The 276693-nt window shown below is 41.6% G+C and overlaps 5 protein-coding genes across 7 annotated transcripts in view; all 5 read left to right on the forward strand.

Annotated features, from left to right (window-relative positions):
* The window catches only part of cdc37 (cell division cycle 37 homolog (S. cerevisiae)), a 20509-nt gene extending 3415 nt beyond the window's left edge, over positions 1 to 17094 (forward strand). Inside the window, exons 2-8 of the mRNA XM_073069407.1 lie at positions 519 to 800; positions 2529 to 2637; positions 5727 to 5842; positions 9387 to 9509; positions 9721 to 9903; positions 15029 to 15100; positions 15882 to 17094. Of these exons, the coding sequence (XP_072925508.1) occupies positions 519 to 800; positions 2529 to 2637; positions 5727 to 5842; positions 9387 to 9509; positions 9721 to 9903; positions 15029 to 15100; positions 15882 to 16028 (1032 nt within the window). The 3' untranslated portion in view covers positions 16029 to 17094. The remainder of the gene's footprint in view (positions 1 to 518; positions 801 to 2528; positions 2638 to 5726; positions 5843 to 9386; positions 9510 to 9720; positions 9904 to 15028; positions 15101 to 15881) is intronic.
* A 9625-nt stretch (positions 17095 to 26719) lies between these two features.
* Positions 26720 to 180933, forward strand: tyk2 (tyrosine kinase 2). Its single transcript, XM_073069408.1, has 24 exons — positions 26720 to 26980; positions 104290 to 104493; positions 109899 to 110022; positions 111363 to 111504; positions 112792 to 112955; positions 114141 to 114522; positions 116020 to 116202; positions 123879 to 124036; positions 125539 to 125662; positions 134902 to 135106; positions 135909 to 136027; positions 139160 to 139339; positions 142435 to 142522; positions 144136 to 144263; positions 146981 to 147116; positions 147884 to 148035; positions 153418 to 153568; positions 159588 to 159682; positions 160560 to 160752; positions 163587 to 163705; positions 164627 to 164799; positions 171373 to 171490; positions 173341 to 173451; positions 175689 to 180933. Exons 2-24 carry the CDS (start codon positions 104313 to 104315, stop codon positions 175821 to 175823), a joined length of 3561 nt encoding a protein of 1186 aa, XP_072925509.1. The 5' UTR covers positions 26720 to 26980; positions 104290 to 104312; the 3' UTR covers positions 175824 to 180933.
* Positions 180934 to 188612: 7679 nt separating this feature from the next.
* raver1 (ribonucleoprotein, PTB-binding 1) lies at positions 188613 to 243586 on the forward strand. 3 transcript variants are annotated; one of them, XM_073069409.1, is made up of 16 exons: positions 188613 to 188933; positions 208803 to 208869; positions 209469 to 209938; positions 212277 to 212468; positions 212666 to 212795; positions 214983 to 215086; positions 224477 to 224585; positions 228729 to 228982; positions 230594 to 230699; positions 231368 to 231579; positions 232218 to 232289; positions 232739 to 232819; positions 233314 to 233385; positions 234140 to 234262; positions 237714 to 237791; positions 240882 to 243586. In XM_073069409.1, the coding sequence occupies exons 1-16, from the start codon at positions 188613 to 188615 to the stop codon at positions 241026 to 241028; spliced, it is 2538 nt and encodes an 845-aa protein (XP_072925510.1). In that variant the 3' UTR covers positions 241029 to 243586. The 3 variants fall into 3 exon arrangements, with proteins under 3 accessions (XP_072925510.1, XP_072925513.1, XP_072925512.1); XM_073069412.1 differs by having other exon boundaries at positions 230594 to 230684; XM_073069411.1 differs by having other exon boundaries at positions 224480 to 224585.
* Positions 243587 to 251200: 7614 nt separating this feature from the next.
* On the forward strand, positions 251201 to 269884 carry fdx2 (ferredoxin 2). Its single transcript, XM_073069413.1, has 5 exons — positions 251201 to 251374; positions 253421 to 253472; positions 256981 to 257087; positions 264949 to 265036; positions 269195 to 269884. Exons 1-5 carry the CDS (start codon positions 251218 to 251220, stop codon positions 269349 to 269351), a joined length of 561 nt encoding a protein of 186 aa, XP_072925514.1. The 5' UTR covers positions 251201 to 251217; the 3' UTR covers positions 269352 to 269884.
* Positions 269885 to 273472: 3588 nt separating this feature from the next.
* On the forward strand, positions 273473 to 276687 carry LOC140740281 (F-box/LRR-repeat protein 12-like). Its single transcript, XM_073069414.1, has 3 exons — positions 273473 to 273827; positions 274887 to 274959; positions 275374 to 276687. The coding sequence occupies exons 1-3, from the start codon at positions 273571 to 273573 to the stop codon at positions 276184 to 276186; spliced, it is 1143 nt and encodes a 380-aa protein (XP_072925515.1). The 5' UTR covers positions 273473 to 273570; the 3' UTR covers positions 276187 to 276687.
* Positions 276688 to 276693: the final 6 nt, after the last annotated feature.

A 276693-nucleotide genomic window follows, 5' to 3' on the forward strand; every position in this document is an offset into this window, starting at 1 on the left:
CATTGGTTTATTAAGATAGCTAACAACCTTGAAATATTATATTGATCTCTATCCGTCTGAACAAATAGAGGTACCCTTCATTTTCTACCTGATACTGCATTACTGCAGTGAAGTATTACCTCAGTTCTGGACTTCCAATCCTTAAATTCCAGTTCATGGTTAATAAAAATGTCCTTCTTCCCCCATGCAGATTCAGAAATCAATTATTTCTGAAAGCTGTCTTAATGCGGAGAAGCCTTTGAGGACCTTGTCACTGGACATATATGGACAGTAATAATTTTCTCATTTACCTTCCAGTATGCATACAATTAGCTGGTAATGCTGCGGGGTTATGTAGCAATTGTACCCAAACACCCTGTGCTTCCCTGAGAAAAAAAAACTCTGACATACTGTGCCAAAATTGGATGATTTAGTTTCTAAATCAACTGGTTCGTTTCTCGGTTTTTGCTCGACACTTTCACAGCAATGTTCACAGTTATCAGCTCAAAGAGCAGGTGTTTGCCACCTTTGTGTTTCAGGCTCGGATCGAGCGGATGGAAGAGGCACAGAAAGAGCGTGAGGAGTATGAGAAGGGGAGTGGTGACGTTAAGCGTAAGCTCAGTGAATGTCAAAAGAAGCTCAAAGAATTGGCACTGGCAAAAACGGACGATGCAAAGATAGAGATTGAAAAATTACAGGATGAGCTAAAACAGCTGAAAAAAGAAGAGAAGGAATGGGATAAGAAAGGAGCATTGCTGAAGAAGAAGGAAAAGTCTATGCCATGGAATGTGGACACACTAAGTAAAGAAGGATTCAGTAAGGTTAGTGTGGTGTTACTAAAGTAGTATTCCATATTTTCCACTGTTAGGCAGCTGAATGCCTGACTGCAAACAAGAACTTTGTGGAATAATACAAAACAGATCAAGCACTTTAAGTGCAACTTTTACCGTAATCAACATCAAGATGCCCATTTTACTGCTGGCATTTAGGGCAGAAATGAAGTTCCTCCATCTCTAGCCATGCTCTCTATTATACCCCAGGTGTGGTTCATGGCCCTCAGTTGCACACAGATACAGAAGGATTCTTCATTGCTATTTCCTTAACACTTTTTTTTGCCAGTCAGGGTTGTTAGCCCTGAGCTGAACCCCTAAACCTTGAGTACCAGTAGACCACTCTTAGTCTGGCCTTTTGCCCTTTGGCCTGTTTGGCATGTGTGACCCTATCAAGAGCTAAAGCACATGCTCCTGACTCCAACCAACGAAGCACTCTGGGTCACTGAGGCACACAATCCTCCAAACCCTACGACAAGGTTGTGGTCCTCCTGGTCCACTGTTAAGGCAGGTGAGTGCCAGAGGACAAACAGAAACTTTGGGAAAATACAAAACCAATCAGTGCAGTTTTTTTCAGTAAGCTGTCTTTTTATTAGCTTCCAAAATGCTAATTGTTTCATTGGCACTGGAAAATATGTGCTATATCAGACACCGCCCTTCCTGGTTGGTGCTAATCCCAAAATAGCCAGGGAGATACAAGACTTGGATTTGTATTGCAAACAATTAAATAACTTTTTGCACACTTAAAAGTGGAATTCTGTGTATGCTCATAATTTAAGCTGGAAAAATAAATAAAAATAGTATACAGACTGTGCAACATCTTTGAAGATAGAAACACTCTATCTTGATATACTTTCATTACTTATGAATATTAGTTATAATAGAGTAGATACAGAAGCTCCTTAACAAAGTCTAAACCTGTGCATCAGCAATGCAGTGAGAAGACTTGTTTTAAAGATTGTGGGTGAGTGTTAGTCAGGAGAGATTGTAATTCTACTTTATGTTCACTCACTCATTTGGTCCAGCAACAACTGTATTTTAAAATTAACATTTCCTTATGTGAATTCATTTCTGTTATCCTCACTCCTATTCTGTGCAGTGTTCTGCAGACTTCCTATCTCTATTTCTCCACTCTGGGCCTTTGTCCATCCATTTTCTTTGCTCCACCTTGACCATTTTAGACCCTAAATCCAATCTCATTTTATGTTTTGTCTTTTAAAATACCCTTTAATATTTTGTGTCATCAGATGTTTATCTTAATGGGCCCTGGTCAACAGTGTTTCTATTGTCAGGCATGTTTAGAAGTTTTTACTGATTATTGTAAGTCACTATATTAGGTACAAGTTGTTTATAAACTCCAGTGCTACTCTCATTTATCTGTTTAGCCCGGTTTTGACATTTATGGACAAGTGAGTCATTTTGGTATTTAAACCAATTTTTTCATTTATTTTGGTATTGAAATAAGTAAGGCCCTCCATTATATCATTAGCAAACAAGTCGTTGGTGATAAACTTGATGTAATACATAAAACCTGTCTAAAATAAAATCTCGAAAGAGTCAGGCACTGTTATTTTTCAGTTGCTTTTGTTAAGTCTTGGAAATAATTCAGGGAAAGTTTTTTTTTCTTCCCCCCCCCCCCCCCCACCCTTGAACGGCCAGTGAAAGTCCACAGCTTACTTGATCATTTTGTAAATGCTGGAATGTTCTGCTTTTGCTTAGAGCGTTTTTAATGTGAAACCAGAATCGACCCAGGTTGAAACAGAGGAAGATAAAGAAAAGAAACACAAGACCTTTGTGGAAAAGTACGAGAAACAGATCAAGCACTTTGGTAAGTGGCAATATCTTAAGCTTTCTGGTGATACTGCAAGCTTCCAAAATGCTAATTTCATGATTATTATGTAAGTATTTCATAGGATTGGATTGATTTATTTATTGAGATACAATGTGGAGTAGGCCCTTCTGGCCCTCAAGCCACTCTGCCCAGCAATGCCTCAATTTAATCATAGGAAAATTTTACAATGACCGATTAACCTACTAACCGGTACGTCTTTGGACTATGGGAGGAAATCAGAGCACCCGGAGGAAACCCACGCGGTCACAGAGAGAACGTACAAACTACTTAAAGGCAGCAGTGGGAATTGAACCCGGGTCACCTGTACTGTGAAGCGTTGTGCTAACCATTACACCACCCTGCCACCCCACAGATGTCACCTGTTCTAGAAAGCAACTGTGTTTGTGCCCCTGAGGTTCTACCTCAAAATCTTTTCTTGCTGGAGAAGTTGACTATTCTCTCAGAGTTTGCTTCTATAAAAGTTGACACTGACCTTGTACAAACCAGATCAAGCTAGGAATAAGAGGATGTTTCATTTTAACTTCTATTTTCTGCACTGACTGTTTTCCAGTTTTAAGTTCAGATGGATTTATGTTACTGCTTTATTTTTATACTTGACTCGGTTCACCAGTTTCAGAATTCAAAGCAGTCACAATTACTGGATGGCATGACTAATATTTTACACTGCAGTTTCCAAAATGAAGGTCGGCCATTTCCTTTTCTGTTTCCCTTCATCTGTTTCTGACCTTTGAGTTCAAGTCCATTTTTTGCCTTGCGTTCACTAGTGTAAATTTTGCCATTCAGTTTTATTATGTATGCATAGAATCTGTCGCAGAATTACTACACTGAATACCATAAGTCTTGATGACAATACTGCAACAATTTTAACTTGTGTCTCTTTGGTGTGTGTGAAAATTTGAGATTTAAATAAAATGGTAAAAATAGTCTTCAGGTCATGCAACATCTGTGGAAGTAGAAACAATCTTGCAAGCTTTGTTTTCTTTACTTAAAAATATGAGTAACAATACTGTCCAAAAGTGTTGGGCACAAAAGATTTTTTATATAGATTTTGTTTTAGATATTTACTTTTTGTCTTTTACATGAGTGTGTCTGTAGAAAAGACCAAATTTTAGAGTTCTAAACATTAATTTTCCAAAAAATTAAATGTCAAAGATTTTTTTGCATTTCATTAAAGAAAGTGACATATTAAGTAATAGACCATTTTCAAATAAAAACTTGATTAGCTTGTAGGTACTATATTTAGCTCAGTGCATGATTAATCAAAAATAACAAACATATATTAATGATCAGTGACATAATGAATTGAATGAACTAATTAACTGAAACAGAAGTGGGTGTAGAAGGAATCAAACTGGGTGAAGGACAACCAAACTAAAAGGTGGGAGTGTGGCAGCTTAACCTTCAAAACATCAATTCTTACATCATGGCAAGAGTGAGCATAGCAACGAGACACCAAATGGTCATCGTACGTCAGCATGGTCTCCCAAGTGGTAATTCCAAGACAGACAAGAGTTTCAAGGTGTGCTGTCCAAGCCATTCTGAAGAAGTACAAAGAAATGGGCAAGGTTGAGGATGCAGTGGTCGGCCATGGAAGCTAAGTGCAGCAGATGAGAGAGACATCAAACTGACACCTCTTCTAAGTTGGAAGAAATCCAGCATGGATATCAGCTCTGAACTCACAGAAACCACTGGAATCCAAGCACATCCCTCTACAATCCGGAGAAGTCTTGTCAGAAGTAGTCTTCTTGGAAGAATTGTTACCAAAAAGCCTTTTCTCTGAACTGGAAACAAAGCCAAGATTCTTACCTTCAGACAAAAACACAAGGACTGGGGTGCTGAACAATAACAGTAAGTGCTCTGGACTGAATAGTCAAAATTTGAAATTTTTGGCTCAAGTTTGTCCTTGGAAGAAGACCTGGAGAGTACTACATAGATGTGTATCTGCAGCCAACAGTGATGTACGGTGGAGATTCCCTGCAGGTTTGGGGCTGCATTAGTTCTGGTCAGAATTAATAGAACCCTCAATGCTGAGAAGTACAAGCTGATTCTCATCCATCATACAATACCATAAAGAAGGTGTCTGATCGGTCCCAACTTAATTCTGCAGCAGGATGATGATCCCAAACACATGGCTAAGGTCAGAACTATCTTCAGCGAAAAGAAGAACAAAGAATTCTGCATCAGATGTTATGGCCTCCACAGAGCCCTAATCTCAACGTCATCTAGGCTGAAAGGAATTACCAGGAGAGACAGAAGCAAGCGAGACAGCTAAAGTCTGCAGAAGTTTTCCCAGATGCTTAAAACAATCTACCAGCTGATTTTCTTGTAAAACTGCACAACTGTGTACCTAAGAAAATTGCAGTTTTAAAGGCAAAGGGTGGTCACACCAACTATTGACCAACTATTGATTTGATTTAATTTTTTACTGTTTATTGCTCTTTATGGTAAATTTTTGATATTTAGAAACTTTCACTTACTTTACTTTATTGTCACCAAACAATTGATACCAGAGCGTACAATCATCATAGTAATATTTGTTTCTGCGCTTCACGCTCCCTGAAGTACAAATCGAAGTAAATATAATAACAATTTAAATTATAAATCATAATTTGAAAATAGCAAAGGGAAAGCAAGGTAGTGTAAGTCAGGTCCAGATATTTGGATATTTGGAAGGTACGGCCCAGATCCGGGTCAGGATCTGTTCAGCAGTCTTATCACAGTTGGAAAGAAGCTGTTCCCAAATCTGGCCGTACGAATCTTCATGCTCCTGAACCTTCTCCCAGAGGGAAGTGGGACAAAAAGCGTGTCAAAAGTGATAAAAATAATTTTCATTTCATTATTTTTGAAAGCATCTCCACTTTACATACATTTTTTTTTACAGGTGTCTAAGACATCTGCAGTGTACTGTGGATGTATCTAGAATGGAATGTCTTTAATTAGCACACAACCTGTTGTAACAAGTTATTGATTGAATGCATGTAAGTTCTTCAAATTAATGCAGGGAGGTGAAGGTTGTCCAGTTTCAGAGAGTAAGAAAAATAACCTTGTTACCTATCTGTACACAGGCATGCTCAGCCGCTGGGATGACAGTCAGAAATACCTGTCCGACAATCCCCACCTCGTATGTGAAGAGACAGCCAATTATCTGGTCATCTGGTGCATTGATTTAGAAGTTGAAGAGGTAAAGTGGGTCATTAGAACATGAGTGTTTTGAGTAGGAGTAGGCTCTTAAATCCTGTTGCACAAGTCATCAAGATCATAGATGGTCTTTACCTTGCCCACCTTTTTCTGCACTTTTCCTTATTCCTTTGTTGTCCAGACTATTTACAAGACGTGATGCATTTGCCAAATAATTGTCATCAAAGCAAGTCAATACCTTTTGAGTATTCACTAAAGACCAGACAGAGAAAAGCCATGGGGCTTACTTTGACTGCAGGTCTGTGACTGGTGGTGTTCTGCATAGATCCATTCTGGTACTTCTGATGTTTGTGATATATATATATATGACCTGAATGAAAAACGTAGATGGGGGTATTAGTAAGATTGCAGACAACATAATTGCTGGTATTGTGGATAGCATAGAAGACTCGAAAGGATACAGCAGGACATACTGTCAGTGTATGGACATGATAGAGAAATGGCAGGTGATGTTTAACCCTGCCATATTTTAAGTGTCGCACTTTTGGAGGAGACTGTACACTGTCGGTTTCAAAACTATTAAGTGTTGATGTACAGAGGAATCTTGGGCTTCAAGTCCATAGCTCTGTAAAAGTGGCTGCACAGGTTCATAAGGTGACATACGACATGCCAGCTTTTTGTCAAGGAATTGAGTTCAAAAGTCAGGAAGCTATATTGCAATTTTATAAAATGTTAGTTGTGCAGCACCTTGAGTATTGCATTCGGTTCTGGTTGCTCCATTATTGGAAGGAACTGGGGGTTTTTGGTTTACTAGGATGCTGCCTAGATTAAAGGGCATGTGCTACAATGAGAGTTTGGACATCTTGAGTTGTTTTCTCTGTAGTGGCAATGGCTGAAGGGAGATCTGATAGAGGTTTATAAGATTATGAGAGGTGAAATGCCTTATACCAAAGGGCATGCATTTAAGGTGGGGGTGGGTTAAATTCAGAGGAGATGTGTGAGGCAAATTTTATATGCAGAGTGATGGCTGTCTGGACCGTGTGGAGGCATATATGATGAAGGTGTTTAAGTGGCTCTTTGATACGCACATAAATGTACAGGAATTGGAAGGATATAGATATTGTCCAGGCAGAAGGGATTAGTTTAGTTGGGCAATTAATTGCTCATGTGATTAGTTCGGCATAACATTGTGAATGGAAGGGCCTGCTGTTCCTCTGCTGTACTGCTTTGTGTTCTAAATTAAATAATCTGAACACTCAGTTTGGGTCTCCTAAGCTTTAAAGCTAATTTTCCTGCTGAATTTAGTGGTGGGGAGAGATGCAGAGATTTATAACCATATAACAATTACAGCACGGCAACAGGCCATCTCAGCCCTTCTAGTCCGTGCCAAATGCTTACTCTCACCTAGTCCCACTGACCCGCACTCAGCCCATAACCTTCCATTCCTTTCCTGTCCATATATCTATCCAATTTTACTTTAAATGACAATACCAAACCTGCCTCTACCACTTCTATTGGAAGCTTGTTCCACACAGCTACCGCTCTCTTGAGTAAAGAAATTCCCCCTCGTGTTACCCTTAAACTTTTGCCCCCTAACTCTCAACTCATGTCCTCTTGTTTGAATCTCCCCTACTCTCAATGGAAAACGCCTATCCATGTCAACTCTATCTATCCCCCTCATAATTTTAAATACCCCTATCAAGTCCCCCCTCAACCTTCTACGCTCCAAAGAATAAAGACCTAACTTGTTCAGTAACTTAGGTGCTGAAACCCAGGCAACATTCTAGTAAATCTTCTCTGTACTCTCTCTATTTTGTTGACATCTTTCCTATAATTCGGTGACCAGAACTGTACACAATACTCCAAATTTGGCCTTACCAATGCCTTGTACAATTTTAACATTACATCCCAACTCCTATACTCAATGCTCTGATTTATAAAGGCCAACATACCAAAAGCTTTCTTCACCACCCTATCCACATGAGATTCCACTTTCAGGAAACTATGCACCATTATTCCTAGATCACTCTGTTCTACTACATTCTTCAATGCCTTACCGTTTACGATGTATATCCTATTTGGATTATTCCTACCAAAATGTAGCACCTCACACTTATCAGCATTAAGCTCCATCTGCCATCGTTCAGCCCACTCTTCTAACTGGCCTAAATCTCTCTGCAACCTTTGAAAACCTACTTCATTATCCACAATGCCACCTACCTTAGTATCATCTGCATACTTACTAATCCAATTTACCACCCCATCATCCAGATCATTAATGTATATGACAAACAACATTGGACCGAGTACAGATTCCTGAGACACACCATTAGTCACCGGCCTCCAACCTGACAAACAGTTATCCACCACTACTCTCTGGCATCTCCCATTTAGCCACCGTTGAATCCATTTTACTACTTCAATATTAATACCTAACGATTGAACCTTCCTAACTAACCTTCTGTGCGGAACCTTGTCAAAGGCCTTACAGAAGTCCATATAGACAACATTCACTGCTTTACCTTTGTCAACTTTCCTCGTAACCTCTTCAAAAAATTCAATAAGATTTGTCAAACATGACCTTCCACGCACAAATCCATGTTGACAGTTCCTAATCAGACCCTGTCTATCCAGCTAATTATATATACCATCTTTAAAAATACTTTCCATTAATTTACCCACCACTGACGTCAAACTGACAGGCCTATAATTGCTAAGTTTACTCTTAGAACCCTTTTTAAACAATGGAACCACATGAGCAATACGCCAATCCTCCGGCACCATCCCCGTTTCTAATGACATTTGAAATATTTCTGTCAGAGCCCCTGCTATTTCTACACTAACCTCCCTCAAGGTCCTAGGGAATATCCTGTCAGGACCCGGAGATTTATCCACTTTTATGTTCCTTAAAAGCACCAGTACTTTCTCCTCTTTAATCGTCGTAGTTTCCATAACTTCCCTACTCGTTTCCCTTACCTTATACAATTCAATATCCTTCTCCTTAGTGAATACCGAAGAAAAGAAATTGTTCAAAATCTCCCCCATCTCTTTCGGCTCCGCACATAGCTGTCCACTCTGATTCTCTAAGGGACCAATTTTATCCCACACTATCCTTTTGATTTGATTATCTTCTTATTATCCAGACTGATGAATTGTTGTGACCCATTAGAGACTGAGACAGCTTTGTACAATTATTGATAATTTGCTGCTTAAAGATCTTCCAGTCAATTATGCCTACTGTGTGTGGTTTAGGGATATATAATTGTGAAAGAGCCACTTTAAATTATCAATCACTGTACAGTTTACCATAGAAGATTTTTATCCTGTTTGCATCTGTGGTTTATGTATTTCAGTTTTGGCATTGTTATTCCATGCATACGTATGAGTTTCACATTGTATAGGATTACTATTCATGAAGTGTTCTGACATCGAATCTAGATTGGGTGATGTTTGGGACAACTGAAAAATTGAAGTGGAAGTAAATTTATGGGATAGGATTTTATTCTGTCAGCACAGTTGGTCGTCAGAGCATCTGTTAAAAGTAATTAATGTGTTAAAGTTATTTTTTGAATGGGTTCCCTCTCCAGAAACATGCACTGATGGGACAGGTAGCCCACCAAACCATAGTAATGCAGTTTATCCTGGAACTTGCCAAGAGCCTTAAGGTGGATCCAAGAGCCTGTTTTCGACAGTTCTTCACCAAAATCAAGGTATGGGAAAAGCTGGTTGTCATTTGAGTTTTAATCAGTTTGTTTTAGACCATCTCCCTGTGAAATCATATTTTCCCTTGTGACCTACTATTCTTTTAACTGTACCAGATATCATTTTTCTTGTGACCATTGATAAGTTTTATGTATTTCATGAGAATTAAGACTAAATCTTGAATCTGGGACTTTAGAGTGTTTACAACTGTCTTCCCAGACAGCAGATAAACAGTACGTGGAGGCATTTAACGATGAACTTGAAGCCTTTAAAGAGCGGGTCAAAGGTCGTGCCCAAGCAAGGATAGAAAAGGCAATGAAGGAATACGAAGAGGAAGAACGCCAGAAGCGTATGGGACCTGGTGGGCTTGACCCTGTGGATGTATATGAAAGTCTTCCACTGGTGAGTATATCGTTATTAAATGGTACCATTGGTCTGAGGAAGAGTATTTAATGTATTGCATCATAGTCCATTCTTACTCTTACCTTTCACCAGTAGAGGTGTTCCCATTCTGCACTGCATCTCAATAAAATAAAATAAAGACTTTTCAGTACAACACAGACACAAAATGCTGGAGGAACTCAGCAGGTCTCGTCAGGAAACTAGTTCATAGTAAATTTATCTTCAAAGTACACATCACCGTGTACAACTGTGAGATTTATTTTCTCGCAGGCATTCAGACTAAATACAAAAAAAACACAATGGAATCAATGTAAAACTGCACACAAAGACAGACAAACAGCCGAAAGACAGGATACTGTAAATACTAAGAATGAAAAATATAATGTTAATAAATTAATACATAAAATATAATGATATTAGTAAATAACTAAGCAATAAATACTGAGAGCATGAGATGAATAGACCTTGAAATTGACTCCATAGGTTGGGAATCAGTTCAGTGTTGGGGTGAGTAAAGTTATCCCCTTTGGTTCAAGCCCCTGATGGTTAAGAGGTAATAGCTCTTGAACCTGTTGGTGTGGAACCCTAAGGTTCCTGGACTTCCTTCCTCATAGCAATCGTGAGAAGAAATTATACCTGGATGGTGGGGGGCTTTGATGGATAAAGCTTTCCTGCGCTCTTTGTAGATGTGCTTAATGGTGAGTACATCTTTACCTGTGATGAACTGGGCTGTATCTACTACTTTTTGTAAGCCTTTCCGGCCAAGGATATTGGTGTGCTTCAACCAGTCAGGATACTCTCCACAGTGCATCTATATAAATTTGTTAGAGTTTAGACATACCAAATCTTCGCAAACTTCTAATAAAGTGGAAATACTGCTGTGCCTTCTTTGTATTGGCACTTGAATGCTGGACCCAGGACAGATCCTCTGATAGCGCCGAGGAATTTAAAGTTCCTAACTCTCTTCACCTCTGATTCCCTGATGATCTCCGGTTTTCTGCTTCTGTAGTGAATAATCAGCTCTTTAGTCTTGCAGATTTGAGTAAGAGGTTGTTGTTGTGGCACCACTCAACCAGATTTTCAATCTCCCTCCAATATGCTGATTTGTTATCACCTTTGATTCTGTGAGCAGCAGTGATGTCATTGTCAAATGTAAATATGTAATTGAATGGAGCTGTACTTAGCCTTACAGTCATAAATATAAAACAAGTAGAGTGGGGTAGGGGGAGGGCTAAGCTCACAGTCTTGTGTTGCACCTATGTTACTAGTAATTGGAAAGGAGATGTTGTTGCCAATCTGAACTGATGGGTCTGCAAGTGAGGAAATCGAGGATCCAGTTGCACAAGGGGATATTGAGGCCTAGGTCTTGCAGCTTATTGATCACTTTTGAGGGGATTATAACATTGAATGCTGAGCTGTAGTCAATGAAGAGCACCTTGTATGCCAGTTGAGTAACAATGATGGCTGGTATGGAGCTGGTTAAGTGCATTCATAATTGGTTCTGAGGTAGGAAACAGAATAGTGGTTGAAAGTTGTTTTTCGAATGGAGGCAGGCAACTAATGGTGTGCCGCAGGGACTGGTGTTGGGACCCTTGTTATACATTATTTATGTAACTGATTTGAATGCAAGTACACAAGGCTTGATTAGTAAATTTTGTGGGTGTCATGAAATTAGGAAGTGTTGATAGTGGAGAAGGTTATCGCAGATTAACAAGGAATTTTAATCGTAAGTGTGCTGAGGAGTGGCAAATGGATTTCAATGGAAATAAGTATGAGGTGATGTATCTGGAAAGTCAAAATAGCATAGGACTTGTTCTTTGAATGGTAGGCCATTAGCTAATGTAATGGAGCAAAAGGACCTAGGAGCAGAAGTGAATAGTTTGTTGAGAGTGGTGTCACAAATAGACAGTATGGTTTTAAAAAAAACAATTAGCAAACTGGCCTTCATTAGTCAGAGCACTGAGTATAGCAGTTGGGGGATTATGATGCCGTTGTCTAGGTTGTTTATTGGGTTGTATTTGGAGTCTCTACAGTTTTCATTACCCTGCTATAGGAAAGATGTGGTTAATCTGGAAAAAATGCAGAAAAGATTTGCAAGTACATTGCCAGGATAAAAGGGTCTAAGTTGTAGGGAGAGGTTGTCCGGGCTAGGTCTTTATTCCCTGGAATGTAAGAGAATGAGGGGTGGCCTTAGAGAAGTGTTGAAAATTATGAAAGGCATAGATAAGGTGGATGTTATCAGTCTTATCCCAGAGTAGGGAAGTACAAAACTAGCAGGGGTAGGTTTAGGGTGAGGGAAGAAAGATTTAATTGAGACTGAGGAAAATATAGCATGCAGAGGATAGTGAGTATATGAAATGAGCTGCCAAAGGAAGTGATTTAGGCAAATGCAATAGCATAATTTAAGAAACATTTGGATAAGTACATAAACGGGCAGGGGTTAGAAGGATATGGGCTAAATGCAGGAAATTGGGACTGGCTGTATGAACGCAGTGGTGAATACATGGATTTGTTGGGCCAAAGGGCCTGTATATATGTTGTATTTTTCTCTGACTATAATGCAAGGATTCACTAAGTAGTTTCAATTTACTTTTCACAACTTCCAAAGACCACTACAGGTACTTGTATTCAGATATTGTCTGCTCTTGATGAACCTGGCTGAGATTTGACCTCAGCGAGTTTTCTGAGTCCCTGACTTGGGGACCTTGACTTCTATAGTTGGTCTCTGGTGTCACTGCTATTGACTATCTTCAAGGTGTTCTTTTAGATATTCTGTGCTTGTCTTGGAGTTACAGCCTAGTTGTTTTTTTGCCATTTGTATAGCTATGATTCCAATCTTTCTTTGTTTCAAATGTTTATTTAACCCCTTTCAAATTTCTGCCAATCTACAGTTACCACAATATCAGTTTGTGATTTTTGAAATTTATCATACTGCCCCTTTTACAAGATGTCATTTCTTGAAATGTCCACATTTGCTTGTTCACTGTATAGTCGAGAGGGATAGTTCACAGCGGATGGCGAGCTTTCACAACTACGTTCCCACATTTGTTGCTAATCTCTTGGTCATGTAACCTTCACTGTGCTGCTTTGTTCTTGGTCCCAGCATCTCTTGCTCGCCAGCAGAGTCCTCCCAGAGCTTGATGGGATACTTAATATCTCTCTGTCTGCTACATCAGAGTCACATTTATTATCAGTGAAATTTATATTGTGGCAGTATAGAGACATTAAAAATTACCATAAGTTGCTAAATGAATGGTACAAAAAAAGGGATAATTAGGTAGTGTTCATGGGCCATTCGGAAGTCTGATGGAGGTGAAGAAGCTGTACCTAAATCGTTGTGTGGGTCTTGAGGTTCCTGTACCTCCTCTTTAGTACAAAGACGAAGACGGTAATATGAAGACGGTATGTCTCGATGGTAAGGATCATTGGATATGGATGATGCCTTCTTGAGCTCCTGCCTCTTGAAGATATCCTCGATGGTGGAGAACATAGTTCCAATGATTTGAACTGGCTGAATCTACAGCCCTCTGCAGCCTCTTGCCATTCTGTACGTTGGAGGCTCCATATCAGGCTGTGATGTAACCAGTCAGAACATTCTCTACCATACATTTGTAGAAATTTGCTAGAATTTTTTAATGACAAAGCAAAGAAGGCACTAGTGAGACATGGTAACACTTTACAGGCAGTTAACAAAAATACTAACAGTTCTACTAAATATACTTTTTTGGACTACGATTACTGGAATCCGTAGCTTGTGATTTCCCGTTGAGAGGTGTGCTTTTGAACCATCTGTATAACATGACATTTTTTTGGTATCCTAAAAGATACCGACTGTGCTCTTGAGAATGCAAGTATGGTCGTAGCAGCCATTGCTAGAGTGGACTTGGGGCCGGACTGAAGCAGTGGGGCTCAAACCTGAGAGTGAATAACAAACTGGTGGTTGTCTGATTTAAGTGCTGATCCAGATTAATAAGATTAGGGTGCCAAGGCCAAAGACAAAGGACAAACCACTGTTCAGCTCATAACTTAATGAGGCTTTACCTCAGCACTGAACCTGGCTCTGCAGCTCAGCTGTGGAATCTTCACTTCATGCTTTGTGGATTGTTTGTTTTTAAGTGTGTGTGTGTGTGTGTGTGTGTGTGTGTGTGTGTGTGTGTGTGTGTGTGTGTGTGTGTGTGTGTGTGTGTGTGTGTGTGTGTGTGTGTGTGTGTGTGTGTGCTTTGCACAATTTGTTCATTCTTTTTCACATATTGGATGTTTGTCTTTGTGGTGTGGGGGAGGTTATGAATTCTACTGTGTTTGTTTTCTGGCTGCTTGCAAGAAGGTGAATCTCAGGGTTGCATATGGTATATGTACTTTGATAATAAATTTGTTTTGAACTTTTTTTGATATACCAAAGTTCCTTAAACTCCTCAAAGTTGAGCTGTTGGCATGCTGTTTTCATGATCATATCCACGTATTGGTCCCTGGATAGATCCTGAAGATGTTGATGCCTAGGAGCTTGAAGCTGCTCACCTTTTCCACCACTGACCCCATTCTCCAATTTTCAAACTTGTCAGGACCAAATTGATTTTGGAATTTTGTAAAACATATCAAAATAGACTTTTGTTGAAACCCCAGATGGCAGGGATACTTGGGCAGCATCTGTTAAGAGAAATATTATTTTATCATCGATGCTGCTGAGTATTTCTATTAAATATTCTGTAGGTGATATGCTTTTAACAAATTTGGTTAAACTAAATGAGACTAGAATTAGAGATCATGGGTTAAGAGTGAAATGTTTAAGGAGAATATGAGGGGTATTTTTTTACTTGGTGGTGAGAGTGTGGAAGGAACTGCTAGCAGAAGTGATTTCAACATTTAAGAGAAATTTGGATAAGTACGTGAATGGGAGGGTTATGGAGGGCTATGGTCCAGGTGCAAGTTGAAGGGGACTAGGCAGAGTAATAGTTCAGCACAGACTCTGCTGCAGTATTCAATGACTGTATGACTCTATAATCCTTGGAATAGGCAACGTTTACTCTTCCAAATTTATGCCATCCTCAATGAATTTGAGAAATTTGTTTCTTGTAAAGCTTTTAAAAGTTTACAACATTGTTCAAGTCTTTGCTGCCTGTTTTTGCAGGAGATGAAGAATTGTTTTGATGCAAAAGATATTCAACTGTTGCAGGATGTTATCAGCAAAATGGATCCAACAGTAAGTGATTCTGGTAGCTAAAAATATTCAGCACTTCTGCATCCACATCATGCTTAATTGTGTCCTGATGGTATCACTTTTGTATTCCTACACTTCCTGATCTTGACCATAGAAGACATTATGTGATTTTATACATGAAAGGATTTGGGGGGGTGGGGACATCAATATTATGTGGAAGCTCTGTCAGTCTGTCAACTCTTGTCTGGTTATCCTGAAAGCAATGTTGAGCAATTTGGTGGTCTGCTGCTCTAAAGAGGGAGTGTGAGGGAAGATTCCTAATGATTGGGAGGTGGGGGAGTAGAATAGAATCAATCAAGCTAAATGAAGACAACTGAGCAGCTTAAAAGTAATGAAAATTTAACTTTGGTTTGAAATTCCTAAATTCTAATTGGTGATCCAAAAGAGTAACAACACAGCACTCTCAGTAGATTACCTATTTCAGTGATATGCATGCACTGGAGCAGGGTTTAGACCACAGTCTTGTGGACTTGTGCAGGAGTGCTATGACATGACTTAAAAGATCGCTTAAGACTGGTGCTACCATGCATCTGTAATCCCAGCTTCTGCTTGGTCTCCAGTGATCCCAGCTAGGCATTGGGTATATCTGTGTGTTGCATTTTAGTTATGTTTAGTTGCATAAATTTGTTTACCTTCTGGCCCATTGTATGTTCTTAAAAAAAAAAACAAGAAAAATCTGGCCAACTCTGAAAGCATGTAGCAGTGTTTATCCTCTGGAGAAGGTGGTTTAATTAAAGATGAATTCACTCTGTGCATCGTCTAGGAAGCTAAGTACCACATGCAGCGCTGCATTGACTCGGGACTCTGGATTCCAAATGCAAAGGCTGCTGAGGAGGAAGGAGAGAAGAAAACAGGGGAAGATGATCCTGTATATGAAGAAGTTAAAAAGGAATCCACTGAAGAAAAATAAAGCTATTTTTGTTTGTGTAATTGCTAGCTTTAAGTGCTGTGCCTAGAAACAGACTGCATCCTGGTTAGGGTTGACATAAGCTTGAATATATTGGTCTATTCAATGAAAACTGAAAGTCTGACACAAACCAAATGCTTTTCTGTATTTTAATAAGTACACAAGTTTTTGACAGCATACAGACTGCTTCACTATTTGCAGTAACTCACTGGATCCACTGGTAACTGCAAAAGAAACAAATGTCTGAGTGAGTGACTGCTTTCCAAGTACTTCATGACCATTGCATATGGCGTTGAAAGACACAGACAAGAGAAGTACCTGTCTCTGCTCCTAAACTGTGCCGAGTTATCAAATGAGAGCTTGCGTGGTTGCCGTGAAGCTTCGGCTCACTGGAGAGAGAACAGTTATTGCCTATGAAACTATACCTCACATAAGTATAAAGTTGAGGGGGAAATAACAGAATTCATAGCTTAAATTCTGCAAGTGGGCTTTCTAGCTAATGTCACTTAATTGAGGTAATATTTGGAAAGAAATAGAAAATCCTGAAGGTTATTGATACAAAATTTGATGGGAATGAAATAACAAAACTTTTGTAGTCTATAAAAAAATTTAGAATCCATGCTCACAAACTTAAATATAGTTAGCAAAGTTGGTATCTCGTGATCTGGGTACATTGTCAGGAGTTGGGACAGGGAAACAGAATTATCAATTCTTCATAGGCTCTCGGATTTTGAGTGCTTGTACATCAACATTTCATTTTTCTGGTTAGATGAGGGATTTACATGACACAGTTTTGATAAGTGCTTTTATCTTGGTATTAACACATCATAGTATTGTCTGTACTAAATTTGACTACTTTTATGTTCTGTACATATATTTTAATGAAACTGCACACTGATCACATTGTGGCTCAGAATAACTTTATTGAGGGCCAATGTTGCTGTTGATACCGCTCGTTACTATGACCTGTTTGATCTGAAGCAGTTGCTGTTTTCAGTAAGGTAGTTATTGTGTCCATTTATTTCCTGTTACTGGCCATCATGTATGCAAATAAAGATGATGCAGTATATTGCCTCTTGAGTAGCCTGCTCACTAAACTTCTGCAATTTATTTCACTAAATGTTATTAATGTAAATGCAACAGGAATACTTCAAGGAATTTTTTATGGTTTTAATAATTGCTGGTTTCATCAGTAAGCCCAACACAGGGTGTATTTAGCATTCAAAAGTGTATATTCTCCACATTTCCAAACTTCTAGAGAGCTTAGTTTATTTCTGACCTTGATCATTTAATTTTTGATTACTTCTATGAAATGCAATGGGAGGTCTTGCTGGAGGGAACATGTTAATATTGAATGCTTTGTATTGAGTCAAACTGGAGAAACTTCATTGTCTATACAGTCACTTTTGCTTCCTCTTTTCCATCTCACTATGATCTATTGTACCAAGCATTATCATCTATTTTGGTCTCTCTCAATTCAGTCATTTCCCATTTCAGCATTCTATTTTGCTGAATCATTGTGCACATGTCATTAATTAAATGACTGGTTTTTGAATTACACTTTCCATTCACAATAGTGATTTTTGAAACTAACAGTTTCAGTATTGTTTTGTCCTACACACTTAATTATCCGTCTTCTGGAGTCTAGGATATTATCAAAGCCTTTTCCCATTGATAACATTGATCTCTTGTCTCTGAACATACTGCTAACTATAACAATGACACTATATAATACAAAATAAAGAAGGGGCCTACCATGTATATAAACTATATCGTGCAAATAATCATTGGATCTCATTGCTGTCTAATCTATCCAGTTTACTCACAATATTGAAATGGTTTTGCACTGAAGAACCTGTCCCAAGAAACATCCAAGAAGGAATAAAAACAATTTACTTCAACGTTGTGTTCTAAGTAACAAGCTAAGAGTTATCTGCACTTCTTTTGTGAGACTATTGTCTGCATGAGGATTTTCCAACATCAGTATCTATCCTTCCATATGGGTTCTATGTACGTTTCACTGTGTTCTTCTCCGATGTTTGTCGACCATTTCCATTCCCCTTCTTCAATCCCAGGCTCTCTAGGGAAAAAAAGTGCCCCCTCCGCCCCCAATCTTTTCCTGCGCTCTCAAAGGAAAAAATGTTAACAAGACAAATCCTATTGGATAATTCAACAGGCCTAACTTAATCAAATGTATTATTGTTTTAAACAGCAAAAAATATGAAAATATCCAATTGTATAATGTAATTAAAGGAACACATTGCATTTTGAGAAAATCAGCAGAAAATAAAATACCCACAGCATAACACTATTATTAAAACAAAACATGATCTTAAACCAGGGTATTACATTCTCTGCTCCCCCACCAAAAATATGTATGTCCTGGTGACTTTGTAAACCTTTGACACTTACCAAACTCATTATCAATAACACAGCATTTATACTTTATGTTCACACTTGTGTTTTGACAGTATTCAATCATGTGGCTTTCACCATTCAAATGAATTAAGTGATTACAAGACCTTCCAATCCATTTGTAAGTGGGTGTAACATATTTCACCATTGAAATTGACACAACACTTTGATTTTCAGATGCATCGTATGCCAGCGTAACTGGAGGTTTCCTCTCTGTGATCTTATTTCAGTTTCTTCACTTAATAGTTGATTTTCAGACACTATTGTGACTTTTCATGTTTTCTTGGAGATGCCTTATCCCGTCCATCATTCATTCCTCCTGCCTTTCTACTAAACTCAGCATAAATTTCAATTATATTGAAGTCTGGTTCCCCTTCACCATCTAATATGTCTGGTTGTCCAGTGGTTGTATTCCCCACTATACCCAGATATAGACTGGAAGATTGGGACATCCCTTCATGACCTTCTTTTGGGAAGTTTGCATAAGGTAAGTCATATCAGATTCCAGTTTCTTCATCTGAGTCTGCACAGTATTCAATGGATATGTCTGGTCTTTCCAACAAAACCATACTATTGCCTGATTTATCTTCAGCATGTTTCCTTTCTTCTCTGTTGAAGAGTTATTTTACTAGGCGTATGTTCTCCGTCAGACTCTGGGTCAATATGTACTCCTGCCCTGAGGTAAAAGCTGGATCCAAAGGAAAATTTTTACAGGACCATTTCCATCTTTTGATTTCAACTGAAAAACTGGCAAGTTTGGCATCTGACTCTCCATTACATAAGGTGTAGAAATCCAGTGCTTCCCCTGTAGTCCTAAATTTCTTATTGGAACTCTTTCCAGGCATCAGTTAAGAAAATTTAATCTTTTGAACATAATTGCTTTTTTTCCTTTGATTTTGTTTTCTTGAAATTGCTGCTAGTTCAAAGCTTTTTGCAGTTCTTTCTCTATATTGGACACAAACCCAAGGTAAGTTTTCTGCAAATGCTCAGGAGATGTTCCTAAACAAAGATCCACATGTAATCTAATCACAAGCAAGTGAAAATTTGCAGATGCTGGAAATCCAAGCAACACACACTAAATACTGGAGGAACTCGGTAGGCCAGGCAGCATCTATGGAAAAGAGTACAGTTGACATTTTGGGCTGAGACCCTTCAGCAGGAATGGAGGAAGAAAGATGAGTAGATTTAACAGTTCATGGGGGAGAGAGGGAGAAACACAAGGTGATAAGTGAAACTGGGAGGGGGAGGAGCAAAGTGAAGAGCTGGGAAGTTGTACAGTTGACATCTCAAGCATGTAATCTTGTGTTGAACTGCTGCTGCTAAGTTAACAAATTTCACAACACATGCTGGTGATAATAATTCTGATCATCCTGTGTCAACAAAGAAAGTATCACAGTTGCATACAACTGCTTGTTCTCTTGTTAATGGCGTGTCACCCCTTAATGATCTGGCTTAATGTTCCTGTAGTCCATTTTTTTGCTGTCAGGGATGATGATATGATTCAATGTGTTTGCCCAGTGGTTCGCAATGTTCATTAATCAATGATTTGGATAAGAGCATCAAGTGTAATGTGTCGGAGTCTGCTGCTGATGCAAAGCTAGGTGGCAGTGTGGATTGCAAGGAGGACACAGACAAGCTTCTGAGGATATAGATAGGCTAAATGAATGTGAGACGAAATGGGAGACAGAAAATATTGTGGAAAATTCTGAAGGTGTCCACTTTGTAGCAAATGTGGAAAAGGTGAATATTTTGGTAAATGGTGAGAGATTGAAAGCTGTGTATGTGTTCAGAGGGACCTTGGAGTTCTTGTGCATAAGTCGCTGAAAATAAATATGTATGTACAACAATTAGTAAAACAATTGTTATGTTGATCTTTATACAGGAAAATTTGAATACAAGAATTGAAGACTGGAACATAGTGGACAAAATGAGTCATTGCAGGCTTTCAGACCAAGACTTTCCAGCTCCCTGTTCCTTCATAATGGCCTTCACTGAGGGGTAATTTGCAGTAGACAGCTATAAGAATTTGACAGCCAGTGGCCTTTAGGTGGTGGGTGAAAACGAGAATACCTGGAGAGAGCCACGTTGTCATAGACAGGATGTGCAAAGTCCACACATACAGTACTGGATATCAGCACTGACCTGGATTTGCTGGAGCTGTGTGTCATCTGCAACACTACCTTGCTGCCAAGATGTCTAACTGGAACGACACCATATCTGTAATATGATATACATTTCTTATTTTCCTACCAAAGGAAGGACTATCTTGTATGAAAGGGAATGCAATGAAGGTTCACCAGTTCAAAGTTTAAAGTAAAATTTATTATCAGAGTGCAAACATATCACCACATACAACCCTGAGGTTATTTTTATTCTCTGCGGGTATACTTAGGAAATCTACAGATCAGTAACTGTGAACAGAATCAATGGGCAACTAATTGTGCAAATGCAAATATAAAATAATGAGTGAGTGTGAAATAACATGAAACGAAAGATCATGAAATAACAAGATAAAGAGACCTTAAAGTGAGACGATCTGTTGTAGGAACACCAGAAATAGAATGAGTGTAGTTAGCCCGTTTTGTTCAAGAGCCTGATGGTTGAGGGGTAGTAACTGTTCTTGAAGCTGGTGGTGTGAGTCCTGAGGCTCCTGTACCTTCTACCTGATGGCAGCTGCAAGGAAAAAGCTTGCCCTGGGTGCTGAGGACCTTTGATCCCTCTGCCGAGGACTTGCCCTTTAAGGACAGGTCAGGTAGACTGAGTCTTTACTCCTGAGTTTAGGAGAATGAGGGGCAATCTTATGGAAAATATAAAATTGTTATGGGACGTGATAAAGTTTTCCTCAATGTTTTCCCTCGTTTAGGTCTCTAGAACCAGAGGTCAGTCACAAATTGAAGAAATTTCTTTGTACAGAGCAGAATGAATATTGGTATTCTTTACGAGAGAGGGCCATGAATGTTTACTTGCTGAAATCAGTGTATTCAGACATCAATCAATGAATATTGTGGAATATTGCAAATGAGACTAAATAAACGTTCTTTTTTTAAGAATTCTTATTAGGATTCTAGAATGCACGGAAGGAATCACAGAGGATTTTGTGCATGCAATAACAAGAGTTGGACACAAGTGGCAAGGTCAGAATGTATATCCATTCCAAATAGCTCTTGGAAAGGTGTTCCTGAACCACGATAGTCCATGAAATGAAAGGGCTTCCAGAATGTGGTTGCATAGGAAGTCCCAGGCATCTATAAGATCGTATGATTTAGGAGAACTAGGCCTTTTGGCCCATCGAGTCTGCTCTGCCGTTTCATCATGGCTGATCCATTTCCCTCTCAGCCCACAATCTCCTGCCTTCTCCCTCACCCCAACTAATGCCCCAAGTAATCAAGAATCTATCAACTTCTGCCTTAAATATACCCAATGACTTGGCCTACACAGTTGCCTGAGGCAATGAATTCCATAGGTACACCACTCTCTGGCTAAAGAAACTTCGTCTCATCTCCATACTAAAAGGATATCACTCTATTTTAAAGCTGTGTCCTCTGGTCTGAGACTCCCCCCACCAGAGGAAACATCCTCTCCACATCCAGTCCATCGAGACCTTTCAACGTTCGATAATGAGGTCACCCCTCATTTTTTGAATTGAATTGACTTTATTTCTTACATCCTTCACATACTTGAGGAGTAAAAATCTTTACGTTACGTCTCCGTCTAAATGTGAAGGGCAACAATGATATATTTCTCTAACTGGGGTGGTGCTTGACTTATTGTGGGGATTGTGGTGACGTTCCTCTGTGCTGGCTGGTCTTTTCCTTCTAGATGATAGAAGTTGATAGTTTTAGGAAGTTTTATTCTGGAGCCTTAAGGAGTTGCTGTAATGTAGATAGTATACACTGTACTCACTGCTACATGTGGAGAATGAATAAGATGCTGCTTTGCTCGAGGGATTTTTGAGTTACGTGAAATTTGTAGTCCTCATGTCAAGTCTACCACATTCCCTGGTCATGTCATTACTAAAAGGAGTCAGCAAGTTCATGAGCAAACACGAGGAAATCTGCAGATGCTGGAAATTCAAACAACACACACAAAATGCTGGTGGAACACAGCAGGCCAGGCAGCATCTATAGGAAGAAGCACTGTCGACGTTTCGGGCTGAGACCCTTCGTCAGGACTAACTGAAAGGAAAGATAGTAAGAGATTTGAAAGTAGTGGGGGGAGGGGGAAATGCGAAATGATAGGAGAAGACTGGAGGGGGTGGGATGAAGCTAAGAGCTGGAAAGGTGATTGGCAAAACTGATACCAAGCTGGAGAAGGGAAAGGATCATGGGACGGGAGGCCTCGGGAGAAAGAAAGGGGGGGGGAGCACCAGAGGGAGATGGAGAACAGGCAAACAACTAAATATGTCAGGGATGGGGTAAGAAGGGGAGGAGGGGCATTAACGGAAGTTAGAGAAGTCAATGTTCATGCCATCAGGTTGGAGGCTACCCAGCCGGTATATAAAGTGTTGTTCCTCCAACCTGAGTTTGGATTCAAGGTTCATGACTCTGCCGCTTTTGACCTGTTGTATTTTGCATCATGCTGAAATTCTCATCGGTGAAGAAAGTCTTCAGGTTCAAAGTTAAAAGTACATTTATTATCAAAGAATGTACACATTATACAACCTTGAGTTTCATCAGGCATCCATGAAACAAAGAAGTCCAAAAGAACCTGTTTAAAAAAAAGACCTTCGAACACTAAATGTGCAGAGAAAAAAAAGCAAACAGATCATGCAAACAATAACTGTGAGCAGATAGCTTCCTGAACTGAAGTTCACAAAGAGAGTCCCATAGTTCAGCGCAGAGCCGTGTCGTGGAGCTGAACCAGCCAGTCCCTCGCCTCCGGCTCGCAATCCGCAGATCATAAGGTTATGTTTATTTATTTGAAAAGGAAGTTTTTAACATTGGGGTGGTCATCACTATGCACTCAATCGTTTCAGGCTAATCAAAATTATTATTTTTTATCATATCTTTCAAATGTACCAATATTTACTGACAGACAGACAGACCTAATTTACTGATCCCGAGGGAAATTGGGTTTTGATAAAGTCTGTCTGTCTGTCTGTGAATTTATTTTCACAAAAACAGTCTGCTCTGGTTTGGCCAAATATAATGCTGTCGTTTGTTCCAGATTCCACAAGGTTACTGTGTAATTGACATAAATTTAAAGGTTTTATGCAGTAATGTAGATATCAAATTCCCTCATCTGGGCATTAATTCCCATGAATCCATTGGAATGTTATCTACCTTGCGTTTCTTTGCCTGTATTATCTTTGCACACAATATAATCAGATCAAGGTCATCATTGAAAGTCACAACACATTGGCGCTGAGACTGGTTACAGTGGAACTTCCCAGTACACTATAAGAAATCTCTGTTTCTGGTCTGTCTTGTTCTTGGTTGTATAACCCTGAATGCTGCAGTTTTATACTTTTACTTGACCAATGCAAAGTGACGTGCTTTGGGGGAAAAGAAACACATCATCTTTCTTCAACACTTGTAGCTACATATGTTGTTGCCCATAGTTATTCAGGAAAACATGATCCTACAGAATCCAGACAGGTAATTATTTTACTGTATCCATTTTACCAGGGACATCAAATATGTCATTCATAGATTGTGTTCCAGTAAAAGTTTCCTCCAACTCTGAATTGGGAGTCCTTGATTTCTGTTGGACTCTTAGTGGGTGTGCTTTCACCTGCCTTGGCCCTAATTCCATTCTAAACCTTCCTATCACTTTTATTTTTAAAGCAGTTCTCTGTGATTCAGTCTTGGATATGTCTATCAAATTTTAATTGGCAAGTGTTCCTATGAAACATCTTGGGGACGTGTTACCAGACTCAGATATTGTTTATCTATCTATCTATCTAGCTATCTATTTATTTATTGAGATATAGCACAGAATAGGCCCTTCTGGCCCATCCAGCCTGGCCGGCCAGCAATCCCCAAATTTAATGCTAGCCTAAACAAGATGATTTACAATGACGAATTAACCTACCAACTGGTAGGTCTTTGGACCATGGAGGAAACTGCAGCACCCAGAGTAAACCCACAGAAGAACATAAAAACTCCTTACAGGCTGCGGCTGGAATAGAACCCAGGTCACCTGTACCATAGAGCGTTGTGCTAACCACTAAGCTACCGTGCTGCCCCTTATTGTTGGATTGTAATTGATGTTGAAGTCTTTCCTGATTATTTAAAAAAAACTTCCAGTTAAGGTTATCTCAGGTAAATGGCACCTAAAGAGAAGCTGAGAGAAAGGTGTAACTTAATGTTCAACTTGGCACACCAATCAATGGGATCAGAAGTTTCTTGATGTAAAGTTGGTACTTGTATCAGTATTAAGTGGAGATTGGTTTGTCACATGATGAACAGTGTGGAAATCTATCTGTAACTCTGAAGTCCCTTTGAATTTGTAACTTTTGTAATGTAAGGTGACAGAAAAGTCGACTGTACTCTTTTCCATAGATGCTGTTTGACCTGCCTCCAGCATTTTGTGTGTGTTGCTTGGATTTCCAGCACCTGCAGATTTTCACTTGTCTATGAAATCCCAAGCTGCTTTACTGGTTTGCATGGGAAAACTTGCATGTCTATGTGTTTTATGGGAGGATGTTGTTTTTCATGATCAGCAATTTGTTTTATAGCCAGAGTCGACAATAGAGAGAAACAGGACTGGGCTTCTCAAGGTCAAATGTCAGAATGAGATAATGGAGGGATGTAATGGAGCATCCTAATTGCTGTTCTCTTGTGAAAGAACTATAAAAGTGCTTTGGTTGAAACATAAGATCGAAGGTATTTTTCCAGACATAACTAGGCTGGAAGTATACCTCCCCTTGCAAGTAAAATAATAGATGCATTAATAGTGTGATCCACTCTGAATTTGCTATAGTTTGTTTCTGAATATTAGAAGACCTAGCTGAACGGCACACAGTAACAGATTGCGTGAATCAATCATTCAGCACTTGCAAGAGAGAACTTGAAGGCCAGTAATTTCTGTGTGGGGTCTTGGGTGTTTGGGAGCAAGATATGGCATGGATCCCTGGCAGAATTTTGAGTCAAAGGGGCTGTGTCCTTATGATTCCAGCATATGGTTTGGGTCTTCACCCTTGTTCTGATGTGCACAACTAAGGCACAAGAAGATGACAATCTTCTCGTGTTATATGTGAAAATGCAACAGATGTCATCAACACCTTGCACAGTATGTCAAGCTCAAGATATCAAGGTCTTTCGAGTATCCTGGGAAAATGGACAATAATGGAATAATGGAATGAGCTGGCTTGACCTCAAGCTTGAACCAACCTGAAAAACCCTAAATTATCTTGGACTATGTTTCTTTTTCTCTTGTTGATTATTTTGCTGTGTAAGTTATGTGTAATTTATGTTAATTTAAGTTTACATTTGCTTATCTTAGAGTGAAGGAGAATGAGAGGTGGCTTGATAGAGGTGTACAAGATGATAAGAGGCAGAGATAGCTTGGATAGCCAGAGACTTTTTCCCAGGGTAGAAATGGGTAAAACAAGGGGTATAATTTTAAGGTGATTATAAAGAATTGGGGGGGGGGGAGGAGGAATAACAGGGATGGTGGTACAGGCAGATACATTAGGAATATTTATGAGATTCTAAGGCATATGCATGATAGAAAAAAATTTGGGCTATGTAGGAGGGAAGGGTTAAATTGATCTTAAAAAAGATTGTAAAAAAAAAAGTTGGCACAACGTCTTGAGCTGAAAGACCTGCATTGTGCTGTACTATGAACAGCGAAAATCTGCAGATGCTGGAAATCCAAAGCAACACACACAAAATGCTGGAAGGACTCGGCAGGCCAGGCAGCATCTATGGAAAAGAGTAAACAGTCAAGTTCCTCCAGCATTTTGTATGTACTAGTCTATGTCTGTAAAGTACTGTGGTGCTGAGAAAAGTAAATATTTATGGGGTTTATACCTTGTGCGTTATGCCTATGATAATCATTTGAACATAGTAGAACTCTATACAAAATTTTACCACTTTCTAATTGTGTTCATTCTTCTAAAAATGCATATAATTCATGCTTGTCTTGTGAATATTGTGTTTCTAATTCCATGTGCCTGTGATACTGTCGCAGGTAAGTATTTTTCATTTGTATCTGTACAAATGACAATAAACTCGACTTGGACCCTGGGGTCTCTTGAACAACTACAACTCCCGGCATGCCACGGCCGCGACCTTGCGGCCTGGATATGTCTGTCGTCAATTCCGGGAGGCGGGCGGTGCGAAATGCCAGTAAAGGGAGTTTTGTAAGAGGAGCAGCGGTGCTGGAGGCAGAGGAAGAGGCGCGACACGGCTGAGGTAGACATTCGTGCTTGGCTCCAGCGATGGAATAGGATGGTCGTCGAGGTTGTTGGAGGGAGCTGTCGACGTTAGGCCGTCAAGAATCAGGATTGTCAGGGCCCGGTCGCGGAAAGGCCCCGGGCACCTCGCCACCGGCTCCAGCAGCAGCGGCCGAAGTTGTGGAACCCGGGAGTGAAGGTACAGCTTCGCCCTGACAGCTTCCCCCGGCACTAGTGCTGAGCAGCAAAGCCCAAAATATATAAAGGGAGCACAGAAATGGGCCAGACGCTGTTGTAGGGAATCGTGAGTTTACAGAAAGCAGGCGGATAGTAGAAAGTGATGATGTCACGATGAGGCTCTATGGGCAGATAATGGGCTGGAACAGTGAGTCATATTTAGATAATAAATGCACGTGAATATTGTAAATGTCTGAAGATAAGTGCGTAGAGAAATTGAAATTAAAACGGTCTTTCTGTCGAAAGGGAGATAAGAAGGTCTCGCTTACCAGAGGAAACAAAATGTAAACAAATACAAGAGATAGAGATTAGAAAATGCATCAGATAGCGCGGATGGAGTATTGGGGGTGGGGGGGGGGTGGGATAGTGTAATAATGTTGTAACTGTTTGAAAGCTGATCGGCTTAATCTTCAATAAGCACATTGAAAATTCATTTCCACATCCCCATGAATCATATAGAAACACAGGTAATCCTCACCAATTACCGTTTTATTTAATGATTATGTTTGTAGAATAGGTAATAGTATGTTGGAAAATTCAGAAACGGGTTTAATATCACCAGCATATGTTGTGAAATTAGTTAACTTAGTAGCAGCAGTACAATGCAATATATGATAGAGAAAAGAAAATGTGTAAAAATAAAAGAAAAATGCAGTGGGTAAAATTCAAGGTACAAAATGATATGTCAGTTGTGGAATACATACCTATGTTAAGACTGTATAGCTTGTATTGAGCAAATTATCATCAATTTATATACTTATGTAGGGGGTAACAGAAAATAATATTTTGAATTTAATCAACTAAGAGTGAATTAATCTCTGGAAGCAAGTAAAAATTTTGCTGCAGAATATGTTCAGTTTTTATGTTGAAGATCTTTTCTCGAGTATTAACAAAACTTCCATTTACATAGTACCATTGATTTCTCAAAATTTCCTTGGAAGCATTGGGAATATTGTCAAATGAAGTTTGATCCAGAGTCACAATTTTGGAGATTAAAGCTAGGGAGAGCATGGAAGAAATTGCAAAAAAAAGTCAGTAAAATTAAAATCGATATGTTGCTTAACTGAGTGTTCGTATGAATCTGTAATTACTAGGGAAAAGATAAATGGGACTTGGAGCTTGTTAGGAATTGGGCAGCAGAGTTTTGGATGATGTCAGGTTTATTGAATATAGGATGAGGGATACCAGTGACCCTTGGAATAGTCTAAAGGTAACACAGGCATAGATAACACTTTGAAGAAGCAAGTGAGCTGAGATAGTTGTGGAGATGGAATGCCTGCGACTGACATGCTGTTCTGGTGGGAGACCAGGTTTATGAATAATCTGGTTCACTTTCGGGTAGCTGCCAGGAGTGAGGTTAAATTGAGAGCTTTTGAACAGAGTTATTTCAGGAAGGTGGAATTGAGCAGAAGGTCCTACCATTGCTTTGTTGGGAGAAATTTAGCTCCTCTGGTACTGGATGTTGCATTTTGCAGTTCCAAGATGGTAAAGGGTCCAAAATAGACAGTGGTGAGCCAGATCTGAGTGATAAGTTGAAATTCTGTCTTTGTTGATTGATTACATTGCAACTACAAAAATCCAACTTGCTACTTCACTGATAGTTATGTATTGTATAATCATGTGGTGGTGGGGGGGGTGGGGAAGTAGGAGTAAACCGCAACTTATATGATTTTCAACATTTCTCTTGTTTTTCCTATTCCTTTTTAATATGTACAGATTAGAGAGTAGAAGTTACTGAATTTGCTTCGAGCTGTTGACAATGTGATTGTCAACATATTGAGCATCAAATAGCTGAACATCGGGTTAAATATCTGTTCAGTTCCAAACAGTGTGTCTTGATGCCGACCCTCGAATAATTGCTTTTGTCACTTTTGTAATATGTACAGATGGTAAGATGGCATCAGGGACATGTTATGATTTAGGATTTATTTGAGTCAACTATATTTGTAACATGTCTTTTGTCTGTAACTGTACAGCTGTTAGAAAAATGCATATCAACTTGTACTGTCTAATACTTGTTGAGTAAAAGCAATTTTGTAGAAAAGCACTTAAAAATTTCAATAATTTCTCTTTAGAAATGGAGAAAATTATTGTAAAATATTGTTATGTAAGTGGCAGAGGAGGTAGATGTGGGCACCAGTTACAAAATAATTGCATGTCATCCTTTCTTTGCTTGGTGAAAAACCTAAGGCTGTTAGTTTATAACAGCTTTCTTTATTGATGTAGATTTGAACATGGTCCAAAAGCACCAGTCAATTATTGGATGAATTGACAATATTTTGCCATTGTGATGTCTGGGTTAATTCTGAAACCCAAATGCCTCACTTCTGTTGTACTTGTCCTGCACCATTTAATACCTTCTTTCATTTCTTTCCCCTGCACTATGCCTTCAGCTGCAGTAATATCACCAGATGGGAAACAGTTCCTGAAACTGGTACACGTTTATTATCCTGAATCTTGAAGCTTGCCGCATTAATTGATTTGAGTACAGCCCAGAGCTAATGCAAGCTGCTGAACTGAGTTCAAGCAACAATTAGGAAGGGACAATATATGTTGTCTTTGCTACTAGTATTTGCATCTTCTGAATAAAAGTGAAATTTACCCTGCTTTCCATTTTGGAGCAGAGCAGTTATTCCAAACAAAATTATAATCCTTGTAAGATGGTGATGATGCAAATCTTCTATCAAATTCTACAGCATGGAAGCAGGACCTGTGGTTCACTAAGTCCATGACAACTATCAAACACACACATGCACCAATCCAATTTTTTAAATTTTCACATTCTAGTTATTAAAACTGGTAACTTTTAAAAAAATATATTGATTGGAGTTACACAATAAGGGAAAAAAGCCCTTTGGCAGACCTCATCCATGCTGACCAAAATGTCTGTGAGTTACTCCATTCACCTGTGTTTGGCCCATAATGCCTTTAAATCCATGTACCTGTTTAGTTGTATAGACAGATTGTAATTGTAGCCATCTCTAAAGCTTCAGCTGACAGTTTGTTCCATATGTCCACCACCCTCTGTGGAAAAATTTATGTCTCATGTCCCTTTCAAACGTTTCGCCTTTTAAACAACACACACACAGTGCTGGTGGAACACAGCAGGCCAGGCAGCATCTATAGGGAGAAGCGCTGTCGATGTTTTGGGCCAAGACCATTACATCAGGACTAACCGAAAGGAAAGATAGTAAGAGATTTGAAAGTAGTGGGGGGAGGGGGAAAATACGAAATGATAGAAGACCGGAGGGGTTGGGATGAAGCTAAGAGCTGGAAAGGTGATTGGCGAAAGTGGTACAGAGCTGGAGAAGGGAAAGAATCATGGGACAGGAGGCCTCGGGAGAAAGAAAGGGGGAGGGGGGAAGCACCAGTGGGAGATGGAGAACAGGCAGTGTAATGGGCAGAGAGAGACAAAAAAAAACAACTAAATATGTCAGGGATGAGGGAAGGAGGGGCATTAATGGAAGTTAGAGAAGTCAATGTTCATGCCATCAGGTTGGAGGCTACCCAGCCGGTATATAAGGTGTTGTTTCTCCAAACTGAGTTTGGATTCATTTTGACAGTAGAGGAGGCCATGGATAGACATATCAGAATGGGAATGGGATGTGGAATTAAAATGTGTGGCCACTGGGAGATTCTGCTTTCTCTGGCGGACCAAACGTAGGTGTTCAGCGAAACGGTCTCCCAGTCTGCGTCAGGTCTCACCAATATATAAAAAAGGCCACACCGGGAGCACCGGACACAGTATACCACACCAGCCGACTCACGGGTGAAGTGTCGCCTCACCTGGAAGGACTGTCTGGGGCTCTGAATGGTGGTGAGGGAGGAAGAGTAAGGGCAGGTGTAGCACTTGTTCCGCTTACAAGGTTAAGTGCCAGGAGGGAGATCGGTGGGAAGGGATGGGGGGGGTGGGGGATGAGTAGACAAGGGAGTAGGGAGTGGACAGGATCCCTGCAGAAAGCAGAAAGGGGGGGCAGGGAAAGATGTGCTTGGTAGTGGGATCCTGTTGGAGGTGGTGGAAGTTACAGAGAATTATACGTTGGACCTGGAGGCTGGTGGGGTGGTAGGTGAGGACAAGGGGAAACCTATCCCAAGTGTGGTGGCGGGCGGATGGGGTGAGGGCAAATGTGCGGGAAAAGGGAGAAATGTGTTTGAGAGCAGAGTTAATGGTAGAAGAAGGGAAGCCCCTTTGTTTAAAAAAGGAAAACATCTCCTTCGTCCTGGAATGAAAAGCCTCATCCTGAGAGCAGATGTGGCAGAGACGGAGGAATTGTGAGAAGGGGATAGCATTTTTGCAAGAGACAGGGTGGGAAGAGGAATAGTCCAGGTAGCTGTGAGAGTCTGTAAGCTTATAGTAGATATCAGTAGATAAGCCGTCTCCAGAGATGGAGACAGAAAGATCAAGAAAGGGGAAGGAGGTGTCGGAAATGGACCAGGTAAATTTGAGGGCAGGGTGAAAGTTGGAGGCAAAGTTAATGAAGTCAACGAGCTCAGCATGCGTGCAAGAGGCAGCGCCGATGCAGTTGTCGATGTAGCGAAGGAAAAGAGGGGGATGGATACCGACCGGTATAGACTTGGAACATGGACTGTTTCACAAAGCCAACAAAAAGGTAGGCATAACTGGGACCCATACGGGTGCCCATGGCTACATCCTTGGTTTGGAGGAAGTGGGAGGAGCCGAAGGAGAAGTTATTGAGAGTAAGAACTAATTCTACTAGACGGAGGAGAGTGGTGGTAGAGGGGAATTGGTTAGGTCTGGAATCCAAAAAGAAGCGAAGAGCTTTGAGACCGTCCGGGTGGGGAATGGAGAGATATATAGGGACTGGACGTCCATGGTGAAAATAAGGCAGTGGGGGCCAGGGAACTTAAAATCATTGAAAAAATTCAAAGCATGAGAAGTGTCACGAACATAGGTGGTAAGAGATTGAACAAGGGGGGATAAGACAGTGTCAAGGTATGCAGAAATGAGTTCAGTGGGGCAGGTGCAAGCTGAGACAATAGGTCTACCTGGACAGGCAGGTTTGTGGATCTTGGGTAGGAGGTAGAAACGAGAAGTGCAAGGTGTGGGAACTATGAGGTTGGTGGCAGTGGATGGGAGATCCCCAGAGCTGATAAGGTTGGTGATGGTATAGGAGACAGTGGTTTCACCTTTTATCTTAATTTGTGTCTTTGAGTGTCAGATTCCCTTGTGCTAGGGGAGAAAAAAGACTGATCATACAGCTGTCTAATCTTCATGAGTTTTTTTTTCTCTACAAGGTCACCCTTCAGCTTCTGATGTTTTGGGGAAGAATGCCCCAGCCTTTACTTATAATTCAAGCCTTCTGGTTCTGGTAGCATTTTCATGATCCTTTCCAGCATAATGACGTCCTTCCTAAAGCTGGACAGACTGTATACTTGACTGCAAGTGTGGTCACCAATGACTTGTACACTCACAGTGTGATGTCACAACTCCTGTACTCATGCCTGACCAATGAAAGCAAGGATGCCAAATGCCACTTTTACTACCCTGTCAACCAGTGTTGCTACTTTCAGAGAACTGTATACCTGTCTCTAGTTGTGTGTGGATCCCAGATACGTGGGCACAAAGTACCACTATGTGCCCTGGTTCTACCTGTCGCCCTGGCTGCTAAGGATGGGTCTGGCCCCACTCCCACGCAACGCCCTAGTCAGCTGGTCATTGCCGCCATACCTGTCCTTTGTAGAAAAGTTCTTCCAGGTCAACGCCTTTGACCACAAGGCTATTAGACAGTGGTCGGCACGGAATGTCCTGCAGGCACTGCAGGAGAAGGGCAAGATGGACTCAGTGGGGTGGTTCCCTTAGCAGACTGTCCAGCACATCTGGCAAAATGCCTCATCGCCAGACCTCACAAACAGGCACAAAGACCTCGCCTGGCTGGCGGTGAGAGGGGCCCTCCCAATCAGATCCTTCCTGTACGCCTGGAACGTTGTCTCCACACCCTGCTGCCCACGGGAGGACTGCAGTGAGAAGGAGTCAGTGACTCACCTCTTTGCACACTGTAGGTTCACGAAACCAGTGTAGAGGAGGATGGAAGGGATGGTGTCAAGATTCATGCCCAGCAGCTGCGTAATTGTGATTTACGGGCTGTTCCCGGGGACGCACACGGAGACCAACATCCGGTGCTGCTGGCAGATCATCAACTCGGTGAAGGACGCTCTTCGGTCAGCCCGTAACTTGGTGGTCTATCAGCACACGGAGATGTCCGTGGTTGAGTGCTGCCAGCTGGCACATTCTCGGCTGCGGGAATACGTGCTGAGGGATGCACTCAAACTCGGTGCAGCCACTGCGAAGGCCCGTTGGGGAAAGACCACAGTTTAAGGTTCATCACCTGCAGGAGTGGGAGGGGTCAGGTGGGGAGGAGAATACCCCTCATCAGCGGTGTGGATAGATGAGTCAACATGGTGCCCCAGGAGTGGCTGGAAATGTATAGACTGTAACAGAACTTCGATAAAGGAATGAGAGTCAACGCCTGGATGTTTATCATTAATCATTTTATTTTATTGTAAATAAGTCTTTAATCCTTGTCTAAAGTTTGAGAGTCAATGAATGTTTTATTGTAAACATCTTTAATTTGAATAGGAACAGAGAGTCAACACATAATTTATTGTAAATAACTTTATTTATTGTATAAGGACTCAGATTTAACAAATGTTTTTTCTATGTAAATAACTTTATTTTGTAATATTTCTGAATAAACTATTTTTAGAAAAAAAAATACCTGTCTCTATTCTGCAATACTCTCCATAGCTGCATCGTACTTGGCGTCCTTCTCTGGTTTAACTTACCGTAAACATCTTTATTTTGAATAAGGACTGAGAGTCAATGCATGATTTATTGTAAATAACTTTATTTATTGAATAAGGACTCAATGTCAACAAATGTTTTTTGTAAATAATTTTAATTTGTAATATTTCTGAATAAAGTATATTTTTGGAAAAAAAACTTACCAAAATGCAATGTGTGCCACTTTCGATATGAGTTGTGTTATCCTAGTTACATAACAGAGGAGCGGGTTAATTATGCATGAAATTTTAGATTCTTTTTCATAGCAGAAAGCTGATAAGCAGAATGAGGAAGGTTTGTGGCCGAATGCTGATTTATTTAGTTTTGTCGTGCTGTGGAAACGGTTTGCTCGACGACTCCACTAATTTCTCCAGATTTGTCTCAACAATGCAATTTATTTGAGCCAAGAGGTTGTGGATTTAATTAATAGGACATTCAACTATCATTTAACTGCAACTCTGAGGAACTGCAGTGCTTTAGAGGTGCTGTTTGTCAGATGTTTAACCAAGATACTATTTTGCTGTTTGGATAGGTGTAAAGAAGCAGGAGAGTTTACTTGGTGTCCACCAGGTACTTGGGTGTCTTGCTCATTGTTTCTTGGACACGTATTGATTATTATGTTTTCATGCAGACATTGCCTGCACTTCAAAGTTGGTTAGTTTTTCACGAGCTTTGGAAATTTCCAACTTTGTTTTTCTGCATCTTGCAGCATCTGTGGTTGGCAGAGAATTTGGATTATCCTCTGTTGCTACCCTGAAGGGAATATGTGATGGCGGGGGCTCTACAAGGATCTCTCTGCCTGGGTATAGAGACAATTGTAGACCTGGCACAGATAAGCTTGGAAACAAAAGCTGAGAGGAATATCAAACCACGTCCCATATGCTGAGTCTTCTGTGTCACCCCCAAAATGCATCTGATCTTGTTACCAAAGTTGTGCCAGTAAGATTTTTCTTAGTTAAATCTATTGACTTATATAAAAAGACAGTAAGGAGACAGCATTTGGTAACTAAATCAATGCAGCAGCAAGTGACTTACAGTGGTGTTAGAAAGTTTGTGATCCCTGTAGAATTTTCTCTAATCTTGCATAAATATAACCTAAAATGTGATCAGATTCTCATGCAAGTCCTAAAACTAGATAGAGAACCCAATTAATTAAATAAATAACACAAAAAGCATTAAAACAACACACACAAAATGCTGGTGGAACACAGCAGGCCAGGCAGCATCTATAGGGAGAAGCACTGTCGACGAAGGGTCTCGGCTCGAAACATCGACAGTGCTTCTCCCTATAGATGCTGCCTGGCCTGCTGTGTTCCACCAGCATTTTGTGTGTGTTGTTTGAATTTCCGGCATCTGCAGATTTCCTCGTGTTTGCTCACAAATAGCATTATACTTGTTAATTTATTTATTGAGAAAAGTATATGTATTTGTTGGAAAAGTATGTGAACCTCTACAAAAAAGCCTTCTACAAAAGCTGTTCGGAGTGAGGTGTTCCAATCAATGAGATGAGATTGGAGTTGCAGGTTGTATATGCCCTGCTCTATAAAAAGAGGCACACAGAGTCAGGTTACTGACAGAGCCTGCTCTTCTCAAGAAAGGTCTGTTTATGTGCACCATGCTTTGATCAAAACAACTTTCAGAGGACTTTAGAAGAAGAATTGCCGAGATGCATGAAGCTAGAAAAGGCTACGAAAGTATTTCCAAAGACCTGAGTGTTCATCAGTCCACTGTAAGATAAATTGTCTACAAATGGAGGAAACTCAGTACTGTTGCTACTCTCCCTAGGAGTGGGCATCCTGCAAAGACACACCAAGAGCACAACGTGCAATGCTGAAGCAGATGAAAAAGAATCCAAGGGTAACAGCAAAAGACCTGCAGAAATCTCTAGAATTTGCTAAAGTCTCTGTTCATGTGTTCCCTATAAGAAGAAACTCTGAACAAGAAAGGTGTTCATGGAAAGATACCACAGAGGAAACCACTGTTTCCAAAAACGCATTGCTGCACATCTCAAGATTGCAGAAGACCACCTGGATGTTCCACAATGCTTCTGGGACAATGTTCTGTGGACAGATGAGATAAAAGTTGAACTTTTTGGCAGAAATGCACATTGCTATGTTTGGAGGAAAAAGTGCACTGCTCACCAATACCAAAACCTCATCCCAATTGTGAAGCATGGTGGAAGGAGCATCATGGTTTGGGGCTGCTTTTCTGTCTCAGGGCATTGACAGCTTGTAATCATTGAGGGAACAATGAATTCAAAAATGTATTAAAACATTTTACAGGAGAATGTCAGGGTAGCAGTACATCACTTGAAGATTAATAGAAGTTGGATAATGCAACAAGACAATGATCTGAAGGACAAGAGTAAGTTAACAACAGGATGGTTTAAAAAGAAGAAAATACTTATTTTGGAATGGCTGAGTCAAAGTCCTGACCTTAATCCCATAGAAATGTTGTGGAAGGACCTGAAGCAAGTAGTTCATGCAAGGAAGCCCACCACCATCCCAGAGCTGAATCAGTTTCCTAAGGAGGAATGGCTTAAAATTCCTCCAGGCCGATGTATAGGACTGACCAACAGTTTCCGGAAACGTTTGGTTGAAGTTATTGTACAAGGGGCTCACACCAGTAATTGAAAGCAAAGGTTCTCATACTTTTTCTAACAAATACATGTAATATTGGGTAATTTTTCTCAATAAATGAACAAGTATAATGATTTTTGTGTTATTTATTGAATTGGATTCTCTTTATTTACCTTTCAGACTTGCATGAAGATCTGATCACAATTTAGTTCATATTTATGCAGAAATAGAGAAAATTCTATAGGGTTCATAAACTTTCTAGCATCACTGTATGTTTGAATTCCACTAGTCTAAGGTGACCCAGATTTTGTTTGAATCAGCTATCTTTGATCTTCTTTAGCTAAACTCTCGTAGCTCGTTTGCTTTCTCATTAATTTCAGAGTTGTACAAATGGTTTATTGTCTGTGTAGCTCGATGACTTGCAAAGCAAAAGCAAGTGCGTCAATTGTGACTCACTCTCTACTATACCTAACAATTAAGTTATTCACCTCCTGCAGTTGCTCTGTTCACTGCTAACCTGATTCATGCTTTTGTCTTTCCTCTGGCTGTCAATAAGTGTACACAGTTCTGATAAATATGCATTTCTACTTTTTCCTTATTCAGATGGTGTTTGATTACTGCCAGCTACTGCTTGAGAGATGAACTTTGTAAGTCCTGTCTCCACTCTATCTGCCAAAAGCAGAGCTTCCCAGTGGCCAAAGATTTTGATTCCGATTCCCATTCTGATATGTCAGCTGCTTCTTGTGCCATGATGAGGTTACCCTCAGCGTGGAGGAGCAGCAACTTCTGTTTGTATAACCTCCAACCTAATGGCATGTACATCGACTTATCCTTTTGGTTAAAAAAAAAATGACCTCTTTGGTATTTCCCACTCTGGTGTCTTGCCTCTTCTTACCTACCTATCACCTCCCCCTGGTGCCATGCCCCTCCTGTCCTTTCTCCTATGGTCCACTCACCTCTCCTGTCAGATTCATTCTTCTCCAACCCTTTACCTTTCCTACTCACTTGGTTTCACCTATCAGCTTATAGCTAATTTCCTCCCCCTCCCCCACCACCTTTTTATTCTGGCTTCTTCCTCCTTTCTTTCCAGTCTTGAAGAAGGATCTTGGTTCAAGTACTTTTATTATCAAAGAATGTATAAATTATACAACCTTGAGATTTGCTTGCCACAAGAGACCTGAGAGAGCCCAATTAAAGAAGAAACGAATAAAAATAAAAGACCAACACTCGATGTGCAAGAGAAAGGGAAAAAAATACAGATCATACAAACAATTAAAGTGAACAACAACATTCTGAGCCAAAATTGAGTCTTCAGATCCGAACCCCGGAGCAGCCCGGAGTCGGACCAGAGCCTCACTTACCAGTTCATTATATTAGTGGGCATGGAGCACACAGCCAGGGTGGTCTTATAGACTCAGCGCCATGGAGAGAGGAGTGACCATTGTGGAGAATGAGAAAAATTGGTTCTTGTCTTTAATCTGGTCTGGTGTTTAAATTGTTTAAACAGCAAATCATACCAGGAACCCAGGACTAGACCATACCGTCCACTGACTCGTTCCAGGTCCAGATTTCGCCACCCAGCCTGAAGCTGCTCTCAAGCTGTTCAAATCAGCTTGGCTCCCAGAGTAATCCAACCTTGCACTTGAGCCATTTGTATGGGAACTGAATCTCCCTGCCCAGGCTCTGATTTCTCCTCTTAGCACTCAGAGCGATCCAAATTGCTCCAGAAAAGATATTTTTAGTGATGTTTTTAGTCAGATTTCTTATCTTATTAACTACCAGAAAGCTTGCAAGTGTTCAGTAGCGCCTTCGTAACCGCAAGTTGGCATGAAACATCAATTTATTCATTTCCGTGGATGTTGCCTGACCTGCTGAGTTCCTCCAGCATTTTGTGTGTGTTGCTTTGTAAGTCCCATGTTGCCAGTGAAAAGTTGGCATGATGTTGGAGTATTCTTTGCTGCTGTCTTTGGCCCAATATTAGTTTTCCCTCTGCAGTACTTCTCCCATTAGCGGTGAAGTAACTGATCTTTTGGGTGCATGGAAATTTCATGGAGACATTCAAAATACAGCTTGATTTTAGCTGCAAATCAAAAACACAGGAGATCTTCCAGATGCTGAAAATCCAGAGCAACATGCATAAAAATGCTAGAGGAACTCAGCAGGTGAGGCGGCATCTATGGAAATTGATAAACATTTGATGTTTTGGGCTGAGACCCTTCATCAGGATTGGAAAGGAAGGGGAAGATGTCAGAATAAAATGGTGGGGGGAGGGGAAGGAGGGGGCACTAGGTGGATTTGATAGGCAGGTGAGAAGGAGTAAGAGGGAATGAGGAGGGAAAAAAGTACTAGAAGCAGACATCAATGTTCACGCCATCAGGTTGGAGTACCCAGGAGGAATATGAGGTGCTCCTCCTCCAGTTTGAGGGCAGACTGATGGTGATAAAAGAGGAGGCTGTGGACTGACGTGTCAGAATGGAAATGGGGACAGGAATTTGAATGGTTGGCCACTGGGAAATTCTGATTTGGGTGGATGGAATGGATGTGCTCAACAAAGTGGTCCCCCAACTTACGTTGGGTCTCACCAGTGTAGAGAAGGTCACATTGGGAGCACTGAATGGTCAGCTGCGAAGATGAGATTGAGGTAGAGAGTTGGCGGTATTAAGTTTAAATTAAATTCATTATCAAAGCACATTTATGTCACCATGTAATCTTGAAATTTTGAGATTTGTTTTCTTGCAGGCATTCACAGTGTTTAAGCTGGTTAACCTGTTTCCATTCTCTTAATTTCTAAATGTTTTGTAACTTGTTGTCAGATGGGCAGCCAGTCTCCTTGTACTCCATCTTATCACAGCTTTTCTTGCTTCCTTTATTTTCTCAAGTGTTCTGAGCTTTCTTCCAAATTACAGATATGGAATTCACCCCATCTGCTGTGATAAACTAACACAATTTTCAACCCTCTGATAAATACTCCTTGAACCTCTAAAACTCTGGCCAGCTTTCACCCAACCACTTTCTTCTACCACCATGACCCACTCCATGGCTCTATCAACAGGCAGAAATTCCCAAGCTTGTATGGTTTAATCACAGGTTTCTCTTTCATTTTGTTCGAGTTGTGCTTGACCTTTAATTCTTAACCTTTCTGTAAAAATCCCCTACTCATGTACTGGACTCTACTGTAGCTATGCTTGTCTTTTCTGCTTCCTGCAATTCCTGTGGAGTACCTGGAAGGAAGTGGCTTGGCTGGCTGTCAGGAATCTCTGGAGGCTGTCGGGAATTTCTGGATGCAGTCATCCCTTCACAGATGTCTGTAATTGGAGATGTTAGTTATGCTACAGGAGAATTTGCTTACTGACAGGAAGGAATGAACAGTATCTGTTCACCGAAATTCATTTTGTATGGAAAAGCTATTAAGATGAGGAATAAATAAAACTGTATTGATGAGCTGGCTGAGGATAGAACTGGAAGAGGTTAGGGATATTGGACTTGAAGCAATCCCTGCTATGTTATACCAGTGAATAACTGGAAAACAAAACTAATGGAAAGATAGTGCAGGGAAAGCCTTGGGCAATTTAAGTGATTGTTTTCTAGCTGAACTTACTATCTATTTGCATTGCTGTTTTTTTTCTCTCTGTTGACTCTGCAGTGCTCTTTATTTCACTGTGTTCTTGTTTGTGGTTACGTCATGTATTTGCATACTTAGAGATCACCGAATCCCTCTGTAATTAACCAGCTATTGGTGCGTATAAATGATCTGTGTGACTTCCTGTTGAGAAACTGGGCCACTGGTCATAGCTCGGTTCCTAATCATAGAGCTATAACAGCAGAGATACAAGCCCTTCAGCCCAACGAATCCATGCCAAGTACAGTGCCCACCCAGCTAGTTCCAATTTTCTGCATTCAGCCCAGATCCCACTAAACCCTGTTCTTGCATGTACCCATTCAAAGGTTTCAAAATACATTACTACATTTAATATCAGAGTATGTTTAAAGGTTCTTTTTATAATCAAAGTATGTATGCAGAATACAAATCTGAATTTTGTCGTCTCCAGATAGCCATAGAATACAGAAAACTATATAAGTAGTTGAAAGAAAAACATCAATTCCCCCCCCCCCACCCACATGTAAAGAAAAAGAAACAAAAACAGCAGTCACCCCTAACCCTTCCCTCACACAAAAGCTAACAGGTCGCCCAAACCCCCAGCCTGCCAATCCACAACAAAAAAGAATGGGCAAGAACACAAAAAGAACATAGAACTGAAAGAGTCCAATATGAACTGCAGTCCAATCCATAAATCTCAGAATTCTGATAACATCTCAGAGAGCATCGACACCCAGCAACCCTCTGGTAGTGACTTGAACCAGCGACCCCTCAGTCCCTCTGAGTGCAGCAACTTGAACCAGCGGCTCAAGTATACAGTACAAAACCTAAAATTCATCCTTTTCACAGACATCCACTAAACAAAGAAACCGTATAGAATGAAAGAAAATTTGAAGTCTCCCCACACACAAAATGCTGGTGGAACGCAGCAGGCCATGCAGCATCTATAGGAAGAAGCACTGTCAACGTTTCGGGCCGAGACCCTTTGTCAGGACTAATGAAAGAAAAGATAGTAAGAGATTTGAAAGTGGGAGGGGGAAATCTGAAATGATAGGAGAAGACAGGAGGGGGTGAGGTGAAGCTAAGAGCTGGAAAGGTGACTGGCAAAAGGGATACAGAGCTGGAGAAGGGAAAGGATCATGGGATGGGAAGCCTAGGGAGAAAGAAAGGGGGAGGGGAGCACCAGAGGGAGATGGAGAACAGGCAGAGTGATGGGCAGAAAGAGAGAAAGAAAAAAAAGAGGAGGAGGGAAATAAATAAATCAGGGATGGGGTAAGAAGGGGAGGAGGGGCATTAACGGAAGTTAGAGAAATCAGTTTTTATGCCATCAGGTTGGAGGCTACCCAGATGGAATATAAGGTGTTCCTCCAACCTGAGTGTGGCTTCATCTTGACAGTAGAGGAGGGCATGGACAGAATGGGAATACCATGAATAGGAACACCACCTTATATTCCAAGCCTCCAACCTGATGGCACGAACATTGATCTCTCTAACTTCCGTTAATGCCCCTCTTCCCCTTCTTACCCCATCCCTTATTTATTTTTTTTTTTTAGATAGATAGATAGATACTTTATTCATCCCCAAGGGGAAATTCAATGTTCCTCCAGTATGATATCACATAAACACAAGACAGACCAAGACTAACTGACCATCTATCCCCCCTCCTTTTTTTCTCTCTCTGTCCATTACTCTTTGCCTGTTCTCCATCTCCCTCTGGTGCTCCCCTCCCCCTGCCTTTCTCCCTAGGCCTCCCGTCCCATGATCCTTTCCCTTCTCCAGCTCTGTATCTTTTTTGCCAATCACCTTTCCAGCTCTTAGCTTCACCCCACCCCCTCCTGTCTTCTCCTATCATTTTGGATTTCCCCCTCCCCCTCCCACTTTCAAATCTCTTACTATCTTTCCTTTCAGTTAGTCCTGACGAAGGGTCTCAGCCCGAAACATCGACAGTGCTTCTTTCTATGAATGCTGCCTGGCCTGCTGCGTTCCACCCGCGTTTTGTGTGTGTTGCTTGAATTTCCAGCATCTGCAGATTTTCTCATGTTTGCATATCGAAGTCTCCTCCCCCACCCCTTTGCACAAACAGCAGCAAAAGCATCGACCCCCGCCTTTCATTTGCTGCTTAATGATATGATTGTACCTGTCCCAATTCACTTGGGGTATTGTGAGCAGTTTTGGGCCCTTCATCTAGGAAAGGATGTGCTGACATTGGAGAGAGGCCAGAGGGGGTTCATGAGAATGACCCTGAGAATAAAAGGGTTAACATATGAGGAGCATTTAATGGCTCTGGCCATTATTCTGCTAAACTCATTGTAGTTTAGAAGAATGAGGGGGTCAATTGACTTTATTTCTTACATCCTTCACATAAATGAGTAAAAATCTTTTTGTCTCCATCTAAAAGTGCCATCTGCAATCATAGCAATTTATAATAATTTATAATAAATAGAACAGTCAATGTGATATAGAGTACACTCAAATCAGTGTGAGTTCATCAGTTTGATGGCCTGGTGGAAGAAGCTGTCCTGCACAGAACCTGTTGGTCTTGGCTTTTATGCTGCAGTACTGCTTCCTGGATGGTAGCAGCTGGAATAGATTGTGGATGGGAAGACTTGGGTCCCCAATGATCCTACGGGCCCTTTTTACATACCTGTCTTTGTAAATGTCCCGAATTATGGGAAGTTCACAACTACAGATGTGCTGGGCTGTCTGCACCACTCTCTGCAGAATCCTGCAATTCAGGGAGATACAGTTCCCATACCAGTCAGGATGCCCTCAATTGTGCCCCTGTAGCAAGTTCTTAGGATTTGGGGGCCCATACCAAACTTCCTCAACTGCCTGAGGTGAAAGGCTTTTGTGCCTTTTTCACCATACAGCTGGTGTGTAGAGACCACGTGAGGTAATCAGTGATGTGGATGCCAAGGAACTTGAAGCTGTTTACCCTCTCAACTCCAGGTCCATTGATGTCAATAGGGGTTAGCCCGTCTCCTTTCCTCCTGTAATCCATAAATAGCTCCTTTGTTTTTGTGACATTGAGGGAGAGGTTGTTTTCTTGACATTGTTGTGTCAGAGAGATGATTTCTTTCCTGTAGGCCACCTCAAAATTGTTTGAGATGAGGCCAATCAATGTAGTGTTGGCAAATTTAATTAGCAGATTGGAGCTGTGGGTGGTGATGGGTATGCAGGGAGTAAAGGAGGGTCTCAGTACGCAGCCCTGAGGGGCTCCTGTATTGAGAGTCAGAGAGTTGGAGATGAGGGAGCCCACTCTTACAATCTGCTGATGATCTGATAGGAAGCCCAGGATCCAACCGCATGAGGCAGGGTCAAGGCTGAGGTCTCTGAGCTTCTTGTTGAGCCTGGATGGAACTATGGTGTTGAATGCTGAACTGCAGTCCAAGAACAGCATTCTCACATAAGACCATAAGAAATAGGAGCAGAAGTAGGCCATTCGAGTCTGTTCTGCCATTCAATCATGGGCTGATTCAATTCTTCTAGTCATCCCTACTCCCCTGCCTTCACCCCGTACCCTTTGATGCCCTGGCTAATTAAGAACTTATCTATCTCTGCCTTATAGACACCCAGTGACTTGGCCTCCACAGTCGCTTGTGACAACAAATTCCACAGATTTACCACTTTCTGACCAAAGTAGTTTCTCTGCATCTCAGTTCTAAATGGATGTCCTTCAATCCTGAAGTTATGCCCTCTTGTCCTAGAATCGCCTTCCACGGGAAATACCTAATCTGTTCAGGCCTTTTAACATTCAGAATGTTTCTATGAGATCCCCCCCTCATTCTGCACTCCAGGGAATACAGCCCAAGAGCTTCCAGACATTCCTCATAGGGTAACCCTTTCATTCCTACATAAGCATCCTCCTTCTCCAGATGTGTAAGGATGGTATGTAGAGCAGTGGCTGTTGCATCATCTGTTGATCGGTTGTGTCAGGAGGTGAATTTTAGGGAGTCCAGTCTGGGTGGTAGCAAGCTGCAGATGTAATCTTTGGCCAGCCTCTCAAACCATTTGCTTATATTGAGGTGAGTGCAACAGGAAGCCAGCCATTCAGACATGTTACCTATCCAACTTTGAAAGGCCTAGATAGAGTGGATGTGGAGAGGATGTTCCCTGTTAGATAGATAGATAGATAGATAGATAGATACTTTATTCATCCCCATGGGGAAATTCAACTTTTTTCCAATGTCCCATACACTTGTGTAGCAAAACTAATTACATACAATACTTAACTCAGTAAAAAAAATATGATATGCATCTAAATCACTATCTCAAAAAGCATTAATAATAGCTTTTAAAAAGTTCTTAAGTCCTGGCGGTAGAATTGTAAAGCCTAATGGCATTGGGGAGTATTGACCTCTTCATCCTGTCTGAGGAGCATTGCATCGATAGTAACCTGTCGCTGAAACTGCTTCTCTGTCTCTGGATGGTGCTATGTAGAGGATGTTCAGAGTTATCCATAATTGACCGTAGCCTACTCAGCGCCCTTCGCTCAGCTACCAATGTTAAACTCTCCAGTACTTTGCCCACGACAGAGCCCGCCTTCCTTACCAGCTTATTAAGACGTGAGGCGTCCCTCTTCTTAATGCTTCCTCCCCAACACACCACTGTCTAGTCTAGGATCAGAGGGCACAGCCTCAGAATACATGGATGTCCCTTTAAAACAGATGAGGAATTTCTTTTGTGAGAGGGTGGTGAATTTCTGGAGTTCATTGCCACGGATGGTTGTGGAGGTCAGTCGCTGGGTATATTTAAAATGATTAATCAGGAAGAAGGCCCATAGAATAAGATTGAGAATAGTAAATCAGCTATGATGGAATGGCAGAGCAGACCCAATGTCCCGAATGGTCTAATTCTGCTCCTATATCTTATGGTCTGTTCCTAAAACAATATTATCAGAAAATTAATATGCAGTGGTCACAACTGTGAGCTCTCATGAGATTTTGCTCAGCTTTTTGCATTACACAGTGTAGCCACCCTCTTTCAGCATGCTGTCAATTTTTAAATATTACCCTGACCGTCTGGCCAAGTGTATTTTCTGCAAAATGCCAAAGCCTTTGATTTATTATGACATCCTCAGGAGTAACTTTGAATTCTTGCGTTTTGAAAGCAGATGCAGTAGCAATTTTACATTTAGCAGTAAGCGGTTTAGTCAGCCACATATTGCTGGGTAGAGATCGATGATGATATGATAGCCCAAATATTGTAATAACTCCCTGTAGTTGGAGCAGTGTTGCTTAATCTGAATAGTTTGATGGGCCTGCTTTTAATAATATACCTAATAACGATGTTCTGCAGGTAAAATGAATGCATTACCTTGCAAATTGAAAATGTTGCTTAAACTTTGGCAGAACTTCAGCATGTTGTCAGAATCAGGATTGGGTTTAATATTACCGACATATGCCATGAAATCTGTTGTCTTTGTGGCAGTGGTACAATGCAATAGATAATAGAAAAAAACATGGATTACGCTAAGTATATATAAATTAAATAGTTAAATAAGTAACAAAAAAGTAGTGAGATAATGTTCATGGGTTCAATGTCCATTCAGAAATCAGGTGGCAGAGGGAAAAAAAACTGTTCCTGAATTGTTGAGTGTGTGCCTTCAGGCTTCTGTACCTCCTTCATGATGGTGGCATGACCTGGGCGATGGGCGTCCTCAATGTTGGACACTGCATTTTGTTTTCCGAGGCATCACTCCTTGAAGATGTTGTGTATACTACGGAGGCAATTCTCTGCAGCTTGCTGTGATCCTGGGCAGTGGGTGCCACCCCCTCCCTCGCCCTATACCAGTTGGTGATATGCTAGTTAGAATGCTCTCCACGGTACAACTGTAGATATCTAAGTGTGTTTTAGGTGATACCAAATCTTCTCAAACTCAATCAATGGTTCAATTTAATATCAGAGCATGTATACAGTATACAGCCTGAAATTCTTACTCTTCACAGACATCCATGAAACAAAAAAACAAGGAATAAATGATAAAAGAACATTAGAACTGCTAAGTTTTCCCCACTCCCCCTCCCACACCCAAACAGCAACAAAAGCATCAGCCCTCCCACTTCCCTCCCCTCCCCATTTGCTCCAGCAAAAGCACCAACACCTCCACAATCGCCATGCAGCAATAGCAAAGACCTCCGAGACCTTGATCTAGACCCCTCAGAAACTACTGTACATCCCAACACCTCGCTATTTGAGACCGGCTCCCTTGCTCACGAATGAGTGAGAGAGAGAGAGAGAGAGAGAGAGAGATCGCTCCTGCAATAGCAAAAGGGGCGAGCAACTGCTTGCAGTTTTGATGTTACTACCTGCTGGCGTCACTTGTCCCAATTCCCTGACACAAGGACCAAACAGACTTTCACTCACCATAGAGAGAGAGAGCAATCACTCAGGTGCAGGGGCCTTCTTTTGACAGCCTAATGAAATACAGCTGCTATTATGCCTTCTTTGCAGCTGCATCAATATGTTGAGTCCAGGTTAGATCCTCCCAGATCTAATTTGCAGAAGGCTAGCATACCCAAGCAAGTTTCTTAATGCATCTCAGCAGACATGGACAAGTTTAGGATCATACAGGACAGAAACAAGCCCTGAAGCCCTGTATATTGTCCTTGAAAATCTGTTCTTTAACATGGTTTGTTAGCTTTTTCATGTTTGAAAAGCATCTACCATGTGTGCCTTCAGGACAACATAATTCTGGTTTCCTGTGAAGACGACAGAGAGACATTCCAAAGTAAATGTTGCTAACACTTTTATGAAAGTAAAATTAAGAGGTTATGACAACCAGGAAAAGGCATGCCCACCATTATCATTAATTTCCATTTGTATATTATATTTTATGTAGCAAAAATATCATGAATTGTTTCATTGGTTAAATTACAGAACACATCAAAAAGTCTGGTCTAAAAATTAAGAGAAGTGAGTTTAAGTACTACTAGAGCAGCTGAGCAATTAAATCCAGATAATTAATTACACTATTACATACAGTAAACTAAAAACTTAGTTGTATCAAGAACAACTAGCAAGAACAGTAAAACTACCAGATTGTCATTAAAACCTCTCTGATTCACACACAAGCTCTGTGGGTGAGAAAATGTTCCCTTTTCTCTGCTCCAGATTCCTGGTGCAGTTTAAATGGGCCTACCAGCTACACAGTTGCCTCTAAATCACCGTGTTGAAGTATATTCCATATTGTAGTAATTCAGGAAGTTGGCTCAGTGCCTTGGCAACAGCATTTATTGATGGGCAATAGTTGCTGGCCTTGTCGGGAATGTGAAAATTCCCGTAAATGAATTTTTTAAAAGAAGTAATTAAAAGGACTAAAAGTACATACAAAATATACTGGGGTAGATGACCAAAATCTTAGTGTAGCGAGTTTGAGGAAAGTGTTACTGAAGAAAGGTAAGGCAGTGGAGAGACTGTGGAAAAATTAAACAGATGGTAATCTTGTGCTAGAATGAAGAAGGCTAAGAACTTGTGGAGCTCTTGAAAATTATGAAAGGAATAGGTAAAGTTGACATGGGAAATGTGTGAGTGAATCCAATGCATGAGATTATAAATTATAAGAAATTTGCTAATACTTTTGCAGAGAATACAGGAACAACTTATTTACACAGAGGGCTGAGAGAGTGGAATATGCTGCTGAGAAATGTTAAACCAAATTGTCCTTGCAAAACCCTTTGGGCATCATTGAGAGACCCACTGCTCTGTGCTGTCTACACTCATGATGATGTGGGTAATCACAGCTCTAAATGGCATATATAAATTTGCCAGTGACATGGCTGTTGTTGGCAGAATCTCAGTTAGCGATGAGTAGGTGTACTGGAGCAAAATAAATATGCTGGTTGAGTAGTGTCAAAATAACAACCTTGCACTCAATGTCAGTAAGATCAAGTCATTGATAGTGAACTTAAGGAAGAGAAAGTTAGGAGCCCTCATTTATAAAGTGTAAGTTTTCAAGTTCCTGGCTGTCAACGTCTCAAAGGATCTAACCTGGGCCCACCATATTGATTCGTGCCAGTGGCTGTACTTCATTTGGAGTTTGAAAAGATTCAGCCGTCACCAAAGACTGGTAAATTTCTACAGATGTACCATGGAGAGCATTCTGTCTGCTGAACTCCCTACCATCACTCAGGTCTCAACACGAATTGCTTGTGCCACTCTACTGTTTACTTTTTAATTTGTATTGTATATGCACCTTATTGTTAATTTATTTGTGGTAATATTACTTTGTATTATGTGCATGAGTTTTATGTACTGTGCACCTTGGTCCAGAGGAATATTGTCTTATTTGGCAGTATACATGTGTACAGATGAATGATAATAAACTTGAACTGGTTGCATCACTGGCTGGTCTGAATGCATCAATGCATGAGATTATAAGAGGCTTCATTGTAGATTCAGATTGTTAACTCAGCCAGTTCCATCATGGGCATAACCCCCCCCCCCCTTAGATATCTTTGAAAGGAAGGCAGTGCCCCAAGAAGGTGGCATCCATCACTAAGGGCTCTCAACATTTGCGACATGTCCTCTTCTCGTTACTACCATCAGGGAGGAGGTACAGGACACTGAACATCTACGCTGAGCATTTTAGGAGCATTTTTACGTTCACTTTACGACACCTCGCTGTAACGAAAGACCTACATTAGTTACCTGTTTTCGCTAACAGAAGATGTTTTCACTGTTACGAAAAAAGGCAGCACGTGCCCCGAGCAGCCAAGCTCCTCTCCCAGAAGGAACTGCATTCTAGCCGACATTGCTTAAACACGTGCCTGTGAGTGTCTGTGCTTTATGTTGTTTTATTTTGTGCATCCGTTAGCATGATGAGTTCTAAGGTATCAGAAAAGCCTACAAGAGATCGTAAGGGTGTTACACTTAGTGTAAAACTAGACACAATTAAGCGTTTCGACTGTGGTGAACGAAGTCAGGACATTGTTCGCACATTGAATCATTCGCACTATTTATATGCAGAGAGAAAGAATCTTGAAAGCTGCCGATGTTACTGTTGGTTCTGCTTGTAGCAAAGTGGTCTCTTTTAGTCGGCATCCAATAATGGATAAAATAGAAAGTCTTGTGCTTGAGTGGATTGATGGGTGTACAAAGCATGGTGTTCCATTAAGTTATCTTATAATGAGTAATCAGTCAGTCTTTTTAATAAGCTGAAATAGAAAGTACTGGACGATGGTGATGAAAGTGTTGCGAAAGTGGAATTTAAAGGTAGTCATGGGTGGTTTGATCGGTTTCTGAGGCGAGGGCAGCTTCATAGCTTAAAGTTTACTGGAGAGAGAGCTTCGGCTGATACTGAAGCTGCCAAAAAGTTTCCAGCAGAACTGAAGAAAATAATCACAGAAGGTGGTTATTCGTATAAGCAAGTGTTTAACTGTGACGAAACTGCAATTTATTGGAAAAAATTGCGGAGCACCCCAACCTCCAATGACTCAGCCTAACACACCATGATCAGTATACTCGCTGTCTTCCTGATTCTGGTAAGCGAAACTACATTGTACAGACATTATTTCTACTTTATATAGGCTGTGTATTTTTATGTGTTATTTGGTATGATTTGGCAGCTTCATAGCTTACAGCAGTGGTCCCCAACCACTGGGCTGCTTCATACTGCCAAATCATATCGTTTCCTTGTGGCCCGGTGGTTGGGTATCACTGGCTTAAAGGTTATTGGAGAGACTGCTTCCAGTGAGACTGCTAACGCTACGTAGTGAGATTATACGCTACACTAGACAGTGCTGCAATGATTGCAGAAAAGTATTTCTACTTTATATAGGCTGTCTATTTATCATATCATTCCTGCTTTTACTATATGTTCCTGTTATTTTAGGTTTTGTGTTATTTGGCATGATTTTGGAGGTTATTTTTTGGCTCTGGGAATGAGTCACAAGTTTTTCCCATATAAATGGTAATTGCTTATTCACCTTACGACATTAAAAACGGCTTACGAACTGTTTCATGGGAACGCTGTACCTTCGGATAGCGGGGGACACCTGTATTTATGTATTGATTGATAGTAACTTCTAGTAAGTACTTTGCTATACTTGCATGATATGGCTGCTACAAACAACATATTTCATGATCAATGTCAGTGACAATAAATTTGATTCTTATTTGGATTATTGGGCCTCGATAATCTGGATACAGTAATAAAAATGCCTGCTCCAGGACACTCTTATCAAATGAGCTAGATAGGTATCTTATGGATAGGGGAATGAGCTAGATAGGTATCTTATGGATAGGGGAATGAGCTAAATAGGTATCTTATGGATAGGGGAATCAAGGGATATGGGGACAAGGCAGGAACCGGGTATTGATAGTAAATGATCTGCCATGATCTCAAAATGGTGGTGCAGGCTCGAAGGGCTGAATGGTCTACTTCTGCACCTATTGTCTATTGTTAAATGCTTCAGGTCAACCATAGCACAAGTTAAAAGTGGAAAATTACCCAGGTTAAACTGCAAAAAAAGCAAAATGAAGTTACTCAGGCTGAAAACTGTTGTGTCAGTTGGTCCAACCTCTCATAAAAGCACATGCACTCCAATCCAAGTTTTCAGTGCTTCAAGAAAGGCAGCTCATCACCTTCTCAGATCGTGCAGAAGATGTAGGGCTTGCCAGAAGCACCACGTACATTGCATAACTGTATGAAATGATGTAACAATAGAACATAGAAATATAGAAATCTATAGCACATTACAGGCCCTTCAGCCCACAATGTTGTGCCGACCATGTAACCTATTCTAGAAACTGCCTAGAGTTTCCCTACTGCATAGCCCTGTATTCTTCTAAGCTCCATGTACCTATCTAAGAGTCTCTTAAAAGAACCTATTGTATCTGCTTCCACCACTGTTGCTGGTCGTGTATTCCACGCACCCACCACTCTCTGTGTGAAAAATTTACCACTGACATCCCCCTTGTACCTATTTCCAAGCGCCTTAAAGTTATGCTGCTTCTGTTAGCCATTTCAGCCCTGGAAAAAAGCCTCTGGCTATCCACATGATCAATGCCTCTCATCATCTTATACACCTTTATCAGGTCACCTCTCATCCTCCGTCGCTCCAAGGAGAAAAGGCCAAGTTCACTTAACCTATTCTCATAAGGCACGCTCTCCAGTCCAGGCAATGCCCTTGTAAATCTCCTCTGCACTCTCTCTGTAGTATCCACATCCTCCCTGTAATGAGGTGACCAGATTTGAACAGAGTATTCAAAGTGGGGTCTTGTATAGCTGTAATATTACCTCATGACTCTTAAACTCAATCCCATGATTGATGAAGGCCAACACACGTATGCCTTCTTAACAACGCTGTCAACTTGCAAGGCAGCTCTGAGTGTCCTATAGACATGGACCCCAAGATCTCGCTGATCCTCCACACTGCCAAGAGTCTTACCATTACTATTGTATTCTGTCTTCAAATTTGACCTACCAAAATGAATCACTTCACACTTACCTGGGTTGAACTCCATCTGCCACTTCTCAGCTCAGTTCTGCATCCTATTTATGTCGTGCTGTAACCTCTGATGACCCTCCAGATTATCCACAACACCTCCAACTTTGTGTCATCAGCAAACTTACTAACCCATCCTTCTACTTCCTCATCCAGGTCATTTACAAAAATCACAAAGAGGAGGGGCCCCAGAGCTGATCCCTGTGGAACTCCACTGGTCACTGACCTTCATGCAGAATACGAACCATCTACAATCACCCTTTGCCTTCTGTGGACAGGCCAGTTCTGGATCTACAAAGTAAGGTCCCCTTGGATCCCATGCCTCCTTACTTTCTGATTGAGCCTTGCATGGGAAACCTTGCAAATGCCTTACTGAAATCCATATACACTACATTCACTGCTCTACCATGGATCAAGGTGTTTAGTTACATCTTCAAAGAATTCATCAGGTTTGTAAGGCACGACCTGCCCTTGACAAAGCCATGCTGACTATCCCTAATCAGATTATGTCTCTCCAAATGCTCATAAATCCTGCCTCTCAGGATTTTCTCCAACTACTTGCCCACCACTGAAGTCAGACTCACTATTCTACAATTTCCCGGGTTACCTCTACTCGCTTTCTTGAACAAGGGAACAATGTTTGTGACCTTCCAATCCTCTGGAACCTCTCCTGTCCTTATTAATCATGCAAGGGTAATCTCCAGAGGCTCAGCAGTCTCCTCTCTCACTTCCCACAGTAGCTTGGGGTATATCTCATCCAGTCCTGGTGACTTACTAACTTAACCTTTCAGTAGTTTCAGCACATCCTCTTTCAATGTCTATGCACTCAAGTGTTTCAGTCCACTGTAAGTCAACCCACAATTGCCAAGGTCCTTTTCACTGATGAATACTAAAGCAAAGTATAGTCGGCCCTCCTTATCCGCGGATTCCGCTTGTGCGAATTCAACCAACCATGAATCATGAAAACCCGGAAGTGCTGTTCCAGCACTTGTTGTTCGAGCATGCAGAGACTTTTTTCTTGTCATTATTCCCTAAACAATGCAGTATAACCACCATTTTACATAGCGTTTACATTGTATTAGGTATTATAAGTAATCTAGAGATGATTTAAAGTATACAGGAGGATGTGCGTGGGTTATCGTGCATTGGGATCGAAAAAAATCGGAAGTTCTCTTACTGAGTAAGTCGGAACAGGTACATCTGGTGTTATTTAGCGTCAGTTAGTCAAATGTTTGTTTTAGTATATAGTATATATTTTACCTTTCTACGCATATAAAACACTTAAGAACGTATGTTTCAGTGCCGGGCTCAGGAACGGAAGTTCTCGGGACTCGGGACAGATCGCTCCCGAGTGCACTCTCCACTGTACTGGGTTGATGTGGAGGATCAAAAATCCAAAACCCAATAATTAAACCACTGCGTAAATTGGATAGGTATATGGATAGGAAAGGAGTGGAGGGTTATGGGCTGAGTGCGGGTAGGTGGGACTAGGTGAGATTAAGAGTTCGGCACGGACTAGGAGGGCCGGAATGGCCTGTTTCCGTGCTGTGATTGTTATATGGTTATATGGTTGCTTAGTAATAATTGTAGCTTTCATCAGGGCAGGACCTTTCTCGCTTTTTCCTTTAAAATTGTTCCGATCGTTGACTGACGTAGCCTAACGCTTTTCCAATGACTGATGACATTTCACCTCTTTCCGATCGTTTTATTATTTCCACTTTATTTTCAATCGTGATCGTGATTATTTTCGTGAACAGAAACACTGCGCATTCAGAGCTCTGGCGCTGGGTCCTAATGTCCACCGTGCTGAGACAGGTTAAATAAGGTCTTGGGTTCCACTGGGTCCTAAGGTCCACTGGATTGTGACAGGTTGAATAAGGGACTTGAGCATCTGCGAATTTCAGTATCTGCGAGGGGTCCTGGAACCAATCCCCCACGGAGAAGGAGGGCCGACTGTATTCATTAATTACCTCCGCTACCTCCTCTGGTTCCATGTACATGTTTCCACTCTTGCTCCTGATTGGTCCTATTCTCACACGGCTCAATCTCTTGCTCTTCACATATTTGTAGAATGCCTTTGGGTTTATCTTAATCCTGCTTGCCAAGGCCTTCTCCTGGCCCCTTCTAGCTCTCCTAATTTCATTCTTGAGCTCCTTCCTGGCACCCTTGTAATTTTCTAGGGGTCTAACAGTACCTAGTTTCTTGAACCTTTTGTAAATTTTTCTTTTCTTAACTAGATTTTCTACATCCTTTGTACACCATGATTCTTTTACCCTCCCATCCCCTCCGTGCGTCAATGGAACATATCTATGCAGAACACCATACAAATGCTCCCTGAACATTTGCCACATTTCTGTCGTGCATTTCCCTGAGAACATGTGCTCCCAATTTATGTTCCCAAGTTCCTGCCTAATGGAATCACATTTCCCCCTACCCCAATTAAATGTTTTCCCAAATTTTCTGCTCCTATCCCTCTCCAGCACCATGGTAAAGGAGATAAAGATACAGTTGTGATGACTATCAATCACAGTGAGAAGAGTATAATGAAAATGCTCAAGTGGTTAGTTGGCATTGTACTGCTTAAAAGCCTGCAGGTTGTGGCTAGAGTGTCAATAATTTTGATATTCTTGCCAGAAATTGAGTAGAAAACAGTAATGAAAACAATAATATTGAAAGGAGGATGGTTTGTTCTTGGATATTAAACAAGTGAAAAGAGTGTAAACTGGATAAACTGTCAGGAACTTGGAATCTAGCAGTTAGAGAATGCTCCAAATTCTTTGAAAATATCTTGTTTACCAATAGACAGGAAGCCTCAGCAATATGCTTTAGGTTTTATGACGTGTTTCCAGTTTGCACAACACTTGTGTTGTGGCTTTCAGAATCATACTTTGGATTAGTCATATGATTTTGTTGGTTGGAGTCTATTTGAATGCAGTAAATAAAATAATTCCCTAGTAGATCAGTTTCAAGAGGAGGTATGCAGATGAATAGGAGCCTCTTCTGATACCAGACCATAGTATTCCATTGAAACACATTGCAGTCCTAAGAACTTGATGTTGAAGTCAACAATTTCAGATAATCAGCCTTTCGTATTTGTGTCAGAACTGACCAGATCTGATGCTGGAATATCCACCTGAAATATTAACTTCAGATGTTTTTCCTCTACATAAATGACCTTGCTGTGCTCTGTGTCTTTCATTCTCTCAGCAACCTGAAGCCTTCACTATAGTTCTCTCTCCACAGATGAATGCCTACAGCCTTTTATCCTTTTAGTAATTCTGGGGTTAGAGACGTGCTTATGGTTGGTAGTGACCCAAATAAATGGGTGTTGGGTAATACTAACTCTGAATGTATAATAAGTTTGAATGGCTTGTTAGCAGTCACTTTGAAGGTTCCATTATCATTCATATTCTAGTCTCATCTGATTTTTGTTACTTGGGTTCTAAATTTAACTATTTAACGACGGATGCGATAATTACCTAATTCAAAAGCTCAATTGAAGGAATTTTTTTAATAGATCTGATTTGAGGGAACTCTTTTGGTATGAGAAATGTGCTCTTGTTAGACCATAAAGAGCACAAGATATAGGAGCAGAATTAGGCCAATTGGCCCATTGAGTCTGCTCTGCCATTATGGCTGATGAATTTCCCTCTCAGCCACAGTCTTCTGCCTTCTCCCTTTATCCCTTCATGCCCTGACTAATCAAGAATCTATCAACCTCCTTAAATACATGTAAAGACTTGGCCTCCACAGCTGCCTGTGGCAACATATTCCACAGCTTGACCACTCTCTGGCTAAAGAAATTCCTCCTCATCTCTGTTCTAAAAGGACGTCCGCCTATTCAGAGGTTTTGTCCTCCGGTCTTAGACTCCCCTACCAAAGGAAACATCCTCTCTACATCCACTCTATCGAGGCCCTCAACAGTTGATAAGTTTCAACGAAGTCATTCTTCTGAATTCCAGAGAGTAAAGGTCCCGAGCCATCACTGTTCTTCATATTGGCAAGTCTTTCAATCCCAGAATCATTTTTGTGACCCTTACACTTTTTCTCTCTGTAACTCACTGGGGGCAATTTACATGAATCATAGATTCAGTCTGGAGCACAAAAATTATTCAGATGACCAAATCCATCCTAACCATATTAAGCACCCATTTACACTATTCTAATCCCACTTTATTTCTCTCTCAATCTCAAATGTCACCAGAGCAATAGAATATCCATGTTGCTAGGCTTCCAGAGAAACATTGTGGACAGGCTGCACTCTGGAAGGCCTCTAGCATTAAGCATGTCTTTTACCTTATAGGTTTAAACTTCCTAATTTGTGTGAGACCAGTGGTGATAGCTGAGATTAATGTGGACTCCTAACAGAATTAGAAAGGAGGATTGATATTTGGGAGTAAGAAAATGGCAGAGTTATTAAAGAAATGTTTTGTATGTCTTCACGGAATAAGATATATAAAAAAAAACTCTTAGAAATGGAGACTGATAGATCAAGAGTGTTGTGAAAGAAAGTAATAATGAAGGGGGGGGGGGGGGGGGAGATTGAAGACATTTAATTGACCGAAACCTGATAATCTGCATTCCAGTGTTATGAAAGAAGTATCTGTGGAGACTGCAGATTCATTAGTTACTGCTTTTCAAAATTCATCGGATTTTGGAATGATTGCCAAAGGTTGGAAAGTGATAAATGAAATGTGGATGTGGAAAGAAAAGATTTGTACTGTAGACTGGTTATGAAAGTAGTGGTCATGGGGAACCTGACTTTAATAATATAATTCAGCAGGGTTAGTTTGGATTTATTTTAGGAAAATCATGTTTGATTAAGTTTATTTTTTGAAATTTTATTTTAGCAGTTTTGGTGGCCATGAACCAGCTGATGTGATGGTGGGGAGAACAAATTTGCCTCATTGTTTAAATATAAAGGGATGAGTGGCCTTGTTCTTAATTCATATATTCATGTGTGGATTTGTCAGATCACCTTTGTCGTGCCACAGAATTAAAACACTTTCAACTTGGGAGTCCTACTGGTATGGATTATTGCTTAATGGACAGAAAACAACAGGTATATTTTTTGGTGTGGGAACCTGTGGGATGCCAGTGATTAGTGCTGGGCATCTGCTTTACACCATCTATATCAGTGAATTGGGTAAGGGAACTAGTGTAATACATTCAGAAGGACTTTGGGGCTGGGGGTAGGAACTAGCTACGGGATAATGGGCAAAGACATCGTGGTTGGAATGAGATATTCCATTTTGGTCAGAAAAAAAATGGAAGAACTGGATCTTTAGATGAATGATGCAACATTGGAAAGTATTAGTGTTTCGAGGGGCCTAGTTGTCTGTTAAAAGTAATTGAAAATGCAAGCATTGATTTTTACAAATGATTTGTAAGGTGTAATATATGTTGCAAGATGATATGAGTGCAAGAGTAAAGCTGGCTTAGTGCAAGTATATAATTGTTCTGATTAGACTGCACCTGGAGTATTGTGAAATACACTTGTGATAGAGGGAGTGCCTCAAAGGTTTACCAACAGGATGAAAAACATAGTGTCATTGTAAGAAGAAATATTAAGGAAATGGAGCTTTTTACAAACTAGCATTTGGAAGAATGAAAGATTACCCCGTTAAGGCATAAAGTTCTTACTGTGCTTGACAAAGAAGGCTTGATCCTTAGAATGAGTGCTTAGAATCACAAGGTTAAGGTCTCCTAATAAAGGATAGGCCATATAGAAATGGGATGAAGAAGAGGACTTTTTGCTTTTCCAGATGAGTGTGAAAGAATTGAAATATTCTACCTGAGAGGCTTGTGGAGGCTCAGTCACTCAGCCAAGAGAAAGATGGATAGAACTTTGTAATAAGAGAATCAACAAATGCAAGGTGAATACATGAAAGTGATCCTGAGTGAAAAGGTCACTCATGATCAGTCAAAGGTGGACATGCACATGGTGCTCATGACTAAGTCTTTCTCCTTGTGTATTGGTTTGGATTCTGTTGTTTTGCTTTACAGCTGTCATGGTATTCTGACCACCTGCAATCTCCTTAGAACAAATTCCTTCAACAAATATATTCCTTCTCCATTGATTCCATTGGGAAAAGTTGGCACTTTGCAGTTTCTTCAGACAATTTACTCAATTTCCTGTCATCTATTAGCCAATTACTGGTGGTCAGATGACAGAGGAATAATTGGCCTTGGTGTGGATGTGCTGGCTCACTGGGAAAAATTACCACTTTAATTCTGTTTTCCACTCCACTTGCTCTATAACTCACAACATTTTTTTCCTTTAAGTTTAATTTTAGTTGCAATTATATCTGCTTTGTCATATTTCAGTTGATGCATTCCAGATCAATAGTTCTGCAAAAACGTTCCCTTCCCTTTATCTGTCTTACCAACTGTCAAGTCTTAGTTGTGATTAATCTCACTAGTCTGCAAGAATCCTGCAAATTTTTTTCTTAGAAGCATTAACTTGTGATAACATTGTTAAGTTGTTCACCTGCAGAGAAATTAATCAATTGAAGCAAACTACTTTAGAGGTTTTGCTCTGCTTTGTTAGACATGAAGGTTAGTCTGGTGAAAACGCTGAAAAATCTGGGTAATATTCTTGCACCCTGGGCACACTTTTCTTGTAACAGCCACAATGAAACAGAATCAGCCTTGTTTGATTCTGAGTGTGAAGAGCTGAATATGACCAGGCAGTCCTTTGGCATTATTATTGTGTGTAGAAGCTGAATAATTGAGCTGGTGTCCATTATTTACCCTACAGTGAGTTTCTGGGTGGAATGTACTTTTCACTTTGCAGTAGATGTGAAGTTTTGACTAAGCAAATGTTGTATGTCATCCATCCTTACAAAGCATGCTGTGTAGAAGTAGAGTAAAATGAGGAAATGCAAATATACAGATCTATGAATATATGAAAATATACAGCTCTATGAATGCTTAAAAACAATGATTGGGTTGTAGATATTTTGTCAGTGCATAAGTGGGTGATTGAAAACATTTGTCATTCATCTAGTACTATTTGGTGAAGCATGTGTATGTTACTTCTATTTCTAATTTCAGGTTTAAAGAAATGGCTAAAATCAGCAAATGAAGTAAAGGATATCTTTAGAGTTTTCTTCAGAGGTTAGATTAAAACAAAATTACTGTACCCATCTCATACCTTTCAATACTCCTGACCCAGCTTTGTGACAGGTTCGAATATGGGCCTGTAACATCTTTGCAAACCATAATTGTCTGACATTGTGCAGTGCTGTGATGTAAAATTTGATCTGGATAGCTTGGTGCCTACCCTGAGCCTGAAGCTACCTAAGTGTGTGTGTTAGATTTGGGGTCAGATTGTAACATGTAGAACAGGATTAAGACACTTGGCCCATTGAGCCTGCTCTAATATTCAATAATGTGAATTTATCTCAAAATAATCTGAACTCGGTATTCTGTCATACTCCCAGACTAACTCAAGGACATCTAAAAATTAGGTGACCTCTTATTTTAAACTGTGATTCTTTTTATCTCAAGGATGTATGCCTAGCTCTCTGATCTAGTCTGTCTACACTCATGACTGTATGGCTAGGCGCAACTCGTACACTGTCCAGAAAACAATTGCAGGCCGAATCTCAGATGGTGATGAGGAGGCACACAGAATTGAGATAGTTAGTGGTGTTGCAACAACAACTTGGCACTCACTGTCAGTAAGACCAAGGAACTGATTGTGGATTCAGGAAGGGGAACCCATACCAGTTGTCATTGAAGAGTCAGCCATAGAAAATATGAGCAGCTTCGAGTAGATGGGTGTCAAAATCTCTGAAGCTGTATCCTGCATGCCATCCAGACAGATCACTGCATGCATAAATACACCCAACTTGTAGTAAAGAGCAACAGAATACAGTTTTGCAGTTACAAGAACATTGAAATGCAAGTGGGCAAATAAATTGGAAGGGCCATGATGTGGTAGTTTGAGAGATGAAGAGTATGAGAAGTCAAAGATTCAAAGTACATTTATTATCAATGTACTGTACAAGCCTGAAATTCATCTTTCCCACAGACAGTCCAAAACAATGAAGAACCATGGAACCAACCCGTTCAAAGGAAAACATCAAATCCCTCCCATATACAAAATCGCACAAATGGCAACAGAAAAACAAGTGAAAAACACAATATGTAAACACAAAATTAAAAGACATATTTCATTACAGTTCAGCTCAGTATTCATTATCTACAGGAGTTCACTATCTATTCAGGTGTCTTGCAACAGTGGAATAGCTCTCCTTAAGCCTGGTGGTATGTGTTCTCAAGCTTTTTTAAAATCTTGAAGTGGGATGAAGAGGGGATTACTTGGGTAGGAGAGTGTCTTGAATATGTTGCCTATTTTCCTAAGGCAAATGCTGACACCTGATTTGTACTGATGAAAGTGGACCTGATTGAGAAGTCTTGTCTATCCTATTCTTAATCTAAAAGTCAGTTATTTGCATTTGTTTTCGAGATTGAAAAATTGCTTCACAATTTGAAATTGTAGTGAAAGAAACAATGGTTCAGAACATGCCTCTTTCCCCAGTGCTACAAACATGTCAGTGAAAAGGTTGACATTTTTACATAAGTATAGTTTGACATTTGTAGGTTGAGCCTAAAAGTTCAGTTTTTATTGCCTGTCTCCTCCTCCCCCCCCCCCCCCCCCCCCCCGCCACCGCAATGTCACGTGGAAGTGAGTTGGCATTGAACTGTTGGGATCTGTGTGATGAGGTTACTCTCACAGAGACTTGCAGGATTCAGATGAAGTGGCAGTGATGACAGGATGGTGTCTCTGAGGGCAGCCTGTAGGTGGTGATGATCTTGTGAGCTTGATGTGTTCGTGGTTATTTTGGTGGTGGAGGCCTGAGGATTTGGGCTATGTCGGGGGGAATTGTCTTGGCAAATAGATGCTATGTATTTTGTGGCTGGTACATACTGCTGCAATGGTGCTCCTGTTGAGGCAGCAGTGTGTATTTAGGGTGCTGGGTTGGATGCCACTTAAGCAGAATGCTTTGTTCTGGATGATTCAACCAGTCCTGTATTGAAACTGGACTTGTACAGGTAAATGCAGAGTTTCCTTCGCACTTCTGACTTCATAACCACACACGTTCTGCAGGAGTTAGAAGGTTTATGACTGATCATAAGATGCTCAACGTTTGTTTAATGAATTGACTATAAACTTTAAATAAATGGTAAAGTATGATATATCTCCAGATTGTAAATTTGACCGACTGATTTACTTGCCAAGTCACTAGCTACTACCCTATCATGCCTGAAGTTCCTTTTACAAAGTTCAAAGTCCAAAGTAAAATTTATTACCAGAGTACATGTATGTCACCATATACAGCCTTGAGGTTCTTTTTCTTTCTCTCTGTGGGCATAGTCAGCAAATCTATAGAATAGTAACCATAAACAGGATCAAGGAAAGAGCAAGAGCATAGAAGACACCAAGTTGTGCAAATGCAAATATAAATAAATAACAAAAAATAAATGTCTCCTTGCAAGCAGCCACAAAGCAAAGAAAACCAAAAGAATCCATTAAAAAAACCACCAAACGCCCAATTTACAGAGGAAACAAACAGCCTGACCTTTTTCATCTGGCCTGGTGTTTAAATCATCGTCTAAACATCGGGTTCAGTTACTTCGATATACTCTGGGGCTTGTCCCCGTCCTTTCAATTTGGCCAGGCACTTAAACTGATTGAACCTCTGGTCTTCCTCGCTCTTGGCAACAGGCCCGCTGCCTTGCCTCACTTCAGTTCCACTGCATTAAATTGCCTACAAGTCCCAACGGGAAGTTACAGGCTATTGTTAGCGATGATCGTTTACCAGAAAAAGAGTGATTAACAAAGTATAAAGCTGTTTTCTTTGTTTCATTGACTACCAGCCAGAAGTTGCTGAGATTCACCAGCACCAGCTTAAACGAGAAGCTGACTGGCTGACCTCGTCTTAGTCTGCAAAGAAGAAAGTCATAAAAATATAGTGCCTTGAAAAAGTATTCAGCCTCCAACCTTTTGCTCATTAAAATGAGGGATATTGGTCAATTTAACTGATTTTTAAAAATTTGTATGTGTGTGTATATGTGTATGTATTTATTTATATGTGTGTGTGTGTAGTTTTGGTCTCCAAATTTGAGGAAGGACATTCTTGCTATTGAGGGAGTGCAGCGTAGGTTCACAAGGTTAGTTCCCGGAATGGCGGGACCGTCATATGTTGAAAGATTGGAGCGACTGGGCTTGTATACACTGGAATTCAGAAGAATGAGAGGGGATCTGATTGAAACATATAAGATTATTAAGGGATTGGACACGCTGGAGGCGAGGAAGCATGTTCCCGCTGATGGGTGAGTCCAGAACTAGAGGCCACAGTTTAAGAATAAGGGGTAGGCCATTTAGAACAGAGATGTGGGAAAAACTTTTTCGCCCAGAGAGTGGTGGATATGTGGAATGCTCTGCCCCAGAAGGCAGTAGAGGCCAAGTCTCTGGATGCTTTCAAGAGAGAGTTAGATAGAGCTCTTATAGATAGCGGGGTCAAGGGATATGGGGAGAGGGCAGGAACGGGGTACTGATTGTGTATGATCAGCCATGATCACAGTGAATGGTGGTGCTGGCTAGAAGGGCAGAATGGCCTGCTCCTGCACCTACTGTCTATTGTCTATTGTATAGTGTAAAATTGAATAAATAGTGTGCAAGATAGGAAATTTAAAAAAAAGTAGTGTGGTAGTGTTCATAGGTTCAATGTCCATTCAGAAATCTGATGGCAAAGGGGAAGAAGCTGTTCCTGAATCGCTGAGTGTGTGCTTTCAGGCTTCTGTATCTCCTTAATGATGGACTCTGCCTTTCTGAGGTACTATCTCTTGAAGATGTCCAGCAGGTTATCCATGATGGAGCTGACTTAATTTTACAACTCTCTGTAGTTTACTTTGATTCTGTTCAGTAGCCTCTTCTCCCCCTCCCCCACCATACCAGATGGTGAAATTGCTCACTAGTCCACAATCAATTTTTTGGTCTTATTGTCATTTAATCCAAGGTCATTGCTGTGACACAATCAACTAGCTGGTCTATCTCAATCCTGTACACTCCCTCATCACCATCTGAAATTCTGCCATCAATGGATGTATTGTCAGCAAATTTATAGGTGCCGTTTGAACTATGCTTTGCCACACAGTCACGTTTAGAGACAGCAGAGCAGTGGACTAAGCACATATCCCTAAGATGTGCCAGTGTTGATTGTCAATGAGATGAAGGTATTACTTCCAATCTGCACCAATTGTGGTCTTCCAGTTAGGAAATCGAAGGTCCATTTGCAGAGGGAGGTACAAAGGCCCAGATTCTGGAGCTTTTCATTCAGAAATGTAGGAATGATTGTGTTAAATGCTGAGCTGTAGTCAATGAACAGCATCCTGACATGGGTATTTGTGTTGTCCAGGTGATCCAAGGCAGCATGGAGAGCCAGTGTGATCACGTAGACCTATTGTGGCAATAGATCATAGACCTATAGTAGCAATAGGCATATTGCAGTGGGTCCAGGTCCTTACTGAAGCAGGAGTTGATTCTAGCTGTGACCAACCTCTCAAAGCATTTCATCACTGTAGGTGTGAGTGCTATTGGATGATAGTTATTAAGACAGCTCGCACCACTTTCTTGGGCTCTGGTATAATTGTTGCCCTTTTGAAGCAGGTGGGAATTTCCGACTGTAGCAATGAGCGATTGAATCACATGCTCCTATTTTTCCCCCCACAATGGAGCCCAAAAAACAAAAAAAATGTAAAGCATCAAAAACTAAAAATTCAAAAACTGAAATGTCAGTAGTTCAAAAGTATTCATTCTCCTTTGCTAAGTACTTAGTTGAACCACCTCTCACTGCTATTACAGCCAGTAGTCTTTATCAATAAGTCTCTATTTGTATAGTGTGATGGAGCAAGATTTGCCCATTTCTCCATGCAAAATTGCTCAAGCTGTGCCAGATTAAGTTGGGAACGGGCGATGGGACAGCAATCTTGAAGTTTTACCAGAGATGTTTGATCAGGTTCTGATCAGGACTCTGGGCCACTCAAGGGCATCAATTTTCTTCATTTGAAGTCACTCCATGGTTACTCTGGCAGTGTGCTTTGGGTTGTGGTCCTGCTGAAAGATGAACTTCCTCCCCAGTTTAAGTTTTCTGGCAGAGGCTAGCAGATTTTTATTCAGGATCTCTCTGTATTTAACAACATTTATCTTCCCAACAATCCTGACCAGATTTTGAGTCTCTGCTGCTGAAAAGCACCCCTGTAGCATGATGCTATCTCCACCGTACCTTGCACTAAGGTTGGTGTTACCTGGCAGATGCATAGTGTCAGATTAAATATTAATTTTCCTCTTAAGTTTCAAGAGACAGCCTGACCTAGGCGGAGTGGCTATGGGTTCATATTTTTCAAGGTGGTCTGCACTGAGCTCTGATGTATGTTCAGAGCCTTTGAGGTGGTGTTGTACTCTTCCCCAAATTTGTACTCCTCTGTTATCATTTGCCTTGCCTTGAATGCTGTTTTGTCTTCAATGGTCTGTTGAAAATCTACTGTCCTGCTGGACCTTACAAAGAGAGCGGTTATTTATTCAGGTGTTATTTGTTCCTTGATGTTGGCTGAGAGAAGATTATTGGTCAGGAACAGAGGAGCATGTTCCCTCTCATTATTGCCCTTCACATCATGAATTTATGCCTTTCTCATTCAGCCAACTTCTTATGATACAGGTTTTCTTCCATACCAATTTCTTAGTTATTTATCTGTCTGTCTTTCGTACTATGATACAGCACAGAATAGGCTCTTTGAGACATGCCGCCCTGAAATTTAATCTGATCCTAATCATGGAGTAATTTATAATGACCAATTAACCTACCAACCACTACATCTCTGGACTGTGGGAGGAAAGCAGAGCACCTGGAGGAAATCCATGTGGTCATGGGGAGAACTTACAAACTCTTTACAGACAGCATGGGTCTGAACCCATGTCGATGGTACTGTAATGAGTTATGCTAACTGCTATGCTACAATGCTGCATGTTATAAAGCCCGTAGTTGAAAGAGAACAGTATTCTGCAATTGAATTGGAAAGTTGTCAGCTGGAACCAATGTCCTTGGCTTCATATACCATGTTAAAGAAATCCTGATGTTATCACTTGTGTAATTTTTGTTGACAACACAAATAATTGGAGAGAGGTGAGCAGTTTGTGAGCCTCCTCTCTAGCCCAGCCATGGGATCTATCTCTTGCATAGCATCTGAGATTGACCTGAGATTGAAAAGCTGGTTGAGTAACTAGTGATGGTGGTGTTGCACAAGACAGCTCTATAGTGTGTTGATGCCAGTATTTGTTATGCCACCATGGTTTATATTTGTAACCAGTTCCAAGCCAGCATGTGTTTCAATTGTTTGAGTTTAAAAATATCCGTCAGTCTTTTTACATTGTGTGCAGAGGTTTCTTCTATCATTTTCTGCTTCCCGATGCTCTGACTCAGAACGATCTCGAGTAAAGTCCCATAACTTGAGCAAGTTATGCTTTTGCATGGTTGTCAGTGTATTTGACTTGCCAGCATTCTGCCTTTTCAAGCCAATATTAGAGGAGCTTGAGGTTTTACAACAGGAAGAGCCTGGTCACTTGACCTTTTAATTCTTTCCATTGAGTTTTGTGAAGTTTCATCTGCATTTTGTAATCTTGAAACACTTGAAGCCAGTTGCTTTGCATTAAAATAGGGAGCATTTTTGGGGAGGTGCTTGCCCTGCATTGATGGGGTAAATTGGGTCCAACTACCCCATAAAATGTCCTGTCGACACACTTAGTGGCTAATACTTAGAACTGAAACCAAGCAAGTTATCAAACTCCTTGGGTAAGCAGAAATTGAGAAGAGCAAAAATTAGAAAGAAGGAAAAGAGAAAAGAGTGCTTATACATTCGGGTTTGTCACTTGAATTGTGAAAATGATAAATACCTCTGACTTATGAACTGCTCCTTCAGGTCAGATGAAACCTGCACTTATCGTCCAACAAGTTTCCATGGTGATTCCTGCTGCTGTCTGTAAGTTCTCCCTGTGACTGTGTGGTTTTCCTCTGGGTGCTCCGGTTTCCTTCCACAGTTCAAAGATGTACAATTTGGTAGGTTAATTGGTCATTGAAAATTGTCCTCTGATTAGGCTATAGTTAAAGCAAGGGTTGCTGGGCAGCATGGCTCAAAGGGCTGGAAGGCCCGATTCCATGCTGTATATCAATAAATAATCAGTCTCAAATGGACATCTCGTTGCGCATTTAATATTGGAGAAGGGATCAGTGGTTGCTGTTGAGGTAGTCGTGTTGTTTCATTGCTTTATCCAGGGTCATTATTCTGCTGCTGGTACTGTGGAAGCATCCGTGTACCTGGCCCAAATTTTGCAAGCACCCTCGATACTTCTTTGCGTTTAAATTATATTGAGGTGTAGAAGGGATGTTCCTGAATTGTTGGGTAGTGAGTAAGTGGGTACCTTGGTCAATTTGCTTTCATTCTCTATCTCGTTCCTTCGTAGTTCAGGACTTGCAGTGAGCCACTGTGACTTTGTGACACACCAGAAGTGAGCACAAGTCACAAGTAGGAGCCAAGGATTTCCCAGCATGTGTACATCAGTACCATTTGGTCACTGCTGGAGAGTGTTTGTATTTGAGAGAACAAATTTGTTTCAAAAGGTTTGTCATACCATATTATGTGTATCAAAGTGAGTCAGGGACACTATAATTTCATTTTTATGTTATGTTTCTCTGAGTTGCAATCCATTTTTTTTGCTGACTGTAAACTCATGATTAATGACATCAAACCAGTGTTGCAGATGAACTTGTACTAAAAGACAATTTCAGAGAGCTATGACTACAATGTAAATAAAACTGATCACAAGTGGCCCCCAACCCAGACTAAAGTTTGTAATGGTGCTGTTTTGTATTCCTGTTTTAACTTCCATAATATTGTTTGAAAACCTTTTTTGTGTGATTAGAAGTTATGTAATAGTTGTGCAATATTGTTGTTTACTTTTAAGTGTTTCTTCTGTGAAGAAAGATAAACTCAGAAACCTCTCCAACTTTGCTATCCATTGTAAACATGCATATTTATTTTGGCTGAGAAGATGACCATCAGTTGAAGAACAATCCCATTGGTCCTATTCTCTTCTCTTCACTCAACAAGTTTGCATTGTTAGAAATGAAAGTGACAAATAAACAGGAAAATGGGATATTTGAGTGTTGGGGTTATGCAGATGAGAAATTGAGGTGGTTGTCAATTGAGTGCTTGATTTTTCTGATGCCACAGGACACGTAAAATGATCCAGTTTCAACTCTGTCTTACTTGACCACTTATTATAAAATGGAGGGGGGGACCAATCTTGATCCCTGAGGAAACCCCACCAGTTAGCTACATCTCATCCACCACTATCTGTTACTTTCACCCACCAAGATAATCTTCCTTGACTTTCTGCTTTCTGGATCAATCTGCCATTGATGACATACTGATCACAAATCAAATTGTGTTCATTTTGTGGCCTACTGTAAGTCTTGAACTACTAAGGAATGAAGCATGAAGATCAACACCCTATGACTTTCAAGACTTACCATCACTGAAACCCCCACTATCAATATTCTGGAGGTTACCATTGACCAGCAAGTGATTTGGATTAACCGCATGCACAATGTGGCTACAAGAACTGATCAGAGACTAAGAAACCTGCGGCAAGTAACTCACCTCATAACTTCCTAAGCCTGTCCACCATCTACAAGTCACAGGTCAGGAATGAGGTAAAATATTTTCCACATTGCCTGGAAGATTGCACCTTCAACTACAGTCAAGCAGGTTGACGCCATACAGGACATAACAGGCTGCTTCATAAGCACCATTCAATCAGTCTACCACCATAACTCCTCAATGAAGCTCCAGTCCTGAAAAAAATAGGAAGTAGTCTCAAAAAAATATCTGAAAGTAAACCTATCAGAAGTTAATTTTATTGGTCGTTAGGGAGAAATGCAAGGAGGTAACTCAATTTGTGCACACTACCTCAAATACACCACCATGTTGATATGTATTAGCTCCTCAAAATATCATATAACCATATAACAATCACAGCACGGAAACAGGCCATTCCGGCCCTCCTAGTCCGTGCCGAACTCTTAATTCATTGGACTCATCGAACTCATTGGACAAGATATAAATCCATGGTGGCTGTAAATGCTGAAGTGTGCTAGTTCTAGAACATTTTCTAACAATTTCCCCCCAGATTGAACTGTAGCTACATAGTGTATCTCTTCCTCCATATTTATGGATGCAAAACATGTGTTTGTGCTTCAAGAATGAATCTTTTAAAGTATACACATTGTGCATAATCTTTTGGCTTGTTTCTGTTATCAGTATATAGTGGAATTTGCTGATTAGGAATGTGATGAGGTAACTTAAGGAAACAAAACACAAAATAGTTAGAAAAGATTGCCAGTAGATGATTTGCGTGTTAATTACTGTCATTAGATAGATAGATAGATAGATAGAAATTCAACTTTTTTTCCAATGTCCCATACACTTGTTGTAGCAGAACTAATTACATACAATACTTAACTCAGTAAAAAATATGATATGCATCTAAATCACTATCTCAAAAAGCATTAATAATAGCTTTTAAAAAGTTCTTAAGTCCTGGCGATTAAATTGGCGGTTACCAATCCAATTCGAGCTGAAAATTGATGCCTTACCAAAAATTGCTAATAACTGAAACCACTTCTCTCCTCCCACATTGAACCAAAAATAATTCAAGTCCTTTCTAATAATAAGATTTAAATTACCTTGCATAATCAGTCATATTTGTACATTATAATTGTGCTCTGGATTGTTAATGTACTTTATCCAAGATGAGATGTGGAGTTTTTGTTTCCCTGATAATAATTGTGATATTAGAAAAAGCATGTAGGTGTCAGGGGAAGCAAATTTGAGAGAAGATAACTCACAATGCCATGGTAAGCCATGAGGAATACAGGCAAATTTGGGAGCACTGACTCATTGAAGCAAGGCACTAGGGAAAGGAAGAGATGTTATTCAATGTGGTGCTTTTGACACTGTGACTTCATGCTTGCATGGGGCCATGGATACATGTGTGAGAGGATGAAAGATTTTTCAATCTTCAGTTAGAGGTATCCTCTGTGAAGGATTCTGGGTAGACCCAAACTTGGTGGGCATAGGTCCAGAATGTGGACATACCACAAGTCAGCATGGTTATGGTGGCTGTGGGAAACAGAAGGATGTTATATGATCTGGAAAGGGATGTTGGTCCCAAGTTGGAAGTGAAAGATGTATGAAATGATGTGGCGGAGAGGAAGGAACTTGATTCTGGATTTAACATGTTACACCTACTCTTGGTTGTGACTTGATGGTGCCCCTAAATGGAAAACATTTTATTGAATTGTAGGATCACATCTTGACCCAATAATGTGATAAAATGCTTGATAGGGCAAGTTTACAGGCTATTTAAAAAAAAGACTGGATCGCCAATGGAAGAAAAAGGGGGCAGGTTTTAAGGTTGGTGGTGTACAGTGTCTCTAGGAGCAGTTACTTAAGGCCTTCAGGATGTTTGTGGCTTCAGCTTAAAGTCCTCACAAATGGGGGAAGGTATCTGCAAGCTATGAAAAGTACGTGTATGTTTCAACTTCCTCTTGTTAAGTACTTCTAAACACAAAGAGAATTAACTCCTTGTGTTTCTCCCCAGCTGTCAATAATTAATGGTTAGCACAATGCTTTACAGTATTGGCGACTCTGTTCAATTCCCACCACTGCTTGTAAGGAGTTTGTATGTTCTCCCTGTGACCACGTAGGTTTCCTCCAAGTGCTTCAGTTTTCTCCCGCAGTCCAAAGACTGATAGGTTAATTACTCATTGTAAATTGTCCAGTGATTAGGCTAGGATTAAATTGGGTGATTGCAGGCTGGTGCAGTTCAAAGGGCCAGAAGGGCCTATTCTGTGCTGTATCTCAATAAATAAATAAGAAGTAAATGTGAGTTATTTATGATAAAATTTTATCTCAAAGAGAAACCTGTGTATTAACTTCCCTTTTTTTAGGACTGGAGCTTCAGTGAGGAGTTGTGGTGGATTGAGCAAATGGTTCTGGTTGGAGTGCTTATTAAGTAGGCTGTTGTGTCCTGTATGGTGTTGACTTGCTTGACTGCTGAAGCTGCACTTATCCAGGCACGTGGAAAGTAGTCCATCTCACTCCTGACCTGTGACTTGTAGGTTGGGGACAGACTTTGGGAGTTGAGTTACTCACCACAGGGTCCTTGGGCTTTGACCTTCTCTTGTAACCACATTATGTGTTTTTGTGTGTGTGTGTGGTTAGCACCGTTCGCTTGCTGTGTCAATGGTAACCACCAGGATATTGATAGTGGGGGATTCTGTGATGGTAATAGCATTGAATGTCAAGGGGGGTGGGGGTTGCTGGCTAGATTTCTTCATGCTGGATGTCAACATTTTCTTTACTTGTCCAGATCTGGATATTGTTTAAGGTCTTGTTTCAGATTCATTTATTTAACTTGTACATTGAAATGTACAGTGAAATGTCTTGCTTGTGTAACAACCAAAACAACCCTAGGATGTGCTGGGGAAGTTCATGAGTTGTCACCACATTCTTGTGCCAAATTAGCATGCCCACAGTATTGAGCAGAATGACACAAGCAACAACAACAACACAAAACAGCAATAGCAAAACAAGCCCCTTTCCTCCCTCCCACGCACCCACTCGCTCACACATACAGGCAGGCTTGCAACCCTTGGAGAGGCTTCCTCCAGGCTTCCAACCTCAACTGGATTCTTGGACTCGCAGACTTTAGCTCTATGACTTCCCCAATCAATTTGTGGACTTCTAGGTCCAGGGCTTCGGTCATCAGGGTTTCAACTTCTGAAATTTCAAACTTCTGAACTTGGCATTTGGGCTTTTATCTTCATCACTGATCCTAGGACTCATTGACGATGGAATCCTGAACTCAAGGTTTCAAACTCACAACTTGCCAGTCTAGGAAATCATGAGCCCTTGTGCCTCCTGTTTGCATGGACATCCGATTCCAGGACCCACTGAATTGCTGGAGTGGCAGGGCGGTTCATCAACCCTTGTCCTTCCTGGTCTTCTTCCACATCACTTGTTGACCCAGCATCCGTCCATAGGGATCATGACTAATGAATGTGGAATGCACTTTAACATGGACTCCAGCCTGACTTCTCACTCTTCCATATCTTTGCCCCTAAACCCTGACCTGGCCCCTTGGCCCTGTTCTGTCCCTAAAGCCATCCCAATGAACTTAAGAGAGATATCATTGAAGCCATGCCCCCAATGGACATCACAGCTCTGCATTGGATTTGCTTCATTTGGATGTGGACTATGTCATTATCTGAGAAATTGTGAATGGTGCTGAACATTGTGCAATTATCAATGACCATTCCTTTCTTCTGAAGAAAGGCACCAGTGAAGCAACTGAAGGTGACTGGACATAGGACACTCTGAAGCACCTACTGCAGAGATGTCATCTGGCTGAGACGATTGTCTTCCAACCACCACACCTATCTTGCTTTGTGATTTCAACAAGAGAAATTTTCCCATGGGCACCAGTTTAGTCCGGCTCCTTGATGCCATGGTTGATGTCAAGAACAATTACTCACTCTTCAGTTTTGGAGTTCAGCTCTTTTGTTCATGTTTGGATTAATGCTCTAATGAGGTCAGAAGCTGAGTGATGGAACCCACCCTAAGCTTCCATCAGCAAGTGTTCATTCAGAAATCTGATGGCTCAGGGAAAGAAGCTGTACCTGAATTGTTAAGTGTGTGCCTTCAGCTCCTGTACCACCTCCCTGGTGGTTGCACTGAGACGGCATGTCCTGGGTGATGGGGGTCTTTAATGACGGATGCTGCCTTTTTCAGACATCGCTCCTTGAAGATATCCTGGAGGGCTAGTGCCCATGATGGAGCTGACCTAGTTCACATCTTTCAGTCGTTCTTTCATTTCTGTGCAGTTGCCCCTCCCATCATACCAGACGGTGATGCAACCAGTCAGAATACTCTCCATGCTACAACTGTAGAAATTTACAAGTGTCTTTACTGACATACCAAATCTCCTCAAACTCCTCATGAAATATAGCCACTGTCTTGCCTTCTTTGCATCAGTATGATGGGCCCAGGATAGATCCTCAGAACTGCTGACACCTAGGAACTTGAAGTTGCTCACATAGAGGACTAGTGTGTGTTCCCTTATCTTACCTTTTCTAAAGTCCACAAACAATTATTTGGTTTTGCTGACATTGAGACCAAGGTTGTTGTTGTGACACCGCTCACCCAGCTCATCCATCGTGCTCCTGTACGTCTTCTCATCATAATCTGAAATTCTGCCAAGAATAGTTATATCATCAGCAAATTTATAGATGATGATTGAGCTGTGTCTAGCTACACAGTCATGGGTGTAGAGAGAGTACAACAGTGGGGAAAAGTGCACATCCCTGAGTGTGACAGTGTAGATTATCAGTGAAGTGGAAATGATATTTTCAAACCATATAGACTGTGATCTTCAGGTTAGGAAGGTGAGGATCCAGTTGCAGAAGGAAGCACAGAAGCCCAGGTTCTAGAGTTTTTCAATCGGACCTGCAGGAATGATTGTGTTAAACACTGAGCTATAGTCAATAAACAGTAGCCTGACATAAGTATTAATATGTCCAGGTGATCAAAAGTACACTGGGGAGATGGGTTGTATGAAGGGAATATCTGTGGTTAGGTGAAGCCAGGGTTGCTGTGGGACAAATGATATTTGATTGGTTAACGGCTGCAGTTGAAGAGAAATAATAGTCTTAGGACCTGTGCAGCAGGTCAGACTGTGGTAATGAAAAGAGAAATATCTGAACCAATATCACAGATGATTTCTGGCTGCTAGTTTGGATAAATTCAGAGAAAGGGAATTACTGGAAGTCTTAGAATTCGATATCAATTGAACTGGATATGCCCAGACAGAACAAGAGCTTGGTTTAAGCCTCGTTGTATCAGTGGGGGGGGGGGGGGGCACAGGACAGGTTATTGGGTGAGTGAGATGGAGAACTTGTATCAGACAAACTAACTTGTGCTTGCCCCCAAGGACTGAATGCAGTATTCCTCAAAGCAGTCAACCGATCTCCATGTTTGCAACATGGTTTCTTGTGCATTTTCTTCATTGTAGAGGAGATCTTGTTATGAGCACAATGCAGTACACTAAATAGGAAGAATTACAAATTACTGCTTCAGTTGGAAGAACTGTTTGGGCCCCTGGATGGTGTGAAAGGGCTGGTGTTACCCATCATCTTCTCTGTAATGCATACTGCCAGTGTAGTATAGTGATTAGTGCAACGCCATTACAGCTCGGGGCATCAGAGTTCAGAGTTCAATTCCAATATCATCTGTAAGGAGTCTATACATCTGCCCTGTGAAACGTGTGGTTTTTCGTCCTCAAACTGAGTGAAAACTGAGAAGACACTGAGTTTGAAGTAAGGGAAGTGTTTGGTGAAGGTACTTTAGCAGCTTTAATTGACCATTTGCTTTGGCTTTTAATAGGTGTAAAGAATAATATTCCATATCATGTTGTGTTTATTCTAGAGAACAATATGCCCTTATGTTTGCTAAGTGTTATTCAAGTCAAGTCAAGTCACTTTTATTGTCATTTCAACCATAACTGCTGGTACAGTACATAATAAAAATGAGACGTTTTTCAGGACCATGGTGTTACATGACACAGTACAAAAACTAGACTGAACTATGTTAAAAAAAACAGAGAAAGCTACACTAGACTACAGACCTACAATGGACTGCATAAAGTGTACAAAAACAGTACAGGCATTACAATAAATAATAAACAGGACAATAGGGCAAGGTGTCAGTCCAATACTCCTGAGTATTGAGGAGTCTGATAGCTTGGGGGAAGAAACTGTTACATAGTCTGGTCATGAGAGCCCAAATGCTTCGGAGCCTTTTCCCAGACGGCAGGAGGGAGAAGAGATTGTATGAGGGATGCATGGGGTCCTTCATAATGCTGTTTCCTTTGCGGATGCAGCGTGTAGTGTAAATGTCCGTGATGGCAGGAAGAGAGACCCCGATGATCTCAGCTGACCTCACTATCCGCTGCAGGGTCTTGCGATCCGAGATGGTGCAATTTCCAAACCAGGCAGTGATGCATGCAGTGATTCCTTGTTTCAATGTGAATGGAAGGATAAATAGAAACTTGTGTTTTTGATATTTTTCACATTTTCATTTGATAGTGAGATGCTTAGCTGGAAATAATATTTACACATAGTTAATATGGTGATTTAAGAAGAGGTGGATTCTGCAGATGCTGGAAATCCAGAGCAACACACAACATGCTGGAGGAACTTAGCAGGTCAGGCAGCATCTGTGGGGGTGAGGATTGGGAACAGAATAAGCAGTCGACATTTCGTGCCAAGACCCTTCATGAGGACTTGTCTCTGCTCAGTAAACAGCAGGAGTTAACAGGTTTATATATTTGACTGTCAGTGTCATGGGAGACCTCAGCTACTCTCATTTAAAATTGTCATTGAATTTTTAACATTTCAGTATCCTTCAGCACTCCAGTGGAATATCTGCTTATCGACTTTGTGTTTGGGTTTCTGATGGAGATGACCAGTAAACCCTCCCTGATTTCCATTGTTTTCTGGTTATGTTAGGACACTCTCCTTCATCTGAGTGTACCTAAAGTTAGAAAAGAAAATTGAGCAGTGTTTCTGTTGTTGAAATCGGAACTGAAAATGCTTGAAACAGTCAGCAGGTCAGGCGTAGTGAGTTAATATTTTGTATTGCAGGCCCTTTGTGAGACTGGCAATTGGATTGTTAATATCATGTGCCAAGATTCAGTGGAAAATCTTGGTTTTGTATTGCATCCATACAGATCATTTGACCACATCAGTACGTTGAGGTAGTATAAAGGAAAAACAATAGAGCACAGAATGTAGTATTACTGTTACAGTATAGGGGAAGTGCAGTGCAGTCAGGCAAGGCGACCATTTTATCATTGTTGGTTCAAGGAGTGATCCTACAATACAATGAAACATTCACCATTTAGGGGGACCATCAAGCCATGACCAAGGTTAGGTGTAACATTATTAAATCTTTCATTTCCAATCTGGGACCAACATCCCTCTCCAGATCATATAACACCCTTTTGTTTTCATAAGCATACTGATTTCTGATTTATCTACATTCTGGACAAGGTTGATTATGAGGTTGAAGAGTTGATCCCATTGTACAAGAGGCCCTTTCAATAGTCTTGTAACTGCAGGGCAGAAGCTGTACTTGAGCCTGATGTATGTGTTTTTAGGCTTTTGTCTCTTCTGCTCAGTGGGAGAGAGAAAAAAGAAAATATCTTTGGTGAGAGTGGTCTTTGATAATGCTAGCTGCTTTTCTGAGACAGAGTCCATGGAAGGAATCTCGATTTCATGATGTGCTGAGCTGTGTCTACAACTCTATGTAGTTTCTGTTGTCTTGGGCAGATTAGTTGCCATACCAAGTTGTGTTGCATCTGGATGTGATGTTCTCAGTGGTGCATCTTTGGGGTCAATGGGGACATGATGAATTTCCTTAGCCTCCTGAAGAAGTAGAGATGTTAGTTGCTTTCTTGGCTGTGTATCTACGTAGTTGGACCAGGAGAAGCAATTGGGGATGTTTACAACTGGGAACATGACACTTTTAATCCACTGAACCTTAGCATCGTTGATGTAAGCAGTGTGCAGCACCCTGCCTCTTGAAGTCGATGACTAGCTCTCGTGTTTTGCTGACATTTAAGAAAAGTTTGCCATGACACTAAGCAAACGGGTTCTGTTTTCGGCTCTCTACAAATTAATTTCCTCTTGCTGATTGTGAGCAGAAATTTTGCCTGAATTCACACTGATAAATTATCCATCAATATACATTATACACTATATTCATTAAAGAGGTTAGAAAGGTATAAGTACTTTATGCCTTTAGAATTTAAGGTAATCAGGGCATCAGATCCATACAACGTTTATCTGTTAGATGTAAAACAGATGAAAAGGTTATCAAAACCCTACATCAAGTCGTGCATGATTTTGAACCAAAGTGTCAATGTTTCCCTATCTCCCTGCACTGCCCCCGCCACACATGCTGCCCAACCCATTGACTTCCTCCAGTAGGTTGTTTGTGGTTCTGGATTCTAGCATCTGCAATCTCTTATTTTTTCATTTACAGATCCATGCTGTTTGCAAATTTTCATTGTCTGCTCAAAATTATTGAACCCTGAGTTTGAGTAAAGCACTACATTAACAGAAACAAAAGTGCAGAACTAAGACTTTGAGAAAATCTTATCTCTTTGTGTTGGCCATCACAAAATAGATGGCATTGCTTGGTGAAGCTGCTAGGAATGTTTGAAGCAGGTCTTTCACTCAGTGATTTTATACCAAAGGCTGTGAGGTTAATTGCTGCTATCGTATTTTTAATTGAGGCCTTAATGGGAAGCCAAAAGCAACACACACAAAATGCTGGAAGAACTTAGCAAGTCAGGCTGCATCTATGGAAAAGAGTCAGCTGTCAATGATTTGGGCCAAGACCTTCATCAGTACTGGTTTACTCTTTCCTGGCCAGCTGAGTTCTTTCAGCCTTTTTTTTTTGTGTGTGTTGCTCTGGATTTCCAGCATCTGCATATTTCCTTTTGTCCATATATCATTTACCTGCCACAGTCTTTAAACTCCATCCCCACTCACCTCCCCTACTAGGCGCTACCCGCATGCCCTCTTACACCCTTCTTCAGTCTTGCATCACCTTTATTTTTGTTTTAATTTTAAGATACAGTACAGAAACATGCTCTTCTTGCCCATCGAGCCTGTGCTGTCCAATTATACTTGTGATTAATTAACCCACTAACCCGTACAACTTTGGAATATGGGAGGAAACCGGAGCACACAGAGAAAACCACGTGGCCACAGGGAGAACATTCAAACTCCTTTCAGACTTTGCTCCCCTTCTCCTGTTTATGCTAGCCATATTGTCTTTTCACTTTCCCATCTGATGCATGGTTTCAACCCAAAACATCAACTATTCCTTTCTTCTCACAGTTGCTTTCTGACCTGCTGAGTTCCTCCAATGCATTGTTTGCTGCTGCAGATTCCAGCCTTCAGTCGTGTCTCAAATCAAGGTTATTCCCATTGTTTTACATATACCTCTAACTTTCTGTCCTATTGAAAACTAACTTGTATTTTTCTCTTCCCCATTTCTAACCAAGAGTCCTAGAGCTGAAATGTGAACTCTTCCTCATTCCTCAAAGGCTGCTTGATTTATCAGATATGTTTCGTCACCAGCTTCTCAAAACTCTTCATCACTGTGGGTGTAAGTGCAACTGGGTGATAAGTCATTGAGCCGGGTCACCAAGCTCTTCTTGGGCACAGGTATAATTGAAGCCTGCTTGAAGCAGATGGGTACCACACATTGTGGTACACATTCAGCAACTATTACTACACCACAACCATCAGTTGAACAAAGGGGTCAACTATTCTCATTTGCCCATCCATTGAGATGTTCCCACAAGCAATGACACACACAAAATGCTGGTGGAACACAGCAGGCCAGGCAGCATCTATAGGAAGAAGCACTGTCGACGTTTCTCTGGCAGACAGTGCGTAGGTGTTCAGCGAAGCAGTCTCCCAGTCTGCGTCAGGTCTCACCGATTATATATAAAAGACCACACCGGGAGTGGATGCTCCCAGTGCAGCCTTTTATATCGGTGAGACCCGACGCAGACTGAGAGGCCATTTTGCTGAACACCTACTTTCTGTCTGCCAGAGAAAGCAGGATCTCCCAGTGGCCACACATTTTAATTCCACGTCCCATTCTGATATGTCTATCCATGGCCTCCTCCACTGTCAAGATGAAGCCACACTCAAGTTGGAGGAACAACACCTTGTATTCCGTCTGGGTAGCCTCCAACCTGATAGCATGAACATTGATTTCTCTAACTTCTGTTAATGCCCCTCCCCCCCTTCTTACCGCATCCCTGATTTATTTATTCCCTCCTTTTTTTCACTCTCTGCCCATCACTGCCTGTTTTCCATCTCCCTCTGGTGCTCCCCTCCCCCTTTCTTTCTCCCTAGGCCTCCTGTCCCATGATCCTTTCCCTTCTCCAGCTCTGTATCCCTTTTGCCAATCACCTTTCCAGCTCTTAGCTTCGCCCCACCCCCTCCTGTCTTCTCCTATCATTTTGGATTTCCCCCTCCCCCTCCAGCTTTCAAATCTCTTGCTATCTTTTCTTTCAGTTAGTCCTGACGAAGGGTCTCAGCCCGAAATGTCAACAGTGCTTCTTCCTATAGATACTGCCTGGCTTGCTGTGTTCCACCAGCATTTTGTGTGTGTTGTTTGAATTTCCAGCATCTGCAGATTTCCTCGTGCCCACAACCAATTATCTCACTTTAAGGACTCTTTACCTTGTTATTTCATACTTGTTATTTATTGCTATTTATTTATATTTGCATTTGCACAGTTTATTGTCTTCTGCACTCTAGTTGATCTTTCATTGATCCTGTTATAGTTACTAATCTATAGATTTGCCAATCTTTTTTATGCCATGGAACAATAACTTTTAGTAAGGGACTCCAGGTTGGGAAACTCTGTTTTAAGAGCTCTTTGTATTAATAGTTTGCTGTACTATACCCGACTAAATTGGTATTTGCACAGACTCTGTTCACTGTGGGTGGTTTCTTTGAAGGTTAGATCAGTGTAAAGAATTCAAAGACCAGACCCGGGTAGTTCTGTGTTCGTCATCTCACCCACAGAGGTTGCCTACAAACGTCTCTGACAGTTCTGCATGCGCTGATGACGTTGCAGATCTTTCCATTTAAAAGGTTTTGTGGGTATCCCCACTCCTCTATTTTGAGTTCTGACTTTGGTATTGCAATAAATGCTATAAAGTGGTAGAATATGTGTCAGATGAACAGGGTGCCGGCATAAAAAAAGGAGAAAAGGCATTTATAATTGACAGTTTGAGCCTCAGAGGTGTTTGTAATGTTCCAAGCATTGCCCCAGGGATGTTGTGCAGAGGATCAGTGGAGCAGGCTGATCAGTATTGAATCCTTGGCTGACTGATGTAATACTCAGTAACTGTTTTTTGTGGTGAGAAGATCCTGAAGGTAGGTAAGTTTATTTTCTTGAACTGAAATGGAGAGTAATTTTTGCAGCCTGACGGCTGCATAGACCTATTAGATCGAAAGGGGAAAAAAACTTACAAATTTTTTCCAGAATTTTTGAGGCAGCAAGATATACAGAATCATATCAAGCATAGGGGTTAGCGTAACACTTTGCAACACCAGTTGCTCAGGTTGAATTCCTGCCACTATTTGCAAGGTATTTGTACATTCCTTCTGTGACCAGGTACTTTGGTTTCCTCCCATCTTACAAAGATGCAAGAGATAGTAAATTAATTGGTCATATGGGTATAATTGGGTGGCGTGTGTTCATTGGGCTGGAAGGGCCTGAAAATATGCAGTATCTCTGAATAAGAACATACATTGACTCAACTAATAGGGAAACTAAGGGTGACAGAAGTTTAATTTTAAGAAAGTCTTAAAGAAAAGTTCATATCTTCAGTGATACGTTTTGATTCTGGTGTTGTCTGTTTAGAGTTAGTGTGATTTCCTTGTGATGGCATAGCTTCCTCAAAGTGCTCTGTTTTCCTCCCAAATACTAAAGAAGTGCTTGAAGATCAGTTAATTAACATCTTTTAAATTGCCCCAAATGTGGAGGTGAGTGTTAAAATCCGAGGGGAGTTTTGGGAATGTGGACAGAATACGTTCAAATAGTTGGGATGAGCGGCCTTTGTTCTGTGCTTGTTACAGGTTTCTCTGAAACTTGCAAGTGTTGTGTGAGAGAATCCGAAGAGAAGGACTGAGTTAGTGGGAGCTGTGGACACCAGTGGTGGGGCTGATGGGAAGGAGATTTGGGACAACATATGAAATCGAAGCAGCAGCAGGTCTTCAGTAAACACAAAGTACACTGCAGATGCTGTGGTCAAAGCAACATGTACAACAAGCTGGAGGAACTCAGCAGGTCAGACAGCATCCGTGGAAACAAGCAGTCAACGTTTCGGGCCGAGACCCTTCGTCAGGCTTAGAGAAGCCCATGGCTGCTGATTGTTGAGACAAGGTTTGAGGAGCCAGGGTATTTATAAAGCTTTGAAATTTGCATCACCTGGCCTTTCCTAACGATGACTGTGAACAGGCCATAGTCCTAACAAACTAATTAAATAATTGTCCTGTTTATTATTTATTGTAATGACTGCACTGTTTTTGTGCACTTTATGCAGTCCTGTGTAGGTCTGTAGTCTAGTGTAGCTTAGTGTGTGTTGTTTTTTTACATAGTTCAGTCTAGTTTTTGTACTGTGTCATGTAACACCATGGTCCTGAAAAACGTTGTCTCATTTTTACTATGTACTGTACCAGCAGTTATAGTCGAAATGACAATAAAAGTGACTTGACTTTACTAAGGTCTAAGACCTTGGTGGTAAAAGTTATCTGAGAGCTCAAACCTCTTGGGGTGCCCAAACTTTTGCATGGTGCTCCTTTTTTTTTCCACTCTAAAATTGTACAAAACAAAAATAATACACGAATCTTGCTTAAAATGTTGAAAAGAATGTTTCATCTTTAACTTTATGATTTTTGGAGATCAGTTCATCTTCTACTCACTTAACTATTCACAGTAGCAGAAATTTTGACCGGGGTGCCCAAACTTTTGCATGCCACTGTATAACCTGCATTTAAGGGGATCAACACATTTCAGTTACACTTAAGTAAAACTCTTCCGTTGTTTTTCAGCAAGAATGGATGACTGAGTAATTTTCCACATGATATTTCAGCTGCTTGTTACAACTTTGATAGCACTAACTTATTTTCATTTCCATAGTTTATGATAATTCTTCTCAATTTATTATTTTCTTAATGTCCTGTTGCCACTTCCTTAATAATAAGCTTGAGCAATTTCCCTCCCACTGATGCCATGTTGAATAATCTGTATTTTCCTGTTTTTTAAAAATTTTTTGACTTAAGTACAGTAAACATTCAGTTATGTGACATTTCACTAACCTATGCTCTCCAGTAACTTGGGGCAAAATCAAGGCAATGCCCTATGAGCACTCTGGCTGCTACCAGTTCACCTAGGCATCTCCTGCTGCTATGCACCTGTTTTTACTGCTGCTGAGTAAAGCCTATTGCCAATGCATTGGTGAGTACTAGTCTGGCATCTTTTTTTCACAACTTTTGGTATGATGTGGAAATGTACTTAACTCTTCACTAAGCAGTTCTGTACTTGCCCCATAGCTATTGAATGACTTAAGTTTTTACTGCAGAGGGGCTACATAGGCTACTAAGATGTTTATTCACAACTTATCAGTTTTCAGTCTTTATTACCTCATCTTTCAAAATGTTGCAGTGCAGTTCGTCAAGTCCTGTGGGCTTATCAGCTTTAAGTGCTATTCAACTCAGCATTATTTATTTCATTTCATTCATTTATTTATCTATTTATTTAATTTTTTATTTGCATAGTTTGTCTTTTGTACATTGGCTATTTGTCAGTCTTTGTAGTTTTTCATTGATTCTACCATTTTTCTCTTCTACTGTGAATGACTGCAAGAAAATGAATCTCAAGGTAGTGTATGGTGAAATGTACATACTTTGACAATAAATTTACTTTGAATTTTATTAGTTCTCCAAAATGTACCCTAGACTTGCTGATTTTTACTGTCTGCGAGAGATTTTTTAATATCTTTTTCTATGGAGATGGACAGGAAATAAGACTATTTGGAAGACTTGATGTGTTTTCAGGAATGGAGCGAAACTAGAAGTCTGCTGTCAATGGTTCTTGGTTTGAGTAACATGATACTGAATACTGGGAAACCTAGAATCAGTCTGCTAAATAAAGGTACTATCTACCCATTTTTGATGAAGAGATTCAATATTAGTATCTGTTGTAAATGTCCTAATTTTCCCCCTCTTTTGCAATTATACTTGTGTGTATTATATTTTATCATTAGAATTTTCCGTTACCTTTTGTTGCTACTGCACTATTTTTATGCTCATACTTCGTTTAACGACGTGCACACCAGGCATTGTTTGTCCAGAGTGAAGTGGAGTGATTTCCTCATCTCTTTGTCTTCCTTTTTCTCTGTGGAATTCTTGTGGATGTCACGGAACTATTTAGCTTACCCAACATATGTCTCTGAAGTCAGAAAAGTATTCAGAATTACTAAGTGATATTGGAATTGATACACAGTGACGATTAGATAATTATATAAGGAAAAGAGAAAGTTAATAGTTTATTAGAGGTGTAAAGATTTTTGAAAGATTAGTGGTTTTGAAAGAGTACATAATGAAAGGTTGTGTTTTGGTTGGGAAGGTAGTACCAAGAGATATTGACTAGCATTTAAAGAACAGAGAAGGCTATCACAATTACTCTTTATCTACTTAGTGGCCTCTTTATTTGGCACAGGAGTGGAACCCAGTGTGGTCTTCTGCTGCTGCAACCCATCCACTTTAAGGTTTGATGTGTTGTGCATTCAGAGATGCTTTTCAGACACCACAGTTGTAATGTGTGGTTATTTGAGTTACTGTTGCCTTCCTGTCAGCTTGAACCAGTCTGACCATTCTCTGACTTATCTCATTGACAAGGCTTTTTCACTCACAGAACTACCGCTCAGTGGATGCTTTTTTTATGTTTTTGCACCATTCACTGTAAATTCTAGCGACTGCTGTGCATGAAAATCCTAGGAGATCAGCAATTTCTGAGATGCTCTACACCTGTCTTAACCAGCAATCATTCCACAGTCAAAGGTCACTTAGATCATATTTCTTCCCCATTCTGATGTTTGGTTTGAACAACAACTGAAACTCTTGACATTGTCCCTGCGCTTTTATGCATTCAATCGCTGCCACATGATTGGCTGTTTAGATAGTTACATTAACAGGCAGGTGTACCTAATAAAGTGGCCACTGAGTGTATTCCAAGTGTTTTTAGAAGATGAAATACTTTAGTAATATGGATTGCTCTGAAGCCTGAGAACATTGCATTCTTTTGAAAGAAATTGGATTTGTTTTTGAGGAAGGACTGTTAAAGGAAGCAACACTGGAGGAGTGTAACGAAGTAGGATTTGAGCACTGTTTACTTGGTAATGTTAACAAAGTGAGCTGAAATATTCCAAATTACAAAAACAGTACTTTGTAGATTTGCTAGTGTGTCAGACAATGGAAATGGTATTTCCATTATAAGAGAAGTGCATTGTAATAGTTAGACTTGATACTTGAACTGAAACCCAACAGAACACTCATTTCAGCATTTGTACAATCAATAGAAAGGTGTGTGGGAGAGAATCTCACATGTCAATATTTGATTAGGAAATTATACTTATTAATTGTTTCGTTTCCATTGTGCCAGGTAGAACAGGCCCTTCAGCCTACAATGTTGTATAGAACAATATGTGGATAAATGTGAGGTTATCCACTTTGGTTGCAAGAACAGGAAAACAGATGATCTGAATGGTGGCCGATTAGGAAAAGGGGAGGTGCAACGAGACCTGGGTGTCATTGTACACCAGTCATTGAAGGTGGGCATGCAGGTACAGCAGGCGGTGAAAAAGGCAAATGGTATGTTGGCATTCATAGCAAAAGGATTTGAGTACAGAAGCAGGGAGGTTCTACTGCAGTTGTACAAGGCCTTGGTGAGACCGCACCTAGAATATTGTGTGCAGTTTTGGTCCCCTAATCTGAGGAAAGACATTCTTGCCATAGAGGGAGTACAGAGAAGGTTCACCAGAATGTTTCCTGGGATGGCAGGACTTTCATATGAAGAAAGACTGGATCGACTAGGCTTTTACTCACTGGAATTTAGAAGATTGAGGGGGGATCTTATTGAAACGTATAAAATTCTAAAGGGATTGGACAGGCTAGATGCAGGAAGATTGTTTCCGATGCTGGGGAAGTCCAGAATGAGGGGGTCACAGTTTAAGGATAAAGGGGAAGCCTTTTAGGCCAAGATGAGGAAAAACTTCTTCACACAGAGAGTGGTGAATCTGTTGAATTCTCTGCCACAGGAAACAGTTGAGGCCAGTTCATTGGCTATATTTAAGAGGAAGTTAGATATGGCCCTTGTGGCTAAAGGGATCAGGGGGTATGGAGAGAAAGCAGGTACGGGGTTCTGAGTTGGATGATCAGCCATGATCATACTGAATGGTGGTGCAGGCTCAAGGGGCCGAATGGCCTACTCCTGCACCTATTTTCTATGTTTCTATGCTGATGCGTCCATATCCTCCCCTCCATTTTCTGCACATTCTTGTGCCCATCTAAGAGCTTCTTAAACACTTCTGTCATATTTGCCTCTACCACCACCCCTTAGCAGCACATTCCAGGCATTAGATAGATACTTTATTCATCCCCATGGGGAAATTCAACATTTTTTCCAATGTCCCATACACTTATTGTAGCAAAACTAATTACATACAATACTTAACTCAGAATAAATATGATATGCATCTAAAATCACCCTCTCAAAAAACATTAATAAATAACTTTTAAAAAGTTCTTAAATAGTTTAATAAAATACATTGAATGGTAACTTAAGCTCAGTCCTAACCCCGGCACTTTAACATATCTTGCCCCTGGCGGTTGAATTGTAAAGCCGAATGGCATTGGGGAGTAATGATCTCTTCATCCTGTCTGAGGAGCATTGCATCGATAGCAACCTGCTGCTGAAGCTGCTTCTCTGTCTCTGGATGGTGCTATGCAGAGGATGTTCAGGGTTTTCCATGATTGACCGTAGCCTACTCAGCGCCCTTCGCTCTGCTACCGATGTCATACTCTCCAGTTCTGTGCCCACGACAGAGCCCGCCTTCCTTACCAGCTTATTAAGACGTGAGGCGTCCCTCTTCTTAATGCTGCCTCCCCAACACGCCACCACAAAGAAGAGGGCACTCTCCACAACTGACCTATAGAACATCTTCAGCATCTCACTACAAACATTGAATGACACCAACCTTCTAAGGAAGTACAGTCGACTCTGTGCCTTCCTGCACAAGGCATCTGTGTTGGCAGTCCAGTCTAGCTTCTCGTCTAACTGCACTCCCAGATACTTGTAGGTCTTAACCTGCTCCACACATTCTCCATTAATGATCACTGGCTCCATATGAGGCCTAGATCTCCTAAAGTCCACCACCATCTCCTTGGTCTTGGTGATATTGAGACGCAGGTAGTTTGAGTTGCACCATATCACAAAGTCCTGTATCAGTTTCCTATACTCTTCCTCCTGTCCATTCCTGACACACCCCACTATGGCCGTGTCATCAGTGAACTTCTGCACATGGCAGGACTCGCCACTTTTTCACCACTTTGCTTAAAAATACCACTTACCCTGCATATCTCGTTTGAGCATTACCCCCTCACTTTAAATGTATTCCCACTATTGTTATACATTTCAACCTTTGGTAAAAGAAACTGCTGTCAACTCCATCTGTGCTCTCATAATCTTATAATCTCAAACCAGAATCCAGATGAATTGGGAGATCCACACCCTACTGATGTGCAAGACTGCAACATTCTAATCAGGTGACCCTGACCTTTACAAGAAATTGAGATATGACCTCCATAAAGCTTTTAGAAAAGCTAAAAGCAACAGTACCAGTACAAAACCGAATCCCAGACCAACTGGCATACGTGGCAGGACTTGCATCCTTTAGTGGGCTACAAAGCGAACTCAGACAGCATTGCTGACAACAGCACATCTCTTCCTGATGAGCTTAATGCATCTTCCTATTACATTTTCTACAAATCCAATTGAGCGTTAAATTTGAATTATTTTCTGATTTAAGATGTTGCATTTATTTCACAAGTGAGGAAGTACTTCTGCAGGTTTGTTACATGTTTATCAAAGAGATATCAGCCTGTTTCTTTGCAGCAAGCTGCTTTAAATCACAAATATTAGCTATGTAGCTTCTTTGTGACATTGGTTCAGAGATAAATATTTGTTCCAGAACATTGAGGACAACACCCTTTCTGGTCTTTGCAGTATTTCAGTGAGCTTTTTAAGTCTCATCTTATTTTTTCACTGGATGAACCGTGGTTTAACATGTCTTCAGAAAACCTGACCCAGTAATACACTGAAATGTCGAATATTATTTGAACACCAGTTTGTGCAATGGTGATTTAAATACTTGATGTAGGGGGGCACAGATAGAACCCCAAAAATGCATAGAACCAAGGAGGAGGAGAGATACTTTTAGCTTTAAAAAAAGTGCCGGAGAAATACTGGCATTTATGTAGATCAATTACCATGGGCCTGATAATCTGGGATAGGGAATGGGAAGCATTGGTTGCCATCTTCCAAAATACTGGAACAATTGCTGCAGATTGCATGGTGTTAGTAACAAAACCAGTGAGCTGCGTGCTGTTTCACCTACCAACAGTTGTAGGGAAATTGTTAGTCTATTATAAAGGGATATGGTAAGTATCAACAAGCTTAGAAGTTTAGTGTGAGTTAGTGAAAAGGAAGTAATGTTCTGAAAACCACTGGAGTGTTTTTGGAGGTAGAATAGGAGGACCAGTGGATGTGGTCCATTTGGTTTTTTTTGGAAGACCTTTAAGTTCCTGTGAGGTTGGAGCTAATAGACTTGAATGTGTTGATAATTGGCTGACATTCAGAAACCAGCAGGAGTGAATAGGATTTCATTGGGTGGCAGATGGTGAGGAGTATTACGTTGCAGTGTTCGAGACTCCTATTCACACTGAGCATGGGGGGCCCCCCCAGGGCTGTGTGCTCAGTCCACTGCTGTTCACTCTGCTGACCCTTGACTGTGCTGCAACACACAGCTCTAATCACATCATCAAGTTCGCTGATGACATGGCCGTGGTGGGTCTCATCAGCAAAAACGACGAGTCAGCTTACAGAGAGGAGGTGCAGCAGCTAACAGATTGGTGCAGAGCCAACAACCTGTCTGAGTGTGAACAAGACAAAAGAGATGGTTGTTGACTTCAGGAGGGCACGGAGCGACCACTCCCCGCTGAACATTGACGTCTCCTTGGTAGAGATCGTTAAGAGCACCAAATTTCTTGGTGTTCACCTGGCGGAGAATCTCACCTGGTCCCTCAACACCAGCTCCATAGCAAAGAAAGCCCAGCAGCGTCTCTACTTTCTGTGAAGGCTGAGGAAAGTCCATCTCCCGCCCCCTATCCTCATCACATTCTACAGGCGTTGTATTGAGAGCACCCTGAGCAACTGCATCACTGCCTGGTTCGGAAATTGCACCATCTCGGATCATAAGACCCTGCAGCGGATAGTGAGGTCAGCTGACAAGATCATCTGGGTCTCTCTTCCCGCCATTACGGACATTTGCACTACACACTATATCCGCGAAGCAAACAGCATTATGAAGGACCCCACACACCCCTCATACAAACTCTTCTCCCTCCTGCCATCTGGGAAAAGGCACCAAAGCATTCGGGCTCTCACGACCAAACTATGTAACAGTTTCTTCCCCCCAAACTATCAGACTCCTCAATACCCAGAGCCTGGACTGACACCTTACTGCTCTTTGTCTTGTTTATTATTTATTGTAATGCCTGCACTGTTTTGTGCACTATATGCAGTCCTGTGTAGGTCTGTAGTCTAGTGTAGTTTTTTCTGTGTTTTTTTACGTAGTTCACTCTAGTTTTTGTACTGTGTCATGTAACACCATGGTCCTGAAAAAACGTTGTCTCGTTTTTACTATGTACTGTACCAGCAGTTATGGTTGAAGTGACAATAAAAGTGACTTGACTTGACTAATGTACATTGGTGATTTACAGAGGTGATATTTCTGACTCTAGCTCCCACAAAATGCTGGAGGAACTCAGCAGGTCAGGTAACATCCATAGAAATGAATAAACAGTTGATGTTTCGGGCTGAGGCACTTCTTCAGGGCTGAGAAGGAAGGGGGAAGATGCCAGAATAATGGGAGGAAGGGCAGGAGGATAGCTGGAAGGTGGTAGGTGAAGACAGATGGGTGGGAAAGGTCAAGGGCTGCAGAGGAAGGAATCTGATAGGAAAGGAGAGTGGACAGTAGGAGAAAGGGAAGGATGGGAGGGGCTTGTAGGGGGAAGTGATGGGCGGGGGAGGAGAGGTAAAAGGCCAGAGGGGGGAATAGAGGAAGAGGAGAGGTGGAGGGATATTTTTTTAAACCGGAAAGAGAAGTAGATGCTGGCAATATGAAACCAGTTGGAGTTGTGGAGAGAGCACAAAGAGGCATCAGTTGATCTGAACAAATGAGTGGGCAAATCAATAACACTAGATACCATATGAGCCACAAGACTGTAAATTGATAAATGTGGAGTTATTTTCTTTGATAGGAAACACAGTATCATTTAAATATAATTGATTGGGCAAAGTCAATATATAGAGAGACCTGGGTTTTCTGGTCAATCAGTCACTGGTATAGTGATCTAGTATAGTGGTATAGTACAGCAAGCAATTTAGAAAGTAATTGGTCTGTTGGCCTGCAGTATAAGAGGTTGAGTGTAGGACAGGTACTGCCTTGGTACAAGTATTGGCCCTTGTTAGATGAGAGCTGGAATATTGTGTGGATGTTTTGGTCTTATTATAGTGGAGAGGGATATTCAGTGCTTCAACTGACTAGTCTCTGGGATGGATTGATGATTGTATAGGGTAGAATTAGCTCAAGCTGGCCAGTATCCATTGAACTCCAGTGAATATCTCATTGAATTATACAAAATTCTGATGGGGTTAGGTAGACTAGATGCAGGAGGGAATTGGGATTTGGACGGTCTTGATGAAGGGTCTCAGCCTGAAATGTCTTTTCATTCCTCTCCATAGATGCTTCCTGACCAGCACTTTGTATGTGTTGTTCTGGATTTCCAGCATCTGCAGAATCTCTTGTGTTTTTAACTTATAGCCTTAGATCTTGTTTAGGTTCTCTAACTAAACCAGATGCTTGGCTCTTGTATTTACCACATCAATCATTCTCAGAATTTGCTGCATTTCATTTGGATCACTGGTTATTTTTCTAGTAATCTTTTGATTATTTTCTGTAACAAAATATACCCAATTACTGCCACATAAAATTAAGAAACTTTAAAAGTTAAGGATTTAAAAAGACTTATGGAATTCTAATCATCGGTTTTCAATTTACACTAGGATAAGTTCACCTTTATCTTAATAATTAACATTGGTGGTTTTAAAAAGGATTGCAAAAGGAGATACACACCCATGTATTAATAGAAGTCGTGAACATTTATAGATGGTTAACTTGCACAGTTCTTTAAAGAAATAATATTGAAGTCAAAGTTATCAGATTAGGCTGACCTGGCAGTTGACCCAAAGTGTTTTAGTACAGAAATAGAAAAAAATTGGAAAACAAGACCATGAAGACAGTAGCAGGACTCTGCTGTAAATATTCTGAACATCTTTCAGCTAAAGCATATTGCAATGCAGACATTATTTAAAAGGATGCACCTACAGCAATCTGAAGATTTGAAAATTGCAGAATCCAGGGCTGTCACAAACCAAAATATTTTAAACTATTGCAGTGAAACATACTAGTATGTACTTTTCTCTTGTTTCTGATCTTATTTACCAAAGTACCTTCAAATTTTCTGTGAACATGACGTAGAAGATACTCTGGTCACAGGGACACTGGTCCTCTAAGTAACTTGCTCAAATGTTCTTTATCACACTTAATAAATGCACGATGTAGCTGTAAACACAGGAAACAGATCTGTAATCTGAGTTAATGACATCAAGAAAAATAACATCTGTAACCACTGAGCTACATTTCAAATCACAATATTTTTGCTGGTGGTAATTCTGAGTTATGATGTTAGAAAGATATTAATGTACCTTTTTTTTAAAAGTGCTGTTTGAAGGTACTTTGCAGAGATATAGATGAAAATGGACATCTAAACAATGAGGGAAAGGGTAGGCAGGATATCTAAAAGCTTGGTAAGGTTTGTGTTTTAAAGAAGATGAAGTTTATGGAAGGAACTTTGGAATCGTTGAAGTTGTGCTGTGCTACAAAAGGAACCCGAAAGAACTAGAGCCAGAAGAATATAATTACATTCAAAGCCTGCATGGTACAAGGTAGAATTTACACCCATGCCAACTGGTCTGTGTTGATGCTCAGTTTGTCTCTCTTCACATTTCCTTCTATCCCTTTCACCCTTATGTCTAAAACTACTTTGTATTTTTCATGTGTTAGTGGATCCTGACAAAGACACAGTACCTCTGCACTTGCAGTTATAAAAACATCCAACATATCTTTGGATGGTGGTACTTGATGTGATGCAAGAATGACACTTGGCAAGTCACAGGATATGGCATGGAGCCATATCTTCATACATGTCTGATCTTGATCATTTTCTTTTGCAAGCTCATTAGGGCATATCTCCAGTTTGGTGGTATAGTAGTATACTCAGCATTATTAGAATTAGAATCAGAATCAGCTTTAATATCACCAGCACATGTCATGAAATTTGTTAACTTTGTGGCAGCATTACCATGCAGTGCATGGTAATACTGGAAAAAAGCAATTATGTTTTGTGTGTGTGTGTGTCTGTCTGTGTAAGTCTCACTAAAAAGTAGTGAGGTTGTGTTGATGGGTTCAATGTCCATTAAGAAGTTGGATGGCAGAGGGTAAGAAGCAGATATCAATCGCTGAGGGTGTGCCTTCAAGTTTCTGTACCTGGTGATAACAATGAGAAGAAAACAATGAGAGTTGAGAAAGGTATGATAGTGCACTTTGGTAAAAGGAACAATAGTGCGGACTATTATCTAAATGGGGAGAAGATTTGAACATCAGAGGAGCAGAGGGACTTGAGAAAGTTAATTTACTGGTTGAGTTTGTGGTAAAGAGGGCAAATGCAATGTTGGCATTTATTTCAAGGGGAGTAAAATCTAAAAGCAAGGAGATAATGCTGAGCCTTTTTAAGGGTAACCCTCAGGCTCACCCAGCTCCTGTTCGTCTAGGGGAAACAGTCTTTGGCCCCACCAAACTGAGAAATCATGTTTGTGTGGTTGCTGTGTAATGTACCGCCCAGTTACAAATCCACAATGCGAAAGATCAGACAGTACACCAGATGCAATTAAATAATTGAACTTTATGAATCTTAATCTGAATATAGGGTTAGTAATGAAAATAAAAAAAGGGCCCAATTCAAGAAAAAGTCAGAAGTTCACGATGGAACTCACTCAGTCATCATTCTTCCACCATCGGTCTCCTCCGAGCATCACCGACCTTCGGATCCTCAGATTCCAGTCCACTCCATCCGGTGGTCTATCAGCTCTCTCTACACACGTCTTCCCTCTTCATCTCTCCTCGACAACATACAGAGAGGAGGTGCAGCAGCTAACGGACTGGTGCAGAGCTAACAACCTGTTTCTGAATGTGAACAAAACAAAAGAAATGGTTGTTGACTTAGGGAGGGTACAGAGTGACCACTGTCCGCTGAACATCGACGGTTCCTCCGTAGAGATTGTTAAGAGCACCAAATTTCTTGCTGTTCACCTGGCGGAGAATATCACCTGGTCCCTCAACACCAGCTCCATAGCCAAGAAAGCCCAGTAGTGTCTCTACTTTCTGTGAAGGCTGAGAAAAGTCCATCTCCCACCCCTCATCCTCACCACATTCTACGGGGGTTGTATCGAGAGCATCCTGAGCAGCTGCATCACTGTCTGGTTTAGAAATTACACCTTCTCGGATCGCAGGACCCTGCAGCGGATAGTGAGGTCAGCTGGGAAGACCATCGGGGTCTCCCGCCATTACAGACATTTATACCACATGCTACATCGGCAGAGCAAACAGCATTAAGAAGGACCCCACACACCCCTCATACAAACTCTTCTCCCTCCTGCCATCTAGCAAAAGGCACCGAAGCATTCGGGCTCTCACGACCAGACTGTAGCAGTTTCTTCCCCTAAACCATCAGACTCCTCAATACCCAGAGCCTAGACTGACACCAACCTACTGCCCTCTACTGTGCCTATTGTCTTTATTGTACTGCCTGCACCGTTTTGTGCACTTTATGCAGTCCTGTGTGGGTCTGTAGTCTAGTGTAGTTTTTGTATTGTTTCATGTCACACCATGGTCCTGAAAAACGTTGTCTCGTTTTTACTGTGTACTGTACCAGCAGTTATGGTCGAATTGACAATAAAAAGTGACTTGACTTGAGAAAAGACCGCGAGAAAACATCCTTCCAGATTCACAAGGCAGAGCAACAATCTCTGATTGGCTAATATGCATACCACAGTCCTGATACCTCCAGCCATAACAGTGCTGCTACAGAGAAACCATTACCTCAGCAGTGAACATTACAGAGAAGCCATTACATTAGCAGTGAATCCTTGCAGTGCGTTACCTAAGACATTAGTCAGGTTGCACTTGGAGCATTATCAACAGTTTTGTGCCCCATATCTCAGAAAGGATGTGTTGTCATTGCAGAGAGTCCAGAGAAGTTCACGAGAATGACTCTGGGAATGAACGGGTTAACCTGTGAAGTGTGTTCGGCAGCTTTGGGCTTGTACTCACTGGATTTAGAAGAATGTGTGGGGATCTTGTTGAAATCTACTGAATAATAAAAGGACAAGATAAGGTGGATGTGGAGAGGATATTTCCTATGGTGGGGATATCCAGAACTGGAGGGCACAGCCTCAAAATTGAGGGGCGACTCTTTAGAACAGAGGTAAGGAGGGATTTTCTTGTAGTAAATCTGTGTAATGTTCTGCCACAGACTGCAGAGGAGGCCAAGTCTGTGTGTACAGGTAGTCCCCGAGTTACGAATGTCTGACTTTAGAACAACTCGTACTTACTAACCGAGGAAGGAGAATGCCGTCCACCATTTTAAGTCGGATCGCGACACTGTCCGCCATTTTAAGTTGTTGCCGTTGACACTGTGTTGAAAGTGTAACTTTGTATTTGGCTTAATTTTTTCTTAGCAAGATTCACCCTGACCTGCCCCCCTTTTCTGGTCAGCTGGTGGCACAGTGAGATCAGCGCCGGGCTTGAGAACGGAGGTTCCCGAGTTCGATCCAGTGATAGACGGCTTTCGAGCGCGCCAGGTTGATATCGAACTCGCAACTTGACCTCGTTTAAAAAAAAAGACTGCCAACTCCAGTTTAAATTCCCACACAGAATTTTGAGGCAGCCCCCACTTGTCCCATTTAACCTGTCTTAGTGCGGTGGACTTTAGAACCCAGGGAATTCAGTGCGGTGGTCCTTTGGACCCAGCAGACCTTGGGAGCTGGTGGAGGTTGGGACCCGCCTCCCGCAGTGTTTCTGTTCCGTTGACGGGAAGCGACCACGATTGAAAATAAAGTGGAAATGATAAAGTGTTTGGAAAGAGGTGAAACGCCATCGGTCATTGGAAAAGCGTTAGGCTTCAGTCGGTCAATGATCGGAACAATTTTAAAGGATAAAGTGAGAATAATGGAGCCCTACCCCAATGAAAGCTACAATTATTACTAAGCAATGCAGTGGTTTAATTATTGGAATACATATGTTTCTTGAGTGTTTTATTATGCATGGAAAGGTAAAATGTATACTATATACTAAGACAAACGTTTGACTAACTGACGCTAAATAATACCAGATGTACTTGTTCCGACTTACGTACAAATCCGACTTAAAGACGGACTCAGGAACGAAATTCGTTCATAACCCAAGGACTGCCTGTATATTTAAGGTGGAAGTTGATCGTTTCCTGATCAGTCAGGGCATCAAAGGATATGGCGAGAAGGCAGGTGTATGGGGTTGAGTAGGATCCAGGATCAGTCATGATAGGATATTGGAGCAGACTCAATGGGCTGAATGGCTTAATTCTGCTCTTATGTCTTATGGTCTAAGAGGGCATGTCCTGGGTGGTGGGGGTCCTCAATGATGGACACCACCTTTTTTAAGGCACTCTCTCCACTTCCAATCCATCTATAAATTGAATTGAATTGACTTTATTACTTATATCCTTCACATACATGAAGAGTAAAAAACTTTGTTGTGTACAATGTGCAATTTATAGTGATTATAGTAATATATAATAAATAGTATGTACAACAGGACAGTCAATATAGCATAGAAATACAACTGTATCAGCATGAATTTATCAGTCTGATGACCTGGTGGAAGAACCTGCCCTGGAGCCTGTTCAGGCCTGGCTTTTATGCTGTGGTACCATTTCCTGGATGGTAGCAGCTGAAACAGTTTGTGGTTGGGGTGACTTGGGTCCCCAATGAATCTTTGGGCACTTTTTACACACCTGTCTTTGTAAATGTCCTGAGTAGTGGGAAGTTCGCATCTACAGATGTGCTGGGCTGTCTGCACCACTCTCTGCAGAGCCCTGCAATTGAGGGAAGTACAGTTCCCATACCAGGCAGTGATGCAGCCAGTCAGGATGCACTATAAGACCATAAAAGCATAAGATATAGGAGCAGAAATAGGCCATTTTGGCCCATCGAGTCTGCTCCACCATTTCATCATGGTGATCCATTTTTCCTCTCAGCCCCAATCTCTTCCCTTCCCCCACCCCCCACATCCCTTCAAGCCCTGACCAGTCAGCCTCTGCCTTAAATATACATAAAGACTTGGCCTCCATAGCTGCCTGTGCTGACAAATTCCACAGATTCACCACTATATGGCTAAAAAAATTCCTCCTCATCTCCGTTCTAAAAGGACAGCCCTCTATTTTGAGGCTGTATCTTCTGGTCTTAGACACTCCCACCATAGGAAACATCCTCTCCACATCCACTCTATCAGTAGGTTTCAATTAGATCACCCCTCATTCTTCTGAATTCCAGTGAATACAGCCCCAGAGCCATCAAACACTCTTCATGTGACAAGCCATTTAATCCTGGAATGATTTTCGTGAACTTCCTTTGAACCCTCTCTAGTTTCAGTACATTCTTCCTAAGATAAAGGGGCCCAAAGCTGCTCACAATACTCCAGATGAGGTCTCACCAGTGCTTTATAAAGTCTCAACATTACATCCTTACTTTTATATTCTAGTCCTCTTGAAATGAGTGCTAACATTGCATTTGCCATCCTCACCACAGACTCAACCTTTAGGAAATCCTGTACAAGGACTCCCAAATCCCATTGGGCAGATTTTGTATTTTCTCTCCATTTGGAAAATAGTCAACCCTTTCATTTCTTCAACCAAAGTGCATGACCATACACTTCCTGACACTGTATTCTTTCTGCCACTTTACCCATTCTCCTAAACTTTTTAAGTCCTTCTGTAGCGGCTCTACTTCCTCAAAACTACCTGTCCTTCCACCTACCGTCATATCATCTGCAAAGTTTGCAACAAAGCCATTAATTCCTTCATCCAAATTGTTGACATACAACGTAAAAAGAATTAGTCCCAACACAGACCCCTGTGGAACACTGTTAGTCACTGGCAGCCAATCAGAAAAGGCTCCCTTTATTTCCACTCTTTGCCTCCTGCCAATCAGCCACTGATTTATCCAAGATAGAATCCTTCCTGTAATACCATGGGCTCGTAGCTTGATGAGCAGTCTCGTGTGGTACCTTGTCAAAGGCTTTCTTAAAATCAAAGTACATGAAAATTCGTGTGTGTTCCTTTGTCTTACCCTTTCTGAAATCCAGTCAGCTCATTGGTCTTCCTGATGTTAAGTGCAAGGTGGTTGCTAGGACACTATTCAACTAGCTGGTATATCCCACTTCTGTACGCTCCCTTGTCACCATCTGAGATTCTGCCAACAATGGTTGTATCATCAGCAAATGTATAGATGGCAGTTGATCTGTGCCTAACCATACAGTCGTGGATGTAGAAAGAGTAGAGCAGCGGGTTAAGTACACATCCCTGATGTGTCAGCAAGGTGGAGATGTTACAAGTACTAACATTGCAAGTGTTATCTTGTGGCCTGATCACTACCACAGGAGTCATGCTGTGGAAGTATGGGATTGGTAGTGTGCTGTATTTCAGTGTCTTAAAAGAATACAGAAGGAACAGCCCAGCATTTCTGTGACCTCTCAAAGAGCAAGAGCTAGAAATTTTCCAGCAGCTGCAAACCTGTGGAAAGTAGCTGTGTGAAGATCTCAATGAGGGCATTAAGCTACTTGTTCTGAAGAGAAAAACGTGACCAAATATCTTCAAGAGAGTTGTAATTAGGTAGGAGCTAAGGATTGCAAACTTTGTAACAACTTGAGCAGATTATTGATTTCTCACACACCACCAAATGATCAGTGAGTAGTGAAAAGGTAGTTTGTGTAAATTCAGATATATTGGGTCAAGGTTGAGGGAAGTACATTTGGAATTGAGTTTTTTTCATATTTCCCAAATTCTTTTTTGTCTATATTACCCTGATGTGTGCTGTTTAACAACTGGACTAGAGTAAAGGAATTTCTCAGGACTTATTTTCAACCCCATAAAAGAACAGCTGCATTGGGGAACGCTGACTATTGTGACTGGACAATGAAGAGTGGACCGAGGCAGAAGATAACAGTGTATGTAATAATCTTCTCTAAGGCTATGCTTTATGATGACAATAGAAAAGAATCCAGGATTACAGGAAAGCTAAGATTTTTATCTGAATTTAAGAAAAGAAATTGGCAAGGATATTGGGATTTAACACTTTTAGGATAACATTTAAAACGAAGAGTTCAACAGAGTACAAGAAAATATTTCACTGTAAAGAAAATATTCATGGATGAATAAAGAATTAAGTGTAGAAAAAGTGGTATAAATTAATACATAAAGTGCAGAGGGACAGGATAATGGAAGAGCAGTTAAATTAACAAGAAATATAACAGAATAGTACAATACTCAATAAAAATGTTGGGATTGAAATTGGGCTAGTAAGAAATATTGAGGACAATATGACATATAACAATAGGGAGTGCAGCTGCCTGAGGATGTAGCAGTGATTAGAGTGAAGGCTCACCAGATGTGGTGTTGCCTGTTTACAGCCACCAGGAGAGGGCTGTCAAAGCCAGCACTGTCCACCGGGAGCGGTGTGGTGAGGCGTCCAGGCTGGAGTTAGTGCTTTCCCTCCCCAGTGTCCGCTCACCAGCTGTATTGTGGCCATCTGCAGATTTTGGCGATATTGGATGACTTGAGTTTAGTTTCTTTTATTGAGTATCAGTTATGAGCTATGTGTACTTTTATACTGTGTGTGACTGTTGGTGTTTTTTTTCTTGCAACTTTGCCCCAGAGTATTGCTATCTTGTTTGGCTGTATTCATGAGTATTTATCAAGTCAAGTCAACTTTTATTGTCATTTCGACCATAACTGCTGGTACAGTGCATAGTAAAAATGAGACAACGTTTTTTAGGACCATGGTTTACATGACACAGTACAAAAAACTAGACTGAACTACGTAATAAAAAAACACACAGAGAAAGTTATACTAGACTACAGACCTACACTGGACTGCATAAAGTGCACAAAACAGTACCGGCATTACAATAAATAATAAACAGGACAGTAGGGCAAGGTGTCAGTCCAGGCTTCGGGTATTGAGGAGTCTGATAGCTTGGGGGAAGAAACTGTTATATAGTCTGGTCGTAAGCGCCCGAATGCTTCGGAGCCTTTTCCCAGACGGCAGGAGGGAGAAGAGATTGTATGAGGGGTGCATGGGGTCCTTCATAATGCTGTTTCCTTTTCGGATGCAGTGTGTAGTGTAAATGTCCGTAATGGCAGGAAGAGAGACCCCGATGATCTTCTCAGCTGACCTCACTATCCGCTGCAGGGTCTTGCGATCCGAGATGGTGCAATTTCCAAACCAGGCAGTTATACAGTTGCTCAGGACGCTCTCAATACAACCCCTATAGAATGTGACGAGGATGGGGGATGGGAGATGGACTTTCCTCAGCCTTCACAGAAAGTAGAGATGCTGCTGGGCTTTCTTTGCTATGGAGCTGGTGTTGAGGGACCAGGTGAGATTCTCCGCCAGATGAATGACAAATAAGCGTGAAATGAATTGAGTATTTTGCTTCAATATTTACCAAGGAGATGGCACAAGTGAACATTGCAAAATGAAATGGGTGTGAGAGAAATTGCTCTGAGGGAAACTCTGTTCTCCTCTAGATAAACTACATTTATGCACTTCATAATAACATTAGAAAGGAATGAAGGCTGTGGACATTTAATAATTTTTAAGTAACAGGTACCCTTGCCAGAGGACTTGCATATACCTGTGTCAGTCTCCTTATAACTGATCAGACAGCTTAAGTTAGATGGGAGGGGGGAACAAATAATGGAATTGCTGTTAAAAGAAAGAACATTAAAAATTGTGAAATTAAGAGTATAATGATGACATGCATAGATTTTATACTTTGAGAGATGATCAGTATTGTATTACAAAGAACAAGTACACATGGGATCTGCAGGATCGGTAAGGACTCATGGAGGAGGGTGTCCCCATTACGGGAGACTCCTGGAGAACGGTAACCCTTGTATAAAGAAGATGTTAACACAAGGAGATCAAAAGTCCTGAGCATTGGGTCTATTTCTAGAGGGCTGTAATGCTCAAGATCGAAAGAAGCGGCAAAGGGTTGTAGACTCAGCCAGGTCCATGACGGACAGAAGGCTCTCCACCATCGAGCACATCTTCAAAAGGTAGAGTCTCGAGAAGGCAGTGTCCATCGCTAAGGACCCTCACCATCTGGAACATGTCCTCTTCTCATTACTATCATCAGGAACGAGGTACAAGATCCAAAAGACCTACACTCAGCATTTTAGGAGCAGCTTCTTCCCCTCCACCATCAGGTTTCTGAATTGTCTGTGAGCATTACTTTCCCACACCCCTCTTTCTCTGTTTACTTTTTAACTTGTAGTGATTTTTATATCTTGCACTGTACTGTGGCCACAAAACAACAAATTTCACAATATATAGCAGTGATAATAAACCTAATTCTGATTTTGATTTCCAGGAGATAGCAGCTCACATGCATACTCCATATAGAATCGCAGTCGTTTTCTGAACCCTTTCTATACAGGTATCCTTGCAAATCTCTTAAACATTGTACCTTCCTCTGGGGGAGTCTAGGACCAGAGGACCCAGCCTCAGAACAGAGGGACATCCATTTAGGCAGAGATAGCGAAGAACCAGAGGGTGGTGAATCTGTGGAATTTATTGCCACAGGTGTCAAATGTTATGGGAAGAAAGCAGGAGAATGGGGTTGAGAAGGATGATAAATCAGCTGTAATGAAATGGCAGAGTGCACTTGATGAGCTGAATGGCCTAATTCTACTCCTATGTCTTATGGTTTTATGATCTCTATAGCTGCATCTGACATGTTCCATATACATACCACCCTCTGTGTTGAAGCAGTTCCTCAAAGGAAGTCATTGTGGACTTCAGGAGGTGCAGACAAACCATTCCTCTCTGCAAATACATGGCTCCTCTGTAGAGAGAGTTAAGTGCACCAAGTTGCTGGGAGTTCACACCACGAATGACTTTACCTGGTCCCTTAATATCACCTCCGAACAAGAGGTACTGCTGTGAACAAGAAGTCACAGCAGTACCTCCACTTCATCAGAAGACTGAGGCAAGCAAAACTCCCCTCTCCCATCTTAACTGTATTTTACAGGAGCACCATTGAGAGTCTCCTGACAAGTTGCATCTCCAACTGGAATGGGAGCAGTTGAGCACTGGACCAAAGGTCCCGACAAAGGACTATGAGAACAGTTGAAATGATTATGGGGGTTTCTCTACCATCCGTCGGGGACATTTATCAGGAGCACTGCATACGCAGGGCCCTTAGAATTATTAAGGATCCCACCCATCCATCCAGCACCCTCTTTGACTTTCTACCATCAGGCTGGAGACTACGATGCATAAAAGAAAGAATGATCAAGATGAGAAACAGTTTCTTCCCTCAGGCCGTTAGGCTTCTGAACTCCCTACTGCATCGTATTCAAAGTGTCACTGGTTAATTTGTCCCCATACCTTACAATATTTAATATTGATGCACTTCATTTTGTTATTTGTGTGATATATTTGTAAATTTTATCCTTAAGTTATCGGGTGTTATGTGTACTGTGCTTTACACCCAGGTTTATAGAAATGTCTCATTATATACATGTATATGGTTAAATGACAATTGACTTGACTAGCTCCTCAGGCCCCTTTTAAATCTTTCCCTTTTCCCCTGATCTCCAAAGTATACCCTCTAGGTTTAGACTCCCTTCCACTGGCGGGAGGCAGGGGTGGGTGGGAACTGTGACCATCCAACTTATTTACACCCCTATGGTTTTATGTACCTCATGTCACCCCTCAGCCTTGTGTGCCCCGGGGGAAAATGTCCCATTCTCTCTTCATAACTGAAGTCATGGTAATGTCCTTGTGAATCTTTTCTGCAATTTTTTCCAGCTTAATTCCATCCAAACTGTTGGTGGACAACAGCTTGTACAATTGCAACATGACGTTTCAAGTCCTGTATTCAGTGCGCTGATGGATGAAGGCAAATGTGCGAAATGCTTTCTTCACCACAGTCTACCTGTGTCAGAGCTATTATCTGTTCCCCCTAGGTTTTCTTGTTTTACAGCACTCTCCAGTGTCCTGCCATTTACTGTGCAAGTCCTACTCTGGTTTAATTTAGTAAAATGTTTTGCACTTAAAACATAGAACATTTTGGCACAGTAAGGCCCTGTGTCCCACAATATTGTGCTGACCTTTTAACTTACTCTAAGATAATCCAACTCTTTGCTCCTGCATGGCCTTCTATTTTTCTATTATCCATGTATCTGTCTATGAGTTTCTTAAACACCTCCAAAACACCTCCAACGTATCTGCCTCTACCACCACAGATACATTAGGGATATTTAAGAAATTCTTAGGCATATGGATTCCATGCACCTATAACTGTGTAAAGAGGTTACCTCTGATATCTCCCCCCCCCCCCCCGTTATTTCCTCCAGCCACCCTAAAATTATGCTCTCTTGTATTAGCCATCTCTGCCCTGGGAAAAGCTTGTTGTGATCTTAGATAACATATGAAGAAATTGATCTTTGTTGACAGAAACAGCTGCTGTTTCTCTGGTTTTGCATTTAATACCCAAAATCCTTTTTTGAGGTCCACCACCACAAGTTTTACTTCTGTGAAGCCACTGCTGAGAATGTGACCTTTGCTTGCAGTGAATTTTAAGTGTACCACAATACGTGAGGCTTAAAACAAAGCTGTTGAAGCACGATAGAACATAGAATATGGAACAGAGGAACAGACCCTTCTGCTCCCAATGTTGGGAACCCGCTACGCAAATCAAAATTATCCTACCTATACAATATGCATAATCCCTCCATCTTCCTTACATCCACATGCCTATCTAAACATCTCTTAAAAGCCTCTAATGCATTTGCTTCACCACTATACCAGACAGTGCATTCCAGACATCCACCACTTCCTGAGTAAAAATACCTACCCCTCAGATTCCCCTTGAACCTTCCCCTTCTCACCTTCAGTGCATGCCCTCTGGTATTGGACATTTTGGCCCTGGGGAACAGATCCTCCTTGTCTACTCTATCTATGCCTCTGAAAATCTTATAAACCTCTATCAGATTTCTCCTCAGCCTCTGCTGATCCGGAGATCTTCAATGTTCACATCTAGTTCTAACAAATAAGATGCACTGACCTCCAATTGATATTCTGTATTGAATTGTGAAACGAGTTTGCCTCTTTCTTGAATGGAAATTCAATTGACTTGAAAAGGTTTCCTTAGTGAGTAAGCAGGTGATTAGCGGGAATTGAGCTGGACAAGATGGGAGTTGCTAGATTAGTTTGTGCTGAGGTTGGAGTGAGCTGCCTTACCACCATTTGGGGTTTGGTAAAAGAATTCAAGCAGGGCTTGAACCAGAATCAGAATTGGGTGTAATGTCACCAGCATTTGTCATGAAATTTGTTTACTTTGCAGCAGCAGTAAATGCAGTACAAAATAGAGAAAAAACTGAATTACAGTGTGAATATATATTATTAAATAGTTAAATTAAGTAAGTAGTGCGTAGTATTGAGGTAGAAGGTTGAGGTGATATTGTGAAAGAACAGAGTAAACTCAGATTGAGACAGTGAGAATGATTAAAATTTTGGTCTCGTGGGTGGGGGTGGGGGACATGGGTTTTGGAAGGAAAAGCAACCTTGATGGGGAATGTACTGAATTGAAGTTTGTGAAGGAGTGGAATGGCTGGGTGCATATGAATCCTAAATATTGTGTGTTTGTGACTGTCAGTTCTAGATTTCTGCCCTCCAAAATTATCATGCAGCATATGATCCATGGAGCTCAATGTTTCTAAAGGTATTAAAGATGGTTAGTCAGTCACACCTTTCAGCTAGAGTGTTTGCTAGAGATGGAGGAAATTGAATTCAACCCCTGGTGAACAGCAGAGCAACAAGAGTGGATAGATTACCCTGCAGGCTGCTGTTGTAAACTTTAGACACTAAGTGACCTACTCTGTGCTGTAATAACTATTGTTTACACTTGAATAAAATATGATTTTTAAATTATCTTTGCAACACTACCGAACTTTTTTTTAAATGAAAAGTCTGCTCCTTACTTTTATTTGCCTCTGTCTCATTCTATATTCTTACTCAGATCTTCATCCCTCTGATAATTGTATACCTCAAACTTTGGCAACTGGTACTTAGATTTAATAATTCTGTTACATGTGATTGTGTGGTGAAGCCCAAGTTCTAGAACTCCCTGCCTCAGCGTCTTGTGTTACACCTGTCTTAGGCCAACTTGTTGGTCAGCCAACTTGTTGCCCATTATCAGATTGTAGCTGATAGCTGCTTGGACTCTTATTACAGATGCTGGATTAAGAATTGTTCTTGTTCCCCCATTTCTGCTGTTATATGTTGATTCATCCTTCCTATTTGACCTTGTCAATTGTTTATAAAATGTCACTCTTTACTGTATATAACAAAAAAAAGTAGATCCCAACAATAACAAAATGTGTTATATAGAACTGTTATGTTTTGAAAGCATCCAGGGTGTTATACATATAGGTCAGTAAAAATAATACCGGGCAATTTTTCTTCTAGTATTTCAGGATGTGATTGTCTTTGAGGAGCAGATTATGAAGAGGGATTTCCAAGGAGTGGGGATCAAACTGGGACAGGAAGGGGCATTGTCTCAAGATTGTGTAATCAGGAGTGATGGTGGTGCATGGCGTGATGGGTCTTTGAGATTATTTATTTATTGTAGTTTATTGAGATACAGCGCAGAATAGGCCCTTCTCGCCCTTTGAGCCACACTGCCTGGCAAACCCCCGACTTAATCTTGGCCTAAGCCTAATCACAGGACAGTTTACAATGACTGATTAGGCTACCAAAACTTGCAGGCAGCAGTGAGAATTCAGCCTGGGTTGCCCACACTACAAAGTGTTGTACTAATCGCTATGCTACCGTGCTGCCCTGGGGATGAGCTGTATGCCAACTGTGCTGTACCAGCTGTTGGCAATAACTTGGCACAGAGGCCCTAAAAAATATTGGCAAATGATGAGCAGTTTGTGCTTCTTCGGGTGGGTGGATAATGTAAAGAAACACCTCATCTATTCATGTGTACAAACACAGCTTTGCAAAGTTAAATCATTGCTGGCACCTCCAACAAGAAAAGTAAGACTTGGATAATAAGGGGCTCATCTGGGGCATGCTGTGCTATTATTGCTGTGATGTGATATGGACTTGCATGATATAAGTTAGATAATACACATTGTGTGAATTATCTGTGGTGCTCTTGTGATGGCCACTAGCTGTGGTTCAGAAACCTCTAACTCCATTTCCATTAAATAAACATTACCCCCCCCCCCCCACATTGGAGAAAGTAAATATGTGTTGATATAAAATTACAAATTTTTAGCACATCACACCATACTTTGCACTGATAATAATTCCAAATTGTAATCACAGTATCTTAATTTATATGCTGGAAACACCCATAAACAGTTGAATGTTATGGCCATGAGTGGTCTTTGAGAAGCAAGTGTTGTATCCAAGCACATTTGAAAACATACCTAATTCAATTGTATCTTTGGAATGTTTGCTTTATTCTGAAAGGGAAAATGTACTCTTGGTTTAACATCCTATAATATCTTTGATTGCAGCATTGCATTAGTGCTGGATTGGCAAATTTGATTATGGGGCTTTTGTCTCTGGAGACTTGGTAGTTTTGTGGTAGCTTCACTCTGCAGAAGCTTTCATTTCACGTCATGAGCTTGTGATGGTTTCATATCTGGAAATGCATCATTCCAGAGCAGCTGAATCACTGTTCAACAGGAGTACATTCACTTGAATACATCCAAATCTGTGTCTGTGGCAACAATTATAAAGAAAAAATCATACATGTATGAAATAAATGAAGTGTTTTATTGCTAATGATTAAGATTTAAATAAAATGACCAATTCTTTGAAGAATATGTAGTATGTGAAGGGCATAGACTATATAATCACATGGACCCCTGTCTACATGATCAGCAACAGCAGTTTTATTTGTTCCAGTGACTGTGCCTGTTGAATAAGTGCAGCCCAGTTTATCAAGATGGCTCTTGATCTCTTTTCACGTTAATACACGAGTTAACAAAGTTAATTGATTTGGATCGTTTTCAAAAAGCCTTGCAACCCCTTAGCCTTCAAGGCATTCAATGGCTTGTTTGGCACTACCCCTCCTGCTGTTGTCGATGCAAGGGTTATTACAATGAAATGTCAATATGCACTGTCTGCTGAAGTTCCTGAGTAACTCAGAACCAAAGCAACATAATTACTTACTGGACCAAACCAAGTACTTGAACCTGGCAATATTTTTACTTCTAACCATGATAAGTGTATGTTTGTTTTTCTCTCTCTCTACCACAGACTGTTGATGTCAAACAGAGAACATGGCGTTGTGCCCCTGCACCATGACTCACAAGGAATCGGAGCTTGATGGGTGTCACTCCTCAGCAGGGCCAGGACTGAAAGTGCACCTGTACTGGTCGAATGAAGGCACGAAAGACCTTGTGTTCACTGATGGAGAAATGTCTGCAGAGGATGTGTGCATTGCCGCAGCACAGAAATGCTGTAAGGAAGTCTTCACTTTGTTTTCAATGTAGCTGACATGTCAGTTAATCCCATTTTCATTTTGAGAGTTATTTTCTCCAAAGGCCATGGGGTTTAAATGCATTATTGTATTGATTATTATTATTATATTATTGATTATATATATTTATTGATTGATTGGGAAGATTGGAGATGTGAACTATGGATCTTTGTTGGCTAATTTTGGCTGAAGGTGGAGAAATGGTTGCAGACCTCAGTGTTGGATGGCTTGGACCATGGAATTTGGGTCCCCAAGTGCATGTCGTGGGGGTGCTCCTAGTGTTGAATTAGCTGAGACTATTATGTCTTCCCTGATTTGGATTGTTATTTTATTTCTCATTACTAGATCTCACTGCTTACTTCTCAGCTGTGGTTGATGCTCATTATTGTGTTGTTAAGCAATTAGCTTTCATCATCAGGTCAGTTTGTACATTTCATTTATTAGTTAGAAGTCAAAGGAATTTCAGCCAATATATGAATCCACATTTCGTAAGAAAGCTGAGAAGTACTGTCTTTTTTCCTCAGTTCTTTGTATACTATAATGTGTTGGTGAATAACAAGGCCGCCTTCAAACTACAAATACACTGGGACTGAAGTTTGCCTATCTGTCTAGCTTCAGAAAATGGGGAAATTCTTGAGCAAGGGCAGAATAGAGACCATGGAAAGCGGCCAGTGAGTGAGTGGGCTAGTGAAGGAGTGAAGATTTGAGGCTTTGACTCGAGAGATTCTGGCAGTTTTGGCAGTTGGGCTGTGCAATCAAGTCAATCAAGATTTGAATAGCTCCCAGAAGGCCGTTGATTAGACAATCAAGATTTGAATAGCTCAGTATCAGCAGAAAGCAGCTGATTGGGCAATCAAGGGCAGGTGACCAAGCAGTTTGAAAAGCTCAAACAAATAAATAGAAGGTTACCTCAAGCGGAGCGGCCTGTGGAAAGTGGCCAGTGAGTGAGTGGGCCAGTGAAGGAGTGGAGATTTGAGGCTTTGACTCGAGAGGCTTCGACGAGAAGAGGCTGAGGACGAGCTTCACTCCAAGTGAGGTAAGGCCGGGTAAGTTCCTTTCAAAGGAGAAAGTTTCAAAAGTTGAGGCAAGTATTGGGTAGGTCATGGCAGCTGAGATTGGCCCTGTGGTTTGTTCATCCTGCAGCATATGGGAAATCAGGGATACTTCCAGTGTCCCTGATGACCATGTGTGCAGGAAGTGTGTCCAACTGCAGCTTCTGGCAGACCGCATTGAGCGTCTGGAGCTGCGATTGGATTCATACTGGAGCATCCGCGATGCTGAGAAAGTCGTGAATAGCATGTTCAGTGAGTTGGCCACACCGCAGGTAAAGGCTACACAAGCAGAAAGGGAAGGGGTGGCCACTAGACAGCGTAGCAGTAGGCAGGTAGTGCAGGAGTCCCCTGAGGTAATCTCCCTCCTAAACAGATATATTGTTTTGGATACTGTTGGGGGAGATGTCTCATCAGGGGAAGGCAGCAGCAGCCAAGTTCATTGCACCATGGGTGGCTCTGCGGCACAGGAGGAAAGGAAAAGGAGTGGGATAGCTATAGTGATAGGGGATTCGATTGTAAGGGGAATAGATAGGCGTTTCTGCGGCCACAAACGAGACTCCAGGATGGTATGTTGCCTCCCTGGTGCAAGGGTCAAAGGTTATACCCTTGCAGGACATTCTGGAATGGGAGGGTGAACAGCCAGTGGTCGTGGTGCACATAGGTACCAACGATGTAGGTATAAAACGGGATGAGGTCCTACAAGGTGAATTTAGGGAGTTAGGAGATAAACTAAAAAGTAGGACCACAAAGGTAATAATCTCTGGATTACTACCAGTGCCACGTGCAAGTCAGAGTAGAAATAGGAGGATATTTCAGATGAATATGTGGCTTGAAAAATGGTGCAAGGGGGAGGGATTCAAATTTCTGGGGCATTGGAACCAGTTCTGGGGGAGGTGGGACCGGTATAAAAAGGACGGTCTGCACCTGGGCTGGACTGGAACCAATGTCCTAGGGGGAGCATTTGCTACTGCTGTTCAGGAGGCTTTAAACTAATGTGGCAGGCGGATGGGAACAAGTGCTGCAGAGAGACAGGGGTGTAAAATGAAGGTAGAAGCAAAAAGTAGTAAGGTGAAAAGTAAAAGTGACAGGCAGGCAAATTCAGGGCAAAAAGCAAAAAGAGCCACTTTTCAACATAATTGTATAAGGGCTAAGAGTGTTGTAAAAACAAGCCTGAAGGCTTTGTGTGTCAATGCGAGGAGCATTCATAACAAGGTGGATGAATTGAATGTGCAGATAGTTATTAATGAATATGATATAGTTGGCATCACAGAGACATGGCTCCAGGGTGACCAAGGATGGGAGCTCAACATCCAGGGATATTCAATATTCAGGAGGGATAGACAGGAAAGAAAAGGAGGTGAGGTAGCATTGCTGGTTAGAGAGGAGATTAACGCAATAGAAAGGAAGGACATTAGCCTGGAGGATGTGGAATCGATATGGGTAGAGCTGCATAACACTAAGGGGCAGAAAACGCTGGTGGGAGTTGTGTACAGGCCACCTAACAGTAGTAATGAGGTTGGGGATGGCATTAAACAGGAAATTAGAAATGCGTGCAGTAAAGGAACAGTAGTTATAATGGGTGACTTCAATCTACATATAGATTGGGTGAACCAAATTGGTAAGGGTGCTGAGGAAGAGGATTTCTTGGAATGTATGCGGGATGGTTTTCTGAACCAACATGTCGAGGAACCAACTAAAGAGCAGGCCATTCTAGATTGGGTATTGAGCAATGAGGAAGGGTTAGTTAGCAATCTTGTCGTGCGAGGCCCCTTGGGCAAGAGTGACCATAATATGGTGGAATTCTTCATTAAGATGGAGAGTGACATAGTTAATTCAGAAACAAAGGTTCTGAACTTAAAGAAGGGTAACTTTGAAGGTATGAGACGTGAATTAGCTAAGATAGACTGGCAAATGATACTTAAAGGGTTGACGGTGGATATGCAATGGCAAGCATTTAAAGATCACATGGATGAACTACAACAATTGTTCATCCCAGTTTGGCAAAAGAATAAACAAGGGAAGGTAGTGCACCCATGGCTGACAAGGGAAATTAGGGATAGTATCAAGTCCAAAGAAGAAACATATAAATTAGCAAAAACAATGCGGCACACCTGAGGACTGGGAGAAATTCAGAGACCAGCAGAGGAGGACAAAGGGCTTAATTAGGAAAGGGGAAAAAGATCATGAGAGAAAGCTGGCAGGGAACATAAAAACTGACTGTAAAAGCTTTTATAGATAGGTGAAAAGAAAAAGATTGGTCAAGACAAATGTAGGTCCTTTACAGACAGAAACAGGTGAATTGATCATAGGGAACAAAGACATGGCAGGCCAATTGAATAACTACTTTGGTTCTGTCTTTACTAAGGAGGACATAAATAATCTTCTGGAAATAGTAAGGGACCGAGGGTCTCGTGAGATGGAGGAACTGAGGGAAATACATGTTAGTAGGGAAGTGGTGTTAGGTAAATTGAAGGGATTAAAGGCAGATAAATCCCCAGGGCCAGATGGTCTGCATCCTAGAGAGCTTAAGGAAGTAGCCCAAGAAATAGTGGATGCATTAGTGATAATTTTTCAAGACTCCTTTGATTCTGGATTAGTTCCTGAGGATTGGAGGGTGGCTAATGTAACCCCACTTTTTAAAAAAGGAAGGAGAGAGAAACCGGGGAATTATAGACCGGTTAGTCTGACATCGGTGGTGGGGAAAATGCTAGAGTCGATTATCAAAGATGTGATAACAGCACATTTGGAAAGAGGTGAAATCATCGGACAAAGTCAGCATGGATTTGTGAAAGGGAAATCATGTCTGACGAATCTTATAGAATTTTTTGAAGATGTAACTAATAGAGTGGATAGGGGAGAGCCAGTGGATGTGGTATATTTAGATTTTCAAAAGGCTTTTGACAAGGTCCCACACAGGAGATTAGTGTGCAAACTTAAAGCACACGGTATTGGGGGTATGGTATTGATGTGGATAAAGAATTGGTTGGCAGACAGGAAGCAAAGAATGGGAGTAAACGGGACCTTTTCAGAATGGCAGGCAGTGACTAGTGGGGTACCGCAAGGCTCAGTGCTGAGACCCCAGTTGTTTACAATATATATTAATGATTTAGACGATGGAATTAAATGCAGCATCTCCAAGTTTGCGGATGACACGAAGCTGGGCGGCGGTGTTAGCTGTGAGGAGGATGCTAAGAGGATGCAGGGTGACTTGGATAGGTTAGGTGAGTGGGCAAATTCATGGCAGATGCAATTTAATGTGGATAAATGTGAGGTTATCCACTTTGGTTGCAAGAACAGGAAAACAGATTATTATCTGAACGGTGGCCGATTAGGAAAAGGGAAGGTGCAACGAGACCTGGGTGTCATTGTACACCAGTCATTGAAGGTGGGCATGCAGGTACAGCAGGCGGTGAAAAAGGCAAATGGTATGTTGGCATTCATAGCAAAAGGATTTGAGTACAGGAGCAGGGAGGTTCTACTGCAGTTGTACAAGGCCTTGGTGAGACCGCACCTAGAATATTGTGTGCAGTTTTGGTCCCCTAATCTGAGGAAAGACATTCTTGCCATAGAGGGAGTACAGAGAAGATTCACCAGATTGATTCCTGGGATGGCAGGACTTTCATATGAAGAAAGACTGGATCGACTAGGCTTATACTCACTGGAATTTAGAAGATTGAGGGGGGATCTTATTGAAAAGTATAAAATTCTAAAGGGATTGGACAGGCTAGATGCAGGAAGATTGTTTCCGATGTTGGGGAGGTCCGGAACGAGGGGTCACAGTTTAAGGATAAAGGGGAAGCCTTTTAGGACCGAGATGAGGAAGAACTTCTTCACACAGAGGGTGGTGAATCTGTGGAATTCTCTGCCACAGGAAACGGTTGAGGCCGGTTCATTGGCTATATTTAAGAGGAAGTTAGATATGGCCCTTGTGGCTAAAGGGATCAGGGGGTATGGAGAGAAAGCAGGTACGGGGTTCTGAGTTGGATGATCAGCCATGATCATACTGAATGGCGGTGCAGGCTCGAAGGGCCGAATGGCCTACTCCTGCACTTATTTTCTATGTTTCTATGGAGTGATGCAGCAGCGCTCCCCAGTCAGCACTTTGCAGCTTAACTACCCAGCCCTAACCTACACACTGGAATAGAGGCCAGATGCGGGGTGGTGGGGGGAGATCACAGGCCACCTCATTCCGTCATGGCTGGCCACCTGCACGTAGACCCTTGGAAGCTGTCACAAGAGGCACACAGTTTCAAACTTCCATTGCTGGCTGTGTTAACCCCAGACATGAATTGAAGGCATGGTTTAATATTATGGTGTATTTTCTCTCTTTCAAGCCATTTCCCCACTGTGCCATAGTTTATACGCGTTATGTGATGTAAAAGAAAATCTTTGGTATCCTCCAAATCACGTCTTCAAGATCAACAAGGACCTGTGTCTGACCCTACATTATCGCATGAGGTACATGGACTGTGTTCAAATTTCTCACTACAGTACTCTCTTAATTGCATTTTTTTTGCTATTTTTATATAACCTTTACAGTTGATTCTTGCCAAAATAGATATTATGGCAGAAATATAATTGGGGCATGGTGAATGTGCGTAGCTTTGTTTAATATAGTTGAGTTCAATATCACTGCTTCCGGCTCACTTGTCTCTTGTTCTTATAGGCCTACCAGTGTTTTGTGTTTTCCAAACCTTCACTGTTTAGATCTAAATTCTGTAATGTCTTCTTATCTCATCATTGTTGTCTCAAGACCTAACAACTTTCATGTCACATGCCAGTGATATTAAACCTGATTCTGATCTTGCTTAAATAGACTTATTCTCCCTCCCCTCACCACCCTGTGTCCCTCTTCCCTTACCACTCAACTGCACTGTTCCTATTAAGCTGTTTGTCCCTCCTCCCTAGATTTCGGGAAATGCCTTCAAAGGTTCAGTCTTCAAAGTGTACATATTATCAAAGTATGTATATATTATACAACCCTGATATTCATCTCCTAACAGGCAGCCACAAAACAAAGAAAACCAAAATAACCCATTTTAATAAAGACTGTCAAACACCCAATGTGCAGAGAGGGAAAAAAATCACACAAATAATAAACAGAAGCAAATCGTGTTCTGAACTGAAGCCCACAGAGTCCTTAGTTCAGTGCAAAATGGAGCAGTAAGCTGAACAGCCCTAGGCCCCGACACCTTGTCCTTTACGGTCATGCCAGAGCCTAAATCCAAGCATCAGGATCAGCGGCTTTGATGCGCTCTGGGGCTTGGATCTTGCTGCCTCAATTTGGCCTGTACTTGACCTTTTCAATTCGGCCGGAGCTCAAATTGATCGAACCTATGCTCTTCCTCATTCTCGGTGACGGGCCTGCTGCCTCGCGTCGCCTTAGTTCTGCCACACCAAATTGCCTCCAAGTCCAAAGAGAAGTTACAGGCTATTGCTTGCGTTGATTGTTTGCCAGAAAAAAAGATTGACTAGTAAAATATTTAGTTGTTTTCTTTATGTTTTGAAAAGACTGCAGCAAATTAACCATAGCTTCACCCACTTCTGCTGCCAGAGTTCCCTCTTTGTATCCCTTCTAAGCAAGCTTGGGATGTTTCTCTATGATAATGACAATAACAGACTGTAAATTGTAATCCAAGGACATGCAGCATTTGGCCAGACGTTCTACCTTTAGTTAGTACAGGTTGTTCTTGCTTGTTTCCAGAATGCAAATCAATTATAAAGTGAATGATGGGTTAGGAAATACTGCTGACATTACATGGACAGCATCATCTAATAAAAATGTTTTCTTTCTGCAGGTTTTATTTCAAGAATTGGCATTGCCTGACTGAAAAAGAATCTTGGGTACAACGATGGACTCCAAAGAAGGGTGATCCTGTCAAACTCGACCAAGCCAGCCCTCTGTTTGATCACATGTCACTGAATTATATATTTGCACAGGTGATTTAAGCCTTTGTAATGTATTTTTTCCCACATATAATTTCTGCATTGCACAATAGAGGGCTTGGTATCAGAGGAAATAAAGATAGACGGTTGTGGAGAAGAATGCAGACAAAAATACACAATATGCCTGGTAGCTCGAAGGATTATGGTGGCAAATGAGACATACCCAAAGTGCTGGAGAAGGGTTTCCGCTCAAAGCATTGACTGTTTACTCTTTTCTATAGATTCTGCTTGACCTGCTGAGTTGCTCCAGCATTTTGTGTGTGTTGTTTTGGATCTCCAGCATTTGCAGATGTTCTCGTGTTAGGAAATGAGACAGCTATTTGGACCATTGCATCTAGAGTGGTTCTTTACAGATCATTCCAAAAAGCCAGATTTGCTGATCACTTAGTTCCACTGACAGCCCTTCAATAACTCGACTAAGTGGTTGTCACAAGTGTAACAGTAGTCTTGTTAACCCTCCTAGTTAACTTACAGTTTGGTTAATGTACCCTATAAGTAGTGATGTTTAATGTTGTGACTCCATTTTACCTTTTTGTGAACCATGAATTTCCTCATCCAGTTAATGTGAATTACTTATTCCTTAACCATGGTGTTTAAAACCCTCAAGTCCCAAATTCATGTTGGTTTCACTTTCATATTATTGATAGATTCTCCATCTCCATCTGCAACCATGTGGACTTTGTGTTCTCTGCCCTTAATGTGAACACTGCCATGATGTATGCAGTGTGCAGACGTAATGTGGCACTTAAGAGCAAGTTTCTTTAGAATTTTTGACATGAAGCATCAGAACAAATCTGACGCTGTTCTCACTGAGTGCTCTTTATACGGAAATTTCAAATTGGAAGGGTTATTGGAGGCATTGAGGCTGAGGATCCCTGGAATCTCTTTATTATTATCCCTAGTTCACTGGAGTAAAAGAACAAGGAACTCTTTGAACGTTCCTCCTCCTATCCTATCCACAACTGTATGACATCCATGCAATTTTGGTGGATTGGGAAAAAAAGTTATTCTTGTTGAAGTTAAAGGAGTTTTTTTTTGACCAAAGTTACCCTTCAATTAATGCCACCAAAACAATTTAACTGGACATTCATCCACATGCTGTGTGTGGAGTCTTGCTGTATGCTACCTATTTTTAGGAAACACTCTGTATTTAATGGCCACTCACTGACCGTCTTGTGAAGGTGGTGTTTTAATATGCATTTCTTTATCATCAGTTTCTCCGAGTTTTCTCTGCCAGTTCTTCCAGTGGAGTCTGACTAGTGCTGCTTCCATGTGTTTCAGAGTAAATATGATTTCATAAATGGCATTGCTCCGCTCCGAGAACTGCAGAAAGAGCAGGATGTACACGTCTTCCAAAATGAGAGTCTGGGAATGGCCGTTCTTCACCTTTCATACATCGCAGTCCAAAGTGGCCGATCGCTGGGGGATGTGTCTAAAGAAGTGAGGTGTGTGAGCAAGCATGCAAGAAAGTATCTCAAACTTCATTGCTTTAGTGACAAAACGTATTATATAAATATGCATGCACAACAGACCAAATGGATTATTTGAATTTTATTAATAATATTGCTGCCAATAAGACATGTGAGGGCACTGGATAAAGTGGTGGTGAGTTTTCAATATTCATGAGGCAGTTCTGTGTGTAGAAGAAGAAGAGGGAATGAGAGCAGCAAGGATACACATTCTCAACCAAGGAATTCAAGCAAGCAGCGAATGCTTGTCATACAGACCTAGAAGGAGAGAGAAAAACAAATAAAATAAGAATCAAACAGAGCATTCTGTATAAGGTGAATAAATAGCTCAGAGTGGTTGTCCATGAAGAACTACAAATACAATTCATTTTTTGATTCTAGGGATCTAAGGATCAAGAGAAGATTAATAGGATTAGGGCTACACTCCCTGGAATTTAGAAGAATGAGAAATGGTATTACTAAAGCATATAAGATTTTGAAAGTGCTTGACAGCCTATTGCAGTGAGAATATTTATATTGGCAGAAGCAACTGAAAAGAGGTTAAGAGCCCTCTGAAACAGACGTATATAAGGACTTCCTTATCTTGTGGGCTGAAGGGCATCAATTTTATTTTATTTTGATGTTGACTCTAAGAATTTTTAAGGCTCAGAAGTGCTTAAGGAGGCTGTGAGATTTGTCAGGAGATTCCGTTGAAGTTAAAGATCAGATTACCAGTGATTTGAAGTGGCAGAACAGACTCGAGGCAACGTTGGGTCAGACTTATGCTTGCATCTGTGGCCTGACCTAACATTAACTCTGTTTTTCTTCCCTCAGACTGAGCTTGATCTGCCAAGTATTTCCAGTATTTTCAGTTTTCAGTTTAGATTTTAGATTTACAGGAAATAGAACTCCCCCAACCCCACCCCCGAAGTGGTCAAATTACCTATTGCTGTTCTGTTTTTTTTTGTCTAATTCTGTTTCCGTTGTCTGCCTGGGCAGAGATGGAAGTAAAATTGAAGAAACCTAATATTCACCGAGGCTTCAGGAGAAACTGGTTGCAGGTGGGAGTCCCGCATTGCTACTTATGCCACCCAGAAGGGAATTGGGTTCACACGCTTGTTCTGTCATGAAGCTTTTTTGAGATGTTGTCCTTGATCAGCTTCCTCTGTGCTTTTCCATCAGTTTTAAGGAGTGCATCCCAAAGGTGTTTCGTACAAAAATCGAGAAGAGCAATCCCTTGACTAGGATCCGCCTAAAACGTGGTTTTCGAAAATTTGTGAGGGACTTCCAGCTGCCTGTCGCTAGTTGTGGGAAGATGATCCAGCATGATATTATATTCAAATATATCTCCACTTTGGAGAACCTATGCACCAACTTTGGAGGCGAGATCTTTCAGGCTCTGTACTTGGAGGTGCTGCCAGAAAGCAGTAGGACTCCTTACATAAATGGCCGGTATTATGTGAAGACCACAGAGGACGTTTTCTACCCTGCACAGGTTACCCAGGAATATGAAGTGCTGGTGACAGGGACAGAGGGTATACAGTGGAGAACGTTGAAGAAGGAGGTGAGCGCTATGCTTTAGGATGGTGCAGGAATTCTTTATCAGATTGCAGAGTTGTGTATTAATGTGGGGTTGTGCTTAAAATGCAGATCACCAGAGCATCGGTGAGCCTTTGCTGTTTCTAATTTGCTTCCTTGCAGCTCTGATTAGTTTCCTTATTTTCAAAGATGTTTTGGTCCCTGCACAAACCATCCAACTAGCTGAACGTAGGGACTCTGCCTGATGTTCTTTGTCAGTAGGTTTGTTGCTTATTAACCCTGAAAATGCTGGAGTCTTGGGTATTTTTGAAAATGGCAGATATGTGGGACTCCACAAGTTTACCTAGAAATTCTGGAATACTTCTGCAGATCCACTAAAAATATGGCACACACCCAAGGTTCTGCTACCTTTACTTTTGATCCCCTGTAAATACAAACATACACATGGCATTCCCTTGCAGATACTGATATACTCCTGGGGATTCCTTGCAAATATTGATAATGCTCCTGGAGATCCCTTGCAAGTAATAAATAACCTGTTCCTGAAGTTGCCCTGCAAGCCTGGACATGTTCCCCAAGATCCCTTGCAAGCCCTGACGTATTCCCCAGGATCCCTTGCGAGCCCTGTTCTGCTGTTCACCACCTGCTTTTGACATTGCCATTGTTATTATTGTTGTAAACATTAAATATAAAAGATGCAACTTCTCAGTAAGTAACAGAATTCCGAAATAAAGTGTGTTTTGAATCCAGCTTCATATGGATGGAAATATGAGTTTTGTGCACCGACTGCACCTGTGTCTCACGGGGTCTTGGGTTTTAGCAGAGAAAATGGTATTTCCATGCCACTTGCCATTAAATTCAAAAGGTGCAAGTGGCATGGTGGCTCTGTGATTCTGCTTGGGCATCGCTGTAATGACTTTTCATTGTGCCTCTGCCCCAACCAGCTGTAGGTTAAGCAAATGTATTTCCTTAAAGCCATTGGTTAAGCACATATGTGTGAGAGGGAAGTAGCTGATGCAATAATATGGTGACTCATGTCTGTCTTGTGCGTGGTAAGCCTCTGCAAATAATATTCTGATATGTAATGTATTTATTTGTTTCATTGAGGTTGCTTTAGGGATAAACATTGGTTAGCACCCAGGAGAGCTTCCCATTCTTCAAAATGAGGTTATGCAGTCTTTTGTGTTTGCCGGGGAAGTGCACATAATGGTTTAAGCCAATAAGTGACAATTTTCAACAGTGCAACACTGCCTTAATATTGGCTTGGGTTATATACCCCTTAATCCTGAATCAGGGTTGAAAGACAGAATGTTCTGTGTCATAAGTGGACCCTGAAAATCGTGTAAACTAATGGCTTTAAACTGCTTGTAAACTTGAATCTACACCGCTTGTTAATTTCTGGCTTTAGACCAGGAACACTCTATTTGGTGAATTATTTTTCATTTATAGCTAAGTATCCCACAAGATGCAAGTTGTTTGAATGTGGATATATCTGATCTTGTTCTGCCTTTTTTCAATACAGCCTCTACCTGTCAAAAAAACTGGATGGAAAGGAAAAGCTGGAGACCACAGTAATAACAAACTCAATGAAGCAATGGAATTCACTGAGAAGCCCTGGACGTATTTCTGTGATTTTAAGGAGATTACGCACATTGCCATTTCTGACTGTAGGGTCAGTGTTCATCGACAGGATAACAAATGTCTGGTGAGTGTTACTCTTTTAGTTTTCTCTTTCCCATCTTCCTCCTTACAAGGGTTTTCATATGGGTTCCCAATTTTGCTGCTAATTGTGAGAGTGGCCAATGGCTGCATTCAAGATTCAGACTTAATTACCATAAGTACATTGAAACATACAGTGAAATGCGTCATTTGCGTTAACAGCCAACATGCTTGAGGTTGTGCTTATTGGATGCAGCCCACATGTGTTGCCACACATTCCAGTGCCAATAAAACATGCTCACGATGCTCATCAGAACAACACAGAATACAACAAGCATCAAAACAACAACAGCAAAACAAGCTCCATTCCTCCTCCCCACTCACCCACCCACATACATACACAGTCCTCAAACACCAGAACAGCCTGTCTTCAGCCTCCAGCTTGGGTGTGCACTCTCAGCAATTGGGCCTTTAACCTCCTTAGTAAACTCTCAGAGATTCTCAGTCTTGGTGCTCCGATCAATGGACCTCGATTTCTGATTGACCCTCAGGCCTCGGCTCAATCCCAGGAACAACCGATCGCCAAACACTAGGCCTCAAGCTCTGGTCTCATTGATTCGTATACCAGGGTCATTGCACCTCATTCTGCTGCCCGGATAGAACTCCAACTCCAGAACCCACTGACTCGGGGAGGAGGGGGGCAGTTCGGGACATCAGCTCTTGTCCACATTCGTCTGCTGACCTAAGATCCAACATCCAACCACAAGTGTTCCCACATCCGCATCACCGGCCTTTGAACACAGAGGGCAGAGATCTACACTTTGGTCTGACCTTTAATTCCCCCACTTTCCTGTCCTTGAGCCCTAACCTGACTCCTAAATCCATCCCTATGAATCTTTCTTAAAACAAAAACAACTAAAACTGAGCAGCGACCTCTGTGGAAACAACAGCTCAGAGTCCTCTTGAGATTTGAAATCTGAGCGTTGATGGATCCACAGAGGCCTGGCATTGCTTAGTTGCAGTCAGGTTTGAGATTCACAAGTAAAGCTGATGTTCACATTTCTGTCTGTCCCTAGACTCTTAATTAGAAACATGCTCCACTACTTTGCCTATAATTGGGAGTAGGAAGTGTGGTATATTGGCAAAATATTGAACTTCGGATTGTCAACGTGCTGTGTTAATTAACCTTTCTCAGCAAACAAAGGCAATATTGAGATCAAGAGACTGAATCTTAAGGCATGTAGTGTTTGAGGCATGTAGTGTTTGGGTACTTAAACAAAATCTAATTTTTTTTAGAGGGGCTTAATACAGTCAAAAGTTGGAATTGTTTATATAACTTGCCTCTGTTCTGCATGGATTTTTTTCCCATAAAGTTGCTTTCTGTAACAGAAATGCGGATTGCTTTGGGAGACAATATTGAAAGCTGGTCATTTTGGGAAGACTCCATGAGCTCCACAGGGTTCCAGGCAATTGTGCCTTATGAGTCATTGCATCTGGTGTCTGAAAACAATGCAAAAAGAATTTCCAAAATAAAAATCAGTAAATACTGGGAAAACTTAGCAGATCAGGCATGATGTGTGGAAAGAGAAATGGTCAAAGACCCTTAATCAGAACTGCAGATATCCAGCATTTACTGTTCTTAAATTTTCAAGTCAAGTTAAGTTTAGTGTCACTTTGACCATAAGCTGCTGGTACAGTACACAGTAAAAACGAAACAATGTTCCTCCAGGCTACATGAAACAACACAAAGCTACACTAGACTATGTGAGACAGCACAAGGCTACACTGAACTACGTAAAACAACATAAAAACTGCACTGGTCTACAGACCTGCACAGGACTACATAAAGTGCACAAAACAATGCAGGGCAGTACAATAATTATATAAACAAGACAATAGGCACAGTAGAGGACAAATTACAATATAATAATAAATGATGTAGATGTCAGTCTAGACTCTTGAGTATTGAGGTGTCTGATGGCTTGGGGGAAGAAACTGTTGCACAGTCTGGTCGTGAGAGCCTAAATGCTTCGGTACCCTTTACCAGATGGCAGGAGGGAGAAGAGTTTGTGTGAGGGGTGCGTGGGGTCCTTCACAATACTTTTAGCTTTGTGGGTGCAGCGTGTGGTGTAAATGTCTGTAATAGCAGGAAGAGAGACCCCGATGATCTTCTCAGCTGACCTCACTATCCGCTGCAGGGTCTTGCAATCCGAGATGGTGCAATTCCCGAACCATGCTCTCAGTACATCCTCTGTAGAATGTGATGAGGATGGGGGGGTGGGAGATGGACTTTCCTCAGCCTTCACAGAAAGAAGAGACGCTGCTGGGCTTTCTTTGCTATGGAGCTGGTGTTGAGGGACCAGGTGAGATTCTCCGCCAGGTGAACACCAAGAAATTTGGTGCTCTTAACGATCTTCACAGAGGAGCCAGCGGAGAGTGGTCTCTCCGTACCCTCCTGAAGTCAACAACCATTTCTTTTGTTTTGTTCACATTCAGAGACGGGTTGTTGGCTCTGCACAGTCTGTTAGCCACTGCACCTCCTCTCTGTATGCTGACTTGTTGTTCTTGCTGATGAGACCCACCACAGTCGTGTCATCGGCAAACTTGATGATGTGATTCGAGCTGTGTATTGCTGCACAGTCGTGGGTCAACAGAGTGAGCAGCAGTGGACTGAGCACACAGCCCTGGGGGGGTGCCCCCTGTGCTCAGTGTGATGGTGTTGGAGATGCTGCTCCCGATCCGGACTGACAGATCTCCCAGTCAGGAAGTCTGAGATCCAATTGCAGAGGGAGGTGTTCAGGCCCAGCAGTTTCAGCTTTCCAATCAGGTGTTGATTTCAAAATGAATTTCCATTTGGGACCATAAATGAAGAGGAGTGAATCAGCTGTGACACAAGTAAAGATGATGTTCAATGAAATTGGACCAAGTTAACAGATCTTAGTAACGAGCAAGATAAAGATTCTTGTATTGAATTTGTGGGGTTCAGGGTGAGGGTGCAAGTGTTGAGCATACATGAATGAATAAATTTATTTATATCTTATATCCATCCCACAATGTGAGGGAATAAAAACCTTTGCGTTAAGACTCTATTGCAATGTACAGACATGTGACATGACAAATGAGGTTTAAGAAGTCATGTCATTGGGGGGAGGGGGTGGTGTGTAAAATAGAGAAGAAATAATGAGAATAAGGCAGGAAAATTGCAGTAAGTGGTTGCTCATGTCAGGAAAATCAGAATCTGTATCTGGCCTTTGAGTAATGTGCCAGGCACCTTTCTCTAACCACGCTAATTAATTAGGCAGAGAGGTACATGCAATCAAGCTAATTTTCCAGTTTTGGATCAAGAGAGAAATTAGGATCGGCGCAGAGGCCTGAAAGACAAAACTAATTTGCAAAGTTGTTGCTCATCTTGTGTGGAAAGGATGTGCACTGTTTATTTTTGCTCATGTGTGGAGTGTAGTTTGCTCTCTTTGAGATTTCAGAGCTTGAATATTTAAGACCTTGGTCAGACCCCACTTGGGGTACTGTGTTCAGTTCTGGTCACCTCACTACAGGAAGGATGTGGATACTTTTGAGAGAGTGCAGAGGAGTCTTACAAGGACATTAACTGGATTGGAGGGTGTACCTTATGAGAATAGGTTGAGTGTACTTGGCCTTTTCTGCTTGGAGTGACGAACTATGAGAGGTGACCTGATAGAGGTGTATAAGGTGATGAGAGGCATTGATCATGTGGATAGCCAGAGGCTTATTCCCAGGGCTGAAATGGCGAACACGAGAGGGCACGGTTTTAAAGTGCTTGGAAATAAGTACTGAGGGGATGTCAGGGATAAGTTTTTCACAGAGTGGTGGATGCGTGGAATGGGCTGCCAAGTGGAAGTGGATACAATAGGGTCTTTTAAGAGCCTCTTAGATAGGTACATGGAATTTAGAAAAATAGAGGGCAATGTGCTAGGGATATTCTAGGCTGTCTCTAGAATAGGTTACATGGTTGTCACAACAATGTGGGCCGAAGGGCCTGTATTGTGCTGTAAATTTATATGTTCTATATAAACCTGATCAACATTGTCTATTTTTCTCTGTAGGTTCGAAAGAATTAAATTTATTCTGAGGTAAAAGTTGGTTTTAGTGAAATTATTTGAATCTGAATGTAGATACAGGATGAGAGTTTTGCCTCCACATAGAGTGTGCCAGTTGCTTTACCATCCCTCTTTCTAATGTTGCCCAAGTTGAAGCAGTTGTACTGTGATTGAATATGCTGCAGGCCAATACTTGCAGAGCAACATAAAAGGAACATAGGAGCGAGAGTCAACTCTTAAGATATACAGAATATACACTCGTCGACTTTGAACACATTCCTTTTAACTCTTTATCCACTGAACTCTCAGAATTTTTTGAAATTCCCTCTTGCTGTTCCTTGTAGCATTGGTCAACTGAACTGTCAGTCACCTTTGTAGACTTTTCATTAAATTTCTACCCAACTTCCACTTTCTCTGCGACTTGTTTTAATGGTTTGAAATGTTATTTTTTTTTCTCTCTTTACAGATGCTGCTTGACTTGCTGAGAGCTTCTGGCATTTTCTGTTTTCATTTCAGATTTCCAGCACCAGCAGCTTTCTTATTTTCTTGCAGAGTAAAATCTTACTTGTGTCAGAGTTGTCTTGAGAGGGAAGAGAATGAAGAAGTGGAGTGATAGTTGTTCCCTTCTATTCTTGGCTTCTGTTATTACTTCTGCCTTTACCTACCTTTTGCCTTAAAAATTTTTGAGTACCCTACCTCAGCCTTTCTCCAGAACTCTGCTAATACAGCTTAGTGCTTTAAATGTGTCCCAAAGGGCATGGTGGATGATGAGATCTGCCAGAACATGGGGAAGTAGTTTTATCCTGTGGTACACCTTGTCTTACCAGCTACTGTTAGTGTCCACTGTTCAGTTGGTGTGCAAATGGCAGCTGTCACCAAACAGTTCGAGTTCCTTTGTTCAGGTGTATACCTCGGGTGTCTTGGCTCCTGCAGACACAGGAAAAGAGGTGACTGCGGAACAGCCTCATCCTGAAAAAGAGCAGACAGGTAGAGGACACACAAAGTACACTGCAGATGCTGTGGTCAAATCAACACGTACAAAAAGGCTGGATGAACTCAGCAGGTCGGGCAGCATCCGTTGAAAGGAGCAGTCAACGTTTCGGGCCGAGACTTTGACTGCTCCTTTCAACGGATGCTGCCCGACCTGCTGAAGACAGATAGAGGAGATAGGTTGTGGGCTGGGAGGTGTGGAGGGAAAGTTGAAGAGGGAATGGAAGTCTAGAGGAGAAAAGAAAGGGTGAGTGGTGCAAGTGCAGAAAGAAAGGAAGAATTAGCAAAGGAGGTAACTTGGAGTGAGCTGTGGTTAGTGGAACTGGAAGTTGTGAGGGACGTAGCTTGGGAAAAGGATGTGGGGCTGAGGAAGAGTTTGTGGGCAAAGCTATGTACATCTGTCTCTGCAGAGCTTGATGAGTTGATAGGACCATTCTACATATTGGTGTAGATCCTGTTTTTAATTGATTGTGCTGTGTCCTGTTCAGTTATTTGTCCAGGTCAGGATGATCTGTGTAACATTACTGGTATGTGAATAACATTTAATATCAATTTTGGGCTGGGTCTTCTGTGGAAAATAATTAGGTCAGGTTTGGGTGTGGCTTTAAACTTCTACCAGAGCAAAGCGAAGAAACTGAGGGAGTGCAGTGTGTGTCGTCAGAGTGCGTCTGCATGCAGGTTGTGTTCAACATTGCCCCGAGAGTTTTCTAGATCTGTTTTTTTTTGCACAATTTTATTTTCGTCATGCTGTGTTTGACAGCTCTCTTCCTGATTATAAAAGGTGTAATTCAGGCAGAAATTCTCAAGAAATGAATACAAAATGCAACCATTTCTAAACTGTAGAAAGCAGCTAAAATTTCTAATAATTGATTCCATTATCAGTCTAATTACTGATAATTAAAATGTTGAATGGTTTAGAGATGTCGATAAATGTATTCATGTACCAGGATCAGGACTGGGAATCACTGTCACCGTCAATTATGACAAATGCATTGGGACTTGAAGGTGGTGAACTATTGTTCATTTTAAAAACGTGTACGTGTGTGTGTGTGTGTGTGTGTGTGTGTGTGTGTGTGTGTGTGTGTGTGTGTCTCTGTCTGTCTCAAGATTTCCAGCATCTGTAGAATCTTTGGTGTTTATGGGGCACCATTGTCTAAGACCAAGCCTTGGATTTTGTATTTCTTTGTGGTTGTGTCAAACATTGGTAACGTTTACTTGTGAAATGTTTTGCACTATTGGATTGTTTTAAAATAGAAACAGAAACATAGAAAATAGGTGCATGAGTAGGCTATTTGGCCCTTTGAGCCTGCACCGCCATTCAGTATGATCATGGCTGATCATCCAACTCAGAACCCTGTACCTGCTTTCTCTCCATACCCCCGATCCCTTTAGCCACAAGGGCCATATCTAACTTTCTCTTAAATATAGCCAATGAACCAGCCTCAACTGTTTCCTGTGGCAGAGAATTCCACAGATTCACCACTCTCTGTGTGAAGAAGTTTTTCCTCATCTCGGTCCTAAAAGGCTTCCCCTTTATCCTTAAACTGTGACCCCTCATTCTGGACTTCCCCAACATCAGAAACAATAGTTTTGAATGTGTTATTTAAAAATAATTATATATCAATGCAGCATGTTGTAATGTGGCATTTCCAACTTTTAAATGTGACTGGTACACTTCATGTTCCCACTAATCAAGCACTTAGAGATATGTTGGGTGTAAGAAAATAATTTTTAAGTTCTTTGTGTTCTTATTCAGCTCAGGGTATTTGCAAACAAAGGAGACACTGCACATGTGTTAAACCACAAGAATTATCACAAATGCAATATCGAGAGAAAAGCAAATGTCTACAGTAAGAGTGGTGTAGAAATCAATAAAATACTTAACATCCACTAAACAAGCTGATCTCTGCAATGTCATAAGGGAACCACAGATCTGACAATCTTCCAAGCAGTCTGTTTTCCTCCCTCCCTCCTTGTTCCTATCTTCTTAGCGCTAGCACCGGCCCTGATGAGCTTAAGACAGAACTCTTCCATCTGAACCAAGGAAGTACCCCTTTTTACACCCTTCAAAACCTCTTGCACTAGTACTTTTTCATCCCTTGGTAGTATTAGATGCTGCACGTTTCCAGCCCAGACAAACATGTTTTTCACCATTTTCCACTATTATGGCTGCGTGACTTTCTTAAAACAATCCCACTCTAAGCTAACATCATTTTGTCTTACAGACTTCCATTTTACTTTAGCACATACCAAGAAGAAATCACATTTAACTATTTCCTTACATTACGATATATTCAGTTACAATGTCAGAGGTATCTTTAACAAAATATAGATTTAACTCCTACCAGCGCAGATGTGTTCCCAGGCACACCTTGTTAAAGCAGGGTGCTGGAAATCTGTACAAATTGACTCACTGCTTGTGTTCCTGAGTCCCAACTTCCAAAAGTTATCAACCGTATAAAGATAAACATTGCTTTCAGCAAATATGTTAAATATTACAGAGTACAGAAATTTGGAGAATTTCTATGAACTGGCATTGAGTAACATAAATTTGTTCTTTTGATCTGTAGTTTGTAAACCTGGACTGAGGCATTTGCTGTATGGACTATGCTACTCCTACTAGCAAAACTAATTCCTTCTGTCTTGGTATTTGCAGGATCTGGTACTGACCTCGCATAAAGTTGCACTTTCCTTTGCGTCACTGATCGATGGTTACTCTCGCCTGACGACTGATTCACACCACTACCTGTGTCATGAGGTGGCTGCGCCACGGGTTGTCCTGAGCATCACCAGCGGCATCCATGGACCAATGCAGTAGGTGTCAGTGTAACAGATTACTTTCTATTTTGTGACTGAGTATATAAAATTTTGCAGGTATGAGTGGTTTGCTAGAACTTTTCTCCTTTAGGCACCCTATGACAAGAGCTGCTTTATGCTGTCTCGTTGACATTCTCAGGAAATGTGTGCAATTGCTGGATATAGACAAAGCCTTGTTCTGTGCTCTTTCACCTGTGAACATATGTGGTGAAATATGGAATGAGATGTATTATCATTTGAATTGGTATCCTCACACAGGTGTGGCAGTGTTCACACAGGGAATAACAGTGTTTGTAGTGTTTGCTCTGTAATCCAGAAACAGGAACCAGGAACACAAGCTTGAATCCCTCTGTAGCATGTGGAGAATTTATAATCTGGAAAGAAAACCTGTCCTAATGTTCATGAAAAGATTAGATTTTTTGCAGAAGCCCACCTTCCTTGTGTCTGTCCTTGGGTGAGGGGAATTTGTTATTTTTAATTCTGCCTGAATTACATGTTGTTTGAGGTGCATAACAGTTGTCCCAGAAATGCCCCATGAAATTGCTGAGCAAATTCCTTACCACAAGGGCAGTAAGGGATGAGCTGTAAATGCTGGCCTTCCCAGCAACAAATCCATGTTCTGTTAATGAGTTAAAAACAAGATTGTGTTAAGTCAGTTTGACCCCGGATTGGGGGACCGCTTTGTCAAGCAGCTTCAATTTGTCGGCCGCAAAAAGCAAGATGATCTGGTGGATACCTATTTCATTTTGACTTCCCATTCCCTTTCTGACATGTCTATCCATGGCCTCTCCTACCAGGATGAGGCCAAACTTGGGTTGGAGGAGCAACATCTCATGTTCTACCTGGGTAGTGTCAAAGCTGATGGCATGAACATTAATTTCTCTAATTTCCATCAGTTTTTCACCCTCCCTCATCTCTTTTTCCATCTTCCATTCTGGTTACCCTCTCATCCTTTCTCTTCACTTGCCCATCACTCTGCCTCTGGTTCCCCTTCTCCTTCCCTTTCTTCCATAGCCCACTGTCTTCTCCATTTAGGTTCCCTCTTCAGCTCTCTATTTCTTTCATCTATCCTTCCTAGCTTCTTATTTCATCCCTCTATCCCCAGCCAACTACCTTCCTCTTCATCTGGTTTCACAAATTACCTGCCTTGTTCTCCTCCCTCTTTTCCCACCTTGTGGCTTCTGTCACATTTTTTCCCCCCGATGAAGGGTCTTGGGCCAAAATGTCGACTGTTTATTACCCTCTGTTGATGCTGCCTGACTTGCTGAGTTCCTCCAACACTTTTGTGTGTGTCTGTGTGTGTGTGTAAATAAATCTGAGTGGATTTCAACCTCCGTTGACCAACACTAGGAGACCTTTTATCTGCAGGGGGAGCCAGGTTTCAGCAGTTCCTATAAATCAGGTAGACCTCTTGTTGTTCTTTTCCTGTTGTGTCTGAGAAGTAAGGATCAAAAGTGGTGAGAGAATAGACTTTCAATCTTTTCCTTGCCACCCCATAGACCACATTATGTCAACAACAAACTCCGGAGAGAGGAGAACAAGGAGGGGCTTTATGTTCTGCGATGGAGTGCTTTAGACTTCAACAAGATCATCATGACAGTTGTCAGTAAGGAGAAACCTGAGGTAAGCCTGCGGTTTGTCCCTCTTGTGCACCAGTTAAGATTCATTGGGTGTGGCAGTGTGATATTGTGGAGTTTAAGAGGTTTTATCCCTATACTGTTTGCAGGTATACATACACAGCACATTGAATGTGTTAATGGCAGAAATGCTGAGGAGAACAAGGCCTGGTGTTGGGTTGGGGATGTTTTCTGGCATCATCTCAGGCCAGCTGGGAAAAGCTTTGGTCTGAGGGCATCTCTAGCAAGGCTAGCATTTCTTATGAGAAAATGGTGGGGTTCCTGAGAGCAAAGTAGCCCAGAGATTATTTTCATACAACATGAGCATGAGTTAGTGAAAGATGGACATCTTTGAACTGTGACAGGCCAGAGATGGGTGTCCTTTCTCCCGATGTGCTGTCTCACTGAGAAGTCCAGTGGATCTGGCACATATAAGAAATTGGAGCTGGAGTAGGAGGAAGTCCCTCCCTATCTGATTCATTGAGCTTGCTCCACTGTTCATTAAGGTAATGGCTGAGCTGGTTGTGGATGACTTCCACCTACCTGCTTTTACCCCATAATTGTATCTGCATAATTTTTCCCCAAAAATGGATCCGTATCTTAAATACATTTAATGAGGTGGCCTCGGCTTCTTCCCTGGGCAGACCAATACCTTGTGCAGTTGTAGCATAAACTTACTGATCTGAAATTCAATTCCTCTCACAATGAAGGTTTGCATTCTATTTGCCTTCCTATTTGCACCCTCAAACCAGCCTCACGTGATTCATACACAAAGACACCCCCGATCCTCTGTACAACAGCATGCTGCAGTCTTCCACCATTTAAATAATAATCTGATCTTTTAAATTGCAAAGTAGATGACTTTGCATTTACCGAACATCCTGCCAATACAGTTAACCTATCATTATCTCTCTGCAGATTCTCCTCATCCTTCTGCATAATTTTTATGACATATATAACCAGAAAACAGAAGTAAACAGGCCTTCGTCATTATTCATTTAGCTCCCTGTACCTTTATCAGAATCAGGTTTAATATTACTGGCATATGTCGTGAAATTTGTTAACTTTGTGGCAGCTGTACAATGCAATACATAATATAATGAAAAAATACTGTGAATTACAATAAATAGTTCAATAGTTCCCATTAATATCAGAATGTATACAATATACAACCTGAAATTTTTCCTGTTAACTGTCATGATATTTTATATGGGCAGTTGATATACTGTACTCATTCGTCCCGCAATGTTGTGCTGAACCAGCTAAAAAGCAGGTCAGAAACACCCAAGCACTAATCCCTCCTACCTACATGATGTTCATATTCCTCCATTTCCCTTACATCCATGTGCCTATCTAAACATCTCTTAAAAGCCTCTAGTGTATTTGCCTCTCCCTCCGTACCAGGCAGCGCATTCCAGGCATCCACCACTCTCTGAGTGAGAAAAACCTACCCCTCACATCTCCTTTGAACCTACCCCAACTCATCTTCAATGCATGCTCTCTGGTATTAGACATTTCAATCCTGGGAAACAGATACACCCTGTCTATCTATCTATGCCTCTCATAATCTTATAAACCTCTTTCGGATCTCCCTTTAGCCTCAGCTACTCTGGAGAAAACAATCCACACCAGTGATATTCAGCCTTATTCTGATTCTGAGGTTGAGCCCAGCTGGGAGCTGCCATGGACTGATAACTTTAATCTCACTTGTGCATTGTATAGATCAAATGGAAAGTTGGGCGGAGCAATTAGCAAATGGAATTTAATCTCAACATAACAGTGCCTATAAAAAGTATTCTCTCTCCAACCCCTCCCCTCTACCACCGAAGTTAGTATGTTTTATTGTTTTACAATATTGAATCACAGTAGATTTAATTTGGTCTTTTTGATGCTGATCAACAGAAAAGACTCTTTCATGTCAAATTGGTCTAAATTTATTGCAATTACTAGACACACAATGATTGCATAACTATTCATCTCCTTCAAGTCAGTATGTAGTAGATGCACCTTTGGCAGTAATTACAGCCTTGAGTCAGTATGAATAGGTCTCTTATCAGCTTTGCGTATCTGGGCATTGCAATTTTCCCCCTTTTTTTGTTACAAAACATTGGGATCATGAGTGAATATCCCTTTTCAAGTCCAGCCACAAATTTTCAATTGGTTTGATGTCTGGACTCCACTCCAGGACATTAACTGTGTTGTTTTTAAGCTATTCCTGTGTAGCTTTTGCTGTATGCTTGGGGTCATTGTCTTGCTGGAAAACAAATCTTTCAATTCACAATTCTCTTGCAGACTGCATCAGGATTTCCCTGTACTTTTGCTGCATCCATTTTACCCATAGCATTTAGTTCGATGCCCAAAAATCTCAATTTTGGATTTTTCAGACCATAGAACCAGCTGACTTTAAATTCTCCCCCGTGCCTTCTGGCAAACTCTAGCCGAGATTTCATGTGGGTTTTTTTCAACAGTGCTTTTCCCTTTGCCACTCTTCCATAAAGCTGTGACTGGTGAAGCACCCGGGCAACAGTTGTAATATGTGCAGTCTCTCCCATCTCAGCCACTGATGCTTGTAACTCTTCCAGAGTTGTCATGGGTCTCTTGGTGGTCTCTCTCACTAGTCCCCTTCTTGCACAGTCACTCAGTTTTTGAGGACAGCCTGCTCTGGACAGATTTACAGCTGTGCCATATTCTTCCCATTTCTTGATGATTGACTTAACTATACCCCAAGGAATATTCAGTGACTTGGAAATTTTCTTGTATTCATCTCCTGGCATGTGCTTTTCAATAATCTTTTTGCAGAGTTGCTTGGAGTGTTCTTTTGTCTTTGTGGTATAGTTTTTTGCCAGAATACTGACTCACCAACAGTTGGACCTTCCAGATACAAGTGTATTTTTACTACAGTCAATTAAAACACCTTGACAGCATACAGGTGTTCTCCATTTAACTAATTGACTTCTAAAACCAATTGGCTGCAGCAATGATGATTTGGTGCATCATATTAAAGAGGGTGAATACTTAAACACTCAGTTATTTTGTGTTTTATATTTGTAATTAATTTAGGTCACTTTGTAGAGATCTGTTTTCACTTTGACATAAAAGAGTCTTTTTCTGTTGATCAGCATCAAAAAAGCCAATGAAACAATAAAACATGTAAACTTCCAAGGAGGGTGAATGTTTTTTATAGACACTGTATATGGTGATCTCCACAGGAGGTACAAGAGCTTGAAGGCACACACTCAATGCTTTAGAAACAGCTTCTCATCCTCTGCCAATAGATTTCCGAACGGTCCACTGTACCATGACTGCTACTCATTATTTGTGCCCTTTTTGCACTACTGGTTTATTTTTATTAAATACTACTTATTGTAACTTGTATTTTTCATGTAATATACTGTTCTGCTACAAAACAACAAAATTCCTGGCATACAGCACCTTGTAAAAGTATTCAGCCCCAACCTTTTGTTGATGTAAATGAGTATTACAACCAAGGATTTTGATCAATTTCATTGAGTATTTTTATTTGTGAATCACAAGCAACACACAGAGAAAATGCTAGAGGAACTCAGCAGGCCAGGCAGTATCTGTGGAAAAGAGTGTAGCCAATGTTCCGGGCCAAGACCCTTCATCAGGACTGGAGGAAAAAAGATGAGGAGTCAGAGTTAGAAGGTGGGGGAAGAAAGGAAGAAACACAAGGGGAGGAGGGGTGAAGTAAAGAGCTGGGAATTTGATTGGTGAAAGAGGTACAGGGCTGAAGATGGGGGAGTCTGATAGGAGAGGACAGAAGTCGGTGGAAGAAATAAGGGGATAAGTTGAGAGAGGGAAAAGGGAAGGGAGGAGGGTGCATTACCAGAACTTCAGAAAATTGATGTTCATGCCATCAGTTTGGAAGCAACCCAGATAGAATATAAGTTGTTGCTCCCCAGTCTGAGTGTGGCCTCATTGTGACAGTAGAGGAGGCCATGGACTGATATTTCGGAATGGGAAGTGTATTTAAAATAGGTGGCCACTGGGAGATCCAGCTTTTTCTGGTGGGCAGAGCGTAGGTGTTTAGTGAAGTGGCCTCCCAATCTGTGTCGGGTCTGGCTGACATACAGGAGGTTTACAGATATACAGTATACCGATTTACAGATATACATGTGATTGTGAATCACATGCTACTTTTTCACAGTACAGCCCCAAAAAAATGAGAACTGTAAAGCATGAAAAACTAAAAATTCAAAAACTGAAATGTCAGCAGTTCAAAAGTATTCATCCCCCTTTGATCAGTACTTAGTCGAACCACCTCTCGCAGTTATTACAGCCAGTAGTCCTTTTGAATAAATCTTTTTTGGTTTTGCACAACATAATGGAGCAGGATTTGGCCATGTATGCCAGGTTAGTTGGGGAGCGGCGGTGGACAGCATTTTTGAGGTTTTGCCAGCGATACTCAATCAATTTAAAGTCAAAACTCTGATGGGGACATCAATTTTCTTCATTTGAAGCTACTCATGGTTGCTCTGGCAGTGTGCTTTGGGCCAATTTTTCACCTGCTGAAAAATTAACTTCCTCCCCAGCTTAAGCTTTCTGGCAGAGGCTAGCAGGTTTTTATCCAGGATCTCTCTGTATTTAGCAGCGTTCATCTTCCCATAAATCCAGACCAGATTTCCAGTCCCCTCTGCTGAAAAGCATCCCCATGTTATGATGCTACCTCCGCCATACTTTACAGTAGGGATGGTGTTACCTGTGGCAGATGCGGAGTATTAGATTTATGCCATACATGTCACTTAGTGTTGAGGCCAAAAAATTCCACTTTAGTCTCTTCTGACCACGAGATCTTCTTCATTTTTACGGCATCTTCTAAGTGACGCTTTGCAAAGTTTTTACAGGCAAGGATATGATTTTTTTTTTACCCAGGGCTTGCTTCTTTGCCACTCTCCCATAAATACCCTTTTTGTGCAAGGCCTTAGAGATTGTGGAGCACAAACTTCATCTCCACTTACGGCCACTGACATCTGCAGCTCACTCAAGGTGACTGTTGGCACCATAGTAGTCTCTCTTACAAGTGCTATTCTTCTCTGCTAACTAAGTTTAAAGGGGCAGCCTGACCTAGACAGTGTGGCTGTGGTTTTTATTTTTTCGTTTTTCTAATGGACTGCAATGAGCTCCGAGCTACGTTCAGTGCTTTTGAGATGGTCTTGTACCCTTCCCCAATTTGTGCTTCTCTATTTTCACTTCCCTGACTTGTCTTGAATGCTCTTTTGTCTTAATTTTGGTTTGGTCTGTTGAAAACCTACCATACTGTTGGACCTTACAGAATGAGGGGGTATTTATTTGTATGAATTCATCCAATTTTGTATACCAACAAATTGGATGAGTTGGTAAGGTAATATACAGTATTGCACCTGAGGAAAGTTAACATAGTAATTACAAAGGGGATGAATACTTTTTCAACTTGCCAATTTTGGTTTTCAATTTTTAGTAAATCGTTTATAGGTTTTGGAATTTTTCTTTTGATTTGACATGTATTATATTTGAACTTTTAGAAAATAAGGCAGTAAAATGTGAAAATAGTAGGGGGGCTGAATACTTTTTCAAGGCACTGTATGTCGGTGATAATAAACCAGGTTTTGATTCTAATGCAGCCCATCCCAGCAATTTTCATATTCTGTTAATTAATTAAACATAAACTTGTGTTACTTAATACATTTTTTGACCCCCGAAAGGACACACTTCTCTCAGTGCTTTCTGCTATGGATGGCCAGATGGAAACCATGGGCAGGTTTTTACCTTCCATTAGGCAGGAGTGGTAACTTCTGATTCATTGAACATGAGAAATATGTGTGTCGGCCAGTAATCAGGCCAGGAGATTTCTTATCTGCCTGGAGAGCCAAGAATGAAATAGTTTAATTTTCTACTAAGTTAGCTATGGGAAGCAACACATGTTAATTAGTAATACCAGAAGGTTGGACCAGCCAACAATAAGTAGTGACCTTGTTTCTAAAGGTCTACGTCAGCTATCATCTATTAAGTACAGTTTGTTTTTAACTAAATAATGGAAGAATTGCATTGAAAGATGTGCCTCTAATGTATTAAAATAGTAAACTTCTCATGGTGTTTTCTTTTTCTCCCATTCTCATAAGGGATTAATTGTTTTTTTTCCCCCCCTTTTTGGCCTTATTTTAAAGTATTTCTCTCGGGGAAGGGCCATGGAAATGGGAAACCCTTTCAAGCTGCCACATGAGGAATTGCATCTTAAAGGAAGTGTTGGGCAGATATCAACATGAATCATCCTTGTGACGGTGCCTTTGCTTGTATTGTTGATGATTCATTGTTACACCCAATCTCTTACTTAATTACTTCAAAATCTCTTATTTGTATAGTATGTCAAGGTCTTGCTGTATGTTTTTTTTAAAGCAGATTGGAATGTTCCATGGAAGATTCCCTGGAAGGTTCCCATGGAAACTTGGACAATTTATGATATAAAAAAGAGGGGGTGGCAAAAACTACTCTGCTATTTGCACTCAATCATAGTTCTCCACATTCTAAGTCTTCATATTTCTCCAGTGTATCATACCTCAAAGAGCCTAGTCCACACCTTGCCAGTCAATCAGTAAACAAAGAAACAAGAAAACAAATAAATGTGGCCCGTTGATTTTGCTGTCAGAACAAGTCCAGAAATCACGCTGCATCGCTTGCCATGTTGTAGCCTTGTCTCTTGGACAGCCCCACAACACCCTCGAGCTTTCCCCCCTCTCTTTCAACTGCATAATTAACTTATGATTTTTAAATGTTCGTACAATTTGCACACTTCATGCTGCACTGGAATTGGTTTATTGTTTATTATTATTGATATGTACCAAGATACAGTGAAAAGCTTGCCTTGCATACTGTTCATACACAGTGCATTGATTAGTCTGTAACAGCTACAAAGAAAGTGCTGTGCAGGTAAACAATAAGGTGTAAGATCATAACGAGGTAGATGTGAGGTCAAGAGTCCATCTTATTGTACTAGGGGCCCATTCAATAGTCATATAATAATGGGTTAGAAGCTGTCCTTGAGCCTGATGGTACTTACTTTCACTTCTTTGTATTTTCTGCCCAAAAAAGAGAAGAGAAAATGTCCTGGGTTAATGGGGTCTTCAGTTATGCTTACTGCTTTACCGAGGCAGCAAGAAGTACAGATGGAGTCCGTGGAGGGGAGGCTAGTTTCTGTGATATGCTGAGCTGTGTCCACAACTCTCTGTAGTTTTTTTGTAGTTGTGTGTGGAGCAGTTGCCATACAAAGCCATCATGCATCCCGACTGAATGTTCTAAGGTGCATTGATAAAAATTGGAAAGGGTCAAAGAGCACATGCCAAATTGTTTAACCCTCTTGGGAAGGCAGAGGCATTGCAGAGCTTTCTCGGCCGTGACATCTATGTGGTTGGACCAGCACAGACTACTGATGATGTACGGTCCTAAGAACTTGAAGCTCTCGACCCACTCAACCTCAACACCAATGATGTAGGCAGGAGTATGTGTCCTGCCCCCTTCCTGAAGTCAATGTCAGCAAACCCAAACCAGCTGTTTGGTTTTGCTGACATTGAGGGAAAGGTTATTGTCATGTTACTAAGCTCTCTGTCTTCTATTGTATTCTGAGTCATTGTTATTTGAGATATGGCTCACAATGGTGGTGCAAACATGTAGGTGGAGCTATAGCAGAATCTGCTCACATAATGAGTGTGCAGGGAGTAGAGTAGAGGGCTGAGGATGTGTTTTGTTGGAGACCCAGTGTTCAGAATACTCATGACTGTGCTGCTGCTGCCTATATATCTTTAATGGTGCCATCTGTTTGTCAAGATCCAGTTACAGAGAGAGGGGATGACTCCTTGGTGAGGAACTTGCTTAGAATTGCAGTACAGGTTTCCCCCACTATCCAAAAGTAGAACATTCCTATAAAACCTTTCGTATGCTGAAATGTTGTAAAGCGAAGAAGCAATTACCATTAATTTATATTGGAAAAATTTTTGAGTGTTCCCAGACCCAAAAAATAACCTACCAAATCATGCCAAATAGAACATAAAACCTAAAGTAATACTAACATATAGCAAAAGCAGGAATGATATGATAAATACACAGCCTATATAAAGTAGAAATAATGTATGTACAGTGTAGTTTCACTTACCAGAATCGGGAAGATTCGGCCAGAAACCGATTTGTAGGAAAAAATTTGGCATGTACACGCATGCCCGTGCAAGGCTTCACGGTCATGGTAGTCTTTCTCGGGGTAAACACAAGTTTAAAGCGGGCGCCTTTTTTCATAAAAGCAAAAATCCTCTTCAGGTTTCTTTTGGTTAGCGAAAGCAGATACTAATGTCAGTCTTTCGTAAAGCGGGGGACACCCGTATTGAAGGCAGAACTGTAGTCAGTACACAAAAGACTGAAGTGGCCATCTGTACCGCCCAGCAATGAGTGTAGGAACCAGTCAGATGGCATCTGCTGTAGACCCACTTCAGCAGTGGGCAAATTACAAACGGACATAATGCAGGGATCATCTGTAAACGTTGAACTCTGTGGAATCTTGAAAATAGATGCAAGGCATACCCTGGTTGTTTTGTGAGAAACTGACCAGTTACTCAGCTTGCCAGGAAACGCGTAATAAGAATTTGACAGAAAACAGAAACAACTTAGTCTGTTTGAACATGGTAACATTTTTTTTGTGGTCTTGGATGTTGAATTATTCCTCAAGTGCAGTCGCTGTTAATAAGTAGGAATTGCAACAACTACTCTGTCAGCTAATTCTGCTCAGCACTGATGTGGTGGCTAACTGGTTGTTTTGCTTCTTGATTGTGTTGGTAGGTGAACCATCAGCAATGATACTGCTTGATTTTTAATGCCTGCATGTGCAGAAAGCAACTCTGCATTTCAGCTGCAAGTATGCCTCAATAGCATCACATCCCCAGCATTGCATGTACTCTTTTGATCCCTTTTTAGCACAGGTTATATCACCGGGCTCAAGCTCCAACTTGTGATCGTGCTCAAAGGATCTCGCTCTTCATGATGTTTATCTCTTTAAAATATTTAGCCTCATGAATAGATCATTTCTAATATGTAAACCACATTCCTCTGAATCGCAGGTGGTCTTCAACTGTGCAGAGAATGGTTTGAGTGAAGGGAACAAGTCCGGAGATGTGTGATTACAGTTTCCTTTATAAAAGCAAATGGATTTGTTTTTCTAGTCTGTATTTCTGTTTCATTATTAGTGATAATCCTTTGTTTCTCTTTCAGTGTGATTTATTTCACAGTTCTCCAGGAATTCAAGGCATTAAGCAATTTCAGATTTTGAGGAAGGCACCAGATGCATTTGTGCTCCAGGGTTGGGACCGATCATTTCCTAGTGTTAAGGAGCTTCTTGAGAACCTGAAGGGCTGTGTGCTGAAATCGGGGAATGAGAACTACGTGGTCAACAAGTGTTGCCCACCTCTCCCTCATGGTAGATAATTTGAAAATGTCTTGTTTGCTCAGTTCCCTTAATGGCCTCACTCCCTGAAAACCCTTGTTTTCTGTACTCCTCTGCCTACCAACCTTCCATACCTCTTTGCAATTTGTTGTGGTATCCAGTTCATTATTTTCTTACAGACGTGATACTCTGAGACTCCACTATGTACTGTCCTAGATGTGTTAGCCTGGATTTGCTATCAATTTGACCACACTCTTAATCTTGTGTGACTCATCAACTTGTGTCTATTGTGGGTACTCCAATGCTCTTTTGTATTAAATTCAAAATAATTTGTGAACAGCCTGTAGCCAAATAGAGATTGTGGGGGTGGGGGTGAGGGGTGGTAGTTGTTTGAAACTGTCAGACAACAGACTGCAAGTCAAAAAGCTGCAGGCACAGAAAATTGGAAATAATAGTGGAAACTTTCAACAGATTATTTGAGAAAGAGAACCATTTAAAGTTTTAAGTCAAACTGGGGAAAGAAAGAGAAGTTAGTCGCAGAGAGGGTGGAAAAAGGGTAAACTGAACAAGGGGAATACCTCAGTTGGGTGAAGAGAGGGTTGCTCTGATGATGAGCTGTGGACCAAGTCACATAGTTTATAGGTTAATGAGGGAAATTTGGTAAGAGGGAAGAACGCAAAGGAACATGTAAAAGTTGTGAAATGCTGGTCAGAGCGACAGTTCCAGGCATGGATATTGGAGAGAAAAACTGAACAAATCATAAGATGCAATATTTTCTTTTAAGTTTTATTTTTTGTGTATTTGTTGACCAGCTCTGCTCTGTTTTGGCTTTCAGAATTCTCCAACTTGCTGATCATAAGAAACGGCAAAGATGCTGATATTCGACCACTCACAGCCCAGCTAAATCTGAGCCAGCTTAGCTTTCACCAGATACGGAAGGAGGAAATAGTTCAGGTGCGTGCATTCACCCTACAAGTGGAAGTAATATGATAGTGTGTGATTAATCCCCTATTTATGTTCAGATTTGAAACAAGGCACTGAGAAGTGCAAAAATGGTGGAAATCCTAGGCAGTTTCCTCAGGCTGGAAAATCCAGAGTTTTGGTGATTCCTGGCAGGATAAGTGGTTTACCATTCAGGACTCATTCAGTAGTTCATTCTGTAGGAAGTACTCTTTGGAATTCACTATCCGAGAGGTCCATTCTTCCTTCTCTTGATGATCTTGACCTTTCCTCAGCCAGGAATTGGTTTGGTTGAGAGTTGCACCACTAGGTTTAAGAGCAGTTACTACACCTCAATCATCAGGCCCTTGAATAAAAGGGGATGATTACACTTACTTGCCGCATCATTAGATGTTCCCACAACTAATTATCTCATTATCTCATGTTCTTGTTATTTATTGCTATTTATTTATATTTGCATTTGCACAGTGTTGTCCCCTGCACTCTGCATGTTTTTTCATTAATCCTCTATAGATTTGCTGAGTATGCCCACAGGAAAATGAATCTCAGGGTCATGTATGGTGACATATACGTACTTTGATGATAAAATTTACTTTGAACTTTTCAAAGGTGATATGGTCCATTCTTCCTTCTCTTGATGATCTTGGCCTTTCCCTGGCCAGGAATTGGTTTGGTGAAAAGTTGCTTTGTGCAGATTCCTACTGTTCTCTCCTCCCCCTTATTATTTAATAAATCAGAACTTTGTTGGACAAATGACTAGCCTAAAGATGTGTTGATCATCAAGTCTGTCAAGAAACAGCTGGGGATGTACTCAACACTCACTGAAGGGAAATAAAAGCAAGATACTCTGGATGAGATCAGCCGTTCAGCACACCACATTCTAACCAGACACACTGTCCATTACTCTTTGCTGACCTGCTCTCTGCTGCAATGTCTTGTTCTTCACTCAAAGATTTTTCATATGTCTGGCACTCAGTTTCTGAGATCTCTTTGAATACAGGCTTTTGTTCCCTCCAGTTTTCTAGATCTGAATTAATGGTATTGTGATGGGTGCATTTGAATCATACATCTCTGTATATGAAAGGTCATTAGAGCTGAGACATTGACTTTTTACTCCTCATCATAGATGCTGCCTGACCTGCTGAGTTCCTCCAGCATTTTTTCTGTGTTACTCAAGAAGCAGTAGCTACTGATTTGCTTATCTTCATTGTAATTTTAATAGATTAAAAATAAAATTACATTTATCTACATGATCTGAAATAGTGTGTGTTGGAGGGGCAGGGTAATCATATTAAATAAGAACTTTTGAAAGGGAACTGGATAAATACTTCAAAGAAAAGTAACTTCAGAAAGCAATGGAAATTGGTAAAGTGTAAGTGTCACACGTACAGAGATGCAGTAAAAAGCTTTGTTTTGCATGACATCAAGGTAGATCATTCCAAACACAAGTACACTGAGGTAATATCAAAGGAAAATCAAAAGCAGAAGCGAAGCATTTCAGTCACAGACAAATTGCAGTGCAGGTAGACAAAATGCAAGGTAGATTGTGAGAGTTCTTTTTTATCAAGACTTTATTGAGTCTTTAAACAGCAGAATCATGGCTGTTTTCAAGCCTGGTCTATGAGTTGTCAAGTTCTATACATGATGGGAGAGGGGGTAGAATTGAGAATGACTGGGGCAGGAGAGATTTTCTATTGTGTTGGCTGCTCTCCCAAGGAAGTGAATAGAAGAGGAAGCTGGATTTGTGATAGACTGGGGCTGCACACACAACTCTGCAATTTGTTTTTGTTTGTGACTAATTCAAATGCTCTATCAGAGGTCCAATTGGCCTCCAGTACTACGTGATCCTGTGATTAGCTGTTCCTAACTTTGCATCCTTCTATTGGGCATTCTTTCCATATCCCTGTCCAATATATTCTTAATTTTCAAGACATCTTTAGATCTTTTCTAAATCTTTCCCAATAGCTCCAATCTAATAACATTCTGTGTAAATATTTTTATCTTCGCGAGTGCTGCAAAGTTCTCTTTCTAACACTGTCATCAGAACTGTACGTGTGTTATGTGACCATGGTTCAGGGCACACTTCCCATAACATCACTAGTTTGGAACTCTGCATCACTTGAAATGAAACTCAGTGCTTTAGAGTTTCAGGCTTCTGCGAAATAGCTTTGAGTGACTCATTGATCCATATCCTTGTTATTTCACATTTCCTGCACTTGTAGTGTTTTGATTTTATATGAAACACTGGGGTTTATTGTTGAAGGAAAGGATTGAAAAGCAGATGATGCTTTAAAGTTATTCTGAACTTTGGTAATGCTATAATTTGAAGCTGAAAGGCTGGAAGATAACAGGGGAAAAATGTACTTGGGAAGTATTAAAATCAGAAATGGAAGAAGTTAATGTTAACTAGAAGATGATGACTGCAACACACACAAAGTGCTGGAGGAACTCAGCAGGCCAGACAGCATCTATGGGGGAAAAAAGGTAGAGTGGTTGTTTTGGGCCGAGAGGGTATTGGCCTGAAATGTCAACTGTACTCTTTTCCATAGATACTCCTTGGTATGCTGATTAACCCCCAGGGATTTTTTTTTTTAAATATATGAATCACTCGGAATTCAGGATAAAATATCAAACCTTTCATGTGCAGTGTGATCAGGTGAGTAGACCAACACACTGGAACAAAGGGCTTTATAGAGCAAGGAGAATTTAAAATGACCATGAAAATTCTCCCCCACCATGCAGGCCAAGCTCTCTTCTCACTGCTGCCATCAGGAAGGAGGTACAGGAGCCTTAGGTCCCACATTAGCAGGTTCAGGAACAGTTAACCAACCATCAGGCTCGTGAATCAGTGTAGTTAATTTCACTCACCCCAACTCTGAACGGATCCACTGCCTATGAAATCATGTTTAAGATCACATTATTTATTTACATGCTTTTGCAAGTTTTTGTCTTTTGTACATTGTTTTTGTCAGTCTTGGTGTGTAGTTTTTCATTGAATATATTGTATTTCTTTATTTTACTGTGAACGAAGGTAAGAAAATGAATCTCAAGCTGTTAATGTTTGGTGACATGTACGTGTTTTGATTATCTAACTTTGAACAGTAAGTGTTTAATTTTGGTTTTCAGGAGCACCATTTGGGACGAGGCACCAGAATGAATATCTACGCTGGTAGGTTTTGTATCCGATGTGAAGACGAGGAAGATGAGGAAGATATGAATTCTTCCAGTGGAGTGAGGCACAGTGAAGCAAGGGATATCCGTGTGGTGCTGAAAGTGCTTGACCCCAGTCACAGGGACATTGCACTGGTGAGAACAGCAGGAAGGAATCGATGACACTTAAACTGAATGTTGCATGTAATTCAAAGGAGAAAGCTTGTTTTTATATCTGTGACTGAAGACTCGAATGTCTCAAATGGCTATATATTTTAAAGTACAATCACTGTTGTACTACTAATATGCGGAAGTCATTTTATGGATATTAACATCTAACAATGTAAGATGATCATCTGGAGGGTCACAATCTAGATACCCTGCTTGGGCCGAGTAATAACTTTATTCCTTCTCCCCAATTGTTATTTCTCAGTCTTTTTCCATAGCTCCTGTCCCTGTATTGAATTTTGTCATAATCAGTCCGTACTTCAAAATCTCAGACTCAACCCCTTTGTCCTTTTAAATTGAGTCCAGCCTTACTTTGAAATCCAGTCTTTGACGGCATTCTCACCTGCCTCATCAAGTCCATTTACCTTGGTGAAGAATTTGAATTGTTCGAGGTTGTTTCTAGCCCCATCACAGCACTGCAATAGTACAATAAACATCAGAATTGAACTTTATTACAGGACAAATAATGGTGAAAACAGTCTTCTCTTTGTTACATGCTTTTTATGAAAACCTTCAACACATTTGGCTTCTCCAACACTCCCTGTATTGCTGAACCTGATAGTCATGTTCTTGAACCTGGTATTCATGTTCCTCTTTACTTCTGTTCTCTGTCAAATGATCTGAAAAATACAGTTTTAATTAAATGTTAAACAATAAGGCACTGATTTTCCTGTTACACAACAATTGAATTCTTTCTCTTTTTCTCTATATTGTTTTTCTTTCTCTCACTTTCTGTTTCCTATTTGAATTTAGTATTAATATTTTGATTTTTAATGTTGAGTTTTATTACATTAATTGCTGCATTTAACACCAAAATACTAATTTTCATGTTAATTATGCACATTAACTGCATTTGATTGGCAATGCTAATTTGCATTCATTGAATCATAGCTGGAGAATCACGGTGATGATTTATTCTGTTAATAGTTCAGAGTTTCCAAGGATCAGTCCTTGACTCCCATCTCACTTGGAGGTAACCCCCTGTCTTCACTTGAAGAGTAATCAGATTCCACTTGTGTTAATGAATTTTCAATGGTTCAGTGATCCAATTTAATTTTTATTTTAATTCAATTTATTTCAATTTACTTAATTCAATTTATGTTATTATTTTTCTTTAATTGGGTTCTTACAGGTTTCTTGATTTGTGGTTACCTGTGAGCAAGCAAATCTCAAGGTTGTATAATTTATACATTTTTTGTATCTTAATATCAGAGAATGTATACAGTATACAGCCTGAAATTCTTGTTCTTTGCAGACATCCATGAAACAGAAGAAAAACACCAAAGAATGAATGACAGAAAAACATTAGAACTCCAAAGCACCTCCCCTACCACACACAAACATCAACTTTGCCCCCAACTTACTCCAGTAAAAGATCAACCCCCACCTACCCACCATGCGAGCAATAGCAAAACTCCCAAGAGACCTTGATCTAGAGTCCATCAAGAACTGCAGTCCATCCCAACTCTTCGACATCTAAAACAAACTGGCCCTGTCACTAGTGAAGAGAGAGAGATGTAATTCCTGCAAAAATGAGAGGGACTGTTTTGATATTACTGTCTGCTGCGTCGCTTGTCCGAGTTCTCCAACTCGAGGGAGAGGAAGAGAGAGAGATTGCTCAAGTGCAGAGGCTTTCTTTCCACAGCAGTATACGCTGCCTTTGCTCTACATTAAACAGCTCACTGTTCAGTTTTCTCATTCTGCTTAATTGATCCTCATCCTTCGTTGACTGAGTCAGGATATGCAACATCTAAATTGTTTGTCAGCGTGGCTGCCACACAGCCCCAGCAGTTGTAAATTCCCTGGATGTGGGCTGTTGGAAAATCAGAAGTGAGAGAAGGGCACGTAAAAAAGATGAACTTATTATTAAATATACGGGGATTGTGATTAGCTGTGAGAGATGTCATAGACTTGATGGGCCTCATTGCTTCCATCTGTGACATGAGAAATAAATATAAGAAAAAGATTGAAGTCATTGTCTTTGAGTCCCATCATACTGCTATTCCCTTGGCCAATATTTTTGTAATTGTGTTATCCTGAGCCAAATTGTTTGTAACCTTGGTGTTACTGTATGTTCTCAACCACACACCTGCTCCACCACCATCACCAAAGCTATCTGTTTCTATCACCTGTAATGGTGCCTTGTTTCTCCCCAACTCCTTTCAACTGCAACTCATCCGTTTCTTAATATTCTCCAGGCTTCATTCCAATGTTCTTCCTAACCAGTCTCACATCTACTTTCCAAACTTTGGTTGCCCATATTTTAAACTCACTCCCAGTATCAATGTACTTGAGACAGTCTTGTATAAACAACACCATAGGACAGTATTCTGCTGGAAAAATGTTCAAACAACTGAATGAAGGCTGGGAGCCAGAACCATCCATCTCCCTCAGAAATTAAGAGTGCTACTACCACAGTGCCTCCGTCTCATGGGTACCCGAAGATAAGCAGCATTGAAGCAGTCACTTTAGAGCCAAGAATGCGAAAGTAAAGTTGATAACCCAAGACTAATTGGGATGATTTGTCTTCCTGTTGGTTTTTAAGAGTACTGAGTAATTAGGATGTTATGTGGATATCTTCTCAGACAAGGAATTGAAATACTTATATCCAAAATTCCATGGACGAGATTGAACCTCCATTCTTATAATACAAAATAAACTACCCTAGAAAGCTTTAATAAGCAACCTTGCCACGGATATGTACAAGGTATATAAGTCATTACTGTGCCATCAGCATATTTAACAAATTCAAAACAATATTCAAATTTTAATTTGAACCAGATCCATGGCTCAATGATTAAATAGGCTGTAGGCTGGAAGAAATAAAAGTTTTATAACTGATATAAGCCATTTGATATTGGACAAAGAAAGTTTGGATGTTATGAAGCTGAATGGTCACTTTATGCATCTGGGGCTTTGATCATGTGCACTCAAAAGGTTTATGTTCCAACAACCTTGGCCTTTTGACACAAGGTTATTTGGGATGCATTGATTGACATAGTTTATGTTTGTTCTTTTTGCAGGCATTCTTCGAGCTTGCTAGTCTGATGAGTCAAATTTCTCACGCTCACTTGGCCTTTGTTCACGGAGTCTGTGTGCGAGGTTCAGAAAGTAATTTGCATCTTTTTCTTGTTCTGTGTATTTCTTTGTTTGGATTTGTTTATGAAGTTGAACATATCCCAATTAATTATGATGATAGAATTCCTATAGGCTTTGCACACCCACCTTTTCATTATTTCCACATACTTAAGCCTCTCCCAAATACTCAGAACAGATTTCAAGCCCAGTAGAAAACAGAAGCCTCTCCTAAAAGGACAGAAGATGGATAGGTATCGAGGGGATGTCAGGTGTAAGTTTTTCAGAGTGGTGGGTGCGTGGAATGCACTGCTGGCAGCGGATACAATAGGGTCTTTTAAGAGCCTCCTAGATAGGTACATGGAGCTTAGAAAAATAGAGGGCTATGCGCTTGGGAAATTCTAGGCAGTTTCTAGAGTAGGTTATGTGATTGGCACAGCATTATGGGCTGAAGGGCCTGTAATGTGCTGTAGATTTCTACATTCATTGTACTTATGTGTGTATTTTATTTGTCACGTAGAGGTTAAACCGAAATCTCTCCCATTGTGCATCCTGATCTGTCCATGTGATGCATGGGTGCTGATTTCTGAAACAAAAACAGGAAGCACACAACAGGTCAGGCAGCATCTGTGGAAAGGAAAACAGAGTTAATACTACAGGAAACACGAGGAAATCTGCAGATGCTGGAAATTCAAACAACAACACACACAAAATGCTGGTAGAACACAGCAGGCTAGGCAGCATCTATAGGGAGAAGCGCTGTCGACGTTTCAGGCCGAGACCCTTCGTCAGGACTAACCGAAAAGGATAGGTCCTGACGAAGGGTCTCGGCCCGAAACATTGACAGCGCTTCTCCCTATAGATGCTGCCTGGCCTGCTGTGTTCTACCAGCATTTTGTGTGTGTTGTTAATACTACAGGATGAAGACTCCTTTTCCACACTGTTAACAGAAACATTCTTCTTGAGCTGACTTATGTTTGTCCCAATGAATTACCTGGACTTCAAAAGATTTTCTACCTGGTTTGTCACAGGGTCAAGGTAAATACTAAGACCACAGAGGTCATTGGTACTGTTGAACATCACCTCAAGCAGTGTCTTTCTAATCGCACACTCCATCTTCTCCCAGAGGCTGTGTGACATCATTGCCTGTTGCAAATTATTCTAATTAAAATCTGTTTACCTGCACCCCGAGTGCTTTGGGGAAGTGGGGAAGAAGGAAGGAGGCTCATTTTACGGGCACTCTAGTTGCACAATTGATTTAGTCACCTGGATTAAATAGAAGAGAAGCCGGAGGGAATTTCTGCATGAATAGGTGAAAAGATAGAGGAAGATTAATCTGGTGGGGGAGAAGAGGGAAGATTGAGGGTGGGGTAAAAGGATGTAAGATGATGGTTAAAAGTTGGGGAGAGCAAGAATATAAGTGTTATGTCTTATACATGGTGTGGCTAGTACCTTCTCTTTGGTTCTTTATCCCTGTTTCTCACCCTCCTCTCTATCCCATCTCAGTCTGTTCATTTCCTTCCCCCTCCACTGTTACCCTCTAATTGCTGTCTCACCATCCTCTGCTTCTTGCCTCATCCCTCCATCTCACTCTCCCAGTCTGCCTCAATGTCTTGGTGCGGGGTGATAACCATTGTCCTCTGTCGCAGATATAATTGTGGAAGAATATGTGGAATTCGGACCACTGGATGTCATGATGCGAAAGGAGAAAGGGAAAATGAGCCCAGGATGGAGTCTGACTGTCATTCAGCAGCTTGCCAGTGCACTGAGTTATCTGGTACACATCAGCATTTAATTAACTCTCCGGAGAAGTTCTCTCAGTAGATTTGAATGTATTTTGTTTTGTGACATGGCAACATAGCAGGAAGCACATCGATTTACAGCACTAGTGATGGCAGATTGGGGTTCAATCCTCTTGCTGTTCGTAAGGAGTTTGTATGCTCTCCTTGTGACCACATGGGTTTTATTTAGGCTCGAGTTTCCTCCCACATTTGAAAGATGTACAGTTAGGGTTAATAAGTTGTTGGCATGCTTTGTTGGCAATGGGAAATGTGGCAGCACTGCCAGGTTGCTCCCAGCATAGTTATGTTAGTCATTCATGCATTTTCAAGGTTCAAGGTACATTTATTGTCAAAGTATGTATGCAGTATTCAACTGAGGTCCATCTTCTCCGGATAGCCATGAAACAAAGAAAACCACGGAAGCCATTTAAAGAAAAGCATATCCCCACCAACCACACGCGGGAAAAAAAAGCAAATTGCACAAACGGCAACTGGAACATCAAACCCCTCCACCAGGTACAAAAAAACATCGTGCAACCCCACCCCCTGTGCGCAAAAAAAAAACAAATCTTGCAAACAGCAACAAGAACATCAAAGCTCTGCACACAAAAACAAATAACTCGCGCCAACAGCAATAAGAACATCAAACCCCAAACCCCCCCATGCAAAAAAACCAAACAAATCGCGCAAGTAGCAACAAGAACATCGAAGCTTAAACCCCACCCCCGAGCGCAAAAACAAAGAAATAGCACAAATGGCAACAAGAAAGAATGGGCGATACACAGAATATAAAAACATAAAACTGAAAAATTTCCCAAGTAAACTACAGTACAATCCATAAATCACAGATCTGGAATCTCAGTGCCATCCTCCAATGTACTTGCGACAAATAAAGCTCATCTTTGTTTGAACTTTCTTTAACTAATCATTGCAACTTAATTTTTTTTAAATTGGTGGAAGTTTGAATAATTCTGTCTTTATTGATGAAAACAACCTGTGACGCCTATCTCTGGTCACTAAAATTTTCTTTCAACTGCCTCCGGTGATTATGTAAGAATTGTGAAGTGCTGATTTAAAAATCAGCAGCAAACACTAGAACTGCACAGAGCTTTGTTACACAATGTTATAATAACTCATTACTGCTTCTCAGAGTGTTCAGTGAAACATTCATGGTGGTGTGTTAAATTCCCATGTAATTATACCCTGTAGATTGCTTGGTTGTTTTCCCCCCAATATCTCAATGCGGAAGTGCAAAAGATACCGCAGAACATAACGGACATAGAGCAGTACAACACAGGAACATGCCTTTTGGCCCACAATATCTACGTTAACCATCAATTTAAACTAATCCCACTTGGTCCATATCCCTTCATCCCTAACCTGTTCATGAACCTGCCTCTTAAATATTGCTATCATATCTGTTTTCACCATCTTCTCTAGCCGCACATTCGAGGTACCTACCACTTCCTGTGTAGCCTCAGAAATATCCAGTAGAGTTTTCCTCTCTCACTTTAAATCTCTGCCCTCTAGTGTTTTACATTTCCACCCTGGGATAAAGACTGGTGGTCTGCCTGTCAGGATTGGCTGTATTTTTATCAACCTCCAAGGACCTAGAGAAAATGATCCAAGTTTGTCCAACTTCTTCTTGTAGCTAATACTGTCTAATCCAGGAGACATCTGGTAAACTTATTCTGCGTCTTCTCCGATGTCTCCAAACCCTTCCTGTAATGCCACGACCAGAACTGCACACAGTACTGCAAATATGGCTTAGCCTTAGTTTCATACAGCTGTAAGTCTTTTACAGGTGTGTAGCAGATTTCCTGACTTTTACACTCAATTCCCTAAACGATGAAGGCAAAATTAGAGTATGTCGTCTTTACCATCCCATCTACTTGTATTATCTCTTTAGGGAAATTATGACTTGTACCCCAATACCCTCTGTCCATCAGTGCTCTTAAGGGTCCTACCATTTGCTGTATACTGTCCTCTAGCATTTGACCTCCCAAAGTGTGACTCCTTGCACTAGTTCAGATTAAACTCATCTGCCATTTCTCTGCATGTTTTCATCTAGTCTAAATCCTGCTGTATCTTTGACAACCCTCTTCACTATCCATAATTCTGCCATTTTTGTGCCAATTTGCAAACTTGATAATCAGTCCATCTACATTGTCACCCAAATCATTTACATATCACAAACAAGAAAAGTCCCAGCTCTGATCCCTGCAGAATACCACTGGTCACAGGCCTCCAGCCAGCAAAATAACTCTTCACCTTTACCTTGTCTTCCATGATCAAGCCAATTTTGAATCCAGTCTGAGAAGTCTCCATGGATTCCATGGGGCTTAATTTTCTGGATCAGCCCTGGTATAGTTCTGGTAAACAGAATTAATGTTTTTGATTCTGTGGCATTTAGCTTCTTGGATTAGTCTCCATTCCCAGGTTTGAGATGGGAAAAGATTTCAAATGAAACTGCTTTTGAGTGGACAATGGGAGAGTGCAAGGTCAGGCTTTAGGATCAGATTGTGCTGCTGCCTCTGTCGGTACTCAGCGTTTCCTGTGTTTGTGCATGAAGTGACACATCAGCATCAAGGCCAGGATGGCAGAAAGTTTTTTGTTTCTAATTTCTCATAAAATGCTGTTGTTGTCCTGAGGCCGTAGTCTGTGTGCCAAAACCCTAACCAGTGATATTTCTTATGTCTTTTAAAACCTTCAGGAGGACAAAAACATGGTGCACGGTAATATTTGCTGCAAGAATGTCCTTGTTGCAAGGAAAGGGCTGGAGGAGGGCAGTAGCCCCTTTATCAAAGTCAGCGACCCAGGCATCAGCATCACGGTGCTTTCTCGAGAAGGTCAGTCCATGGTCTACACTTGGGATGGTGGTTATTGATCTCTCATCAATTTAATATCAGAGAACGTATACAGCATACAACCTGAGGAACCCGCAAAACAAGAAACCCTAAAGAATGAATGATAGAAACATCAGAACCCCTGATCACCACTGGCCTCGAGACAGGGGAATGTAGTCAGATGAATATGAACAAATGCCACCTGTAACTTAGTGGATGTTATGGCTTGTGGTGACTACGCCTTCTCCCTACTTGCTATAGTCTAGACCTTTCCACCCACCTCCACTTACTGCTAAGTCTGTACAGGAAACATGAGAACTTGGCACAGAGCAGCTTACTATATCTTTTCAGCCTCATGTTCGAGCAATGTCCTTTTAAAATCTTACTATTCTCAAATCCCTTCCATCTAAATCCTTGCTCTCTCTGCCTGGTTTTGTGCCACTTTGGAGGCAGACTTTAACATTAGTTAATCCCCTTGACCCTGATATCTTTCTCTGTGACTTGGTGTCAAGTTTTATTTGATCACTCCCTTGTGAGCCATGTTAGAACATTTTGTTTCATTGAAGGAATTTTATACTGACAGTGTAAATTATGCAAGTGGTGTGGCCAGGTAGATGGGAAGCTCACAAACACAGTGAGGGTACCACTATCTGCTCACTTCCATTTCCACGCACTCCCCTTGCCTATTCTTTATATTGTTTGGATTGAGCAACAAAGGATTCTTAGTGTTCGGAGAAATCCATAATTTGTGCTAACCCTTGATTTTCTAGAGCGGGTGGAGCGAATACCTTGGATTGCCCCAGAGTGTGTCCAGAACGTTAACAAGTTAAGCCTGGGTGCTGATAAGTGGAGCTTTGGAACAACAGTGCTGGAGATCTGTTGCAGTGGGGAGGTTCCGTTGAAGGAACGAACTCTGTCAGAGGTAAACTGCAATATTCATGTGGGATGGGGCATGGAGGGCAGTGATAGGGCTGACCCGCAAAAGATTATAAGATTACCTTTATGTACGGAGAAGCATACAGTGAGATGTGTCAGTTGTGTCAACAACCATCAAGTCCAGTTGGACAATTCAAACTGGATGGCATGTTGGACAAGGGAGAATAAGGAAGAGCCAATCTGAGCTTCTACATTAGATAACCATCCAGTGAGTCTTGAATGAAAGTGAGCTAAAGGGCTGTCTAAGTTATAGCCACACTTTTCTCATCTTACTGCTGTCCCGTGGTTAGATAACTGGCCATAATGAAAGCCCTAGTCTTGTGAATAGGCCAGGTGAGAGCTACATCTTGCTTAAAAACTCTGGGAGATGAGAGGAGTTGAATTTGTTTTCTATTGGGTGGAGAAGCTTTAAGTAATATTGAAAGTCCTCTGCCATCCTATTTTGAAATGGACTTTGAACTCATGAACACAACCTCACTACTTTTCACAAAAGAGAAAATCTGCAGATGCTGGAAATCTGAGCAGCACACATAAAATGCTGGAGAAACTCAGCAGGCCAGGCAGCATCTTGGAAAAGAGTACAGTTGACTTTTCGGGCCAAAACCCTTCAGCAGGAACTCACTACTTTTTTATTTCTGTTATTTTGCACTACTTATTTTAACTATTATTTATATTTATATATATATATATATATATATAAAAATAATGTAACTTCGTTTTTCTCTATATTTATTTATCGTATTTCATTGTACTGCTGTTGTAAAGTTAACAAATTTCACGGGATATGCTGGTGATAGTAATTCTGAATAGAATGGTAGCAAAATTATTGGTAGTTTTGTCGAAGTGGGTGTGAAGAATATATTCTAGTTGACAAGTTGGGCCTGTAACCTGAAGTTGTGGATTTAATACTTTTTAGGAAAAGAATGAGAGGGAAAATTGTTCACCTCATTTGTCATGCCACCAGGAAGGGTGCTGGAAGCAGATTCCATAGAAACTTCTGGAAGGCAATTGCAAGTGAAGAGTATTCTTCTCCTCCTCCTCCCCCCCTCCCCCCACCCCACTGAGCTAAAAGGAAAAGTTTGTAAGGGCAAAGCTGGACATTGCATCAGACGACAGGCACAGGGCTCATGGGCTGAAGGTCTTCAGTGTGAGAAAGCCAGTACTTTCTGGTGAGGTGGAGAGAATGAGCTGGGGAGCATTTGAGGAATGCTGCCAAGATTAGAAAGCCAGCATTAGACAATCAATACCAAGGCTGAGTGTTTGAGTGCTATACATTGTAGGAGGGAGGGGAAACAAGAAGAATTGATAGATTTATTTTCTGGCCTTATCTACAAAGGTGTGTCCCAGTTGTGAATAAATTGAATGTCACTATTCTACACTAATTACTTTCATAATTCATCATATTGTGGCTGACTTGCAAGCTAACTGTGTCCACCTTCCTTGGTCTGTATCCCTGAATGTACATGTTTAACTCAAAACTTGTTAGACTTGGTGTAGAGTTTTGAGTTTTCCCACACTCCTAGTCTTGAAAGCATTCTGGGAAGAGATTTTTCAGGTTAAAATAGTTACCCCAAAATGTGAAGTACTCAGTTCCATCAAGAACTCTGTTGACCAAGGTGGAATCTTATTAGTTCCTGTTTAAATATCTTTGAGGCCAGTTTGTTTAGCAAGATGTAGCTGACATTTGGTATGCTTGAGTTCAAACTTCTTTATTTTCTCCTGTTTTGTTTGAGTTCCCTTTGGGTCTGCTACATACCGCTGTCTGGTTTGGAGGGCTGCCTGACAACCTTATCCCAGCCATTGACCGTGCATTTCCCAACCCAGACCGTGTGAACCTTGAGGACTAGGGTTTATTGGGTTTAGGATTGAGGAATATTGTGCTTAAAAACCTTTGCCTCTCTTCTGTAATTCAACAGGTCAAGTCAGAACAGAGCTAGTTATGTTAGAGAATGTTCACTTTGTTGTCTGTGATTGCACACTGATTTTTAAAAACAGAAGGAATGTCTGTGATAACATCCAGACTTTAAAGTAATCACTATCTTGTCAAGGTACTGATTACCTTAAAACCAGCAGTTAGTGACAGAATTGTAAAATAAACTTAAGTAGAAGGATACAGCTACATTCCTAGGGAGAAAATACCTGAAATTAGTAAATTCAGTATTAATTCTCATGGCTGTAACATAGTAGGACAAGAAAGGAATATTCTTTCCTAGAGTTTGCCTTAGACATCAGTGGAGCATTAAGAGGATGAAGATGCAGATTACAGTGAGAATGGGATAGGGAATTAAAGTGACAGGAAACAGGAAGCTCAAGTCCACCCTTGTGGACTGGAAACAGGTATCTTTAAGAATGTCTGATACTTACATTACTTTATCATTGGGCTGTCAATTGTGTCTGTTCTTTATCTTGTCTCACTTCCTCCTTCCCATCCAGAACAAGGATAGGGTTCCCCTTCCACCTTATTGGGCACATCCAACAGATCTTTCTTTCTTCCTGTCCTCCATTGGATTTTGATTACCAGATATATCTTCTCTTCAGAGCATTCTAGATCTCTTTACAATTCTCAGATTATCTTTTCCATTGTCACTGAATAATCTCCTTACTATCCCACGCAACCACAGAAGAGGCAATACTTGGCCCTTTTCTCTCTTTCCATCATTCAGGGACCCGAGCAGTCCTTTCAGGGAAAGCAGCAATTCTCTTGCACTAACTCCGGTTTGGTGTTTTGCAGTTTTTGCTAAGATTTGCCTCTCCACAATGGAGAACCCAACTACAGAAGGATTTGCAGAACACACCCGTTCAGGCTGATAGAGCAGCCCGAGCTCCAGTTACGTTAATTCTCCATCTCATTCTCACTCTGATTTCTCTCTTCAGCTTCCTCCACTGCTCCAGAAAGACCCAATGTAAACCAGAAGAACATCACTTCATCTTTTTAAAATGATCTACATGACCTTGCTTCTTCTCATTCCACATGTGCATTTGTTACATCACTGTTTCAGATGATTTTAATTTCCTCTCCTGTCTCCGAGTGTCAAATTGGAAAGTTATTCAGAATCACGATCAGGTGTAATATCACCGGCATATGTTGTGAAATTTGTTAATTTTGCGGCAGCAGTACACAGCAATACATGATAATGTAGAAAAACACTGAATTAAAGTAAGTTGCAAGAGAAATCTTTGAACTCTTCGCAATTACCTGGTTTTCTGCATTAATTATTCACAAAATGTGGTCTGATCTTCACTTCATCTAAGTCACAATAATAAACAGACACAATCTGCCTAAACTTAATTGCACAAAACAATTGTACTTTACACATCTTCATTGAACACATTGTTTAATCATTCACATTCCAGGCTGGAAAAAGTATGTGAACCTCCTTTTAGCAGCAATAACCTCCACCAAATGTTTTCTGTGATCAGACTTGTACAATGGCGAGAAGGAATTTTAGATTATTCCTCCATACAGAACCATTTCAGTTCATCAATATTTCTGGGATACCTTGCATGAACAGCTCTTTTCAGGTCATGCCACAACATCTCAAGTGGCTTAAGGTCTGAACTCTGACTTGGCCATTCCAAAACAATAATTTTCATCTTTTTAAATCATTTTGCTGTTGAATTACTCTTGTGTTTTGGATCATTGTCTTGTTGCATCATCCAACTTCTCTTAAGCTTCAGTTGATGGATTGCTAACCTGATATTCTCCTGTAAAATGTCTTGGTAACAATTCTGAATTAATTGTCCTCTCAACAGTTGCAAGCTGTCCAAGCCCTGAGACAGTAAAGCAGCCCCAAACCACCATGCTCCTTCCACCGTGCTTCACAGTTGGGGATAAAATTTCAGTCTTGGAGTGCAGTGGCCTTTTTCCTCTGAGCGTAGCGGTGTCCATTTCTGTCAAAAAGTTCGACTTTTGTCTCATCTGTCCACAGAACATTGTCCCAGAAGCGCTGTAGAACATCCAGGTGGTATTTTGCAAACTTGAGAAGTGCAGCAATGGTTTTTGGAGAGCAGTGGTTTCCTCCATGGTGTCCTTCCAGGAACACCATTCTTCTTCAATGTGTACCTTGTAGTGGACACAAGAATAGAGATTTCAGCAAGTTTTAGAGATTTCTGCAGATCTTTAGGTGTTACCCTCGAGTTCTTTTTCACCTCCTTCAGCATCTCCTTGTGGTCTTGGTGTGATCTTTGCAGGACACCCACTCCCAAGGCGAGTAGCAGCAGTACTGAATTTCCTCCATTTGTAGACAATTTCTCTTACTGTGGACTGATGAACACTCAGGTCTTTAGAAATGCTTTTATAGCCTTTTCCAGCTTTATGCACCTCTACAATTACTCTTCTAAAAGTTGTTTTGATTGCAGCATGGTGCACATAAACAGGTCTTTCTTGAGAAGAGCAGGCTGTGTCAGTAACCTGACTTTGTGTGTGTTTTAAATGGGGCAGGGCACCTCTACAACCCACAACTCCAATCTCATCTCATTGATTTGAACACCTGACTCCAAATAGTTTTTATAAAAGGCATTACTCTAGAGGTTCACATACTTTTTTGAACCTAGACTGTGATTGTTTAAATGGTGTACTCAGTATTGATGAAAAGTACAATTGTTTGTGTGTTGTTAGTTTAGGCAGATTGTGATTGTCTATTATTGTGACTTAGATGGAGATCAGAACATATTTTATAAGTAATTAATGCAGAAAACCAGGTAATTGCAAAAGGTTCACAAACCGTTCCATACAACTGAATATAAAATTATCTTATAAGGATAGGCTGATTTTATGCAGGAGTATCTGAACATAAGTGACACTTGGCAAGAGAGACCCTTCTAGGTATCAATAGGGCATATTAAAAAAAAACAAAAGGACAGTAACCTTGTCAGTGTAGATATGAGGTGTGGTGTGTAAGCATGAAGTGGCAGTGCTTGGGGGGTATTAAGTGTGCTGAGGAGCTGTGGAGAGCAGTGTCTCACATGGATGTAGTGGTGGTGGGTTAGTGGGTCGAGGTGTTGATCAGCCTGATGGCTTGGGGGAAGTAACTGTTTAGAGTCCAGTGGTCATGCCACGAATGCTGCGTAGTCTCTTCCATGATGGAAGTGGGACAAACTATCTATAAGCTAAGTGGATGGGATCCTTCATTGTATCGCTGTACTTTTCTGGTACTTGCTTTAGTATTCAGTAGAAAAAGGCCTGGATTTGTGGTAGGGCTACATTCCTTCAGTTCTGCCTGGGAGCATCAGTGTACATTTTTGTTTTCGAGTCTGGCATGGAGTTTGGAGTCGCAGCTTTCTGCTCCAGCGATGACTGTGGGCATACTGAGCTGCTGTGAATATTGTGCCAGATTGTGTGTAATGTCTTTTTTCAATCCTGTTACAGAAAGAGAGGTTTTATGAGATGAAGGGAAATCTTCCGGAACCATCCTGTAAAGAACTTGCAGACCTGAACAGCCTGTGCCACAGCTATGAGCCAAACCAGCGGCCATCATTCAGGACAATACTGCGGGAGCTCACACTGTTGCAACAACAAAGTATGTACTCTCCCCCACTCCTGCTTCCTCTGTGTGCCTTTGTTAGGACTGCTTTATGCAGTCCTGGGTAGGTCTGCAGTCGAGTGTAGTTTTTGTACTGTTTCATGTAGCACCATGGTCCTGAAAAACGTCGTCTCATTTTTACTGTGTACTGTACCAGCAGTTATGGTCGAAATGACAATAAAAAGTGACTTGACTTGAGATGGGAAGTCTGATTCTAAAGTCAGGGTTCCTAGCAGTATGAGGGCTGAGCTGCTCGGTGATCACCACCTTTTCCTGCATTTGTTCATGAGAGGACATGAACTTCATCAGTTCTCCAGTTCCTCCTCCAAAACTAGACAGGCACAGAAAATGCAGGACTTATTCCAAGAAGTTCTTCACAATGAAGCCCTTTGAAGGAGACTGCTTGGAATTTTTTGGAATTTAAAAAAAAACAAAATACTGTCCCGACGAGGCATGCAGATCCTCTTTGGTCACTGTACGAATTCCAAGCAGGACCCAGGGAAGCTCATCCACCCAGTTAGGTCCTCTCAGGCGGGCCATGAGAGCCGACTTCAAGTGACGGTGGAAGCGTTCCACTAGTCCGTTCGACTGTGGGTGGTAGGCAGTTGGCTGGTGCAGCTGCATTCCCAACAGGCTGGCCACAGCCGACCACAGGCTGGAGGTGAACTGGGCGCCTCTGTCGGAGGTAATGTGGGCCGGTACCCCGAAGCGTGCAACCTAGGTTGCAATCAGTGCTGGGGCGCAGGAATCGGCAGATGTGTTGGTGAGCGGGACTGCCTCTGGCCACCTCGTGAACCGGTCTATCATAGTTAGGAGGTACCGCGCTCGTCGGGACACTGGTAGGGGGCCCACGATATCCCCATGAATGTGGTTGAACCTCCGGTGGGTGGGTTCGAACTGCTGCGGCGGGGCTTTAGTGTGCCGCTGCACCTTGGCTGTTTGGCACTGCGCGCACGTTCTGGCCCATTCACTGACCTGCTTGCGAAGTCCGTGCCACGCAAACTTGCTGGAGACCAGCCGGACGGTTGTCCTGATAGATGGGTGCGCCAAACCATGTATGGAGTCGAAAACTTGCCACCTCCAGGCTGGCGGGATAATGGGGCGAGGTTGGCCGGTAGCCACGTCGCACAGGAGGGTCCTCTCACCTGGGCCTACAAGAAAGTCCTGCAGCTGCAAACCCGAGACTGCGGTCCTGTAGCTGGGCGTCTCGTCATCTGCCTGCTGCGCCTCCACCAGTGCTGCATAGTCCACCCCCAGGGATAGGGCCTGGACAGCTGGTCTGGAGAGTGCGTCCGCCACGACATTGTCCTTTCCCGAAACATGCTGGATGTCCGTTGTGTACTCGGAGATGTAGGACAGATGTCGCTGCTGGCGAGCCAACCAGGGATCGGACACCTTCGTGAATGCGAAGGTCAATGGTTTGTGGTCCGTGAACGCGGTGAACAGCCTGCCTTCTAAGAAGTACCTGAAATGCCGGATTGCCAGATACAGTGCCAACAGCTCCCGGTCGAAAGCACTATACTTGAGTTCGGGTGGTCGTAGGTGCTTGCTGAAGAACGCCAGGGGTTGCCAGCGCCCCTCGATGAGCTACTCCAGCACCCCACTGACTGCTGTGTTGGATGCGTCCACCGTGAGGGCGGTCGGAACGTCTGTTCTGGGGTGCACCAGCATCGTGGCATCTGCCAAGGCTTCCTTTAACGAAAGCGGCCACGGCCTCCTCGTCCCAAATAATGTCCTTGCCTTTACCCGACATCAGGGTGTACAAAGGACGCATGATACGGGCTGCTGAGGGGAGGAAACGGTGGTGGAAGTTCACCATACCAACGAACTCCTGCAGGCCTTTGACCGTGTTGGGCCGGGCAAAGTGGCAGATCGCGTCTACCTTGGCGGGCAGAGGTGTTGCCCCGTCTTTGGTAATCCTGTGGCCCAGGAAGTGGATGGTATCGAGACAGAACTGGCATTTGGCCGAGTTGATTGTGAGGCCGAAATCACTCAGGCGGGAGTAGAGCTGGCGGAGGTGGGACAGATGCTCCTGACGACAACTGCTGGCTATAAGGATGTCGTCCAAATAGATGAACGCAAAGTCCAGGTCACGTCCCACCACGTCCATCAGCTGCTGGAACAGCTTTGCGGCATTCTTCAGGGCGAATGGCATTCGGAGGAACTCAAACAGGCCGAACGGGGTGATGAGTGCTGTTTTGGGGATGTCTTCAGGGTGCACCAGGATTTGATGGTATCCCTGGACGAGGTCTACTTTGGAAAATATTCTTGCCCCGTGCAGGTTTGCTGTAAAGTCCTGTATGTGCGGCACAGAGTAGCGGTCTGGAGTGGTAGCCTCGTTCAGTCTGCGGTAGTCGCCGCATGGTCTCCAACCCCCGGCTGCTTTGGGCACCATGTGCAGGGGGGAGGCCCATGGGCTGTCAGACCTCCATACGATCCCCAATTCCTCCATCCTCTTGAACTCCTCCTTCGCCAGGCGGAGCTTTTCCGGGGGGAGCCTTTGTGCGCAGGCGTGGAGGTTTCCGGGGGGAGCCTTTGGGCGCGGGCGTGGAGGGGTGGTCCCTGGGTCAGAATGTGGTGCTGTACCCCGTGTCTGGGCATGGCTGCTGTGAACTGCGGTGCCAGAATCGATGGAAAGTCCGCCAGGATTCTGGTGAATTTGTTGTCCGACAGTATGATGGAGTCCAGGTGTGGGGCCGGCAACTTGGCTTCACCCAGGGAGAATGTCTGGAAAGTCTCGGCATGTACCAGTCTTTTCCCTTGCAAGTCGACCAGCAGGCTGTGAGCTTGCAAGAAGTCCGCCCCCAGGAGTGGTTGGGCCACCGCAGCCAGTGTGAAGTCCCACGTGAACTGGCTGGCGCCGAACTGCAGCTGCACTGTGCGGGTGCCATAGGTCCGTATTGTGCTGCCGTTTGCGGCTCTCAGGGTGGGTCCTGGCTTCCTGTTGCGGGTGTCGTACCCCATCGGGGGCAAGACACTGATCTCCGCTCCGGTGTCGACCAAGAAGCAACGTCCCGACTGTTTGTCCCAGACATACAAGAGGCTGTCCTGGTGGCCGGCTGCCATAGTCATTAGCGGCAGCTGGCCCTTGCAGGGCGGATGACAATGGCGGGCTGGTGGTGGAAACACCACTATTCACTGGCCTCCTCACTCCTGCCTCTGTGTTGTGTGTGCCCCCCTGCCGGGCCTGGTCTGGTAATCTGACGGATGGACGCCACGCTCTCCCTCTTGGCTTTCCACAGCACGTCTGCCCGGGCCGCCACCTTCCGGGGGTCGCTGAAATCTGTGTTGGCCAGCAGCAGATGTATGTCCTTGGGCAGTCGCTCTAGGAACGCTTGCTCGAACATGAGGCAGGGCTTGTGTCCGTCAGCCAGGGACAGCATCTTGTTCATCAATGCTGACGGCAGTCTGTCTCCCAAACCGTCCCGGTGAAGCAGGCGGGCACCTCGCTCACGCCATGAGAGGCCAAAGGTCCCAATGAGCAGCGCTTTGAATGCTTCATATTTGCCTTCTTCCGGGGATGACTGTATGAAATCCACAACCTGGGCGGCTGTCTCCTGGTCAAGGGCGCTCACCACGTGTTAGTAACGCGTAGAATCAGAGGATATCTGCCGAATCTGGAACTGGGCTTCTGCTTGGCTAAACCACACGCGTGGTTGCAGCGTCCAGAAAGTCGGCAGTTGTAGCGAAACTGCGTGAACAGATGAAGAGTCGGTCATCTTTGGTCCAAATCCCGTTTGGACTGTCGGGGTCACCAATGTAGCTACACACAGCGCTGAAATAATGACACGCAGTCAGTAAGTCGTTTCGAGACTAGTTTATTCAAACTTCACGGCGCTGGCATTTAAATCCCTAGCGCCCACCGTCTCCGGGCGGAAATGACGTCAGAGGTGCATTACCAAAATCTCCCCCCGCGCGCTGCCTATTTGTGAGCCGGTTCGCCTGCGCAGAAAGTGGGTCATCACAATACTGCCATTGTAAAGGACTACAATGTTGTCACTAGTTAGATATTAGTTACTTGAATGAACAGTGAGTCTTTAAAGTTGGGATTTAAAAAAATTAGGAATCGAGAATGGCTCCTGTTCGGTTGACTCACTTTTTGCAATATAACTATGTGATAGTTGATACTTGATGCTTATTAGAGGTGTCTCAGATGATAAGAGATGTGGATAGAGTGGACAAGCACTCCCAGGGTGGAAATGGCTAATACAAGAGGCATAATTTTAAGGTGATTGGAGGAAAGTATAAGGGGATATCTGAGGTAGTTTGTTTTTAACATGGAGTGGTAAGTATGTGGAATGTATTGCTGGAGATTGTGGTAGAGGCTGATAGAAAGTCAAAGTAAAATTTATTATCAAAGTATGTAGATGTCCAATGTGGAGCACCTTACAACACTATGGTGTACCGGAAGAGATGGTGAATATCATCAAGCAGCTTTATGATGGCTTCTCATGCAGGGTCATCCATGATGGGAGACTGTCCAAAGAGTTTCTGGTCACTACTGGAGTCAGACAGGGATGCCTGCTGTCGCCTCTACTTTTTCTTGTGGTACTCGACTGGGCTACAAGAACAGCCTATGCTGGCTCAGAGAGAGGCATCCAGTGGACGTTAACAGGGAAATTGGAAGACCTGGCATTTGCAGACGATCTCGCTCTTCTCTCACACCAGCTTCAAGATATGCAGAAGAAAGTAGATTCCTTGGGAGAGACCTCACAGCGAGTAGGCCTTAAGATCAGTCAGGAGAAGACCAAAGTTCTACGCATTAATAACAAACAAGAGGAGCCATTACGGATTGAAGGACAAATAGTTGAAGATGTAGACAAATTCACCTACCTCGGAAGCAAAATCAGTAAATCAGAAGGTACAGATGAGGACATCAGAGCAAGGATCGGAAAAGCCCAACATGCCTTCACAACCCTGCGACCTGTTTGGAGATCTATGGCCATCTCTGTCAAAACTAAGCTCCGTATATTCAGCTCCAATGTGAAAGCCATCCTGCTATATGGATCCGAAACATGGAGAATCACTAACACCAGCTGCAACAAAATCCAGACCCTTCTCAACAAATGCCTCCGGCAGATCCTCCGCCTCAAGTGGTACGACAGAGTGTCAAACCTAGACCTATGGAAGAGAGCAAACCAAGAGCCCATTGTATTCCAGATAAGGAGGAGGAAGTGGAGATGGGTCGGCCACACCTTGAGGAAGAGCCAGTCGAATGTCACTCGACAATCACTCGAATGGAATCCACAAGGGAAGAGAAGAAGAGGTCGCCCAAAGCAAACCTGGAGGCGTAGGCTTTTGGATGAACTGAAAGCCGCCGGCCAAACTTGGGAGATTGCAAAAACATCTGCTAGAGATCGCAGGAAGTGGAGGACTTTTGTTGAGGCCCTATGCTCCATAGGGAGCGAAAAGGATTAAAGAAGATGTACATGTCACCACATACAACCCTGAGATTCTTCTTCTGCAGGCATACTTAGCAAACCTATAGAACAGTAACTGTAAACAGGATCAATGGACAACAAACTGTGCAAATGCAAATATAAATAAACAGCAATAAATAATGAGCATGAAATAACAAGATTTAAAAAAGTCCTTAAATGAGAATACAATAGAGACATTTTAGAGACTCTTATATAGGCACAAGAATGTAAGAAAAGTGGAGGTTTATGTGAGAGGAAAGGGTTGATCTTGGAGTAGGTTTAAAGGTCAACACAACAGTGGGCTGAAGTGCCTGTACTGTGCCGTACTGTTCTATCTGTGTTCTGTACCCATTTCCTGGGCAATGTATGATGAACTGTGGACTGCAGTAAAGATTTGTGGGAATGAATTTGAAAGGAGTTTATTGAGGTTTAGGTCAAGCTCAGACTGGGCAACTTCAGGTCTTGGGATTTTGTGTATTGAAGGGGGAGGAGAGTGTGAAGTGTTGGAAAGGTGAATTGAGGTATGTTTTACTCATGGACCACCCACAGCCTTGCTGCTCTCAAGTTCTAACGTTCTGTCACCTGTTTTGTCCTAGATCCAGATATTTCATGTGAAAACTCTGTGCCTACAGTCTCTGACCCCACCGTCTTCCAGAAACGCTACTTGAAGAAAGTCCGAGATCTTGGAGAGGTGAGGTTCTTTGCACCTTTACCCTGCCTGCTGGATTGCCTGTGGATGCCTGTTAAATTCCTGTGCTAACTATTGAGTATTTGTGTGATTAGATCTGTTATGCGATATCTACTCACTGAACAGAGTGGTTCTGCAATCAGTCCCTTGTTTCAGTGCGACGTCTGCCCAGGCTCTGCTTGTATGTGAAGTGTGCATTTGCTGAAAGGGGAATACCAATGCAGGAAATGAGGTCATACCCAGTGACAGCATTAAGCGTAGTGTTGATGTGAGTGAATTCAGAAATCCCTTGGATCCTCCTCTCAATAGGATGACTTGGTTTCATCTTTGTCCTGAAGATCATATTTTTGTTCCATGTTGGTGCCCCACAGTGTGAGGACTTCATAAGGAGACAGTTGTTCAAAACAGCAGCAATAAGTTTGGAATGATGATGATCTCTTTTCCCCCCCCCCCCCCCCCCCGTGCTCTGAATTGATGCTGAACAGCGGAGAGCTGGTTACCCCCCCCCCCCCCCCCCATTATCTGAGCAGACGATGCAGAGCCTTTTGTAAGTGGCCTGTCTCAATATGGTCAAGGTTGTGGTTATGTTAAAGGAACTTCTGTTGGTTTCAGCCTCTGAGCTGGAGTGATTACAGATTTGTACCCTTGATCATCAGTAAAGGCTGCTACAGTGTTACTCTTTGTGCATCCCTGGGTTTGTGAGTGTTGGTGGCCTCGACTGACAACCCACTTTTTACATAAACTAATACTTTGACGGTATGCCTTTCAGCTCTCAGGAAGAATGGGCAGTTCCGACAGTAGAAAGTGCCGGGTGCTGGGGAGTGATGGTGCAGAGAATGATGAGGAAACATAGTGATGTAAATTATTGATATCATTTCAGGGCCACTTTGGCAAGGTGGGTCTGTACATCTATGACCCATTTAATGATGGCACAGGGGAAGTGGTGGCGGTGAAATCGCTGAAGTCAGATTGCAGTGAAGAACTCCATACGAGCTGGACCCGAGAGATTGAGATTCTGAAAACACTCTACCATGATAACATCGTCAAGTACAAAGGGAGCAGCAGTGAACAAGGTAACGTAAGAAGCATTGATAGATGCTTTTCTCTTATCGCCGGTTCCGCTGCTGTATCACCTTAGTGCCTACAGAGCAGGGAAAATCTAGATTAAGAAATAACTGTGCTGTGCTTTGCCATGGCATGAGTGAGGACTCTTGTAGTTCCTCTGGGAGCCAAGTAAAAGTAGAGAGAACTTGTGCAGTACCTGCCATTTCCTATTAAGTCCCACGATGTCTGACAGTGAAATAGGATATTTAGATGGTCAGGAAGTACATCTAAACTGCACTCAATACGATGAGACAGGACTCATCTTGGCAAATGAAGTGACTGGCTCTTTTTGTTTTTGGTGATACTGAGCAGTCAGCAAGGATGATATACAGCTCATTGAGGGGCAGGCTTGGAGAGTCATAAAGTAAGACAGCATGGAAACAGGTTCTTTGGCCCAGCTCATTCAAGATGCTGATCTAAGCTAGTCATATTTGGCAAATATCCCTTTCCTGTTCATGTGCCTTTTAAATGTTGTTATTGTTTGTATTTCAACCACTTCTTGTGGCAGCTGATTCCATAGAAGATGGTGAATCTCTGGAATTCTCTAACCCAAAGGGTTGTGGAGGTTAGGCCATTGGAGATGTTTAAAGAGGAGGTAAAGGTGAGGGGATTGGGGGCTGTGGGGAACTGGAATACAAATGATGAAGCCTGGGATGGATCAGATGTGATCATATTGGGGGGCATGCTTGAGGGCTGGGTGGTCCATTCCTGATTCTACTTTCTGATCTCAGGAGGACAGGAATAACTAAGTAAGAAGGTGAGGCAGAGGTGACCTTAAATAAAGATGTGGAAGAGTAATTGGAAATAAAACAAGCTTGACAAATTACCATGGTTAGAAAAGAGTCTTTTCCTGGTTGGCATGATATCACTGAGTAATGCATCACAGAAGCTGGATTCACAGCATTTTATAGTTAATAAGGTCCAATTTTTCTTCAAACTTGCCCATTCTATGATACTATTAAACTGCATTATGTGTGTTAACATCTCTCTTTAAACCATGCATGCTCCAAAAGCAATCTCACTAATGGTTTCTAAAGCAAAGTAGTGAAGAGGATGTGGGGAGATGAAAAAGGAATATGAATATACCCAATGAGTGCAAAGATCTGACAATTTGAATATTTTGTCAGGAAAAATAAAGAAGAAGCGGTATTATTTAAATGTTGCAGAGTTATGCAATACGGAGAAATTTAGGTGCTCTCATTCATGTCTCACAAAAATTTAGTGTGTTGGTACAGCAATTGTGAAAATAGTAATGTTGTGTTGTTGTGTTGTTTTGTTAGGGAATTGAATCCAAAAGTGAGGAGGTTATACTTCAGTTATATATGGCATTAGTGAGACCATTACTGAAGTACTGTTTAAAGAGGGAGGTTAATTCACTGGAAACAGTTCTGTGGATTCCTGCCTTGTGTGGGCAGGTTCCTGCAATGGGTGGGTTGTTCTCTGAAGAACAATTGAACAGGCTGGGCTGTTATTTCCTGGTATTTAGAAAAATGAGAGGGAATTTGATTCAGCAGTATCCTTACAGGTCTTGACATGGTGGATTTGGAGTGATTTTTGCCTCTTCTAAGGAGGATCTAGAGCAAATAGGTCACTATTATTTGAGTCAGAGATGTTAATCTTTCACCAAGGGTCATGAATCTTTGTGGTTTTCCTTGAGAGGTGGTGCAAGCAGAGTTTGAGTTTTAGGGCGGAGATAGATCATTCTTTGATAAGGTGTTGGGTATTTTGGGGTACAGGGAGGAGCTTGCAGTTGGATGAGCTTATAAAACAGTTTGAGTGGCTTCTTCCTGCTTATTTACAAGTCTGTAAAAAATTAGAAACAGACGTTAATAAGAAGTGAATTTCCAGAGGAAGGCAGTTACTGTGAGCAAGGTGAAGGACCTTGGCTATGGGATATGTACAGACTGGAGATCAAGTCACTGCAAGAAGATGGGGCAAAATTAGAATTGAATTATTTTTTTAAAAAAAGCTACAGTTGCTGGAAACTTCAACAAAATTGGCTGACTGTCTCTGCCTTGACAGATTTTTCTTAAGGTTGTTGAAAAAGCTTATAACCAAACTTTAGAAAGAAATTTCAAGATCCAAGAAAAGGCTGTTGAGAAAGAAGTACATCTGCCTCCCCTAGTTTCTCTGATGTACAGTACTATGCAAAAGTCTTAGGCATATATAAGCATATATCTAGGGTGCCTAAGACTTTTGAACAATAATGTATTTGTGAATGTAGAGCAAAGAGTGAGTTTCTAAATCGAAGCAAAGGATGTCAGGAATGATGAGGGACAGGTGGCAGAGGAGTGCCAGGGGTAGGGAGTTGCATGGGTGCAGACACACCCAACCCTGATACACCAAGGAAGGTCATTTGATTTCAAACAACTAGTTTATTGATCATTACAGAATGTCTCTGTAGTGCTGGGATGAGACCTGGTATTTCCTGACAAGCTGAAATGCAGCTGGTGATCTCAGACAAAGTGGAACGCACCAGGAGATGGTTGGAGTTTGTGAGGGTAAAGGTGTATTCATGTGTTCCCAGCATAGTAATCGATATTGAATGAGTTCCTTCTCTGTGTCTTGACAGGTGAGGGCTCAAGCCTTTCTGAGCAGTGTCTCATGATATTTGTGTTTCCATAAGAAAATCAAAGCCCTGGGAAACTGCTGCTCTCATCACAGCCAAAGAATTGATTGATGGAGATGATCTTGTTCTCCACTTACCTGTAACAATGCATTCTTATATTTGTACTGTTGTCAGAATCTCAGCAGGGGTGACTGCACAACTGTCAGCCTTTAACAAATATTATTATTTTCTTAGGAGGGCAGATTGTACAGCTGATCATGGAATATCTGCCGCTGGGCAGTCTGCGGGACTACCTCCCGAAGCACAACGTGGGACTTGGGCAGCTTCTATTGTTTGCACAGCAGATTTGTCAGGTAAGACAATACTTATTTGTGTGTTTTCTTTGCACAGTTACTTATCCAGAGCAGATATGTCCAGACCGTAGATGGCAATCAAGTTAACAAGCATCTTTAATAAATTTCTTCTCACTACAATCAGGTTCTTGAAATGACCTGAAAAACACGAACACTATCTCAAAGTATATTTCTTTTTCTCTCAATTTGCACTAATATTGTTATATTTATTTGTGTTTATTGCATTAGCTATCTGTAATTTATGTTAAGTCTATATTAAGTTATCACAAACAAGAGAAAATATGCAGATGCTGGAAATTAAAGTAGTACGCACAAAGTGCTGGACCCTTCCCAGCCTGAAATGCCGACTGTTTACTCTTTTTCATAGATGTTGCCTGATCTGTGGAGTTCTTCCAGCATTTTGTGTGTATTACTATATTAAGTTGTTTGTAATGTATTGTGCTGCTGCTGAGGAATGTAACTTCATGGCATTTGAATCCTAAGTATATATGCCTAGAACAATAAGCTTAAGCTTGGTCTTCATTTCTGTAGTTTTAGCAAATAATTCCACAGAATTTTTGGTGGGTAACCCCGGCTGATATATCATTCTTGGAAAGTGGCAGATTTTGGTAAAGCCAGCATTTCTTGCCAATCAACGTGCACTCAGGTCAGGGATGAGCCAGAGCTCACAGCCCACAGCTCATGGTGAAGGTCCTTCTGCAGTGCAGTTGGGTTGATGATGAAGGAACGCCAGTATAATTTGAAGTCTTTGTGGTAAGCTTTTCTGTGCTTCCAGCCATCAGCAGCCATAAGCATATTGTGATACCAGAAGTGTAAGGACAGTAGTTTCTTGAAGAGAGATTGCTTCATGAAGCAGAGTATTTTTATAGGTTGACCCAGGTAGTCAAGTCCATGACTCCTGCTCTTTGTGCTACCATTCAGGGTATGTCCTACCTACAGTCCCAGCGTTATGTGCATCGTGACCTGGCTGCAAGAAACGTGCTGGTGGAAAACGAGAATGTGGTAAAGATTGGGGACTTTGGGCTGGCAAAAGCAATCCCTGAGCACCAGGACTACTACCGAGTCAAGGACGATGGAGACAGCCCTGTGTTTTGGTAAGCTCTTGCACAGCAACAAGGGTACTTTGGAAAGGTTTGGTTGTCTCTACGAAGAACGTAGAATATATTACTGAGGAATGTTCAAATAACTCAAGGTTTTAAGAAAAAAATTAAAGGCACGAGTGATAAAAGAAGTAAAAAATGCTGGTGAGCCAAGGAAACTTGTGTGATGCATATTGTAGGCTTGTTTCTGGTGGTAAGTTTCCATAATTCTCAATCGTTCACTGACCAGCCTAAGACATTGGATGGCCACGTGGAGCCACTTGGACCTTCTTTCATTTCTCTCTGCCATTGAGGTCACTCATTGTGGCTTTATACAGTAGAAGTGAACACTCAAAGCCATTGGAGCAAGATTGGATTGCTTTAATGTTAAATTTTGAACCATGTTTGTTCTAAATTGGGTTGAGTGAGAGTGGGAGAGTGGCTGTCTCTGGTTTCCAGTCATGTTGTTAGATCTTCAGCTGCTGGTTCTTGGAGAGTGCAATCCCCTTGCATTGGAACTGTGGAGGTGTGTAGGAGAGTGAAGAGTGATGTGGTGGGAAATCCCCTCTGTGCTCACCCAACAGGTGATCTGGATCCCTCAGGTGTACCACATGACGGGGTTGCAGCAAGCCTTCCAATTTGCCAAATATCCAAACGTTCCTTTCTGAAATTCTTCAAATCCATTTCCAGCCATGCCATTCCCCTTCATCCTGCATTACCATTTAGTTATTTACTGTCCAGCTCTTTCCCCTCACTGTTGTCTGTTTGTTCTTTTTCTCTGCAGTTAGTCTATGAATTGTATCAAACACTGTTAATCTATTTATTCATAAGTCTGGAGTATTAACTCTATTTCCCCTCTTGATCTTCTGAATTTTATCAGAATTTTGTCTTTATATTTGGTCCCTAGCATTCAGATTGTTTTGGTTCAGCTTTTTCTATGAGTATGATGATATGGCTGGAGATACGTTCTTCCATCTCTTCGAGGCTCAATCAGCCAGTCCGTATTTAAAGACAGCTGAGATCAGGAGCTCACCGCAAAGGAGGCACTGAGTGCTGATACTCAAAGAAGCATGGTCTCTGCAATAGGGTCTCATCAACGATTAGCATTGCCTTCCTGAATGGCTGGACAGGCTGGACTTCCTGCCCAAGGCGCAGGAGGCTGGGGCATAACCCTACGGAAGATTCTAAAATCATGAGGGGCTTATGTAAGGTGAATGCTCAGTCTTTTTCCAGATTCAGGGAGTCCAAAACTAGAGGCCATAGGTTTAAGGTGAGAGGGGAGAGTTTTAAAAGGGTAACATTTCCATACAAAGCTTGATCTGCCAGAGGAATCTATAGAGGCAGGTACAATTACAACATCTAGAAGACATTTAAACAGGAGCATGGATAGAAAGGGTTTGGGGCCAAACACAGGTAAATGGGACTAGTTCAGGTAGGTAACTTGGTTGGCATGGATGAGTTGTTTCTATACTGTAACAGTTATTGTGCAGGAGTCATTACTGTACATTAGCTGAGCTGTGGAGCTAGGGGCTATTCAACACTTGAGACCATTGTTGCCAGCTATGATATTGGAAAGAGCATCACAGATAGCCTCATCTATTCCTGCTGGCTTTCAGTGTTACTGTTTATCATGGTAATTCTCTCTCACATTCAATGGGATCAATGGTGTCTGCTCCACCATTTGTCAAGAACATGACTGGTTTTCTACCTCAGACATTTTCCAGCACAGTTCCTCGATTTCCTTAATGTCCAGAATTGTGATTGGTGTTTTGAATGAATATTATGACTGAGTCTGTTAAACCCACAAAAGTAAAAAAATTCCAAAGGTCCGTTACCCTCTGAGTCGTAGTCATAGGAAAGTACAGCATAGAAACAGGCCCTTTGGCCCATCTAGTCCATGCTGAACCATTTCAACTGCCCTCTTCCATCAACCTGCACCGGGACCATAGCCCTTCATATCCCTACCATCCATGTGCCTATCCAAACTTCTCTTAAACCTTGAAATCGAGCTCCCATGCACCACTTGTACTGGCACACTCTCACACCCCTCTGAGTGAAGGAGTTTCCCTTAAACTTCTCACCTTTCAGAATCAGAACTGGCTTTAATATTACTGGCATATGTTGTGAAATTTGTTGTTTTGCAGTGGCATTATGTTGCAATACTTAATAAAATAAACTATAAATTACAATAAGCAGAATACCGTATATTAAAAATTAAATTAGTGCAAAAAGAGAGGGAAAAAAATGAGGTCGTGTTTATGGATTCATTGTCCATTCAGAAATTCTGTGGCAGAGGGGAAGAAGCTGTTCCTGGAGAGAGAGGGAGAGAGAGGGAGAGAGAGGGAGAGAGAGGGAGAGAGAGGGAGAGAGAGAGAGAGAGAGAGAGAGAGGGAGGGAGAGGGAGAGGGAGAGGGAGAGGGAGAGGGAGAGAGAGAGAGAGAGAGAAAAGGTTCCTGCACCTGCTCCTTGATGGTAGTAATGATAAGAGGGGATGTTTTGGGTGATGGAAGTCTTTAATGATGGAGGCTGCCTTTTTCAGACACCATCTTTTTAAGGTGTCCTTGATGCTAGAGAGGTAGTGCCCATGAGAGAGCTGGCCGAGTTTACAACTTCCTGCAGCATTTTCTGATCCTGTGCAGTGGCCCCTCCATACTAGATGGTGATGCAACAAGTTAGAATGCTCTCTATTGTACATCTGTAGAAATTTATGAGTGACATACTAAGTCTCCTCAAACTGCTAATGAAATACAGCCACTGTCATGCCTTCCTTGTAATTGCATCTATATGTTGGCCCCAGGATACATCTTCGGAGATGTTGCTACCCAGGAACTTGAAACTGCTCACCCTTCCCACTTCTGATCCCTCAATGAGGATTGGTGTGTGTTCCCTCGACTTCCCCGTCCTGGTCCACTACCAATTCTTAGTGAAGTTGAGTGCCCCACTCAACCAGGTGACTTATCTTATTCATGTCTGCCTCTTCATCACCATCTGCGATTCTGCTAACAGTAGTTGTGTTGTCAGTATATTTATAGATGGCATTTGAGCTGTGACTAGCCACAAACTCGTGGGCGTAGAGAGTAGAGCAGTGAGTTCAGCATGCTTCCTTGAGGTGTGCTCGTGTTGACTGTCAGTGGGAGGAGATGTTATTTCCAATCCACACAGCTGTCACCTGCTGAGGAAGTCAAGGATCCAGTTGTAGAAGGAGGTACAGAGGCCCAGGTGTTGGAGCTTGTTGATTACAAATGGGGGTATGATTGTGTTGAATACTGAGTTGTAATCAATAAACAGCTGCCTGGTAAAAGTAGGTGTTACTTTTGTTCAGGTGATCCAAGTTCATGAGCCAGTGAGATTACACTGTAGAGTTATTGTGGTGATCGGCAAATTGAAGTGGGTTCAGGTCCTTGTTTAGCCAGGAGTTGATTCTAGCCATGACCAATATGAGTGTCACTGGGTGATGGTCATTTGAGGCAGTTCACCCTGCTCTTCTTGGGCACTGGTATGATTGATGCCCTCTTGAAGCAGGTAGGAACCTTTGACTGCAGCAGTAAGAGATTGAATGCTCCCACCAGTTGGTTGGTACAAGTTTTGAGATCCCTACCAGATATATCATCAGGGCCTAACGTCTTGCGACATCTTGAAAGATGTTCTAATATCAGCCTTTGAGACAGATTAGAGCAGGGGTGGGCAAACTTTTTGACTTGTGGGCCACAAAGGGTTCTAAAATTTGACAGGGGGGCCGGACCAGGAGCAGATGGACGGAGTGTTTTGGTAATACACCTCATAAGAGAAAATAAAATATCATGGGATATGTAGAAAACATGTGCTTTAATTTCAATTGAAAATGAACAAATGCATTACAACAAAATATCTGTCTTTGAAGTCCCATGGTATTTAGCTATTTATTGAAATGACTTTTAAAACACTGAAAATTAAATGAATAAAATACAGCTTTTTTAAATAGTAACAGTTATTATTTTAAAGCACTGAAAATTCTGTTATCCTTCAAGATATTATCATCATCACTCTCCTCCTGACTGTCTTTATTTCAAAAACGGTAGGAGATGCCAGGTCTACTTGTCCTACTCCTTCTTATTCAATTGTCCCCTGTGCCAAAACTCAACAACAACCAGCACAAGGACAGAACAGTGACAGCGCGCCAGTATGCGGAGCGTGTTATTTGATCTGGAGCGCATTTTTTATTTTGAGAACGTACGTGCACCTGCGCACTACTCATGTCCATCACTTAACAGAAATGACATGTAACATGTAAGGCTTATTGAAAAAAATATTTTCAAATGCATTTTTTACATAACACAACAAAGAAACTTATTTTTAATTTCAGTGGGAACAGTGTTGTTGGTCTCCCTTTTTAGCCAGCGCATCAAAGTCTGGATTTAGTTTTGTTGTGGCGATTCTCAGGATGGATCTGATGTGTTAACAAGGTTTATTAATATAATTTCATCAAGTTCTGCGGGCCGGATTAAAAAGCATATGGCCCGCGGGTCGTAGTTTGCCCATGCCTGGATTAGAGTCACCAGATGCTGCATGGAAGTTTTATTCTCCCTTTCAAAGCATGCGTAAAAGGTATTGAGCTCATCTGGGAGTGAAGCTTCATTGCTATTCATGCTGTTAAGTTTCGCTTTGTAGGAAGTAATGGCCTGCAAACCCAGCCAGAGCTGGCTTGCATCCAATTCAGCCTCTAACTTCAATTGGAATTGTTTTTTCACTCTTAAAATAGCCTTCTGTAGCCTATACCTGGACGACTTGTATAGTTGTGGATCACTGGTCTTGAATGCCATAGATCTAGCCCTCAGCAGACTACTTATCTCCATGGCTTTTGATTTGGGTATATGTGATATGTTCACGAAGGCACACACAGGACTTAATGAAATCTGTGACAACTGTGGCGTATCCAGTCAGATTTGAAGATGAATCCCTGAATATTGTCCAGTCTATTGACTCAGAAGTCCTGTAAGTGCTCCTTTGCCTCCCTTGACAATACCTTCTTGGTCCTCACCACTGGTGCTGCAGTTTTTTGTTTCTGCCGATACACTGGGAGTAGAAGTACAGCTAGGTGTTTGGACTTTCCAAAGTGTGGGCATAGGATGGCATGGTAGGTGTTCTTGATGATGGTATAACAGTGCTGAAATGTGTTGACTCCTCTGCTTGTACAGGTGATATGTTGGTGGTAGTTGTTCAGAGACCTCTTCAAGCTGGTCTGGTTGAAATCCTCCACAATGACAGGAAAGGTGTCAGGGTACACTCTTTCGTGTCTGCTGATTACAGTGCTGATCTCCTCTAGTGCCTGCATGACATTAGCCTGAGGTAGAATGTATACCACTATCAGGATGATGGTGGAAAACTCCCTCGGCAGACAGAAAGAATGACATTTGACCACTAGATGTTGCAGGGTGGGTGAACAGGACTGAGACAAAGCTGCCACATCTCTGCACCACGATGAGATATTCATAAAGTATGCTTTTCTTTTAAAGGACTGAGCTGTCATGTCTTTGCAGAGAGTGGTGAAGCCATTGAGCAGTAGGGCTGCGTCTGAAATGACGATGGACAGCCATGTTTCTGTGAAGGAAAGTACATAGCAGTTCCCGATGTCCTTAAGAAATTCCTTATTTAAATCCTAGGCAGTGTATCACTTATTCATCCACTGTGTCCCATATCCCAGGCTTCTAGGCCAAGGAAAACATTGTCCCTTCATCTGTTCCAAATTGATTTTGTATATCTTGCTGAAATCTCCTGAATTCTAGTGAACACTGGGAAGGTCTACTTGATCTTTGCTGGTGCTACAATCTGTCCACACTTGGAACTAGTCAAGTAAATCAGCTCCTGAGCTGAGGGCAATTGTTCAAAGTACATATATTACCGAAGTATGTACATATTATACAACCAACACACACAAAATGCTGGTGGAACACAGCAGGCCAGGCAGCATCTATAGGAAGAAGTACAGTCAACGTTTTGGGCCGAGACCCTTCGTCAGGACACATTATACAACCTTAAGATTCGTCTCTTAACAGGCAGCCATAAAACAAAGAACTCATTTTAAAAGAAGACCATCAAACCCAGAAATGTGCAGAGAAAATAAAATCATACAAACAATAAACACAGGCAAATAGTGTTCTGAGTTAAGGTCCACAAAGAAAGTCCATCCACAGACCCTAAGATCAGCACAGAGTGGAGCAGCCAGCTGAACCGGCCTGTCTCTTGCCTCAGGCCCCCTGGTAGTTAGTGTAATGCAACCTGGGTTCAATTCTGCCACTGACTGCAAGGAGTTTGCATGTTCTTCCTGTGACCGTGTGGGTTTCCTCCGGGTGCCCTGGTTCCCTTTCACATTCCAAAGAGGCACAGGTCAGTGTTAGCAAGTTGTTGACATTGGAATTGATGCAACACTTGCAGACTGCCCTGATGCTCAGCTAATATTAAATCTTAATCTTAAAGTCAAGACTGTACTGAATCTGAATACCCTATGTGATGGAGGATGTTTATTTTGGTCTTCTGGCTACCTCTATGAAATGGACTGTTTTCATGACAGAGTACTGGAGTTGGGCCTTACATTCTTCTGTTTTATCCTAGGTATGCTGTTGATTGTCTGAAAGAAGGAAAATTCAATTTTGCCTCCGATGTTTGGTCATTTGGAGTCACATTGTACGAGCTCCTGACATACTGTGAGGCTCGACTGAGCCCGCCAGCGGTAGGTCTCCTACAAAACTTCAAACTCAATTTCCTGCACATTTTTGTGAAGACAAATCTGAGCTTTACATTTTCTGTGTCACCTTTGCTTCTCTCCTACACACAAACTTGATTATCAGTATTTTGTGATGGAATGAACTAAATATGGGTCAAATTCTATCAACCTGAGTGTGAATTGGATTCAATGCCTTTGGACCACTGACAGTTGGATCCATTTTCTGTTTTGTTCTTGCCAATTGAATGTAAAGTGAAGCCAGTCTGCAGAAGTATGTCTGTGATCCTAGTCAACCTATCCACTGGGAAACTCTGATAGAACTGCCTCAAAGCCAGTCTCTTTAGGTTCTAATGCTAATCCTCCACAACCTGTCCAAACCTCCTAAAACCAGGTACTTGGCCAATCCATCAGTAGTTAGAATAGGCTGTGAGCTTATTTGATGTACTATTTGTGGCTGGTTATTCTTTAGCCTTTGCAAGGTGCTGTTCTTGGAAAATACCTGGTAAATGAATGCTGCAAAGACATCGCCCTCATTGCTTATCAATTGAATTTGAATTTCCTTCAGAATTAGGTTTAATATCTCTGGCATATGTCGTGAAAATTGTTAACCTTGCAGCAGCAGTACATGATATTAGAGAGAAAAACTGAGTTACATTAAGTATTTATTTCTATTTTTTGCACTGCCTATTTAATATAACTACCAAATACAGAGGGGAAGAAGCTGCTCCTGAATTATTGAGGGTGTGCCTCAGTCTTCGTACCTCCATCCTGATGGTAGCACTGAGAAAAGAGCATGTCCTGGGTGATGGGATCCTCAGTGATGGATACTGCCTTTATGAGGCATCATTCCTTCAAGATGTCCTGGATACTACGGAGGCTGGAGCCCATGATGAAGCTGACTATGTTTACAACTCTCTGCTGCTTATTGCAATCTGTGTCTCTCCTCCCGCGCCCACCATACAAGATAGTGATGCAGCCAGACAAAACGGTACATCTGTAGATATTTGTGAATGTTTAGGGTGACGTACCAAATCTCCTCAAGCTCCTAATGAAATACAGGCAAACTCCTCATGATTTGTAAGTTTAACCCACAAATGCTCACTGTACTCAATATTGGAGGGGTGGTAGCTAGGGGCTCCTTGCTCCCATGCTTGATGTAAGTGTGGAGTGATATTGCAGGTTTTGAGTGACTAGGGAACTGAGTGAGAAGTAACATAGGTCACTGGATGTTGGTATAGAGGAGGATTAACGTCTGGAAGGTGAAAGGGTGATTGTGCCCCCTTCTGCCACAGTCCTGCAGCAGTTAGTGTTGATCTGCCTGGTCTCTAACTTTTCACCTGGGGCACTGAATAATTTCACCATAAATTAGAATTCTTCTGCCAATAATATACAGCATCACATATTCCACTTTTCCTTCAGTGGGTTATTCAAGTGGTTGTTGAAAATTTTGGTAAAAGATTTGACAGTGTTTCAAATATATTCTTCAGATATTCAGGTGTGTGTGATACATTGCTAAGTAATACCTGAAACGCCGGTGCCTCTTTATTACAAGTCAGTTGGTTGCTGATAGCAGAAAGCATTAGTTGAGCCACTTCATTCTTATTAAATGTGGGCAGACAACTTCAATGGAAATCAGGTATTTTTTGATCTTTCAGGTGACTATTCCGGAGGTTGCTTTCAACTCCTTTACCAAGGTGGCATTCTGGTATAGGTGTGTGGAAGTTCTGGTACAAGTTCATCTTTTTCCTATCAAGTACCAATAATGTTGGAATTGGGGGGAGTCATTGATAATTGAATCCATTGTTTAAACATGGCATTAAAGTGTGAAGACTGAGTTACTTTCAACATTTTTACAGAAATTTATTGAGATGATTGGAGTGACGCATGGCCAGATGACAGTGGTCCGACTAATTGAATTGCTGGAAAGGGGCAGACGCTTGCCTTGTCCAAAGTCCTGTCCATGGGAGGTAAGAGCATAAATCTTTGACTTTAAGCTGAATGTTTTCATTTCAGACACACAGCCTCTCCTGTGGTACAACCTGTTCTGAATTTAATTAAATTATGATTTCAAGCATTTATGGGAGACGGATATGAGCATCTGTGTTTTTTCTCTTTAATCCTTTGAGTCCAGCTCTCATTTTAGTAAATATTCACAGCCAGTATCTTTCCCAAGTTATGATACCCTGGACTGGTTTCATTACCTTAGGTTGAGTCTGACCAGGGCTTTGGATACTTTGATTCCAGTACCTATAGTACCAACATTCAATTAGATATTTTCTTTGTTTTCAGTATCTACCCATGACATTTTAATATTTATACATCAAATTAAACTTTTTTTTGGATTTCTACTGCTAGATTTCCCCCCACTTTACAAAATACTCTTTTTTAGGTCAAAGTGTATGACCTCACATTTTCCTGCATTGATATCTACTTACTGCTGGTTTGCCCTTTCAGTTCATCACTGAAGTGTTTCTATCTACATTACTTGCAATCTTCTCTCTGTGCAGAACAACTGTTGCACTGAGCAGGAAGCTTTTAACGTAGCTTGAAAACTGTGCAGCACTTTAAATGTTTTGTAATGTGCATACTATGAATAGTTTGAATGAAAACTGTAAAATCAGATATTTTGATTTTATTGGTTAATTGAGGGGCATAATGAAATACAGTACAGCACAGAAAATTTTTTCATGTTCTGTAAACTTTTTCTAGCTGTGCCCAGTTCCAGCTACGTGGTTAGAAAAGCTATGAGCATGAGGGCATTTCTGTGCGTCAGGAACAAATTTGCATGCAAGATCTCCTAGCCCATCACCTATGCCATTTATAAATACGGTGAATGCTTGTGGTCTGACATTATAGATTCTTGTGCAATACTACTGGTCATATCCTGGCAAAATTATCCTGTGTCCCTGATCTTCTGTTGGCCATTTTCCTAGTCATGCCAATAAATTTACTTCAGTGACTGACTTCATAAGTTCAAAGATCAAAGTAAATTTATTATTGAAGTATGTATATATTACCATATACTACCCTGAGATTCATTTTCTTTTGGGTATTCCCAGAAGAACAAAGAAATACAATGGAATCAATGAAAAGCTACACACAAAGACTGATAACCAAAGTGCATAAGAAGACAAACTCTGCAATAAATTTATAAATAAATAAATGGAGAAATAATATTGTAAACATGAGTTGTAGAGTCCTTAGGTTAGGTTCAGTGTTGAGGTTAGTGAGGCCTGATGGTTGAGGGGTTATAACTGTTCATCAAATTCGTGAGCAATATTTATCAGTGCCTTCTGGAAGAACATATACATCTGCAATGTTACCGTTCTTTTTATCACATTTGTTTGACAAAACTTGCACTTTATAAATCTATTCTAGCTATCTCTAATCAAAATGGTCAGCTGGTTTTATCATTTGGTTTTGATAATTTCCAAACAAAAGACATTGGATTGACTGGTGTGTCATTTCCTTGTTTTCTCCCCATCCTTCCTTTACTTTATTGTCACAAACAATTGATACTAGAGCGTACAATCATCACAGCGATATTTGATGCTGCGCTTCACGCTCCCTGAAATACAAATCGAAGTAAATATAATAAAAATTTATATTATAAATCATAATTAGAAAATAGAAAAGGGAAAGTAAGGTAGTGCAAGTCAGGTCCGGATATTTGGAAGGTACGGCCCAGATCCGGGTCAGGATCTGTTCAGCAGTCGTATCACAGTTGGAAAGAAGCTGTTCCCAAATCTGGCTGTACGAATCTTCATGCTCCTGAACTTTCTCCAGGAGGGAAGAGGGACAAAAAGTGTGTTGGCTGGGTGGGTTGTGTCCTTGATTATCCTGGCAGCACTGCTCCGACAGCGTGCGGTGTCAAGTGAGTCCAAGGATGGAAGATTGGTTTGTGTGATGTGCTGGGCTATATTCACGATCTTCACCTTTCTAAAAGAGCAGTGTGACTTGTACAACTTTTCAATTTTAAGAAGCTGCTCCTGAGTCTGGAGAGCATACCTCCTTCCTTCAGAGCAGTAGAATAGAGGGTTGTTTGAGACTTCAGTTTCTATTTGGACATTGTTCTGTTTATTATTTTGCTTCATTTTCTTGCATGTCTGGCTTGTTCCTCACTTCGTCTTCTCTGAGCCTGCCATTTTCTCATTTTGACAGTTCCAAATGAACAAAGTTTTCTTTTTCTCTCTCCCCCCTCCAGGTCTATCAGCTGATGAACAAGTGTTGGGATTCTGACCCAGCTCAGCGACCCAAATTTCAGGAGTTGTTCCCAATATTTCAGAAGCTGTACGAACGATACAAGAAGATCGAAAGTTCAAGCATCCTCCAGAAGTGATAAACACCAGAAGCTTCCAACCAAACATCATCTTCCTTTATTACACTCTCTGCCACCCTCCCAATTTCCTCCCCATCTCTGCCGAACAGAGTCATCAATCATTGCATCAGCGCCAAAAGCAGTAGCCATTTTGTGAACAGCAAGCTCCCAAAGGTAGCATTGAAATTGTTTTTGGTGTTCGGTCCTGGCTACACTTTGGCCTGTATTTCACAGAGTATGCTGGAACTCTTCAAACTATGCCAAAACAGGGAGGCAAGGCCTTTGTATTGTATCTCAGTCGAAAGATATGAATAGCACTGGTCACTTCTTTAACTGTACATCTTTGCTGTTCAGTGAAGATTTTGGAGAATTGTAGCCAACAAATGCCATTTGAAGAAAAGACTTCTGCTGAACTTCATTGTTTTGTTTTAACTCCTTCCAAAATTCAGAGAGGGAGTTTGAACTTGACCTGATATCGTGATAATCAAGTATACAACCGCACATATACTACACTTTGTTAACTTTTGCAAAGTTCAACTGTCGTGGATAAATAAGCGTTGGGAAATGCAATTTGATTTTTCCCATGAATAATGTCTGTGAGAATCTTTATAAAGCTTAAAAGATGCAATTTAGTGTCTGCTGTAGTTTGCTGTGTCACACTGCAAAACTGATATAGCATTGTTTATTTCAGAACTGTGATAAGAGTTCACTGATGCATCTGACCCTATTACTTTTTAATACTGTCAATATTTGTGTTCTGTGTACTTTTTTTGTTATGAAATATAATGGAAACAAATTAACTTTTGGGATATACTGTCAAAGTTTATCATGTTGAGAAAGAATAATCTCTGCAACCTTCTCGAATGTGACTCTCACCTAGCAGTGTTGCATGCCTCTGCATTATTCCTGCCAAATAACGTTATCTAGCATCATGTTAAAGGAGGGGATACCCCACTTGTTCCCTGCCATCATTGTGATATAGCTGACTTTATTGAATGCTGAATATCAAAATTTAAAGTAAATTTATTATCGAAGTACATATATATCACCATATACAACCCTAAGTTTCATTTTCTTGTGGGCATACTCAAAAAATAAAATAAACATCATAGTCAATGAAAGACCACATCAAAAGTGCAGACAACCGGAGTGCAAAAGACAACAAACTGTGCAAATACAAAAAGAAAGAAATAATAATAGATAAGCAATAAATATCGAGAACATGGGATGAAGCGTCAGTGAAAGTGAGTTCATAGTTAATGGGAACAGGTCAGTGATGGGGTGAGTAGTTCATGAGGTTGATGGTTGAATGATAGTAACTGTTCCTGAACTGATGGTGGGAGTTGTGAGGCTTCTGTGCTGCCTTCTTGATGGCAGTAGTGAGAAGGGAGCATGACCTGGGTGGTGGGGGACCCTTACGGTGGATGCTGCTTTCCAGTGATGTGCTACATGTAGATGTGCTCAGTAGTGGGGAGGGCTTTACCCATGATGGACTGGGCCATATCTGCTACTTTTTATAGGAATTTCCATTCAAGGGCTGTGGTGTTTCCATACCAGACTGTGATGTAGCCAAGCAATATACTCTCCACCACACATCTCCAGAAGTTTGCAAGGTTTTAAATATGCTGAATCTCTGCAAACTTCTAAGGAAGTAGAGGTGCTGCCATGCCTTGTTCATAATTGTACTTGTGTGCTAGGCTCAGGACAGGTCCTCTGAAATGGTAACGCCAAAGAACTTAAAATTGCTGACCCTCTCCACCTCTGATCCCCTGATGAGGACTGGTTTATGGACCTCCAGCTTCCTCCTCCTGAAATCCATCATCAGTTCCTTTGTCTTGCTGGCATTGAGTGAGAGGTTATTGTTATGGCACCACTCAGCCAGATTTTCATGAGTATAATAGACTGAACTTCAAGCTTACAGAAACCAGGCAGGTAGGTGAACCGTGATCTCTCTTAACTGGAAACATGAGAGTCCTGTGAATAGAAACAAATGACTCAGGTGTCCCTATAACCTGGGGAGGATTGAGTAGGCAGTATGACCAGCACCACCTCCAGGTTTCTAGTATTGTCTTGCAGTTTTTACAGAGTATACAACTGTTCCACAACTACTGTTCTGTTGGTATTGAAGACTTTGTATCTCGCAGTGCAACACAAGATGGAAAGATACTTCACAAATCATGCTAATATTGAACTGGTAGTTACACTTGCTCAATTGTGTAATTGGCATGATACCTACTGATGTTTGAGAGTACCCACTCATTAGTGATATTTGCAGCAAGAGTCACTGAGATTTGTTGTGGCAGAGTTAAAAGACATTTTTAAAATGATCATGGCAGGAGAGATTCTCCAAATGAGCAGAGCTTTTGCTTGATTCACCTTTGGGAATTCTCCCAAGTTCAACTTGCCTTCTGTGTCGAGTTGTTGCCCATGGCTGGTGCTGCACAGTTGGCCTGCAGCTGAGGTTATTGCATCGATCCCTGGAGTGGCACAGTAGTGTAGTGTTTAACACAACGCTTTACTGTACCAACTACCTGAGTTCAATTCCCTGCTGCTGCCTGTAAAGAGTTTGTACGTTCTGCCCTGTGACTGCGTGAGTTTCCTCCGGGTGCTCCGGTTTCCTCCCAGTCTAAAGAAGTACCAGTTGTCAGATTAATTGGTCATTGTAAATTGTCTCATGATTAGGTCAGGGTTAAGTTGGGGGTTGCCAGGCGAAGGCCAAATAGGGTATACTCTGCACTGTATCTCATTGGGGCTAGGGACATCTTCAGGAGAGTGGAGCCAAGAATGGGGTTGTCACTGTAATACCTTCAAAGATGTTTCTTCTTTGAGCCTCAAACATTGTCTAATAGTTCTGGGTTTTTTTATCCTGAGACGAGAGATTTTCTTTGTACCACTGTGATTTCTTACCAGTCTCTGTCACTGCAACTTAAGCTTTGAAGGTGATACTTGGACACCCTCTTAAATTAAAGCTGAATGGCTCTGTTACTCTCCAGGCCCCTTATGAGCCAGTTGGAATTATAGGCTTCCCTACACCAGGAATTCAGGAGGTAGACAATGAACGTTGACAATAAGTCAGGTGAGAGATGGAAGTAAGATGCGCATCATTTTCTCCTCCTAAATGCAGTGGAGGATTAGTTTACACATGCTCTAATTTTCACAAGAAGTCAGCCCCAGACTGCATACTGAATTAATTTTGCAGTCGTGGGATTAAAAAAAAAGCTAGAATTGTAGAACAGATATCTTGTGTCACTCTTCAACATGGACAGTGGGGTAGGAGCGCAGCTTCTGATCACATTGTGTATTATCATGGTCTTTCAGCAGTGACTAATTTGTAAGAACAAAGAACTGAACCTTGTAGTACAAAATACACCAGGATGTTTTGAGAAAAACTTGCCTTTGTATAGCAACTCCTATATGACAGAGTAAGCAAAGGTGTTTAATGGGTGTACTGTAAAGCAAGTCACTGAAATATTGAACAGATTCTTGATTCAAGCATTAGATTTAGACAAAGAAACAGGAATATAAATAGTTTGAAAATCACCATAGAACAAATCAAAAAAATCTCTTGTCATAACATGAAGTTTATGGGATCTTTAAAACATTGTCTGCTCTATTTGATTTGGAGGTTGTCAATGATGGGGATAATGTATAGCATACTATACACGAACATGTGGTCAATTTACTGTTTAAAATGTTTTTTTTATGTAAACTTTGGGCCCAACCTAAACTAATTTAGAATATGGTATGTGGCAGGCTTTAAATGGAATCTGGCACAACTGAAGCCAATGAGTGGTTCTACCTTTGTTTCTCTCAAGGGCTCTAATGGTAAAGTTATGATTCTTGGAATGTGTTTGATATTATCATTATTCATGTGTTTATACCAGTTAGCATGTTGGGTGATTTCAATGGACATCTAATAACTTATAATTTGTATTGTCTTCACTCATCAGCTTGTTACATTTTTGCTCACACCATTTATTTATGAATGTTACGCAAATAAGTTACATTGAAATTTATTCAATGAATTGCATTAAAGCAGCTGAAATATTCCTCTTTTTTTTACCATTTTGGATAGTCAGCCTCTGAGTATGAGTATTAGTTGGAGATAAACTTCATGTTTGGCTTTCATTGTGAAACAAGGGAGGCTGTGCATTATGCACAAATGCTGGAGGAACTCAGCAGGCCAGGCAGCATCTATGTAAACAAGTACAGTCCATGTTTCAGGCCTAGACTTGAGCAGGACTGCTAAGGGTAGAAGGGTCTCGGCCTGAAAGGTCGACTGTACTCTTTTCCATAGATGCTGCCTGCCCGTGCTGAGTTCCTCCAGCATTTTGTGTGTGTTGCTTGGATTTCCAGCATCTGCAGATTTTCTCTTGTTTGAGGCTGTGAATTATATTCATTGTGGTGGTGACTAGCAAGGTTGGTATTTTCTGCCTATCACAACTGTCCATGGCAGTGTGGTTCACCACACCTTGCAACCCACTATCCATGTAGTCCAGTTATCACAGAAGGATGGTCAAGTATTTGACCCACTGGTGTGTAAAGTATGGCCAGTTCAGGATGGTGGGTGCCTTGGAAATGGTGGCATCATGTTGCTGCCTCTGTCTTTCTGTGTTCCAGGACAGGCAAGTTCCTGCTCTGCATCTACTGTTGTTCTGTTGGCTTCACTTCAGACTGTGATTTCATGAGAAAAGAATGTGATGTGAGCACCTCTCACTGTTTTCTTGTTATAGATGTGTAAATCTCTTGGCTCTCAGAGCTTTAAACTCCACCTTCTACTTTTGGGAAGCAAAAATTTCACAAAGGTTAAAAAAACAACTAACCTTAGATGTAGGAGTAGATGGAGGTTGCACATGTCCTGCCAAGCAATGAACAAGTGACTGTGTTAAAACTGGATATCACAGCTGGGTTATTTTGCTGTGCTGCAGATGAAATTATTTTGACAAAGATTAAGAAAGCTTTAAGAATAGATCTGGATTATCTGGGAATTATTCCTTTTCCATTTTTAAGTTGTGCATATACCAATTCACAACATATCATGCGATGTTTTTATTGTATTCTGAGTACTGCATTGTGTTGCAGCATTGCAATTATTCCTTCAGAAGGCAATAAACTGTTCATTTTCACTTGACTTTGCTTGTTATTACCTCCTGACCTCAGCACTACAGGTGCTAAATAGGTGTGGAATAAACCAAACTGATTGAATGTTGGACAGAACTTATGTAACCTCTGACATTAGGTTATTCTTGGCCAGGACGGTACTGTGCAAATATCAGTACTCAGGGAAATCGGTTACAGGTCTGCCACCTAAAGACCCTGTGGAGAAATAATGGCTTTGAAAATTGATTTCTTGAGATCAGTATTATCAGCACAGCCTTATATTATTGCCCGTCCGAAACTAGGGTTCTGCTTCCTTTTCAAACGCTTCATTCTTACACTGATCCTGAAGCTGGACTTGCAGATGAACTGTGGTCACCTGAATGATGGACTGCCCTTAGTTCCCCAACAGCTACAGGGATAGGAGTCTACCATCAGCACAGTGATGTTGTCCTGCTATTTGTACAGTGGAAGATTCCAGAAAAACATCATTAATGCACGACTAAGCACTGAGCTGAATTGCAGTATTAGCGGTTCCTTAGTGTCACTTCACTGCTACAACTTGCCTTTCCATCCAGGAGCCCTGGCTACCATCCACTCCTCTCCAAGAGAGAGCTTTTGGCACATCGGCTTTCATAAATCAGAGTACTAAGTACTGGAGTTGGGGATGTTATGTTGAAGTTGTATATGACATTGCTGAGGCCAAATTTGCAGTACTGTGTGTAGTTCTGGTCACCTATCTACAGGAAAAATATCAATAAGATTGAAAGAGTACAGAGAAAATTTACAAGGTTGTTACTCGGAACTTGAGGACCTGAGTATAGGGAAAGGTTGAATTGGTTAGGACATTTCCCCCTAGAGCACAGGAGAACGAGGGGAGATGTGATAGAGGTATATAGGTATCTTAGAAAAGATAAATGCAAGCAGGCTTTTTTTCCACTGAGATTTGGTGAGACTAGAACTAAAGGCTATAGGTTAAGAGTGAAAGGGGAAATGTTTAGGGGAAACCTAAGGGGGAATTTATTTACTCAAAGGGTAGTGAGAGTGTTCTTCACCAGCAGAAGTGGTAGATCACTTGGCTGTCCTACTGTCTGCATACAGGCAGAGCCTAAAAACCAAGGCTCCACAGATTAGGACAACTAGGAGGTGGTCCCGGGAGACAGGGAAACAATTAGATGATTGTTTTGAGTCTGTGAACTGAGCCATGTTCAAGCACTCATCTAGAAATCTCAATGAATACACCAGGCTTAAAATGGACGTTTAAAACATCTGTAGATGAGTGTGTCCCCACTAAATCGTTCACAGTGTTCTCCGATCAGAAGTCCTAGATGAACCATGAGGTCTTAAATTTGAGGGCAGATCACAGGTTTTCAAGTCTTGAGACAAAGAATGCTAAAAGAGTTGCAGGTGTGATCTCCAGAAAGCCATCTCATGGGCAAAATAGAGATTCCGGACCAAACTGGAATCAACGAGGGATGCCCAATAGCTGTGGTGGGGTTTTAATGCTATACCTCAAAACAAAGTTAAATCAGTCAACATATGGGGGATAGCAGGGCTTCACTTCCAGATGAGCTCCATGCCTTCTATGCTCACATTGACCATCAGAACATGGAGGAACCATTACAAACCCCCATATTTCCTGATGATCTGAAGCTGACGTGCGGGCTGCCTTCAGGAGGGTGAATCCAAGGAAAGCATTTGACCCGGATAGGATACCTGGCCATGTTGTAAAGACCTGTGCTAACCAACTGGCTGGTGTGTTCACTGATGCCTTTAACCTCTCACTTTGTCAGTGTGTGGTACCCACCGGCTTCAAGCAGGGTTCATTTACACCAGTGCTCAAAAAGAGCATGGTCACCTGCCTCAATGACTATCACCCAGCTGCACTCACATCCACAGTGATGGAGTGTCCTGAATGGCGAATTGGATCGGCTCCAGTTTGCCAATTACAGTAACAGGTCCATGGCAGATTCTATCTCTTCACACAACCCTGGAACATCTGGACAGCAAAGATGCATTCATCTGGATGCTCTTTATCGATATTAGCTCTGCATTTAATACCATCATCCCCTCAAAACTAATTAATAAGCTCCAAGACCTTGGCCTTGAAATCTCCTTGTGCAATTGGATCCTGGATTAACTCACTTGTAGACACCAGTCAGTTTGGATTGGTAGCATCTCCTCCACAATCTCCAGCAGCACAGATGTACCACAGGGCTGTGTGCTTAGCACCCTGCTCTACTCATTTTACACCTATGACTCTGGTCAAGCACAGCTCCAATATCATATTCAAGTTTGCTGATGACACCACTATTGTGGGCTATATCAATGGTGGTGATGAATCAGCATGCAGGAGGGAGAAAGAAAATTTGGCTGAGTGGTGTCATAACAACAACCTCTTATTCAATGTCAGTAAGACCAAGGAAATGATTGTAGACTTCAGAAGCAGAGGTCCACAAGCCAGTCCTCATCGGAGGATCAGGTGGAAAAGGTTGGCAGCTTTAAAATCCCGGGTGTTACTATTTCAGAGGTCCTGTCCTGGATGCAAAATGGAAAAGCAGTTGTGAAGAAGGAACACAGCCCTCTACTTCCTTCAGAGTCTGCGGAGATTTGGCGTGGCATATAAAGCGTTGACTAACTTCTATAGATGTGTAGTGGAGGGTATATTGACTGGCTGCATCATGGCCTGGTATGGAAACACCAATACCTTTGAACGGAAAATCACAAAAGGTAGTGGATTCGGCCCAGTACGACAGGAGTGAAGCCCTCTCCTACTGTCATAGGAAAGCAGCATTATCATCAGAGATCCACCAACCCAGGCTATGCTCTGGTGCCATCGGGTAGAACCTATTAGAGCCTCAAGACTCACATCACCAGGTTCTGGCTCTTGAACAAAAGGAGATAACTACACTCTTGCCCATCCATTGAGATGTTCCCACACCAATGATCTCACTTTAAGGACTCTTTATCTTGTTTTTTTTCATTTTCCTTGCTATTTATATTTGATTTGCACAGTTTGTTGTCTTTTGCACTCTGCTTAATCTTTCATCGATCCTGTTCGTTACTAGTCTATAGATTTGCTGTGTATGCCTGCAGGAAAATGAGTCTCAAGTTGTATGTGGTGACACTGAATTGAAGTGACTTTATTATTTACATCTTTCATATACACGAGGAATAAAAATCTTTTATGTTAAGTCTCCGTGCAATGTGAAATTTATAGTAATTTATAATAAATAGTATGTTCAACAATATAACATAGAAATATAGTTATGTCAGCATGAGTTAAGCAGTCTGATGGCCTGGTGGAAGAAGCTGTCCTGGAGCCTGTTGGTCTTAGCTTTTATGCTGCGGTACTGTTTCCTGGATGGTAGCAGCTGGAACAGTTTGTGGTTGGGGTGACTCAGGTCCCCAATGATCCTTTGGGCCCTTTTTACACACTTGTCTTTGTAAGCGTCCTGAATAGTGGAAGTTCACATCTTCAGATGTGCTGGGCTGTCTGCACCACTCTCTGCAGAGTACTGCGATTGAGGGAAGTACAGTCCCCATACCGGGCAGTGATGCAGCCAGTCAGGATGCTCTCAATTGTGCCCCTGTAGAAAGTTCTTAGGATTCAGAGGCCCATACCAAACTTCTTCAACCATCTGAAGTGAAAGAGGTGCTATTGTGCCTTTTTCACCACACAGCCAGTATGTACAGATCACATGAGATCCTCTGTGTTGTTTATGCCGAGGAACTTAAAGCTATTCACCTCCTCAATCCCAGATCCACTGATGTCTTTAGGGGTTATAGCCTGTCTCCATTCCTACTGTAGTCCACAATCAGTTCCTTTGTTCTTGCAACAATGAGGGAGAGGTTGTTTACTTGACATCACTGTGTCAGGGTGATGACTTCTCCGTAGGCTGCCATTGAGATTAGGCCAATCAGTGTAGTGTCGTCAGCAAATTTAATTAGCAGATTGGAGCTGTGGGTGGCAACACAGCCATGGGTATAGAGAGAGTAAAGGAAGGGGCTTAGGACACAGCCCTGAGGGGCACATGTATTGAGGGTCAGAGGTGAGGGTGCCCACTCTAACCGGCTGCCAGCGATCTGACAGGAAGTCCAGGATCCAGCTGCACGAGGCAGGGTGAAGGCCGAGGTCTCTGAGCTTCTTGTCAAGCCTGGAGGGAATTATGGTGTTGAATGCTGAACTGTAGTCCAAGTACAGCATTCTCACATAAGCATCCTTCTCCAGATGTGTAAAGATGGCGTGCAGAACTGTGGCTATTGCGTCATCTTGTCTATCGGATGTGTCAGTACCCTCGATAATAAAATTTACTTTGAACTTAGGAAGTAGGTTTGATTGTAACATTGGAGAAGTTTGGAAAAGTACATCGATTGGAGGGGTATAGAGGGCTATGGTCCGAGTATGGGTTGATAGAACTAGGTAGAATAACAATTCAGCACAGACTAGATGGGCTGAGGGGCTGTGTTTCTGTGCTGTAGACCCTCGCCAGGGTCTCTGATCTCTCACTTGGTCAATTGCTGGGTCTGACCACAACTTCACCCATTTCCAGGAGTCCTGACCACTGCCGTCTCACTCACTGGTAGTGTTTCTGGAGCAGGCAGCAAACTAAACTGGTGACATTTCTGGACCAGAGAAATGAACTATAGTGCCTCAAGTGGGATGTATAGGTGAGGAGGTGACATATGGTTGAGGGGGTAGTAAAGACAATTATTAAAGTAAAGCACCCCCGCAGACCTTATTGAAAATTTTAATCATGCTTTTCAATAATGAATTGTGTATTCAGCATTTAAATTTTCACTCTCCTTTGTGACTATGTCTACATCACTTGCTGCTGGTTTCTGAAGTTCATGCTGCTGTTTGGATGGAGCCTTGTGGAAGATCATAGGATCTGTTAGTGCTTGTCCAACGCACTAAAACATGTCACCTCACTGGAATTTGAATCCATGATCTTCTCATTCAGACAAGGCTCTTGCCCACTGTCTGTTATCCTCTTGCCGTGCCCCATCCGCCATTGTCTTTGGCACCGTCAACATCACAGGCAACAGTAAGAGTTAAATATGAGGCAAGGGTCTTAAGTTCAGCAACGTACCCATTGTCTTTTGACTCTGTCAGTAATTCAGAATCAGGTTTATTATCACTGTCTTATATAATGTGAAACCGGTTGTTTTGCAGCAGCAGTACAGTGCAAAGATAGAAGATTAAAATAAATTATAAAATAAAACATGCAAAAAAGGAATAGCAAGGGCTGTTGTTGATGGACCATTCAGAAATGTAATTGCAAAGAGTAAGAAGCTTTTCCTAATCCTAGAGTGTGGGTCCTTGGGCTTCTCTCTCCCCTTCGATGGTGGTCACGAGAAGAAGCAGTTACTTGGATGCCAAGTCACGATGATGGGTGTTGCTTCACTGAGGCATCACCATTCTGAAGATGTCCTCAATCGTGAGGTGATTGTGGAACTGACTGACTCTATAATCCTCTACAGCCTCTTGTAATTGTCTGCATTGGAGACTCCATTCAAAGCTATGGTGCTCTTCACCGCACATCTATAGAAATTTACAGAAGTCTTTGGTACCATACCAAATCATCTCAAGCTCCTAGCAAGGTAACGTGCCTTCGTCATGTTTGCACCAATCTGTTGGGCTCAGGATAGATCCTCTGAAATGTTAATGCTGCTTAACTTTACACCGCTGACCCCTCAATGAGGACTTGTGCATGGTTTTCCTGACTTCCTCTTCCTGAACTCCTCAATCAGTTCCTTGGTCTCGCTGACTTTGAGTTCAAGGTTGTTGTTACATCACTCAGCTAGCCAATCTATCTCTTATAATCCTCCTCATTGCCATCTGAGATTCTACCAACACCATTTGTGTCACCGCTGAATTTATAGATGGTGCTTGAGCTGTGCCTGGCTGCATGGCTGTGCGTGTAGGGAAAGAGGAGTAGTGGGCTAAGCACACATCCTTGAGGTGCACCTGTACTGAAAATCAGCGAAGAGATGTTACTCGCAATCCTCCACTGGCTGTAGTTTCCCAACAAGGAGATTGCGTATCCAGTTGCAGAGAGACCCAGTTTCGAAGCTTGGTTATTAGTACTGACAGAATAATGGTGTTGAAGGTCAAGCATTTTGTGTAGCATAAATTATTTAATTTTAGGGTTTGCATGTTTGTTCAGGACCCTCATCCCTTTAATATGAACTTACAACACGCACTTTTGTAATCAACATCATGATTCTGACCATCTTGGACGTAATTTGATCAAACGTGACTAACTCAGCAGGGGTAAAACATTGGCACACTGCACAATAAGTTTGAGACTGAAGCTTAGTTGGATATGTGATACATAGCACTTAACTACACTCATACCACCTCTACTTTTAGATTATCCTTCAAACTAAATTTATAAGCCAAGTACACATACCATCCACAGCCTGCAGATTCATTTACTTGCACATATCCAAAGGAAAACAAAGAAATAGAATCCACGACAAACCAGTCATAATAAAGACGAACAAATGCCCAATGTGCAAAAGATGATTTGCACATCTTTTAGTAGTGAAATTAGTAAACAAATAATACATAGAATGTGAGCTGCGAAGTCGGCTTCATAGCCATCATCCACCTATCCAAAACTGAACCTCCACTCGACTGACAAGCAGGAATCGACGACGTCAGAATCTCATTGGAAATTTAGTTAGAGAACATATGTTAGAGTTTGATACTGGCTTTTAAAATGGTCCTGGCTGTATCATCAGATAATCTCTTACAATTAACTTTTATGTTCTGTAATAAAATCTATTGTTTCTTGGATTTAATGTGAATGTCCACAAGAAAATGAACCTCAGAGTTGTATGAGATTATATGTACTTTAATAATAAATATATATTGAACTCCAAACTTTTTGATATGCTGTGTAACTTATATTAAACAGATCTTTTATTGGCATTAAATTTGATTATCATATAAGTTTGCCATTTGATACGTCTAGAGTTGGGACCTGCACTCACTGATTTCCAACAGTGTGTGGTATTTTTTCCATTCATTTCTCTTAACTAGTGTTTTCTGCCTTGTTGTAATACAAAAGCACCCGAAAGAAATTCATCCTTTACAATAGCGGTGGTTCAGTGGGTTGCACTTAATTCTTGGCTTGCTTCAGTGATTTGAATACAAAATCCAGCCAGTGTGATATGAGGAACGTATTTCACTACTGGGTTATCCTGCTGGGTTCCCTTCCGATGAAAGTATCAATGCCCCTTGTTTTGAAGAACACTATGCCTTTCCCAGATATCCTGTAAGGTTGTATTTTACACACACATATATATATATATATATATATATAATAATAAATTTATATATAATAAATTGATAATAAATATAAGCTGAACATTGATATCCAGGCATCAATATTTATCCCTAAATTATTAAAAAATTGTCTGGCATCTTTGTATGCTAAAATTAGCAATTCCCCTGTAATAATCATGTCAGTTTAAAACTCTTTAGAATATCTTCAACGCCTTTTTCCCTTTTAAATTGTAATTAATCTTGACTAGCACTGCCCTTACCCCGTCAAACTTCGCGAGATTTGTCAATTGCGGAAGTGTGTTAGACCGTAAACTAATCAAAGCCCGCCTTACTTAGCAGTGGATATCCGCGTCCGCTCACGTGTTGGTTTAATTAGTCCAGCCAATGACAAGTGGTGATCCTGTTGCTAATTCAAGATGGCGGCGACCGTGTCCGTTACTTCGCCGGCGAGCGAGTTGAGGGAAAAGGATGAAAATGAAGGAAGTAACCGAGGAGAAGAGGAGGAAGGCGGTTTCCCAGAGGATGAGCAGTGGCCCAGTGTGGACCCGGAGGTCGACGGAGAGAAAGTGGGCGGCTCGGAAGGCGGGGAGGCCACGACGCGTCGGCGGACTCCTGAGGAGACGCTGGTCGAGCTGGAGGCCGAGGAGAAGCAGCAGAGGTTGGAGCGGACCCGCCGCGAGTTCCGGAACCGGCGTAAAATCATCATCAGGAACCTGCCGTTGGACATCATCACCCAGGTAAGAGGCCGCTTTGGCAGGCAATCGCGTGGCGCTATCGCCCTGGAGCAAGGCCTCGAACGCCGATCGGCCGCGCGGCGGTGGCGCGCGGTCTGTAGCCCGGATGTCAGCTGTCAATCAAAGCCCGAGACGGGGCTCACGTTGCCTGCGTCAGCAGAAGCCCAACTCTTTGTCCTGCTAACGGGGGAGTGGGGGCGTGTAGATATTTTATTAACTTTGCACACTTTATAAAAGACTAGCTTAATTTATATGGTGGTTAAAATACCTCCTTCGTTTCGATCGATCGCTGTGCTCCTTGAAGTGTGATTCTGTGGAGGAAATGGTGCCGCGGCAAGTTTCCGCAAACTGACTTGTTATGCAATTTACTTAAAAGTAAATACTGGCTGGGAGATGTACTCTTAAGTTTGTGCAGTTAGGGAAACCAAATCAGATTTAGTTGTATGATATTAATAGAAGGAACCCAGACATTTAATTATGCCCGTAGTTCGAAATCTCGGGAGAGTGACAACACACCTTTTGATTTAGAAAGATGCATGTGGCACGACATCAACAGCTGACTATGTAAAGTTCTGGAGAGTTCTTTGGAACGGGGGTCCTTGAAGGGAGATTTATTGAGGTGCATTAAACTCGAAGGGGCTTGATAGAGTAGGTAGGAAGAGTCCTTTTCCCTTAACTGAATGAAAACTCTGGGGCCCTGGAACCAGGCCAGAGGAAAAGTGAAGATAGAACTTTTAGCCTACAAGGTGGGAGTAGTCTTAATAGTTAATTTACGCGAAAGGGCATTGGAGCCAGAATACTTTTCAAAAAGCATGGATGTGGACATTAAGAACTGTGACTTATGGGGCTGAGGTTCAAATACTATAAGGTAGAAATTTGCTTGGGACAGACATATGCAGATGTTCTGGTTATGAATGTTCAGTAATTAAATGAATTCTTGAAATCAGTTTTGGACTTTAACATTCATTAAACTCACTGAATGTTCACCAGTTTCAACGTGGAAGGACTTAATTGTGTTCATGCTGGGTCTCGGTAGAGCAATCCTATTAAACTCATTAAAATCCGCACCACTTAACATACTGGCTAGTGTGCTGCTACTACAGTTCAGGCCTCTAGAGTTCAGAGTTTGTTTCTGGCATTCTCTGAAAGGAGTTTGTACTTCCTCCCTGAGAGCACATGGGTTTCCTCCAGGTGCTCTGGCTCATTGGCTCAGACAGATCTGTTCCACGCAGAATCTCGAAATAAATGAATTTCACCAACTTATGGTCCCTGGAGTCCTGCAGCAGCTTCTCTTTTTTTGATGCTTATCAACTCCTTTTGATTCATTTGATACTTAACCACTTTAAGGATGGCAATCACGAGGAATGTATGCAAACTCCACGTAGACAGGACCTGTGACCAGGTCACTTGGCCTTTCCACACCGCCATCCATGTTTAAAGTTCTTAGTGGTGTTTCAGAGTCCAGAGTGGAGATGCTAGATTTCTTGATCTTTAGTTTGGGCATGGAGTGGCACTTACTTGGGAGGCTGTGCTGTTTCAATCAAACTCCTCAACATATAAGGGTACTTTGATAGGCGGTAGCTAGATGGGCTCTTGATCTTGGATTTTTTGAGTTTTTCCTCATGCACCGTCAAGCCCCACTTCCAGATACGTGTAATTGAATTACGTCAAGCATTTGGTTGAACTGTTACAGGGATAGTCATCTATATGCTGTGTATGTTTTGCACTTTGGCCCCGAAGGAACACTGTTTTGTTCAGCTGGTTTTGTGTCTGGTTGAATAACTATTGAACTTTCCTCCCGTTATCCTAATGCAGTTGGTAATTAGATTAGATCTTGCTGTTACTGAGCAAAACAAACCTATAGTTTTGTGTACTTGTTCTAAAATTTGAAGCTATTCATTGGGTTGGGTTTACCTTTGATTCTGAAGGCAAAGCAGCATTCTCCCTGACTTCACCAACCAGTCATTGTATTTAAAATAAAGAACTTGTTTTTGCTTTTGTTGCCCAGTTTTGGATATTTGTTACTCTGATGTGATTCTGCCCCATTCAATGTTGGGATCTCAAGCAATGTGCTGCTAAACAAATGGTCCCAAATCAGAGGGGCAAAGACAAGAGTATAGGGAGAATAAATCTGCCAGTTTGGATAATAAGTGAAGGATGAGATTCAGTAAAGTAACATTAATCTGGCATACATTTATAATATGGACAGTTGTGCTCCTCTGAACAAATGGGTCAGTTTAATATCAGAATGTATGCACTATACAGCCTGAAATTACTGTTCACATGAAACAAGAAACCCCATAAAATATGACAGAAGTATCAGAACCCCAAACAACCCCCTACTGTGAGCAAGCAACAGCAGAAGTATCGACTGTCCCCCTCCTAATTGGTATAAACTGATAAGTTCCAGATAATTATTTACACTTTCTATTGAAAAAAGGATTATTTTATGAATTCTTGCTGTAATTAAATTATTTCCCCTGCCCCACGGAATTCAAAACTCCCAACTTTTGTTCGTCAAGTTCTGCTCATTTTTTTGTTGCCCCTTTCATTTTTATTTCAGAAAAACATGTTTTTCATAAATCTGAAGTTTATGGATGGTTTCTGGACAACTGTAATTTTCTTTATTTATAGCGCATCATTTTTCAACTTTGGGGAAGCTGAGTATTCTAAAGCATCATCATAGTTCAAAGTACATATGACAGCACCTACAACCCTTAGATTCATTGTCCTGTGGGCATACTCAGCAAATCTATAGGATAGTAACTATAACAGGGTCAATGAAAGATCAAGTAGAGTGCAGAAGACAACAAACTGTGCAAATGCAAATATAAATAAATAGCAATAAATAATAAGAACATGAGTTAAACTTTTACCTGAGCAGGATTTAAGTTTGCAGCAGCTATTTGGTTATTTTTGTTTGCCTTCGAGGCTGGCCATAAATGTTCAGGAGGAAAACAACTAAATATTCAGATTTAATAATTGTAAATAGTTCAATGTTATTGTGCTATATGAGTTGGGATATGAAATCTTGTCTTTCCACCATTTTGTTCGCCACCCCTTACAGGCAAACAATTTGAGCTTCAAGTTGCTTGTATTAAAGGACTAGTTCGTAAATGATTGACCCATATCCATTCCTCAGAATGGATTTTAGTTCGTTTCCAAAAGTTGCTGTTTTAAATTTTGGGACTTGAACAATGAATGTAATGAATTCCGGTTAATGGGACACATCGGGACCTGTACATTCTGGCCTAATTAAGTGGCTTCCCCCAATAGCTGAAGTTTCATGGAAACAGTTAAAAAAGTAGACACTCTACCTTTTAACTGAGTAACAAATGTTGTATTTAAATGAAATACAGAACAAATTAGAACACTGACAATACTAAAACACTTTCTATTAAATACTATTTCTGCTTTTGCACAATTTTTAAATCTATTCAATATACAATTATTGTAATTCATTTATTTTTGCTTCTATATTATGTACTGCATTGAACTGATGCTGCTAAGTTAACAAATTTTATGACACATACTGGTGATAATAAACCTGATTCTGATTCAGTGTTATAAAATCATGTATTAGCTCCTAATACTCATTGATGGAGGAATTCATCCAGTGTACGCTGCCATGTTCCTTTGACTGTAAATGAACAAAATCAGTACAGACACCTAGTGTAGATAATGAACGGCCTTCATACAATGCTTTTGACTGCATCCTCGTATTCATTTTCATTGTAATATTCAAGATGATTGACACTTTCAAATTCTTTGTAGTTCCTAACTTGTTGAAGTAGTGAAATTGCTTCAGTTTCATTTCCTGCTGTTTCTGGCACCACCAAGCCTGAATGTTTGAAACCGTGGTGATTAAAACATTTCTGAATTATCTATCTTGCTTATTTCTTGCCAATTATCACTGACAAAAATTATTGCTTTTTGAACATAAATGCACACAACTAGTGCTATTTAGAAGTATTTGCTAGAAACACGATGTGGTGTTGTAGTAATGGCCACACAAGTGCACATGTCTGACACTAGTGAGGAACCGTTCAGCAACAGTCCCCTGTCCCAATTAAGTGGCATGGTGTCCCAAATAAACGAAAGAAGTCCCAGCTATTTTCTCAATTAGTTTTTGTCCTTTAAGATTTGTCCCACATAAGTGGCTGTCCTGATTATCTGATGGCCTATTAACAATAGATTAATCAGAATCCACTTTATTAATTATTATGCAGTTTAAAACACTCCTGAATGGGTTTCACATTGAATAGAAAGCATAGCCTCAAGATAAATAACCAGGCAATTTATTTATTTAAATTTTTGATTGATAAACATTTTGAAGGATTCGGGAAAGATCTCAGTTAGTTGCATGGACAGAAGTGATCTTTCCCAAAGATGGCCCTTCCAGCCTTGAGAATTGCTGGGTTCTATCACGCTAGGTATCAAGTGCTAGCATTGCTCACGGCTTAACTCTTTTTCCTTGTGTTACATACTGTCATCTCATTTTCTTCATGACAGTGCTACATAGTCATAGAATACTGGAGCACAAAATAGGCCCTTCAGCCCATCTAGTCCTTGTCAATCTGATATTTTGCTTAGTCCCATCTACCTGCATCTTTCATCACCAATTAACCGGATTCTGAAAACTTGCACTCATTCCTCTATTGTACCCAGGTTTGTCCTCCAGTGCAACACTCACAATTTTTTCATCTGTCAGAATTTCATCCCATTTTCCCAGCTGGTCCAGATCATACTATATATAACCTTCCTTGCAGTCCAGTTTTGGTGTCATCAAAAAATTTGATCCAGTTACCGCACTAACATCTAAATTATTAATATAGATGGCCTCATTCGTAAGGCCAGTGATGTGGGGGTGGAACTGGACTCTCTGATGGTGGTGTGTGAAAAGAGGATGCTGTCCAAGTTGCATGCCATCTTGTACAATGACTCCCATCCACACCATAATGTACTGGTTAGGCACAGGAGTACATTCAGCCAGAGACTCATTCCACCGAGATGTAACACTGAGCGTCATAGGAAGTCATTTCTACCTGTGGCCATCAAACTTTACAACTCCTCCCTTGGAGTGTCAGACACCCTGAGCCAATAAATAGGCTGGTCCTGGACTTATTTCCACTTGGCATGATTAACTTATTATTATTTAATTATAATAATTAAATTTTGAAACTCCGGACTCCACCAACGCGGGTTCCAATGGACACGGACAGCTTCAAAGCGATTGCGCAACCACCGACTGCAACTCCAGCCTTGAACTCCAGGCCGGGTCTTCACATGCTGCGATTGTGACTCCCGTCTCCCCTTCCCCCACCACCACTCTGCCATCCCCTCTCCCTCAGATCCCATCGTCAGCACCTGGGCCCTCAGAGGCTCCATTTTCCTCTCACCCCAACCCTTTCCTCTCCACTGACACTACCAGCCTCCCTCCCCCCTCTGATCCCATCTCTCATCCGTGCCGGGTCTTTACCATTCCCTCCGACCTTCAACTCTCTGAGGCAGAGCGCTCTGTCCTCATTAAGGGCCTCACCTTTGTCCCCCTTCTCCCACACCTCAGCGAGTTCTGCGTACGCCATGACGCTGAACTCTTCTTCTGCCGGCTCCGTCTCCAAGCTTACTTCTTTGACAAGGACTCTCCTACACCCACCGATGACCCCTTCTCCCGTCTTCAACCCTCCTCCTCTTCATGGACACCCCGCTCTGGTCTTCTACCTGCTCTGGATCTCTTTATTGCCAATTGCCGACGGGACATCAACCGTCTTGACTTCACCACACCCTGTTCCAATTCCAACCTCACTCCTTCCGAACACTCTGCTCTCAGCACCAATCCCAACCTCACTATAAAACCTGCTGATAAGGGGGGAGCTGTTGTTGTCTGGCGTACTGACCTCTACCTGGCCGAGGCACAGCGACAACTCTCTGATACCTCCTCTTATTTACCCCTTGATCATGATCCCACTGAGGAGCACCAGGCCATTGTCTCCAATACGATCACCAACCTTATTAGCTCTGGGGATCTCCCATCCACTGCCACAAACCTCATAGTTCCCACAGCCCGCACTTCCCGTTTCTACCTTCTACCCAAGATCCACAAACCTGCCTGTCCAGGTAGACCTATTATCTCAGCTTGCTTCTGCCCCACGGTACTCATTTCTGCATACCTTGACTCTGTCTTATCCCCCCTTGTTCAATCTCTTCCCACCTATGTTCGTGACACTTCTCATGCTTTGAATTTTTTCAATGGTTTTAAGTTCCCTGGCCCCCTCTGTCTTATTTTCACCATGGATGTCCAGTCCCTATATACATCCCCCACCGAGATGGTCTCAAAGCTCTTCGGTTTTTTTCGGATTCCAGACCTAACCAAATCCCCTCGACCGCCACTCTCCTCCGTCTAGCGGAATTAGTTCTTACTCTCAATAATTTCTCCTTTGGCTCCTCCCACTTCCTCCAAACCAAGGGTGTAGCCATGGGCACCCGTATGGGTCCCAGTTATGCCTGCCTTTTTGTTGGCTTTGTGGAACAGTCCATGTTTCAAGGCTATACCGGTATCCATCCCCCTCTTTTCCTTCGCTGCATTGGCGCTGCCTCTTGCACGCATGCTGAGCTTGTCGACTTCATTAACTTTGCCTCCAACTTTCACCCTGCCCTCAAATTTACCTGGTCCATTTCCGACACCTCCCTCCCCTTTCTTGATCTTTCTGTCTCCATCTCTGGAGATGGCCTATCTACTGGTATCTACTATAAACCTACAGACTCTCACAGCTACCTGGACTATTCCTCTTCCCACCCTGTCTCTTGCAAAAATGCTATCCCCTTCTCACAATTCCTCTGTCTCTGCCGCATCTGCTCTCAGGATGAGGCTTTTCTTTCCAGGACGAAGGAGATGTCTTCCTTTTTTAAACAAAGGGGCTTCCCTTCTTCCACCATCAACTCTGCTCTCAAACGCATCTCTCCCATTTCCCGCACATCTGCCCTCACCCCATCCACCTGCCACCCCACTCGGGATAGGGTTCCCCTTGTCCTTACCTACCACCCCACCAGCCTCCAGGTCCAACATATAATTCTCCGTAACTTCCGCCACCTCCAACGGGATCCCACTACCAAACACATTTTTCCCTCCCCCCCCCCCCCCCTTTCTGCTTTTCGCAGGGATCGCTCCGTACACGACTCCCTTGTCCACTCGTCCCCCCCATCCCTTCCCACCGATCTCCCTCCTGGCACTTATCCTTGTAAACGGAACAAGTGCTACACCTGCCCTTACACTTCCTCCCTCACCAGCATTCAGGGCCCCAGACAGTCCTTCCAGGTGAGGCGACACTTCACTTGTGAGTCGGCTGGTGCTCCCGGTGTGGCCTTTTATATATTGGTGAGACCCGACGCAGACTGGGAGACCATTTTGCGGAACACCTATGCTCGGTCCGCCAGAAAAAGCAGAATCTCCCAGTAGCCACACATTTTAATTCCACTTCCCATTCCCATTCTGATATGTCTATCCATGGCCTCCTCTATTGTCAAAATGAATCCGGGGGACTTCCGGTAAGATGGCCGGTAAGATGGTGACTGCTTAGCTGCTTCGAACTTTTGCTCCGTCATTCTTCCTATCTTTGCACTACATGTCTCCATTCTTAAACCTTAGTTAGGTATTTTATTGGATTTCTTTTACATGCCTGCGAACACATCTATCTTATAATGTCTAACAAAAGTGCTAAAACCGGGAAAAAAGAAATTTCTACGACTTTGCCGGTTGACATTCTCGCTGCGTTGGAACAGCATCGACAAGATATTTTAAAGGAATTTAGAACTTATTTCAACCAGCTGGATGCCAAATTGGATCGGATCAACGCTAGAGTGGACGAACATGCTGAATATTTATCTCGCATCGACTCAACTTCTGAAGATTTAAAATGCCGTGTTCTTTATCTCGAGACTCTATGCTCCAGCCTAGAGGAGAAGAATTGTAAACTTATTTCCAAAATGGTGGATCTTGAAAACCTTAGTAGACGTTGTAATCTACGAATTCTTGGTTTGCCAGAGGCCACCGAACAGGGCTCTCCCGTGGAATTTTTTTCCGATTTTCTCTGTGAGATTTTTGGGAAAGAATTTCTTCCGACTCCACCTGAGCTTGAAAGGGCACACAGGATCTACGTTCCTCGTGCAATTCTGGGTTCCCGCCCACGGCCGGTAATTTTGTGCTTTCATCAATACCAGGTGAAAAACCGTTTGATTATGGAGGCACGCTGCAGAGGTACTTTTGCGTTTCAAAATACAGTCATTTGTTTTGTGGAGGATTTTGCCCCCCAGGTTCTGAAGATGCGTGCAGAGTTTAAAGGTGTAATGAAAGTGCTTTTTGATCGTGGTTTCAGACCCTCCCTTCGTAATCCAGCCGACCTGCGAATTATGCTTACTACTGGAGAATATAAGTGGTTTAAATCAGTGAAGGATGCTGAGGCATTTGTTGGAAGTCTTCCGGCCAGCCCGTCTCCTTAGGAACCCGGTCTGACCTTCTAAAATGGTGGATAAGTACTTCTCGTAGTAAAGCTATTTTTTCCGGACTCAGACTTTTCTTGAATAATTCAGACATTATTTATTGAAATTCTAAGGGCTGTAGACAATCTCTTCCTGGACTTGGTGCGTTTTTTCTAAATAGATAATCCGAGTTTAATGTTCCCCTGCGGACGTTTAGATTGTACGTGTGTAATCCATTTTATTCTTGTATAACTTTATCTACAGAGATCTACTAGCGACTTTAACTTGTTTTGGAGGTTTGGAGTTTTTATTGAAGGCCTCCTTGTTGGTTGATTCATAGTTTTAAGTTTTGCTCCTTTTTTTTCTGTAAATGGTTGATAAGTACTCTCTTCGAATCTACAATTTCCCCCTTTTCTCCCTCCCCTTTTTTTTTCTTTTAATCTTCTATAATTTTTCGCGGGTAGGTTAGTTTTGGTTTTCTTTTGATTTTCTTTGTATTAAGTCTTATACTTCTGTTGAAGTTGTTCCTATTTGTAATTGTTTTCTAGTGCATAAACTAGCTACCATTTGCTATAGTATTTATACGGAACTGTTGTTAACGACACAGAACTGGAAGTCATACTTGGGTTAATTTTTTTGGTAGAGCTAGCTGCTTTCTTTGGTAGCCGTCTAGTTTTGGGTTGCAAGGGTGGGCCGGGTTCTCCAGTTCCAACACCACTCACTGTTTCCTTTGCTTTCCTTTGTTACTCAGGACATGTTTCTGTTTTGATTCTACGAATCTATGTTTACATTTTTGCTCCCAGACTGTTATTGTACTGCTTGACTTTTTATATGCCTGCTGTCTTCTACACACTAACAGTTGATAGTGGTTAATACACTTAAATTTGTGAGCTGGAATGTAAAGGGATTGAATCACCCTGTTAAAAGAAGGAAGGTCTTCTCACATATTAAACAACTCAAAGCCGACATTGCTTTCCTTCAAGAAACTCATATTCGTTGTTTTGATAACTCCCGGCTTTTGTCAAAGTGGGCAGGTCAGCATTTTCATTCATCTTTTGCCGCCAAAGCTAGGGGGGTCTCCATCCTTATTAATTCAAATATTCCTTTTGAACTCCATAAGAAGATATCTGATACAAATGGCCATTTTATTATTGTTTCTGGTAAACTACCGTAGATTCCGGATTATAAGCCGCTACTTTTTTCCCACATTTTGAACAGCTTTGAACTCTGCGGCCTTTAATCCAGAGCGGCTAATACATGGTTTTTTTTCATGCCACCTCGTAAACATTTTGCCTCGTAACAGTAGACCAATAAAATTGATGAGTAGTTCACAGAGGTCCAATGAAATTGTACGATAAATCAAGCGCACTTTCACAATTAAATTATTGTAAATCAGTCATTTGTACTCACCCTCATCAACATGGAAAACACTCGAAGAAAAGCACATCAGACCTGAGCACATCAGACCTGAGCGAAAACGTTGCTTTTAAGTTAAAGGCGATCAATAACTTTTCCTGGTAGGCTGCAGTATATATATTTTTACCAGTCGCTAGGAGATATTGGAATGTTGTTCGTGCTGTTCAGTAAAAAAGTATATGCAACGTAATTTGTGTTACCGATACGTATGTATATTTAAAAGTAGCCGTATTACAGGCACGGTTCGAAAAAAAGCATTTGCAATATATATTTGTTTGTTACCATATGGATATAATTAAAAGTTAAAAAATCCTCACGTGTAATATCTTTCTGTGTAAATATCTCATATTACAACGTGGGACACCTACGGCCGAAAATCCGGTGCGGCCTGTACAAGTAAAAAATTGATTTTATTTCTAAAATTAGAGCCAGCGGCTTTTAATCAGGTGCGCTCTGTAGTCCGGAATCTACGGTATATAATACTAAAGTTGTACTAGCAAACCTGTATGCCCCCAATTTTGATGATGTTAATTTTTTTGAATGTTTTTTCTCCTCACTACCAGACTTAAACTCATACTTTCTTATACTGGGTGGTGATTTCAATTGTTGGTTAGATCCCAATTTGGATCGATCGTCCTCTGTTACTAGACCACCTACTAAATCTGCCTTAGCTATTCAATCGTTTCTCTCTAATTATGGTATCTCTGATATATGACGTTTCCTTCATCCTACTGAGAGATTTTTTTTTCACATGTTCACCATACCTTTACTAGAATTGACTACTTCTTACTCAATAATCAACTCATTCCATTTATCTATTCTTGTGATTATCAGAGTATACTGATTTCTGACCATGCCCCAATTACTCTGTCTTTAAATTTTCCTGGTCTCCCTCAGAGGAATAAACACTGGCGGTTTGATTCGACTTTATTATCAGATGATGATTTTCTAAAATTTATTAAGGATCAGATAACCTTTTATTTTAACACCAATACATCACCTGAAGTGTCATCCCAGATTGTCTGGGATGACATGAAAGCATATCTGAGGGGCCAAATAATCTCCTATACAGCAAATCTTAATAGAAAGTCCTGTGCAGATCGATTAGACCTCATTAATCAGATTAAAGATTTGGATCAACTGTATGCTCAAACTAAGAACCCTGAACTATACAAGAAGCGTATAGAACTTCAAGCTAAAAAAGAGGGTGGCATGGCTTTACCTAACTTTCGTTTATACTATTGGGCAGCCAATATACACTGTGCTACCTTTTGGTCCTTTTTCCATGGCCAACCCGAGTGCCCTAATTGGGTGGCAATGGAGTTGAGTTCCACTAAAGAATTATCTATCTCTGCACTTCTTGGCTCTGTACTCCCTAGTAGTTTGTCCAGATTAATAGTTAATCCTCTTGTTAGACACACTCTGCGTATATGGGCTCAGTTTAGGAAATTTTATGGTTTCCATGGTTTTTCCTTTTCTGGCCCTATCTTACATAATCACCTTTTTTTACCTACTACGTATGACTCAGCATTCCATGATTGGTATAGGAAGGGCATTAGACATTTTGAAGATCTTTTTATTGATAATCGCTTCACTTCTTTTCAACAGCTCTCTGCTAAGTTCAATCTGCCCAATGCTCATTTTTTTAGATATCTCCAAATTAGACACTTTATTGCTCCTTTAATTCCTAACTTCCCTGAAATGCCTGAGAAAAATGTTATGGACTTATTTCTTTCTATTAATCCACTAGGTAAAGGTTTAATATCATTTATTCGTGATAAATTAGCAGCCTTACGACGTGCCCCTGTGGATAAAATTAAAATGGCATGGGAGCATGATTTAAATACCTCCTTATCTGATGAGACTTGGGACTCGATTCTCAAATCGGTTAATTCAACCTCTCTTTGTGCTCGCCACTGCCTTTTACAGTTTAAGATTATTCATAGAGCCCATATGTCTAAATCTAAATTATCTCGATTTTACCCTAACATCAGTCCGCTTTGTGATAAATGCAAAAGGGGCGAGGCCTCTCTCATTCATATGTACTGGCTTTGTCCTAGCTTGGAGAAATTTTGGAAGGATGTCTTCATAACGTTATCGCATATTCTGAATCACCACCTAGAACCAAACCCTTTAATTGCGTTGTTCGGTTTCTGGGGTGAGACAGATTTACGTCTGAGTTCGACTAAGTGTCGAATATTATCTTTTGCCTCTCTCCTGGCTAGACGTTTAATCCTCCTTAGATGGAGAGATGTTGCCCGGCCCACGCATGTTCAGTGGCTTAACGATATTATGGCCTGCTTAGACCTTGAAAAAATTCATTATTCAGTTCTTAATTCGGATTTAAAGATCCATAAGGTCTGGGGACCTTTTATTGAGTACTTTCATAACCTTCCTCTTGACTAAGGTTTTTTTTCGGTCCCTTGCTTTCAGCTCCTTTTTTTGTTGGTAGTAGGCATTAATATCTTCTGTTGCTAAGTGTATTTACAGTTTTGGGGGTTTGATTGTCCTGATTTATATTCTCTATATTGTGTTGTGGTTGGTCTGGAGTTTTTTTTGATGCGGGGCTTGGGGAGGATACTAATTTTACATGTCTTCAATTTGGGTGCTTTCTCAATTATCTTTCTTTGTATCATTATTATTGTATGTTTATTTTTGCACTGTATCAATGTTCATTTTGATCTGGGGGTTTTTTTTTATCTGTAGCTATGTAGAAATGTATAAAAAAAACTAATTAAAAAAAATGAATCCAAACTCAGGTTGGAGGAACAACACCTTATATACTGGTTGGGTAGCCTCCAACCTGATGGCATGAACATTGATCTCACTAACTTCCGTTAATGCCCCTCCTCCCCTTCTTACCCCATCCCTGACATATTTAGTTGTTTGCCTGTTCTCCATCTCCCTCTGGTGCTCCCCCCCCCCCCCCCCCCCACTTTCTTTCTCCTGAGGCCTCCCGTCCCATGACCCTTTCCCTTCTCCAGCTCTGTATCACTTTCGCCAATCACCTTTCCAGCTCTTTGCTTCATCCCACCCCCCTCTGGTCTTCTCCTATCATTTCGCATTTCCCCCTCCCCCCACTACTTTCAAATCTCTTACTATCTTTCCTTTCGGTTAGTCCTGACAAAGGGTCTCGGCCCAAAACGTCGACAGCGCTTCTCCCTATAGATGCTGCCTAGCCTGCTGTGTTCTACCAGCATTTTGTGTGTGTTATTATTTAATTATTTATGGTTTTATATTGCTATATTTCTCCACTATTCTTGGTGCGGCTGTAATGAAACCCAATTTCCCTCGGGATCAATAAAGTATGTCTGTCCGTCTGTAAAAACAACAGACCCATCTCCGATTCCTGCAGCACACCACTAGTCACAGGCCTCCAGTCAAGAGACAACCATCTAGTACCACTTTCTGGCTTCTCCCATTTAGCCAATGCTGAATACAAATTACTACAGTCGGCCCTCCTTATCCGCGAATTCCGCATGCATGAATTCAACCAACCACAAATAGCGAAAACCCGGAAGTGCTCTTCCAGCACTTGTTGTTCGAGCATGTACAGACTTTTTTTTCCTTGTCATTTTGTACCATAACAACTATTTTACATAGCATTTACATTGTATTAGGTATTATAAGTAATCTAGAGATGATTTAAAGTATACAGGAGGATGTGCATGGGTTATCGTGGATCAGGATAAAAAAAAATTAGAAGTTCTCTTACAAAATAAGTCGGAATAGGTACATCCGGTATTATTTAGCATCATTTAGTCAAACGTTTGTCTTAGTATATGGTATATATTTTACCTTTCTATGCATATAAAATGCTTAAGAACGTTTGTTTCAGTGCCGGGCTCAGGAACAGAAGTTCCTGAGTTCGATCCAGTGACAGACCGCTCCCGAGTGCGCTCTCCATCGTGCCGGGTTGATGTGGAGGATCAAAAACTCAAAACCCCAAAACCCAATAATTAAACCACTGCGTTGCTTATTAATAACTGTAGCTTTCATCGGGGCAGGGCCTTTCTCACTTTATCCTTTATAATTGTTCCGATCGTTGACCGACTGTAGCCTAACGCTTTTCCAATGACCGATGGTGTTTCACCTCTTTTCGATCGTGATTATTTTTGTGAACAGAAACACTGCGGATTCAGAGCTGCACCGTCGGGTCCTAATGTCCAGCGGACTGAGACAGGTTAAATATGGTCTGGGGTTTCGCTGGGTCCTAAGGTTCACCGCATTGAGACAGGTTGAATAAAGGACTTCAGCATCCGCATTTTTTGGTATCCGCGAGGGGTCCCGGAACCAATCCCTCACGGATAAAGAGGGCCAACTGTACTTCGTTTCTGAGCCATCATCCCATGTGGGACTTTGTGAAAGGCCTTGCTAAAGTCCATGTAGACAATGAACACTGCCTTTCCTTCAGCTTTCCTGGTAAAGTCTTTAAAACTGTATAAGATTGGTTAGACATGACCTATCATGCACAACGCCATGTTGACTCTCTACCCAAATCCTTGGCCTGTCCCTTAGAATACCTTCTAATAATTTACCCATGACTAATGTCTGGCTTAGTGTCGTGTAATTTCCTGACATTTTTAGAGCCTTTTTTGAACAACCAAACAACATTTGCTCCAGTCCTCCTACAATTTCTTAACTAGCCTCCCATGAGGTCTGAGGGGGCATCTTGTCAAGTGCTGGGGATTTTGTCTCCCTGACTTGCCTTGAGACAGCACTTACTCTTCAGTAATCTGTATATGGTCAATGACCTCAGTACTCTCTGCCTGGGTCCTATAGATCTCCCCATCTCTTCTGGCTCCATAATGTTGTCTCTTGCTATCCTTTTGCTCTTAATATAACTCTAGAAATGCTTGGGGTTCTCTTTCATCTTTTGTGCTAGTGCAACTTCATGTCCTCTTTCAGCCCAAACTTTTCCTTTTCGACTGTCTCACCTATCTCTGCATTTGCTAATTTACAGGCTGTAGCTATTGCTGGTGAAGCTATCTTTTGTTGCTCCTGATAAGGTGGTGGTGAGACCCCACCATGAACCACTGGAATATGCGTAGTTATACTACTTTGGAGTGCTCTGAACTTGAAAGTTCCAGGATTTGAACTTGGCAACAATGGAGGAAAGGCAGTGTATTCCTAAGACAGGATGATGTACATCTTTGAGAGGAATCTGCAGATGGAGGTAGTCTTGTGTGGCACTGCCTTTTTTCTTACTGGCAATAGCAGTTGTGTGTTTGTGAGGAAATCTCACTTAGGTGCTGCTGACCTTTTCATATGGTGCATTTGATGCCATTCACGCTGGCTGCTTGGTTCTAAATGCTGTCATGCTTTCGGAGGGTTGTTGGGGCTACATTCATCCCAAGTTTGCAAATTCCATCACACTCCTTTTACTTTGTTGATTATGGAGTAGCTGACTTGCTTGCTAATGGAACACTTGACTTTGGTAATGCCTTCGAATTTCATGGGAGGTAATTTAATTCTAATGGAAATGATCATAGCAAAGCATCTATATAATGTGAATATTCTTTTCAACTTATCAGTCTCTGCCCTGACATTCTGTATTTTAATCAATGCAATTAACAGTCATTTCATTATCCATGCAGTTCTCCAAACATCGTTTCAATTACACACACAAGATGCTGGAGAAACTCAGTAGGCCAGGCAGCAGCTATGTGGGGAAAAAAGAACAGTCAACATTTCGGGCTGAAACCCTTCTCCTAGGGTACTGCCGAAGTGTCTCGGCCTAAAATGTCGACTGTATTTTTTTTCCATAGATGCTGCCTGGCCTGCTAAGTTCCTCCAGCATTTTGTACATGTTGCTTGGATTTCCAGCATTTGCAGATTTTCTCTTGTTTGTGATTGTTTCTGTACCTCTACCTTCATGAAATGTTAAAACTTTGCAATTATTGTTAGTATTGCCTCTGGTCATCATTGCAAATTTCTCTCCCACTTCCTCATTGTTGTTGCTTCCCATTTCAAGTGCTTTGGTTTGCTTCACTGTGAAACACATTGTATAAGTACAAATTGTGTCCAACATACTGCACTGTATCAAATATGTTAACATCCGTTTGAGTAAATATTTTTCTGGTAAAGGTTTAGAGATAGAAAGTTTCTTTGTTATGTTTATCAAATAAAATCGACTGTTGACTTGAGAAACTGCTGCTGCTGGAGGTCAAGAGCAACACACACAAACAGCTGGAGGAACTCGAGCAGCATCTGTGGAGAGAAATATGTAGCTGACATTTTGGGTCAAGACCCTTCTTCAGAACTGGAAAGAAAGAGGGCAGTGGCCATAGTAAAAGGATGGGAGAGCTGGCAGGTGTTGGGTGTCTGCTGTTGATTTCCTTTCCCTTTTTTTATAACAACAGGGAGATGGAGAAAAAAACATGAATAAAATATATGTACTTGCTTTTACCAGATGGAGAGTGGGGGGAGGAGACTGAATTTTTGGGAGAGTAAGGAGCGTCAAAAATAAATGCAGCAGTACTGGAAATACTTCGTAGGTCAGGTGGCATCTGTGGGAAGAGAAGGGTTTTTGAACTGAAATGCTGCTCTTTACACTTCCTAACTTGCAAATGTATTTTTTTGGATTTCTGGCGTGTGCGTTTAAAAAAATATTTCCAAGTTAAGTGACACATTGGATGGCAGTCATGGTCACAGACTTGAAACCAGTGCCTGTCTCTGCATTTGATACTTGAATGAGGAGGGCAAGTTGGACCATGTTTGTAATATGTCCCTTACCATCCCCTTTCAGAAATCTTATAAGTGCCCTGAGCATAGCCTAAACTAGGACTGGAATATAAAAGCAAGGATGTAATGGTGAGGGCTTGGAGTATTGTGAGCAATTTTTGGCCCCTTATCAAAGAAAGGATGTGCAGACATTGGAGAGGGTTCAGAGGAAGTTCATGAGGATGATTCCAGGAATGAAAGGATTATCGCATGAGGAGCATTTGATTGCTCTGGGCCTATACTTGCTGGAATTTAAAAGAATAAGTAGGGGATGTTGAATGGCCTAGTTAGAGTGGATGTGGAGATGATGTTTCTTATAGTGGGGGAGTCTAGGATCAGAGGGCATGGCCTCAATAGAGGGGTGTCTATTTAAAATGCAGATGAGGAATTTCTTTAGCCAGAGATTAGTGAATCTGTGGATTTTGTTTGCCACAGGTGGCTGTGGGGGCGAAGTCAATGGGTGTATTTAAGGCAAAGGTTTATAGATTCTTGATTACGGAGAGAAGGCAGGAGAATGGGGTTGAGGGGAAAAATGGACCAGCCATGATAAAATGACTGCGCAGACTTGAGGGGTGAATGACCTAATTCTGCTCCTATCCCTTATGGTCTAAACTTGATATCTACAAACCAAAGATTGATAGCTTTGACTACCACTGTACAGAGAACTGTGACCCAGTATAAGTCAAAATCAGGAAGTAGGAGAAAAATAAACAAAACAATAATTGGGAAGATGTGTAGCTGTCAATGACAAGAATTTTTTCAATATGAAATAAAACATTGAAACAGGATGTTACAATAATTATACGAGAATGTCTCTACTGCTCCCAACCACCACAAAATAGTCCAAAAAAACTTGCTTTTAGGGTGAGAATGATTTTAGTGTCAAGTATTCCTGAAAAATATATTTTTCTATTATGTTACAAGTTGTGGCTTTAAAAAAAAGACCCTTGCTATTGGTCCATATCATTCCCTTGTACACAAAAAAAAAAGAGCAGAAAGAGTTTGGGATTGATTTAGATGAAGTCTATGAATGTGAGTGGTACTCCTTTCAAACCAATCAGAAGAATTTGAATTTGGTGATCCATTTACCTTCCTTGTTTGCAAGCTCAGTTAAAGGTATTAGAGATGTAGCAATCTAGCTCTGATGTGTAATAATCAATTGGCTCTAGGATGCATTCAGGTACATTACAACACTGCCCACCAACCAGCGTCCAACTTCTGTAATGAAACCTTGAAGATAAAAGTCATTTCAGCACACCTGTCTAATTTGACTTTCAAATTTTTTCCTTGTGAATTAATCTCTTTGGTCGGAATTCCATTTAGGTTCTGGTGCCCTTCAGTAGGCTTCCCACCTCATTCCTTATACATATTTTGATTTGCTATTTGCCAGAGTCATAGAGCAATAGAGCACAGAAACAGCCCTTTCAGTCCAACTGCTCCATGCTGACCTCACTATTCTCTCTGCTAGTCCCAGTTGCCCACATTTGACTCATAACCCTCCATGTCCCTCCCCTTGTACCTATCTAAATGCCTCTTAATGCTGCAATTATACCTGCCTCAACCACTTCCTCTGGCAGCTTGTTTCAGCTACTCACTGCCATTTGTGTAAAGAAATTACCTCACAGGTCTCTTTCAAATTTCTTCCCTCCTGTATCTCTGCCCTCCAGTTCTGGATTTCACCAACACAAGGGAAAGGCCATGATCTTTGATCCATGCTTGGATAATGCCATGTCCACCTTATCCAAGCCCCTCATCACTCTCCGTTTTCTCATGGTCGTATAAAATCTCGGAGCAGAACTAGGTCCCTCAGCCCAATGAGTTCATTCTGCCATCCCATCATGGCCAATTTGCCTTCCTTCTCAATGCCATCTCTGTTCTAAGTACACCCAATGACTTGGCCTCCACAGTCACCTGCAGCAACGAATTCCACAGAGTCACCACCCTCTGGCTAAAGGAATTTCTCCCCATCTCTGCTCCAAACGGCCAGTTCTCCACTCTGAGGCTGCACGCTCTGGTCCAAGACTCTTCCGCCACTGGAAACATCCTCCTGAAGTCCACTCTGTCCAGGCTTTTCAACACCCAATAGACTTCAATGAGATTTCTCCTCCCCCCCCCCCCCCCCCAAATCCCTCAAATTTCAGCAAGTTCAGGGACAGAGCCATCAAATACTCCTCACATGTCAACCTCCACCACCACCATTCTGGAGACTAGTCCTGTGAACCTCTCCTAGACCCTCCCTTCCCCCCCCCCCAATGCCGGCTTGTACCCTCCCAGACAAGAGAGCCTACAAAGCTTCAGCACCACATCCCTGCTGCTATACTCCAGTCCTCTTGAAATGAATGCTGATACTGCACTTGGCCTACCCACCACTGAGTCAATCTGCAAGTTATCCTTGGGTTGAAGCAAATAACCCTGATTCTAGATGCATCTGGCATCCACTTTATTGTGCACATTATAGTAGACGTTCTGCTGTATTTCTTGTAAGAATGTACTGGAGGGAAAGCTTGACTGGTGTTCTGTCAACTCACCATGGAACTGTGATCCATGTATTTCAGTAACTTGTCAGCTGAATTAAAAAATAGAAAGTCACAGGCAACAGATACTCTGGTTTATGCACTGTTGCATTAAATACATTAATGAGTAATGAATGTTGAATTTGCAAAGATAAGTTGGTCATGCATACTTGGAAAGATTTGCTGTATGAGCTGTATCATTTAACTTAGTGATTAATCAGCCTGATATACTAATGCAAATATTCACGTGAATTATATAAAAAGAGAGAATTGTGAAGACTTTTAAGAGTGATATCAATTATTCATACAAAACAACATGTGTCTGGGCAGGTTTTCAAAATTCAAATGTTTAGAACCAAAACACTGAAACACCTCTCTTTATTTGAAGTGTTATCACTAAATTACAGGGGGAGAAGTTATATTTTTACCTAGCAATATACAAGCACAGTGTTTCATCATGAATGACTTTTATGGCCCAGGCTATTAGATGATTTATTAAGGATTCCAACTGGAATATTTAAGGTGATTGGAAGTGATGGTGCTCTCCATATGATAAATTGGCATCAGGCCAGTGGAATAGATTGGCATTTACTGAGTTAAAAGAACCCTATTTCTTTTTTGAAGTGCAGTAAAGTTTTTGATTAACTTTTAATGTGAATCTACTGAATTATCAAGAAATGTACCAAAAATCTTCAGCCCAGAAATTGCAGTCTCTCATTTATAATTCCTCTAACTTGTTTTATAGGAAGTCTATGATCTGCTCAGTGAGTATGATTTAAAATACTGCTTCGTGGACAAGTACAAAGGCACAGGTAAGTGCTCTTGAATATCTCTCTAAATGCCCAGATTCCAATGAAAGCTGTTAACTAAAATTTGACTTTAAATAGTAAACTAGGTGCATTGTTTCAGGGAACGCTGAACTTTCCCACATGTGAAATCCTGGTCTTTAATATTCAATAAAACTGGAGAAATGTTATAAAATAAGCTTGAAAACTCATCCCCATCTGGCACATTATAATAACCTCCCATTTGTAATCAGATAATAGCAGATTTTAAATTCTATTTTATTGATATATCTGAAAATGTATTATTTGAAAATTTATTTTTAGGTTTTTCAAATATATTCTTTTAATTTCCACTCATCGGATTTATTTTTTTCTTTTGTGAGCCTCAACAAAGTTTCACTTAAACTACCCTTTCTACAGATGAACAAAATTTGGCTTTCATCACACCCTTCCACTGTACTGTGTGAAATGCTGAACTAAAGGTGTGAATTATTCCTACTCTTGACCCCATTAAGGGAGAAACAATTACAAAGTCCTACTTTCACATAGATGAAATGGAGGTGGGGGGGGGTGGGGAAGTCAGATAGTCAGATGTATTAACTATTTGTTTCCTTGTTTATTTCTAGCTTTTGTCACACTATTAAACAGGGACCAAGCAAACTCTGCCATAGAGAAACTTCACCAGTCAATATTACGAGACCGAGAGATTTCAGTTCGGTTGCAGCCCACAGATGCTTTGCTCTGCATTGCAAATCTCCCACGCTCCTTCAGTCAGCAGCAATTTGAAGATCTGGTGCGGCCTTTTGGGAATCTGGAACGATGCTTTCTTGTGTACAGTGAGGTATCTGGGCACTCTAAAGGGTATGGTTTTGTGGAATACATGAAGAAGGACTCTGCTGCTCGTGCTAAATCGGAGCTCCTTGGAAAACAGCTGGGTACACGGACCCTCTACGTCCACTGGACAGATGTAAATCAACTGACTCTTGATCTCATGCATTCTAAGTGCCTGTGTGTGGACAAGCTACCACATGATTATAAAGACCTACAAGAAATCACTGAAATCTTCAGTGATGTCTATCAGCCAACCTATTGTCAGGTATGATTAATGGTTATGCAATGCAGGCATCTTTGAAGGCAAGGGTGATCCAAAGGGCATTTTAAACCTACAAACAAGAGTTGCCATCTTTTATTTTCATGGCACATTCTTGTTTATGTGGGTTGAAGGTTTAATGTTGTTGCAGAACCTTGCTTTACTTCATTGTTCTTGAGATTAGTCCTCACAACTCCACATTCCCTGTGTCTGAAAAGTATCTGAGAAACTTGGTAATTAACTTGTAGTTTGAAAATTCAATGTAGCATAAGTTTTCTGTTGGTTTCTCTCTCTTTCCCTTCTTTCAGAATTCCCTACTCTAATCTTCATTCTGTTTTACCTCATGGTGACCTGAAGATGCAGATACACACTTAAAAATAGATATTCCTTTCATTTAGTCTGGAGATGTACAGAACCACCAGGGTTAGTAATATGTTATCTAAATCGGTGTGCCTGTGGAATGGCTTGTCCAGCTTTTGATACCAGATGTGATGTGCTAGACTGTAGATCTTGAAAGCATTTGTTATCCTTGTTTATTTTTTTGTCCCTCCATTATTAATTACAAGCAACTTGTACACAAAGGCTTGCTTACAGTTTTACTTCAATTATTTATTTGCAACTTTTCAGCCTTTTTTGATTATATAGATGTTGTAGTTGGATAGTTCTTGCTTTGGTACTATTTCTATTCTGGTGATATGACGTGAGGAGGTAAACCTTTGGTGAATAAGTCCATTCACTGTGACCGTAGCTTGTCCTCAGAGCTTTCTGCTTGGTTCCCTAGGTGCCCCCACATGATGCTGATCTCCCTTAAATATATTCATGACTTGAGTACCTGCAGCAGCTTGAAGGATTAAATGGAAAGGTCCTGAGTGACAAAAATTTCTCTTCATCCCAGACTTTAATTCATATTGTTTAATACTAAGACTCTGTGCCCTATCAATGCATTTCATTGAGTTTATTTCTTACTTTTCTAAGCTACAATGAGTAAGATCCACCTTGTTCCTCATGGATGATTGTGCTAATTAATCATTATGATGCTCTGATTTGTAGCACACCGTTGCAGTCTATACACCTTTGGAAATTTCATCTTGGGAAATAGAAAGGCTGGTGCTGAAGGCCTTTGAAGCTGGGTTACATGGTGCAATTCAATAAGTATTGTATTTGTCAGAGGAGATGATGGTGTTAGGTCTTCCATCATTCCAGAGCAATTGAAGTGAAGAAAATAAGGAATGGTGCTGGGCAATCCAAACCTTTGGGAATAAATGAAAAGGCAGCTAAACCAATGCGGTAACTTTTACTACAACAACTTCAGTAATGAGTAGATCAGTTGGTGTAGTCTAAGTGTGGTGCAGCAGTGAATTGGTTGAGGCTTTTCTAGCATGAAGTTGCAATTAAATAGTGGTTTATACTGTGTATCAGATACACCACTTCTGTCATTCCCTGCAAATAGTGATTTGAAATGTGAATTTTGTAGTGCTTATTATAAATTTATCTTTTGCAAAATGCTTTAGATTATTACACAACTGCTGATACTAATTTTAATTCACTGTCTGCTCTTCTATGTTGCAAAGTAGGTTGAACTTGAAGAATAGATTTCCACTAATTTACAAGAGATTATTAAATGCTCTCAAAATGACTTGCTATTAATTTTAACTGCATCTTGATTCTTGACGAGTTAGGGCCAGCTGGGCAAAAGCACATCATGCTGAGTCCTTTGGGGTAAACCCAGGATGTGAATAGTGGGTTATGACTGTCTACATTGATATCTTGTTGATTAAAACAGTAATTTTTTATCATTTTAAGACCCTCACACAAAAGCACAACTGCATTGGAAATTGGATGGAAAGCCCTGAGCCATGCTGGATGCCTGAAAACTTGTCCGGAAAGATGGCAATTTAAAGGATTTTAGTTGTATTTGAGGGGTTTGGAGATCAATCTCTGCACTATGACTATTGAGGCCTGCCTATTTTGTGTAATCCTTGAAAAACAGTAGTAAGAATAATTGTAACTTTGCAAGGCTTTTAAGTTTGACAACTTTTGACTGGTTAATAATTGCATGACATCACTGAACACAAATTTATATTGTAAGAAAAACTTGTATCGCCTTTGTTCCTCTGCAATAATGGGATCAAGCTTGACTTTGCTACCCAATCACATCCCCCTAGTTAATAATTACGCATGTTGCATGTGGAATAAATGGCTTTAAGTCTGCTGACAGGTATTTTGTATTTTTGAGAGTAGAGTCAGTGAATAATCCACATGTTAGCTGAAGGTTATTATCTTGATTGCTTGTTTAGTTACTCCATTTCCTTAATCACCTGTTTTCTGTGTCCTGTTTGTGCAGCTGGCTCAAGGACCTGATGGGCAATTCCGAGGCTTTGCGATTGTGGAATATGAAACTGCAGATATAGCAGAGGAAGTACAACAGGAATTAGATGGGATTTGCATTGGTGGGAACCACGTTCGGGTTTCATTTTGTGCACCTGGACCCCCTGGACGGAGCATGCTCCCGGCCTTGATAGCAGCTCAAGCTATGGTAAGTCACTAATCAAACTTACACGTGTACTGATTTCAAGCACTGGATATTCTGGATCCCTAAGTTATAGACAGTGAATGAGCATGGTAATAGAGACTTTTATCAGTTACTAGGGAAAAATGGGTTCAATTATTCACTTCTAATAGCTTACATTAGTCATTAAATCTCATCTTCATTCGCTTTAATTCTTTACTTAGGCAATGAACCGTGGTAAAGGTCTTCTCCCAGAGCCTAATCCTATGCAGATTCTGAACAGCCTCAATAATCCAGCAACACTGCAGCTTCTCTTAAACCCATTAATCCATGGAGGAGCTGGTGGGCAGCAAGGTGAGCAATAGAGTGAATGAGCTCTACGTGGATGTGTTTGTTGCTAACTGTTGTATTTCCCTTGGGTTGTTTATGGTGTGACAAGATTCAATAGTGTAGGTTATAATGGAGTACCAGGAGGTACCCAGATTACAGCCTATTTACTGATACAATTAACCTTTCACTACTTTGTGTTAGTGCTTTTCAAAACAGAAATCATGAACAAGAGCAGAAATAGCAGATACGATATATGTCCATAGAATTTTGAATTGTTATATTTGGAGGTTCTGCAAAGTGGTCTGTCTTCATGCTGTCATAGAGTATCACAGTGTGGAAACTGGCCCTTCTGGCCCAGCTCTTTCATGCTGACGTGGATGAGCAATATCCCCTGAAACTTTTCTTATCTATGAAAATGTCCCAAGTGTCTTTTAAATGTGGTTATTGTACCTGCCTCAACCACTTCCTGTGACAGCTTGTTCCATATGCATGCCATTTACTGCATGAAGAAATTGCCCCTCAAATCCTTTTTAACTCTTTCCCCCTCATCTTAATCCAGAACTCTTTAGGGTTTTATTCCTTTCCTGAGATAAATACTGTGCATTCATCCAAACTGTGTACTTCATGATTTTCTGCACCTTTAGAAGGTTGTCCCTCAATCTCAGCTCCTCCAATGAATAAAGTTGCAGCTTGCCCAACCTCTTCCTTTAACTCAGGTGCTTTTGTCCTGATAACATTCTCACAAAGCTTCTTTGTACCCCTTTTAGCTGTCTAATGGAAATATAATGTTGATGGAAGACTGTCTGTCCATCAACAAAGCTTAGTTTGCCCCTGGAGACGTGTAGTTCAACAACTCAAATTATAATTTGTTGCTAATTTAAAATTGCATATTGTTTCTATTATTCTGAGTGCAGTGCTGAAATTTGTATTTTATCATTGAATGTGCTATGACACGCTATGCTCTTATTCATATTTAGCTTTAACTTGGCATTTCTTCAATTTTAAAAACTGCAAACTCTGGAAGCTGCTGGCCATGAATAGTTGCCTAGAGGTCTCCTTTAGGAGCTTCAGGCCATGTAGTGAAACTATTGTGTTAAGTAGGGTATTCCAGAATGCTGATCCAATAAAATGATTCAATAACTGGGATTGGAGAAAAACTTGTCAGTGTTCACATATTATCAGCTGTTTGTATTCTCCATGGGGCGGAATATTGTTATTGGTTCTTTAAAACTTGAAATTACCAAGATCTCCAAGTTAGAAAGTAGAGCTCTTTTGACATCTTTTAAAATTTTTTTTATCTTCAATTCAATGTATACTAATTTCACTATTTCTGTCAGCTTCAACATTTCACCACCAGACAGACGCATCATCCCCTCCCCTCACTTTCAGTAAATCAAATGGATCATTATCTTCACAATCCCACTCTTCTGTCTGCTTTCCCATCCAACTTCAGAAGATGCAACGTCAACCATTTTGACTTCTCTCTTTTCACCTGTCCTTCAAAGTGAAAAAGCAATTCACTTGATCTAATGATTTACATTTGGAATTCACGGTGTAATCTTCTCTTCATTTGAGAAACAAAGCACAAATTGAGTGATTGTTTGCAGAGCTACCTGTGTGGATGTCCTTGAGCTTCCAGTAGCCATCCACTTTTAATTCTGCATCCCACTCTGACCTATTTATCTGTAGCCTCCTAAACTGTTACAATGAGGCTTGGAATAAACCTGAGGAGCAACATCTCATCTTCATCTAGGCATGTTGCAGCCTTCTGGTCTCAATATTGATTTCTGCAGCTACAGGTAACGTGCTTTTTGTGCCTGTATCAGAACAGGCCCTTCTGCTGTAAGTCACCTGTCTATGATATTGGCTCCATTTTTCCTCTTCATTAGTGCAGCTTGACGTGCTGGGTATATCATACAGCCCTGCATTTTGAAACTTTTTACACTTATTTGCTTGTATTCTGTCTCAAACTACCTCTATTAATCCCACTGATTGATTGACTTCTACAACAGCCACCCAGTTATACCCTATTGCCGGTAATTTTATTTGTCCTTTCTATTCTTTCCCCATCTCCCTTTCAACCCAAAACATGAACTCTGATCTTTTTTCTGCTTAACTTGGTGTGTGTTTCCAGCTTATCTGTCCTCGTTCAGATTTCCAGCATCTACTGTTCTTGGTGTTCATGCTAATAATTCTGCGTTTTTCCTGAAGGACTTCTGGGAGCCCCTCCTTCAATGGCCTTGTTGGGGAATCCTGGTTTAAGTGCTGCCCTCCTGCAGCTTATTTTACAGAGCCAAAATCCAGCACAAGTCCAGGTAAATTTTTTTTACGTGTGCATTTGGTTGTGAAAAGGCTTGATGGAATAAATGGTATGTTTGCTTTGAATCTTCAGTACAGACTTTAAGTAGATACATTTGCTGTGAAGTGTGATATTTCCAGTAATTGCGCCAGTCTCTGATTTCTGTTTTATGTCCATCCTCTACCTTTTGTCGCTTCTCCTATGAATGCAAATATTGTTATTATCCTGAGTAAAATTGATGCTCAGCATGAAATCATCAACAGTTTTGTAATTTTCTCTGTGTGCCTCATATTTACTATAGATAGAACTTGGTTTCAAGTTAAACTTGCTTGGTTAAAATCTCCTTCCAGTAATTTATACATTACCCTCATAAGCTGGAAATGGCTGTTTAATAATTTTCAGCTAGATGTGAAATATTAACTCTAGCTTGTTGAATGATTGTCTAGACTAATGGAATGACCAAACTGGTACAATCTATTCAGATGTTGGAAATTACTATGTTCTTGATTATGGTAATCGGCTGAACTGGTTGGTATGAGAAGCAACACAATCTGAATAATTCAGCAGTTTAGTATATTACTTTAGACTGACATGGTGCTTTCCTAATATCCTAAACTATAGATAAGTTCGAATTAAACTTATTGTCAAAGTACCAAAATGTCACTACTGAGATTGATTTTCCTGTAGGCATTCACAGTAGATACAACAAAACAATAGAATCAATGAAAATCTGCACACAAAGATTAACAACCAATGCGATGACTGGCTTTGTGGCTTTGAACTCACTTTTGTGAACTTTAGTTGAGAATGTTATTTGCCTTTTATTATTTGCACAATTTGTGCTTTTTCTCTGTAGATTGGGTGTTTGACAGTTTTTTTTAATGGGTTCTATGGGGTTTCTTTGTTTTGTGGCTGCCTGCAAGGAGACAAATCTCAAAGTTGTATATAGTATACATACTTTGATAATAAATGATCTTTGAATTTTGAGTTGGGTTACTCACGCTGGTTCAGGAGTCTAATGACTTCCTGAACCGGTAGTGGAGTTATCGGGGCACTTTTTTTTAATGGTGTTTCCGTAGCAAGCTATTCTTGTTTTTACGAGGCCGAGTTGCTAGCTTGACGCTCAACCTGACTTGGATTTGAACTCAGGAACCTTTGTTCCAGAGTCTGGCACTGATATTATTGCACCACCAAGTGGGACAAAGGCTTTTGCATCTCCTTGCAAATGGTGACATCGAGAAGAGAGCATGGCCTGGCTGTTGGAGTTTGTGGATGATGGATGCTGCTTTCTTGGGGCAGCACTCCTTGCAAATGTGTTCAATAGTGGGGAGGGCTTTTCCTGTGATGGACTGTGTATTTTCCACTATTTTTTGGTAGCTTTTTCCAATCACGGGCATGTAGATTTATCTGTATAATATATGATTGTGCTGTAGATTTGTCCATATGATCCATGAAGCCTCTTTCACAGGGCTTCCCTAGCATTCTTATATCATGCACCCCAACCATTAGCCAAGGAGTCTGTGGACCCCAGGTTCAGAACCCCCTGCTCTATGATGTGCAGTAGTCGTTGAATAGAGCCCATTCTCTGCCATGTGGTGGTCAAATAAATAAAAAGAATATGAACTTTGTAAATCTAATAGAAGAAACCCAGTGAATCACATGATACCTGAATAAAAAAGCATCAACTTTCAGCTGAATAGATATTCTTCAATAATCATTTTGTTGAAGTTAACCTTTTACCAGTGCTCAGTTATTCTGGTTTGTTTTATGTTTTATCCAAAAGATATTTGGGGAGGGCTAATCCAGTTCTTTTAGGGTAAATGCAAGCAGGCTTTTTTCTCTGAGGTTGGGTGAGACTGCAACTATAGGTCATAGGTTAGGGTGAAAGGTGAAATATTTAAGGGGAGCATGAAGGGAAACTTCTTCACTCAGAGGGTAGTGAGAGTGTTCAAGTAGTGGTTACAATTTTGATTTCAATGTTCAAGAGAAGTTTTGTTAGGTACATAGATGAGAGGGGTATGGAGGGCTATGGTCTAGGAGCAGGTGGATGGGACTAGGCAGTTTAAATGGTTTGGCATGGACTAGATGGGCCAAAGGGCCTGTTTCTAGGCTGTAGTTTCCTATGACAATAAGGAAAAGGATAAGCAGGAATTTGCCATAGGGCCCCTCAGGCTCGCTGTCCCTGAGACCTAATTTTTCTGTAGACAAGGTTTTAGTTTGCAATATAAATATTGTGCTCGAAGTTATTGTGAAGATTAAAATGGTTAATGTGGTGTGCAAAATCCTTTGGAGTTGCAAATTATATAAACCCTGTTAATACCTGTTCATAAGCATTAGACAAAGATTAGCCCATACACAGGAATATGTGCCTACCATATGCATAGGTACGCTGTACCAAAATGGGCATGATGTCAGTTGAACATTTTTGCAGATTTTTTAACATTTTCTTTTGAAAAGAATTGGCGTCTAACTTCAGTTCTTAAAAGCAGTGGAAATTCAATTGACTCTGGGGGACAGGATAAATACTGGAGTATAGCTCTTACCGAGTTGAATTAAATTTCTGTTCTTTATGAATTGTGCTAAGGGACCAGTTAGAAACAATGAGCTATTATGTTGGCAGGGCAGGATATCACAATTGGGTGCAGTTTTGTAGCCTAATACACAGCCATGCATTAACATGGCCATTCACTAGAAGCAAGTGTCCTTGAAGCTCTAGACTGCTACTGTTCTATCTCCCTTGCGGAAACCAATATTGCAACCCTTGCTCCAGTCAACTAATTTATGTGACTGATAGTTGAAGTTGAAACATTCTGGTTTTCATACTTGGCCTGTGAAGGAGGGTTTTCTTATTTTCATTCCAGAAATATCCACTTCTGTTCCCTCAGTGGCAATACTGCATTAGTTGTGTAAATATAACCTCTCTAACAGAGAATTTGAAATAATGTTTATTTCAATGCTTGTGGGGTCAGAAACAACCAACCTTTTTCGTTATTAACTACTTATCATCTTGTACAGGGTTGCTTTTAGTCTGTACTGAGCAGAAGGCTGAACATTGAAAAGAAATTTTAAGATGCCTAGGAGCTTAGGAGAGGTAGAAGCTGGTGTACTAGATCTGGTTTTGGGGAGATGGTCACACTAAAGGTTCAGTCATGTAGTTGGGTCACTGCTGGGGAGGTAGGCAGGTAATGTAGGCTTCTCTTGTGGCACTCTCAAACAAGTATACCAGATTGAATACTGTTGGGGATAGCTTTATTGGGGGGGGGGAAGCAGCAGCCAGATCAGTGGTATGACAACTTTCTCATAGGGTAGGGTTAAGTTTGTGCATCCAGGGCACAGACAGATGTTTCTCTGGTTGATAAGAAGACCCTAAAGTGGTATGTTAAATCCTCAGAACAGAATATCACAGCTACCCTAATGTACAGCTCGATAATGATGAGCTTGATACTGTAGACTGCTTACCTGCTCTACCTCCCTTGTAGAAATTGAGGTTGCAACCCCTTGCTCAAATCAACGGATTGATATCACTGGCAATTAAAGTTGAGATGTTCAAGTGTTCATAACTTTGCCCAAGTTGCTCTTTTTTCCATGGGTGTTTGGTCTTTGAGTTAACTTTCTCTAAATGAGTTCTACGGTGTTTCTTTGTTTCATGGCTGCCTTTTGTGAAAACGAATCTCAGGGTTGTATACTGTATACATACTTTGCAACTTTGAAGCTTAGCCTATAAAGCTAAAAGAAAAACAAATATAGAAATATCCTCATTTGTTTCCTCAGTGGGGATATTATATTCACTATTATCTTTACTGACAGGCAAGGAGAGAAACACAGGCGTGGATTGGTATGTAGGACTAGGATATTATAGAAATGTGGTTGAGGGAGGAGCAGGATTGGCACCTCAGTCTTGCGTGGAAGAGATTCTATAAGCATGATAGAGGTTGAGGTAAGAGAGGAAGCGTTGTGCTTTTAATAAGGAAGAACTTCATGGTTTACTTGGGGAGGATATTCTCGGATAGAACTTAGAAATAAGAAAGTGGTGATTATTCTGGGGCTGTATTACAGGTTCCCCAATAACCCATGAGGAATGAGAGGAGCAAATATATAGGGTAATCACTGATAACAGGGTTGTAGTAGTAGGTGATTTCAACTTCCCTTGTACTAACTGGGACTACATCGTGCAAAGGGGTGAAATTTGTCAAATTTGTCCAGGAAAGCTTTCTTAAGCAAGATGTAGATGACCCTACATTGAGGGAGCAATGCTGGACGACTTGTTCAGCAGCAAAGCAGAGCAAGTGACTGACACATCAGTGACCATAACTACTGGAATTATAGAAATAGGATTAGTCTTTAAATGAAAGTCCTAAACTGGGGCAAGGCTAATATTGAAAGCATTAGGTAGGAACTTGGAAACGTTGATTAAGAGAGGCTGTTTGCAGGTTAAGGAATACCTGGAAAGAGAGTGGCTTCTAAAAATGAGATGGGAGAGTTCAGGAGCAACATATTTCTGCTAGAATGAAGGAAATACTGGCAGGGTTAGGCAGCTCTGGCTGATGAGTTACGTTGAGGTGGTTGATCAGGAGAGGAGAGAGAAGGCATATTGTTAGGATGTGTGGAACAAAAACTATAACAAGAGTAGCAAGGTTAACATTTTTACTTAGTTGTGTCAGTAATGATATACACTGGACAACGTACAACCCAGCCCGCCAAGATGCTCTTTTGCACACCACTGTTGTAACGTGATTATTTGAGTTATTGTCACCGTCTTATCAGCTTGAACCAGTTTGGCCATTCTTCTGACCTTTCTCATTAACAAGGCATTTTTGCCCATAGAACTGCTGCTCAGTGGATACTTTTTTGTTTTTAGCATCATTCTCTGTAAATTCTAGAGACTATTGTGCGCAAAAATCCCAGGAGCTCAGGAATTTCTGAGATAATCAAACCATCTTATCTGGCATCAACCATTCCACAGTGAAAGTCACTCAGATCATATTTCTTCTCCATTCTGATTGTTAGTCTGAACAACAACTGAACCTCTTAACTATGTCTGCATGCTTTTATACATTGAGTTACTGATTAGATATTTGCATTAACGAATAAGTGTACCTAATACTGTGTCCACTGAGTGTATGTTGACACTGTGGAGAACGGCAACACTTCAAGGCTGTCCCCAGCACGTCCTTGGACTATGGTGGTTGTTGACATGAACAATGCATTTTCACTATATGTTTCGATGTACCTGTGACAAGTAAAGCTAAAATAATCTAATCTAAACTTGAGCATGTATCAAGATGACCTAGTGCACTTGCCTCATAGCAGCTTACCTTCATGAGTCAATGTGACTTCTCTGCTGTCTTGCAGTGAATTTAATGGGCTTGCGCAGTAGAATAAAGACAGGACCCACGTAATATCCTTGCCCAAAGCCTTTGTCATTTAACAAAAGTGCTTATTTGTTCCCCAAGCAAAGCACAATCAATCGCATAGCAACACAACCAGCTGCGTGTTTTTATTTTGCCAAGTGAAGATGAACTGTCTTTTTCATTATTAGTGACACCAAATATTCATTACAGTTCCAGTTAAAGCTTATTCTGAGCTCTGCATGTTATTGAATATATTTGTCCGACTATCCTAAAATAATTGTTTACTTGGAGTAAGTCTATAGGTTGTTTAAATCACAGAATTATTAGGTGAATTGGGATGACATAATTGCTCTTACTGGCTCGGTTGGAGATCACTTTTGCTCACTATTGCTGGGATGTAGATTTACTTGGAAGATAAAATGTCCAAAATACACACTTACTTCATTTGTCGCCTTTTTAACAGTGTCAGAGGGAAAGTATCAGAGATATTTGAGTATCTGTGTCATAGTCATAGAAATTTACTGGGCTGAGTGAGGCATTTCATTCCATTGTGTTTATACAGAATAAAGAGTACCCATTTAGTGAAACGAATAGATTTTGACAGCCTGTTAGTTTCATAGCCACTGTTACAGATGCTTTTCCAATTCCAAATTTAACTGAATTTTAAATTCTACAGCTCTCATTTATTGGATTTGATCTCATGTTCAGTCCAAACTTGGAGACTGCAAACCTTGTATTTTCATACTTTCTGAGTATCTTCAATAGCTGGGCATCTTTCCCCCTTCCCTCCTCAGTACGAAAGAAGGGTCTCAGTGCAAGGTGTTACCCGTTTACTCTTTTCCATAGATGCTGATCGACCTTATTTCCACCAGTGTATTGTGTATGCTTTCTTCAATAGTGACTTGTTGCTTTCAAAATTCTTTAAAAATTGATTACTTTATTAGCTCCTGGTCAAAATGGGGGGCTCTTTTGCCTGTGGAACTCAGAGCTTTTTACTAATTTTCTTTTCTGTTTAATGTTAGTCTTTTAATCTTCTAATTTTCTACTGCACCCTCTCCCATCCTCTTTGCTTATGCACCTGTTGTTTCCTAGAATGCTTTGCCTAGGAACCTAGTTTATCTGTAGAATCTGGTTCGGACCCAGCTGATGCAAAATAAGGAAAACTAAGTATTTCTTAATGTAAGTGCACAAAGCACAGATTGACCTGCTAGGCTTTACATGCGGACCAGTTTTAATATTGCTCTTGTCCTTTATTGTGCAATTCTATTTGAGTAAAGTTCTGGCCAGCCGTTTGTTTTGTTTGCAGCAAGTAATTGAGGAAGAAAGGCAGTCTCCAGGTGCAACAATTTATGGCTGTTAGATTAAAAATAATAAAGAAAAACTGCAGTTGTTGAAACTGAATTTTAAAAAAATGAAATATCGAGGAAAAAGTCAGTAGGTCAGGAAGTACCTGCAGAAAGGGAAACAGGCTGTTGGTCTGTGACAATGTTTCATTCAACACTGTGTGATAATACACTCAGCATCCACTTTATAATATACCTTCTGTGCTTAATTAAATGGTCACTGAATCTGAGTTTGTGGTCTTCTACATCCACTTCTAGGTTCAACGTATTGTGCATTCAGGGATGCTGTTCTGCACACTACTGTTGGTTATTTGAGTTCCTTTTGCTTTCCTGACAGCTTGAACCAGTATGGCCATTCTAGTCCCACCTCTCATTAACAAGGCATTTTTGCCGACAGAACTGCCACTCACTGAATGTTTATTGCACCATTCTCTATTAACTCTGGAAACTGTTGTGCGTGTATATGCCAGGAGATCAGCAGTTTCTGAGATACTCAAGCCACCCCATCTGGCACCAGCAATCATTCCACGGTCAAAGTCTATAGACCCCATCTCTTCCCCATTCTGATGCTTGGTCTGAACAACTGAACTTCTTGACCATAAGACGTAGGAGCAGGATTAGGCCATTCAGCCAATCGAGTCTGCTACACTGATAAAGTATGTAAAAGGATTAACACTTCGTTAAACAATAGCAGCCTGTTTTTCTGAAAGAAACCGCTGATGATCAACAGATGTGCCAAGCCATGCTGAATGATATTTCTTCTTAAAGGTAGCTAGCTAGGGTTTCAGGATGCTTATCTCCTGTGAACTCATGCGAAGAGATAGGACCACTCTAGCCTGTTTCTGTATGTTCTGTCCATTATGCCTATTTTGTAATTTGTCTTTTGGTGCTGTCATGTAGTGGATAACTTTGACTCCAGCCTGTCTACAGCATGTAGGAGGTATCTGAACAAATATATCTGTGTTGTAAGGGGAATTGTTAGTTAGTTGGTGGATCAGGCAGGAACAGTCACAGACAGACTGGTCCTGTTTGAGCGACTAACTGAGTAAGCCCCGGGTGCTTCGAGTAAAGAGTTTGTACTTATACGGTCTCCGAGTGACCTAATCCAGATTTGACTTCCACAACACCATTCAATCCTGGCTGATCCTGGATCCCACTGAATCCCATACACCTGCCTTCTCACCATAACCTTTGATGCCCTGACCAATCAGGAAACCAATTTTCACTTTAAATATACCCACAGACTTGTCCTCCACAGCTGTCTCTAGCAGAGCATTCCACGGATTCACCATACTCCATTCATGCTGCTTTCAACCACATTGAAATAAACACTTGGTGTTTCAGAATGGTGTTGGCAAACTATTTGGATCTTCTTTGATTTGAGCTCATGCCTATCCTTGCAGGTGATATTTTGCATCCATACCTTGACTTGTCAGTTGGATTTTTCCTATAACTATCTGGTTTTATTCAATGAAATCTGGTTAAAACACTGAAAATACATGATTTAATGGGCTGTGTATGTTGCCATGTACACATTCAGGTTCCAGACCATTGCATCCTTGAATAGTTGCAAGTCCTTCTGCCGCTGAGAAGAAAACCAGGTATCAGATATTGCAGTACAAGGATTGTGAGGTTAAGGGCTTCATTCAAAAATGAAAGGCCGCACCTTTAGAGCAATTAACTGGGAGTCATGCAGAATCATTAACGTTAGTAAATTGTTTACTTATTCATAGGCAGGTGAAGGATCCATGTATATGTGATGATGAAAATTAATTGGATACTCAGTTACAGATGATGCTGTAGCTGAGCCCAAGGTACCCGTGCATTTGCAGCAGTCTGTATCTCTGGCCCTTAACAGCCAAAACGTAGCCATCCAGTTTTAGAATTCTGATCTCTAATTGACAGTGTCACATCCTACCCTTTCTTGCGCAGTGCTCTACCATTTTTTTTGTACAATACTGTGTATCCTAAGGTGTAAATAACTGTAAAACCAAGTTATAGGTTCCTGGCTCAAAGTGCTGCATGTAACTATGTTTTTAAAGATGGATTGAGATTGATCTGGAGTTATTGATAAGGTGAACCAAGCTTTAGTTTTCAGAGGCTGAAAAAGATAGTATAACTAGAAAGGCAGGGGAGTAAGGAATTCTTACAACTAAGGCATAGTAAGAAGACTGAATTGAAGAGGAGGCTCTGTAATTGACTTATGGCTTCAACACATGTAGCCAGGGCTAGTATTCTTCAGCAGTAATGATAGTGATATTGCTGGGGATGAGATGTGAGAGATTGGAGATAACAATTACAGTAGAGAGATGGATATGTTAGATAAACCAGATGGGAGATGGGAATTGGTCTTTGGTTATCCTGTACTCCATGTTCCAGTGATTGGCACATTCAAAGCAAATGGAAAAAAATTCTTCTGCGTGATGCTGTTCTCTCAAGAACGGAGTGAATTGAATAGAGATTGTTTTGTATAGTTCCAGTGATTATGGACCCTTGGTTTGGGAGAGAAATTTGTGGGCTGATGCAGATTCATTGTTGAAATTCAAAGAAGGTTTTTATTTTAAAAATACTAGTTGTTAATGGAACTGATTGAGACAGTCTGACATGGGTTTGTTGGCCTGGAACATACAGTTTTTGTGATTCTAACCAACTAAATTGAGCAGTTCTTTTATCAGGTGAAAGTACAGCCTTGTAAGTGTATTTTTTTTTCAGAAGCCTGGGATTCTGGGTGAATCTCCTCTTGCAGCTTTGCAGCAAAACCCAGTAGGACTTGGAGGTCCACCACAACCAGGAAAAGGACTTTTAGGGAAATCGCCCTCAGGTATGTGCATATCTTGGAAACTTGAAGCCTATTTTAATTTTACACATGCAGCCCAATAATAAACTAAATTATCTATTTACCAATTATTTCAATTATCAGTTATTTCTAGCCCAGCCCTGTCTGGAGGATTGTTGTGGCTGATGTTTAATTATAAGAGCTGTACAGTTCAGAAACTGGCCCTTTGACCCAATTCATCCATGCCACCCTTGATGCCCAACTGTAGTTATCCTGTTTGCCTGTTTCTCTGCTCCTTTCCTGTCCAAGTACCTGTCTAAATGGCTTTAAAGGCAATAGTATCTGCCTCTACCTCTGACAGCTTGTACCATATAACCACTGACCTCTGTGCAGAAAAGCCTTTCCCTCAGATCTCCTTTAACTTTGTCCCCTCACCTTTAGCCTATGGCCCCCAGTCTTAGTCCCCTCACACCTCCCAGGTAAAGCTGCCTATCCATCCTATCTATCCCCTCCTATATTCCATTGAGAATAAACCTAATCTATCTTTAATTGTATAACTACAGGCCTTCATACCAGTCAGCGTCCTAGTGAATAATTTCTACACTCTTTTCTAGTATGACTACAACCTTCCTGTAGTATGGCAGCCAGAATCGTACACAATACTGTTAAGTGCAGCCTGACAATGTTGTATAGTTGCAGTGTGACAATCCCATATTGAATGTTGCCCTCACAATCCTATCCATCTGTCTCACTGTTTTCCTAGAGTTATGAATTTTCACCCCAAGGTCCCTCTATATCATCTGCTGCTTAATGTGTATGTCAGGTTAGTATTTGACATCTCAAAATGCATTACACCAGATTTGTCTGGATTAAATTCTACCTGCGGCCACCTTGCACATCATTCCAGCTGATCTCTACCCTCTTCATCCTTTCACAATCTCTTTCACTATCCACAACAGCAGTCTTTGTGTTAGATAGATAGATAGATACTTTATTCATCCCCATGGGGAAATTCAACTTTTTTTCCAATGTCCCATACACTTGTTGTAGCAAAACTAATTACATACAATACTTAACTCAGTAAAAAAATATGATATGCATCTAAATCACCGTCTCAAAAAGCATTAATAATAGCTTTTAAAAAGTTCTTAAGTCCTGGCGGTAGAATTGTAAAGCCTAATGGCATTGGGGAGTATTGACCTCTTCATCCTGTCTGAGGAGCATTGCATCGATAGTAACCTGTCACTGAAACTGCTTCTCTGTCTCTGGATGGTGCTATGTAGAGGATGTTCAGAGTTATCCATAATTGACCGTAGCCTACTCAGCGCCCTTCGCTCAGCTACCGATGTTAAACTCTCCAGTACTTTGCCCGCGACAGAGCCCGCCTTCCTTACCAGCTTATTAAGACGTGAGGCGTCCCTCTTCTTAATGCTTCCTCCCCAACACGCCACCACAAAGAAGAGGGCGCTCTCCACAACTGACCTATAGAACATCTTCAGCATCTCACTACAGACATTGAATGACGCCAACCTTCTTAGGAAGTACATTCGACTCTGTGCCTTCCTGCACAAGGACTTGTTATCAGCAAGTTTGCAAGTCAGTCCACCTATGTTCACATCCAAAAACATTAATGTAGATATAGTCCCAGCGTGATCCCTATGGTATACTGGTTACAGATTTCTATGCAGGAATAAAAAACCTCTGCCTCTGATCTTATCCTCTGTTTGGTATCATTATCAAATTATTTCCTTATTTATTAGCCATGCATAATACTGAGGGTTAACTGATGGTCAGTAGCATCCCCAGATCTGAATAGAGGTGGCGAGGGGAAGGTGATGGGTTGGCTCTTGTGGCAGTAGTTTAATAGATATATTCTGATGGCTTTTTCTAGTTCCTCTGTGGTAATTGCTTCACAATAACTTTCAACTGGCATCACCTCCGGCGGAGTGGAGGAAAGGGCAAGATCAGTGTTGCATCCTGTGGCTGAACAGACTCTAAATGGAGGACCAAAAGCCTGTAGCAGAGAAGCTCCCCTAGTAGCTTTGCACCAGTGAAGCAACAATACTTGGACCATAAGCCATAGAGCTATACAGCACAGAACAAAGCCCTTCAGTCCAACTTATATTTTGAATATTGAAAAGCCCAGATGGAGAGGATGTTTTCTACAGTGGGGGGTGAGGTCTAGGATCAGAGGGCACAGCTTCAGAATAAAACGATGCCCCTTTAGAACAAAGATAAGTAATTTCTTTGGCCAAAGGGTGGTGAATCTGTGGAATTCATTGCTACACGTGGCCGTGGGTGCCAAGTCATTGGGAATGTGACTTGATTAGTCATGTGTCAAAGGTTATGGGGGAAAAGGCAGGAGAATGGGGAGTGAGAAGGATAATAAATCAGCAATGATTGAATGAGTAAACCCAATGGGCCAATTGGCCTAATTCTGCTCCTATGTATTGTCTTATGCCTAACAAAGCTAGTCTCATTTACCTATGTTTGGCTGGCCCATATACCTCTGAAACTTTTGTTTCCATGTAACTGTTCAAATGACATTATTGTAACCACCTCTGCGACTTACTCTGGCAGCTCATTCGTTACCCTTGGTGTGAAAAGGTTTTTCTTTGGGTTGCCTTTAAGTCTTTCCTCTTTCACTTCAAACATATGCCTTGTAGTTTTGGACTCTCCTACCCTGGGGGAAGACTGTGTAACTATTCACCTTATCTAGGCCCCTCGTGAGTTTAGGAAACTCTGAGGTCACACTCAATCTCTTATGCTCCAGGGGTTTTAAAATAAAAGTCCCAACCTATCCAGCCTCTCCATAATAACTCAAGCCTTCTACTCCCAATAACATTCCTATAAATGAGTTGCTTCCTGTCTAGTTTAATATGCTTCTCATAGCAGGGTTACCAGACTGTTGGCAGTAATCCAAATACCAATGTCATGTGTAGCATGGTGTTCTGACTAATAAAGGCAAGTGTGCCAAATGAACACGTACAAAATAGGGTTATATTCCATGTTGTGTCTCAATAAATAAGTAAAAGCTGGAGAAACCCAGCAGGTCAGATAGTACCTATGGAGAGGAATAAACAGCTGACATTTCCTGTTGAGACCCCTCATCGGGTCTGTGTGTCAATACTAGCCTCACTACCTTTTCAACCCATGTTGGTACTTTCAAGAAACTATGTACCTGCACCCATGGGTCTATAACATTTCCCAGGACCCTACAATTTCCTATACAAATCAAGCCTTTGTTTTTCTTACAAAATGCAGAACATCGCATTTATTTGAATTAAACCTCCATCTACCATTTCTTGGTCCACTAGCCCAGATGATCAAAATCCAATTGTAATCTTAGATGTCTAATTTTACTGTCCGTTATACCACCGGTTTTAGTGGCATCTGCAAATTGCCATGCCAGCTAATTCTCATTCAAATTGTTCAGATAAATGATGAGCAACAGGTGACTTAGCACTGATTCCCTGCAGTACCCCACAAGTGACAGGACTCCAGTCTGAAAAATAGCTATTGCCACTATGCGCTGTCTCCTACCATCAAGCCAGACTTGCTCATCTTAGATCCCATGTGATTTAACTTTCCAGAGTAGCCTGCTCTGTCAAAGCTGTTCCGTGTATCTTGATATAATTCCTACAGAAGGTAATAGAGGATGTGGAAAACCTTTTATTCTAGTAAGGTTTCCATGTAATATTTTGTAAAGCTTATATTAGATAATTGTGGAATGATTGGATTGTTTTTGTAATGAGTAGAATCTATAGAATATTTTGTTTTAAACTTCTGTTTATCCCATTTTATCAAATATCACTTTTGGAAAACAAATGCTTTTGGACTGGAAAGACAGTTCTTGGCTTAGCTGTGACCGTTATTGAGCAGCCTGCCTTTACTGCTTCCTCTTCAGTTTCTATCTGTCTTTAAGTGACAACTTTCAGAAACTTCGGCTAAAAGCTGTGGGGTAAATAGCTCATTGGCAACCCACTTATCCATTAAAGAACTTTCTCTTCTGATTTAAAGCCATTGAGGACTGTCCTTTTCAGAACAGTGAATTATAGATGTAACCTGTCTACACTTCATTCCTCAAATTATTGTGAAGCATTATTTTTATTACTGAGTTGATTCTGTTTTAAATGAGTTCTCTGTCTTGAATTAATTTTTAATCTTTCTGTATTTATAACCTAATAGGACTGAATTCTGAAAGAGGACACCTGAATCAACCAATGATGCCAATGGGATCATTGCCAAACCAACAATATCATGGACAAAGGCCATCTGACATGCTCGGTATGATGGATAATCCATCTCATTCTCGGCAGGTCTCCTCTCCTCCAGCTTCTTTGCAAGGACTCCCCACATCCATCCTGGGTTCTGTGCTCAGTGATTTGAAGAAACAGAGGAACCAGAACATGTCTCAAGACACTGGCTTGGCCACACCAGGGGTGAGGGATCAAGCTTAAATGGACAGTCATGTCTCTCTTTTGTAGAATATTGTACAAACGTTTGTCGTTTATTCCTGTTACAAGTTTTAAATTTATTATTCTCAAAGTGTTTGAATTGTAAATTATCTGTTGATGACTGAGAATAACTTAAGCCTCTTCCTCTTGTTCTTCAGTTTGTGATCTAAACTATAGTTGATTGAAATGAAGGTTTGTGCAAGTTTTCAAGTGCATTGTTAAAGCTGCACTTTGGAAACTGTTCTTAATAGTGGATAATGATAAGAAAATGTTTGGCCACAAACAGAATCGAGAGTAACAAAAGGGAATATTAGTGTCTGCCTTGTGCATTGTTATTGGCAAATAATATGGATCAATTAACATACAGTCCTTTTAGACTGAAATCCAAGTGGAGACACACCTGTTTGTGACTGCTAGAATCTGGAGCAAAAGACAATCTCTGAAAAAACTTGGTCTCTTAAACAGAATCTAGATTGTTTTATGATCCATTTTTGGTTATCTGTGCTAAAAGTGAGATAGATACCAAAATTTACTTATTGTTTGTACAAAGCAATCATGCTATAGATTTTGGATAGTTTGCAGAAAAGTTTACAAATTTGTTTTGATAAGTGACACATGTTTTCCTCATTGCATTCCAGAATGATGCAAGAACTTCTTTTGAATAAGGATAGAACTATTTGTAATTGATCTAATCCTGGGGATGAACTTCAGCCTTGCATACTTTGAACATGACTATATAGTATTAGTTTCTATAATGCGTAATTTGTGAAAAACGTCAGTGTCAAATTTGTGACTGTGGCATCTTGGGCTATAGCTTTCTCAGATCAGAATGCCTCCCCAGCTCTCCTCATAATTGTCAACATTGTGGAGCTGAGCTGTCAAAGTTAAGTGTGTTCTTTGTCCTGTATCCATCCACCTAATTAAAAGATCCTTTTATTAGTAGGTACAGGGGTATTGGCAGAATAAAGATCAGCTGTGTTCAAAAAATTCTTAATATATTTTTCTCACAGATTAAATTAATTATATAACTCAAAAATTCACTCTTAAGTAGAGATTAATCAGAATTGGGCCAATCTTCTCAGACTGAAAGAAATAGAGACCCCTAGAACTGGGGGTCACACTTTCAAATTAAGGGATTGACTGTTTGAGTCTGAGAAGAAAAGTCCAATTCTTCAACCAGAAATTAGTGAATTTTAAAAATATTGTACCTTGGAGGACAATAGGATTTAGTTATTCAGAGCATTGAAGAATGATTGGCCACATCAAAACATTATTGTCTTCTAACATTTCCTTCTTTTGATGGTTATTGACCCCGGCTCCCGAACAGGCAGACTCATGTCAGCCCTTCCCAGGCCATGCCATACAAAACAGCAAAACTGAGCTGAAACATTAAGTTTGTTTTCCAGAGATGACCAGCGGTTCTGATTTTTTTTTTTGAAGTTTGGATTCTAGGCTTTTACAGTTTTTGCCTCCCCCCCGACCCCTTTTGCACCATATGGTTTACCTGACGCAAATAGGGTGCATGCAATTATACTGTTACTGGAGCACTGAGTGATTATCTTGCACAATCTGAATACCATCAAATTTGTGTTGCAGCCATCTCTGTTGGGTGAGCCACCAAAAGATCTGCGGGTACCTCAAAATCCATACCTCAATATGCGAAGTGTGTTCCCTACTAATGTGCCTGGTAAGGAACAGGCTGGTAGGTTTGATTTACTTTTATTCAAAGGGTGAAAGATGGGGACGGTTTGGTAAATAAATCTGTTGTTGCACTTTGTCCTATTAAATACTCTGTGATGAATGTGAAACGGAAAGATGCCGAAATCTGTCATTTTCCTTTCGGTCTAGACTTGTTTTAGCTTTACCCCAGAAATACCTAGCTCACTTGCATTTAGTTACTTGACTAACCTCTGCTGCCTTCTTATATAAAGATATCAACTCTTAACAAACATTGCATCTAACATCACCTCCTCCTTATTACTAAATTGCTTCAGTTTATACACATTTGCCTTCTTGAATTCACTATCTTTTACATTCTTCTCCGTGGTGAATATAAATGATAAATATTCACTTGAACTTAGCCCACATTACCTGGCTCCACATATGGATTTCCCCTTTGGTCCTTCAGGAGAACTATTCTTCCTGTCTTGCTTCTGATTCTATTTATAGGATGTCTCATTATCCTGCTTAATCTTACTCACCAAGGACATTTCATGGCCTCGTTTTGCCTTCCTAATTTCTTTAAATTCTTTTCTAGATGCTCAAAATACCCTGAAAGATTCATTTTGATTCCTGTTGTTTATACCAGTCGGTTCTTAAATTGAAGCTATGGCCTTTGGGCCTAAAAAAAAATTATCCTTTTTCCAACAGCGAACTCCAGCAGTTCAATGTCATATGGACACAGTACTGGTCTTTTGGGAAACTACCCTAGCTCCAGTTCTAGAATTCATCATGGATCTGGCATCGGGGATTATCCGGATTATCCAGATTATCCAGATTATCCAGAGACTGGAAGCAAACAGTCAGGTTATGGCAGTTTGGAAAGTTATGATGATTACCACTCTTACAGAGACTATGAAGAGGTATGTCTTATGTTAGTGATTTACAACACAGTTGGGTTTAGTACAATTGGATTGTTCCTTTTCCAGTCGTGGTCATCGATCATTGATACCTTGTAAATACAGTGTGGTTTGCAGTGAATAATAAACCTGTGTAAAGATTTTTATGCAGTTTTTTATCCACACAGGTTATCTCAGTTGTCTTCAACATCTGCTTATTTGAGTAATTGCTCTATTTGCAGTGATGAAACAAGAGACGTTATTAAATACAGACAAAAGTCTATGTAGACAATAATTGGCTGATTGCAACCAGTTTCTGAAATTCTGGTTCTTTTTGAATTTAAACAAAGCGGTTTTCATGTCCATTATTTACCGTTCAACTAACAACACCGAATCAGTGTTGCAGGTTCATACCATGCATGTTTGCTATGGAATGCTGGAACATCTCTTTCTTGCTTTTGGTATCTTACTGATCTCTATTGGATATGCAATGATTCTTATTGAAACTTGTTGATGCAGGAAAGAAGTAGTTTTTGCCGCATACACATTCGGATGTCTTCCTTTCTAAGGCTCTCACAGAAGCATAGCTGGTGTCTTAAATACTTTGGAAACAACAGGAGAAAACTAAGTATATTTCAAGTGAACTAATTTTATTGTGACAGGAAAGAGAACTGGAGCAATACCCACCATCAAGTGGTCCTAGGTATCGAGGGTATGGCCGTGACAGAACCGAGGTAAATATTATGATTAGATGCATTTTGAAGGAAGGGGGGCTATTCTGGGGATAGTTGAACTAGGTTGGGCTCAGTTCTCATCAATCTAACAACACGTTGGATGCGCAGTGTAGCAGATGTAAAAAAAAATGTGGACCAGGAATGCTATGATTCCCTTTTTGATTATATACAGTTAACCTGTCTCTGCCAATATAATAGTCCTGAATCTGGTTTTTATCTGCACTGGGCTAGAGTAGGATGGTTCCAACTCGAGCAAGAGCTCTGAAAGGTTGAGACTTGGTTTTGTAAAGCGTGAAGGATAAGTGCCTGTTGATTGCCTATTTGAGACAGACTATCATGAATAAATGAATGAGAAACTAGTCAGAAAGTGACATAGGAGAATGGACTTGATAAGAACAATGAAAAGTTTCCACAATGAAACTGTTTAACTGAATTTTGTTTCTGATTAGGATAGGGAACTGGAGAGATACTCAAGGTCCCGCGACTCTGGCCTGGGAGGAGCTCGGCGCTACGGACGAGATCGTAGTAGTGTAAGTTGAAAAGGAGTGGCGTTCAAGATAAACACATTAGCTTAGGAATATCAGGCTATGCTGTAACTGGGTAAGAGGCGTATGCTCAGCATCGTTACTATAAATATTAAGTAGCTGTGAAATGCATTTTTAAAGTGGAATAATGGCTATCTCTGTGAGAGATGTAGAGGTAATGTAAATGTGTGAGAAGAACTAAATAATACCTGCTGCAACTTTCTTCCTGTAACTCGAGTTTCAAGCAGGGAAGAAGTTGGGCAGCAACTGTCTTCCTCGGCTACATAGAGTTAAGGAAGATCAACATTCAAGCATTTCCATTTATTATCGGCAAAAATGGGTGGTGTTTATAAAGATGCTCTGGCTTGTGGAATAACTTGACTGCTTTCACTGTATATAACAGCCAGCTGGACATTATTTGGATATCCAGCAAGGAGCTGATGTTTTGAGGAGGGAAAACATTTTTGGGAATATCTATCTAATCAAGACTTTACTTTCAGGAAAGGGAGCTGGAGCGATATCAACTTCCACTTGACTCTGGACTTGGAGGGTATGAATCTGACCAAAATCAGGTAAAGATTAGATTAAAGAAGCTTCTCAAGTAGACAAGAGGTTATTACTAGAGTGCCCCGGAGATTTTTTTGTCTTTTGTATCTCAACTGGAATGGTTGGGATTATTAATTAATTAAAATTTTAGGCTCTTGTTTTGCACAGAACTGTGGTGTGTCCAAAGTAGTAACCCAGCGGATGGGTAAATCTACCAACCTGTGCAAGCCTGACATTGATCAGTTCTTAGTCTCTTAGTTGTGAGGGGCCAACATTTATGGTTCACCGAGTGATCTTTGTCCACATAGAACAGATGGGAGAGTGTGGAAGCTGGAAGGCTTTTGCTCCCGGTCCTCTGGTAGCTCTTTGCCCAAGTCTGTTGAGAATAAGATCATATTTGTTACTCACTAACCATGATAGGAGAGTCTGTCAGTGCAAACTGTCTAGGTTGTATATTAATGTCTTCACTTCATAGTTGAGACATTGAAGAGTGGATTCACCTATACAGAGGTTGGGGAATATACAGCAATTAAATCAACCGTTCTTTTTCAACTTCTCTGGAATTGTGTGTAATTTGTCGAGCGTGGTGGGCATGCTATGTTGGTGCCAGAATGTGAGGTGACGCTTGTGGGCTGGCCCCTTGGAAGTATTGGTTGATAATGTAAATGATGCATTTCACTGTATGTTTCAACATGATAAAAAAAATAACTTGAATCTTAAATCAAGCGTTGATTAAAATTGATCTTGGATTGTTAATGATCTTTTTAAAATTTTTTCAAGCGATCAACTTCTTGTGGCTACAATGATTTGGAATCTGCTCCACCTCCACTGTACTCCAGCTCCCCGACATCCTATTTCAAAAGTGGCTTAAGAGCAGGACTCCGACAGGGTTACTCCTCCAAGGTAGATCATTAGTAATATTGGAATGCATCATTACGCACATTCACTAACTTAGAATATTGTGAAGCACAGTATTGTATCAATCACACAATAGGTTGAGAGATGGCTTATTACTGCGTAAAGTCCTATTTCAGCAAAGCTGGGAAAAGAATGCACACCATGTAGTGCAAACATGCTGTTACAATCACTTGGCCAGTTGTGGAAATTTGGTGGTAAACTGTTCTCTTATACTTTTAGTGCCATAGTTCAGTATAGTAATAAATTACATCTCAAATCTAGGAAAAAGTCTTTTATGGGTAATCTTGCATTCTTCAAATATCTTTACATTAGTGGATTACTTTAAAGTAGAGCAATGATCAACAAAATGATACAGGACCAACATTCAGTAAGTTTCAATAAGATCCCCCCCCCCCGTATTCTTCTAAATTCCAGTAAGTGCAGGCCCACAGCTGCCCAATGCACTTTGTATGTTTACCCCTTCATTCCCGAAATCATCCTCGTGAACTTCCTCTGCACTCTGTCCAACAAAAACACATCCTTTCTGAGATATGGGCACAAAACTTTGACAATACTCCAAGTGCAGCCTGACTAGTGTCTTCTAAAGCCTCAGCATTATCTCCTTGCTTTTATATTCTATTCCCCTTGAAGTAAATACCAACATTGCATTTGCCGCCTTTACCGTAGACTCAACCTGTGAATTAACCGTCTGGGAGTCTAGCACGAGGACTCCTAAGTCCCTCTGCACCTCTGATGTTTGAACCTTCTCCCCATTTACATAATAATCTGCACTATTATTCCTTTTACCAAGATGCATTATCATACATTTCCCAATGCTGTATTCCATATGGCACTTTTGTTGCCCGTTCTTCTTATTTGTCTTAAGTCCTTCTGCAAATGCATTGCTTCCTCAGCACTACCTACCCCTCTACCTATTGTATCATCCGCAGACTTTGCCACAAAGCTATCAATTCCACTATCCAAATCATTGACAACAATGTGAAAAGTAATGGTCCCAGTACTGACCCCTGAGGAACACCACTATGGCAGCTAACCAGAAAAGGCCCCTTTTATTTCCCCCTCACTGCCCCCTACCTGTCAACCGATCCTCTATCCATGCCAGTATCTTTCCAGTAATGCCATAGGATTTTATGCCTCATCTGTGGCACCTTATCAAATGCCTTTTGAAAACTCAACTAATTAACGCTCACTGCTTGTTACTTCCTCGAAGAATTCTAACAGATTTGTCAGGCAAGGTACCCCTTTACAGAAACCATGCTGACTTTGATTTATTTTATCATTAGCCTCCAAGTACCCTAAAACCTCATCCTCAATAATAGACTCCAACACTATCCCAACCACTGAGGTTAATTGGCCTATAATTTCCTTTCTTTTGCCTTCCTCCCTTCTTAGAATGGAATGACACTTTCAATCTTCCAGTCCTCTGGGACCATGCGAGAATCAAATGATTGTTGAAAGATGTTAACCAATGCATCTGTTATCACTTAAGCAACCTCTCTCAAGACTCTGGGATGTAGTCCATCTGGTTCAGGTGACATCTGGCTTCAGACCTTTTGAGTTTACCAAGCACTCTTTCCTTTGTAATAGCAATGGCACTCACTCCAGCTCCCTGACACTCACTAGTGTCTTCCACAGTGAAGACAGGTGCAAAGTATCTGTCATTTCATTGTCCTCCATTACGACCTCACCAGCATCATTTTCCAGTGGTCCAATATCAATTCTCACCTTTTTACTTTTCATATAACTGAAAAAAAACTATTGGTATCCTGCTTTATATTATTGGCTAGTCTGCCTTCATATTCATCTTTATCCTTGTAGCTTTCCAAATTGCCTTTTGCTGGATTTTAAAAGCTTCCCAATCATCCAACTTCCCACTCATTTTTGCTACCTTGTATGGCCTTTCCTTGGCTTTTATGCAAACCTTAACTTCCTTTCTCGGCCACGGTTGCGTACTCCTGCAATTTGGGAACTTCTTCATCTGTGGGACATATCTATCCTGCACCGTGTGAACTATTCCCCGAAACATTAGCCACTTCTGCTCTGCTGTCATCCCCGCCAGTATCCTCCTCCAATCCACCTGGGCAAGCTCCTCTCGTGCCTCTGTAATTCCCTTTAAGTAATAGTGCTACTGATACATGCCACTGACCCATAATAGCATTCCCATTGCAAAACACACTCTTGGGAGTATTGGTTATGAAGTGGCACTTCACTTCCAACTCTATTCACCACCTTCTACCCCGAGGCCAGGGTTGGATAGGGTATGCCCCATTGGCATGGATGCATGTAGCTTCAACAACACTCAAAATGCTCAACATGATCCAACACAAGTCAACTTTGTGATTGTCACTATTTTCACCACGGTAAGGAGATTTTCCTCCACCGTTGGTACACTGACTGTGGTGTGTGCCACTGCCAAAATACAGTGCAGTTATATGCCTAGCCTAGCCCAAATCGACAGCCTCCATCGACAAAGGAACGAGCTTCAAACTTCCCTTCTAGTTTACACACTATCTTGTTGTGGAAATATATTTTCAATTCTTCACCGGGTTTATATCCTGGAACTACCCACTCATCAGCCTTTATTGGCCTACTTTCACCAGAAGGACCAACAGTTCAAGGCAGTGGAGAGCAGCCTTGGGTGGGCAGTAAATACTGACATTCTCAAAGTCTTCACCCTGAGAAACTTCCCTGCTTGAGAAATGATTGAGTAAACTGATTTGCGCTGTTTAACAATGGAAATTAAAGCAAGCCGTTTTATTTTTCCCCCTTCAGAACTAAGATGTATGCTGATCTATTACCAGCTGTTGAATAGAGAATTTAAAGTTCCATTTGTTGCTCCCTGTGTGGATCTAGAGCAGACTGCAGCTAGCTCTGGTGGTTTTAGGTGTTACCTGTCTCCTCAGCAGCTGCTTGGGAAAACACAGGCTCATTCAATCTAACTGTTTAATATACAGATATCCTTACTGTAATTGATTTATTTTTTCTTTCTATATTATCATGTATTACATTGAACTGCTGCTACGAAGTTTACACATTTACAGTGGTAATAATTCTGATTCAATTGGTATCCTGGAATCATTGAATTGGTCTGTTTTGCATCGAGATGATAATACCAAAACATACCTCGTGAGGTTCTAAGAAGTTGTATGAATTTTTGCTCATTTAAGACCAATAGATTTATCAATTATTTCAATAACCAAGGATTATATTCTGTCTCTGGGAATCAGTCTGCTTCTCTGCATTTTCATATAGTTGGCTAATAATTCAAGAGCAGAAAATGTGTGTTCTGGGTTGAGAAAGGAAGCTTTCAGAGGCTTCTTATGAAAGATAGATAGCCAGTTTGGTTTTTTTAAATGCTGTTTAATTATTGTCTTAGTATGTATTGAATCTGTAGCTATGCGAATTAGAGATCTGACTTTTCTCTGGCCTGTTCCAGTTAAATCCACTGCTGACCTCCGGGGCAGGACTCTTGGGAGCTCGGCCCTCCAGCTCCCCACCAGGCTCCCTGCTGAAGGTAAACATCTCTCTTTTTTGACTCATTTATGTGTCCTTGGATTGTATGTTGGAAATATATGCAAATATTCACTGAGTACATTGAGTATTCCCCAATGTTGTAGCTTTGTCTGGAACAGCATTGTGCCCTGTGCTGTAACTTTTCAGTAACTTCAATGTTTGAATTAGAAGTCCAGATTGGTACTTTTTGGAATTCAGCTATGTTGAAACAGGATTTAACTTGCACCATTCTATTAATTAAATACTGCTTTAGCTGGAGATGTACAATTTCTTGAGTGGAATGGAGTAGAATCCATTTGTGCTACGCAATTAAACAGGGATGACTGTCTCATTTCTCTGAAATAGAAGGTTCCTTATCCTTATTTAACCCTAACGATGTGAGAATACAAAAAGAAACATACAATTTGACTTTTTCGAAAGATGGATGAGATTGTTCACATTTTTAATGTTGGTACCTCTTAAAGCCTATTATACAAATAAGTTCTGTTCATGCAAAGCTTGCAAACCTTAACTTTATCAATGGCAAGTTATAGAATAGAGGAAGCTTACATGAACACATTTAGCTAATTGTGTTGAGGCTTGCTGCAAATTACTAAGTTACTGAAAAAGATTGCAGGCAACAAGGCCTTGCCCACCAGGAATATTACTGACATGATTGGGGAAACCATCAGTGGGCAATTCTCAGAACTTGATTCTGATAAAGACAACCCTTGAAGTAAGTCATGACAGTATCATTGGGCGGTGCAGTCTTATTTCTTGTCATCTTTCGAGATTCTGTGGATCTCCAAATCACAGTGCCTATACTTTAAATGAAGTTTAAATTGTTCACCATTTGATGTCTATGGATTGAGTCTCGTGTACCAATTGATGACACTTTATCTTCTACCTGTTCTCAGGATATTATGCTGCTCAGTTTAGCAGTGATATAAACATAAAGCAAAAATAGAGGTAGGCCATTTGGTGCCTCTTGATCATGACTGATCATTTTACTTCAACACTACTCTGTTTCAGTAATTCCTTAATATCCAAAAATGTATTCATCACTTGGATATTCTCGTCAACTGAACCTTCACACCCATCCTAAGTAATTCCAAAAATTCACCAACCTTCTGGTTATAAAATTTTCTTTCATCTCGGTCCTGAATGATAAACCCCTTTTTTTGGTTGGTGGCATTCGTCGGTCTCGAGAGACCATGGATCTGCGCCTGGAGTTTCCAGGGCGCAGGCCTGGGCAGGGTTGTATGGGAGACCGGCAGTTGCCCAAGCTGTAGGCCTTCCCCTCGCCACGCCACCGATGTTGTCCGAGGGAAGGGCATTAGGACACCAGTGTCATCGCAGAGGAATGTGTTGTTAAGTGCCTTGCTCAAGGACACAAACACGCTGCCTCAGCTGAGGCTCGAACCAGTGACCTTCAGGTTACTAGTCTGATGCCTTGCCCACTAGGCCATGCGCCAACACAAACCCCTAATATTATGATTAACCCCTGATTCTAGACACCTCAGCCTGAGGAAGTATCATCCACGGCCTGTTAGAACATTGTGTGTTTCAATGTTATTACTTTAATTTTTTTTGGGAGTTCTGCTTATTGCTCCTCAGTTCCATCCCAATCAACTACAATACATTGGTTGTACTTGGTCTATCTTGGCGAAGGAGACCATATCAGTACACATTATTCCAGGAGTAGTTGCACCAGGATAATATATAATTTCAGAAAGATGATTTTACTCTTGTCCTCAAAGCTTTTTGCAGTTAAGGCCAATGTAACATTAATCTTCTTTACTGCTGTACCTTTTTATCTTTCGGTAAATTGTGAATAAGGACTCTGATGCACTTTAGAACACAATTATTTCGTAATATTTCAAAGAACACTTTTATAGATGATTTTTCATATTTCCATGTTCTTGCCTTTCATTTAGTCAACCAATTCACAATAAAAACAACAATGAGATCTGTTATTGACTATGCTATCAATGTTCATTTTTGATTTCCTCAACCATCCATTGCTTATCTACCTCCATCACAGCTTTGGTTCAAATAGGGATCATAAGAGCTGAATTATGGAGGTATTGGTGAGGTTGATTACTCTTTCACATATAGGTAACATCTTGAGTGTGTGTCAAGGTATCCTTTTTTAAAATCAAGGTTTGGAGCTATTGTCAGTCATCCCACGTAGTTAGTTCCTTGAGGCAGTATCCTGTCCCTTACCATCTTAGGCTGTAACAGCGATGACCATCCTTTCATCATAAAGGCAGAAGTGGGGATGTTTGCTAATGGCACAATATTCAGTTTCATGTGTAACTGAGGTTATTTCCATAAAGCCCTTTGGCATTCTTCTCAATCCCACCTCTAACCCATTGTGTATGATGAGAACATTTAGATTTAATAGAGTTGGTGTCCTCATTAAAACAGCTGATACACACTGGACATTTTGGACCTTTGTACTGATGTTTGCAGAAGCATTCTCGTTACAGCCTCCCAACCTAACCCACAATTGGTTCATTTATTCCTACTTTTTTGTCAATTAACTAATTTTTAGACTTCATTGGTATTGCCCTCCAATTCCACATGTTACAATTTTGTACAATAAACTCTTCTATGACATCTCGTCAAATCCCAAATATGTCACATCCAGTGGTTCTCCCTGATCAATTCTGCTAATTACTGTACACCCTCAAAGAAACTTTAATAGAATTAGCAAATATGATTTCCTCTTGAATCTGTCTTAGTTTTTGGAATGCCCCCCATTGAAGCTAATTTATGTAATCTTCTGATTCACCCGCCATGTATTGTTCTCCTTTATTTGGTTTTGTGCGTGATTTTTGAAGACAGGTTAAGAAGTATTGGTGTAATCATTGCTAGTTCCATATTTTCGAAACACTGCTTCTCTGCCTATAGATGTAAGGGATAAACTTAGAATAATGTTTACTTTCCTGTATCAATTCCTTGGTTATTTGCTGTGTGTTTTCAAATATTACCAATATATGGCTGAAGTTTGAAGCTTGTGTCATAGGATGAAAAGTTGTGAGAAGGGGAGTATGGAATAGAAAAGGTTAGACTCCAAATCGGTGTTAATTTATTCTCTCTTTCACAGACTCCACTCATTGGTCACAAGCGAGGTGCCTCTCACCTGATCCCTTCGCCTGAGCCCAGTCCAGAGGGAGGCTACATTGGCCAGCACTCTCAAGGGCTGGGTGGCCACTACGCTGACTCTTACTTGAAGAGGAAGAGGATATTTTAGCTGGGAACCTGGTGTTTCCATCTAGAATGATGCAGTTATATTTTGCTTAAGGGTGTAAATCTTGTATAGATATTTTTAATCTGTCAGTTTTTTTTCTTAATGTTTTGGGGGAGGGGCTATCTTGTACCTGAATGTGGGATATGCATAAAGCTAGAACTTGCAGAACTGGCTGAATCATGACCCTGCAGCACCAGGAATGTCAGCCCCATAATCACTCAATGTGGGCTTGCACACGAGCCGGCTCTTGGTCAGGGAGGGAGGAACGGTGAGGAGCCAGTTGCCATATGTCTCCTGTCAACAACAGCATGTTATTATCGGAGTATTTGGGACACATGAATGAGGCAGAGGAGTAAATAGCATCCAACAGTGCTTGTAGTATTTGCATTCTCTCAGCAAATTTAAAGTTGGAGAACCCAGCGTACACCTTGCAATTTGTAACAAAAAAACTTCATTTGATCCTGTCTCCCTCAGAGTAGCCACATTGTGTTGGTGCTGCAGCAGAATGTGCACTTTATATGTGAACATTTTAACCAAGTATTTTACTCCAGATCCCAGGCTGTCATTTCCCTTTCATAATTTCCAGTGCTATTTGCTTTTTGTTCCCCAGGAGATGGGAATTATTTTTGTGAGTTACTCCCCTTTTGTTTTAATTGATCTACAACACAGTTTTGGCTTTGAAGGTTTGTCATGACTCTGTCTAGTCTGAATTTCAGTCCTTGTGCATACCCCTAACATCTATGTTTCTTTTGGTGTTTTTCCCTAATTTTTCATTTCAATCTATGAATCAACTTTTGCCTTAATTTAGAAATTATTGTTAATCTAATTTTTAGGGAATTATTTGCAGTGAAAGGGTTACATGCTCATCCTTTTACTTTTTTTTAAGAAAGCGAGTGGTAGGCGTGACTTATTTTTATCCTTGCCATTTCATTTGGCATATGTATTGGTGCCTGTGTTAGTTCCTCATTATTACAAGTTTGTTCTGCAAAGACTTCGTTAAATTCCTGCTGTCTGTTAATTTGTGGTCCTGTTATGTTGAGCATTGCTCTAATGCTTGGGCAGAAACCCTGAACTGGCAAATATGGGACCCTAGTGGTTTAAAAAAAATGTAAATATAGTAAGAACTAGTGCAGCTAAGTAGACACCAGCTCCAGATTAAAGCTGCAGAAATGATTAAATACCTGTGCTGCTTATGTTCTCTGGTAAACATGCCTATTTTGTCCAAAGCTTGCAGTGGAGTATCTCTTCCCCTTTAGCACACCTCTGGTCCTTGAAATTTGGGAGTTGAAAAATAATTAGTTTCACTTGGTATTTGTCCAATTTACATAATAGCAGCACATGATCTTTTAAATCCCTTAGCCTCTCTGCTCTGTTCAGATATTATAAAGCCAAGGTGAACAGTGAGTTACAGAAATTTTTTTTTCTTCATTTGCAGGAAATATAAATTCACTATGCCTTTTATCATCTGTCAACTTTTCCCAAGCAGAAATGGGTAAATGTTGGCAGTGACTGAGGAGTGAGAAACCTTTGTGGTGACTTGATGTGGCATTAGGAGAGGGAGGATGAGGGTTGCAGAAACTGAGTCAAACATGGGCCAAAAAAGTACCAATGGTGCATAAACTGCTTGTGAGAAAGCACTTACTGTGAGTTAATAAAGGCCTTTGCACCTAACTAACCTGGCATTATAGCCAACCCTTCAGTGTGTTTTACTTTGTGCTTTGACTCAAATCTCATCACGCTACCACAAGAACTCTGGACAGTTACAATGGGCAGGTCTCCGGAGTTCCATAATGCAGGATCCACTCTAATATCATTCCAATCTGAATTGATTCCTTGCCTCTGTAATTGTAAAGAGCAACAGAAAACCCAACATAAATAACTTGAGCCTTCTCTACGATGAGATGTTGCACTGAAATTCTGTGCATCAACCCCAAGTTCTTCCCCCCTCAAGGGTCAGCTATGATATCCCTGCTTCAATCTCCCAATTCAGAATTGGGAATCTTAACTTCCAAATTGTTTGGTTCTGCTTCAAAACAATGGGGTTAATGTAATTGAATACTGAGCCTTAGCAATTCACCAAAGTTTGCTCTTGAACAGGAAGTAAACAGGTGTGGTGTCTGATGACCCCTGCTGGTCTGCTTGGGACCCAACTGTAGTGCTCAATTGTAGGAACTCTGTTCTTGCCCAGGGTTCCTGGATGTACTTGGAGACTATAATCTGTGCAGGATGGATCTGAAATTGGTGCAAAGGAGGTGTTCCTGCATCTGTAGCATTAAACAAATGTTGGCCCCTTGCCTGGGTACAGGTGGAAGAGAAGCTTTGTGTCCTACCCTAATGGCATCAAAGCTGAGTATGTAGAAGTGGAGGCCCTGAACTGGAGGGCCGCATTCCTCTGGTTCATGTACATTTGAACTTCCTCTTCTGAGGGATGTGAAATTAATGGGTCTAAAAAAAAAATGAAGGCTCAATGGACTTTGTTTAGCTGCATAATTAGTTAGAAAACAAATACAGTTTAATGTTTGGAGAATATACTCAACATCTCTAATAAAATTGGAATTTTCTCTTTGGTTGGATGTTCTTTAGATATTAAAATCAAAACCTGACTCACGCTGTCATTAGTTTATGGAAATTCAGTGCTGGTCCTACATATGATATAGAAAAAACAAATGATTGAAACCTTGCATACACTTTATTTCCTATATGCAGATTTTAATCTTTTTTTGATGTACTGTGTGGAACAGGTACTTTGAGCCACGCTGCCCAGCAATCCCCTGATTTAACCCTAGCCTAAGCACAGGACAATTAACCTACCAGCTGTTACATCTTTGGACTGTGGGAGGAAACCCAGGCAATCACGGGGAGAACGCACAAACTCCTTACAGACAGCAGTGGGAATTGTATCCAGGTCCCTGGTACTGTAAAGTGTTTTGCTAACCACGACACAACCATGACACCCTATTCATATCCTGACCAAGGCATTTCTGGCAACTTGTTAATTCTTTAAATGCAAATTGGTCCAATCTTTCCTAATTTTTATGCCACGTCAGCAACCTGTGCCGTTGTGGGTTCTGGTCACCAGGCTTCCTGAGGGAGAATTTCTTCAATCAGTCTTGTCATCTGAGACGCTTTCATGCAGTGTTTCAAGTTCTATGGTCCATTTGCACTCTTGCAATCTCACAGTGGATGCACTGATTCTGCAAAACAGAAAGGGGTGGTACTTGGTGAGGCAGATGGATAGTTTAGGATGAAAATGCAAGAGACTAGATGCTGGAATCTGGAACAAAGAGCAACCTGATGTGTCAGGCAGTATCCATGGAAGGAAATGGACTGTCAACATTTTGGGGTGAGACCCTTCAATTGTAGAGGTGAAATAGCCATTTCAAAGAGGTGAGTGGAGGGGTTGAGGCAAGAGGAGGCAAACAATAGGTAGATCCAGGTGAATAGGGATTAATTGGCAGATGTAGTTAGAAAGAGAAGCATGGAGATACAGATAGAGATAATGGTTGGAATCTGATAGTAAAGCAACATGGAGGAACCAGGTAAGCCATATATAGTGGGACAGGTGTGAATAGTGAAGGTGGAGTGAGTAGATGTGAGAAGGAAAAGAAATTAGGAGATCAGAGACTGGGAGAAAAAGTTGGGGTAGATCAGAGGGGAGCAGAGTACCTGCAATTTGAGAATTCAATATTCATGCAGTTTTAGGTTGCATGCTACCCAAGTGGGGTGTGAGGTGTTCTAGTTTGCATTTACCCTCACCTAGAAAGAAGAGGACAAACAGGACACAGAATGGTGAAGTAAATTAAAATTGCTAGCAAGGAAGTGCCATTTAGTCTTGGTGGATGGGATGTGCAGTTATTTCAGAACAAGCTCAACAATTCAGTGAAATCGCAGCTAATTTAATGGTGTTAATTCAGTGGCAGAACCTTTACAGCCATCTTAGAGAATTCTAATAACATACCATCCTTTTGGTAAAGAAATTCCTATTTGAATCCTGAGTGGCAAGCCCCATTTTCAGAATTTGATCCCTGCTTCAGTCCAGGGCTTGAATGTTATCACCTCATATCAACTGATATGGGAAACAGCAGAATTTTGCTTCTGAATGAGCTCAATGCCTTCTATCCTTGCTTTGACTGTTAGAACATGGAGAAACCATTGTGAGTCCCCACATCCCCCAAAGACCCTGTGATATCAGTCTCTGAAGCTGATGTGCAGGCATAATTCACGAGGGTGAATCCATGGAAAGCATCTGGACCAGATGAGATACTTGAACACATACTGAAGGCCTACGCTAATTCACTGGCTGATACGTTCACTGAGATTTTTAAACTGGCTGGATTTCAGGAGAGGGTTAGCAACTTTAAATTCCTGAGTGTTAGTATTTCAGAGGAGCTGTCCTGGACCTAGCACGTGCAATTGCAAAGAAAACATGGCAGCGCCATGTGTGCTGTTACTCAGTGCAACATCTAAAATTTTGACAAACTACTATAGATGTGTAGTTGCAAGAAAAGGTTTGTGAACTCTTTGCAATTGCCTGGTTTTCTGCATTAATTAAGCTTTAAGTTCCTCGGGGTGAATATCCCAAATGATCTGACTTGGTCTAACCAAGCAGAGTCCACTGCCAAGAAGGCCCACCAGCACCTTTACTTACTGAGAAAGCTGAAGAAATTTGGCCTGTCCCCTAAAACCCTCATTAATTTTTATAGATGCACCGCAGAAAACATTCTTCTAGGATGCATTGCAACCTGGTATGGAAGTTGTCCTGTCCAAGACCGGAAGAAGCTGCAGAAGATCGTGAAAATAGCCCAGCACATCACACAAACCAATCTTCCATCCTTGGACTCACTTTACACTGCACGCTGTCGGAGCAGTGCTGCCAGGATAATCAAGGACATGACACATTTTTTGTCCTTCTTCCCTCCGGGAGAAGGTTCAGGAGCTTGAAGATTTGTACGGCCAGATTTGGGAACAGCTTCTTTCCAGCTGTGATAAGACTGCTGAACAGATCCTGGGCTGTACCTTCCAAATATCTGGACCTGACTTGCACTACCTTACTTTTCCTTTTCTATTTTCTAATTATGATTTATAATTTTAGACCTTTCCTCTATACAAAGCTGTTTCAGTTCATCAATGTTTCTGGGATACCTTGCATGAACAACCCCTTTTGGGTCATGCCATGGCATGGCAAGTGGGTTAAGGTCTGGACTCTGACTTGGCCATTCCAAAACAATAATTTTCTTCTATTCAAAATCATTTTGGTGTTGATTTACTCTTGTGTTAAGTATCTTTGTCTTATTGCATAATCCAACTTCTATTAAACTTCAGGTAACCAACCGCTAGGCTGACATTTTCCTGTAAAATGTCTTGATACAAATTTGAATTAATTGGTCCCTCAACAACTGCAAGCTGTCCAGGACCTGAGGCAGCAAAGCAGATCCAAAGCATAATCCTCCTTCCACCGTGCTTCACAGTTGGGATGAGGTTTTGGTGTTGGTGTGCAGTGCCCTTTTTCCTCTGAACATAGTGGTATGCATGATGCACCATCAATAACTCCGAGACGTGGGTTAAGGTAGGCTTTTATTGGCTGGAAGAAAAAACAAGCAGCAAGTGACCATCATACAACATCCTGGAGACTGAGGAAGGGTCTGTGGCTCCTATCGCCTTTATACCGGGGTTTGTGGGAGGAGCCACAGGAGCAGTCAGCGGGGGGGCGTGTCCAGACAGGTATATGTAGTTCACCACAGTGCATTTCTGTCAAAAAGTTAAAATTGTCTCATCTGTCCACAGAACATTGTCCCAGAAGCATTGTCGTGGTCTTTTGCAAACTTGAGACTTGGGGAGCTGTGGTGTCCTTCCATGAACACCATTTATGTTCATTGTTTTTCTTATAGTGGAGACATGAACAGATACTTTAGCAAATTCTAGAGATTTCTGCAAGTCTTTTGATGTTACCCTTGGGTTCTTAATTACCTCCTTCAGCATTGCACGTTGTGATTGTGGTGTGATCTTTCCAGGATGCCCACTCCTAGGGAGAGTAGCAACAGTACTAAATTTCCTCCATTTCTAGACAATTTCTATTTCTGTGGACCGATGAACACTCGGGTATTTAGAAGTGCTTTTGTAGCCTTTTCCAGTTTTAAGCACCTGTACAATTCTTCTAAGGTCCTCTGAAGGTGGTTTCGATCGAGGTATGGTGCAGATAAATAAATCTTTCTGGAGAAGAAGAGCAGGCTCAAGTCAGTAACCATTGTGCGTCTTTTTATAGGGCAGGGCACCTCTACAACCCACACTTCCAATCTCACCTCATGGATTGGAACACCTGACTCCAAATAGCCTTTGTAGAAGGCATTACCTCGGAGGTTTACATACTTCTTCCAACAGATACATGTAATATTGAATGACTTTTCTCAAATAAATGAACAATCATAATGTTTGTTATTTACTTAATTGGTTTCTCTTTATCTGGTTTGCGAGATCATGTTTTAGGTTAATGACATAGGTAGGAAAGGTGAAGAGGTCCTGAAACGAGAGTATAGGGAGTTAGGAAGGCAGTTAAGAAGAAGGACTGCAAAGGTAATAATCTCGGGATTACTGCCTGTGCCACGCGACAGTGAGAGTAGGAATGGAATTAGGTGGAGGATGAATGCGTGGCTGAGGGATTGGAGCAGGGGGCAGGGATTCAAGTTTCTGGATCATTGGGACCGCTTCTGGGGTGAGCATGACCTGTTCAAGAAGGACGGGTTACACTTGAATCCTGGGGGGACCAATATCCTAGCGGGGAGGTTTGCTAGGGCTACAGGGCAGACTTTAAACTAGTAAGATGGGGGGGGGGGCGGGAATCAATTTGAGGAAACTATGGGAGAGGAGGTTAGTTCACCAGTAGAGCAAGTAAGTAGACAGTGTGTGAGGGAGGAAAGGCAGGTGATGGAGAAGGGATGCGCTCAGCCCGAAGATGTAGGGGAGAAGAAAGAAAAGGATAATAAATTTGAATGCATTGTTAGGGATGAAAAGAGAGAAGGAGGTGGAGAGTATCTATTTTAATGCTAGGAGCATTGTAAGAAAGGTGGATGAGCTTAAAGCGTGGATTGATACCTAGAATTATGATGTTGTAGCTGTTAGTGAAACATGGTTGCAGGAAGGGTGTGATTGGCAACTAAATATTCCTGGATTTAGTTGCTTCAGGTGTGATAGAGTAGGAGGGGCCAGAGGAGGAGGTGTTGCATTGCTTGTCCGAGAAAATCTTATGGCGGTGCTTTGGAAGGATAGATTTGAGAGCTCCTCTAGGGAGGCTATTTGGGTGGAATTGAGGAATGGGAAAGGTGTAGTAACACTGATAGGAGTGTATTATAGGCCACCTAATGGGGAGCGTGAGTTGGAAGAGCAAATGTGTAAGGAGATAGCAGATATTTGTAGTAAACACAAGGTGGTGATTGTGGGAGATTTTAATTTTCCACACATAGATTGGGAAGCTCATTCTGTAAAAGGGCTGGATGGTTTAGAGTTTGTGAAATGTGTGCAGGATAGTTTTTTGCAACAATACATAAAAGTACCGACTGGAGATGGGGCAGTGTTGGATCTCCTGTTAGGGAATGCGATAGGTCAGCTGACAGATGTATGTGTTGGGGAGCACTTCGGGTCCAGTGATCACAATAGCATTAGCTTCAATATAATTATGGAGAAGGACAGGACTGGACCTAGAGTTGAGATTTTTGATTGGAGAAAGGCTAACTTTGAGGAGATGCAAAGGGATTTAGAGAGAGTGGATTGGGTCAAGTTGTTTTATGGGAAGGATGTAATAGAGAAATGGAGGTCATTTAAGGGTGAAATTATGAGGGTACAGAATCTTTATGTTCCTGTTAGGTTGAAAGGAAAGGTTAAAGGTTTGAAAGCGCCATGGTTTTCAAGGGATATTAGAAACTTGGTTCGGAAAAAGAGGGATGTCTACAATAGATATAGGCAGCATGGTGTAAAGGAATTGCTCGAGGAATATAAAGAATGTAGAAGGAATCTTAAGAAATAGATTAGAAAAGCTAAAAGAGGATATGAGTTTGGTTTGGCAAATAAGGTGGAAGTAAATCTGAAAGGTTTCTACAGTTATATTAAAAGCAAGAGGATAGTGAGGGATAAAATTGGTCCCTTAGAGAATCAGGGTGGTCAGCTATGTGTGGAGCCGAAGGAGATGGGAGAGATTTTGAACGATTTCTTCTCTTCGGTATTCACTAAGGAGAAGGATATTGAATTGTGTGAGGTGTGGGAAACAAGTAAGGAAGTTATGAAACCTATGACAATTAAAGAGGTGGAAGTACTGGCGCTTTTAAGAAATTTAAAAGTGGATAAATCTCCGGGTCCTGACAGGATATTCCCCAGGACCTTGAGGGAAGTTTGTGTTGAGATAGCAGGAGCTCTGACGGAGATCTTTCAGATGTCATTAGAAACGGAGATTGTGCCGGAGGATTGGCGTATTGCTCATGTGGTTCCATTGTTTAAAAAGGGTTCTAGAAGTAAGCCTAGCAATTATAGACCTGTCAGTTTGACATCAGTGGTGGGTAAATTAATGGAAAGTATTCTTAGAGATAGTATTTATAATTATCTGGACAGACAGGATCTGATTAGGAGTAGCCAGCATGGATTTGTGCGTGGAAGGTCATGTTTGACAAACCTTATTGAATTTTTTGAAGAAGTTACGAGGAATGTTGACGAGGGTAAGGCAGTGGATGTAGTCTATATGGACTTCAGCAAGGCCTTTGACAAAGTTCCACATGGAAGGTTAGTTAAGAAGGTTCAGTCGTTAGGTATTAATGCTGGAGTAATAAAATGGATTCAACAGTGGCTAGATGGGAGATGCCAGAGAGTAGTGGTGGATAATTGTTTATCGGGATGGAGGCCGGTGACTAGCGGGGTGCCTCAGGGATCTGTTTTGGGCCCAATGTTGTTTGTAATATACATAAATGATCTGGGTGATGGGGTGGTAAATTGGATTAGTAAGTATGCCGATGATACTAAGGTAGGAGGTGTTGTGGATAATGAGGTGGGTTTTCAAAGCTTGCAGGGAGATTTATGCCGGTTAGAAGAATGGGCTGAACGTTGTCAGATGGAGTTTAATGCTGAGAAGTGTGAGGTTCTACATTTTGGCAGGAATAATCCAAATAGAACATACAGGGTAAATGGTAGGGCATTGAGGAATGCAGTGGAACAGAGAGATCTAGGAATAACAGTGCATAGTTCCCTGAAGGTGGAGTCTCATGTAGATAGGGTGGTGAAGAAGGCTTTTGGAATGCTGGTCTTTATAAATCAGAGCATTGAGTACAGAAGTTGGGATGTAATGTTAAAATTGTACAAGGCATTGGTAAGGCCAAATTTGGAATATTGTGTACAGTTCTGGTCACCGAATTATAGGAAAGATATCAATAAATTAGAGAGAGTGCAGAGACGATTTACTAGGATGTTACCTGGGTTTCAGCACTTAAGTTACAGAGAAAGGTTGAACAAGTTAGGTCTCTATTCATTGGAGCGTAGAAGGTTGAGGGGGGATTTGATCGAGGTATTTAAAATGTTGAGAGGGATAGATAGAGTTGATGTGAATAGGCTGTTTCCATTGAGAGTAGGGGAGATTCAAACGAGAGGACATGATTTGAGAGTTAGGGGGCAAAAGTTTAAGGGAAACACGAGGGGGTATTTATTTACTCAGAGAGTGATAGCTGTGTGGAATGAGCTTCCTGTAGAAGTAGTAGAGGCCAGTTCAGTTGTGTCATTTAAGGTAAAATTGGATAGGTATATGGACAGGAAAGGAGTGGAGGGTTATGGGCTGAGTGCGGGTAGGTGGGACTAGGTGAGATTAAGAGTTCGGCACGGACTAGGAGGGCCGAGATGGCCTGTTTCCGTGCTGTGATTGTTATATGGTTATATGCGGAAATAGAGAAAATTCTACAGGGTTCACAAACTTTCTAGCACCACTTTACGTTAAATCATTGTAGGAGAGTGTTGTCCAATGTTGTTGGAGCAAGATCACCGTATTCAGTGACCTCGTATGAACACAATTGACATGCAGGCATCTTCTAGTCAGGACTTGCGTGGAAACAAGTTATCCTCAGCCAGAGAGACTGCCAAAACGGACCTCCCCTTTAAAAACCGGTCATCTCCTTCCCTTTAAGAGGGCAGAGCCGACGTTACGAGACGATCACGTGGTGGAACTGGCATGGCGGCGGCCATCGGGGTTCGGCGATGCCTTGGAATGGCTGTGAGGGCCGCCCGTTGGTGCTCGTCCCGGCGGCCGGAGTCGCGGTTCTGCTTGGCTCTACATCAAGCCTTCCACCTCCAGCTGAGTGAGTTCCACGGAAAGGCGGACCATACAGGTGGGCACTTACCCCTCTCAGACCGGGGGGAAAAAGAGCGGTGGCCGGCGGCGAAGTAGCGGGAGCTGGGAGGGGAGGGGAGGGGATGTGCATTGTAGTATTCCTGTGTGGAAGATAGACTGAACAGATTATTAGTGTCATATTTGACTGAGGTGGTCTTCAGAATGCTTATCATCTATATCGTGAGGTCCATCTCTATGACTTGCACAGCATTGCTGACTCAGACCCTGTCTGACCTCCATCAACTAAATCTGGATTTCCCCTGGAATGCACTTCTGACTGCCTGCCCGGTTACTGCTACTGTACTGTTTTTTAAAACGTATGCATGCACAAATTAATAACTTGGCAGAATCCGTACAGAGCCAGATCTCTCCTGGATATTATTCAGAAGGCTCCTTGTAGCATTTGGGTGATATCAGCACTACTTATTATTTTAAAATATCTTTTAGTCATTTTAAAAATGACTACTTTTCATTGTCAACATGTCCTCTGAGTTACAATACAAAATAGACAATAGACAGTAGGTGCAGGAGTAGGCCATTCGGCCCTTCTAGCCAGCACCGCCATTCACTGTGATCATGGCTGATCACACACAATCAGTACCCCGTTCCTGCCCTCTCTCCATATCCCTTGACCCCGTTATCTATAAGAGCTCTATCTAACTCTCTCTTGAATGCATCCAGAGACTTGGCCTCCACTGCCTTCTGGGGTAGAGCATTCCCCAGAAAAAGTTTTTCTGTATTTCTGTTCTAAATGGCCTACCCCTTATTCTTAAACTGTGGCCTCTAGTTCTGGACTCATCCATCAGCGGGAACATGCTTCCTGCCTCCAGTGTGTCCAATCCCTTAATAATCTTATATGTTTCAATCAGATCTCCTCTCATCCTTCTAAATTCCAGTGTATACAAGCCCAGTTGCTCCAATCTTTCAACATATGACAGTCCTGCCATTCCAGGAATTAAACTTGTGAACCTAAGCTGCACTCCCTCAATAGCAAGAATGTCCTTCCTCAAATTTGGAGACCAAAACTGCACACAATACTCCAGGTGGGGTCTCACCAGGGCCCTGTACAGCTGCAGAAGGACCTCTTTACTCCTATACTCAATTCCTCTTGTTATAAAAGCCAGCATGCCATTAGCTTTCTTCCAAATAATTTTCCAAACACCAATCACAAATTGCTTTCCATAGATGTTGCCTGACCAGTTGGGTATTTTATTTATTTACTGAGGTACAGCACAGAATAGCCCTTCTGGCCCTTGGCGCTGTGCCGCCCAGCAACTCCCGATTTAACCCTAGGGTAATCATGGGACAAACGGCTACGGACCATACATCTTACTGTGGAAGAAAAGCAGAGCACTCAGAGAAACCTATTGCATTCGCTGGCACTGTTTTTTAAAAATTAATTTCAGATTCTCGGCATCTGAAACTTCTGGATTTAATTTTGGATCAATCAAATCCCTTTCAGAATTGATATATTTCAGATTTGTTATGACACAGAAGGAATCCTCTGGGTCCATCCTAGCTCTCAACGGAGCAATACCGTTATTCCTACCCCTGATGAAGGGTCTTTGACCTGAACTACTAAGCTTGACTCTTTTCAGTGGTAGATAAAGGACTGATCAGTTAAGGATTGCAGATTTTATTGCCATAGGATGCTGATCCATTTTTTTTAGTAGTTTACTGATTGTATGTACTGTACTGATATTATTTTCTCATTTCAGACTTGTTTGATTAATTAAATTTAAATGTGTTAGCTTCATGGGAGAATGTGAGCTGTCTCTCTGGATCTCTACTCCAGTACCGGTAATTTAGTTAATATGTTACCTTACATTGTGGACTAATAAAATGAGAGGCTGAAGCTGTTCTTATGGATTGAAATAGATTAAATATCCCAATTTTAATTTACTCAGCTATACTATAGAAGTAAGCCATTCACCTGAGGTTTACTTGCTTTCCCAAGCTGCTTGTGAACTGGCAGATGGGCGACTTCAGTGTGACATTGTGTAGTCTTGACTTAAACACATTGACCCCTCTTGTTTGTTTCCAGATGTCTGTCAGTGTGAGGATTCAAATCAGAAACCAGAGAGTTCAGCAGACGTGTAAGTACAGAAGCCCAGCACTGGGGTGCCATCAGTTCAGTTCCTTGTCCTTCCTCCTGAATGTGCTGCATCATGCTGGGTTGTGCACTTCCTTGTAATGTGGATCTGCAGACTAATGATGAACTCATCATAATTCCCAGTGGTGAAGTCACACTAAAGTAAACTTTATTATCAGAATCTATATACAGTTGCAAGAAAAAGTTGGTGAATTCTTTGCAATTATCTGGTTTTTTTTGCATTAATTACTCATAAAATGTAAGCATAGAAATTCACAGCACCTTACAGGCTCTTTGGCCCACAATGTTGTGCCGACCATGTAATCTACTCTAGACACTGCCTAGAATTTCCCTAGTGTATAGCCCTCTATTTTTAAGCTTCATGTATCTATCCAAGAGGCTCTTAAAAGACCCTATTGTATCCGCTTCCACCACTGCTGCTGGAAGTGCATTCCACGCACCCACCACTCTCTGTGTGAAAAACCTACCCTGACATCCCCTCAGTACCCATTTCCATGCCCCCTCATGTTAGCCGTCTGGTCTGGTCGTCATCTATGTCACAATAATAGGTAAACACAATCTGCCTAAACTAATAACACTCAATTGCACTTCTTCTCATCAATACTGAGCACACCATTTAACAATCACAGTCTAGGTTCAAAAAAGTATGTGAACCTCTGGGTTAATGCTTTGTACAAATTTTTTTTGGAGTCAGGTGTTCAAATCAATGAGCTGAGATTGGAGGTGCGGATTGTAGAGGTGCCCTGCCCTATAAAAAAAAAAGATGCAGAAGGGCAGGTTACTTCTCAAGAAAGAACTGTTTACTTGCACTATGCCTCAGAACAACTTTCAGAGGACCTTAGAAGAAAAATTGTAGAGATGCATGAAATTGGAAAGGGCTACAAAAACATTTCTAAAGACCTGAGTGTTCATCAGTCCAGAATAAGAGAAATCGTCTGCAAACAGAGGAAATACAGTACTGTTGCTACTCTCCCTAGGAGTGGGCATCCTGCAAAGATCACATCAAGAGCACAACGTGCAATGCTAAAGGAGGTGACAGCAAAAGCCCTGCAGAAATCTCTCGAACTTGCTAAGGTATCTGTTCATGTGTCCACTACGAGTAAAACACTGAACAAGAATGGTGCTCGTGGAAGGACACCACAGAAGAAACCACTGCTCTCCAAAAAATAATTGCTGCATATCTCAAGTTTGCAAAAGACCACCTGAATGTTTCACAACGCTTCTGGGACAATGTTCTGTGGACAGATGAGATAAAAGTTGAACTTTTTGACAGAAATGCACACCACGATGTTTGGAGGGAAAAGGGCACTGCACACCAATACCAAAACCTCATTCCAACTGTGAAGCATGGTAGAAGGAGCATCATGGTTTGGGGCTGCTTTGCTGCCTCAGGGCCTGGACAGCTTGTAGTCATTGAGAGAACAATAAATTCAAATTTGTATTAAGCTATTTTACAGGGGAACGTCAGGGTAGTGGTATGTCATAATAGAAGTTGGATGATGCAACAAGACAATAATCTGGAATCAGCACCTAGAACCTAACCCCTTAATTGCTCTGTTCGGTTTTTGGGGCAAGACAGATTTATGTCTGGGTTCGACCAAATGCTGAATACTATCCTTTGCCTCTCTCCTGGCGAGACGCTTGATCCTCCTTAGATGGAGAGATGTTGCCCCGCCCACTCATGCGCAATGGCTTAACGACATTATGGCCTGCTTGGACCTCGAAAAAATTCATTATTCAGTTCTCAATTCGGATTTAAAGTTCCATAAGGTCTGGGGACCTTTTATCGAGTACTTTCATAACCTTCCTCCTGACTAGGGTTTTTTTTTTCTTTTTTTTCTTCTTTTCGGTCCCTTGCTTTCAGCTCCTTTTTTTTCTGGTAGTAGGCATTATTATCCTCTGTTGCTAAGTGTATTCACAGTCTGGGAGTTTGACTGTCCTGACTTATACTCTCTATATTGTGTGGTGGTTGGTCTGGATTTGTTGTTTTTTTCTTGTGTTGTGGGGCTTGGGGAGCTAAGCTCACTTGTCTTTAATTTAGGTGCTTTTTTGTTAAATTCTCTTCCTTTGTAGCATATTGTTATTGTATGCTTAATCTTGCACTGTATTAATGCTCCTCATTGGGATTTGGGGTTTTTAATTTTGTAAAATGTTTTGAAAAACTAATTAAAAAAAAGATTTAAAAAAAAAGACAATCTGAAACACGAGTAAATCAACAACAGATTGGTTTAAAAAGATGAAAAATCATGTTTTGGAATGGCCAAGTCAGAGTCCAGACCTTAACCCAATTGAGATGCCGTGGCTGTTCATGCAAGGTATCCCAGAAATATTGCTGAACTGAAACAATTTTGAATGGAGGAATGTTTTAAAATTGCCCCTTTCCATTCTGCAAGTCTGATCAGCCCCTGCAGGAAACATTCGATGGAGGTTATTGTTGCTAAAGGAGATTCTACCAGTTATTAAATACAAGGGTTCACATACTTTTTTGAACCTAGGCTGTGATTGTTTAAACTGTGTACTCAGTATTGACGAGAAGAAGTACAATTGTTTGTGTGTTGTTAGTTTAGGCAGATTGTGTCTATAATTGTGACAGATGAAGATCCAGACCACATTTTATGAGTAATTAATGCAGAAAACCAGGTAGTTGCAAAGGCTTCACAAACTTTTTTCAACTGTATGTCACCATGCATAACCCTGAGATTCATTTTCCTGCGGGCATATTTAGCAAATCCATAGAACAATAACTGTGAACAGGACCATTGGGCAACAAACTCTGCAAATTCAAATATAAATGAATAGCAATAAATAACAAGATAAAGAGCCCCTAAAGTGAGATCATTGGTTGTAGGAACATCTCAATGGATGGGCAATTGAGTGTAATTAGCCCCCTTTGTTCAGGAACCTGATGGTTGCGGGGTAGTAACTGTTCTTTAACCTGGTGGTGCGAGTCCTCAGGTTCTTGTGCTTTCTACCTGATGGCAGCAGTGAGAAAGGAGCATGATCTGGGTGGTGAGGATCTTTGATGAGGATGTTGCTTTCCTACAGCAATGTTTCATATAGGTGTGCTCAGAGGTTTGGAGGCCTTTACCCGTGCTGTACTGGGCTGAATCCCCTACCTTTTGTAGGATTTTGTGTTCAAAGGCATTGGTGTTTCCGTACCAGGCCGTGATGCAGCTAGACATCAGGCTGCATGGTATGGAATGTAAACTGGTTTCTAACCTTCTATGAGCTTACAGTGCGGACAAGTGGCTGGAAGTGACTTCTGAGTTTATGGTTTGTCACGATCCCAGGCACTTGATGAAACTCGTGGAATCTGCCACCAATTAGGAATTCATCTTCAGGAGAAAATTGACAAGTGTTAACTTTAACAGGCAGATATATAAGAGCTGAGATAGTGTCGTGATAACTGCAACGCTTCCGTGGCACCTCATGAGTTAACTTTAACCGTGAATAAATATTGATATTACAGGCTGTGTTCCTCCTTCTTTCAGAGTAAATGTAACTTACATCGACCGATCGGGGCAGAGAATACCTGTGAGGGGGAAAGTAGGAGACAATGTCCTCTACTTAGCACAAAATCACGGGATTGATCTGGAAGGCAAGTATTTATTGGAGAAAAGTTTAAATTCTTAACTTGTGCAGTTTCTTCAAAGAAGTGGATACATTGACCTGGTGATATTGGTTGAGGGGGGAATATTGCTCAGGGAACCAGACTGAACTCTTCTAATAATGATGGAGGATCTTTTGTCACTACCTGAGTGGGAAAGGATAGACCTCTGCTTCAACATTGCCAAAGCTTTTGCCACTCAGAACGGATACAGGATCGACCCAAATCAAGAGCTCATTGCCATTGGTAAGGGGGTGTGGGACAGCGGGGAGTTTATTCTCTGTGCTCGCAGCTTCCCCAGACCCTGAGTGCTGTAACCAGCCGAGGTGGGGAGAAGGTTGGACACAGCTGTCTGGGTCCTACTGCCTGTAGCCCAAGGCGAGGGACTATGTCTGTGTGTGTCTGTCTGTCCCAAAACCAGCCTCCATATCTGTGCACGTGCACAAGTTCTAGTGCATCTTGTGTACCTGTGTGTGTCTGTCCCATGGGCAATGTGTGGTGCTCTCCCTCTCTCTCTCCCTCTCTCTCTCCCTCTCTCTCTCCCTCTCTCTCTCCCTCTCTCTCTCCCTCTCTCTCTCCCTCTCTCTCTCCCTCTCTCTCTCCCTCTCTCTCTCCCTCTCTCTCTCCCTCTCTCTCTCCCTCTCTCTCTCCCTCTCTCTCTCCCTCTCTCTCTCCCTCTCTCTCTCCCTCTCTCTCTCCCTCTCTCTCTCCCTCTCTCTCTCCCTCTCTCTCTCCCTCTCTCTCTCCCTCTCTCTCTCCCTCTCTCTCTCCCTCTCCCTCTCTCCCTCTCCCTCTCTCCCTCTCCCTCTCTCCCTCTCCCTCTCTCCCTCTCCCTCTCTCCCTCTCCCCCTCTCCCTCTCCCCCTCTCCCTCTCCCCCTCTCCCTCTCCCCCTCTCCCTCTCCCCCTCTCCCTCTCCCCCTCTCCCTCTCTCCCTCTCCCTCTCCCTCTCCCCCCTTCTCACCCCCCACCCAAACATTGCTCCTTGATTCTGCAGTGTTTCATCTTCACCTTCTCTCTGCCCCCCCTCCCATGTTTCTCTGGAGCCCACGGACTGGTGTGGAAATGGGGGAGGATTAAGTCTCACATTAAGTAGGATTCCGGGGCCACTTCCAATCCCAGAAAATGCTCGGCACAGAAGACTATTCACCCCATGTCCCTGGTTGTGTATGATCAGCCATGATCACAGTGAATGGCGGTGCTGGCCAGAAGGGCCGAATGGCCTACTCCTGCACCTATTGTCTATCTATCCAAAAAGAAACTCAAGAGTCCTGCCCTGGGTTAGTCAGCCCCCTTTTTGAAAAGTCTCTGGAGTGTGACTTGAGCTCCTTACTTTGGTGAGATTGCCTCCCACTGAACTTCAGATGATAGTCTCAGTGAAGTCTCAATTTGGTGTGCACATTGGGTGACCACTTTGCTAAGCACCTTGGTGAAAAACAGGATTCTCAATCATTTTAATTCCAATTCCCATTTCAACATGTCAGTCCATGGCCTCCTCTACTGCTACGATGAGGCGCCTCTCAGATTGAAAGAGTCATTCTCTCTAGGTAGCCTCCAACCTGAGGGCATGAAGATCGATCTTTCTAGCTTCCAGTAATTTTTCCTCTTCCCCTTTCACTCTTCTTTCATTCCCCACTCTGGCTGCCCTCTCACCTCTCCTCTTCTCCTCACCTGCCTACCACCTCTCCCTGGTGCCTCTCCTCCTTCACTTTCTTCCATGGCCCACTCACCTCTCCTTTCAGATTTCTTCTTCTCCAGCCCTTTACCTTTTCTACCTATCACCTCCCTGCTTCATGCTTTCTTTGCCAACCATTTGACTTTACCAATCTCCTTTTTTAGCTTTTACTTCTTCCCCTCCCTCCACCTTCTTATTCTGGCTGCTTCCCCCTTCCTTTCCAATCCTGAAGACCATAAGACAGAGGAGCAGAATTAGGCCATTCAGTCCATTGAGTCTGCTCTGCCATTCCATCATGGCAGGTCCCTGAATCTCAGGCAATCCCATACACCTGCCTTGTCTCCATATCCTTTGATGCCCTGACTGGTCAGGAAACTACCAACTTCTGCTTTAAATATACCCACGGACTTCGCCTCCACTGCAGTCTGTGGCAGAACATTCCACAGATTCACCACTCTCTGGCTAAAAAAAACTCCTTTCTGAGATATGGGGCCCAAAACTTGACAATATTCCCAGTGTGGCCTGAGTAGTGTCTTATAAAGCATCAGCATTATCTCCTTGCTTTTATGTTCTCTTCCCCTTGAAATAAATACCAACATTGCATTTGCCTTCTGGAAGTCTGCACGAGGACTCCTAAGTCCCTCTGCACCCCTGATGTTTGAACCTTCTCCCCATTTAGATAATAGTCCGCACTATTGTTCCTTTTTCCAAAATGCATTATCCTACATTTCCCAATGCTGTGTTCCATCTTCCAATTTTTTTGCTCATTCTTCCAATTTGTCTAAGTCCTGCGGCAATCTTGTTGCTTCCTCAGCACTACCTACCCCTCCACCTATCTGCGTATCATCCGCAAACTTTGCCACAAAACCAAAGAAGGGTCTTGACTCAAAAGTCGACTGTTTATTCATTTCTATTGATGGTCCCTGGCCTGCTGAGTTCCTCCAGCATTTTGTGTGTGTTGCTCTGCATATCCAGCGTCTGCAGAATCTCTAGTGTTACTAATCTTCAATACACTTTCTTTACTCAAATTCTTTCACAATTGGCTAAAAGCATTATCTGATCTTTTCTCCGGAATTTCCCCACGCTTACCCAATGGAGGTAGTTATTAAACAGTTATGTGCAGGCAATTTATGTGAAATGTGGTTCCACAACAAGGGTTGGTTTAACACAGAGTGTAGAACAGTACAAGCCTTGCAGCCCATTAAACTGACTTGAATATCCACCTAACCCTTCCCTCCCACATAGCCCTACATTTTTCTTTTAATCCATGTACCTTTCAAAGAGTCTGTTAAATGCCATTAATGCATCAGTGCATGTCCGTCATTCTGTGTAAAAGAAACCTACTTCAGACATCTCCCCTGTACATTCCCCAAATCACCTTAAAATTATGCCTCCTGGTGTTAGCCATTGGGCAAAAAGGCTCCGCTCTGTTTATCCCTCTTATCATCTTGTTCATCTCTTTCTTGTCACCTCTTATCCATCCTCACTCCAAAGAGAAAAGCCCTAGCTCTCACAACCTGTCCTCATAAGCCATGCCCGCTAATCCAAGCAGCATCCTGGTAAATCTCTCTGTGCTCTCTAAAGCTTCCATATCCTTCTGTAATGAGGTGACCAGAACTGAATGCAGTACTCCCAAATGTGGTCTAACCAGAGTTTTATAGAGCTGCAACATTACCACATTGTTCATGTACTAATGAAGGTCAACACACCATACACATTCTTATCAACTTGCGCAGCAACTTTGAGGGGTATATGGACAGGATGCCGAGATCGCCCTTTTCCTTCACCGGGAGATGAAATACTCCATGGGATTCTTGTAATCTCTCGTTCCTCTAAATTCTGGTGTGAGGGTCGATGTCCTCCCTCCGTGGAGGTAACGGTGAGGAAAGTACAGTCTAACTTGTCCTGCTGGCAGATGTGCCCTGTTATCCTCTGGAAGAATACAAATACGTTGTCTCTCATGACCTCACAAGATGAGCTTGAGACCGCTAAAAATGCTGCTGTGGAGATAGCAGATTTGATCTGCAACCCAGTGTAACGTTACTCAGATGTCCTATAATCACACCAGTTCAGGATTTGGCAGCAGGTGCTGCTTCTCACCGTGGACTGAATGTCCGCCCGCTGATAAATCTTTTCAATTAATGTACTGCCTGTAACTACTCACCAGTAATCGTGTGAGAGAGAGAGAGAGAGAGAGAGAGACAATCTGGAGGAATTCAGCAAGTCAGGCTGCACCTATAGAGAGAAATACAGTCAAGTCAAGTTTATTGTCATCTCGACCATAAACTGCTGGTACAGTACACAGTAAAAATGAAACAAAGTTCCTCCGGGACCCTGGTGCTACATGAAGCAACACAAAACTACACTAGACTATGTGAGACAGCACAAGGCTACACTAGACCATGTAAAAATAACATAAAAACTACACTAGACTACAGGACTACATAAAGTGCACAAAACAGTGCAGGGCAGTACAATAATTAATAAACAAGACAAAAGGCACAGTAGAGGACAAATTACAATATAATAATAAATAATGTAGATGTCAGTCTAGACTCTGGGTATTGAGGAGTCTAATGGCTTGGGGGAAGAAACCTTTGCACAGTCTGGTGGTGAGAGCCCAAATGCTTTGGTACCTTTTGCTGGATGGCAGGAGGGAGAAGAGTTTGTATGAGGGGTGCGTGGGGTCCTTCACAATGCTGTTAGCTTTGTGGGTGCAGCGTGTGGTGTAAATGTTTGTAATAGCGGGAAGAGAGACCCCGATGATCTTAGCTGACCTCACTATCCACTGCAGGGTCTTGCGATCCGAGACGGTACAATTCCCGAACTGGGCAGTGATGCAGCTGCTCAGGATGCTCTCGATACATCCTCTGTAGAATGTGGTGAGAATTTACCAAAATCTTTGAGTTTCCAAAAGATTAGGAATTGATTCCTCAAGATTCAAAATAAAAATCAAAAGATCATCTGCATAAAGAGAAATCTTATGTATGGTTCCATTCATAGAGATACCATGAATATTTTCAGCTTCACGTAGTGTTATGGCTAAAGGCTCCAATACAAGATTAAATAATAAAGGGCTTAATGGAAATCCCTGTCTAGTACCATGAGAAAGTGAAAAAAAAGACCTGTAATTATTAGTAATGACCGTGGCAATGGGGTTGTTATAAATCATTTGAATCCATCTATTAAAATTATTACCAAAACCAAATTTTTCTAATACTTTAAACAAATATGGCCACTCAACTCTTATCAAATGCCTTTCTGTATCGAGAGAGATAACACATTGAGGTTGCTTAGATAATGGTGAATATATAACGTTCATCAATCTCCAAACATTAGAGAAAGAGTAACGGCCTTTAATAAAACCCATTTGATCCATAGAGATGATTTTAGTTAAAATATTTTCCAAGCGATTAGCCATTATTTTAGAGAGAATTTTTGCATCCATATTTAATAGCGAAATAGGTCTATATGATAAACATTCAACAGGATCATTATCTTTTTTAAGAATTAAGGAAATAGATGCTTCATAAAAAGAAGGTAAATTACCCTTCTCAAAGGATTCATGAAATATTTCCAAAAGATACGGAGAAAGTAATCTTTCAAATTATTTGTAAAATCCCACCGAATAACCATCAAGTCCAGGAGCTTTGCCTGATTGCATTGATAAAATAGCTTTCTGAATTTCATGCTCGGTAATTGGAGCATCAAGCATCTGTTGATCTTCAACAGAAATTTGTGGAAATGTAATCTTATGTAAAAAAAAAAGCCTTCATTTTGGAGGAATCTGCAGGAAATTGAGATCTATAAAGATCAGAGTAAAAAATCTTAAAGTATTATTAATATCCTCATGGTTACTTGCTATATCTCCATTATTTTTACGAATCTTTAAAATTTGTCTTTTAGCTCTAGCTGCTCTTAATTGGGAAGCTAAGAGCTTATTACTTTTATCCCCAAAAATATAAAATTAACTTTTCAATTTAAGCAAATATCCTTCAATAGGATATGTTAGTAATAAATTATACTGTGATTGTAATTCTACTCTTTTAAATGAAACAACATTTGGAGAGATTGCATTGATGTTATCTAATTCTTTAAGTTGTTTAGCGATTTTATCTAATTCCATTCTTGTTTGTTTCTTCAATTTAGCTATAAACGATATAATTTGACCATGTAAATAAGCTTTTAATGTATCCCAAATTACTAACTATGAGATGTTTCCTGTATTATTAAAGAGAAAAAACTCTTTTATCTGAGTTTCAATTAACTCAACAAATTCTGAACTTTGTAATAAATGTTCTGGAAAACGCCAAAATGGTCTGGTAGAAACAACATCTTTCAGTTCAAATATTAAGTTTAAAGGAGCATGATCAGAGATAGCAATCGCATCATACTCACATTTCTGAACATTAAATAAAAGTTGAGGGTCGACTATAAAATAGTCGATTCTCGAATATTTATAATAAACATGTGAGGAGAAAAGAGTATTCTCTATCACTAGGGTGCATATGCCTCCAGATCTCGATTAAACCATAATCAATTAAAAAGGAATTAATAAGTGATGCAGAACGATTAGGGAGTTGCTGTTTGGATGATGACTTATCCATTAAAGGATTTAAACAAGTATTAAAATCACCTCCCATTAATAACATATATTCATTTAGATCAGGTAATAGAGCAAAAACAGCTTTAAAAAATGAGGGATCATCAACATTTGGTCATAAATATTAACCAAAACCATTTTCCTATTACAAATTATTCCTTTATCAATCAAAAATCTACCATTAATATCAGCTGTAACATCCTCCTGATTAAAAGGGATATTGAAATCAATAAAAATAGAGACACCTCTAGTTTTACTCTGGGAGTTTGCATGAAACTGAGGACCCCTCCAAAATTAAAAAAAAATCAATTTTTATCACATAACCTGATATGCGTCTCTTGAGCAAAGATTATATCAGGCTGGAATCGGTTTAATAGGATGATTCCAACCGCGAACATTCCAAGTTAAAACATTTAACTGTTTAGATATTATCATGAAACTTTGTATCTAAAAAGAGTAGTTAGACGCATGTCAGGATAGGGTAGTCGAAAGTGGCGGAGATAAACAACAATAAAAATAATTAGCGTATGCACCGGGATTCCATAATGGGGATTAAAAAAAGAAAAAAACACCCACCCAAGCTACAAAGCCCAGAAACAAGTCGATATCAATCGACGCAAGCCCCAAGAAAAGCATAGATGCAGATACAAACTCCGCCTACCTAAGTAATCAAAAAAAAAAGTGAGACAAAGTCATCTCTGTCTCCCTCTACCGAACATAAAACGAGTCCGTTAGCCGCTGCACCTTCTCTCTGTATGCTGACTCGTTGTTCTTGCTGATGAGACCCACCACGGTCGTGTCATCGGTGAACTTGATGATGTGGTTCGAGCTGTGTGTTGCAGCACAGTCGTGGGTCAGCAGAGTGAACAGCAGTGAACTGAGCACACAGCCCTGGGGGGCCCCCGTGCTCAGTGTGACGGTGTTGGAGATGCTGCTCCCGATCCAGCCTGACTGAAGTCTCCCAGTCAGGAAGTCTAGGATCCAGTTGCAGAGGGAGGTGTTCAGGCCCAGCAGTTTCAGCTTTCCAATCAGGTGCTGAGGAATGATTGTGTTGAATGCTGAACTGAAGTCTATGAACAGCATTCAAACGTACATGTCTTTTTTGCCCAGGTGGGTTAGGGCCAGGTGGAGGGTGGTGGTGATGGCGTCGTCTGTTGAGCGGTTGGGTCGGTACGCAAACTGCAGGGGGTCCAGTGAGGGGGGGCAGCAGGGTCTTTATGTACCTCATGACGAGCCTTTCGAAACACTTCATGATGATGGGTGTGAGTGCAACGGGACAGTTGTTATTTCGGGCTGAGACCTTTCATCAGGACTTCAAGGAGAAGGGGGAAGAAGGCAGGGGTAGAGGAGGAGTAAAGCTGGCAGCTGATAGGTGAGAGGGAAGGTAGGTGGGTGGGGGAGGGGCTTAAAGTAAAAAGCTGGGAGGTGATAGGTGGAAGAGGTCAAGGGCTGAAGAAGAAGGATCCTGATTAGAGAGGACAGTGGACCAAGGGAGAAGGGGACCCAGATGGAGGTGACGGGCGTGTAAGGAAAAGAAGGGAGCCAATGTAATGTGCCATTTGTTTTCCCTCTTAAGGTGCTTGTGAAGCTTCATTGGCATGTTCTACTTGCCACGTCTATGTAGATGAAGAGCATTTCGATAAACTCCCTGAACCAGTTGAAAGGTAAAAAAAATTGTTACATCCACACTCCGCAGCTCAGACACACTAATTTCCTAATTCACGATGTGAGGTATTACAGCTTCCATTTTTTTTTTTTAAAAAAGTCTTCACCACGCGAATCACAGTGCAATATTTGCAGTATCTATGGAGGGGAATAAAGAGGCCGGAAAAAATGATTCTTTATTTGTCTCCATAGATGTTGCTGAATTCCTCCAGCATTTTTGTTGAGTGTTACTCTGGGTTTCCAGCATCTGCAGAACCTCTTGTGTTTACAGTGTGTGGGGGTAATGACACTCTCTGCCACTAGCTTTGATGCTGGAATCCTAGTTTTGTGATCCCACAGCTTCCCAGTGATTAAGTGTCACCCACGCAGCCTGATTGTGTGGTTCAAGCTCCACTAAAAATCAAAATGTATTACACAGGAAGGGAGCAGTGAGACCAAAAAGGTATTGGTGAGACCACACCTGGAGTACTGCGTGCAGTTCTGGTGTCCATATTTAAGAAAGGACATACTGGCTCTCGAGGCAGTGCAGAGAAGGTTCACTAGGTTAATTCCGGGGATGGGTGGGTTGATGTATGATGAGAGGTTGAGTAGATTGGGACTCTACTCATTGGAGTTCCGAAGAATGAGAGGCGATCTTATTGAAACATATAAGATTGTGAAGGGGCTTGATCGGGTGGATGCGGGGAGAATGTTCCCAATGATGGGTGAAACTAGGACTAGGGGGCATAATCTTAAAATAAGGGGATGCCGTTCCAGGACTGAGATGCGGAGCAATTTCTTCACTCAGAGGGTAGTGGGGCTGTGGAATTTACTGCCCCAGAGAGCTGTGGAAGCTACTACACTCAATAAATTCAAAACGGAGATAGACATTTTCCTGGATAAAAATGGCATTAGGGGATACGGTGAACGAGCAGGTAAGTGGACATGAGGCTAGGTTTAGATCAGCCATGTGATCTGGACCAGTTTTTGATAGCCTGGATGGGTCGGAGAGGAATTTTCCAGATTTTTTCTCCTCAATTGGCAACTCGGTTTTTTTTCCCCGGGTGATCACATGGGTTTGGGCGGGATGAATAATAAAATAAAATGGGCGGCATGGTGCCCTGTTGGTTGGCACTGTTGCCTTGTGGGATTCGGTGAAAACTAGAGTTAAGATTGGATCAGCCATGATCTTGTTGAATGGCGGAGCAGGCTTGAGGGGCCGATTGACCTACTCCTGCTCCTATCTCTTATGTTCTTATGAGCTGATAAACGGATATTATAAAGCCAATTCTAACACCTTAGATCTGGTTCAGAAGCGATATTTGAATGCCTCTGATAATGAACTCTCCCTGATCCTGGTGAGTTCTTTCTGCTTTTAGGTAGGGCTCTGATCTGGCTAACTGAAAGTTACTTCCTGAACACGTTAAGGGTGGCAGAGCACACGCGGGCTGGCTAAAGCCCAGGGTGGTGTGCTGAGTCTCTTCAGTTATGTTAATAGCCTCATTAATGGTTACTGTGCAGTTGTGTTAATGGCCTCATTCACATGCTGTATTTATAATTAGAACCTTGAACATAAAACCCCTTTTTTCTCTTTCATCCATATGCCTATCTAAGACTCTGCTTCCACCATCACCCAGCGCAGTGCAATGCATGCACACGTTACTCTCTGTGTACCCCCCCCCCCATACTTTCCCCAAAACTAAGGGTTCCCCAGCCTTTTTTATGCCATGGACCCCAGGTTGGAAACCCCTTGTATTAAACAATAATCCGTTTGAACAAGTTAGGTCTTTATTCTCTGGAGCATAGAAGGTTGAGGGGGGACTTGATAGAGGTATTTAAAATAATTTGGGGGATAGATAGAGTTGACATGGATAGGCTTTTTCCATTGAGAGTAGGGGAGATTCAAACAAGAGGACATGATTTGAGAGTTAGGGGGCAAAAGTTTAAGGGTAATACAAGGGGGAATTTCTTTACTCAGAGAGTGGTAGCTGTGTGGAATGAGCTTCCAGTAGAAGTGGTAGAGACAGGTTCGATATTGTCATTTAAAGTAAAATTGGATAGGTATATGGACAGGAAAGGAATGGAGGGTTATGGGCTGAGTGCGGGCCAGCGGGACTAAGCGTTCGGCACGGACTAGAAGGGCCGAGGTGGCCTGTTTCCGTGCTGTAATTGTTATATGGTTATGGTTAAAGTTATGTCCTCTCATATTGGCTATTTCCATCTGGGAAAATGGTTTTGGTCTTCCACTTTCTTTGTGCCACTATCATCTTTACACCTCGATCAAATTAATTTAGTTATAATAAAAGCAGGCAAACAGTGATTAATAGTAATGTAATCACCTCACCTCTGTTCCAGGATACTGACGGACTTTAACGCTGTACCATTGAGAGCATATTCACCAACTGCATCTCAGTGTGGTATGGCAATTGTCCCGTATCGGACCGCAAAGCACTCCAGCAGGTGGTGAAAACTGCCCAGTGGATTATCGGCACCTAATTGCCCACCATTGAGAACATCTACCATAAACGCTGCCTGGGCAGGGCGAAAAGCATTATCAAGGATGCATCTCACCCTAACCATGGACTTTTTACTCTCCTCCTATCTGGTAGGCGCTACAGGAGCCTCGCTCCCGCACCAACAGGCACAAGAAGAGCTTCTTCCCTGAGGCTGTGACCCTGCTGAACCTCACATCACAACGCTAAGCAGTATTGCACCCATATTGTACTGTCTCAGTACTTTTATATTTGTGTGCTGTGGCACTTACTTTTTATTCACAATTATTTTGTAAATAACACTATTCTTTTGCACTTCTGGTTAGATGCTAATTGCATTTCACTGGCTTTGTATCTGTACTCGGCACAACAACGATAAAGTTAAATCTAATCTGATCAACAAACATGTTGATTAACAGTAGTGAAGGAGACAAAACCTCTAGAATTCTGAAATGCACATACTAAAAGGCCTGGTTAGAGTGGATGTGGAGAAGATGTTTCCATTAGTAGAAGGGTCTAGGAACTGAGGGCACAGACTCAGAATCAAGTGAACGTCCCTTTAAAACTGAGATGAGGAGGAATTTCTTCAGCCAGAGAGTGGAGAATCTGTGGAATTCATTGCCACTGAGGGCTGTGGAGGCCAAGCCATCATGTGTATTTAAGACAGAGATTGATGAGTTCTTAATTCATAAGGGAGTTGATGGGAGAATGAGGTTGTAAAGAAAATAAATTTTGTTTCAATGGCAGAGCAGGCCTGATGGGCTGAAAGGGTTAATTCTGCTCCTGTATCTTGTGATCGAAAAGCTGGGAAACAGTTATTTGACAATAAGTTGATTTACCATTAATGGAGATGATAAGCTTAATTTAAAATAATTTGGAGGTAAATCAAAGCTGGTGTGTGTTTCTCCTAAAGCAAGAAAACGTCACTACTGCCTAGTGCATCCTCTTTGCTTTCAGTACAAAGAAACGAGATCGAGTGCCTCTGAGTTATACTTTCATTATGAATTGATTAGGGGAACGTGCAGGAGCTTCTGTGGATGAGAACATTCCTGGATGGTATATTGCCTCCAGGTGTCAGGACCAGGATCTATAGCATTCTTAAGGGCTAAAGCTGAACAGCCAAAGGTCGTGATCCTCTTTGGTACCAATAACATAGACAGGAATGGTGACGAGGTCCTGTAAAGCGAGTTCAGGGAGTTGATTGCTAGGTTAAAGGATAAACCCTCCAGGATGGTGATCTCAGGATTGCTACCCATGCCATGCGCTAGTGAGGCGAGAGATAGGAAGATAATATAGCTTAACACGTGGCTAAAGAAATGATGCAGGAGCAAGACCTTCAGATTTTTGTATCATCGGGCTCCCTTCCAGGAAAGGAGGTACTTATATAAATGGGCTGGTTTGCTCCTGAACTGGGGCAGTGACCGGTATCCTTGGCGGAAGGCTTGTTAGTGGGGTTGAGCTAGAGTTGCAAGGGTGATGGCAAGAGACAAAGACACAAAGAATTCTGCTGCAGGAAGAATGTAATTAAAATGTGGTGATGAATCGGTCAGTTTCTCTCATCACAGAGGGGAGGAAGTTACGGCAAAATGCCTCCAAAATATGGTCACAGATATTTTGTGACGGTTTGACATATGCACCAGAGTTTGCAAAGAGGAAAGACATTGAAATTAATGTGTTTGTTTTCAGGGAGGAAGACATGCTGGACATGGCACCTGTCCTACAGCTCAACTCCCGACTGGGATGTCAAATCATCCTCACCAAAGAACTGGAAGGCATGGAGTTAACCCTGCCTAAAATCACCAGGAACTTCTATGTGGATGGGCATGTGCCCAAACCCCACTGATGGCTGGGTGACCAGGGCACTGTGTGCCAGCTCATCCCAGCAATGCTTCCAACGCACAATGAGATGATAGACGGTGCCACCACCTCTACGCCGGAGTGAGTGGACATCAGAAGCCAGTGGAAAATTTGGCCTGGAGAGAAGGTAGAAGACAAGCTACCTCAGGGAGGAGTGCACTCCTCTCGTTGGTCTCTGCTTCACCTTGTTGACGTGCCTTTGCTCGATGGATGATGAGATTTGAACGGAATGGTACATGCGGTCATTTTTGTTTGTCTTTGCCATGTGTTTTTCACTTTCTCTCTTCCCTTTTTCTCCTTTTCGTGGTCCGCCTAGTGTTTGAGTCCTGTGTATTGATCATTCTGTTAAACAGCTGTGAAACGCACATCTTTTATCGATATTCACCTCACTTATATTTTTTATCTGTTGTATTTTTGGATGACTCCCCTGAGACGGTTGCAATTTCCTGCTCTTATTTCTACCTGTGAGACTAGTAAAACAAGTTAACACTGCGTATTAAAATATTTTTGAACCAGTTATATTTTAGAATGCCCTGCCTAATGTTTTATCGATACGGCTTTGTGAATAACCTTTACACTCGTGCACATCTCTCTCTGTCAGCTAGTGCCTTGTCTTGGGCAGTTTGTGTAACCAAAACTGCACAAGTACAGGCTCATCTTGTTAGTGTTCGATCGACACGGTCAACGTCTAGACTGCTGCAATTCGATAGACACATCGGTTACTTTAAATATCGGCTGCAGTAGCTCATTGCAATGTTGTGATCTGTTCCTGTTATTCTGAGTTGTATTATTTTTGTATGTTTGTGGATGTGGCAGGATCTTAAACATTGGGAATTAAACTTTGTGCACATTATTTTATGAATCACTTTGCAGGAATTAAAAGTATCAACAATAAATGTCGAGTCATGTTGTCACTCATGTGAAACATGCCTGTCCTTGAATCTCGCCGAGGCTGAAACCAGTCTTTGCCATCCACCACCAAAGTCATTGATTGGTAAAGAAAAAGCATTTGAAATGTGGACATGGTCTCATCACACGTTATGTAGAGTTGGAATAATTGTGAGCAGAACAAAGAATAGCAGCCCCCCATCAAACTGTGGAACAAAGCTAAAATGGGCCCGAGGTCTTTGGCTAATTTAGCTGCAATGGGTAGTTATGAATTGTCAGTGACAGCTTCTGGGTAAGGTTTGAGGAACTTGCAACCTGCTTTCTCCCCCCCCACCCCCAGGCTGCAGTTTGAGCCTACCTACCACTGTTAATCTTCTCACACATGACTGCACAGCCATACACCCTAAGCAATTGTATTGTCAAGTTTGCTGATGATACCACAGTGGTGGGCCTCATCAACAACAATGAGTGAGACATCCCATAGAGAGGAGATGGAAACGCTCAAGGCCCGGTGACAGGCAAATAACCTCTTCCTTAATGTCAACAAGGCAAAGGAGCTGGTTGTTGACTTAGGGAGAACTTGCACGATACATACCTCTCTACGTCAGTGGCACAGCAGTGGAAACTGTGATCAGTTTCAAACTTCTGGGAGTACACATCTTGTATGGCCTCCCATGGTCCCACAGACAAGAAAGCTCACCAACTCCACTGCTGGAGTATTCTGGAGTTACGTGAATATAGCAGATATGAATTCAAATAAGGACCAGTTTTCCGTGCTGAGCATAAATTGATTAGATTAGATTCAACTTTATTGTCATTGCGCCGAGTACAGATACAAAGCCAAATGAAATGCAGTTAGCATCTAACCAGAAATGCAAAGAATAGTGTTATTTACAAAATAACTGAATAAAAAGTAAGTGCTACAGCACACAAATATAAAAGTACTGAGACAGTACAATATGGGTGCAATCACAGCCTCAGGGAAGAAGCTCTTCCTGTGCCTGTTGGTGCAGGAGCGGAGGCTCCTGTAGTGCCTACCAGATGGGAGGAGAGTAAAAAGTCCGTGGTTAAGGTGAGATGCATCCTTGATAATGCTTTTCGCCCTGCCCAGGCAGCGTTTATGGTAGATGTTCTCAAAGGTGGGCAATTGGGTGCCAATAATCCACTGGGCAGTTTTCACCACCCGCTGGAGTGCTTTGTGGTCCGATACGGGACAATTGCCTTACCACGCTGAGATGCAGTTGGTGAGTATGCTCTCAATGGTACAGCGGTAAAAGTCCGTCAGTATCCTGGGATAGAGGTGAGCTCTCTTGATGCTCCACAGGAAATAAAGGCACTGTTGCGCCTTTTTGATCAGGATGGAGGAGTTCAGGGACCAGGTGAGATCCTCGGAAATGTGGACACCAAGGAATTTGAAGCTTGATGCATGCTCCACTACAGCTCCGTTGATGTAGATGGGGACATGAGTGTGGCTCCTAGCATGCCTGAAGTCCACAATGATCTTGGTCTTCTGGGTGTTAAGGGCCGGGTTGTTGTCCGCACTCCACACGTCCAGGTGCTGGACCTTGTCCCTTGTAGGCCGTCTCTTCATTCCCTCTGATCAGGCCAATCACCGTGGTGTTGTCTGCGAACTTGATTATGGAGTTAGAACCTGTACAGGAATGCAGTCATAGGTGAAAAGGGAGTACAGAAGAGGGCTCAGTACACAGCCTTGAGGCACGCCGGTGTTCAGGGTGAGAGTGGAGGAGGAGCGGTTGTCTAACTTAACAGATTGGGGTCTGTTAGAAAGTCCAAGCTCCAATTGCAGAGGGGTGAGCTGATACCAAGCTGGTGAAGTTTGGCGATCAGCTAGGAGGGGGTTACAGTATTGAATGCCGAACTGAAGTCAATGAACAGCATTCTGATGTAAGAGTTGGGGCTGTCCAGGTGGGTCAGGGCAGAGTGAAGTGCCATGGAGATGGCATCCTCTGTTGACCTGTTGGTGTGATAGGCAAATTGATGGGGGTGCAGGGTAGTGGGCAGTCAGGATTTCAGATGTGATAGAACCAGCCTCTCAAAGCACTTTGCAATGATGGGGGTGAGTGCAACTGGGCAGAAGTCATTGCAAGCAGTAAATTGAAGATAAAAGCGCAGGCTGGCCCACAACTAAGATATGGTTTGCAAAATGGTGACCATGATATATTTGCATCTATATCAGCCAATTGATAAAACAATGGGGTCATGTTAATTGGGCCTGCGTCTAGCGAGGCAACGTGGCTGAGTTAATTTGCAGCATTGTGACTTGAATTCAAGCTGGCAGAACAGGCTGATGATGTCATTCAGCATGTCGAACACGGTCACAGGTATAGTTGCGGTCAATAGCTGATCTGTTGTGTACCCAGAGAGTCGGCTCTCACAGACACTCATACTAGGTGTCTGGCTCTCTGTTTTCAGAAGTTTTTAGAATATCTGTGTCAGTTAGTTTGGCCCAACATTCAGAGGTGTCTGCCCCCGTAGATAAGCAACTCAAAGGAAACTTTGTAAACCCAAAGTATTGAAGTAAATGATACTGTAACTATTGAAATTGTATTGAATCACTTTTGATCTTAAGGGCAAAATAATGAGTTTGTGACACTCTACTGAGAGGGTTTATAGAGGAGTATCTGCTTGTTTCGATGAATAAAGACATCTATAGCACCAGTTTCAGTATCTCACTGGTGACTCCGATCACAGTCACGACAGCCTTTACTTTCCGAGGAGGCTGAAGAGAGCCAGACAATGCACATCAATAGTCATGACCCTCTACAGACGTGCAGTGGAGAGCATCCTTCGTGTATTGTACAGGAACTCCACTGCCATGGACAGCAACGCTCTACAAAGGGCAGTCAAAACTGCCCAGTGCGTCCTGTCTACCCACCAGCAAGGGCAAAAATACAGGAAGGTGCTGTAAAAACTCATTTGCATCGAGGAGGAGGCTAAGCACCATCCCTGCTTAGACTCAAAAACAGCTACTTTCCCCAGGCAGTGAGGATAATAAATACTTCCACCCACTAACCCCACCATAACAGCAAGCATCACTTCATTTCCTGTCAAAGGCACCTTGTCTGCACAATCCTGTACCTAGCCTCACTTTATGTACATACAATCTAATGTGCACATGAGCTATCTTATGTATTTGCATTTCTCGTGCTTTTATTTTTGTGTTCTTGTGTTTTTCATTTTTTTCTGCATCGGATCCGAAGTAACAATTATTTCGTTCTCCTTCACACTGGAGTGCTAAAAATAATAAACCATCTTGAATCACGAAGAGCTCCATTAGGCACTGCTACTCCGGACCGATGGGGGGCGCTATGGTCTCCGGCCGACGGCGGAACTCCGTGGATCCGAGCCGGCTGGTGGCGCAGTTCAAGGAGGCCGGCGGCGGGGCGGGATTTGGGCCCTTCTCCGGAAGGCGGATGTTGTCGTTCACTTTGTGTCTCCGGCTGAAAATGGCTGCGGTGTTATGCGAAATTGCGACGCTGAACTCGCTGCCCGAGAACGTGCTAGTGGAGATCCTGTCCTACTTGTCCACCCGGGACCTGCTCCGTATCAGCAGGTACTCACCTGGCGGGGCTGGGCGGGAGCTATGGGTGGAAGTAAGAGATGTGGGTCCGCCCGGAATAGGGGTGCGGAGGAAGGGAGGGGGCGAGAGAGGCTGAGCAGGGGGTGAGAGGCCTAGCTTCCCTCATTCCTGGGGGAAGGGAAGGCGGGGTGATAACTGTCAGGCCTAAAGCACCAGGGAAGGTTGGAGGAAGGAGGTATGGAGGTGGATGTCAGGGCAGGAATTAGAGCCGCAGCCTGGAAGGTGGGAGGGGGCGGGCGGCTGGAGGTAGTCACTAGAGGAGTTGAGGGAAGGAAGAGACAGGCCCCGTCCCTGAGAGTTGGGGTTGGTGGGCCCGATGGAGGGGTAGCTTCCATGGGAAGATGGGGGGAAACCGGCTTGCGAGGGGGACTCACGTCAAGGGTGAGGAGAAGCCCAAAACAGATTGAAGGAGACACCAGCTGGCAGAGAACAGTAAAGTGGTAGTTTGTTTCCGGTGAGGGTAAAGACGGGTTTGCCCATATCCTTTGGGAGAAAGAAAGAAAAAACTAGAGTGTACTGGTTTGGAGGGAGGGGGCTGATTATGTGCCGAACGTTTATGTGGTGTTGTCTAATCCTCCTTTGGAAGGTAAAGATCGTTGGGGAGGGAAGTGTAACAAGCATGGCAGTCAGGGTGGAAACAGAGTTTAGTGTGAAGTAGAGCCTCAGTGCTGAGAGACAGGAGGTATGGAGTGGTGAGTGTGGCCCAATCCTATAGCGAATGTAAAGAGTGGGGCAACAAACCTGCCTCCTCATGAACATGGATGATGGACAATTAAATAAGCCGAACCCCCAGGAGAAGATAGGTGGTTGGGAGACTTGGCCCTTTGGGGCTGGTACTGAGTGTTTAGATCTTGGTTGTGGGAAGGACAGAGAGACCGATCTGCTGGGAAGTGAGATGGAGGCAGAAGGTGTTAACCTTGGTTCTAGGATTAACCTTGGACCTAGCTAGCATTAAAAGGAATAAATTGGGATTTTAACCTCAAGACAGTCTGATTGTGATGAGTAATTCAGGAGAAATCTTTGTTTCCACAGAGTTTGCAAAAGATGGAGAAGATTAGCTTATGACAAAGGACTCTGGAAAGATGTTAATTTAACCCCATACAAGGTAAGGTATTTATTCCTATAAAACTTTGGCATTGAAATTTTGTGGTAGAAATTTTGAGAGAAATAATTTGTAGGTTTGCTGAATGGTTCAGTAGTGAAAGGAGGCTACCAGATTTTAAAGGTTTCATGTAGTGTCCAAGTTAAGGGGTTATTTTGCAGTATGCAAACATCATTGTAAACGTAAATGCAGGACCTTTTAAATGTCATACCTTGTCTCATTGCCTGAATGATGATGTGTGTTTTAGCTTCATCTTGAACAGTCTGGGTTTCCTGATCCCAGAAAATACTTTCTCAGTAAAGGCAGTCCTCAGACGCCCAGGGCTGATGCTGCATGTAACAATCTAGAAAGTGTTGGTGTCTCATCAGTCAACGTGTCTCTTGTGTGATTACTTGTGATTTGATTCTCTTCTTTCAGGTAAACTCAAGGATACTCTGGCACCTGGTCAGACATTACCTGGGTGGAACTCTGAGGACCCTGAGAATCAAAGGTGTCCTCCATTCTGTCAAGAAGAATGAGTCGCTAACTGAAGCCTTGCTGTTGGAGATCGGAAAACGCTGTCCAAACCTGACTGAGCTGCGGCTGATTGAAATGAACTTGCGGGGCATTAATTATGAATGCCTGCCTCCTTCACTGCTCAGTCTGGAGCTGACACATTGTGAGATTCCCTTGCATTGGTTCAGGGCTGCGACTGCCGCCAATGGGACCCGTGTTCCGCCTCGCATCAAGAACCTGGAAGTGGACAACGTCCCCAACTTCTCGGACCAGCACCTGCAGAACCTTGCATCCCGTACAGCACTGAAGGTACTGATCCTGTCAGGCACGTACAGAGTCACTGACTCAGGCATCGAGAAGTCAGCTGAGTGCCTGTCTGAGGTGGTCCACCTCAAGCTTCACGGCTGCAACATCTCCGACGAGTCGCTGCGCCACATTGCTCGGCATCTGACACAGCTCCGCACTTTGGACCTCACGAACTTCTGTTCTATGACTGACGCGGGCCTGGCCTGTCTCGGTGACCTGCGCTCACTGCAGTCCCTCTGCTTTGAGTACTGTGACCAGATCACTGTTGAGAAGCTCTTGGCTGTCTGCACCGGCCTTCCGTCCCTGGCAAAACTCAACCTGAACGGGAATCCCTACTCCGAGGGGGACCTGCAGAGAATCCGACAGAGCTTGCCGAACTGCACTGTTACCAACGATTTCCCTGCCATAGATTCTGTGCCTAAGTTTTAACTGCAGGTTGTATTTTTCACCCTGGTAGTGCTTTGGCTTTGTTGGGAGGATTGAGAGCTTGCCAACTGCACTACACAACGTGAGCTGTTCTTTATTCTCTTGCATGGATTTTGTGCGGTTGGTCAGGTCCCAAAAAGCATAGTGTTTGAATTGACAGAAGCTCACTGCCGAACCACTCATCTCCCAATCCGTGACACCTCTCTGGTGTGAGGGAGTGTGAGTACCCTGAACGACTAACGTGGGAGCTTAATTCAGAGTGTGTTCGGATGAGGCAGGTACAAACTGCTGAACAGTGGTGACCTAGGTCGCTGACGTCAGACAAACAGGATCTGGTGCTCACTGTGGCTCTGTCTTTGGATTGTGTGCCAATGGTTTTGAGCTGCTGGAACTGTGGAAGTCAGCACAGAGCTGAGCAGATTTACAAGGAGGAAAAGCATAGAGATGGAACTCAAACTGAATTACACTGCAAGATTGTCAGCAGCCAAATGCACAAACCTTGGACTGCTG

This window comes from Hemitrygon akajei, chromosome 16, assembly GCF_048418815.1.
Source record: "Hemitrygon akajei chromosome 16, sHemAka1.3, whole genome shotgun sequence".
NCBI lineage: Eukaryota > Metazoa > Chordata > Chondrichthyes > Myliobatiformes > Dasyatidae > Hemitrygon > Hemitrygon akajei.

What these genes read in the sequence shown, in the direction of transcription:
- tyk2 (XM_073069408.1), top strand. Translation starts at nt 104,313, where the DNA reads ATGGCGTTGTGCCCCTGCACCATGACTCACAAGGAATCGGAGCTTGAT. An exon ending in GACAGGATAACAAATGTCTG is followed by an intron (nt 116,203 to 123,878) that starts GTGAGTGTTACT and finishes TGGTATTTGCAG; the next exon opens with GATCTGGTACTGACCTCGCA. An exon ending in CAAAGTCCTGTCCATGGGAG is followed by an intron (nt 173,452 to 175,688) that starts GTAAGAGCATAA and finishes TCCCCCCTCCAG; the next exon opens with GTCTATCAGCTGATGAACAA.
- raver1 (XM_073069409.1), top strand. Translation starts at nt 188,613, where the DNA reads ATGGCGGCGACCGTGTCCGTTACTTCGCCGGCGAGCGAGTTGAGGGAA. An exon ending in ATGAATCTGACCAAAATCAG is followed by an intron (nt 233,386 to 234,139) that starts GTAAAGATTAGA and finishes AATTTTTTCAAG; the next exon opens with CGATCAACTTCTTGTGGCTA. An exon ending in CACCAGGCTCCCTGCTGAAG is followed by an intron (nt 237,792 to 240,881) that starts GTAAACATCTCT and finishes TCTCTTTCACAG; the next exon opens with ACTCCACTCATTGGTCACAA.
- fdx2 (XM_073069413.1), top strand. Translation starts at nt 251,218, where the DNA reads ATGGCGGCGGCCATCGGGGTTCGGCGATGCCTTGGAATGGCTGTGAGG. An exon ending in CGGAAAGGCGGACCATACAG is followed by an intron (nt 251,375 to 253,420) that starts GTGGGCACTTAC and finishes GTTTGTTTCCAG; the next exon opens with ATGTCTGTCAGTGTGAGGAT. An exon ending in CCAGAGAGTTCAGCAGACGT is followed by an intron (nt 253,473 to 256,980) that starts GTAAGTACAGAA and finishes TCCTTCTTTCAG; the next exon opens with AGTAAATGTAACTTACATCG.
- LOC140740281 (XM_073069414.1), top strand. Translation starts at nt 273,571, where the DNA reads ATGGGGGGCGCTATGGTCTCCGGCCGACGGCGGAACTCCGTGGATCCG. An exon ending in GACCTGCTCCGTATCAGCAG is followed by an intron (nt 273,828 to 274,886) that starts GTACTCACCTGG and finishes TTGTTTCCACAG; the next exon opens with AGTTTGCAAAAGATGGAGAA. An exon ending in TTAATTTAACCCCATACAAG is followed by an intron (nt 274,960 to 275,373) that starts GTAAGGTATTTA and finishes CTCTTCTTTCAG; the next exon opens with GTAAACTCAAGGATACTCTG.